At 38.9% G+C, this 288,358-nt stretch overlaps 1 protein-coding gene across 4 annotated transcripts; it reads left to right on the top strand.

The window, feature by feature from the left end:
• Positions 1-59,903: 59,903 nt before the first annotated feature.
• On the top strand, positions 59,904-215,520 carry LOC116755474 (contactin-associated protein-like 3). Of its 4 annotated transcripts, none has more exons than XM_032634987.1 (23): positions 59,904-60,015; positions 66,375-66,568; positions 116,780-116,927; positions 129,484-129,687; positions 130,669-130,844; positions 131,910-132,053; positions 135,610-135,871; positions 141,141-141,287; positions 151,274-151,445; positions 158,662-158,768; positions 162,168-162,287; positions 172,901-173,098; positions 176,693-176,849; positions 182,743-182,870; positions 190,355-190,525; positions 191,227-191,445; positions 194,133-194,372; positions 194,957-195,184; positions 196,485-196,618; positions 197,438-197,525; positions 210,940-211,170; positions 211,408-211,479; positions 215,327-215,520. In XM_032634987.1, exons 2-23 carry the CDS (start codon positions 66,443-66,445, stop codon positions 215,518-215,520), a joined length of 3,666 nt encoding a protein of 1,221 aa, XP_032490878.1. In that variant the 5' UTR covers positions 59,904-60,015; positions 66,375-66,442. The 4 variants fall into 4 exon arrangements, with proteins under 4 accessions (XP_032490878.1, XP_032490879.1, XP_032490881.1 ...); XM_032634988.1 differs by having other exon boundaries at positions 210,940-211,161; XM_032634990.1 differs by lacking the exon at positions 194,133-194,372 and having other exon boundaries at positions 210,940-211,161.
• Positions 215,521-288,358: the final 72,838 nt, after the last annotated feature.

Genomic DNA, 288,358 nt, shown 5'->3' on the forward strand with positions numbered 1-288,358 from the left:
CCAAGCCATTTTGTGATCTAAGCCTGGCCAGAGTGCTTGCCCTTGAACAGGTCTCAGTAATTAAGGATCTTAAGGGAAAACAAGAATGCTGACTGTTATCAGGCAAGAGAAATAGTAATAGTAATAATGTATCGGTTGTAAAGACTTCCAGCTCTGTTTCCATGGTAAAGATTAGCCTGAAGCACTCAACCACCAGGTCAAATGGAACCTAAGGGATGATGGCATTGACCTTTTCTGATCCTCCGGATTTCAATCAACTAAAGCCTGGCCTCTGCCTACCTCACAAGCCCTTTCATGAATATACATGTACCCTTAGCTTAAAACTTCCCCAGTTTTGCTGTTTGGGGAGACACTGCTTTGGGAAAGATCCCTGGTTCCACTTACTTGCTGCAAGTAACAAATCCTTCCTTCTCTCACTCTTTGTCTTGGTTGTGTCTTTTGGCTCGACACCCACCAAGAGGTGAACCTAGTTTTTCGGGTAACAATATGAGGCTGACTAGTCTCTAACTGAGATTTATGTAATTAGATGCATAATCCTTTGGTTGTTAAAACCAGGGCTTCCAAGGGCTAGTTATAGGGAACACAGCTCATCAGAGATAACCTGCAAAGATGCTGTGCAGTGTGTGTTTTATATCACACATGTGACGTTTCTTTTTGCTGCAGTCTGTCTCTCCATAATTGTTCTTCAGGATTTGTTGCCTGGGGGCTTATGGGAAAAATGAGTCCTAACAGAAATACTATTATATTTTATTCACAGTATTCTTTCAGAGGATTTAATGATAAATCTGTTCCCATTACAAGAGTAAAGTTAAATGTATTTCCAGATTTAGATAAAACATGCAGAAATAATTTACCGGGAGAAAACTGCTGAATAAAGAAGAAAAATGAATGGAGTCATGTTTTGATCTATGGAGAGCATTGAGAAAGGACTTCATTCGGGTGGGGTGAGTTGATCTTTCCTCTTCTCAGGGTAGGGAATCCTGAGTGCAGGGACTGTTCCCAGGTGAGCAGGAAAACAGAAGACTTTGGTCAGGAAATGCCAAGGGTGTAGTTCCACTTAGAATATACTTTCCTAGGCAGCCTGTCTGCACTTACACATATGAGGGTCCACACACTTCTGAACATCGGAACTTGATTTCTTGTCTTTTATTTGTGACTCGTGCTGATTTCAAGTTCTCTTTTGTGTTTGGTGTGAACTCTGCAGACACATACATACATGCGTGTGCGTGATTTATGGGGTTTGAATCATCACTTATAGAAATGTGCAAGATTATATCTACACATTTTCTTCATCTTTCCTTTTTTTTGATTTTTTAAAATTTAATTTAATTTTATATTGGAGTATAGCTGATTTACAATATTGTGTTAGTTTCAGTTGTACAGCAAAGTGATTCAGTTATACATATACATATATCCATTCTTTTACAGATTCTTTTCCCATATAGATTATGACAGAATGTCAGTAGGTCCTTGTTGGTTATCTATTATCTTTCTTATATAAAAGAGCAAAGGGCTGTGGAAACAGGTCACAGAATGCAGCGGACTGCCCCTGACCTGCAGGGATTTGGCTTGGAGGCCTTGGTGGTCCCGTTAGGCATCCTTTCTCCTCTGAGCCCGGAGTTCTAGCATCAACCTACCTGATCCAGTGCCCTGTGGATGAGCATGGTGTTAAGTACTTGACATTCATTTTCTCCTGTAACCCTTGGATCAGTTCTCTGCTGGTAAGACTTCTATTATCTTATGAAACAGACAACGAAGCTGAGGATCACAGATGCTGAGCAGCTGCCAGGGGTCTCACAGGTGGGTACCAACTCCCAGGGAAGCTCTGGGGCTGGTACATGGAATTCTCAGTAGTTTCCAGCCCTTTGTGGGGGTTTCAGACCTGTAATTTCATAATGGCTCTATGACCGGCTATCATCACCATTCTACAAACAAGAAAAGTGAAGCACAAAGCCACGAAGTCTCCAGCGAAAGAAGGCAGCTGGAAAGGGGTAAAACCAGGAGTCGCATCAGCTGTCTGCTAGCAAGTCCCTGCTTTGGACCCTGCTTTGCATGGTCTCTTCAAGCCTCCTCACCTGGGGCTGCCCTTGTCTTGGAAGATCATGTAATAGCCCCAGTGCTGTCCAGTGGTCAATGCTGTGCACTGCACAAGGACATCTGCCTGCAAATCTCAATTCCTCGCGTGCTGTTTCATCTCTGACTTGTGAAAATCCATCCTGAATGTCTGCTCAAGTAATTTACCAGCATTGTCCTTTTTGGTTTTAATTGACATCAATTATTGAGGGGCCTTCTAACCCATTTTAAATGGATTTCCCATGAACAACTGAATAGAGTTTTCACAGGTGACAACTTTTCTGTTTCAGAGACCTGAGGGCCAGTGAGAAGGGGTTTCAGAGCTCAGCTGACCTGGCTTCCAAGTCTGGCTTGCTTTGTGACACATCCATTAAACTCTCTGAGGTTAGTCTATCTATCCATTAAATGGGCATAGTAACATCAAAGGAACGCTGTGATCATTTATTTAGTTTATACACACACACACACACACACACACACACAAGCACGCACACACACACAGACTGTTGTATAGGCTTTAAAAAATATTAGACACTTAATGTAAATCATTAATTTATTTTTGCTTTAAAAATTAGAAATAAAATATTCAGGTTCTGGGACATGTATTAGGCACTGGGAAAATGTCTGACTAATAAATGAAGGTCACTCTACCGCTTGTGGCTTTTTTCAAGGTTCTAAATGCACCCTCCGAGCAAGCTTTGCTCAGTGTTTCCCAGGACTGCTGATTGATGGGGTGGGTGGGAAGAGTTCCTGATTCCCAGGGGCCCTGAGTAGGAGTGGAGAAAGCTGGAAAGTTGGGATCAGAATCTACATATTTGGATCAAATTCTACTTGTAAATTCTGTGGCCTTGCCGAGCTATTTACATTTTCTATTCCTGTTTTTGTTTTTTACCCAGGTTGCAGAATAGAAATAATAAAAACACCTTTTCTGCTTTGTTCTCAGGCATATAACGCCCTGCTCCAGGTTAAAGTTACTTTCATATTCTGATCACTTTGGATGGTGCAAGAATGTCTGGACCCTGTTCCTAAGTCTCAGCACATTTGTCATGAGTCTGGTCACAGTTTTAGGAAAGTATTGAACCTAGTGATGCCATGCTCATACCTCCTTCATTTACATCTGCTGGCAGCCTCTTTAGGAAGTAGAGGAGGCCACATGACTTACCTCAAGGTCATGGATCTTGAAATCCTTCTTCCTCCATGGGCCATCAGGCCTCTATCTGTATACTCTGAAACAATTTATCTATCTATCCATTTATTTATTTATTTAAGATGCCTTTTATATTCCATCATTTTTCAATATGAACTTTTGGGTAATTGTATTAAAGAATTTGAATGGAAAGGAATACACATACAGTATATAGAAGTTGATTCAAAACTCTTCATTCTTCAATTAAATGTATTCAATTTACCTACTTAACATAAGGTCACTTCCGTGATGATATTTGGAGTAAGATTCCTTCTCCTAGTATGCCAGTTTTTAGTTTTATATATCTGCTGATCACAATTCTCAAATCTCCAAGTAGGAATATACATAATAAAATGCTGACATTATAGTAGAAGTCGGGTCGGTGTTTTAATTAATTATTTTTTAATTTTAATTTTTTCCAGCTTTATTGAGATGTATTTTGACACATAACACTGTATATATATATATATATAACCGTATATATTTCGAAATGATTACCATAATAAGGTTACTTTAGGTTTTTATTTTTAAATATGAATCATTAAATGAGTTGAGAAAACAAAAGCAGTCTTTTTTACAACAGTTCTCAGTACATGTAAATATTTTCTTCAAACCGGATTAGTTACTTGTCCTAACTTCTTTTCAGCCAAAAAAAAAAAAAAAATACTTACATTTTTCCTAGCATCAGTGTTAATGTTCAAGCATCATCAGCGTGGTGAAGCTCGGTCTCAGACTGAAGTCCACTGAACTGCTCAGCTGTTCAGAGTGGGAAACCTGCAGGTGAAGGAGCTAGGACCACGGATTCGGATTCGGAGCAAGCGCAGGTTGAAGACCTTCACCGACTTGACTCGCACTTCCTCCCGCCACCGCCAGGAGCGCCCGGGACGCGTGGGGCTCGCAGCGCAGCGGGAGCGGGTGGGGGTGGGGGTGTGGCTGCAGGCTGGGGCTCCCGCCCCGCCGGCTGCGCGGGTTCGCCGAGCCGGGAGGAGGGAGCGCTGGCTACCCTGAGCGGGAGGGAGCTTGCAGACCCCGGCTCAGAGCAGCTGTCTGGACGCCGTGGGTTTTGGGGTGGGGAGCCCTGGCGACTGTGAACATGGACCCCGCCGCGGGAGCCTGTCTCAGGATGCTCTTTCTTTTGTCTGCCCAGCCCTGGAGTACATTAGCAGCAGGGAATACTTGTGAGTACAGCAAATCTTTTAAAACTTATACTGACAACTTAGAATTCGTGTTTTTTAAAAAATAATTGAATTTTACAAATGGAATCACTGGCCTGTTTCTGAAAATGAGGCATTTAAAAAACATCGCAAAGTCCCAACGCTTGGATAGGATGGTTTACAATGGTTTTTCCACTTGTCAAGTCTGTAATACACAAAGCCTGTTTTAACTCGTCTGGAGCTGAATTTCGTCTGTGTGCTGTTGTTTTGAATATTCATTGAGAAAACTCAAGTTCTAGTAAAACCTAAAATTAACATGAGAATATTGAGGCAGAGAGAGACCAGAGCGAGAATTGCAGGAGATGAGGAGAGAAGAGCATGCCAATGTGTCATTTATTTCTTTTTACTATGAATTCATTTTGCAGGATTTATGTCAGAAAAGAAATCGCTGGCCGACCTGGCCGTGTCCTGCATTAGCGTAGATGTTTGCAGTTGGCGCCCTGCGGATCGGGTGCCAAGAACTCGGGCGCTGCAGCGGCGGGCAGGCTCCGCAGCAGAGCCCAGGCGGCAAACCTGGATAGTCCCCAGGATTACGAGAAGGATAGACCCCTCAGAAGTAGAAGGCTTTTGCTTAAAGGAAAAACGTAACCTGCCATTCAGGTTCATTTGCAAGTGCACATGCTTGTATATTGTGATGTGCTGTGTTTCTGATTTTGTTGGTTCAGTGAAGATGTGTTAACCTCTCAGTTCTGGACTGGAAATGTGAGTCTGATCTAAAGATGCTAGCCAGATTGATTCAGCGGACCTCAAGGCATTTTAATCTGGAAATCAGAAAAAGTTTTCGAAGTGTTATTCAGATTGAAATCTCCATCATAGGGCTTGAGGGATTTTCCTTGAGGGATTTTAAGAAAGTCCCCTTAGTCCTACATCCACATCCCATCCCCCTCAAGAATTTTTTAAAAATCAGGTTGTAGGGAGTAAGGCAAGCTATTATGCATTTCAAGAAAGTGCTAGTAGGCATGTTAGAAACCGAACTTGTTGCTGGGTGTCCAGTTTTATCTGGGGGTGGGGTGGGCTGGGGAACTCTGCCCTTACCAGGAAGTTTGTGCTAAAGTGAAAAGCATCTTGCACAAATAGTTACCCTTCCAGCATTCATCCATATATGCCCCGAGGCTGTGATAAGTTTGTGTTGTCATCATGTAGTATCAGCTCATTTAATGCCATATTATATGAGTCACTCCTGAAAATGAGCCTTAGTCTCCTTTAAGAAAATACTGCCCTGTGTTTCAGAATTTTAATTTAGCTTTGGGCACAATTTCCATGAATTAACTAATATAGGGGCGTTTACATGAAATCCTTAGGTCCTGCAGTAAAGCATTTATCACTTTGCTAAGAAATTAAAAATGACTAGTACTAAATGATTTGCTAGTATAAAAGAATTGTAGAATAATTTAACATAGTACACTGAGGTGCAATTAAAAAGTCACCAGAGGTCACTCTTACTTAAAGGAAATATGGCTTCAAAAATCCTTCCCTTAGAAGAAGAGCGCTGTGCTGCCTTTCTTGTCTCCTTAGTTGTGATTACAGGATATTGCAAGATCAGTTATTTTGATATTTCTTTATTTTCTGTTTGTATCATATTCCCTGAAATCCACAGAGGTATCATGTTCTTCAAACTGAGCATCTTTTTTAAGAGTCACATGCTCTGAGGTGCTCGGTGTCTGAATATCCAGGCAGATATCCTTTTCTGAATTGGATATAGCTCTAAGCTCAGTTCGTCTGGGTCTCTGGCTGACTCTTCAAATGTCAATGCTAGTTTTCACTTTTCAGCCTCTGTTTTATTTAGATGTGTTTAGTACTCACTGAAAGTTCAGTAAGTTAAAAGTACCTATGTAAATTTGCATGGCTAAGAACATTTTAGATACTATAGTTAGAATCCTTGATCACCACAAAGATGGCTATTATAGTTGTTCAAGTGTCAAGTATATATTTAAATGTCTTTGCAGACTTAAAGCTTCATAGAGGCTACACAAACTGTGTTTGATAATTGATGGCTAATATCATTTGACAGTATCCTTTGTAGCAGTAGAAGTAATGGTGAATGAATCTTATTATAGTCTAGATTAGCTAATTTGACCAATTGGGTTTTTCCTTAACTCTCGAATATTTGGGAGGTGTTTGTTTGTATGTGTAGATGTATATACAAGCAAGGTATTTCAAACCCGTATTTGAAATTTGTTACTACATAAATCAAGGTAGAGGGTTCTTTTAGTCCTGTCCCATCATTTGAGAAATTCTAAAGAGGAGTTTGCCAGCAGGATGGGATTTAGGCTACCAACAAGAAATCACGAACATCAGCATTTGCTCAAGTCTTTTGATTGCTAACCTTTTATTCCTAAGAAGTGTTTTAAGAACTCAAGTAATCTTTTCAGACAAGACTTTAAAACTAACAAAAATGAAATATTCTTAAGCCCTGATAAAATAATGAGAACTGTATGTAAATTTTTAAAAAGGTAAAGATCTTCTCCCCAAAAGGATACAGTGACATTTTCCCTCTATTTACAACTGGTTCTCAGTAGTAAATTAGTCAGACGGGGGTGTCAACCTGGGTGAGGTTCTGGCATAAGACATACTCTCATACAGAACTTGGTTGAAACATTTGACATCTCAGAAATTATCCATGTTTTGACATGAATCTTTATAATTAATGGGAAATTTTAAGTCAGGAGGAGTCTACACAGGGCGAGAGTAATGTTTCTAAATAGCCAAAAACATGTTTTTTTTTTTTTCCTCTTATTTTCTGTCTTTTTGAAGATAAAACAAGTTGAATGGACAGCATCCTCTAAAATATGGCCTAGGACCTGATATTTAAAAATTGTGCATCTCTACTTGGTCTGCCTTCTAGAACTCTTTGTATTTAGTCAAGATGAAAGTGTTATTCTAATGGAGTTATCCTCTTAAATGGAACGCAAGAGGAAAGTTAGAATACAGATTCCAAGTTAGAGTCCTGCTTTCCAGAAGTTGTTGTGCAGACAGTGGTTGGTTTGCTCACTTCCTACCATGAGCCACAAGTGGAAGAGGGCAATAGCTCTATGTTTTAGGATTATCCCTGTGAATCTACTATTTATGAACTTTCAGATCTTTTGGGGGGGAGGAAGAAGAGATATAATCTGAATAAGAAAATGTCAATATTTTGATTGCATATTTAGTGTTGTAAATCTGTCTCCTGGATCGCATGTCACTTTGAGGAGTAATGTTCACTCTTTCCTGATTAAGGAACAACACAACTGGAATTTACAGCTGAATTATTTTCCCCATATAAGTAAAGTACAAGCTATAGCTAGTAGCTGCTGTCCTCCCTCCCTAACTCTACTCCCCAGTGAATAGAAAAAGGACTGAAATCTCTGAAAAGAACTGAAGCCAGTGTTAGACATTTCAGCCGCTGTTGATGGTGATTATTTGATGTAAATGATGACATTTGTAGACCCAGGGGTTCAATTTAGTGAGTGTTATACACTCATCCGCACCTTGTTAAATCTCAGTACTTGTAATTTTCTCTAGAAGTCTCCTTTTGTTTCCTTCCCCTGTCAAAAGTGTCCTTCTTGTTGTGAGAATAAAAGATGTATTTCTGGCCCACTACAGGTGGGGCACACAGCTTGAATCACTGTTCTAGGAGCGGTAATCAGGATTTGTTTTTATCCAACAAGGCCTCTTCCCTGTTACATCCTGCATATATATGAGAGGTCTCTGCCCTTGGTTGGGGGAGCAGGTCAAGCCCATTTTGTTGGCCAACATGAGAGACAAACATGTGATCTTCATGTAATACCTAGTGCTTGATCTAGGCAAATATATTAGCACCTCAATTTGAAGATTCGTATCAGATTTGAATCCTTTCTTCACTGGAGCAATGGCTCCTTATGTGCTGAAATGTTACTGTATCATCTTTAATGAAAGTTTATTAATATGATCCTCTAATAGATATTATCACACAATATTATTCTTTTAAAATAAAAATAACATATATAGTATAATAGTGAGACACTTGCTGTATAAATTATCCTAACCCAATAACATGATGAACCTTAAGAATTTGGTATAAAAATATATGCATTGCAGAATGGAGGAACTGAACATAATGCTACAACTGCTAAGAAGTATAAAATCGTGAGAATTGATTTAAGTGAATGTCTAATAGTGTGTTTATCATATGTCTCTTCTCAAGGATATTGTTTGTCAGAACTCCTGTTATTTCAATGGGCAGAGATTCTTTGTAATTATTTGCTAAGTGTCATCAACATATTCTGTTGCTATGTGAGCACAGTCAATCTCAAGTAATGCCACGTGTGCTAAGACAATACAGTCCATAAAGAAGTTTTCACCTTGGGTAATATGGACTAAAATCCTGCTACTGTTTTAATTGGTGCAGGCTTCTTTTTGCCTCAATAGTGTGCTTAGTGGTTATCTAGAGTGAGTCGAATCCTCCAAGTTAATCAGGATTATCCCTGTGAATCTACTGTTTCTTTATGAATTTTCAGATCTTTGGGGAGGAAGAAGAGATATAATCTGAATAAGAAAATGTCAGTATTTTGGTTGATATTTAGATTGAATTATTTATGTCTGCCTACTTCTGAAAGGCATTAGACCATATGTAATATGTTCCTTGGTTTAGGGAGGGAGCCTATCAGAGGTGGAGCAGGTGAATGGGGAATCCATTCGTGATTCAGTGAAACATGTTGGGGAAAATGAGCATAGAATATAGAGAGAGGTATTTAGGAAGCACTGGAGCTTGGACTTTTTGGAAAGAGTCTTCAACAAACTGGTAAACGGACTGTGTTTTTTTTTTTTTTGTTTGTTTGTTTTTTAAACATCTTTATTGGGGTATAATTGCTTTACAATGGTGTGTTAGTTTCTGCTTTACAACAAAGTGAATCAGCTATACATATACATATGTTCCCATATGTCTTCCCTCTTGCGTCTCCCTCCCTCCCACTCTCCCCATCCCACCCTTCCAGGCTGTCACAAAGCACCGAGCTAATATCCCTGTGCCTTGCGGCTGCTTCCCCCCAGCTATCTACCTTACTACGTTTGTTAGTGTGTATATGTCCATGACTCTCTCTCGCCCTGTCAAAACTCACCCTTCCCCCTCCCCATATCCTTAAGTCCGTTCTCCAGTAGGTCTGCGTCTTCATTCCTATCTTACCCCTAGGTTCTTCATAACATTTTTCTTCCCTTAAATTCCATATATATGTGTTAGCATACGGTATTTGTCTTTTTCTTTCTGACTTACTTCACTCTGTATGACAGATTCTAGGTCTATCCATCTCATTACAAATAGCTCAATTTCATTTCTTTTTAAGGCTGAGTAATATTCCATTGTGTATATGTGCCACATCTTCTTTATCCATTCATCCGATGATGGGCGCTTAGGTTGTTTCCATGTCCTGGCTATTGTAAATAGAGCTGCAATGAACATTTTGGTACATGACTCTCTTTGAATTTTGGTTTTCTCAGGGTATATGCCAAGTAGTGGGATTGCTGGGTCATATGGTAATTCTATTTGTAGTTTTTTAAGGAACCTCCATACTGTTCTCCACAGTGGCTGAACCAATTCACATTCCCACCAGCAGTGCAAGAGTGTCCCCTTTTCTCCACACCCTCTCCAGCATTTATTGTTTCTTGATTTTTTGATGATGGCCATTCTGACTGGTGTGAGATGATATCTCATTGTAGTTTTGATTTGCATTTCTCTAATGATTAATGATGTTGAGCATTCTTTCATGTGTTTGTTGGCATTCTGTATATCTTCTTTGGAGAAATGTCTATTTAGGTCTTCTGCCCATTTTTGGATGGGGTTGTTTGTTTTTTTGTTATTGAGCTGCATGAGCTGCTTGTAAATTTTGGAGATTAATCCTTTGTCAGTTGCTTCATTTGCAAATGTTTTCTCCCATTCTGAGGGTTGTCTTTTGGTCTTGGTTATGGTTTCCTTTGCTGTGCAAAAGCTTTGAAGTTTCATTCGGTCCCATTTGTTTATTTTTGTTTTTATTTCCATTACTCTAGGAGGTGGGTCAGAAAGGATCTTGCTGTGATTTATGTCATAGAGTGTTCTTCCTATGTTTTCTTCTAAGAGTTTGATAGTTTCTGGCCTTACATTTAGGTCTTTAATCCATTTTGAGCTTATTTTTGTGTATGGTGTTAGGGAGTGATCTAATCTCATACTTTTACATGTACCTGTCCAGTTTTCCCAGCACCATTTATTGAAGAGGCTGTCCTTTCTCCACTGTACATTCCTGCCTCCTTTATCAAAGATAAGGTGTCCATATGTGCGTGGGTTTATCTCTGGGCTTTCTATCCTGTTCCACTGATCTGTCTTTCTGTTTTTGTGCCAGTACCATACTGTCTTGATTACTGTTGCTTTGTAATATAGTCTGAAGTCAGGGAGCCTTATTCCTCCAGCTCCTTTTTTCGTTCTAAAGATTGCTTTGGCTATTCGGGGTCTTTTGTGTTTCCATACAAATTGCGAAATTTTTTGTTCTAGTTCTGTGAAAAATGCCAGTGGTAGTTTGATAGGGATTGCATTGAATCTGTAGATTGCTTTGGGTAGTAGAGTCATTTTCACAATGTTGATTCTTCCCATCCAAGAACATGGTATATCTCTCCATCTATTTGTATCATCTTTAATTTCTTTCATCAGTGTCTTATAATTTTCTGCATACAGGTCTTTCGTATCCTTAGGTAGGTTTATTCCTAGATATTTTATTCTTTTTGTTGCAATGGTAAATGGGAGTGTTTTCTTGATTTCACTTTCAGATTTTTCATCATTAGTATATAGGAATGCCAGAGATTTCTGTGCATTAATTTTGTATCCTGCTACTTTACCAAATTCATTGATTAGCTCTAGTAGTTTTCTGGTAGCATCTTTAGGATTCTCTATGTATAGTATCATGTCATCTGCAAACAGTGACAGCTTTACTTCTTCTTTTCCGATTTGGATTCCTTTTATTTCCTTTTCTTCTCTGATTGCTGTGGCTAAAACTTCCAAAACTATGTTGAATAAGAGCAGTGAGAGTGGGCAACCTTGTCTTGTTCCTGATCTTAGTGGAAATGCTTTCAGTTTTTCACCATTGAGGATGATGTTTGCTGTGGGCTTGTCATATATGGCTTTTATTATGTTTAGGAAAGTTCCCTCTATGCCTACTTTCTGGAGGGTTTTTATCATAAATGGGTGTTGAATTTTGTCGAAAGCTTTCTCTGCATCTATTGAGATGATCATATGGTTTTTCTCCTTCAATTTGTTAATATAGTTTATCACATTGATAGATTTGCGTATATTGAAGAATCCTTGCATTCCTGGAATAAACCCCACTTGATCATGGTGTATGATCCTTTTAATGTGCTGTTGGATTCTGTTTGCTAGTATTTTGTTGAGGATTTTTGCATCTATGTTCATCAGTGATATTGGCCTGTAGTTTTCTTTCTTTGTGACATCCTTGTCTGGTTTTGGTATCAAGGTGATGGTGGCTTCGTAGAAGGAATTTGGGAGTGTTCCTCCCTCTGCTATATTTTGGAAGAGTTTGAGAAGGATAGGTGTTAGCTCTTCTCTAAACGTTTGATAGAATTCACCTGTGAAGCCATCTGGTCCTGGGCTTTTGTTTGTTGGAAGGTTTTTTTTTTTTTTTTTTTTTTAAACATCTTTATTGGGGTATAATTGCTTTACAATGGTGTGTTAGTTTCTGCTTTATAACAAAGTGAATCAGCTATACATACACACATGTTCCCATATGTCTTCCCTCTTGCGTCTCCCTCCCTCCCACTCTCCCCATCCCACCCTTCCAGGCTGTCACAAAGCACCGAGCTAATATCCCTGTGCCTTGCGGCTGCTTCCCCCCAGCTATCTACCTTACTACGTTTGTTAGTGTGTATATGTCCATGACTCTCTCTCGCCCTGTCAAAACTCACCCCTCCCCCTCCCCATACCCTCAAGTCCGTTCTCCAGTAGGTCTGCGTCTTTATTCCTATCTTACCCCTAGGTTCTTCATGACATTTTTTTCCCTTAAATTCCATATATATGTGTTAGCATACGGTATTTGTCTTTTTCTTTCTGACTTACTTCACTCTGTATGACAGACTCTAGGTCTATCCATCTCATTACAAATAGCTCAATTTCATTTCTTTTTAAGGCTGAGTAATATTCCATTGTGTATATGTGCCACATCTTCTTTATCCATTCATCCGATGATGGGCGCTTAGGTTGTTTCCATGTCCTGGCTATTGTAAATAGAGCTGCAATGAACATTTTGGTACATGACTCTTTTTGAATTTTGGTTTTCTCAGGGTATATGCCAAGTAGTGGGATTGCTGGGTCATATGGTAATTCTATTTGTAGTTTTTTAAGGAACCTCCATACTGTTCTCCACAGTGGCTGAACCAATTCACATTCCCACCTGTTGGAAGGATTTTAATCACAGTTTCAATTTCAGTGCTTGTGATTGGTCTGTTCATATTTTCTATTTCTTCCTGATTCAGTCTTGGCAGGTTGTGCATTTCTAAGAATTTGTCCATTTCTTCCAGATTGTCCATTTTATTGGCATAGAGTTGCTTGTAGTAATCTCTCATGATTTTTTTTATTTCTGCAGTGTCAGTTGTTACTTCTCCTTTTTCATTTCTAATTCTATTGATTTGAGTCTTCTCCCTTTTTTTCTTGATGAGTCTGGCTAGTGGTTTATCTATTTTGTTTATCTTCTCAAAGAACCAGCTTTTAGTTTTATTGATCTTTGCTATTGTTTCCTTCATTTCTTTTTCATTTATTTCTGATCTGATTTTTATGATTTCTTTCCTTCTGCTAGCTTTGGGGTTTTTCTGTTCTTCTTTCTCTAATTGCTTGAGGTGCAAGGTTAGGTTGTTTATTCGAGATGTTTCCTGCTTCTTAAGGTGGGCTTGTATTGCTATAAACTTCCCCCTTAGAACTGCTTTTGCTGCATCCCATAGGTTTTGGGTCGTTGTGTCTCCATTGTCATTTGTTTCTAGGTATTTTTTTTTCCTCTTTGATTTCTTCAGTGATCACTTCATTATTAAGTAGTGTATTGTTTAGCCTCCATGTGTTTGTATTTTTTACAGATCTTTTCCTGTAATTGATATCTAGTCTCATGGCATTGTGGTCGGAAAAGATACTTGATACAATTTCAGTTTTCTTAAATTTACCAAGGCTTGATTTGTGACCCAAGATATGATCTATCCTGGAGAATGTTCCATGAGCACTTGAGAAAAATGTGTATTCTGTTGTTTTTGGATGGAGTGTCCTATAAACATCAATTAAGTCCATCTTGTTTAATGTATCATTTAAAGCTTGTGTTTCCTTATTTATTTTCATTTTGGATGATCTGTCCATGGGTGAAAGTGGGGTGTTAAAGTCCCCTACTATGAATGTGTTACTGTTGATCTCCCCTTTTATGGTTGTTAGTATTTGCCTTATGTATTGAGGTGCTCCTATGTTGGGTGCATAAATATTTACAATTGTTATATCTTCTTCTTGGATCGATCCCTTGATCATTATGTAGTGTCCTTCTTTGTCCCTTTTAATAGTCCTTATTTTAAAGTCTATTTTGTCTGATATGAGAATTGCTACTCCAGCTTTCTTTTGGTTTCCATTTGCATGGAATATCTTTTTCCATCCCCTTACTTTCAGTCTGTATGTGTCTCTAGTTCTGAAGTGGGTCTCTTGTAGACAGCATATATAAGGGTCTTGTTTTTGTATCCATTCAGCCAATCTGTGTCTTTTGGTGGGAGCATTTAGTCCATTTACATTTAAGGTAATTATTGATATGTATGTTCGTATTTCCATTTTATATATTGTTTTGGGTTCGCTACTATAGGTCATTTCCTTCTCTTGTGTTTCGTGTCTAGAGAAGTTCCTTTAGCATTTGTTGTAAAGCTGGTTTGGTGGTGCTGAACTCTCTCAGCTTTTGCTTGTCTGTAAAGGTTTTAATTTCTCCATCAAATGTGAATGAGATCCTTGCTGGGTAGAGTAGTCTTGGTTTCAGGCTATTCTCCTTCATCACTTTCAGTATGTCCTGCCACTCCCTTCTGGCTTGTAGGGTTTCTGCTGAGAGATCAGCTGTTAACCTTATGGGGATTCCCTTGTGTGTTATTTGTTGTTTTTCCCTTGCTGCTTTTAATATGCTTTCTTTGTATTTAATTTTTGACAGTTTGATTAATATGTGTCTTGGCGTGTTTCTCCTTGTATTTATCCTGTATGGGACCCTCTGTGCTTCCTGGACTTGATTAACTATTTCCTTTCCCATATTAGGGAAGTTTTCAACTATAATCTCTTCAAATATTTTCTCAGTCCCTTTCTTTCTTTCTTCTTCTTCTGGAACCCCTATAATTCGAATGTTGGTGCGTTTCATGTTGTCCCAGAGGTCTCTGAGACTGTCCTCAGTTCTTTTCATTCTTTTTTCTTTATTCTGCTCTGCAGTAGTTATTTCCACTACTTTATCTTCCAGGTCACTTATCCGTTCTTCTGCCTCAGTTATTCTGCTATTGATCCTATCTAGAGTGATTTTAATTTCATTTATTGCATTGTTCATCGTTGCTTGTTTCATCTTTAGTTCTTGTAGGTCCTTGTTGACTGTTTCTTGCATTTTGTCCATTCTACTTCCAAGATTTCGGATCATCCTTACTATCATTATTCTGAATTCTTTTTCAGGTAGATTGCCTATTTCCTCTTCATTTGTTAGGTCTGGTGGGTTTTTATCTTGCTCCTTCATCTGCTGTGTGTTTTTCTGTCTTCTCATTTTGCTTATCTTACTGTGTTTGGGGTCTCCTTTTTGCAGGCTGCAGGTTCGTAGTTCCCGTTGTTTTTGATGTCTGTCTCCAGTGGCTAAGGTTGTTTCAGTGGGTTGTGTAGGCTTCCTGGTGGAGGGGACTAGTGCCTGTGTTGTGCTGGATGAGGCTGGATCTTGTCTCTCTAGTGGGCAGGTTCACGTCTGGTGGTGTGTTTTGGGGTGTCTGTGGCCTTATTATGATTTTAGGCAGCCTCTCTGCTAATGGGTGGGGTTGTGTTCCTGTTTTGCTAGTTGTTTGGCATAGGTTGTCCAGCACTGTGGCTTGCTGGTCGTTGAGTGAAGCTGGGTGCTGGTGTTAAGATGGAGGTCTCTGGGAGATTTCCACCGTTTAATATTATGTGGAGCTGGGAGGTCTCTTGTTGACCAGTGACCTGAAGTTGGCTCTCCTACCTCAGAGGCAGAGCCCTGACTCCTGGCTGGAGCACCAAGAGCCTTTCATTCACACGGCTCAGAATAAAAGGGAGAAAAAGTAGAGAGAATTAGTAGAAGTATGAGGAAAGAAAGAAGGAAAGGAGGAAAGGAAGGAAGGAAGAAAGAAGCAAAGAAGGAAAGAAAGGAGGGAGGGAGGGAGGGAGGGAGGAAGGAAGGAAGGAAGGAGGGAAAGAAGGAAAAAAAGACAGAAAGAAAGATGATACAGTAAAAATAAAATAAAGTATAATATAGTTATTGAATTAAAAAATATTTAGAAAAAAAAAAAGGGACGTATAGAACCTTAGGACAAATGTTGGAAGCAAAGCTATACAGAGAAAATCTTACACAGAAGCATACACATACACCTTCACAAAAAGAGGTAAAGGGGGAAAAATCATAAATCCTGCTCCCTGAGACCACCTCCTCAATTTGGGGTGATTCGTTGTCTAAAGGAGGGAGGGAAGGAAGGAAAGAAAGAACGAAGGTAAAGTATAATAAAGTTATTACAATTAAACTTAATTATTAAGAAAAAGAATTTTTAAAAAAAAGTCATGGACGGATAGAGCCCTAGGACAAATGGTGGAAGCTAGAGTATACAGACTAGATGTCACACAGGAGCATACACGTACACCTTCACAAAAAGAGGAAAAGGGAAAAAAATCATAGATTTCGCTCCTAAATTCCACCTCTTCAATTTGGGATCATTCCTTGTCTATTCAGGTATTCCACAGATGCAGGGTATATCAAGTTGATTGTGGAGCTTTAATCCGCTGCTTCTGTGGCTGCTGGGAGAGATTTCCCTTTCTCTTCTTTGTTTTCACAGCTCACAGGAGCTCAGCTTTGGATTTGGCCCTGCCTCTGCGTGTAGGTCGCTGGAGGGCGTCTGTTTTTTCGCTCAGACAGAACGGGGTTAAAGGAGCCGCTGATTCGGGGCCTCCGGCTCACTCAGGCCGGGGGTTGGGGGATGGGGGAAGGAGGGGCACTGCGTGCGGGGCGGGCCTGCGGCGGCAGAGGCAGCGTGACGTTGCGGCAGAGGCCGGCGTGACGTTGCACCAGCCTGAGGCCCGCCGTGCGCTGTCCCGGGGAAGTTGTCCCTGGATCCCGGGAACCTGGCAGTGGCGGGCTGCACAGGCTCCGCGGAAGAGGGGTGTGGAGAGTGACCTGTGCTCGCACACAGGCCCCTTGGTGGCGGCAGCAGCAGCCTTAGCGTCTCCCGCCCGTCTCTGGGGTCCGCGGTTTTAGCCGCGGCTCGCGCCCGTCTCGGGGGCTCGCGCCCTCAGCCGCGGCTCGCGCCCGTCTCTGGGGTTTGCGCTTTCAGCCGCGGCTCGCGCCCGTCTCGGGGGCTCGCGCCCTCAGCCGCGGCTCGCGCCCGTCTCTGGGGTTCGCGCTTTTAGCCGCGGCTCGCGCCCGTCTCTGGAGTTCCTTTAAGCAGCGCTCTTAGACCCCTCTCCTCGCGCACCAGGAGACAAAGAGGGAAGAAAAAGTCTCTTGCCTCTTCGGCCGGTGCAGGCTTTTCCCCGAACTCCCTCCCGGGTAGTCGTGGTGCACTAACCCCTTCAGGCTATGTTCAAGCCGCCAACCCCAGTCCTCTCCCTGAGCTCCGTCCAAAACCAAAACCTTAGCCTCAGCTCGCAGCCCCGCCCGCCCCGGTGGGTGAGCAGCAAGCCTCTCGGGTTGGTGAGTGCTGGTCGGCACCGATCTTCTGTGCAGGAATCTCCCCGCTTTGCCCTCCGCACCCGTCGCTGTGCACTACTCCGCGGTCCCGAAACTCCCCCCTCTGCCTCCCGCAGTCTCCGCCCGCGGAGGGGCTTCCTAGTGTGTGGCAACTTTTCCTCCTTCACAGCTCCCTCCCACTGGTGCAGGTGCCGTCCTTATTCTTTTGTCTCTGTTTTTTCTTTTGCCCTACCCAGTTACGTGGGGAGTTTCTTGCCTTTTGGGAGGTCTGAGGTCTTCTGCCAGCCTTCAGTAGGAGTTCTGTAGGAGTTGTTCCACGTGTGGATGTATTTCTGGTGTATCCGTGGGGAGGAAGGCGATCTCCGCGTCTTACTCTTCCGCCATCTTCAAGGTCCCCCCCCGGACTGTGTTTTTAAAAAACATCATATTTGAATAAACTTCCCGGAAACACTGAGGTCAGAATATTTTTGAAAACTTAGGGAAAACAACATTTTTTTCTCCAAAAAAACTTACAAAGTCCATGTGACTATCAACACAGAGTGACAGGCAAGGCTAGAGCTGTGAGGGTCCTGAAGCTTATGCAACTGGGGGAGACTCTTTAAGCAAACAAACAAACAAAATGACCCTAAAGACACATTATCAGTGACCCTCCCACGCCTGAAAGCCTGTTCTGGGGAGGAGACTGGAGCTCAAGAATGTCTGCTCCTTTGAGTTGATCTGGAAAAAAACCCCAAATCATTCAAAAGTACTAAATAAAGGACATATTCACTAACAAAAATCTCAATTAACTGAGCAAATTTGAATTTGAATTTTTCCCTTTAAATCAAAATCAGAATTTGAATATACAAGTATACTTATAAAAGTATAAAAGAGTTCAAACAATTTGGAATGAATAAATCCAGGGTTTACCTGCAATTCTAATTCTAATCCTGAAAAACAAATGTGAAATTAACCTCTGGATCTTCTCCCCACTTTTCAGAGCCTTTAAAGGCTTGGCTTCAACATACAAAGTTCTTCAGAGCAACTTCTAAAGTGTTCGCACTCCATCTGCCTACCTGGGGCCCGCTGCGGTGCTGATTGCTATAGGCTCTGTTGTATCGTATTGATTAACTTTTAAAACTGAATTATTTATGTCTACCTATTTCTGAGAGGCAGTAAACCATATGTAATATGTTCCTTCAAAATATCATACTTGTTTTTTCCAGTTTGAGTTCTATGGCATAAGGTTAAAATCTTTGTGCTAATTAAAGTTATACGCAACTTGTAAATACTGTGAAAACTAACACAACATGGTAAATCAACTATACTCCAATGTAAAATAAAAAGTTAAAAAAGAGAGGGTATGATAGAGTGACCTTTTGACATTATGCAGGAACATTGTTTAATAGGCCCACGATTGTTTAATTACCTAGAAGAATGCACCCATGTCTGATTTGGACATTTACTATTTGATTGGAGTTTAGACGCTGAAATTGATGATTTCTTTTTTTTTTTTTTTTCAGGGACATATGGTAACTACAAAGTTTTTATTGCCCTGTAGGACATTGATCAGTTTTTATGTAACCTAGCAAATCTCATTCTAACGTTCTTCCATAAATGCCTGTAAATTCCTAGTTTCTCAAAATGCGCTTTTACTGGATTAGTCATTAATGAGTTTATGATTCTCTGACAGGCATTTGTTCTATATTTGTACGTGTTGTGTTTTTAACTTTCTGAAAATAATGCTCTGACATAGAGATTGCACATGTCTGGTAGGTGTGTACATAACCTTGTGTGATAATACATGTGCTTAGTTTGAGTGTTGCTTTACAATAAATTTCCTTTCTGGTTCATTAGAAACTTTACTTTTCAATAATAATATAGGGAGTCTGGCTAGCAATAAAAATATTCTCCTTAGTTTCCTGGTAGTGGGTATTTTCAATGTGCTGATTTGAAATAGTATTGAAACATAAAGTACTTGAAATTTTGAGTAGTTTAAAGTTAGAAACTATATAATTTATTTAAAATATATGCCCATTTAGTGGACCAGTTTAAAAAAAAACCTCCCTCCAAGCCTGTTAATCACAAATGAAAAAATGATATATTTTATCTAGGCTATGGCTTTTATTAAGTTTTTACTCGGTAGTACATTAGGAAAAGATACTCATGGAGGATGTGCTAGTTATAGCTAACTCATGGAGAGAAACTTAAAAAAAGTTGGTTTTTTAAACTGGCAAATATGATACTTTTGGATGTGTCACTTTAGGGATATGGTAAATGGTGTATCAGATATTTAAATTTATGTGTTCCTAAGTTGTATCACCTGTGGTTCCATCTCTGGCCTTAGTGGCTGTCACCTGTGGAGAAGGAATTTTTATGCCACGTGTTCACTGGACCACTGTGGGAGGAAGGGGCTGGTGAACCTTGTTTGGAATCAGTGACAGTTTCGATAACTGTCAAAGCCACTTAACACTGTGGCATAGACCTAGGGTCCCCACATGCTCGTTTCAGTAGCATCTCATTACTTGGGGTGTTCAAGACCCACAGAGGGTTTCTCTGGAGCTTAGGAGCAAGCACGGACATTGCTGCTTGGATGAATGCAGGAGTGACCTGCTGCCTTGAGACATAAGACCAGGTGCCACCTGCAGTTCTTAAGGTTGTAATTAGTTTTTATTTTAACGTTTATAAATCCTCAGGCAACCAAAGAGCTTGATAAAGTTAAGCTAAATACAATCTTTCTTGGAGTGGTGAATTGGTGGGAGAAGTGGCAGAATGAACCCTGTGTGTGTACGTATGTTTGTGTGTCTTAAGGGAGGCTGGTTGGGTAGAGAGACCTGCTGAAGGAATTAAAAACCACTGTCAATAGTTGTAAGAGAGGCACAGATTGGATGAGGTGACAATCCAGTTATGTGGGATTGAGCTATTTCTTACTTGTTACCATGCAGAACAGATGTTCTCCACTTTGGATTTCTGAGCATGTGAGCAATCAGGAAATACAAAGACATCTGCCCTGATCCAGTTGAAGCTATTACCTTCACGTGTCAGAGGTGTTTTGTGTTCTAGGATATTGGTAGGCAGCCACCTTTAGAACCAGCAGCACTTAACCTGCCTCTGAGGCCTTCCCAGCTCCTGGTTCCTGTTAATATAGTTCTAAGGAATGGCTGGTAGGATTTTGATTTAAAGGTGAGTAGCTATAATAAAGGGAATCTGATTAGCATTAGAAAATAATTCAGTAGTTTGATTCAGATCAAGGAAAGTAATTTTAATATAAACTATTATGGAAGAAAATATTTTAAGAACTGTTAACTATTTTAATGTCTCAGATTTGGCTGATGTAAGAAAAATAATATGTTTCTATAGACATCTGTTCAAATATTTGGAGATTATCAAAATTAAGGATTTGTCATATAGCTTTACATTTGCTGTGTCTTTGATGATTAGAAACTTGAGAATAAGGACATTGCTCTACACTAAAAGTATAATAATACAACATAAAAAGAAAAAAATAGCTGTGTAATGTCATCAAGCTGGCTAGCTCCTGTGTGTCTGTGATTCTTAGGCTTCTCTGCAACGTTGTGTTAATTCATGGAAGTTTTCGTTTTTTAATTAATTAATTAATTTATTTATTTTTGGTCTTCATTGTGGCACTGAGGCTACAGGCTTTCTCTAGTTGCGGCCAGCGGGGGTTACTCTTTGTTGTGGTGCGCGGGCTTCTCACTGAGGTGCCTTCTCTTGTTCCGGCGCACGGGCTCTAGGCGCAAGGGCTTCAGTAGTTGTGGTGCATGGGCTTAGTTGCTCCGCGGCATGTGGGATCTTCCGGGACCAGGGATCGAACCCGTGTTCCCCTGCATTGGCAGGCAGACTCTTAACCACTACTCCACCAGGGAAGTCCCGATTCATGGAAGTTCTGATAAGAAAACCTGTGAGCCTTGACATTTCAGAGCACGTCCTTTTCTATGGTGTGAACCATGCCGTCATTGCGAGGGGTTAAAAAAATTGGGAGACTGAAAGAGGATATGTTGAATAGAGTTTAGTTAAGGTATGTATAAGAGAGTTTAAGGGAGCAAACGCCAAATTACTCTTTGCTTTCTTAAAGTGACAAGAAACATTTCTGAAAAATACTTTTCCTGGCATAGAACACAGTAGAATTGACAGATCTCAGAGTCAATTACCTATTAGAGGTAAGTCAAATGATCTATTTTGAGCTATGGTACAAGGTTAACAAACATAATATTGATTTTCCAGATTATGAGAATAAATTTTGGATCATAATTATTTACTATTCTTTTGTCATGATGAACTACTGATCTATTTTAAGAAACCTGAAAACCTGATCTTTGGGAGATTTGCATGGCTGATTTCACTTGTTCTTCTTCTAAGTGATAGGATTCATTTGTTGGAAGATAGGCTGCATGTTTGCCTAGGAAAAGTTCCTTTTCCTCATGAATATTGCTGCAAGGTGAAACAGCAGTGGGAAGATACATCCTGCAGGCTATTGCGCATTTGAGCATGAAAAGGACATATGTTGTATCTTTTTTTGGGGGGGGGGGCGGTACGCGGGCCTCTCACCGCTGTGGCCTCTCCCATTGCGGAGCACAGGCTCCAGACGCGCAGGCTCAGCGGCATGGCTCACGGACCCAGCTGCCCCGCGGCATGTGGGATCTTCCCGGACCGGGGCACGAACCCGCGTGCCCTGCATCGGCAGGCGGACTCTCAACCACTGCGCCACCAGGGAAGCCCCATATGTTGTATCTTAATCACGATCCCAGTTCCCTAGGGATGAGACTGGGTTACCCACCCTCCCAAGGCCTCCCTCCCAACCCCCAGCATCAACATGCCCAGAGCCTCCATGAGCATCTTCCTCCATTTTCTTAGATGGAGGTGATGCCGAATGACTTTCTGGGTTGACTTAACGTGGATTTGGCTAGCCAAAGAGGTGTTCTTCCTCCTTCACTACTTCCTGTGGGATCCATCCCCCTGAGGTCTTCCACTGTTATTCCATTTCCCAGGTGTAAGAGGGACTGAAGTGGGAGGATGGCAGTGAGAATGAAAAAGTGACACTGCACACAAAGAACACTTTCAGGACTTAATGGCTGTTTGATTATATGTGGAGTAATAAGAAATGGGAGTGTGAAGGACTGGGGTATTGGCAAGTGACTTAAACAAAACTGGTAATTGTTGGTTCACATCATTTCATTTCAGGCAAGGTTAGATCCAGATGAGCCTGTGCCATCAGGATCAGCCTCTCTTCATCTTTCAGCTCTGTCTTCCCAGTGTGAGCTTGATGCTCAGGCAGGAATCTGCTTGGTAGCTTCATGTCCAAGGTCAACCTTCCTAGTCACAGTGATAGAGAGAATGCTTTCCTCTATTTGGACTTTGGTCCTTATTACCCTGAAGCACTAAGCATGTATTTATTTGTTTATTCCCTCAACTCAAGTCCAAGAAAGCAGAGACTTCCTCTTTCTTTTTTGTTGTTATTCCTACTTCCTAATCCCCAGAGCACAGGGATGGTCCTGGAAGACAGTGGGTTCTCAATACATATTTGTTGGATAAGTAAAAAGGTGAATGATTCTCTTTCCCAAAACATCCAGCAAGATCCCCAGATCTGACTTTCACTGTTTTGTCTGTGTTGTGACTGCTCTTATCCAGCTACTGTGACAGGAAAGGGTGGCCCTTGTGATCAGTGGTGGAGCCAGGAAGTGATGGCAACTTGTTCCTTGACCAGATGCTTTGACCGCATCACTTTGACAAGAAAGCAAAATGCACAATCCATTTAGGTAATTAGTTTAACATCTATTATGAAAAGCACTAGCTTTCAGGCTCCTATTGGCTTCATAGAACAGATGCTTGGTTACATATCTCCCTCCTTGATCAGATTTTAAACTTCCTGAAAACAGAATCACGCTTCTTTGTTCCTACAGTGCTTTGCTGATGGTACTCAGTAAGTACCAAATAAATGGAGAAATTAATATATTTTAAATATGCTACCTTGAAAGTATATAGAATATCTGCAGAATCCCTCTGTGTATTTTATAATCATTTTTTAGGTGGCCTAATAAAAATGAATTTTTATGTGACTATCCCTGAGCCCTCTACTAGCCAACTGATTTGTTCACGGAAGGATCCATTGGCTGATTTTGAGTGTTTTGTTTTCTTCCAGTAGGAAAATGCCTGACATAATTTCTGACCCAAGGCTTTGATAAAAAGCATGGTGCCTGTTCTAAGAGTTGCTGGGAAGCCCTGAGGGAGAGCTTGAAAAGGCCAGGTGTCAGGGGAACTACCAAAGACCAATAAGCAGCAAAGAGGAGGCCTTCTGGCAGGTATTATTAGGCAAGATGACTGTATCTAGGGAGATCTTGATCAAGTCTGATCTTAGCAAGCCTCCATATTCAGGAGGAGCCTGAAACAGAGGTGCCTGGGGGCAGTGTATAATTGGCATTCTCCCCAAGCCTGGTTCATAGCATCTACCTGATACTTGAAGCAGCATCTAATCCAGGTGGGAAAGGCTCACTGCACATCAGGGCAGAGGGCTTGCAGGTGCACAGGTGGCCACTGCACTTCAGTATAGGTGTCCAGTTGTCTCCTTGACACCCATGAGGCTAAATTCATTTGGGTCACAGCTGCCTCTGGGAGTGAGAACCATGGACTCTGCATCCAGTAACCTGCAACATCAAGTGGAAGCTCCCATTGTGCTTGCAGACTTGACCCCCTGGTCTAGGGTGAGGGATTTCTGAGTCTGTTTATGGCTGGCCATTATTGTCAACAAAACCTGTTATTATCTTTGAGAAGTCTTATGACCAGCTAGCTCAAAGTCATGACAAAATGCACATGCTATCACTTTAAGACTATCTCTGTTTTCAAACAAAGATTGTTTGTATTTTCAGAATTACATAGAAGGGCACAGTGGAGGTATATAAATGAAGATGATTCCAGCAGCACTCCTTCAAACAGCATAAAACTATAAAATTCAACAAGATGTACTAGCATAATGAGTCACACTTTCAGATAGGCAGTGGAGTGGAGTGGTTATGAAAGGAATGTTTGGATTAGGTTTCTGCTTCCACTGATTAATGCCAGCTGTGTGACCCTGGGTAATTTGCTTATCCTTTCTGTGTCTCAGTTTCCTTGTCTCCAAAAATATAAGTAATAATTATACCCCATCTCATAGACCTGTTATGAAGATTAAATTAATTAATATATATAGATAATGCCTGGAACATAGTAAGTCCTCAGTGAATTTTAGCCATTACTATTGCTCCTGTTAATCTCAAGTGTAAAATCAGAAATGTGACTTTGGTCCATGACTTTGGGTAGAATAATCAGATAAGCAATTTTAGGGAAAGGCATTTATACTGGGTATTTCCATTATTCAAAGTATTATCACTAATACTGCAAGATTAAGACAATATTACAAAAGAAGAATATTTAAAAATAATTTCTGTAATATTATATCTCTCTAAACAATAAAGCTTTTCAGATTAAGCTATTTGGATTAAATTGTCACTAGCAACTTTAACTTCTTTCAGTTTCATATATATATATATATAATTTTTAACATCTTTATTGGAGTATAATTGCTTAACAATGGTGTGTTAGCTTCTGCTTTATAACAAAGTGAATCAGTTATACATATACATATGTTCCCATATCTCTTCCCTCTTGTGTCACCCTCCCTCCCACCCTCCCTATCCCACTCCTCTAGGTGGTCACAAACCACCTAGCTGATCTCCCTGTGCTATGCGGCTGCTTCCCACACTAGCTATCTATTTTACGTTTGGTAGTGTATATATGTCCATGCCTCTCTCTTGCTTTGTCACAGCTTACCCTTCCCCCTCCCCATATCCTCAAGTCCATTCTCTAGTAGGTCTGTGTCTTATATTCCCGTCTTACCCCTAGGTACTTCATGACCTTTATTTTTTTTTCTTAGATTCCATATATATGTGTTAGCATACGGTATTTGTTTTTCTCTTTCTGACTTACTTCACTCTGTATGACAGACTGACTCTAGGTCCATCCACCTCGCTACAAATAACTCAGTTTCATTTCTTTTTAAGGCTGAGTAATATTCCACTGTGTATATGTGCCACATCTTCTTTATCCATTCATCCGATGATGGACACTTAGGTTGCTTCCATGTCCTGGCTATTGTAAATAGAGCTGCAATGAACATTGTGGTACATGACTCTTTTTGAATTATGGTTTTCTCAGGGTATATGCCCAGTAGTGGGATTGCTGGGTCGTATGGTAGTTCTATTTGTAGTTTTTAAGGAACCTCCATACTGTTCTCCATAGTGGCTGTATCAGTTTACATTCCCACCAACAGTGCAAGAGTGTTCCCTTTTCTCCACACCCTCTCCAGCATTTATTGTTTGTAGATTTTTTGATGATGGCCATTCTGACCGGTGTGAGATGATATCTCATTGTAGTTTTGATTTGCATTTCTCTAATGATTAATGATGTTGAGCATCATTTCATGTTTGTTGGCAATCTGTATATCTTCTTTGAAGAAATGTCTGTTTAGGTCTTCTGCCCATTTTTGGATTGGGTTATTTGTTTTTTTGTTATTGAGCTGCATGAGCTGCTTATCAATTTTGGACATGAATCCTTTGTCAGTTGCTTCATTTGCAAATATTTTCTCCCATTCTGAGGGTTGTCTTTTGGTCTTGTTTATGGTTTCCTTTGCTGTGCAAAAGATTTTAAGTTTCATTAGGTCCCAATTTGTTTATTTTTGTCTTTATTTTTCTAGGAGCTGGGTCAAAAAGGATCTTGCTGTGATTTATGTCATAGAGCGTTCTGCCTATGTTTTCCTCTAAGAGTTTGATAGTGTCTGCCTTACATTTAGGTCTTTAATCCATTTTGAGTTTATTTTTGTGTATGGTGTTAGGGAGTGTTCTAATTTCATACTTTTACATGTACCTGTCCAGTTTTCCCAGCACCACATATTGAAGAGGCTGTCTTTTCTCCACTGTATGTTCTTGCCTCCTTTATCAAAGATAAGATGACCATATGAAGGAAACGATAGCAAAGATCAATAAAACTAAAAGCTGGTTCTTTGAGAAGATAAACAAAATTGATAAACCATTAGCCAGACATATATTTTTCCATTAGCTGTAAAGGACTCCCCAGATCAAGACAATATGCCTCTGAAACATATACTGCTTGTTATCCGGCTGTTTTTTATGAAGTCTTCTAAGACGTATAGTATCTGACCATCAATATGGATTGTTTGACATTTATGGTAGTGAAATGAGTGTTAGTGTCCAAGTCAAACATATTTTGTATGCTTTGGAATGTCATCTCACTTAGAATGGGTATGAAAACTTTGGTGTGGATCCTTGGGAAGAGAGCATTACTGTTTGATTCTGAAAGGTTAGGTTTAGCCCCATCTCTTGAATTTTCTCATGTCCCCTTTTCTGCAGTTATCCCATTACTGACTTATTCAAACCCTCTAAATCTCTGGCATTTACTATTTTTAAAAAAATTTTATTTATTTATTTATTTTTGGCTGTGTTGGGTCTTCGTTTCTGTGCGAGGGCTTTCTCTAGTCGCGGCGAGCGGGGGCCTCTCTTCATCGTGGTGCACGGGCCTCTCACTATCGTGGCCTTGTTGGGGAGCACAGGCTCCAGACACGCAGGCTCAGTAGTTGTGGCTCACGGGCCTAGTTGCTCTGCGGCATGTGGGATCTTCCCAGACCAGGGCTCGAACCCGTGTCCCCTGCACTGGCAGGCAGATTCTCAACCACTGCGCCACCAGGAAAGCCCTGGCATCTACTATTGTTGTCTTCATGATTTTCCTGTCTCTACCTCACCTCCTTCTGATCCATTTGCTATCCTGCTGCCAGAATAATCTTTCTAAAGACCACTTACCTGATGATCTTGCTTTTCTGGGTAAAGATTTTCGAATCTTCCCTCACATCACACACACACACACACACACACACACACACACACTTATTCCTTGAAAGGTCCCTTCCCTTCACTTATTGTTCCTAGTCCCTCCTTTAACTGACCCTAAACTACAACCACTACCTAGCTACACTGGCATTCTTCCATCAGGACTTTCACTTACCCCTCCCTCTACTTTTGGCACTTTCTTTCCACATCTTGTCTTCCTGTTGAATACAGTCATCTAGGCTCTTACAGATCCATTTCCAGGAAACATATGCTCACAATAAAAATAAAAACATAAAATGCAAGAGGAAGAATCATCAGAAATAATAAACTACAGAATTAGACCAAAATAACTGTATATATTGAAATAGATTTAGGATATAAAATTTGTTTTATATGTATAAAGAAATAAAAGATTAGAAGAATGAAAGAATAAGAGACTATCAAAATGATCAAGTAGAATTGAAAAAGTAATATTGAGAAATGAAAAATGTAATCACTGAAATAAAGAATTTATTGAATGCTGAAACAGCAGATTAGACACAGGTAAAGAGAGACTCAACAAATTAGAAGACACATTTGAAATAAATAACCAGCATGCACCACAGAGTGATGAAGAGATGGAAAATATGAAAGCCAGGTTAGGGGACAGGGTACAGTGATTGATTTTTGTATCTGATCTGAGTTCTAGAAGGAAGAGCATGTGGGAAAAAGAAATACTAAAGAGATAATCTATGGGAATTGCCCAGAATTGAAGAGAGTCACCAATGTTTAGATTCAGGAAACCTCTCAAAACCCTAGTAATACAAAGGAAAATAAATTCCCACCCAAAACAACACTTTATATTGGAACTGTAGAACACCAGAATCAAGAGATGTTAAAAGCAGATAAAAGATAAGTATAACAAACAAACAAACAAAATCAGAGACAAGAACTGTTAAAGTTCTGAGAGGGAATAATTACCAACCAAGGATTGTAGACTCTGACTTTCTCTTTCTTTCTCTTTCAAGAATGAAGGTAAGATAAAGCCATTTACAGAAATATAAAATCAAAGAGCATTTAAGATGAATTAACCTTCACTAAAGAAGTGTTAATGGATATACTTAGCAAGAAAGAAAATTATTACAGAGGGCAGTTATGAGTACTTATAATCTAGTAGCTAGAAACAAATGGCAGGTCCTCAGGTATAATCACATATTTGAACAGTAATAAAGCTGTTTGTACAGCAACATCTTTATGAAGTTGATGGAATTAAAAGGAAGAAGACAAGATAAATCTAAGTGACCAATTGAAAATATAGTTGGAAAAGGCTTACCAGACTTAAAGCATTCTAAGGTCCCTGCATTATTTTGTTTAATTTTAGGCTTTGTTAAATTGTTAAGCAGAATGTAGTGTAAAATTTTAAGGATGACCACTAAAAGAAGAGTAATAGGACATATACATTTCAAACCAGTTGGAAAAATGGAATAGGATGGGCGTAGATTTCAGTCTGTTCAACAGAAAGCAAGAAGAGAGGGGAGGAGAAAATAACTGAGAAAAATAGACAAATAAGCATAAAATAGAATAAAATGAAGTGATAAGGATATAGAAGTTTGAATAAATTATTTCCAACTTTGATTTTAAGGGTATATATATAACAGTTAGAAAATATTATTCAGGCTTTTCAATTACATGTGGAATATTTACATTTTTACTTAACCATAAAAGCAGTTTCAATAAATTTAAAAGAATTAGTAGAGACGGGGGAAGATGGCGGAAGAGTAAGACGTGGAGATCGCCTTTCTCCTCACGGATACACCAGAAATACATCTACACGTGGAACAACTCCTACAGAACACCTACTGAAGGCTGGCAGAAGACCTCAGAGCTCCCAAAAGGCAAGAAACTCCCCACGTACCTGGGTAGGGCAAAAGAAAAAAGAAAAAACAGAGACAAAAGAATAAGGACGGCACCTGCACCAGTGGGAGGGAGCTGTGAAGGAGGAAAAGTTTCCACACACTAGGAAGCCCCTCCGCGGGCCGAGACTGCGGGAGGCGGAGGGGGGAGCTTTGGGACCGCAGAGTGGTGCACAGCGACGGGTGTAGAGGGCAAAGCGGGGAGATTCCTGCACAGACGATCGGTGCCGACCGGCACTCACCAACCCGAGAGGCTTGTCTGCACACCCGCCGGGGCCGGCGGGGCTGCGAGCTGAGGCTCGGGTTTCGGTTTTGGACGGAGCGCAGGGAGAGGACTGGGGTTGGCGGCTTGAGCATAGCCTGAAGGGGTTGGTGCGCCACGACTAGCCGGGAGGGAGTTCGGGGAAAAGCCTGCACCGGCCCAAGAGGCAAGAGACTTTTTCTTCCCTCTTTGTTTCCTGGTGCGCGAGGAGAGGGGTTTAAGAGCGCTGCTTGGGGGAACTCCAGAGACGGGCGCGAGCTGCGGCTAAAAGTGCGAACCCCAGAGACGGGCGCGAGCCGCGGCTGACGGCGCGAGCCCCGGAGACGGGCGCGAGCCGCGGCGGGAAGCGCGAACCCCAGAGACGGGCGCGAGCCGCGGCTGAAACCGCGGACTCCAGAGACGGGCGGGAGACGCAGGGGCTGCTGCTGCCGCCACCAGGGGGGCTGTGTGCGAGGACAGGTCACTCTCCGCGCCCCTCTTCCGCGGAGCCTGTGCAGGCCGCCACTGCCAGGTTCCCGGGATCCAGGGACAACTTCCCCGGGAGTACGCACGGCGGGTCCCAGGCTGGTGCAGCGTCACGCCGGCCTCTGGTGCAGCGTCACGCCGGCCTCTGCCGCAGCGTCACGCCGCCTCTGCCACCGCAGGCCCGCCCCGCACGCAGTGCCCCTCCTTCCCCCATCCCCCAACCCCCGGCCTGAGTGAGCCGGAGCTCCCGAATCAGCGGCTCCTTTAACCCCGTCCTGTCTGAGCAAAAAACAGACGCCCTTCAGCGACCTGCGCTTAGGGGCAGGGCCGGGTACAAAGCTGAGCTCCTGTGAGCTGTGAGAGCAGGGAGGAGAGGGGGAGGTCTTTCCCGGCAGCCGTGGAGGCGGCGGATTGAAGCTCCACAATCAACTTGATGTGCCCTGCATTGTGGAATACCTGAACAGACAGGGAGTGATCCCAAATTGAAGAGGTGGAATTTAGGAGCGAGATCTGTGATTTTTTTCCCTTTTCCTCTTTTTGTGAATGTGTGCGTGTATGCTTCTGTGTGAGATCTTGGCTGTATACTCTTGCTTCCACCATTTGTCCTAGGGCTCTATCCGTCCATGGTTTTTTGTTTTTTTTTTTTTAATTTTTTTTTCTTAATAATTAATTTTAATTGTAATAACTTTATTGTACTTTACCTTCGTTCTTTCTTTCTTTCCTTCCTTCCTTCCTTCCCTCCTTTAGACAGCAAATCACCCCAGGTTGAGGGGGTGGTCTCTGGGAGCAGGATTTATGATTTTTCCCCCTTTGCCTCTCTTTGTGAACGTGTATGTGTATGCTTCTGTGTAAGATTTTCTCTGTATAGCTTTGCTTCCAACATTTGTCCTAGGGCTCTATCCGTCCATGGTTTTTTAAAAAAAAATTTTTTTTTCTTAATAATTAATTTTAATTGTAATAACTTTATTGTACTTTACCTTCGCTCTTTCTTTCTTTCTTTCCTTCCTTCCCTCCTTTAGACAGCGAATCACCCCAGGTTGAGGAGGTGGTCTCTGGGAGCAGGATTTATGATTTTTCCCCCTTTGCCTCTCTTTGTGAACGTGTATGTGTATGCTTCTGTGTAAGATTTTCTCTGTATAGCTTTGCTTCCAACATTTGTCCTAGGGTTCTATCCGTTCCTTTTTTTTTTTTTTTTTTTTCTAAATATTTTTTAGTACAATAACTATATTATACTTTATTTTAGTTTTACTGTATCTTCTTTCTTTCTGTCTTTTTTCCTTCTTTCCCTCCTTACTTCCTCCCTTCCTCCCTCCCTCCCTCCTTTCTTTCCTTCTTTGCTTCTTTCTTCCTTCCTTCCTTTCCTCCTTTCCTTCTTTCTTTCCTCATACTTCTACTAATTCTCTATACATTTTCTCCTTCTTTCCCTCCGTTCCTTCCTTCCTCCCTCCCTCCCTCCCTCCTTTCTTTCCTTCTTTGCTTCTTTCTTCCTTCCTTCCTTTCCTCCTTTCCTTCTTTCTTTCCTCATACTTCTACTAATTCTCTCTACATTTTCTCCTTCTTTCCCTCCTTCCTTCCTTCCTCCCTCCCTCCCTCCCTCCCTCCTTTCTTTCCTTCTTTGCTTCTTTCTTCCTTCCTTCCTTTCCTCCTTTCCTTCTTTCTTTCCTCATACTTCTACTAATTCTCTCTACATTTTCTCCTTCTTTCCCTCCTTCTTTCCTTCCTTCCTCCCTCCCTCCCTCCCTCCTTTCTTTCCTTCTTTGCTTCTTTCTTCCTTCCTTCCTTTCCTCCTTTCCCTCTTTCTTTCCCGATACTTCTACTAATTCTCTCTACATTTTCTCCTTCTATCCCTCCTTCCTTCCTTCCTTTCTCCCTCCCTCCCTCCCTCCTTTCTTTCCTTCTTTGCTTCTTTCTTCCTTCCTTCCTTTCCTTCTTTCTTTCCTCATACTTCTACTAATCCTCTCTACATTTTCTCCTTCTTTCCCTCCTTCCTTCCTTCCTCCCTCCCTCCCTCCCTCCTTTCTTTCCTTCTTTGCTTCTTTCTTCCTTCCTTCCTTCCCTCCTTTCCTTCTTTCTTTCCTCATACTTCTAATAATTCTCTCTACTTTTTCTCCCTTTTATTCTGAGCCGTGTGGATGAAAGGCTCTTGGTGCTCCAGCCCAGGAGGCAGGGCTCTGCCTCTGAGGTAGGAGAGCCAACTTCAGGACACTGGTCAACAAGAGACCTCCCAGCTCCACATAATATTAAACGGTGGAAATCTCCCAGAGACCTCCATCTTAACACCAGCACCCAGCTTCACTCAACGACCAGCAAGCCACAGTGCTGGACAACCTATGCCAAACAACTAGCAAAACAGGAACACAACCCCACCCATTAGCAGAGAGGCTGCCTAAAATCATAACAAGGCCACAGACACCCCAAAACACACCACCAGACGTGAACCTGCCCACTAGAGAGACAAGATCCAGCCTCAACCAGCACAACACCGGCACTAGTCCCCTCCACCAGGAAGCCTCACAACCCGCTGAAACAACCTTAGCCACTGGAGACAGACATCAAAAACAACGGGAACTACGAACGTGCAGCCTGCAAAAAGGAGACCCCAAACACAGTAAGATAAGCAAAATGAGAAGACAGAAAAACACACAGCAGATGAAGGAGCAAGATAAAAACCCACCAGACCTAACAAATGAAGAGGAAATAGGCAATCTACCTGAAAAAGAATTCAGAATAATGCTAGTAAGGATGATCCGAAATCTTGGAAGTAGAATGGACAAAATGCAAGAAACAGTCAACAAGGACCTACAAGAACTAAAGATGAAACAAGCAACGATGAACAACGCAATAAATGAAATTAAAAGTACTCTAGATAGGATCAATAGCAGAATAACTGAGGCAGAAGAACGGATAAGTGACCTGGAAGATAAAGTAGTGGAAATAACTACTGCAGAGCAGAATAAAGAAAAAAGAATGAAAAGAACTGAGGACAGTCTCAGAGACCTCTGGGACAAGATTAAACGCACCAACATTCGAATTATAGGGGTTCCAGAAGAAGAAGAAAAAAAGAAAGGGACTGAGAAAATATTTGAAGAGATTATAGTTGAAAACTTCCCTAATATGGGAAAGGAAATAGTTAATCAAGTCCAGGAAGCACAGAGAGTCCCATACAGGATAAATACAAGGAGAAATACGCCAAGACACATATTAATCAAACTATCAAAAATTAAATACAAAGAAAGCATATTAAAAGCAGCAAGGGAAAAACAACAAATAACACACAAGGGAATCCCCATAAGGTTAACAGCTGATCTCTCAGCAGAAACCCTACAAGCCAGAAGGGAGTGGCAGGACATACTGAAAGTGATGAAGGAGAAAAACCTGCAACCAAGACTACTCTACCCAGCAAGGATCTCATTCACATTTGATGGAGAAATTAAAACCTTTACAGACAAGCAAAAGCTGAGAGAGTTCAGCACCACCAAACCAGCTTTACAACAAATGCTAAAGGAACTTCTCTAGATAAATGAAAAAGAAGGAAACGACCTATAATAACGAATCCAAAACAATATAGAAAATGGGAATAGGAACATACATATCGATAATTACCTTAAATGTAAATGGACTAAATGCTCCCACAAAAAGACACAGATTGGCTGAATGGATACAAAAACAAGACCCTTATATATGCTGTCTACAAGAGACCCACCTCAGACCTAGAGACACATACAGACTGAAAGTAAGGGGATGGAAAAAGATATTCCATGCAAATGGAAACCAAAAGAAAGCTGGAGTAGCAATTCTCATATCAGACAAAATAGACTTTAAAATAAGGACTATTAAAAGGGATAAAGAAGGACACTACATAATGATCAAGGGATCGATCCAAGAAGAAGATATAACAATTGTAAATATTTATGCACCCAACATAGGAGCACCTCAATACATAAGTCAAATACTAACAGCCATAAAAGGGGAAATTGACAGTAACACATTCATAGTAGGAGACTTTAACACCCCACTTTCACCCATGGACAGATCATCCAAAATGAAAATAAATAAGGAAACACAAGCTTTAAATGATACATTAAACAAGATGGACTTAATTGATATTTATAGGACACTCCATCCAAAAACAACAGAATACACATTTTTCTCAAGTGCTCATGGAACATTCTCCAGGATAGATCATATCTTGGGTCACAAATCAAGCCTTGGTAACTTTAAGAAAATTGAAATTGTATCAAGTATCTTTTCTGACCACAACGCCATGAGACTAGATATCAATTACAGGAAAAGATCTGTAAAATATACAAACACATGGAGGCTAAACAATGCACTACTTAATAATGAAGTGAGCACTGAAGAAATCAAAGAGGAAATAAAAAAATACCTAGAAACAAATGACAATGGAGACACAACGACCCAAAACCTATGGGATGCAGCAAAAGCAGTTCTAAGGGGGAAGTTTATAGCAATACAAGCCCACGTTAAGAAGCAGGAAACATCTCGAATAAACAACCTGACCTTGCACCTCAAGCAATTAGAGAAAGAAGAACAAAAAAGCCCCAAAGCTAGCAGAAGGAAAGAAATCATAAAAATCAGATCAGAAATAAATGAAAAAGAAATGAAGGAAACGATAGCAAAGATCAATAAAACTAAAAGCTGGTTCTTTGAGAAGATAAACAAAATAGACAAACCACTAGCCAGACTCATCAAGAAAAAAAGGGAGAAGACTCAAATCAATAGAATTAGAAATGAGAAAGGAGAAATAACAACTGACACTGCAGAAATAAAAAAAATCATGAGAGATTACTACAAGCAACTCTATGCCAATAAAATGGACAATCTGGAAGAAATGGACAAATTCTTAGAAATGCACAACCTGCCAAGACTGAATCAGGAAGAAATAGAAAATATGAACAGACCAATCACAAGCACTGAAATTGAAACTGTGATTAAAAATCTTCCAACAAACAAAAGCCCAGGACCAGATGGCTTCACAGGTGAATTCTATCAAACGTTTAGAGAAGAGCTAACACCTATCCTTCTCGAACTCTTCCAAAATATAGCAGAGGGAGGAACACTCCCAAATTCCTTCTACGAGGCCACCATCACCTTGATACCAAAACCAGACAAGGATGTCACAAAGAAAGAAAACTACAGGCCAATATCACTGATGAACATAGATGCAAAAATCCTCAACAAAATACTAGCAAACAGAATCCAACAGCACATTAAAAGGATCATACACCATGATCAAGTGGGGTTTATTCCAGGAATGCAAGGATTCTTCAATATATGCAAATCTATCAATGTGATAAACCATATTAACAAATTGAAGGAGAAAAACCATATGATCATCTCAATAGATGCAGAGAAAGCTTTCGACAAAATTCAACACCCATTTATGATAAAAACCCTCCAGAAAGTAGGCATAGAGGGAACTTTCCTCAACATAATAAAGGCCATATATGACAAGCCCACAGCAAACATCATCCTCAATGGTGAAAAACTGAAAGCATTTCCACTAAGATCAGGAACAAGACAAGGTTGCCCACTCTCACCACTCTTATTCAACATAGTTTTGGAAGTTTTAGCCACAGCAATCAGAGAAGAAAAGGAAATAAAAGGAATCCAAATTGGACAAGAAGAAGTAAAGCTGTCACTGTTTGCAGATGACATGACACTATACATAGAGAATCCTAAAGATGCTACCAGAAAACTACTAGAGCTAATCAATGAATTTGGTAAAGTAGCAGGATACAAAATTAATGCACAGAAATCTCTGGCATTCCTATATACTAATGATGAAAAATCTGAAAGTGAAATCAAGAAAACACTCCCATTTACCATTGCAACAAAAAGAATAAAATATCTAGGAATAAACCTACCTAAGGAGATGAAAGACCTGTATGCAGAAAATTATAAGACACTGATGAAAGAAATTAAAGATGATACAAATAGATGGAGAGATATACCATGTTCTTGGATGGGAAGAATCAACATTGTGAAAATGACTCTACTACCCAAAGCAATCTACAGATTCAATGCAATCCCTATCAAACTACCACTGGCATTTTTCACAGAACTAGAACAAAAAATTTCGCAATTTGTATGGAAACACAAAAGACCCCGAATAGCCAAAGCAATCTTGAGAACGAAGAAAGGAGCTGGAGGAATCAGGCTCCCTGACTTCAGACTATACTACAAAGCAACAGTAATCAAGACAGTATGGTACTGGCACAAAAACAGAAAGATAGATCAGTGGAACAGGATAGAAAGCCCAGAGATAAACCCACGCACATATGGACACCTTATCTTTGATAAAGGAGGCAGGAATGTACAGTGGAGAAAGGACAGCCTCTTCAATAAATGGTGCTGGGAAAACTGGACAGGTACATGTAAAAGTATGAGATTAGATCACTCCCTAACACCATACACAAAAATAAGCTCAAAATGGATTAAAGACCTAAATGTAAGGCCAGAAACTATCAAAATCTTAGAAGAAAACATAGGAAGAACATTCTATGACATAAATCACAGCAAGATCCTTTCTGACCCACCTCCTAGAGTAATGGAAATAAAAACAAAAATAAACAAATGGGACCTAATGAAACTTCAAAGCTTTTGCACAGCAAAGGAAACCATAATCAAGACCAAAAGACAACCCTCAGAATGGGAGAAAACATTTGCAAATGAAGCAACTGACAAAGGATTAATCTCCAAAATTTACAAGCAGCTCATGCAGCTCAATAAAAAAAAAAAAAACAAAAAAAAAACAAACAACCCCATCCAAAAATGGGCAGAAGACCTAAACAGACATTTCTTCAAAGAAGATATAAAGAATGCCAACAAACACATGAAAGAATGCTCAACATCATTAATCATTAGAGAAATGCAAATCAAAACTACAATGAGATATCATCTCACACCAGTCAGAATGGCCATCATCAAAAAATCTAGAAACAATAAATGCTGGAGAGGGTGTGGAGAAAAGGGGACACTCTTGCACTGCTGGTGGGAATGTGAATTGGTTCAGCCACTATGGAGAACAGTATGGAGGTTCCTTAAAAAACTACAAATAGAATTACCATATGACCCAGCAATCCCACTACTGGGCATATACCCTGAGAAAACCAAAATTCAAAGAGAGTCATGTACCAAAATGTTCATTGCAGCTCTATTTACAATAGCCCAGAGATGGAAAGAACCTAAGCGCCCATCATCGGATGAATGGATAAAGAAGATGTGGCACATATACACAATGGAATATTACTCAGCCTTAAAAAGAAATGAAATTGAGTTATTTGTAATGAGATGGATAGACCTAGAGTCTGTCATACAGAGTGAAGTAAGTCAGAACGAAAAAGACAAATACCGTATGCTAACACATATATATGGAATTTAAGGGGAAAAAATGTCATGAAGAACCTAGGGATAAGACAGGAATAGAGGCGCAGACCTACTGGAGAACGGACTTGAGGATATGGGGAGGGGGAAGGGTGAGTTTTGACAGGGCGAGAGAGAGTCATGGACATATACACACTAACAAACGTAGTAAGATAGATAGCTAGGGGGAAGCAGCCGCAAGGCACAGGGATTTTAGCTCGGGGCTTTGGGACAGCCTGGAGGGGTGGGATGGGGAGAGTGGGAGGGAGGGAGACGCAAGAGGGAAGACACATGGGAGCATATGTATATGTATAGCTGATTCACTTTGTTATAAAGCAGAAACTAACACACCATTGTAAAGCAATTATACCCCAATAAAGATGTTAAAAAAAAAAAAAATTAGTAACATAAAAATAAAATTTCTTAAAACTGAAAAGCAATAATGTATCTCAATTATAAAAGCTCATATTGTGCTGAGTTAGATGAATGGAAAACAATAATTAAAAAAAAAAACCTAGAAACATGGTCACATTTTAAACCACCAAAAATAATGATATAAACTGATTTGCTATAATGGAATGAGAGCTAGTTTGACTTCAGCAGAGCTGTAATACCAGCAGCAAAAAGAAATGTAAAAATAATATAAGTTCTGAAGGAAAATGACTTTTTTTATTAGAAACTATTATTTAAACCATCGTAAAACATGACTGGAGAGGATGAAGAGGGAGACTAAAATCTTGCTAATATTCTTTGAGAAATAGGTAAAATTTAACCATAGACATTGTTTAAAAATTGAGATAATGTATTGCATTATAAATAGAAGGATGATCAGTAGAAAATAAATTAAATGTGATATTTTGTGTACTTTTTGAAATCATGAAACTGATTTTCCTCCTCAGAAAAAGTCCTATTTTCTGTTTAATGTTTTATTATGATTGCATGTTTTTTCATTCATTGTTCTTTCATCTGATAGTGAGAATATTCTTGGTTAAACAAAGAAAGTTTGTACTTTAGAATAGGCGTATGAGGCTATTTAAGCATGTGGATTTTTTTTTACCCAATATATATTTTTTTATAGACTACTGTTGGCTTGCGGAAGCAGGCTTGTGAAAACTGTTAAGGATGATGAGTAGCACCACTGGGTGGATTTGGGTGACACAATGTGATTCATGCCCTTAGCATCTTACTATTATATGTAGAAATTTTCACCAATTATTGTTGCTGATAAATAACTCAAACATTTTCCTGTAAGTGATTAAAATATTTGTCTATTTCTCAGATTTTTAAATAGAATGAAATTGGATCATATCATGCATTTTCTTTAAAAATCTGGAGTTCCCTTTAGGTTAACATATATGTATCTTTTATAAACTAATTTTAAGTTCTATAATCTTACATAATGCTTATATTTAATCTTATGTATAATATACATATAGTCAGGTATACGAAAGAAAAGGCCAACAAATCCTGTGAATTTTTAATTTCTACTTGCTGCAGAATTAAAATGTTTCACCTTCTATTTGACATGAGTGCTGTACACTAGCACAGTTTGGAAGTTTCATACAGAAAGAGAAAAAAACACCCTCTTCAGTTAAACTTTTAAAGAAATGTTTCGCTGTACCTTGTGAAAATAATACCAAATAGTTATTTTACCTTTTTTTTTTTTTGCAAATATGGACATTTTTTTAAACATCTTTATTGGAGTATAATTGCTTTACACTGGTGTATTAGCTTCTGCATCATAACAAAGTGAATCAGCTATATGTATACATATATCCCCATATCCCCCATATCTCTTCCCTCTTGTGTCTCCCTTCCTCCCACCCTCCCTATCCTACTCCTCTAGGTGATCACAAAGCACTGAGCTGATCGCCCTGTGCTATAGGGCTGCTTCCCACTAGCTATCTGTTTTACATGTGGTAGTGTATATATGTCCATGCCACTCTCTCACATTGTCCCAGCTTACCCTTCCCCCTCCCCATATCGTCAAGTCCATTCTCTAGTAGGTCTGCATCTTTATTCCCGTCTTGCCCCTAGGTTCTTCATGACCATTCTTTTTTTTTCCCTTAGATTCCATATGAATGTGTTAGCATACGGTATTTGTTTTTCTTTTTCTGACTTACTTCATTCTGTATGACAGACTCTAGGTCCATCCACCTCACTACAAATAACTCAATTTCGTTTCTTTTTATGGCTGAGTAATATTCCATTGTGTATATGTGCCACATCTTCTTTATCCATTCATCCGATGATGGACACTTAGGTTGCTTCCATGTCCTGGCTATTGTAAATAGAGCTGCAATGAACATTGTGGTACATGACTCTTTTTGAATTATGGTTTTCTCAGGGTATATGCCCAGTAGTGGGATTGCTGGGTCACATGGTAGAACTGTTTGTAGTTTTTTAAGGAACCTCCATACTGTTCTCCATAGTGGCTGTATCAGTTTACATTCCCACCAACAGTGCAAGAATGTTCCCTTTTCTCCACATCCTCTCCAGCATTTATTGTTTGTAGATTTTTTGATGATGGCCATTCTGACTGGTGTGAGATGATATCTCATTGTAGTTTTGCTTTGCATTTCTCTAATGATCAATGATGTTGAGCATTCTTTCATGTGTTTGTTGGCCATCTGTATATCTTCTTTGAAGAAATGTCTGTTTAGGTCTTCTGCCCATTTTTGGATTGGGTTGTTTGTTTTTTTGATATTGAGCTGCTTGTAAATTTTGGACATTAATCCTTTCTCAGTTGCTTCATTTTCAAATACTTTCTCCCATTCTGAAGGTTGTCTATTCGTCTTGCTTATGCTTTCCTTTGCTGTGCAAAAGATTTTAAGTTTCATTAGGTCCCACTTGTTTATTTTTGCTTAAATTTCCATTTCTCTAGGAGGTGGGTCAAAAAGGATCTTGCTGTGATTTATGTCATAGAATGTTCTGCCTATGTTTTCCTCTAAGAGTTTTATAGTTTCTGGCCTTACCTTTAGGTCATTAATCCATTTTGAGTTTATTTTTGTGTATGGTGTTAGGGAGTATTCTAATTTCATTCTTTTCCATGTAGCTGTCCAGTTTTCCCAGCACCAGTTATTGAAGAGGCTGTCTTTTCTCCATTGTATATTCTTGCCACCTTTATCAAAAATAAGGTGACTATATATGTGTGGGTTTACCTCTAGGCTTTCTATCCTGTTCCATTGATCTATATTTCTGTTTTTGTGCCTGTACCATACTGACTTGATTACTGTAGCTTTGTAGTATAGTCTGAAGTCAGGGAGCCTGATTCCTCCACCTCCATTTTTCTTTCTCAAGATTGCTCTGGCTATTCGGGGTCTTTTGTGTTTCCATGCAAATTATGAAATTTTTTGTTCTACGTCTGCGAAAAATTCCAGTGGTAGTTTGATAGGGATTGCATTGGATCTGTAGACTGCTTTGGCTAGTATAGTCATTTTCACAATGTTGATTCTTCCAATCCAAGAACATTGTATATCTCTCCATCTATTTGTATCATCTTTAATTTCTTTCATCAGTGTCTTATAGTTTTCTGCATACAGGTCTTTTGTCTCCTTAGGTAGGTTTATTGCTAGGTATTTTATTCTTTTTGTTGCAGTGGTAAATGGGAGTGTTTCCTTAATTTCGCTTTCAGATTTTTCATCATTAGTGTATAGGAATGCAAGAGATTTCTGTGCATTAATTTTGTATCCTGCTACTTTACCAAATTCATTGATTAGCTCTAGTAGTTTTCTGGTAGCATCTTTAGGCTTCTCTATGCGTAGCATCATGTTACCTGCAAACAGTGACAGCTTTACTTCTTCTTTTCCGATTTGGATTCCTTTTATTTCTTTTTCTTCTCTGATTGCTGTGGCTATAACTTCCAAATCTATGTTGAATAATAGTGGTGAGAGTGGGCACCCTTGTCTTGTTCCTGATCTAAGAGGGAATAGTGTCAGTTTTTCATCATTGAGGGAGATGTTGGCTGTGGGTTTGTCATATATGGCCTTTATTATGTTGAGGTAGGTTCCCTCTATGCCTACTTCTGGAGGGTTTTTTATTATAAATGGGTGTTAAATTTTGTTGAAAGCTTTTTCTGCATCTATTGAGATGATCATATTGTTTTTATCCTTCAGTTTGTTAATATGGTGTATCAATTGTTTGATTTGCGCATATTGAAGAGTCCTTTCATTCCTGGGATAAATATGAACTTTTTAATGTGCTGTTGGATTCTGTTTGCTAGTATTTTGTTGAGGATTTTTGCATCTATGTTCATCAGTGATATTGGCCTGTAGTTTTCTTTCTTTGTGATATCTTTGTCTGGTTTTGGTGTCAGGATGATGGTGGCCTTGTAGAATGAGTTTGGGAGTGTTCCTCCCTCTGCTACCTTTTGGAAGAGTTTGAGAAGGATAGGTGTTAGCTCTTCTGTAAATGTTTGACAGAATTCGCCTGTGACACTATCTGTTCCTGGGCTTTTGTTTGTTGGAAGATTTTTAATCACAGTTTCAATTTCCCTGCTTGTGTTTTGTTTGTTTATATTTTCTATTTCTTCCTAGTTCAGTCTTAGAAGGTGGTGCTTTTCTAAGAATTTGTCCATTTCTTCCAGGTTGTCCATTTTATTGGCATAGAGTTGCTTGCAGTAATCTCTCATGATCCTTTGTATTTCTGCAGTGTCAGTTGTTACTTCTCCTTTTTCACTTCTAATTCTATTGATTTGAGTCTTCTCCCTTTTTTTTCTGTTGAGTCTGGCTAATGGTTTATCAATTTTGCTTATCTTCTCAAAGAACCAGCTTTTAGTTTTATTGATCTTTGCTATTTCCTTCATTTCTTTTTCATTTATTTCTGATCTGATCTTTATGATTTCTTTCCTTCTGCTAACTTTGGGGTTTTTTTTTTTGTTCTTCTTTCTGTAATTGCTTTAGGTGGAAGGTTAGGTTTTTTATTTGAGGTGTTTCTTGTTTCTTGAGGTAACATTGTATTGCTATAAACTTCCCTCTAGGACTGCTTTTGCTGCATCCCATAGGTTTTGGGTGATTGTGTTTTCATTGTCATTTGTTTCTAGGTATTATTTGATTTCCTCTTTGATTTCTTTAGTGATCTCTTGGTTATTAAGTAGTGTATTGTTTAGCCTCCATGTGTTTGTATTTTTTACAGATTTTTTTCCTGAAAGTAATATCTAGTCTCATAGTGTTGTGGTCGGAAAAGATACTTGATATGATTTCAGTTTTCTCTAAATTTACCAAGGCTTGATTTGTGACCCAAGATATGATCTATCCTGGAGAATGTTCCATGAGCACTTGAGAATAAAGTGTATTGTGTTGTTTTTGGATGGAATGTCCTCTAACTATCAATTAAGTCCGTCTTGTTTAGTGTATCACTTAAAGCTTGTGTTTCCTTATTTATTTTCATTGTGGATGGTCTGTCCATTGGTGAAAGTGGGGTGTTAAAGTCCCCTACTGTGATTGTGTTACTGTTGATTTTCCCTTTTATGACTGTTAGCATTTGCCTTATGTATTGAGGTGCTCCTATGTTGCATGCATAAATATTTACAATTTTTATATCTTCTTCTTGGATTGATCCTTTGATCATTATGTAGTTTCCTTCTTTGTCTCTTGTAATAGTCTTTGTTTTGAAGTCCAAATAGTCATTTTATCTTTATATATGTGTCTAATGAGATACCTGAGAATGCACTGCTTTATTCAGCCATAATCTAATTTTTTATTTACTTGTTAAATGTGTGTGCATGCGCATGCGTGTGCATACACGCACACACACACACTTCCTAAAATGATTGGGTTTTCTACTCTTGTAACGGCAGTGGCCTGTATTTTGGATAAACATGAACAATTAAACATAATGATTGTTTTATGGAAACTTTTTGGGCAGAGACCCAAGTTTTCAGTGAGCTGTTGCTATTAATAATTAAATAATTTTTAGGTAAACATTACATTAAACAGCAATGCTATATTATAATTGTGTACCTCAGTGGATTAAACCTGAAAATATTTACCAGGACTTAATTGTATTAAAACTTTAGGTATCATTTGAATCTAAATTCCAAAATATAAAATTTTCTTTTTTCCCCTGTATATTTTGTGTATATTCTTGGAACTCTGCAAAGAAATTACTGTCTTGTTTTTTTTCCCCTCCGGGAAAATGAGAAAAGCAGTATTTTATGGAGGGATCATTAACAGGTACTTGTGCTTTGAATGGATTGATTGTACTTGCTGCCTTCAGCTATGAACATCTTTTTGACAACTGTTCCCTGTTGAATCTCTTGGACAAAAGAAGGAAGAGAGAAAAGGAGGAAGACAAGGAAGAAGGAGAGGGTGAGAGGGGGAGAGATGGATGGACAAAAGGAAAGTATTTCCAAGTTGCAAGACAGCGTATGAATGGAGTTTTTTCCATAGTCGGACAAGCTTTTTGAAACTTCCAGTTGATTATTTAAAGCACCAAATACACATTTCTTTGCAATGATGTGTATTTTGTTTTCTCATTCTACTACAAAGCAATGAATCTTTAGCTTTGGATTATGTTAGTTATTTTATTTTAAATTTTTTCCAATGAAAATGCCCAAATTACCAAACATAGTGTAAAAAATTCTTGTGTAACTCAAATCTTGTCCTAAAATTTCAACAATTGTTATAGTATTTATGGATCAAATATTATAGTATAGGTGTTATATTTTTGTTAAATTTTGTAAGTTTTTAAAGTCACATGGACTTTTAGAAGAAGCATTCCTGTAAATATAAAGGAACGTCTAACCCTTTCATGTTCACCACAGGTTTTTTAAAAATTTGTGCAGCAGTTTTTAATTCTTCTACAATCATATAATACAGAGAGAAATACATAATTTTGTCTCCAATTTTCAGTGGAGAAAATTGAAGGATAAAATAATATCTCTAAAGTTTCAAAATAAATTTTTCACTCAAAAAATATTTATTAGGTCCTTGCTCCATGAAGCAACTTATATAGAACCAACATTTGTAGAAGGAAATTATGTGACTTGGCAATTACAGTATTTTGGTAATTCATGTGAACAATGTATGAACAGAAAAATATAAAATTGCACACTTTTTTATTGAATAAATTTGACTTATAACATTGCATATGTTTAAGGCATACAATATTGTTACTTTGATACATTTATATATTGTTAATGTGATTGCTGAAGTAATTTCACATTGTATGATTATAATACACATGATCACGTTATATAATTATAGTACAGTATTACTGTCTATTTATTATACTGTTTGTTAGATCTTCATGGCTTATTTACCAATTCTTACAAGTTTGTACCCTTAAAGACCATCCCTCTTGTCCCTGTCCCCATCCCCTAGTAACCACCATTTTATTCTGTTTTTCACAGGTTTAACTTTTAGTTTTCACATGTAAGTGACATCATACGGTACTTGTCTTTCTCTATCTGACTTATTCTCTTAGCATAATGTTGTAGCAAATGGGAGGATCTCTTCCTTTCTCATGGCTGAATAACATTCCACAGTGTATGTATACCACATATTTTTTTACCCATTCATCCACTGATGGTCTTTTGGGCTGTTTCCATATCTTGGCTATTGTGAGTAATGCTGTGATAAACATGGGAGTGCATATATCTTGTCAAAATCCTATTTTCATTTTCTTTGGATGTATACCCAGAAGTGGAATTCCTGGAGTATATGATAGATCTGCTTTTAATTTTTTGAGGAACTTCCATCTTGCTTTCTATAGTTGTTAGACTAATTTACATTCCCACCAATAGTGTGTAAGGGTTCCTTTTTCACCACATCCTCACCAGCATCTGTTGGTCCTTGTCTTCTTGATGATAGCCATTCTAACAGGTGTGAGGTAATGTTTCCCTGTGATTTTGATTTTCAGTCCCCTGATGATTAGTGATGTTGAGCATCTTTTCATGTGTCTCTTGGCCATTTTGATGTCCTTTTCTGAGAAATGACTATTTACTCCTTCTTCCCATCTTTTAACCAGATTGTTTGTTTTTTGTTATTGAGTTGACTGAGTTCCTTATATATTTTGGATATTAATCACTTATTCGATAAATGGTTTGCAAAAATTTTCTCCCATTCTTTAGGGTGTCTTTTCATTTTGTTAATTAATTTATTCTTTTGATGTGCAGAAGCTCTTGAGTTTGATGTAGTCCCATGTTTCGATTATTTTCTTTTATTGTTTGTTATTTTGGCATCATGCCCACCAAATTATTGCTAAGACCAATATCAATAAACTTCTCCCCTAACATTTTCTTTTAGGATTTTTATGGCATCAGGTCTTATGTTTAAGTTTTTGACCCATTTTGAGTTAATTATTGTGAGTGGTGTGAGATAGGGATCTACTTTCATTGTTCTGCATGTTTCTCCAATTTTTCCAGCACCATTTATTGAAGACGCTGTCCTTTCTCCACCGGGTATTCTTGGCTTCCTTGTTGAATACTAGTTGACCGTATATGCCAGGGTTTAATTCTGGGCTCTCTATTCTGTTCCGTTGGTCAATATGTCTTTTTTTCCCCCAAGTACAATACTGTTTTTCTACTATGGCTTTGTGGTATAGCTTGAAATCCAGAAGTGTGGTATCTCTGGCTTTGCTCTTTTCTCTCAAGATTGCTTTGGCTGTTTGAGGTCTTTTGTGGTTCCACACACATTTTAGGATTGTTTCTTCTATTTCTGTGAAGAATGCCTTTGGTATTTTGGTGAGGACTATGTTCAATTTGTTGATGGCTTTAGAACTATTGATGTTTTAACAATATTAACTCTTTGGATGCTTGAACATTGGTTTGTGTCTTCAATTTCTTTGATTTTGTTTGTGTCTTTCCATTTGTTTGTGTCCTTGAGTTCTTTCAGCAGTTTTGCAGTTCTAATTGTACAGATCTTTCACTTCCTTGGTTAAATTTATTCCTAAGTATTTTATTGTTTTTGATGCTATTGTGAAAGGGATGGTTTTCTTTATTTCTTTCTCAGATGCTTTATTATTAGTGTAGAGGAATCAAATTGAGTTCTGTATGTTGACTTTGTATCCTGCCAATTTACTGAAATCGTTGGTTAATTTCAATAGTTTTTTGGCTGATTCTTTGGGATTTTCTATATGTTCAATCATAGCATCAGCAAATAATGACAGTTTTACTTCTTCATTTCTGATTTGGATATATTTTATTTCTTTGTCTTGCATAATTGCTCTAGCTAGGACTTCCAGTACTATATTGAATAAGAGTAGTGAGACTGGGCATCCTTGCCTTGTTCCTGGTCTCAGAAGAAACACTTTCCATTTCTCTCCATCAGGTATAATGTTACCCTTGTGTTTGTTATACATGGCCTTTATGTTGAAGTATGTTCCTTCTATACCCAGTCTGTTAAGGGTTTTTATTATGAAAGGATGTTGTTTTATGTCAAATGCTTTTTCTTTCTCTATTGAAAAAATCATTTGATTTTTATTTATTTTATTGATGTGATGTGTTGGATTTATTGATTTGCATATGTTGACCCATCCTTTCATCCTAGGAATAAATTCCGCTTGGTCATCGTATATATTTCTATTAATGTGTTCTTGAATTTGGTTTGCTAATATTTTGTTGAGAATTTTTGCACCTATGTTCATCAGGGATATTGGTCTATAGTTTTCTTTTCTTGTGGTATCCTTATCTGGCTTTGCTATCAAGGTAATGCTAGCCTCATAGAACAAGTTTGGAAGTGTTTTCTCCCCCTCAATATTTTGGAAGAGTTTGAGGAGGATTGGTATTACTTCTTTAAATGTTTGATAGAATTATGCAGGGGAGTTATCTGGTCCTGGAGTTTTCTGTGTTGGGAATTTTTAAATTACTGATACAGTGTCTTTACTCATTATTGGTCTGTTCCTACTTTCTATTTCTTCCTGATTCAGTCATGGTAGGTTTGTGTTTCTAGAAATGTATCCATTTAATTTAGGTTGTATTGGCATATAATTGTTCATAGTAGTGTCTTATGATTCTATGTATTTCTGTAGTATCAGTTGTAATGTCTTCTCTTTTCATTTCTAATTTTATTTATTTGACTCTTCTTTTTTTTCCTTAGTCTAGCTAAAGGTTTGTCAATGTTGTTTATCTTTTTGAAGAAACATTTTGTAGTTTCCTTGATCCTTTCTGTTGTTTTTCTGGTTTCTATTTCATTTATTTGCATTCTGATACTTACTATTTCCTTAGTTCTGCTAACTTTGGGCTTAATTTTTTCTTCTTTTTCTAGTTCCTTGAGGTATAAAGTTAAGTTATTTACTTGAGATTTTTCTAACATCTTAATGTGTTTATTACTATAAACTTTCCACTCAGATCTGCTTTTGCTGCATGCCATGATATTTGATGTGTTGTGTTTTCATTTTCATTTGTTCTGAGATATTTTTTATTTCCTTTTTGATTTCTTCTTTGACACAACGATTGTTTAGGCGTGTGTTTACTTTCCACATGTTTGTAGATCTTCTCATCTCCCTCTTGTTGTGGACTTCTAGTTTCATGCCAATTGTGGTCACAGAAGATAGCTGATACAATTTCAGTCTTCTTAAGTTTGCTAAGATTTGTTTTGTGACCTATCATATGATCCAGCCTGAATGTTCTATGTGCACTTGAGAAGAATGTGTGTTCTGCTACTGTTGGATGTAATATTCTACACGTGTCTATTAAGTCTATTTGTTCTAAGGTGTGGTTCAAGTCCAACGTTTCTTTGTTGATTTTCTGTCAAGACAATCTATCCATTGCTGATAGTGGGGTATTGAAGTTCCTACAATTACTGCATTGTTGTCTATTTGTTCCTTAATATCTATTATTACATACTTATATATTTCAGTGATCAGGTTTTGGGAACGTACATATTTATTATTGTTATATCTTCTTCATGTAGTGACCCCTTTACTGACCTTCTTTGTCTCTTCTTACCTTCTTTGGCTTGAAGTGTGTTTTGTCTGATACAAGGATGGCTATATCCACCTTCTTTTCATTTCTATTTGCTTGGAATATCATCTTCCATCCTTTCACTTTGAGCCTATGTGCCTGTAGAGCTGAAATGAGTCTTCTGTAGAGAGCATAGAGCTGGACCTTGGTTTTTCAGCCATCCACCCACTATGTGCCTTTTGATCGGTGAGTTCAATCTGTTTACATTTAGGGGTGATTATTGATATGTAAGAATTTACTAGTGCCATTTTATCTTTTGCCTTCTGCTTATTTTGTCTCTCTGTTTTTCCTTTTTTCTTCTCTTTCTGTTTGCCTTTATAAGTTGGTGGTTTTCCATGGTGATTTGCTCACTCTCCCCTTTTTTATGTTTATGTTTCTGCTCTAGATTTTTGCTTGTTGTTACCATGAAGTTTACATAAAACATCTTACAGGTAAAATAGCCCCTTTCCTGCTGATGCCAGTTTATCTTCATTCGCCTATAAAGGTTTCATCTGCTTACTTACTCTTCCCCTTTCATATTTTTAATGTTAGAAATTACCTCTAGGCTGTGATTTCATTACCAAGTTGTAGTATCTATAGCTATTTTTAACGCTCTTTTCCTTTAAGCATTATATTATAGTTAAGAATTTAATATACTGTTCTAAAAATGATTTACAGTGTTCTAATTATGAGTATTTATCATCTTAATCAGAGTTTTGTGTACTTTTGTCTTTTTGTTTCAGCTTGAAGAGCTCCTTTCAACATTTCTCATAAGGCAAGTCTAGTGGTGGTAAACTCTCTCAGCTTTAGTTTGTCTGGGAAAGGTTTTAATTCTCCTTTATATCTGAAGGAGAACTGCCACATAGAGTATTCTTAGATGGAAATTTTTATCTTTCAATATTTTGAATATGTCATTCCACTATCTGTCTCCTGACCTGAAAATTTTCTGCTGAGAAATCTACTGTAGCCTAATGGGGGTACCTTTGTAGGTTGCTGTCTTTCCCCCCTCCCCGGCTGCCTTTAAAATTGCTTCTTTATAATTGAATTTTGATAGCTTCATTAAGATGTGTTTTAGAGCTCTTTTTGTGATGAGATAACAAGATATTCTGTCAGCTTTGTGGATCTGTATATTCATCCCATCCCCAGGTTTGGGAATTTCTCAGCTATTATTTCTTTAAATAAACTCTGTCCCCTTCCCACTCTCTTCTCCTTCTGGGATGCCCATTATTCTTGCGTTTACCTTTCCAATAGAATCAGATATTTCTCATAGGCTTCACTTTTTAAAAATCTTAGTTCACTCTCTTCTTCCACCTGAATTATTTCTATATTTCTGTCCTTGAGCTTGCTAATTCTCTCTTCTACCTGATCTGCTCTATTTCAAGTGCATTGTAATGCATTCTTTATCTCATTTATTGAGTTCTTCAGCTCCAGAAATCTCTGATTTTTTTCTCTTTGGTAAAGTATTCCTTCTGCTTGTTATTTTCATTCCTAATATCATTGCATTGCCTTTATGAGTTTTCTATTGAATTTCTTCATAACAGCCATTTAAAACTCTTTATCAGTTAGCTCACAATATTCCATACCTTTGGGTTTAGTTGCTAGAAAATTGTCTTTTTATTTTTTGCGATACCGTATTACCATGATTCCCTAAATAAAAAATGGAACACCATTTTTATTTAGGTTAAGACTTTGTTTACTTTGATCCTAAGAATGCAACAGGTTGGTAGTTAGGAGCCTTCCTTTACAGAAGGTGGCGCTATGGCACAAGTTTTTGGTTGCTCTTACCAGCGTTAACTAGTGGCTTCTAAGATTGGGAACCCACACAGTTAAAACAAAACAAAACAAAAACAACAACAAAAAAAACAACGCGTGGTGGCAGAATGTGGGCACGGGGGGTAGGTGTGTGTACTTAGCACTTGGGGCTTTGTGGGTGTCCATGGCCTGGTAGAGGTATCCTCAAGTTGGGATGGGGGTGGAGTCCCAGGGGTCCTTGGGTGGTTGGTTCCCTTGCCTCCAAGGTCAGACAGCAGGAGACATTTTACTTCAGTTCTCTTTGTCTATCTACTTACCTTTCCTTTCCCTCTGCCCATTCACTGCAGTCTCTCCTCAGAGAGAGAAACTGGTCCCGCCAGCTGTAACACATGTGGCTGGACAGACTTCCAGTCACTGCCTTCATCCTCCACCTCCTCTGCCAGAAATGTTGTGCTGGCTTGCTGCCAGAACAACAGCTGCCTTCTATGCTGTCACAGCCTCCTGCCACCAGCTCTGCAGCCACTTCCCTCAATCTCTGCTCCCTACTCCATGGTCCAGTCCACCCACTTTGGATGCATGGGTGGATGGATCTCTTGGATGTCGGTGTATGCTGTGGATAGATGCTTTTTTTTTTTTTTTTTCTGGTTATGGACGTCCTAATAGTTGTAAATCAAAGGAGAGAGAAAAAAGGAACTATTCACACTATCATGATACTGACATCACCCCAAAACTGCATATTTCATTGCTCTGTGACTATTTCAACAATTTGAGTAAGTTGTGTGGGATATTAGATTTTGCCCCTTAAATGGATATTTCAGATTTATATACAAGCAAGGAAGTTTTCCAGTTAATGAGCTATGGATAGTGAAAATCTTTTTAAACTAAATATTTAAAGTAATATCAATACTAATATGAGTCAACAGCTGAGTTTCCCAAGTGCATCTTTCTGGGCACTAGCGTGATAGGGCTTCAGATTTTTGAAAGTATGTCTTTTACACTGCCCAACTCTCCAATTCTGGTTTAATAACCACAGAACATAATATAGATACCAGGGCTGCAATTTAGTGCACACTCCTGGTGGCCACATTGAGGGTCTCTCCTGGCACAGTTGAGGTTTTCATCCACTGCAGAGATCTCTCAGCTCCTGTCCCGAGTGTTGTACATTTCCTTCTCTAAAGAACAGAATGTGTCTTCCTTAAGTACACAAATAAATCCTCTCACTAAATCAGAATTTCAGGGGCAGGGATGGGGAATTGCCCCTTGGGTATCAGTGTCTGAAAAACTGCTGTGTCTATTTCTCCCCTGAATTTCATTGCACAAAATTATACAATCTTGATAAATCTAGAGATGTTACTTCTAACACAGACATGTTCTAATCTTTCCATTTGTGAATTATTTTTGAAAAATATCTGAGTGTGTTGGATTGCTGAATTTTACTGACATGCCCTGTTTAAGCAGGAATGAGAATGCCTTCTGAAATGAATACTTCATTGACAGTCCCTTCCTATTAGTGAGAACCCCTCTTCTCTATCTATATTTTCCTGGGTCCCACTATCACATACCTACCCCACACCCAGCCTGGAAATTAAGACCACATGATTTTTCTGTTAGGATGAACTTGGCTGTTTCAATGTTTTAAGCTCAATATATTTCAGGGTTGAAATATAACTTACATATGGAGATTTAAGAAAGTTGCTCTTGAACTTGTGATCAATTTAATTCAGGAAACATTTATCAAATGCTTACCATGTGCCAGGCATGTGATAGAAGCTGGAGAAATAAAGATAAATAGTGGTTCTTTAAAAAAAAAAAAACAGTGCTGTTCCTATATGAGAAGCAGTATGATTCATTAAACTGGCACAAGTTATAATTTTAGAAACACTCCCATCACTGGGAATCTGTTCCTTTTGCTGAATATAATTTTTCAGCAGTCATGAGGGAATACTAATTGGGCTAATTAAAATTGACCTTTACAACAGGTCTAAATCCTTGTCTGCTTAGGGTGCTGAAGCAGGGCAATCCATGAAAAACTACAACCATTCTCCCTCCAGATATTTGATTCCTCTGAAGGCTGGTAGAGTCACACCCTTGCACAATTTTAAAACCATGGAGGGATAGAACTAAGTTTTATAAATGGGCTCCTGGATGTATAACTGGGGGGAAAAAAACCCTGAAAGTTTCTCTTCTTTCTCAGTAAGTTATTTAAATCATAGCATTTATTTTTAAGTGAATACTCAGGGTAGTTGATAAAGAGAAAGCCCCCCTGCCCTTTTTAAAAAATAAGCTTTATTTTTTGAGCAGTTTTAGGTTTATGTAAAATTGAGCAGAAAGTACAGAGATTTCCCATATACCCCCTTCCCTCACACATGCTTAGCCTCCTCCATTACCAGCATCCTTCTCCAGAGTGGTGTTGATAACTTTTTTTATTTTACAATTGATGAACCTGCACTGACACGTGATAGTCACCCCAAGTCCATAGTTTATGGTTCACTCTTGGTGTTGTACATTCTGTGGGTCTGGACAAATGTATAATGACATGTATCCAGCATTATATTATTATAGAGAATAGTTTAACTGCTCTTAAAATCCCTTGTGTTCCTCTTATTCATTCCTCTCTCCCATCTAAACACTGGCAACCACTGATCATTTTACTGGCTTCACACTTCTGTTTTATCTAGAATATCATATAGCTAGAATCATATGGTATGTAGCCTTTTAAGACTGGCTTCTTTCACTTAGTAATATGAATTTAAGTTTCTTCTGTGTCTTTTCATGGCTTGACGGGTCATTGCTTTTTATTACTAATGTTCCACTATATGGATGTACCACAGTTTGTTTATCCATTCCCTACTAAAGGATGTCTTGGTTGCTTCCAAGCGTTGGAGTTTAATGACTAAAGCTGCTATAAACATTTTTGCGCATGTTTTTGTGTAGACATAAGTTTTCAATCCCTTTGGGTAAATACCAAGGAACAGATTTTGGATTGCATGTAGGAATATGTTTAGTTTTGTAAGAACAGGCCAGTCTTCCTAAAAGGCTGCACCATTTTGCATTCCCACCAGCAATGAGAGTTCCTGTTGCTCTCCATCCTCGCCAGCATTTGGTGTCATTAGTGTTCCAGATTTTGACCATTTTCATAGGAGTGTAGTGGTATCTCATTGTTGTTTTAATGTGCATTTCTCTGAAGACATATGATGTGCAGCATCTTTTCATATACTTCTTTCTCATCTGTATATCTTCTTCGGTGAAGTGTCTGTTAAAGTCAGCTTTGGACCATATTTTAATTGGAGTTGTTTGTTTTCTTATTGGTAAGTTTGAGTTCTTTGCATATTTTGGATAAAAGTCATTTGTTCGATGTGTATTTTACAAATATTTTCTCCCATCCTATGGCTTGTGTTTTCATTCTCTTGACTGCCTTTTGCAGGGCAGACATTTTTAATTTTAATAAAGTCCATCTTATCAATTCTTTTCTTCATGGATCGTGGCTTTGTATCTACAAAGTCTTTGCAGAACACAAGTTCATCTAGATTTTCTCCTATGTTATCTTCAAGGAGTTTTATAGTTTTGTGCTTTACAGTTAGATCTGTGAACCATTTTGAATTAATTTTTGTGAAGGGTGAAAAGTCTGTGTCTAGATTCATGTTTTTGCTTATGGAAGTCCATTTGTTCCATTACCACTTATTGAAAAGACTATCTTTGCTCTATTGTATTGCCTTCACTACTTTGTCAAAGGTCAATTGATTATATTTGTGTAGGTCTACTTCAGGGCTCTCTGTTCTGTTTCACTGATCTATTTGTCAGTTCTTTTGCCAATACACTGTCTTAATTACTGTACCTTTATGGTAAGTCTTGAAATCAGGTAGTGTCATTCCTACCACTCTGTTCTTCTTCAATATTGTTTTGGTTATTCTGGGTCTTTTGCTTTACCACATAAACTTTAGAATCAGTTTGTTGATATCCACAAAATAACTTGCCTGAATTTTGATTGAGATTGCCTTGAATCTATAGATCAAATTGGGAAAAACTGAAATCTTGACAATATTGAGTATTGTCCATGAACACGGAGTATCTCTCCATTTATTTAGTTCTTCCTCGATTAATTCCTCAGAGTTTTGTAGTTTTCCTCATATGGATCTCATGCATATTTTGTTAGATTTATACCTAAGTATTTTATATTTTTTAGGTGCTAATGTAAATAGCATAGTGTTTCAGAGTCCTAATTCCACTTGATCATTGCTGGTATATAGAAAAACAATTGACTTTTGTATTTTAACCTTGTATCCTGTGACCTTGCTATAACCACTTATTAGTTCCAGGAGTTTTTGCATAGATGATCTTGTCATCCATAACAAAGACATTTCTTTCCTAATCTGTATCCCTTCTATTTCCTTTTCTTGTCTAATTGCATTAACTAAGACTTCTAGTAGGATGTGGAAAAGGAGTGGTGAGAGGGAAAATCTTTGCCTAGTCTTGACCTTAGGGGGGAAAGTTTCAAGTTTCTCATCATTAAGTGTGGTGTTAGCTGTAAGTTTTTGGTAGATATTCTTTATCAATTTGAGAAAGTTCAACTCTATTCCTAGTTTACCAAGAGTTTTTACCATGGATGGGTGTTGGATTTTGTCAGATGCTTTTCTTCATCTATTGATAGTACCATGTGATTTTTCTTTGTTAGCTTGTGTATGTGATGGATTACATAAACTGATTTTTGAATGTTGAACCAGCCCTGAATACCTGGAACAAATTCCACTTGTTTCAGTATGTAATTCTTCTTCTATTTATTTTAAATCTATTTGTTAAAAATTTTATTTTATTTTACTTTATTTTTTTTTGGCCACACCGTGTGGCTTGTGGGATCCTAGTTCCCTCACCAGCGATTGAACCCGGGCCCCCTGCAGTGGAAGCATGGAGTCCTAACCACTGGACTGCCAGGGAATTCCCTGTAATTCTTATACATTGTTGGATTTGATTGCTAATATTTTGTTGAGCATTTTGCATCTGTGTTCATGAGAAATATTGGTCTGTAGGTTTCTTTTCTTGTAATATCTGTGATTGGTTTTGGTATTATGCTAATATTAGCCTCATAGAATAAGTTAAAAAGTAGTCCTCTGCTTCTATCTTCTAAAAGGGATTATGGAGACATGGCATGATTTCTTCCTTAAATATTTGGCAGAATTCACCAGGGAAGCCCTCTGGACTTTGTGCCTTCCGTTTTGGAAGGTTATTATTATATTATTAAAAGAATTATTTAAATTATTGTTTCAAAATTTTTAATAGATATTTGTCTTTCTCTGTCTGACTTACTTCACTTAGTATGATAATCTCCAGGTCCATCCATGTTGCTGCAAATGGCATTATTTCATTCTTTTTAATGGCTGAGTAATATCCCATTGTATATATATACCACATCTTCTTTATCCATTCATCTGTCCTCAACAAAATACTAGCAATCCAAATCCAACAATACATTAAAAGGATCATACATTATGATCAAGTGGGATTTATCCTAGGGATGCAAGGGTTTTTCAGTATCTGCAAATCAATGGATGTGATTCACCACATCAACAAGTTAAAGAATAAAAACCATATGATCATCTCAATAGATGCAGAAAAAGCTTTTGACAAAATTCAACACCTGTTTATGATTAAAGACTCTCCAGAAAGGGGCACAGAGGGAATATATTTCAAAATAATATAGGCCATATACAACTAACCTACAGCTAACATCATACTCAACAGTGAAAATCTAAAAGCATGTCCTCTAAGATCAGGAGCAAGACAAGGATGTCCACTCTCACCGCTTTTATTCAACATAGTTTTGGAAGTCCTAGCTATGGCAAACAGAGAAGAAAAAGAAAAGGAATCTAAATTGGAAAAGAAAGAAGTAAAACTGTCACTGTTTGCAGATGATGTGATATTAGACATAGAAAATCCTAAAGATGCTACCAGAAAACTACTAGAGCTCATCAATGAATTCAGTAAAGTGGCATTTTCTTTGCTGAGGAATTTTTAGTCTAGTTTAGACCATAATGCATATTGGAAAGATGCCATTTATATACAGTTGTGTATAAACTGGATTTGAACGTTCTGAAGAAACTAAGAGCAGGCATCACCAATGAGCTGTAGTAATCCAAAGAGGTTTGTCTGGGACTGTTTTTTATTTATGGAGGGGGTAGATTTAAGTAGTTTTAGGAGGAAGTCAAGGGTTTGGAAAACACTCAGATAGTGTCACTTAGATTGAGAGGATTAAGGCAACTATGTTTTCCCCAGCTATGGGAAGTTCCAAATTTCTAAGATTTTACCTGGAGAAAAAAAATATATAATTTTTAAAAATAGAAGCTGAAATATTGTTTAATAATTTCAGTATAAAGCTGTTCTGTTGGCAGGACAAACAATAGGTTATTGATTAAAATGATGTTACAATAGGTACAACTGCTGAGACAATGTTTGATCATTTAATGCATAAGAATTTATTATAGAAGCATGCACACAAGGATGTTCTGAGCACTCTGATCTGAATCATACATAAATCATGAACCATTATGGTGTGTTTGTATTTTCTATAAGACACATTACAATGGATCATCAGTTTCCCTTTAGAGTTCCTAAGCTTTTCTGAGCTTCTGAGTACATTTGAGCTTCTGAGTACATTTGAACTTTTGAAGGAATGAGTGCATTTCAAAACTGAGATTATTTCATAGAATAATTTCTTATTAATGTGAGTGTTATTATGAAGAGAAATAAACTTGCTTTAGCCTATTTAACTGTAATATTATCTATTTTCATTTGTTAATTCTTATAAGGTTATTACTTGTACTCACCTCATTTTCCCCCTAAGTGGTAAATAGTTGTACTTTTCAGTTGTTTTGCCATCTCGTTTGTTAAAAACAATTATTTATGAATAATTGTTGTAACTTTGAAGCATTTCAGGATCCATCTTTCTTTTTTGGATAGAAATAGTATCTATCAGACTTTTGATAAGAATAATATTCAGTGGAAATCAAATATTTTTTAATGATTCCAGAAAAAGAAAATTAAATTGTCTTAACAATTTTGGCTCCAGAAATCGTAGTATAAAATATAGACATTTCAGATTGAGAACAACGGTTAAGGAGATTTTTAGGGGGCATCTGAGACTTCACCTTACTTGAATGTAATTTAGTTAAAAACACAGTGAATGTACAGAAAACACTGTCCAAACACAGAGCCGCTCTTTTCCATGTACCTTATTGGACATGGTCACATTTTTTGATCACGTGCATTCTCAAATTTGACTGTGTGGAAGTGAGTTGGAACAACCAATTAGGGTTGTAAAGAAAATGATCACTTTTAAAATTGTTTCTCGGGCTTCCCTGGTGGCGCAGTGGTTGAGAGTCCACCTGCCGATGCAGGGGACCACGGGTTCGTGCCCCGGTACGGGACGATCCCACATGCTGCGGAGTGGCTGGTCCCGTGAGCCATGGCCGCTGAGCCTGCACGTCCGGAGCCTGTGCTCCGCAATGGGAGAGGCCACAACAGTGAGAGGCCCACGTACCGCAAAAAAAAAAAAAAAAAAAAAATTGTTTCTCAAAGGCGAAGATGACTTCATAAGAGCAAGTACATCTTACTCTTTTTTTTTTCAAGACTAAGATTCATATGCCTTCTTTTGAGGAAAGAATAAAATATGAGAATATGGCTTGGAACGTTGAATGCTGCCTTCTATATCTCTCTGTAGGGAAAACGTCCTTATAGAATATTTTGAAGAAGCTTATGTGATGACTTGTCTTACCATACTGAAAATAATAAAAGCAAACACTTTAAATTCTCATAGAAACCCTATGAGTTGTGTGATTCCCCTTTGTCCAGTTGTGTGATTCAGTTGTGTGACGTCCTCATTGTACAGATGAGGTAACTGAGGCTTAGGGAGGGCCAGTGACTTCCCAAGAGTAGGCAGCTTGGTAAATGCCATGCCCACACCCTGTCTGCCTCCAGGATCTACACTTGGTCCTCACTGTTTCCAACCCAGAAAGGAGAGACCCCAATATGGTGAGATGAGAAAGACGTGAGCAGAGGGGACTGAGTGGGGAGCGTCTGGGGAGACTCAGAAAGGAAGCCGTGCTGGGGGGGTGGGGGAGGCTGGGAAAGGAGCAGGCTTCCCAAGCTAAACAGTTGATGGAGATAATCTTCACTTACCCTCAACCAGCTCTGTGACTTTGAGCAGGTTAGTTAGATCCCTGGGACCCCTTTACCTAAAGGGGGAATGATGCAGGCCTGGTCTACTCAACAGGCTGTCACCCCTGAGAAATTGTCACGTTAACATTCGAGTTAGCACAGCTGACTGTGGATGATCCCAATCTTCTGGAATTTTCTGAATGGCTAATAATGCCCCAGTAATGTCTCAACAGCTTTGTACTTGCAGTGCACACACCATGGGTGCTTCTTTGCTCTTCCTCGTACCACGGACCCTTCGGGCACCTTGCGGAAGCCTGACCCCTTCTCACAGCAATGCTTGTAAATGCATAAAATGTATACATAGGGTTACAAAGTAGATAGTTATATTGAAATTCTGATATCAATGTACTAGAAATTGTAACATAATGTCTTCTTAGTTATTAGCACATTAAAAAACAAGATCTAGTGGTGACTTTAATAAATACTGTTATTTTGAAGTAAAGGGGACCATAAACAATATTTCTAGATATCTGTGACAACGATTGCTATTAAAATATCTGTAACTTATGTTGGTAACAAATGCATGGGCACTGGTGAATATAGTCTGGTTTGTCTACATTTTTGACTGAAGAATATGCTAAATTTTAGCTAGAGGTTAGTGAAAATAAAGATGTAATTTGTTCTATTCATCTCAACGGACCCCCTATATCATATTTGTACCACATGTTAAGAACTCCTGAGCTCTGTGGTTCACTGCTTCAAGTTCTGTGAAAAACCCTCCTGAGCTTTGATTGAACTTCTAATGAATCTTTAGATCAAGCTAGGGAAAACCAGTACCTTAAAAGTAGTCTTCTTATTTGCGATCATTGTAGTCTGAATTTATGTAGTTTTTCTTTAATGTCTTTCAATACAATTTTTATAATAATCTCCATAAATGTCCTGCAAATTCTGTAAGATTCATTCTTAGATACTTCATATGTTTTGTTAGCATTTGCTATTCTATTTAATTTAATTTCTAACTATGGATAAGTTTAGAAATACTATCAGTTTTTGTATAATGAATTATTAAGCTAGCCAGTGACTTTCAGAATTTCTACCTCCATAATCATATCATCTGGAAATGATAACAGTTGCTTTTTCCCCCCCAATTTTGTGCTTTTAATTTTTAAATTTTCTCTTACGTACTGATAGGACTTTCAGTGCAATGTTCAATAGAAACAGTGGTGCCTGTGAAAGTGTTCTTTCTGATTTTCAAGGAAATACTTTTAATATTTTCCCATTTAGGAGTGATGTGCTGGAACCAATTTTTAGCAGCTAGCAAGAGCCAATCATTAACTTCTCATGAATTTTGCATGAAAATACAATCATTATTAAAAATTAAATTATATAAATGTAATTAATTAAATCATATTAAAAGAAAAGTAATACATTCTGAAAACTCACCACTTCCTACTTTATTTTATGTCATCTTGCTGTTATCAGTGCTCTTGAGGTTATTTACATACCTTGTGTCTGCGTGGTGAAAATACTATATAATGATGTGATGTGTGCATTCTTTTTCCGACTTCATGGTCAGTGACATCACGTTGGTAGCTTTGAATTGGCCATGCTACGAGTATTTACACCATAGAAAGTGGCAAATGCTACCAATCAGGGTTTTTAATTTTCCTTAAGAGCCTGTTGTTAAACATTTACTAACACACCTCTGATCAAGACTGATGTTTGCCACAGGCTCTAGCATTTTCCTAGCCTGTTAACTAAAAAGAAAGGAAATTAAGGAAGAAAAGAAGGGAGGGTGGCAGGGAAATAGGAAGGAAAGGAAAGTAAAAGGGAAGGAAGAAGAGAGGAAGAGAAGACAGGAAAGCTTTAATCAGTGTATTAACCCAAACGTGGTGTTTCCCCCCAGATAGCTGTGATGCTCCTCTGGCGTCTGCCTTGCCCCGGGCTTCCTTCAGCAGCTCCTCAGAGCTGTCCAGCAGCCACGGCCCTGGCTTTGCAAGTCTTAATCGCAGAGACGGTGAGTCTGCAACTGTCTTCATGTCAATCTACCCTGATTCTTTCACAGACAGAATTATTTTCATTTTTAGTTCATATTCCTTCTTATAGCTCAAAAATTAATTATACTGAGTTTAATGAAATTGAAGAAAGCAGCAGGTTCGTCATATCAGCTAGCATTCATCTGCTACCTTTCTTCTTGCTTATCATCCATTTTTTGGTTTGTTTTGATATCTTCCTTCCCTATTGATTGCCAGCAAATGGTCATCAAAAGATTTATGAGAAGGGAATTATCGGAGTCTAGATTATTTCCAGGGTTGTCCTCCAAGGAAATCCACTGGAGCAGGCTTTTCTCCGACACAAAATGATGCCATACTCTGCTGGGGATGAATGCCTACCCCCCCAAAAAATGCACCTTTGTCAGTAGCATTTATATTTTGTGATGCTTAGACCTCATCCTTTTTGCATTCTCATTTTACTACTCTATGTTGTATAGCAGCTCGTCTGTACATATCTCTTTTTATCCAAGGCTTTCACAGTGTGCTTACAAATTGTAATGAATTCAGCTACATAACATCCCTAAAGAAAATGTAAGTTTTACGATCAATGGACTTTTTTTCCAAAGGCTTCTGGCTAAGTGAGCAGTCAAGTATGGATAGATAATTTAGTACTCATGGTTTTATTTGAGCATCTCACCCTTGCATTTCCTGACATGATCCTACACTGAATTTAATTAAAAAGAGAAAGGAGCCATTGCTTTAAGAAGAGTAATGGTGTGTCCCTGGGAAGCGGTGGGGGCTTTGGAGCAGAGTACCTGGCCTCCTGCCCTTCTGGGCATCCTGGATTCCTCACTGTTCTCTACATGTCAGAGGGAGATGCAGCTATTCTGAGTGACCTCAAGGATGATCTGGAACCATATCTGTTCTGAATAACTCAGGGGGCCTCTGAAAGATGCACAATGATGCTTTTATAGAATTAGACAAGATCTCAGAGCTGCATCTCTCATAAACATGAAGATTTCACGGGAGATGCACAAATAAACTTGGTCATACATTTTATTCAGTCATGAATGAGGTATTTAGTACATGTCTGGATGATTTATAGGCTTGCTGGGCAATTCTTATTTTATTTCTAAGGTGAGAAATTAGCAAAATCATCTTATAGTCTTGTCAATACAGAACTTCAAACAAATAAGAACTGCAAAGCCTGAGATCAACTCAGATCCGAATGCCTCTCTACTGTGTGTTTCTTTAAAACTTGGTCAGGAGTGTCTATGAGAGAAGCAAAACAAAACACACAGTAGCAATGGATTTTTGTTTATTTTATGCAGAAGGAGCTGCAGCCATGAATGTTAAATGCCAAGGGCATTGAAAGTGGTCGTTGGGGACACTGCACATAGAACTTAAGGGAGTCACATATGAACAGTCACACTGTGTTTTTTTCCTTTAATATTACTGGCATTTAATTTGAATCACAAATTAACAAGTATACACTTATTTTTTATTTAATTTTTAATTGTCTGTTTACAAAACCATTATAGGGTATGTCTGCATTTAGTACAGGAGTCTGTTTTACAATTAGGCAGCTGTGTGTGATTTTTTTCATTATGGATGCAGTTTTTGGAAAACTACCTGTTCTCTCCTGCTCAGACTTCTAGCAGACTGCATAGCAGAAAGGGAATCAGAGGTTACCTAGACAAGTCCAGAGGGAGGATTTCTGCATTTTTTACATCCTGATAGCCAGAAATGGTATATGTAGATAGTTGGAATTGCTCCTTAAGAAATCAGAGCTGGAGCAAATGCTTAAATTTCCCTCAGCAATGTAGGCAGGGTTGTGACAAAAACATCAATATATACATCCCAGAGATCTCTGAGTGGGATGGTTAAGGAGCATCCCCAGGCCCTGCCGCCCTATGGCCCCTTTTTCCTGGGAACATCTGTCACTCCTGCTTATCTCACCCTCTCCCCACTCACCTAGCCCTGCCTGGAATCTGGAATGAGTTTTCTGTGAATTAAGATGCATTTAAGTGAAGAAAGAAATACACAGAGCTTGATGAGCTCCCATTTGAGACAATGTAATGAAGATCTTGGAGGGAAACTTCCCTTGGTTACCATTTCAATTTAGCCATTTACTTGTTTGACATTTAGATGCCCTGGAGATAGGTGAATCTGTTCACTTCAAATTATCCCACTTGACTTTGCTCCCTTAGGTATCTTTCTGCCCTGGACCTTGTTCCAACTTGAAGAAGGCATGAGCTATTCTCCTTTTCACCTCTGGGTAATTTCCCCCTCTGCACAAAGCTGATACTCATTATGACAGTGCATGCCCCGTGGCCACCAGGAGTAGGGGTCATTTTCATCTTGATCAGTGACCAGAATAATCAGGGCCCTAGCTGAGAGTTTCCTGTTCAGCCTTTCCTCTCCCCAGAGACACAAGTCACTGCGTGTGTCTGAGCCAACCAAAGGTGGGGGAAACAATCACACAGGGATAACTAGAGACAGAAACCTTCCAAGATATCTGCCAGTATATCAATATAAAAGACAGTCTGGCTATTGATAAGCAAACAATACTGAATAACTGACAAATCACAGGGATATGTTCTTAGAAGGGGTAGAGAATGAGAAGGGAGCTAAGCTTTAATAAAATACCCTCACCCTCACCTAAAATGATTGTTTTTTGCTTGTCTGCAAAGCAGAGATTGTAACACCTGTCCCACTTGCCCGGTGCATGGAGGAGTTGTGAAGTAGCACTTAGAGCATCTGAGAGGGTCCTGAACACATCACATGCCTATGACAAGTTTTGGCTTTCCTCATTTTCTCTCCTTTATCTAGTATAAAGTGGCAGGTAACGGGCCATTCAGTAATGAAAAGACTGCAATGCCCCACACTCTGGATGTCACCCCTCTTTCACCATGACTGTCTCCCGTCTTGTGATCATGTAATGGGAGAGAAAGTATTGTGCTAGATGCTCTAACACAGCTTCTTGAATTCTCGTTGCAGCCCTAAAGCATACCTATCACACTTTGCTGGGAGGGATGTTTTGTGTTCAGTGTCCCAAGCTGTGGAACCTTGTTCTGTGCAAGTCAGACCCTCTGGACATGTTCTCCTTTGTATAAATTGTGACACTTTATTCAACTAAGGGGCTGAGGCAGGAGACAGGAGGGTGACAATGGAAAAAGACAGTCTGTGATGTGGTCAGGGGAAGAGCTGGGTGGGAGGGTAAGTGCTTTTCTTGTGGGTTCAGCACTGGTGACTCCAAAACAGTAATTGCAAATTCCTGGGCTCTGTTTCAGGGGGTATTGGTTCCCAGGGGGAATTTACTGAAGATTTGCAACATTTAATAATGCAGGCTGATCAGTTTCAGAATCACTGCTCTGCTGCTGCCAGCTGGTGGGGTGGCTGTGCTCAAGCTTACCCATTTTAATGTCGTTTCAGTGTATTTTGTTTTGTTTTCCATTACAGAACAGTGATCTCCCTTACCCCTCAGTAAAATTGTTTGGTGCTCCCTAACAGTTCTCAGGTTATATTTGTGCATTTCCCACTTTTTCCAGTCATTAGAAAAAAGGGCATCTACCCCAGTGGACTGTGTGCCTGGGTGAATGCACAGTAACTCACATCATCACCCTACAGGGGTCCGGGGATTACGCCATGGCTGTGTTATCCAGCTGAAAGGAATTGCTTTGCAGCACAGCGAATTCTGCAGTTTCATTACTTTATCAGGGTACCTACTTAATCAGATAGCTTAATTTGCATACCAGTAGCACCTTCTCACCACCTTAAGGAATATGAAATATTCAAGGTTGATTACATGCAGATGTTGAAGAGTGGTTGACAGAGATGTGGCTGCATCTGTGGGAGAGGCTGGTCCCAGGGCAACATGCTGGAAGCATGTTGATGCTTTTTACTCTTGCATTTCTGTACATGTGGTACCCGTGTTAATGATACTTCCTGCTTCAAGAGAGATTAAAGATGACAGAGAAAGATTGTGAAATGCAAAAAGAAAAAGTATCTTCAGTACATTCTTTACAACTTTGATACTAAGAATACAGGACATTTATCAGTTTCTCAGAGATTTAAACTGATTCATATAAAACTTCAAATGTAGAACCTTTAAGTTAAAAGGATCAGCTAAATGCCAACACCTAATTTCTGACTTCTTTTGGCAATTATTATAAAATTACAGGCAGTTGCAGAGTAATGTTACTTGAGACTATTAGTTAACCCTCAGCTAGAACCCAGAAGGACTTACCATTCATCAAACATTAGATGGGACCTTTGCACAAATCAGTAGAAGTAGCAGGGAGGTGTTGGGTGGTGATCAATCTTGTTATTAAAGACAAAGACTGAAAATTATCACAGGTTGGAAGACACTAAGGAGACAAGGTGACTAAATGCAATGTGGGATCCTGGAACAGAAAGAGGGAGTTAGGGGAAAAACTGGAGACATCAAAATAATTTGTCGTTTTGTTACCATTGTACCAGTGTTAATAGCTTAGTTTTGATCAAAATACCATGGTGATGTAAGATATTAACATTAGGACACACTGAGTAAAAAGTAGACAGGAATTCCCTATCCCATCTTTGCAACTCGTTTGTAAATCTGAAATTATTTCAAAATAAAAAGTTTAAAAATACATTACAGAACCACCAGAGTTGTGGCGTATTTAAGATGTGGATCAAAGGAAAAGACATTGTGCTTGTGGTTGAGAGGAAATTTTGGAATAAAGATTGCAGGAAATGAGGAAATCTTAGAAAGTTTTTAAAGAATTTGTACGCTTTAAATTTTGCTAAGGGTTATACATGTAGTGCAGTTAGTGGAGGACATAGTGAAGCAACAGATGTGCCCACTTGCTAGTTTCACCTCCACACCCGGATGTAAGTGCTCCACTTCCATTTTCCTTTGAGCTGTCTTGTAGCCATGTCACACACCGCCTGACATGTACTTGGTCGTAACAGCTTTTGTAAACAGGACATGGATGTTAATAATAGCCCCGAATAAAAAGATAATAAATGTTGTCTAAAGTGTCAGACCTTATTATGAGAGCCTCAAAATAGATGTCAGGACAATGGGGAATAATTTTTTTGTGTGTGGTATGCGGGCCTCTCACTGTTGTGGCCTCTCCCGCTGCGGAACACAGGCTCCGGACGCCCAGGCTCAGCGGCCATGGCTCACGGGCCCAGCCGCTCCGCAGAATGTGGGATCTTCCCGGACCGGGGCACGAACCCGCGTCCCCTGCATTGGCAGGCGGACTCTCAACCACTGAGCCACCAGGGAAGCCTGGGGAATAATTATTTTTAAAGCTGGCTTTTTTGTGTTAGGGACTGTTTACATGACACAGTGTTTTCTAGACACGGACAATTAGCAAAATATCAGTTCCAGAATGCATTTCAAACCTATTTCCCAATTTTTATATTGCATAATAATTTAAATTCAGAAAATTTAATATGACATCTAAATCCAAATTCAAAACCCATGTTTCTGTTAAACTAGAAGAACAAAATATATCAATAATACATTCACAGGTATCCCTAATTCTTCGGTTTCTCACAGGCACTGGAGAAAACAAAGCACAGTAATTTCCACTCTGCACCTATTGTCTTGAATACCTGAGAAACTCCTCCTTATTCACTTCCTCTGGGTTCTCTCTCACCCTCCTTGCTGCCTTTTTAGAACTCTCCCTCCCTACACAGAAAGCACTTTCACCTCCACCCCTCCCATATTACATTTCAAATCGTTCTGTGAAATGTCTGCTTCTCCTATGATTCTGTAAGCACCTTGAGTGTAGGGCTAAGCCGTAGCCATCTTTGTTATCCCAATATTCAACATTGTACCTCCTCATGCTGGGAATCCAGAATTAAGGTATTCTAGCTTTATTTTCCTTTATGTCCAACAAAGGGCAAGTCATGCATTGAAGCCAATAAAGACACTAGTTCCAAGCACTGATGTAATGGCATGGTGTTTAGTTGTCCACCTATTCCATTAAGCAATTTCACTTAGCGGGACACCCCAATACCAGAGAGTCAGGGGTTATGAACTAAGAAACAAAACAATTAATATAAGCTTCATCCATTTACATTTAACCTGTGTTTTTATTTTGTGTTTGTGTGTATGTGTGTTTGTATAATTATGTGTGTATATTTATGTGTGTATAATTATGTTTGTATGTGTAATGTGTATAATTATGTGTGTATAATTATGTGTATGTGTGTATAATTATGTTTGTATAATGTGTGTTTGTATAATTATGAAGCATTATATAATGCAGAATTTGAAACTATGATTTTCATAAATCTTATTTATGATCCCATTCGTACAGGTTAATATAGATTTCAAAGATTTCTCTGTCCTTACCGGTTTTCTTATTTTTATTCCCACGAAAAGGGGCTGGTGGCTGGTCTCCCCTTGTGTCAAATAAATACCAGTGGCTGCAGATTGACCTTGGAGAAAGAATGGAGGTCACAGCTGTGGCCACCCAGGGAGGATACGGGAGCTCCAACTGGGTGACCAGCTACCTCCTGATGTTCAGCGATGGCAGGAGGAACTGGAAGCAATATCGACGAGAGGAGAGCATCTGGGTATGTGCTTTATTGAAAAGCAGTCTGTCGGAGTATGAATTATGCCAGTTACTGCATGTTGCTGCCCATCTGTCAGATCAAGTATAGAAACAGAGCCTCCTAAGTTACCTGAAAATGTTTCCACTGAATGTAAGCCACATGTGACATTCCAGAATACACCGTCCATGGCTAATTTATGAAATAAATAAGAAACAATTTTATAATGTAGCGAAATATTGAAAATGTCTTCCCATCATTCCTTTAAATAGTGTGAAGTCTAAGGAATAAATAAGTCACATATGACTGATTTTATTTTTGTTTTATAACAAACACAATAGTTTATATTGCCTCAGCATTTTTAAATAAAGGAAATTCATTTTCTCTATGCCCTCTGATAAAGTGAAATTTCTGAAAGACCCTGAACATGTAAAAAAAAATGTCATGGAGAGTCTCTCTGTGGAGGACTTGTTGAGGGATGTGTTGAGTTCCTGCTCCAACCGGAACTTGGGCACCATGTGGCCCCTTGTAATTTATGGACAATAGATCCCTAGAATTCTTTGGAATCATAACTATTTTACATCAGGGACATCGTTTCTACTTCTGATTACATATCCATGCTCCTTTTAGAAGAATTAAATTTTGTTTGCTTAACTTTTTGAATATTAAAATATATGTAATTTATTATATATATTTAGCATTTCATACCTTTAAATCACAGTCTGCTCTGAATGAGAAGCTCTAAAAGTGGAGTGTTGTAAAGGTCTGCAGCAGGTTTGCAATTGGCTGTTGGGGTGTGGCCTGAAGAAGATTCATCAGGTGGAGGAGAAATTACTTTTTTCTTCTTATTAAAAATATAATTTAGATGGTCGCCAAGAGCCGGGGGAAGGGAGGAATGGCCTGTAAGTGCTTTAATGGAGACAAAGTTTCAGTTTGAGAAGATGAAAAAGTTCTTGAGATGGAGGGTGGTGATGTTTGCACAACAATGTGAATGTTAATGTCCGGAACTGTACACTTCAAAGTGGCTAAAATGCTAAACTTTTTGTTATGTATATCTTATTACCACAATAAAAAATACACAGTGTATCTTCCATTTAATTTAGGCTAAGAATGTTATATAACTGAAAAAAATTTTTTTTCTTAATTCAGGGTAAGAAGAAAATTGTCAGCTAAAAATCCGTTATGTCTTAGCACATAGATTATCTATAAAACTAATAGTCAACAAAATGATAATATTCGTTGGGTAACAAACTGCCCTCATTTGAATTTCCTTAGAACTCTGTAACTTATTATAACTTAATAGATTGTGTTCTACTTAATTTCTTATCCCTGGTGCTTTTATTAGTTAGTCAATAAATGTTGATGCAAATTGAATCAAGAAAAACTAGTTAGCTGTCTAATACTAGATAAAAGAACAAAGTGGGAGGGGATATGTGAGTGTTTTTAGGGCTGGCTGACCTAGGGTTTCCAAACAAGTAGTTGCCATGTGTATGATCAGAAGCAGATATTAATGCTGTGCTCATTCTAAGAACACCAAGTCCAAAGCAGGGTTAAGGTCAATATTGCTTAAGTAAGTAAAAGCTTAATGAAACATCTACTTATATAGAGAACTTTTGTTCAAAATTAAATATTATTTTTCAAAATTAGTTAACTAATAGTTAATGCCTACTTATTCTTCATTGTATTAATTAAGGTTCATATTTTTGCCCTGCTCCAATCCCATCTGATTGAGCAACTCTAAAAATTCTTGTTTTTAGTTAAGCAGGTTGGAGAGGAATCATATGTAAGCATCACCACCTGCTGATTTCTTTAAAGGTCAGGCACCCTTGGGGAAGTAGGGTCAAGAATATAGTGGCGGGGCTTCCCTGGTGGCGCAGTGGTTGAGAGTCCGCCTGCCGATGCAGGGGACACGGGTTCGCGCCCCGGTCCGGGAAGATCCCACATGCCATGGAGCAGCTAGGCCCGTGAGCCATGGCCGCTGAGCCTGCGCGTCCGGAGCCTGTGCTCTGCAACCGGAGAAGCCACAACAGTGAGAGGCCCGCGTACCGCAAAAAAAAAAGAAAGTCCAAATCAAGCACTCCTTCTCTGGCCTTAAAAGTTTTGTGGATATTCTCCCTGTCGTAATTTTTTTTAATGACTTTTCTTGTTCTTCTGGGTCTATCTGCTGTCTGTGCTAACTTTGTCCACTAATACATGTTAACTCTTTCCAAATTCCGAAAACTCTGAGAAAAAGGTCTATCCTAACTCCTTACTGAAAATGGACATGAGATGATAATAAGACAAAAGGTCTTTACTTATGTTACTTTGGGCAAGTTGTCCATATGCTTTGCCACATGTTTGCCATGGAATCTTAATTAATATGTGAAATGCAATGTATACCCCTCTAAATTCTCAAAATTATAAAATTGAGACATGGCTAGCCACAAAGTCTTTGACTAAAGGATTTGAGGACTGCAGGTCCAGTTACTGAAGGTTAGTTATCCAAATTAATTTTCTTAAAAAAAAGAAATTATGTTCTTCACTGATGATATGTTCCACTTTAATATTTTTTCTTAATGAGTGACTGCTTCCATGGCTGAACTGGATTTCTTTGTGAAAATAACCAAATAAATTAAATACTCAGATCTGTGAAATACATTCCAAAAGGGTTTTATTTAAATAGAAATATGGGAATGTGTCTTACATGACAGAAAAGGCATCACCATCTCTCACCAAGGGATGCACTACATCTCAGGACATACAAACTCTTTTGATGTGCAGAGTAAATGTCCTCACTTGAAATGTAGTGGAAGAAGTATCACTGTTCGAACAAGTTTAGAAGGGGTGCGTTTCCTATACGATGTGAACAATCATGGTTTATATCGGTCATTTAGTAAACCAGGTGGCTTGACCAAGCTTGATGCTAAACATCCATAGGACTTAGAAGATGAGTTTGCAACTTCAGCCCGACTAAATCAGAAAATAGCCAGAGTCTTAGGACACTGAGGATCATAGAACAGCATTGAAGTGAGCAATGCAACAGATCAGTGATCACTGACAAAGTTCACTAATGTTTATTTTCTACTGTTTCCCTGAGAGTATGTCAGCAAACACTTACATCAATCTACTTTGACTCTTAGATTCATTACAAGAATTTTGTGGGGCAGTGCTTGCAAACCAGGATTCTTACCTGCAAGCTAATGTGAGCTCTGAGCTCCCTGGGGGCCTCTGGACCGGGCTGGGGAGAGGTGTGGGCTCCAACCACTGTCCTGCTCTGAGTCTGGCTCTGTGAGCCTCCCTGGTGGGCAGGAGAGGTCCGTGAGTGGGAAGTCTAGAGCGCTGGCCGTATTCTAGAGGGGTGTTGGGGCAGCTCCATCACTACCCTCCTGGACACCTATTTGGTCTTCTTCGGACCCTATAGCAAGCCTTGTCCTTCCCAGGCCACCTGCCTGCCCTGACTCTGTCTCTTCTCCCTCCCCATTCCAGTTGTTTGGGAACAATGGGCTGATGCTATGAGAGCCCTCTCCTCCCGGGAGACCGTGGCTAATGGTGTCCACTGCAATGGTGTCCTCTGTTGAGGCTCCTCTGGCCCAGGGACCACTGGGTCCCTGTTGGCCATGGGGACCTTTCCTCCTGCAATTCCTGGGTGTTTTTTCTTCTATTTTATCAATACCTTGTCTTCATTCTCATCTTACTATTTCTCCCTCTTCTCCTCTACCCTTCTATTCTTTCCTTATCTATTTTTTTCACCTATCATTAAATATTTTTCTCCTTATTTCTCTCTCCTCTCTCCATTTTTCCCTATATCCCTCTTCTATCTGTATTGTTACAAATTCTAGAAAATCAACTTGAATCAGTCTAGGTAATTTGGGAATCTGACCACACGGAGAAGGGAGGATTTAGCTGGGTCTCTGGCATGTGTGTAACTAAGAGGCAGCCCTGCCCTGTGCCTTCTGTGGATTAGCTTCTGGCATTCATTTTCCTATATTGGTTCAAAAATCTGAGGAAAGGCTCAGACTTACTTGGCTCTGGCTCAGGGGAGTCTCAGATCTCACCACCTGTGAAGAGCTGATCTGATCAGGACGGCTCCCAGCCCACCCTACACTTAGCACCGAAGCCCCTGGATGGGTGGGTGGGGCCATGTAAAGACTTTATGTCCACCCTAATGGGGGGCACTTAGAAGGGAGGGATGCTGGGAGGGCCATATTATCAAATTTCCTTTCCCTCTCTCTCTCTCTCTCTCTCTCTTTCACTCTCTCTCCATGACCTGTTGCTTTCTTTTCTATTTCTCTGCTTTCCTCTTCTTATACATCTTACCTTTCTACTCCTCGCCTTCCCTTTTTCTCTATGAATTAAAGGACCTACATTGCCATGAGTCCTGCTACTCAACATGTAACCTATGGACCAGCAGCGTCACCTGGGATCTTGATACAAATATGGAATCTCAGCCCTCACCCCAACCTATTGAATAGAATCTGCATTTTAACAAGATGAGCAGGTGATTCCAGTACAAGCTAGATTGTGAGAAGCACTGACTGGGATGAACCAAGTCCCATCTTTGGGGGAAATTGTTTTGCCCCTTAACTCTCCTCCAGCTGCCTGGATCAGAGGGGACTGTGCCCCCTGCTCCAGGATGCAGCTTATCCCACGCACGTGTTAGCCTGAACAGGTGATGCTTTCTGTTAACAGGACCTCAGGAACCTTGCTCCAGTGCCCTTTGACTGCAAGACACCCTCTTTCTCCCTGATAGTCACCAACCTAGGTGGGTGGAGCCCAGGTATTTTCTCATTGTTATCAGTGAGTAACAATCAAGTGGTTAAAGTTAGTCCTATCTTTGAGAACTATAATATTTCCTGAATCTCTCTACTCTGCATTCATTAGGAGTTTATTCTTCATATTAAAAACTCATCAGAACTCCTCTAATTCATTATATCCTTTGTGAATTTAAGATGGAAATTGTTACTCAAAATGCATTTTAAATTTAAGTGGATTTTTCTTCCTATGCAGGCCCTTTGTGTGAAAAAGGCATTCTTCTAAGAAAGGACTGGCAAAATATATTTGAGAAAAATAAGAAAAGAAATTACTTGAAATAAACATAAGTTCTAGTATAAATAATTCTATTTGATAGATTTCTTTCACCTTGAAAACATAGGTAGCAGTATATCCTTAAATGAATATAAGGTAGACATAGCAAATCGTTTGAAACTTTGCTCTTCTTTAGATCATTTCCAACCTAGAACACCAAGTAGACTAATTAATGAGGCTAATTAATATTGTATTGAAAGATGCACAACAGTCTCACAGTGCTCTAAGAGAGCAACAAAGGTGACCCCAAATTTGCAGGGCAGAAAAAAGACAGGGAAATACTGGAAGCGTGGCCGTTGGGATGGGGACCGTTTGTTACACCTGCACCACTTCATTTATTTAAGAGAAAGAGCTGATGCACATATGGCAAACTATTTGCCTTGTTAAAATAAATCTAGATTATCATTACATGTATATCTGTTTTGGGGGGATGTTTGAAATATTGCATAATCAAATTAATAAAGAATATTGGATTCAGGTTTAAAAGAATTATGTTTACTTGGTATAAATAGAAAGATCATATGACTGTGTAGTTTCAAGATAAAGAGGGATGAGAACAGTGTCAAATCATAATAAGAAAAACTGGACTCAGAGATAAGGAGGGTTTGTATGTAAGGAAGCAGACACTCTGCTAAGTGTGAAGCTCTATCGGTAGAAGGATCGGAAATTCTCTTGACAGAGATTCCTGCTAATTCAGTCATTTAAACATATGTTGGTTTATTTCAGGTCTAGGTTAATACATTTATTGCTAATGAGTTGATGACTCAACAGAGCCAAGCCCCACGCCAGGTAGGAGGTTGCAAAGAAGAGTCTGCAGAGTGTGCCTTGGCTGTCTGGGGCTTGTGCCAGCTCCAGGCTTGCTGATTTCAAGTTTGGCTCTGAGACTGGGTGGTTTTGGTCAGAATAGGAGCAGCATTTCAATGATTCTGTATCGATCTCTTGCATGTACTTGGCCTTGTCAGGAACACGGCCCTCTCCTTCCTAACCATTCACCTCATTACGTCAAGCGCATTGTTCCCCGAGGCAGTGACTTTGTACCATGGACAGTCTTGTTGATTGCACTTACCGCTGTGGACCACAGTTGAATTTTCTGTACATGTCTCCCCCTCCTGGGCTCTGAGAGCCATTAGGTTAGGCATTAATCTCCTCAGAGGGCCAGGCCTATTACAGATTCTCAATAAGGAGTTGTTAGACTGAGTTAAGGAAAAGTTGCTGCTCTCAAACAGACCTCAACCCAGATGGTTAGTTAAGTTAAAACTTAGCCCACTGTGTGACGCTGCTTGTGTGATGGGAGGCTTTCGGTGCCAAGCCTAAGTGTAACAAGAGGCTTAACACTTTTTCCCCACAAAGTTGTACAAAGATGTTGCCCTACTGAACCAGAGAGAGGGGTGGTTCCATTTGCCCTTCATTGCAGGTCTCAGTGACAATAGAGATAAAAGCTGGATTTGGTCTGTCAAAAACTCTCAGAGCAGCTGAAAAGGTTGAGGCAGAGAAGTGAATGAGACATCTGAGCTGCTACCACAAAGTAACCGATGGGTCCCTGGAAATCCAGGATCCATTAACAACTGCCTCTTGCCAGGGCCAGCTGCATTCGGTGGGTGTGGAGCATCCTTCCTTCCATTTGTCGATTACAATCCTTCCCAACCTGAAAACCTTCACTCAAATCCCCTTTACTCTGTACTAAAATTGTGTAGACACTCCCCTCTTTTTCTACTCCTAGGATTTTTCATTTTTATTTCTCAAGTGTTACTTTTCTCTTGCCATATTTATTCACCTCGTGCTTATTTCCCATCAGTTCTGGCATCAGGGACTACAGCTTGTTTATCCCAGTATCCTTTGTACCTACTTTATTGCTTTGCAAAAGTAACGATTTTGCTTATTTGAATTGCCACGTGTTATCGGGTTGGGAGGGAGGGATGTGGTGGTGAGTAGAATTTTAAATATGTAGCAGAATAAATAGCAACTCTTGAGACATCTTACAAATTACAGTTTTACTTTTCATAGAATGAAGTAGTTGCAGAAGTGGTGTTATTAGAGATATATGGAAATTAGGATATATTTTATGAAAAAGGTAAATCTTAAACAGTAATATGAACAGAGTATGGCAGAGTTGTGGGGGAAATAGCTTTATAAGTAGAATTTTTTATTCATTTGGGAGATGGCAAAAATATTGTTTTTAATCAAGAAATGTAAATGATGGAAAAAGTGAATTTTTACCAAAAAAGGTGCTCCGGCAGCAGACTCATTGAAAGGAAGTGTTGCTGAGCCAAGTTTTAGGAAGGTGGAAGGCAGGACAGCTCAGGGAGCATCTCACCAGGATTTCATGGAAATTCTTCCTCGTGACTGCAGTTCTGGCAGCTTAGCTTCATAGGATGTTGTACTAATAGTGGGTCTCATAGGGAACAACAGTCAAAGTCTACAAATTCTACAATTTGCACACATAACGTAAATGTACAGAATGCACAGATATGGTGTGTCCTTCAGGCTATTCATGGGTGATTTCCTGGGTCTGTTGTTTTGACATAAAAGACTCAGGTGGTTTGGTACCAAACTAATTGGGATCTTGAGAAAATGGCCCACAGCAGAGGTGGAGTGTTTAGAGCACTGCTGTGTTCACAGCCCTTGATAACTCCTGTGGTTTCTGCACTCTGCAGTCCTATGCCACTTAACAGTTAGAACAATTTTCTGCCTTTGATGCAGAGCACATTTTATAAATTTGTATAGACAAAAGCAATGATGAAATTTTTAAATTTTGCAAAAGAGGAAAACAGGCTTTGAGTACTTTCTTTTAATATTAATATCACAGTCTCAAAACTCTGAGATGTTGAGAATTTCTGATCAGCAAACCTCAAACTTTTTCAGAGTAGTTAAGATAAGGGCAGCAGTTGAGAAGCTGGATGCTGTTCTAGCATGTTTAAGGGTCTCAGACAGAGAGAAATATTGGTTTAGACCAGGGGCCAGCCAACTTTCTCTACAAAGGGACAGATAATAAATATTTTTGGTTTTGTAGGCCATGCAGTCTCTGTTGTGACTGCTCAACTCTGCTGTTGTGTGAAAGTAGCCAGAAGCAATATGTAAATGAACGTGTGTGGCAGTGTTCCAATAAAACTTTATTTAAAAAGCCACACAGCCAGCTGGTTCTGGGTTTAGGTTGCTTACCCCTGGTCTAGTCTACTTTGTATCTATTTAAGGTATGATGTATGGATCCAGTATGAAGAAATAAAAATTACAACATCATTGTGACACAATGTAACCTCTCACACTTGAACTGTACAAAACCTTTGCTAATACTCTTGCTTAGGACAGTCCTTTTCAAATTGTGTCCTAGGAAAACTTTCTTTTCATTTTAAATGTATGCATGTAATTTGATGTCTTTCAGAATAAGATATAAATAGTACACATCTGATCTATGATATTATTACATAGCATTTAGCATAAAACTAAGGTTAGAAAGAGAATCAATTTAAAGAAAAATATTAAACCAGTAGGAAGTGTTATACTGAGTACTTAGTGAGTGCCTGACACTGCTTCATGTGCTTTATACATATTTATTAAACACATCCTCACAATAGCCCCCTTATGCCCAGTTTACAGAAAAGGACACTGAGGCATGAAAAGTTCAAGTTCACTCTCCTCAAATCACAGAACTAGTTAGTGATGTAACAAGGATTTGAACCCCAGCTGTCTGGCTGCAGGGCCCACACTCAAACCACCTTACCACAGTACAGAGGATTCATGTTAGAGATGAATAAAGTGATGATACAGGATGGGTATCCTCTTCCTTAGGGCTTGGGAAGGAGGCACTCTCAGACAGTGCTGGTAGGAGCATAAAATGGCATTAGATGGGTATATGCTCAAAGTATACACCCAAAGCGGGATCTTGAAGAGATGTTTGTACACCCATGTTTATCACAGCATTATGCACGTCCTTGGAGGACAATTTCTATAAACTTAAGTGTTCAAAAGCACCCACTATTTAGAGCGTTGAAGATGACAGTGCAAAAGGAACAATGCTTCTAAGTCCTGTCAGTATATCGTCTACACCAAGTAACAATTCCACTTCTAGGAGTTAGTCCTACAGGAACACTCAGAGGTGCACAGAAAGTGCCTGTGAGAAAACTAAGTGCATTGTTTACAGTCAAGATCCAGTTTTCTGTCAATAGGTGAACACCAATAAATGATGATACTCCATTTTATGGAATAATATAATATTATATGGAATTCATTCCTTTGAAAACAATGAGGTTATTTAATTAATTGATCTATTTATTTATTTGAGGTAACATTGGTTTAAAACATTATTTAAGTTTCATGTGTACAAGATTATCAAATACATTTATTCATAATAAGAGATTTAAGAAACATTTTTTTTTACAGCTAGAAAAAGGGATGTATTTATTGTGCTTCCATTAGAAATTTCCAAGATGAACATGTACGTATATGTGCATGTACATATATATAGACTATTTCTGGAAGCATACAAGATAAATTATTAATAGCATTTCTCATTCTGGGTAAAGATATGCCATGAGTACGCGATGAATGGTATTTTAAACTACATGCATATATTGCTGTTCAATTCAATACCAGGTTTTGAAAGGATTAGAGGAAAAAAACAAAGGAAATACAAAATAGTTTTTTAATTGTGGTAAAAAAAATAACATTAAATTTACCATCCTTACCATTTTTAAGTGTACGGTTTAGTGGTGTTAAGTATATTCACATTGTTGTGGAATAGATCTCTAAATCTTTCTCATCTTGTAAAACAAACTTAAACCCAGTAAGCACAAATTTCCCTCCCCATCCCCTCAGCCCTTGGCAACCATCTCTCTACTATCCGTTTCAATGATTTTGACTACCTTATATACTTCATATTAGTGGAATCATACAGTATTTGTCCTTTTGTGATGGTTTATTTCAAGTAGCATAATGTCCTTGAGTATCCATATTATAGCACATGATAGAATTTCCTTATTTTTAGGGCTGCATAATGCTCTATTGTATGTATATACCAGATTTTGTTTATCAGTTGCTAAGGTCTGAATGTTTCCCACCAGAATTCATACGTTGAAATCCTAACCCCTTAAGGTGATAGTATTAGTAGGTAGGGGGTTTTGGGAAGTGACTAAGTCTTCCACTAAGAAAGGGCTTAGTGACTCATAAAGAGGCTCCAGAGAGATCCCTACCTGATTCCAACATGAGAGAATGCAACAGAAGTCTGAGACCCAGAAGAGGGCCCTCACCCAAACTTGCTGGCACCCTGATCTCAGACTGTCAGCCTCTAGAACTGTGAGCAATAAATTTCTATTGTTTATAAACCACCCAGTCTGTGGTATTTTGTTATATCAACTTGAATGGACTAAGAGATCTATTCATCCATCTATGGACAGTTGGGTTGTTTGTACCTGTTGGCTATTGTGAATAATGCTGTGATAAACATGGGTATACAAATATCCCTTCAAGATCCAGATTTCAGTTGTTTTGAACATATACCTGGCAGAGGAATTGCTGGAGCTTATGCTAATTCTATTTTTACTTTTTTTTGAGGAACTTTCATATTGTTTTTTATAGTGGCCACACCATTTTGGATTTCCACAAGAGTTCCAATTTCTCTGCATCCTCCCCTAAATAGTGTGTTTTTATTTGGTTCCCTTACCCACTGAAATACCCTCAAGATATGTGGGGAGATGCAATCCACATGGACCTTGAGTGCCTGTGTGCTCTTTCTGGATAGGCTAAGAGTGAAGACTCTAGCTGCCTTTTATCCAGGCCCTTCTCAGGGTGTGCTAGAGAAACAGCAATCCTGAGAGATGAGAGGCCAACCTCCCCCAGACAAGGAGCAGGTCTGCATCTTCTCATTATAAGAGCAGTGAATCCCCCAAGCATGGTGCTTGATCCTCTAAAGCAGCCCACTGCCTGCAGCATCATCCATCCTGGACCCTTTGCATTACCTGTGTCACATAGGGAGGTTCATGGGAAACTGAGGCAGTATTCACTAAGCCATGTCTCTGCCACATGAACAGCTTCCAAAATGGTGCCATTTCCCAGATGTCTTTCTGGATGACCATGAACTATACGATGCTCAGTCTCTCTGTGCTGGTGTTTGGAATGCTTTCAGTTATCGTCTTTTCTATTTCATGGTGCTTTTGTGCTGATCTTGTTTCCCAGATAATACACTCGACATAAATTATGTCAAATATAAGATCTGTGTAGTAACTGTTAGAAGTCAAACAATTTATATGGCCTTTTTATTAAACATAAAAAATATAAAAATATACTCATTACTTACTTGAGATTTTCAGCTCAAATTGGGATTTAGACTTGAGTTTCCTTCATGTAAGTAGATTCTAAGTCATTTCCACAGTGAATATATTCCTAATACAGATTCTAGATGATATAGATAAGAATAAGTACTATTTCAACTTAAGGAAAACCTTTTTGGGTGACTTTCTTCTTTTTCAAAAATTAATTTTATTGAAATATAGTTGATTTACAATGTTGTGTTAATTTCTGCCATGCAGCAAAGTGATTCAGTTATGTATATATACACATTCTTCTTCACATTCTTTTCCATTATGTTTTATCACAGGATATTGAATACAGTTCCCTGTGCTATGCAGTAGGACCTTGTTGTCTATCCATTCTATATATAACAGTTTGCATCTGCTATTCCCAAACTCCCAATCCATCTCTCCCCCACCCCTTCTCACTCTTAGCAACTGCAAGTCTGTTCTCTATGTCTGTGAGTCTGTTTCTGTTTCCTAGATAAATTCATTTGTGTTGTATTTTAGATTCCACATATAAGTGATAGCATCTGATATTTCTTTTTCTCTATCTGACTTACTTCACTTAATATGATAATCTCAATGGAACAGGACAGAAAGCCCAGAGATAAACCCACGCACATATGGTCACCTTATCTTTGATAAAGGAGGCAGGAATGTACAGTGGAGAAAGGACAGCCTCTTCAATTAGTGGTGCTGGGAAAACTGGACAGGTACATGTAAAAGTATGAGATTAGATCACTCCCTAACACTATACACAAAAATAAGCTCAAAATGGATTAAAGACCTAAATGTAAGGCCAGAAACTATCAAACTCTTAGAGGAAAACATAGGCAGAACACTCTATGACATAAATCACAGCAAGATCCTTTTTGACCCACCTCCTAGAGAAATGGAAATAAAAACAGAAATAAACAAATGGGACCTAATGAAACTTCAAAGCTTTTGCACAGCAAAGGAAACCATAAACAAGACCAAAAGACAACCCTCAGAATGGGAGAAAATATTTGCAAATGAAGCAACTGACAAAGGATTAATCTCCAAAATTTATAAGCAGCTCATGCAGCTCAATAACCAAAAAACAAACAACCCAATCCAAAAATGGGCAGAAGACCTAAATAAACATTTCTCCAAAGAAGATATACAGACTGCCAACAAACACATGAAATGATGCTCAACATCATTAATCATTAGAGAAATGCAAATCAGAACTACAATGAGATATCATCTCACACCAGTCAGAATGGCCATCATCAAAACATCTAGAAACAATAAATGCTGTAGAGGGTGTGGAGAAAAGGGAACACTCTTGCACTGCTGGTGGGAATGTGAATTGGTACAGCCACTATGGAGAACAGTATGGAGGTTCCTTAAAAAACTACAAATAGAACTACCATATGACCCAGCAATCCCACTACTGGGCATATACCCTGAGAAAACCATAATTCAAAAAGAGTCATGTACCAAAATGTTCATTGCAGCTCTATTTACAATAGCCTGGAGATGGAAACAACCTAAGTGTCCATCATCGGATGAATGGATAAAGAAGATGTGGCACATATATACAATGGAATATTACTCAGCCATAAAAAGAAATGAAATTGAGCTATTTGTAATGAGGTGGATAGACCCAGAGTCTGTCATACAAAGTGAAGTATGTCAGAAAGAGAAAGACAAATACCGTATGCTCACACATATATATGGAATTTAAGAAAAAAAAATGTCATGAAGAACCTAGGGGTAAGACAGGAATAAAGACACAGACCTACTAGAGAATGGACTTGAGGATATGGGGAGTGGGAAGGGTAAGCTGTGACAAAGCGAGAGAGAGGCATGGACATATAAACACAACCAAACGTAAGATAGTTAGCTAGTGGGAAGCAGCCGCATAGCACAGGGAGATCAGCTCAGTGCTTTGTGACTGCCTGGAGGGGTGGGATAGGTAGGGTGGGAGGGAGGGAGACGCAAGAGGGAAGAGATATGGGAACATATGTATATGTATAACTGATTCACTTTGTTATGAAGCAGAAACTAACACACCATTGTAAAGCAATTATACTCCAATAAAGATGTGAAAAAAAAATCTCTAGGTCCATCTGTGTTGCTGCAAATGGCATTATTTCATGCTTTTTTATGGCTTTTATGGCTTTTTTTTCCATTGCATATGAGTACCACATCTTTTTTTTTTTTGCGGTACGTGGGCCTCTCACTGTGTTTTTTCCTCTCCCGTTGCAAAGCACAGGCCCCGGACGTGCAGGCTTAGCAGCCGTGGCCCACGCGGCATATGGGATATTCCCGGACAGGGGCACAAACCCGCATCCCCTGCATCGGCAGGCGGACTCTCAACCACTGCGCCACCAGGGAAGCCCCACATCTTCTTTATCCATTCATCTGTCAATAGACATTTAGGTTGTTTCCATGTCTTGACTATTGTAAGTAGTGCTGTAATGAGCATTGGGGTGCATGTATCTTTTCTAATAATAGTTTTCTCTGGATATATGCCCAGGAGGGGGGTTGCAGGATCACATGGCAACTCTATTTTTAGTTTTTTGAGGAACCTCCATACTGTTTTCCATAGTGGCTGCACCAGTTTACATTCCCACCAACAGTGTAGGAGGGTTCCCTTTTCTCTATACCCTCTCAGAATTTGTTATTTGTAGACTTTTTAATGCTGGCCATTCTGACTGGTGTGAGGTGGTACCTCATTGTGGTTTTGATTTGCATTTCTCTAACAGTTAGCAGTGCTGAACATGTTTTCATGTGCATGTTGGCCATTTTTTTGTTTTCTTTGGAGAAATATCTATTTAGGTTTTCTGTCCATTTTTCAGTTGGGTTTTGTTGTTGTTATTGAGTTGTATGAGCTGTTTGTATATTTTGGAAATCAAGCCCTTTTTGGTTGCGTCATTTGCAAATATTTTCTCCCAGTCTGTATGTTGTCTTTTCATTTTGTTTATAGTTTCCTTTACTGTACAAAAGCTTGTACATTTGATTAGGTCCCATTTGTTTATTTTTGCTATTATTTCTATTGCCTTGGGACACTGACCTAAGAAAACACTGGTACTATTTACGCCAGAGAATGTTTTGCCTATGTTCTCTTCTAAGAGTTTTATGGTGAGGTGACTTTCTTCTGGCATATAAAAGGATAAGGTGCCTCTGAGATTATGTTACAGAGGTTTGGATGCATGGACAGGAGTGCATCTGTCTGCCATGCACCCTACATACCTATAGGGTGAGCTCCAGACCTGAAGCACATGACTCACCTTCCAGTCATCTTCCCGATTACCCTGTGGTATGCTTGAAGCCCTCTGCTTATTTTATTGGCATAATCCACCTTTCACTTTGTCCTTGAGGAGGGATCAGTTAAGAGATAAGGAAGAGCAGTTTTGAAGAAGAGTCAAAGGTCAGGGCATTTTTCTAGAAGGAGCTGTGAGTAAGAACGAAGAAGGGCAGGCAGTGGAAATACCAGAACTTAGCCTCGCACTACACCTATGGCCAAGGGAGAGAAGTTCAAAATAAATAATGTTTGATGTGCATTAGACAAATGAAGTTTATTTGGATTTGAACTCCTGTCTTCTGTGTTTTTTAATGTTCTTAATCATTCAACCTGAATGGCTTATCTTCCTCTCAGAGCTTTGAACATTTTAATGATTCAATATCCTTCTTTCTTAGAAGAGAGAGAAGAGAAAAATTACTTGAGCAGTGGAAAGAGATCCCTGGGGAGCTCTTGTGTATGCTGTAGCAAACGCTTTATTAGCTAAAGTTCCCACTGATGGAAAATTCAGACATAGGAAAAGCTCCTACATATTGGAAGAAAATTTGAGAGTTACCAAAAAATATCATCAGAATGGAATGCAAAATTAATGTGGCAACACTTTTTTCATTCATATATCCCCATAAGTGAAATGGTCAGTGAATTATATCGCCAATAGGTTTTCTATCCTTAGATTAAATAAATAATAAATACATGAATCACTTATTAAAGGAACCTGACTGTGATATCTAGGGTCTTTTGAAAACCCTCCCCTGTCAAACAGTACAGAGCACCTTTAAACTGAAAGGAATTAAATCTATCCCTGTGTTAGTTTCCTAGGACTGCTGTAACAAAGTACTGGAAAATGAGGGGCTTAAAACAACAGAAATTTATTCTCTGGTAATTCTGGAGGCTGGAAGTCCAAAATCAATGTCTTGGCAGGGCGTGGCCAGGGCAAGGGTCCCGGGAGAATCTCTTCCAGGTCATTCTCTTAGTTTATGATGTTGTCAGTAATTCTTGGAGTTCTTTGGCTTGTAGATCATCCTTCCAATCTCTGCCTCCACTGTCATGGGGTGTTCTCCTCTGTGTCTTTATTTCATCTTCCCTCTGTGCATGTCTCTTCTCTTCTTGTAAGAACCCAGGTCATATTGGATTAGGGTCCACTGTCATGACCTCATCTTAACTTGGTGACTTCTGCAAAGACCAGATTTCCAAATGAGTTCACATTCACAGGTTCTGGAGTAAGAACTCCAATATATCTCAACGTGAACATGACAGTGGCCTGGAAGGACAGAGGTGGCTATAGTCAAACGATGCTTATCGTAAAGGAAAAGAGGCACTTTCTCATTTTGTTTGTTGTGTCCACTTTTTGTAAGGGAAGAAGGAGATTAATCTGGAATTGACCAGAAATTGATAAGAAATGCTTCTGGACCCCATGGCAAATGGAATGTGAGAAAATGAGCAAACAGTACTCCTGAGTACTACAAGGAGTGGCATCTAGAAAGGGAGGCTGGAGTTTGTGTCAAGGTGAAGAACCGTGGTTGGTGTCTAACATTTACTGAGTGTTTATTGTGAGCCAGGCATGGTTATAAGCATTTCAGGTGCGTCATATCATTTAATCTTTCTCCATTGAGTGTCTTCATTTTACAGACGAAGAAACTGAGGCTCAGGGTTACACAATAGTCAATTTCTGTGTTACTCTGGAATATTCTAACATATAATTGAAGTAGCCCTTTATTTTCCTGTTTATTATTATTATTATCATTAATTACCTACAGTGAGATAGATTCCCAGAGCACACAGAAGAAAGAGAGGATGAGAGGGAGGAAGACTTTACAATGCAATCGTGTTCTTGGTGGGGCAGAGGCAAGTCTGGGTCACCTTAGGGCTGGGTTTAGGAGGTGAGGGTGTGCCCAAGGGCAGTGGTCAGAAAAGACCTGGAGAACTGCTGACCTCAGGATCCTGAATGGACATCTATGTGATGTGGTTTTGCTGTTGTCCCAGCCCAGGCTGTGGCTCTGTTCTTAGGGGTCTGCCATCTTTGCTCAGGGTTCCACATAGAAACAAAGATGCTGGATTGTTTGGTGCCTCTGTGAATTCTGTCTCCCTACTGGGAGTGAGATGTAGAATAGACACAGATGTTCCTGCCAGGTTTGGAAGCCAGTGATGAGGAGTTCAGTGTTGGACAAAACGCATTCCCTGCTTCATAAAGGGGTGTGGACTAGCTCAGCTCAGGACCTGGGGCGTCTTGGTTCAGGGAAATGAGAGACAGAGCAGTTCTAGGCCAGGCTTTGCTTTTCTGCACTCTTATCTGGACACAACCTCTCTGAGCATCAGTTTTTCCTGAGTCTTTGTCCTTTGCTGGTCCTTTCCTCAGTCATAGGAAGCCCTAAAAATGTATCAAGATGTATATTATTCCCTAAATCAATCTGAACCCAATGCCTGGTCCTCAAGAACTACCTTAGGCCAAGAATCAACCAGAGAAGGGGAGGAAGGATGAAAGGAGGATACAGGGGAGAGGTGCACAGGTAAGGGTCCTAGCTCAGCTGTCACCTGCAGAACAGAAGCAAGTGGCCTTGATTGTTCACACACTTTACCTGCCTCCAGGTTGGAGCCTGAAGAGCTTGAGTGGATTCAGTTCTCTCTATTAAAAAGTTGTTAGGTCATTTTCAAATTTCATTTTAATTTATTTTCTCATTTACACTTACTTTGGTTTTGCTTTCTGCTTTTTTCTCCTGATTTTGGCTTTATTACTTTCAAGTAATACTTTTCTTTCAATCACCATTTTCTTCTTATTAATGCCAGTTTATGTTGTTTGCTAAGGGCTGATTTTGTTACCTTCACTCCTGTTTTGTCTATTTGACAGCCCCCTGAGGTGATCTGTTTACTGCACTGTGTTCCCCAAGAAACAGTGGGGAGGCTGCCTAACAGACAATCTCCTGGGAGACTTTCTGCTGCCCATTTTCAGCGGGAAGCAGTTTCAGTCAGAACTGGCTCATCATAGCTGGGTAATATAAGCATCCACATCACAGGGGTTGGGAGGATGTGGACTCTGGGCGTTTATCTTGATTGAATCATGGGTGTGTAACTTTCCGTCGTTCAGCTCTTGATTTGTATTAATGATTCAGCGTTCATTACCTTAAGATAAAAAAGTGTTCCTGCTGGCAAGAGCTAGATAAGATTGTGGGCAATCTGAGACTCTCACTGTGTGAAGTTGATGATTACTATATTCCCTTGGTAAGAACTGAGAAATTCTGTCGTGTCCTGCCACTGCGTGACACCAAACAAGGTACAGTCGCAATGGGCTTTGTGTCACTGACATGAAATCGAGGATGGACATGGTGGCAGCCACCCAGAGTGCCCAGGAAATCTGCAGCCGTGGCTGGGATGAGTAGAGTTTCCCTTTACGACAGGGAGTTCATAGGCAGGAAACTTTCTGTTTCTCATTGTATCAGTCTGGGTCTCATTGCTAACATTTACCTAAATGAAAATGCACTTTTACTTGGTTTAAATTTTTATTGTGGTAAAATATACATAACATATAATTTATCCTTTTAAGTATTTTAAGTGGCATTAAGTACATTCACATTGTTGTGTCACTATCACCCCACTATTCATCTTCAGAATTTTTTTGAGGTAAAACAACTAATATTTATTGAATGTGTATATTTTTTATACAATTTTTAAAGGTTACACTCCATTTACGGTTATTACAAAATATTGGCTATATTCTTCGTGTCGTACAACACATCCTTGTAGCCTCTCTTACACCCAATAGCTTGTACCTCCCACTCCCCACCCTTTTTTTGCCCCCCTACCCCCGGTAACCACTAGTTTGTTCTCTATATCTGTGAGTCTGCTTCTTTTTTGTTATATTCACTAGTTTGTTATAGGTTTTAGATTCCACGTGTAAGTAACATCATACAGTGTTTGTCTTTCTCTGTCTGGCTTCTTTCATTCGGCACAATGCCCTCCAAGTCCATCTATCAGAACTTCTTTCATCGTCCCAAACTGAGACTTGCTACCCATTAAAAACTAACTTCCCATTTCCTTTCTTTCTGCAGGCGCTGGCAATCACCATTTTACTGGCTTTATAAATTTGAATAGATACCTCATATAAGTGGAATCATAATTTTTGTTCTTTTGTAACTAGCTTCTTTCACTTAACGTAATGTTTTCAAGGGTCATCCATGTTGTGGCATGTGTCAGAATTTCCTTCATTTCAAGGCTGAATAATTTTCCACTGTATGTATATCCCAGATTTTTTTAATCCATTCATCTCTTGGTAGATATTTGGATTGTTTCCACCTTTTGGCTATGGTGGATAATGTTGTTGTGAACATGAGTGTACAGATATCTCCTTGAGACCCTTCTTTCAACTTTTTTGGATATATACCCAGAAGTGAAATTGCTGGATCATATGGTAATTCTATTTTTAATTTTTTGAAGAACTGCCATAACGGTCTTGCAAGTGGCTGCACTGTTTTACATTCCTACCAGCAGTGCACGAAGTTTCCTATCTATCCTTGCCGACACATCTTATTTTCCATTAAAAAAAAAAAAATAGCCAACCTAAAGGGAGTGAAGTAATATCTTACTCTGGTTTTGATTTGTATTTCCCTAACAAACATCTTTTTCTGTGCTTATTGGGCATTTGTGTATCTTCTTTAGATAAATGTTTATTGCAGTACTTTGTACATTTTAAAATCAGATTGATTTTTTTGTTTTTGAGATGTACAAAGTTCTTTATATATTCTGGATATGAACCCCTTATCATACATATGATTTGCAAATATTTTCTGTTGTTCCATTGGTTGCCTTTTTCACTCTGTTGATAATGTTCTTTGATGTATCCAAGTTTTAAAATCTGTTTTTATGTTTTGATATTTCTTCTTTTTCAATGTAAGCATTTATAGCTATATGTTATATTGTTGTCTATTTCGACTTATGTTGTCTGTACTTTTGGTTTCATATCCAAGAAATCATTGCCAAATCCAATGTGATGAAATTTTTATACTATGTTTTCTTCTAAGTGTTTTATAGTTTTAGGTCTTATGTTTAGGACTTTGATCCATTTTGAGTTAATTTTTGTAGATGGTGTAAGGTAAGGGTCCAATTTTATTCCTTTACATGTGACTCTCCAATTTTCCCAGCACCAATTGTTGAAAAGACTGTCCTTTCTGAATACATGGTACCCTTGTTGAAATGATTTGTAGATCACTTTGTGAAACATTGACATCTTAAAAATATTAAGTTTTCTAATCCATGAGCACAGAATGGTTTTCCATTTATTTTTGTCTTTAATTTCTTTTAGCAATGTTTTGTAGTTTTCAGAGTACAAGTCTTTTGCCTCCTTGACTAAGGTTATTCCAAAGTATTTTATTCTCTTTGATAATGCTGTAAATGGAATTGCTTTCTTAATTTTATTTTTGGATTGTTCCTTACTAGTGTATTGAATTGCAACTGATGTTTGTGTGTTGATTTTGTATCCTGAAACATTGTTCCCTGATTAGTTCTAACAATTTTGTGGGGTGGGGGGATCTTTAGGGTTTTCTACATATAAAACCATGTTGTCTACAGAGATGATTTTACTTCTTACTTAACACTTTGGATGTCTTTCATGCCTAATTTCTCTGTGTAGGACTTCCAGTATTATGCTGAGCAGAGGTGACAAAATCTAGCATCCTTGTCTTGTTCCTGATCTTAGAGGAAAAGCTTTCAACCTTCCACCAAAAAGTATGTTCAGCGTGGGTTTTTCATATATGGCTTTTTATGATGTGGAGGTAGTTTCTTCTATTCTTAGTCTCTTAAGTGCTTTGATCATGTAAGTGTGCTGACTTTTGTCAAGTGCTCTTTCTGTATCAATTGAGATGATCCTGTGCTTTTCCCCTTCATTTCATTAATGCAGTATATGACATTGCTTGTTTTCTGTATATTGAACCACCCTTGCATTCCAGAAATAAATCCCACTTGGTCATGGTGTATAATCCTTTTAATATGCTGCTAAAGTTGATTTACCAGTATTTTGTTGAGGATTTTTGCATCATTGTTTATAAGGGATGTTGGTCTACAGTTGTCTTTTCTTGTAGTGTCTATGTGGCTTTGGTATCAGAGAAATGCTGGCCTCAGAATGAATTGGAGAGTGTTCCTTCTCCTTTAAGTTTTGTAGGAGTTTGAGAGGATTGGTGTTGGTTCTTCTTAGTTCTTCTAAATATTTGGTAGAATTCATCCATGAAGTCATCCGGTCCAAGGCTTTTCTTTCCCAGGAAACTTTTGGTTACCAACTAAATCCCCTTACTAGGTCTATTCAAATTTTCTGTTTCTTTTTGGTTTAGTTTTGGTAAGTTATGTGTTTCTAGGAATTCATCCATTTCACCTGGATTATCCAGTTTTTTAGTGTACAGTTGTTCATAGTAATCTCTTATAATCCTTTTATTTCTGTTAAATATGTAGCTTTGTCTTTATTTCTGATTTCAATTATTTGAGTCTTCTTTTTTTTCTTTTCCTTAGTCAGTCTAGCTAAAGATTTGTCAATTTTGTTGATTTTCAGAGAACTGACTCTTGGTTTCATGGATTTTTTCTGTTGTTTTTCTAGTCTCTCTTTGTTTATCTCTGCTCTAATCTTTATTATTTCCTTCCTTCTTTGAACTTTCAATTTAATTTGTTCTTCTTTTTCTAGTCCCTTAAGGTGTAAGGTTAGGTGGCTGATTGTGATATGTTTCTTCTTTTTCAGTGTAAGCTTTTATATTATACTTTCCTCTAAGTACTGCTTTCCCTGCATCCCATGAGTTTTGGTAAGTTGTGCTTTCATTTTCATTTCATTGTTTTCTTGATTTCCTTTAGTTGTTTGTTGGTGTATTCCTTTAACGTTTTGAGCATATATAAGATAGTTGTTCTAAAATCTTTTTCCAGTAAGTCCAAAACCTGTTTCTTGAGGTATGGTTTCTGGATATTTATTTTGTTCCTTTGAATGAGCCTAGTTTTACTGTTTCTTTGTATGCCTGGTGATCTTTTGTTGAAAACTGGGCATTTTAAAAAACAGCCACCTTTCCCAGTCTTCTTATACTTGCTCTACACAGGGGAAGACCTTTGTAATCAGCCTAATGTGATGTCTTAGGGTCTTTTCAGGCCTGTGTTGTCTCTGGACCAGTGTGTGTGTTTTTTTTTCCCCCAGTTCTCCTATTTATACATCTGCTTTTAAATGTCTTACTTTTCTAAGAGTCTCACTCTTGCTTACTCTTGGGGCCTTAGCTGTTCTATTGTACTCCTCAATCAGTAATCTCTTGCCCTTGGTGTCTGTGGGTCTATAGTTACCTTTGCAACTGTTTTTACAAATCATACCCACTACTTCCCATGGCTCCCTTATTCTGAGATCTGAGCCATTTTTGTTTGTCTGAACTCTGAGTTAGGTGTCAAGAGACCAATCCTTAGGCAGCCCACAGACAGGTTAGAACACTGCAGATCAGTCTGATCTCTCTCAGGTTTGCAAAAGGGGGCTGGGGATCTGGCTGCCACTTTCCTCAAGCTGCACTAAAAAAATGACTAAAAAATGCTGCAGGTTTCCTACCCTTTTAAATGTGACTTTTTTTGATTGTGCGTTCGCTTGGTTGTTGTAGATCTTTGACTCATTTCTATAGTTTCTATAATGCCTTTTTAGTCTGTTTCTGGTTGTGTACTTAAATCAAAACAGGAACATATTCTCGTCACTGCTGGAAGAAGAGAGTCTTTATTCTGCCAACCTGTTATGTGTGATGTCTACAAGGGCCTTTTAAACTGCATGTGGATAGTATCACTTTTTACAGAGAACCAATTGACCTTGTATAACTGGAGATGCTTCCTCTCAAACACAGCTCTGCTCCCTCTGCTGAGGGTGGTGTCCATCTCTCCAGATGCTGCTGGAAATGGAACACCGCATGCCTGGACACCCCACAAAAATTCAAGGGCACTGACAATGCTCCCAGGCCAATACTTGTTCAGGAAGTGAGAGAAGTACTGTCGGTATAAAAACATGCCAGTTTCTAAGGCAGCCTTCACTCCACACAGGAAGTACATGGCCAGGATTTGATTTGATAAAAAATTAGTATTGCAGTTAGAAACCAGACCTGACCCTGAGCTCCTTTAATGACTTCATCTAATGTCTCCCTATTGACCCACCCAGGCCTTATCTTATCCTGTGTCTGGCTGTCATTGGCTCTGCCAGTCCCCTAAACCCTTCCCTTCCAAGTGGCCCCAGGATCTCCTCTCTCTAGGTGCATTTCAGGTGATCTACACTTACCAATTTCTATCGGATGTTTCCTGAGGGCCATCTGGATGTGATCCTAACAACCCAGGCTGAGTGATGCCACTCTGTGGATTCACTAAATGACACATTTAGTGTGTGTCATTTAGTGAATCCGTCCTCCCAGCCCAGCGGCCCTAACAAGCACCAGCACGGAAGCTGCTGGCAAACGCTGGGAGGAGCCCTTAGTACTACAGGGAGCTGCCGGGGGCAGCCTCTCCGGGCCCCACACCCAGGGCTCATCTCAGGAGAGACTCCTGAGGAGGGGAAGGCAGGGCTGTGCCCTTGAGGAAGGAGGGACCGCTCACCTCTCAGACCTCGGGCTGGAGAAGGATGAGGGCTCGGGACCGCGGAAGACGGCAGGGTGCTCGCCCTCCTGCCTGAGAGCTTGGTGAGCTGCATCCAGGCAAGGAGGTGAGACCTTGCTCACTGCCTCTCCCTCCAGAATGGAGTCACTGCTACTGAGAACTCTACCCCAACCCTGATTTCATTGTGGCTGGTTAGAAAAAAGGGAAAACAAACAAAACTAAAACCAAAACCTGACTCTGCACCAGAAGATAAATGAACTTCCATGTGTATGTAGCACCTTTTAAGGATTTGTCTAATTTCAAATGAAATGATCTCTATTTTAACTCATTACTGATTACTAATTTTCTTCATTTCAGATGCAGTCTATAACAGTAGATTCCCGTCTGTGTTCTGAAGCAAATCCCCCAGCTTCACCTCCCACCCCTGTGGGGCCATGGGAGCGGGGAGGCATCTTCCCCCAGAGAAGGTGGGCATATTCCCCCCTCTCCCCTGTGCCTCCCTGGGCACCCCCTTGCCTGGAGACTGTGGTCTCACTTCCTTACTTTCATACTCAGGGCCCCTCACAGAGTGGCCCTGACCTGACTCCCCAGACTCTTCTCACCATCCTGTTTCCTAAACTTCAGCCAAGTTCCACCCAGCATCCTGCTTGTCCAGAGAGTGTGCCGCCTTCTTCCAAGTCCGGGCCTTTGCATGGAGATTTGCTCTACTAGAAATGCCCCTCCTTTCGTGGCAACAGTTTAAATTCCTCCTTATTAAATTACAAATCTGCAGCCTCCTCCTCCTTGAGTGTTGCCTGATTTCCCAGCAAACGTATCTGCTGCAATTCCCTGCAGAATCACGTCAGGTCAGGGGCCACTTGGTGCTAGTTTTGCTTCCTGCATCCCAGCCTGTGCATCCCTGGGTGCACAGCTCCGTCTCATTTGTCTCTGCCTTGGGTGTTTCCTCATCAGTTAGTCTCCGTAAACGTTGTGAGTGAAGTATTTTCTACATTTCCAGGTATAAGCAGCTGCCATCCGATAAGATAGCTTTCTTAAAAGAAGTGATTCATGGCGTATAGAGCATATTGTAGTTTAATCAGTGGTGGGGGGCAGGGTTGATACAAGTTTCTTCTCATTATTCCTAATACCAGCTCACCAGAGTGATGTTTAAAGGCAAGGACAGCTATGCTAATTTTTGCAGAATAATTTTTAATTCACAAAAACCATTCATTCTAAGACTGAAAAGTTGTATGTGAGATAAACGTATGCTTAATGCATCCACAAGCAAATTTTTACTGCCCTGGGACATTACGATGCCCTTAAATCCTCTTGGAACAGGTTGAAAGTTAAACTGCATTGAGGATTTCTGAATTGCTGATACTATGATATACCATAGTTCTATAGTTCATCTAAATTAATAAAATGAGATTTAAAAATCACATTCAAAATTGAGCAAAAGCCAAACTAACTCTTTTCATATTAATTAAATGATAATAGTGGGAAGTATGATTGTCCCTTTCGTAAAACATACCAAAATTATATGTTAGATTACATTCACTTAGCACAAAATGTCTTTCAAAAATGAATTGTAAGCACTAAACAATCTGAGGGATACACGTGTACAGTTTTAGTTGCATATCTGCGTGTACATGACTGACATCCCTGACAACTTGTAATTCATGTTTTAAAAAATTATTCAGTATTTTAAAAGAATATAGCAGAAGGATAGCTTCTTATGCCTAAATCACCTGTTGTGCAAGGTCCTCACTCTGGTGCATTTTACACAACAGGGTTTTATTAGTCATAAACCATGGCTGATAGTCATAAGCACCCAGTGTAAATGGGGAGAATGAAAATAAAGATGGGGCCTGAGAAATTGAGCTATTGTGAGCCAATGCCCAGGAAACAGACTCTCTAATAGCTTATTGGGTGCCTAGGAGCCAACAGAACCTTCTAGATAGTCTGTATAGGAAATCATCTAGCTTTCCCAAACTGCATATATTTGGAATTAAAATTCCATTTGCTGCCAGTATCATTGTAAATGGGGTAGTAAGTCCCCCTTGTAGGGTCTTTAAGGGCCGCTGCAATATTTCTGCAAAAGAAATTAAAGGGTTTATTATACTCACAGGTCCTAGAGGAGAAGACAGGGCGCACCTCACCATGCAGCAGCCACCTAGCAGGTGGGGAGTCGAGAGAGAGTGAGGACCTTGGGCAGGTCTGGGTGGAGCAGAAACAAGGCTTGAGGAGATTTCATTGTTTCTTGGAATGTCTAGGTCACAGTCGGGGAGGGCAAAAAAGGGAATCTTGTGGCGGGAACCAGCCTGGGCACACCCACGCACCTGGTCCCCTAGGTGTTGAGGCAGCAGGAAAATAGGAAATTAAAAAAAAAATTTGCAGTCCAATCATCTTCACCCTTTATTCTCATTTTCAACCTTATTTTCCAAAATATACAATCCTTAGTTCTCTGAAAGTCAGGGAGAGGAAACTGGCTTCCTATTAGTTAACGGTGATGCAACATTGAAACACTGGTCATCCCGCTGAGGTTTCCATGGTGTCTGCTGGCCTCTGCAGCACCCAGCTCCTGGCACTTTTCAGACTCCTCAGTGAATTCGTTATTGTTTAAAAGAAAAGAACACCTCGTCTTTCTGTTTTTGTTCCTTCTGTCACCTTTTATTCTACCTTGCCTCATTCTACAAACCATTGGCCATGGAACTCCTGTATAGTTTTTCATTGTACATAAAACACCAATACATCTTCCAGCGTGGAGGTAGTCAGGGCAATCACTGTTACCTCTCTTTTGCACAGAAAAATGGAGGTTCATGGAGATTAAGAGATGTGTACAAAGTTGGAATCACAGCAGGTCAGGAACTCTAATTTAGTTCTTCTGACTTAAAAAAAATATTGTTTTCTCCACAAATTCATCACTGCCTCACTAAGTTTATATGTGCAGCAAACATGGACAGAAGGCTCTTAGGTCTGGGCATTCATCACTACCTCCAGGGAGGGAGCCCAGGGGCAGCAGTGCTGAGAGTTCTCACTGCCCTCAATCTCCCCCTTTACTCCCCTGAGCTCAGGCAGGACCCTGTGGGCAACTCATATGGTCCCCCAGGGCTCTCCTAATGGGTCCAACATTGAAGCCAGGACACAGACCCCATGGGGCCTGTAACAGTTTGCACGAGGATGACAGGCAGACTCAGTGATGGGACAGGCGGAGCCCACACAGAAACAGTAAGGAAGTCACCCGGTCCTCTGTGCTTCATTGAACCTTTGAGAAACAGGCATGGAACCGAAAATGCCATCCTTGTATCAGGACCCCTACCACACTTAATGTTACTTTCAAACACAAAGTCAAAGTGACTTTATGTCACTCAAAAACACAAAGTAAAAGCTTCTTCAAGACAGGAGGTGAACAGAATTCTATCTTTGAATATTCCTACACAATTTGTAGTGAGTATTTAAAATGGAAAATGTAGTCAAAGTATTTTTCTTAAAATCACCTCATATGCAGCTATAAAAATCTTTAAGAAAAATAGTCCAGGATAGAACTATAATAGAGACGGCACATACTCATGAATTATATGCCTACTAACAAGCCCCACTTGTGAAGTGTGGAGCATTTTATATGTTAGAGGCATAATTATAAATCGCTAAAATACCCGCTTGATCACACTGCAGTACATTTTCATTGCTTTGCTTGAATGCTCACTTAAGATTTTTCTCTGAAATGTACTCAGAGCAGAGACAGTTATACAAATGAAAGTGAGGAGTTGTAAGAGCCTAACACTGTCTTAGAAATAGTCCATGTAGAAACCACTTACCCAGGCACAGTCTTTCCACATGTTTTACGTTCTGTCCACAGAGCCAGCCCACAGCAGCTCATAGTAAGGTGGTCGAAGAAAGTGTTCTGTCCTTTCCCTCTTACCTACTCAGACATCAACATTTTCTCCTGCTCTTTCTGTGTCAGCAGCTTCCAGGTGAGAATAAAGGAGGTGAAAATGTGAGCTTTTCTAGGAAAGCTCTGCCTCTGTCCCCTGTCCTCTTCAGAGCCTTACACGGTGCCTGCTGACAATTGTGGTTCAAGTCATATTGTTGGATGAATAAATGGATGAGAGATGCTGACTTAAAAGATTCACTTTGTTGTACAACAGAAACTAACACAGTATTGTGAAGCAATTATACTCCAATAAAGATCTATTTTTAAAATTAATTAATTAAAAAAATAAAAGAATGCCACAAAGGGTAGTTCCATTTCAGAAGGACACTTCTTAAGATTGAAAAGTCTTTGAGATTCACAGTAAATCAGTGCCATGGTGGCCCCTTAGACACTGTGGGGAAGACTAGAAGGGATATTTTGAAAGACACTGACCATTTCTAGTATATTTCAAATCGTACCTCGTAGTTTGCCCAATGATTATGAATTTGATGCTGTTCATTATATAGTCCTTCTGTATAGTGCAGCGAGCGGGGGCTACTCTTCATTGTGGTGCGCGGGCTTCTCGTTGCGGTGGCTTCTCATGTTGCAGAGCTCGTGGGCTCTAGAGCACAGGCTCAGCAGTTGTGGCGCACGGGCTTAGTTGCTCTGCAGCACGTGGGATCTTCGCGGACCAGGGCTCAAACTCATGTCCCCTACATTGGTAGGTGGACTCTTAACCACTGCACCACCAGAGAAGTCCCTATAGTTTGTCTTCTATAGACGTTTATTCATCTGCACTAGCCTGTAGTAGTCAGGTGTTAAGTTTAAAGCATTAATTCTGCTATCTTGCTTTTTTAGCATTTTCGTGAATGAGATAAATCTTTGCTTTTATTTTTTTGTAAAGAGTATATTATATTACATTATATATTTGCATTTCTGAAATTTTTATAACTAAGACATGATAAAAACGGGAAGATCTGCTAAACTAAAATGGGGAATTTTCTTCTAAAACTTCGGTCTCATGTCTGTGAAATAATCCAGAACAGAAGTAATAACAAGCAATTTTCTTTATAAACCAGGGAACATCAGTGAAGTCTTCCTTGCATTTCAACCAGTCAGACTGATTGAATTCATATTCAGGTGAGAGTGATTACACTGTCGAGACAATTAAGTGAGGTGATCTAAGCCAAGTGCTTGGCTCAGGGCATCATTTATGGGAAGCACTCCACAAACACACAACATCATTATCATTTCATGAATAATTTGATAATATATTTGCTCCTGTCTTGGATTCTTCTCTCTTGGATACTTTTACTAGCACAAAATTTTTTTTCAATTACTGTGAATTTCACTAAATTTTGGAAACTGATGATCTTTTGTTGCCTAATGGTAAAATACCACTGGATTCTGATTTGAAATGGTACATAGAAAAACTCCTCTCTCATTCAGTTAAGAAGTGACTAGTTAGCAGTGTGCAAAACATTCAGGTAGAAATAGTGCCTCCAGGAATCTCTATTTCAGAATTCCCCAGATAAGAGTAAACTCCCTACTCCCTCATATAAACCGACGTGTTCGTGTTATTGTAGCATGGTTTGTCATCCCGTTGGTTTAGAAGGAAACTAGGATGGTAGAAAGAAATATGCAGAAGGATGCAGTCCAACTTAAGTAGAACCTGTTTTTAAAAAGTGACCCTGTAATACTAGCCCATTAAAAGCTCCCTTAGAAACCTCTGACATCCCCAGGGTCAAACGTGCATCATTCAGTGGCTGTTTCATTATCTCAGTCCAGTGGGTGTCATCCTAGGCACCTCCACCATCACCTTTATTTTTGTTCCTCACTCTGCCCAGATCAGAAGCTGCAAGTTGTTAGGGAACCAGAAGTGCAGCCCCACTAGAAATGGGTAAACCCCCAAAAATTGTTTGTTTAGATGATATTATCTATCAGAGCTGGAGAGACATGAAGCCAATCATGAGAGAAGAGTCTCTGCTGTATATTAATGTGAACTTCTCTGGAACAACATGCTCTCTTTAGCTTTTCCGCATGTCTAATCACTAGGGGCTCGTCTAGCTACATGAAAAAAACAAAACCAAAAGCCCCACAACTGCCTAGAAGCTTATCAACATCAGAAAGTACATCATTTTAAGTCCATTCAGTATAACACCATGCAGCTGTTGAAAAAGAATGAGCAACACTGAGATGTTCTGACATGGAAAGATCTATAGGACTTGAGTGGTTTAAATGGGAACAGGAGGTTGGAGAATAATTTGCAAAATATGATTCCATTTCTGTTAAAATGCATGAAGACAACTCATGAGTGTTTGCACAGATTAAAAATATGTATGACTATGATGGTAAAGGACTAGAAACACATCCACTGATGGTGACCCCTGGGAAGAGAGTGGGCAGGTGGGTAAGAGATGATTTACATGTCTTACTCTGTACACTTAGTCTTGGAATATTTTATACGAATGCATTGATGTCTATAAAGTAAATAATAATAAGAGCAGATACTTAGCACTTACTATGTGCCTGGCACTGTTCCTCACAGCATGTTTCTGAAGCGAGTACTGTAATCATTTTACAGATGGCAAACCCGGGACTCAAATGGGCTGAGAAAATTGTCCAAGACCCCCCACTTAGTGATTGACAGTGAGGTAAACAAATTTATTAAATAGCATAAAGAGTGTTGGATCACATGTGCTCTAAGATTTCTCTTCTTTTTTTTAAAAATTTGTTGTTGTTGTATTTTATTTTTGGCTGCATTGGGTCTTTGTTGCCACGCACGGGCTTTCTTGAGTTGCAGCCAGCAGGGACTACGCCTCGTTGCAGTGCACGGGCTTCTCGTTGCAGTGGCTTCTCTTGTTGCGGAGCACAGGCTCTAGACATGCGGGCTTCAGTAGTTGTGGCACACGGGCTCAGTAGCTGTGGCCTACGAGCTTAGTTGCTCTGCGGCATGTGGGATCTTCCCGGACCAGGGCTTGAACCTGTGTCCCCTGCCTTGACAGGTGGATTCTTAACCACTGCACCACCAGGGAAGCCCTCTAAGATCTCTTGAGTGATCATGTCTCAAAGGGCTAAGAGGCTGGGCTATGGGTTCAGATGTCCCTGGTAAAAATCCAGCTCTGAAACTGGCTAGTTGTTCACCTGGGGCAGGTAACTGAGTCCTTCTGAGCCAGTTTCCTTATCTGTACAAGGTAGAGTAGGCACTGCCTCACGACATTACAAGTGAGGACATATAAGGAGGAATGCCTAGAGACCCAGTTGGCACCTCAGAGTTGGAATGGAGATTATTTTAAGCTCAAAACATTTGGGAATCAACAGATGCAGAAAGAGCTTTCCTTATTTGACTAAAAGCAGACATTTCTGAGAAATGAGGCTTCTATGATTCCCTCTTCAAGACAGGTCTACTCCCAGGAGAGAAATCAAGAGTAAACCTACCACAAATCCCCTATCTGGGGAGATTCGCGTAGAAGAAGGAAAGACCCCTTGAACATGCAGACACAAAATAATCACAAAATTACTTATCTTTCATTTATTTTTCTAAAAACTCACTTGTCTTCCCTAAAGAAACCTTTTTGTTCTTTCCACAGAAGTCCTTTCTTCCACTTTCCTTTTCTGTGCTAAGTTAGATAAACCTCTGACTTTAAACATTTAGTGAGACAGTTACTTCTCTTGTTAGCTCCCATATATATGAATAAACTTCTGTTAAACTATCTTTTGTCATTTTAATCTGCAGACCCCTAATTACTAAACCGAATAGGGCAGAAGAAAAGTCTGCTTCCTGACACTAGCAATTGGTTGGTGAATAATACCATCATTGCCTGTGACTCTGAAATCACAAGATCATAGATTAATCTGCATATCTAACGAGTCCAACATGTAGTCTGAGGTTAAAAAGGAAAATAAGATCATCAAAGCGTACTGAAGTATGGATATAAACATTTCAAAATGATAAAGATCTGGGTGTTCATATAACATAGTATAGGTTTCTTCAATTCTGTAAAATTCTATGTAGGTGGAAATTTTACTGCAGAAACAAGCTCAAAGAGTGAAATTACATAAATAGAATATAGTGTAGCAAAATTTAGAGCTGAGCAAATGTGACATATAGTTAATGAGATGCATGCTTTTTATTATGTCACACTTTAATTAAAAATAAATGGTAATCAGTTCACAATAGTGACTTCAGTTGATCCTGCTTCTAAATGGTTAAAGCAAAAATAAGCTCCTGATCTGCCCTTCAGAAGATAAACTATGGCCATGGTAGATCTTTTTCTGTTTCCCTTTTGGAAGAGAAAAGGAGAGGGTGTCTCCAGGTGACAGGGACTGGAGTCTTGTGGGCCCAGCACACTTCCCTGTTGGGAAGAGGAATGAGGAAGTATTTGCTTACATTTCCCCCAGTGCCTGGAACCTAAGCTGCAGCTTCCTTAGAACATTGTTAATGATGAGAAGGATCCCATGGCAGAGGGATGGTGGCTGCTGTACCTAAACCAGGAACCTGATGCCTTCCCTGTCTTAGATTGTGGAGTTTCCTACCAGAAAATCTGAAAAGAAAGGATTTATGGGAAGCAGTAAATGTAGAAGTAAAAGACAATTTTAATTAACCATAAAAACGGTTACGTTGGTGCTGGGGGAAAGAGTGGCTTCCGTGTTCTTTAAGCTTTTCTGTAGTATTTGAATTTTCTAGCCAAGTGTGCCTATGTCTATTATGTATTTTTTACATCACCAGGGATTTTCTGACTAGTGAGACCACAGACTACATTTTTTTCCATTGTTATTTTCTATCAAAAAACAGCAATACATACCATTTTTAAGAAGGAAACAAAGAAGAATTTCTAATCACGCATCAATAAAAAACAAGAGTACATACATATATATTTTAACATATTGAGCAGATCAATATGTTAAAATATATAAATGTTTGCATAGTGACCTGAAATAAATGGATTATTTAGTCATAGACCTTTTCATAAGCATTCTATAGTAAGTCTTCTGAGAGATGAACTTTAATCTTTCCATCCAGAACTTTGGCGTATCTGAGATTTTGCCCTATTTGCAACAAGTTAGCCTGCCATTTTCACGGATGTAGGTAGAAGGCAGAAGACTTATGGGTCAGAAACAAAGGACTCTATTACTTACTTGGTTACTCATAAACCACTGCAGGCAGGATGGGCATCAGAATATTTGCCTTGGTTCTCCTTGATCCTGAGTCACACAGGGGCTGTGTGGACAGGCCCAGATGGATTCCTGCACACACAGTGGGTTATAATACAAGAGTTCAGGGAATCAGAATCTTTGGGGAGGTAAGCATGCTTGCCCTTACCTCTGGAAGAAGACATTCTATATAAACATCCTTGGAAAGGTAGCTGAGAATAAAGGGCTGTCAGTGCTTCTGTTTGTAAGATGTGCAGAAATGTGAGAAACCCATGGAGAATTGCCTTACCTCTGCTCTAACACACAGCCTTTTGCTTTTCTTATGAAATGACAATTGTATGTTGCAAAGGACTTATTTCACATTTACTTAAACTTAGTTTTCAAATATATATTTCTTTGTCCTATTCTAAGATTAACTTCTCTTGTGTAAGAGTTAATTTTGAAATTACAGTGTGAACCATATGACCTTAGTCATTTCGGTTTAACAGTATTGCTAACTTAAATTTAAAATGCTGAGAAAAAAAGCATCTCTATTTTGTCACTAAAACTACCAAAACAGCTTTAAATACACAATTACTTTAAAAACAGCTGTATGATCTTGACATATTATTTTAAAGGAGCTTTTTGATGTGGACCATTTTTAAAGTCTTTATTGAACTTGTTACAATATTGCTTCTGTTTTATGTTTTGCTTTTCTGGCCCTGAGGCATGTGGGATCTTAGCTCCCTAACCAGGGATCGAACCTGCACCCCCTTCATTGGAAGGCAAAGTCTTAATCCCTGGACCACCAGGGAAGTCCCGATCTTGACATATTTTTAAACGTATCTGGCTAAATCCTATTTAACACTTCCTCTGAAATCAGAATTGTGACAAACACTGTAAGAGAGCTACTATTTTTTTGCATAAATGAGAGCAAAATCTTGTGGTAGTATGTTTCCCCTATAAACACAGTGTAGGATAAATCTAAATATTCTGATTTGAGAAGAAAATTTTTAATGGAGGAATTTTTCATTCCACTGTTGCAGGATTGTCTACTTCTCCCTAATATTAAAATGGACAGTTAGCTTCTTGAAAGAGGTTAAAAATCCATATGGAATGTCTCAGAAGGGTTAAGTTGTTCAGTGGCTTTCACTCTCCCTCACAAATGATTTAAAAATGGAATTTTTGTTCAAGATGTCTACCATTAGCGTGAAATTTATTGTCCAGTTTTATTGAGATGTAATTGACACATGATATCGTGTAAGTTTAAAGTGTACAACATAATGATCTGATATATGTATATATTGTGAAATGATTACCACAATAAGTTAAGTTAACAAGCATCACTTCACATTATTACACATTCTTTTTCTTGTGATGAGAAGTGTGAAGTTTGATGCTTCCCTGGTTCTCTTCTTTTGGACTTTGGCAAATCTAAGAATTAATCCTACCACACATAGCCTATACTAGTCTACCAAAATCTAACAGTTAGTAAAGACATTAACACATTTATTTATTTGTATGTTTTATTGAGCGCAAGATAATAATCTCATTCTCAGAAGCAGTGAAATCACCAAAAAAGCCAAGTCTTGAGAAAGCCTCGTAGAGTTGCCCTGTTACTAGATAAAGTGCTTGGAATACATAAGTATGTTGTGTCATGCATCTTCCTGTGACCTGTGATTGTTACTTGAAAGTGTGGAAATGCAGAACAGATCTCCTGTTAGTATGAAAGGCCCATCTGTGACAGGTGGAAAGGAGGATGCTATGTTAAGAGCTTGTTCTGTGCAGTTCTCGTGGAGGTGACTTGTGTCCTATAGGGAATGTCTCCAGGCAGCATTCCGCTCTGGGTTCTTTGCCTCTGGCAGTTCTCCGTGATCACTCCTGTATTGGGGTCCCCCACGCCACTCCCAGGCTCCATGATTCACTGGAAGGACTCATAGGGATCAGCATAGGGGTATATTCACAGCTGTGATTTATTACAGCAGAAGGACACAAAGTACAGTCAACAAAGGAAAAGGCAAGTGGGCCAAAGTCTGGAGGAAACCAGAGGCAAGCTCCCTCGAGTCCTCTGCCAATGGAACCACACAGGACATGCTTAAGTCCTCCAGCCATGAGGACAAAATGTGTGAAACGTTGCCAACCAGGGAAGCTTAGCCTCAGCCTAGGAGTCCAGGCTTTTATGGGGGATGATCATGTAGGCACCCTCTCCCTGGCACATATCAAAATCCCAGATTCCAGAAGGAACGCAAGTGTTCAGCATCAACCACATCGTTTGCATAAACATCTTAGGCAGCAGTGAGCCACTCTTATCAATTCTGGGAGTGGTGAAAGCCCTCCCCAAATCCAGGTTCCTAGACACCAGCAAGCCTTTCTCAGGGTGGTGACTCAGGCCTGCGATGTTATCACTGTTATCTCTTTTGGTTCTGATTTATTTTCTTCCTTTCCTTCAGTCTTTCTTACCTCAGAGCTTTCCTTCAATCTTATATTCTATTATTTTAATAAGATGATCTGGTTTAACACCCTTAGTTTCTTACATGAAAATACCAGCATGGTCCTGTGCTAAGGTGGACAGAACACACCAAGTCCTTCTGAAGCTCTGGACGCTCTGTTCCTGAGGAGGGCACGACCAAGGCCCTTCATTCATTAACTAAGAAATGGTCATTCCCTTGTAAAGTGCTTAATCTGTCATATTTCAGAAATAGGTGATGCCATATTTCAAAAATAAGAACTCAGTGTAATTTCCCTGAGTCCTTAAGAGTGATGACTCAGAGGACACCTCTGAACTGGCCCTCTCTATAGGAAAAAAACAAGGAGCCTGCACTAGAAAGAATGGAAAGGCCTAGAAATGACCGACTGGCCCTGAAAATTGAGTCAATTAACAAGTGTCTGTTAGGCATGGACAGTGTGGAATGTGGTTAAGGATGGTCTGAGTTAGCTAGGAGGCACCATCATTGTCCTTCTCAGCCACATACTCTCCCGGGAATTCAACTGGCAGACACAATTAAACTTGAAAAACTCCTGAATTTCAACAATGCCACTGAGAGTGCCTTCTGCTTACCAGAACTAGACTGGTCAGTGATGGTCTGAGGAGAAATTTAAACTACTTTGGAAATAAGGCAGACTTAGGGAGCGGTAGCAAACATGGCACCCACCTAGCATACAAACCTTGTGAGACCCTGAGGGTCATGAGTATAATGGATTGTGGCTCTTTAGAGCCACACTGATCCAAGTCACTCAGCAAGGCCACCACAGGGCAATCCAGAAGCTAAGAGTATTATTTTCCTCGAGCTGCAGTAACAAAATGCCACATTCAGATGGTTAAACAACAGAAATTTATTTTCTCACAGTTCTGGTGGCTAGAAGTCCCAGATCGAGGTGTTGGCAGGGTTGGATTCTTCTGAGGCCTCTCTCTCTGGCTGACAAATGACTGTCTTCTTGCTGTGTCCTCACATGGTCTTTCCTCTGTGTGCACACTTCCCTGGTGCCTCTCTGTGTCCAGATTTCCTCTTCTAATAAGGACACCAGTCAGATTGGATTAGGACCCACCCTAATGGCCTCCTTTTACCTTAATCACCTCTTTAAAGACCCTTTCTTCAAATACAGTCACATTCTGAGGTAATTGGGGTTAGGGCTTCAACATAAATGTAGGTTAAAGAAATTCCCTACCATTTGAAGTAGTTTAATGTTGAACTAAACACATATTGGTATCACCTTAAGTCAATGGAACTTCTTAATGAGAAATCTTCCTAAATTTTGTACAAATCACCCAATTTGCATATTACTATTTTCAACATATACAGGAGGCCACTGGGTTAGTGCTATTCTCCTAAAACAGTCTAGACTCACAGTTAAATACTTTAATTCCTTTAATTTCATTAATTTATTTAATTCCTTGAAGCTAATAGAATATGCCCACTACCCAACACTCATTTGAGGCACTCCTTATAACACTATCCATACTTCATTTTCTTCTTTTGTGTTACTCGTGAAGTTTAGAAGCCAATTCATTTGTCAGAACTCAATTTGTGCCATGTATCAAATAACATACTTTTATTTGCAGTGTTCTAGTATGGTTTTCAACAGCCATATATTGATTTTGAGACAGGCTGGGACCTGGGACCCTTTGCTGGGACCTGGAGCCCTTTGCTGCAGTGCTTGCACCTCGACACACCTCTCCTCGAGCAACAAAATACAGAGAAACTGTATGGGACTAAAAGTAACTATGTGCATCTCATTGGGGGCAAATTCTGGACAAAAGATACAAAGAGACCAAAAAACCCAACTGCCACTTTTGAAGAGCCCAGAGCAAAAGCAGGGTACTGCATGTGCCCCCTGCACACAACACACCTAAGGGGTGGGCAAACCACCTAAGCTACCCTTCTGGCCTGACCCCTGGACACACCCCTACCCTCATGCCATATAACAGGGGTCCCCAACCCCCAGACCGCAGCCTGTTAGGAATCAGGCTGCACAGCAAGAGGTGAGTGGCAGAGGAGCAAGTAAAGCTTCATCTGCTGCCCCCCATTGCTCACATTACCGCCTGAAACATCCCCCACCCCACCCCCTGCCGGTCCATGGAAAAATGGTCTTCCATGAAACTGGTCCCTGGTGCCAAAAAGGTTTGGGGACCACTGCCATATAAGGAACAAGCTCGCCCCCCCTTAGGGAGCAAGCAAACAAAGGAAGCTGGTATTTGTTCGCGCTCTGCCCTGCTGCAGCAGGGGCCCCAATAAAGCCTTGCCTGAATTTCTTGTCTGGCCTTTGATCAATTTTTATAGTTTAAGGACGCCAAGAACCCTGGTCGGTAACAATTTCAAAATATGGTCTTGATGTCATTGGAAGTAATTTTTTTTCTGACTTTTTCTCTGTTTTCAACATCTTTGCCAGCAAAAGGTATGTTCCTATATGTCTTCTAAAATGTTTTCTTCCTGATCACTTAGAAAGATTGGGAAGGAGAGAGTATTGAGAAACTTGAGCTGTACTTTTGCTGCACAGGAAGGGTGAGCTGTCTTCCATCCTAGATTAATAATATTTCAAGCAGGAGTGAAAAAAAAAAAGTAAAAGCCTATAACTTTAGCAACGTGTTTGAAAAATACTTGATTTTAATAATATTTCTCTAATGCTTACGTTGCAGCTGTCTAAACAATACAGATAACAAAAGCATGTCAATTAAAAGCAGAATTTAGGACCCCGTTTCACATATCTGCATTGGCCCTGGGTTTTGGATTATTTCAGGGCCAGGCATTGTGAGTTCCTGTGTGGTGTAGTTGTGCTCAGCCATGGGGCAGGTGGGTTCCCTCTTGCTGTAGGAGAAGGTGGTGGGACACATAGAGATGGTTGTCTCTGTTTCTGACTCTTGTGACTTGCTTCCACCAAGAGGCCATAAACCAAAACTGGAAATACTGATTAAGTGCATACTTTTTCCAACACATTGACCACAACTTGAGATTTTCATGGCAGAATATATTACATAAATGTCTGGAAAGCAAATATTTTAAATGCACTTTAGGTAGATGTTTGCTTACTTTAATCAAGCATAAGGAGAGATTATTCTTTTACCTTCTGGAACGTGTTGAGGTAAACTTATCTAAACAAGGGAAAACTTTAGAGTTCACCTGGTACAAAGCACCCGCATCTGGATAAACTGAGGTTGTTACCGAGTCCAAGTTCGTTCTGCTTACTGCACACCAGGCCGATAAATCAGAGATGACGTATTGAGGGAAAGAATACGACTTTATTCGGAAAGCCTGCAGACCGAGAAGATGGCAGACTAAGGTCTCAAAATAACCATCTTACCAGGGTTTGGATGCCAGTTTTTTTTATAGCACAGAGAGGGGGAGGAGATGAGGAAGTAAAGTAAAAAGGCCATAAATTTTGCAAATATCCCCTGGAATGGCCGGCCTCGGGGAGGGGATGTGTTAATTTCTTCTTTCTTGCAGCCATCCACAGATGGACAGGGTCCAGATGTTTCCCTGAACAAAGGCACTTTGGTTTAACATTCAGGCAGAGGGGCAGGGTTCCCGGAGGCAGGCCATTATGTATAGACAATATCCTTTTAGTGAACAAAAGCAACAGGAAGCAAAGGTTAAAGTAAAAGAAGCAGATGCAACATATAGTCAGATTTGATTCTTCCCTGTAACAAGGTCTCAGAGTCAGTGACTCACTCCAGGTCACATATTTGGCATCACAAACCGTGTTACTGAATTTTTAGTTCACTCGATAAAACTAAAGTGGAAGGATACTTTCCTCAATTTTATTCATGTATAAATGTTGTAGTATTTTGCAGTTCAAGAAAATATTAAAAATAATTAACAAGACCATTTGCTTTAAAGCAATTTAGTACAACTTTTTCATTGTCTGATTATAGGAAGTAATTTTAGTATACCTTTTCATGGTCTGTGAACCTCTGGAAATAACAGGAACAGAGTATTATTATTTTTAACAATAATACTTATTACTGTTACCACATTACTCATGAAGAAGCTGAGAGTTGGGAAGATAAAGTGTTTTGTCTAAGATCTTCACGGTCCAGCAATTAAAAAGGCCAGAATTAGAACTTGGGGATTTCTGTGTGCCTTTTTAATCCCAACAACATCCTACCCCTTACCTCAGAGGTGGTAAAATACTCTTAACAGGGTGCTTGAATTATGAATCCCTGACTTCCTAGTGACAGAGAGTAGAGACAATCTTCATTTATTTTTAATGCATTGAGACCTATTGCTATAAGCAGTGCCTCTCACATTTTGAAGTAAAGAATTGATGTAAAAGTCTTTCTTAAGTCACAAATACTTCAAACTTAAACTGATAAATGCATTATAGACATCCTGAAGGTCGTTCAATACAGCATTGTGATGACTCAACATTACACCAGAAACCATGGCCCTACACGAGCCTCATACCGATCCTTTCTCATGATTGTTTAGATGCCACTGATGTTGTGGGGCCTTTAGGGACTTTCCACCCCCTCACTTGTTCCCGTAAACCAATTCTTCTCCCTATCGTGCGCCACTCCTTCTCCCTATCGAAACCAATTCTTGGAGTTTTTCAGTTGACGGGGACTTGCCAGACAGCGGGTAATTTTCCAGTTGCCCGTAACAGGTATACGCCCTAACCGCCACAATGAACAGACAACTATAACGGCCAGAAGGTGGGACAAAAGTTCCTAAGCCAATGAATTCAAAAGTCACCACATTTACCCAATCATTGTGAGAATATACCCGCCCTATGAGTAAATAAACCTATAAAAAGTATGTGATTCCGCTTTTAGGGGTTCCCCATCGGCCTCCTGCGTGAGGTTCAGGGAACCCCGGTGCATCGGCTCCTAATAAACCTCTTGCGTGTTGCAACGGCTCTCGACTCTTGGCGGTTCTTGGGCGAGTTGGAATCCCTCGTAGACCGCTTGGGTCTAACATTTGGGGGCTCGTCCGGGATCCCCTCTCGCCCCCGGGTCACAAGAACATCGGGAGTCGGAGGTATCAGGTAGGCTCGAGCCCAATTGTCTGTTTGTTTGTCGTTTGTTTGTTGCTAGCCGCCATTAGGAAAAAGCCGTGAGAACCGGCTTGCTGTGGAATCTGTATTGGACTCCTGGCTAGGCAGACGTGCCGAAAGCTGGTGTCCACGGGCCCCGGGGGACGCCCTGGTGGTCCATCTGGAAGGAGAAACAAATTTTGTCTCCCCTTCATCTGGTTCTGGCAGGTTATATAAGCTGCCATCTGAATTTGAGTTGGTTTCGGGTTTAAGTTCGCGGCGGCTGGTTCTGGCAGGTTATATAAGCTGCCATCTGAATTTGAGTTGGTTTCGGGTTTAAGTTCGCGGCGGCAATATCAATGTGTGTCTTTTGAAATTTTATTGTTTTTCTGTACTATTATCTTTCTTTTGACGGACGACAATGGGACAAACTATGACGACTCCTCTTTCTCTTACCCTAAGCCACTGGACCGAAGTTAGGGCTAGGGCCCACAACCTTTCGGTAGAAGTAAGGAAAGGAAAATGGCAAACGCTGTGTACCTCTGAGTGGCCTACATTTCAGACAGGGTGGCCACCCGAAGGATCTTTTTTGTTAGATAAGGTTGGGCTAGTCAAGTCTAGGGTCTTTAACACAGGACCCCACGGACACCCAGACCAGATACCATATATCTTGGTCTGGGAAGATCTAGTTCTCTCCCCGCCTCCGTGGGTCCGGCCCTTTGTTTCCTCAACAGGCACGTCTGCATGCGCTCCAGCACAATCGGAGATATTGGCCCTGAAGAAAACCCCAGACACGGAAAAGTCATCTGCTGCCCCGGACCCGCCAAAGGCGATATATCCTGACCTGCAGTCTGATTTGCTTCTTCTAGATTCCCCACCTCCTTATCCTCCGGCCCTAAATCCCATGTCGCCCCTAGGACCCCCAGCTTCACAACCCTCCGCACCAGTAGGGCCACCTGTTATGGCGGAAAGGGGGGGTCCCTCGGCGGGCACCAGAAGCCGGAGGGCTGTTTCCCCGGATCCTACTGCTTTACCCCTTAGAGAATATGGCCCCCCCGATAACCACGGGAATAGGCCCCTTCAATACTGGCCCTTTTCCTCTGCAGATCTTTATAATTGGAAGATGCATAACCCTACTTTCTCTGAAAACCCACAGGCTCTTACTGCTCTAATAGAGTCTCTTGTCTTCTCCCACCAACCCACCTGGGATGATTGTCAACAGCTCCTCCAGACTCTCCTCACAACTGAGGAGAGGCAACGGGTTCTCCTGGAGGCTAGAAAGAATGTGTTAGGCGCCAATGGACAACCTACCCAGTTGCCTAATGAGATTGATGCCGGTTTTCCACTCGTCAGGCCGAATTGGGACTTTAATACCCTGGAAGGTAAGGAGCACCTGAAAATGTATCGCCAGGCTCTGGTGGCGGGTCTCCATGGAGCGGCCAGGCGCCCCACGAATTTGGCTAAGGTAAGAGAGGTAACTCAGGGGCCCCAGGAATCGCCAACCGTGTTCCTAGAACGCTTAATGGAGGCTTTTAGACGATTCACTCCTTATGATCCAACCTCTGAGGAACATAAGGCCACCATAGCAATGGCCTTTATTGACCAGGCGGCCCCTGATATTAGAAAGAAGTTACAAAGGCTGGATGGCCTACAAGGTTTCTCCCTTCAGGACTTAGTAAAAGAGGCAGATAAGGTATATAATAAGAGGGAGACAGAAGAAGAAAGAGAAGAAAGAAAGCAGAAGGAACAAGAGGCTCGTGAGGTAAGATGAGATAAGAGGCAAGAAAGACACTTGAGTAAGATACTGGCCACTGTAGTCAGAGGAGGAAACAGTAGAGACAGAAATAGACAGGAAGGGCGAACAACGGATAGAAGGCGGCCATTAGACAAGGACCAATGTGCCTACCGTAAAGAAAAAGGTCATTGGGCAAGAGAATGCCCTAAAAAAAGGAACGGGGGAAGGATCACTAAGCCTTTTCATCTGTACGTGGCCGAGAATAAAGGTATTGCAAAGGGAGTACTAACTCAGAAACTGGGCCCCTGGAATCGCCCGGTTGCGTACCTATCAAAGAAATTGGATCCTGTGGCAGCAGGATGGCCCGCCTGTTTAAAAATAATCGCCGCGGTGGCCGCTTTGGTCAAAGATGCTGACAAACTGACTTTGGGGCAGAACCTAACGATAACAGCCCCCCATGCATTAGAAAGTGTAATTCGCCAGCCACCCGACAGATGGCTAACAAATGCCAGGATGACTCATTACCAAGCCCTGCTGTTAAACTCAGATCGTATTAAGTTTACCTCAGCCACAGGACTCAACCCGGCCACCTTGCTACCCGACCCTGACCTGGAAAGCACTACCGTCATCCATGATTGTCAGGAAGTACTGGCTGCAGCACACCGTAGCAGACCAGACTTGATGGATCAGCCCCTCCCCAACGCCGACGTTACCTGGTTTACTGACAGAAGCAGTTTCCTAGAGGAAGGTAAGCGTCGGGCGGGAGCAGCCGTGGTAGACGGGAAAGAGGTCATCTGGGCAGCCACATTACCGCAAGGGACATCGGCCCAACGGGCTGAACTAATCGCCATGACTAGAGCATTGGAACTAGCAGAAAACAAAAAGGTAAACATCTATACGGACAGTAGATACGCATTTGCTACCGCCCAGGTCCATGGGGCCATTTACCAACAAAGAGGGTTGCTCACCTCGGCGGGCAAAGAAATTAAAAACAAAGAAGAAATAGTGGCACTGCTAGCTGCCCTCATGCTCCCCACTAAAGTCAGCATCATTCATTGCCCCGGACACCAGAAGGACAATACCCCGGTGACAAGAGGCAACAACATGGCAGATAGGGTGGCACGAGAAGTGGCTCTATGGGAAATCATACTAGAACTATCAGATGAGAGTCCTGGGAAACCAAATGATAGGGGAACAAGTACCCCAGCCATAACTAAAGGAACATTATCTCCTCAACAAGCAAAATCCATGCTACAACAGATTCACAGATGGACACACTTGGGAACCAAAAAGATGATGTCCCTACTACACAAGACAGGTTATGATACCCCTGGACTAACTAAATTAGCTGAGCAGATTGCACGAGAGTGCATTCCATGCCAACAGGTAAACTCCCATAAAGGAAAACTTGAGGTCGGAAAAAGGCTCAGAGGAGACCGCCCAGGAGCCTATTGGGAGGTCGACTTCACTGAAATACGCCCTGGAAGGTACGGTAACAGGTATCTTCTAGTTTTTATAGATACCTTCTCAGGATGGGTAGAAGCTTTCCCGACGAAGAAGGAGACAGCTACTGTGGTGGCCAAAAAGATCTTAGAAGAAATTTTCCCCCGGTTCGGGGCACCAAAGGTAATAGGATCAGATAATGGTCCCGCCTTCGTCGCCCAGGTAAGTCAGGGTGTGGCCAAATACCTGGGGACTGATTGGAAATTACATTGTGCCTATAGACCCCAGAGTTCAGGACAGGTAGAGAGAATGAATAGAACTCTAAAAGAGACCCTAACTAAATTGTCCATAGAGACTGGCGGTACAGATTGGACGGTGCTCCTTCCCTTAGCCCTGTTCCGGGCTAGAAATACCCCCTCCCGCTATTATCTTACTCCATTTAAAATACTATACGGGGCCCCACCTCCTCTTTTTACGCTAAGGAAAAAATTAAGTCCTGACTGCCAGAATAACACTGACTTATATGCTAGGCTGTTGGGACTCCAGTTGGTTCAAAAGGAGGTGTGGTCCCAGCTGGCAGAGGCTTACCGACCAGGAACACCAGCAGAGGCTCATCCCTTCCAAGTCGGAGATTCCGTGTACGTCCGTCGGCACCGAACCCAGACTCTAGAGCCTCGGTGGAAAGGACCATACATCGTCCTGCTCACCACCCCCACGGCTATAAAGGTAGACGGCATCGCTGCGTGGATCCACGCTTCACACGTGAAGGCCGCACCAGCATCTGCAATATCGGAATGGCGAGCCCAAAAGACCAGCAACCCGCTCAAGCTCAAGCTTCTGCGATCATCAGATTTATAACTTTAACTTTGTTACCCCTACTGACTGTGAGTAATTTTAGTCCTCACCTGCCCCAGCATTTAACCTGGCAGGTAATTTCCCAAACTGGAGATGTAATATGGTCTGTTAGCAATATCGCTCCCCCATGGACCTGGTGGCCAAACCTTTTTCCTGATGTTTGTAAACTGGCCATAGGGGCTCCCGGTTGGGATTTAGAAGACTATTATGATCAACATAATGTTCCAAAAATTTTAACAACTAGAGCTGATTCCTCCGGAAAGGGTTGCAAAAACGGGATTCGGAGGACTGGGCTCAGAGCTCCTGCTTTCTACATATGCCCCGGGTTCCATCGCCACAGGTCCCTTAATTATAAATATGGAGGAACTGAAAACTTTTATTGCAAAAGCTGGGGATATGAAACCACAGGAGACACCTATTGGAAGCCCACCTCTGGCTGGGACTTTATTAAGGTGACAGCCAATTATACACACCCAACCAACCCCTTAACTTATAGGCCTGAATGTACTAAATGGTGCCATCCCCTTAAGATTTCTTTTAGTGAACCAGGAAAAAAAGATAAAAAACTGGATAAATGGCCATTCATGGGGAATCAGGTTTTATAAAGAAGGATATGATGATGGATTACTAATGACCATCAAACTAAAAATTGAAACCCCTACTCCAGTTCCTATAGGCCCCAACCCTGAGATAGGGCACTCTTTGCTACCTTTGGCCCCTCCCACAGCGTTACCAGAGATAAGAAACCAAACTTTTGAGCCAAAAGAAATGACAATCAAGCCCAAGACCCCCCGGGACCGAATGCTCTCATTGGTCCAGGCGGCTTTTGAGGTTTTAAATGCCACAAACCCGGAGGCTACCAAATCATGTTGGCTTTGCTATGCTGCTCCTCCCCCTTATTATGATGCTATAGGATATAATTCTAATTATAATAATGTTAACACTCCAGATCAATGTCGATGGAAACAAGAAGAAAATAGTAAATTGACCCTGGCCTCAGTATTAGGAAACGGTACATGTGTAGGAACGCCCCCCTCGTCCCACCGACATCTTTGTGCCAATTTAAGCCTCCCACAGGGCTCAGGGTATCTCCTCCCTCCTCCGGATGGATGGTGGGCATGTAACACAGGATTGACCCCCTGCATTTCTTTAGAGGTCCTTAAAGCTTCAACCGATTTTTGTGTGTTAGTTCAGCTAGTCCCCAGACTCATTTATCATTCAGATTCATCCTTTCTAGATGAATATGAGGGCAGAAGAAGGTTTAAGAGGAAACCCATAACACTCACCCTGGCTGTACTCCTAGGACTAGGAATGGCAGCCGGGGTAAGAACAGGTGCAACAGCCCTCATTCAACAACCCCACTATTATGATGCCTTTAGACAAGCTGTAGATGTTGACCTCCGGGCGTTAGAAAGTTCCATAACTCAGTTAAAAGAATCCCTCACCTCGCTTTCAGAGGTGGTAATGCAAAACAGGAGGGGATTAGATCTGCTGTTCCTTAAGGAGGGCGAACTATGTGCTGCACTAAAAGAAGAATGCTGTTTTTATATGATCATTCTGGGGCTATTACCAAAACTATGGACAAACTTAGGGAGCGCCTGGACAAAAGACAACAGGAAAGGAAAAATCAAAAAGGATGGTTTCAATCGTGGTTTGATAAATCTCCCTGGCTTACTACTTTAGTTTCCACCTTGTTAGGGCCCCTCATTATTTTATTGTTGCTCTTAACTTTTGGACCATGCATTCTGAATCGCCTGATAGCCTTTATTAGAGAACGCATTAGTACGGTACAAGTTTTAATGCTAAGGCAACAATACCAAAACTCGCAAAAAGAAACTGAAATTCCATGATTGAAATTAGTTACAAAAAAAAAAAAGGGGGGAATGTGGGGCCTTTAGGGACTTTCCACCCCCTCACTTGTTCCCGTAAACCAATTCTTCTCCCTATCGTGCGCCACTCCTTCTCCCTATCGAAACCAATTCTTGGAGTTTTTCAGTTGACGGGGACTTGCCAGACAGCGGGTAATTTTCCAGTTGCCCGTAACAGGTATACGCCCTAACCGCCACAATGAACAGACAACTATAACGGCCAGAAGGTGGGACAAAAGTTCCTAAGCCAATGAATTCAAAAGTCACCACATTTACCCAATCATTGTGAGAATATACCCGCCCTATGAGTAAATAAACCTATAAAAAGTATGTGATTCCGCTTTTAGGGGTTCCCCATCGGCCTCCTGCGTGAGGTTCAGGGAACCCCGTTGCATCGGCTCCTAATAAACCTCTTGCGTGTTGCAGCGGCTCTCGACTCTTGGCGGTTCTTGGGCGAGTTGGAATCCCTCGTAGACCGTTTGGGTCTAACAATGTGATTGCTAAACAAGCTAAATGAGGACTTGGCAGCTTTTCAGAAGCATCATCAATTGCTTTTTTTTTTAATATTCAGAATTAAGTATGATGTTAATTTGCTATTTATTTATTTATTTATGGCTGTGTTGGGTCTTCGTTCCTGTGCGAGGGCTTTCTCTAGTTGCGGCAAGTGGGGGCCACTCTTCATCGCGGTGAGAAGGCCTCTCACTATCGTGGCCTCTCTTGTTGTGGAGCACAGGCTCCAGACGCGCAGGCTCAGTAGTTGTGGCTCACGGACTTAGTTGCTCCGCGGCATGTGGGATCTTCCCAGACCAGGGCTCGAACCCGTGTCTCCTGCATTGACAGGCAGATTCTCAACCACTGCGCCACCAGGGAAGCCCAGCATCATCAATTTCTAGATAAATTATTTTGGAAATACATTTATAGCATGTGAGTGGACCACAAGCCACAGACTCTAGTCACTTTCGCACGTAGCTAAAAAACATGCTTGTAGAAACTGAAAACTTTATCAAACAATGTTTGTTCTTAATAATGGATAAAACGTTCAGTTGGAATGTCCTTAAGCTATTGACTATTGAGTCCACATCAAACTAAAGTGGTTCTGGTGATCAATAGTGGGAAGAGTTTTGTTGGTTTGTTTTTTTAATTCTGTAATAGCTAACAGAGGAATGCTATAATGGAAATGGTTAGATTATAAGCCTATAAAATTCCTTACACTAACTCATCAAAATTCCAGGATAGAGAGTCTTGTTCCTACTTTACACATGAAAATGTTGACTTCCCCAAGGTCACAGAGGTAACAAGATGGAGAAGGATTTTGTGGAAGCTGGTTGCCACAGGTTAACTCTGCATAGGACTGCCTAGTCCACTGTTGAAACTCTGAACCTAGAGTAGGGCTGCTGAGGAAGCACTGGTGGCTCTTCGCTTCCATGGAGGACTTTTCTTCCTATTCCTATGAGCTTCATTTTTTCACTTGTTAGAACAAAGCAAGAGTGGGCCTTTGTTCCCGACATTCTATGCTCAGCCTGTACATTTATGTCTGTTCTAGAAACACCAAAGCAAAATTATATAATCCAAATAATAGATTATGCCACATTTTTAAAAGATAAACATTAGCTTAGTAAAAAATATGAGATTATTTCAGTAATAAGCCCCAAATGTCTGAGTGGCATGCTAGTAGAGATCCCTTCTACTCCAAACTCATTTCATTTAAACTTCTGTATCTTTAAAGAAATGTATCATTTATTTATATTCAAAGGAACTATTGATAGTTCTATATAGGACAAAAATAATGTAATTTCTTGAAATTAGAATTAATTAAGATAATCACATAGGTATACATGTATGTATACATAGACGCATACATTTCAAATATTTGATTGTGATTAAAATCACATATAATGAATGTTGTGTGTGCAGATCTCAGAAGTTGTAAAGAGTGTGTTCTTAATCTCCTCTATTTGTATACTATTAACACCGATTATTCTCACCTGAAATATTTCTTGAAGTGTACTCTGTCTCAGAAAGCAAAGAATATTCTGTATTAAATTTCATTAAAACATAAAGAGAAATTCCTTTTGCTGTAGGGCATTGTCATCACACGAAACTGAAGTACAGTTTTCAGAGTCTGTATTCAATAAACAAAATACTTCAGAAAGAAGTAATAATATATAAGGAAAATAAAACAATTTAAGTAGCATTCCTAGGAAATAATTTCATTATGTAGTTTATGCTGAGGTTTACAAGTTTTGTCAGCTACTAAAATAAATATCAATTTTACTTCTTACCTTGAATTACAACCTTAGAATTGTAGCAAATGTAGGAGGCAATGTTCCTCTCCTGACTGTTTATCTGGATGTCTTGGACATTGAACCTGAGATTAAATGTAAAGACGGGATGCAGAGTCTGACAGATGAGCTCCCTCTACCAAATGCACCAGTAATAACCAAAAGACCAGCCACAGCCACAATCACAGCATCCACCACTCCTGGAGCATTTACCTCCAGGTGGGCAGTGGGTGGGTTACATTTCAGACATTATCTCACTTAATTAGTACTCAAATCTTTAAAGTAGGTTTTACCAAACTGGTTTTGTAGACGAGGGAACTGTGACTTGCAGCAGATATTACCAGCTTAAGGCCACGCCCTAGGCAGTGGTGGAGCTGGGAGAATGCTGCTTATACCCACATCAGCCTGGGGTCCAGTGTAAAGACAGGGAGTGGACATTCTTGAGTTCTTCTTTGGAGCACAGAGGCAGTGAAAAGAGCTTACCTGATATTGGCACAACGATTGTTAATGCTTGAAAGAAAAGATGATGTAGGTCAAAGATTTCACTTTCATTGAACAAGAGAAATGATTGAGTGCCTCCATGGTGGTGTTTCATTCACTAACCAAGGAGTTTGTTTTAACACGTGAAAAAATGAAGCTCGTAGGAACAGGAAGAAAAGTCCTCCATGGAAGCGAAGAGCCACCAGTGCTTCCTCAGCAGCCCTACTCTAGGTTCAGAGTTTCAACAGTGGACTAGGCAGTCCTATGCAGAATTAACCTGTGGCAACCAGCTTCCACAAAATCCTTCTCCATCTTGTTACCTCTGTGACCTTGGGGAAGTCAGCATTTTCATGTGTAAAGTAGGAACAAGACTCTCTATCCTGGAATTTTGATGAGTTAGCGTAAGGAATTTTATAGGCTTATAATCTAACCATTTTCTTTATAATGTCTGGGACACGCACTCTCATTACATTTGAGTTTTCTGGGTTTTTTTAGTTCCATCTATTTATACCAAGGAAATCTCCCGGGTGGTCATGATTCACAAACTTGATTACTGGCTTTGTTTGGTCTGGTTGTTAAACCTGGCTCAGCATTTCACAAAGCTAAATAACTAGGCAAGCATCATTTTTGGTAGAACTGAAGAGTCTTGCTCCTGGGCTGCGTAATTATTTCTGGCTGTTTGTATTAACTGCATGGCAGGTAGGTGGGTTTGTCCCTCTAGTGCAAGTGAGCATGAGAAAGCATTGACCCCTTTTGTTCCCTCATTTTGTTACTATTAAATGGAGAACTATTATGTGAACACCTTTGACTTCTGGGTAATAAAAATTCGTGAAATCAAAGAGTGCAGAACTTGAAGGTGACCCACCCCAAAATATACATTTTATGTTTTCACTGTGGGTTCCAAAAAAATGGGTGAAATTTTGATAGTTTTTAAAGTTTTGACAGTAGATTTCAGAAGAGACCCATACCTGAGAGCCCTTACTCTGTTTTCAGAGCTTAAACTGGTCAGGTCTTAGATGGGGCAACGTTTTCTGTTAAGATGCTATATGTACAATAACATCATGTATTCTTTGTTTTCCCTTCTTGTTGATATTTACATTAAAAAGAACACCATGAAAAAGAAGTCACACTCCTTATAACAAGTTCCTTTGCTCTCATGCTGACCCCTTCCAGCATGAAGCCAGATGACTGCGGCTAAGAAAGCACACCTCTGTCTTGTAGCAGGTGGCATTGATGTGTTTCTCCCATGCACCCCCTAAGTGCTGATGACTTGGGGCAGCCTGACAACACACAATGAACACAGGGATTGAAATCCGAAGCCCCAGGATCTTGTCCTGGCCATGCTGGATAATAGCTGTCCTGCATCCACAGAATCTTTTCATTTTCTCAGGCTTGAGTTTTGCATTTATAAGTACGGGTTTTGAACTAGAACGCTGATCAGCTGACCAGCTGAACGCTGATCAGAACACTGACCAGCTCTCAAATTTTTGGATCTAGGATTCTTATCGCAAAACCTGCAGGTTACCATTGTGCTTGATTGTCCTGGATGTGAGGTTGCTTGTGAGTGTCTTGACTGCTTGGAGGCTAGGAAATGATTTAGGGGATGAATAACTTTCTAAAAGCAAGCCTTCAAAAGTAGCAGGTTTATATCTGCTTTAATTTTGCCATTGAAACTTAAACTACCCTGCAAATAAGGAAAAATTAGATGATGGTCACTAATCCAGGCATTGAAGAAAGGTTTTCACATCCCTCTTAAATGTTAGCAGAGTTTCTCAAAAGCAAGCATCCACTTGCATATGAACAAAATGAAGCATTGATCGCTCATTAGCATGTGCGGTGACAACAGGAAGACGATATTCTGCAGACACATTGACGCCTTTCTCCATTTTCTCCCAGGGTTTTCCAGGAAACACAAATGCAGACAGCGTGGTGCACTACAAACTCCAGCCTCCCTTCGAAGCCAGATTCCTGCGCTTCCTCCCCTTAACCTGGAATCCCAAGGGCAGGATTGGGATGAGGATTGAAGTGTACGGATGTGCATACAGTAAGTGGTGTTTATTCCCTGATGGAAATCGATGACGGAGTGATGTGTTCTAAACACCAAACTGAAAACTGAACTTGACTTCTTCAACCTTTTAAATACCTGTGCGTGTAGAACTGGGTTTATGGAGAGTCTTGATAATATTATAGTTATTTTAAGGTTGAATTCAGAGGAGGACCTGAAATGAGCCTTAGAATCTTAGCTTCGCAGAGCTTAGCAGAATATCTGTTTCATAGCAGGCAGTTCATAAAATGAACAAAGTTCAAATCAAGAACAGTTACTTATTCTGATTGATGGTGCTGTCTTCTGACACTGGGATGATCCTCCTGTGGGAATACAGGTGAGTGCAGGTGTCCTTGTGTTCCCTGTTCCCCATGATGACTCACTTTTCCCTCTACTTGCATCACTGTGGAACCTTCTTTTGAACATCATTTATGTATTATGTCTTCCCTCTTCCCCACTGATGATAAAAATAAAAGAGCTGGCAGCCAATGTGAGCATAAACATGGGCATAAAAGCGTTCAGTGAAATATATAGGGGATCAACTCTACAGCTGCCATTTTGAAGGTCCAGAATATACTGGTATTTCTTAAAATAACACAAAATGAAAAAATTAATTTAAAAAACAATATTCTAGAAAACTGGAATAACCCAAAGAATACATTGGATGGGAACATCTTGGGGTTTTGGTCACACCTCATTCTGTACCTGAGCAGAGCATTAACTTTGCAGAAAAGTGTAACCATAAGATCTACCGTATACGGGATATTTAATGTGTCAGATCCTACCTCCTACAGACATTTTCTCATTCATCTCCCACACCAACCAAATGAATTCAGTATAGTAGTAATCTCACTGCTTCAGAGAAAGAAGAAACTGAAACTTGAAGAAATTAAGAAGTTTGCTGGAGCTATTACGTATTGAATCTAAGATTTAAAACTGTCTTTTTTCCTAATTTTGTTTTCATAACTACCATACTATTCAGACATTGATTTCTTTATTCCCTCACTTGTCATATATGAATTTATTTATTTGCAGAGAACTGTATTGGATGTGGGAGACGCTTCTAAAATTATTTATTTCTTTGTCAGGATTTTATGAGAAGTCATAAAATTGTACAAAGCAAATATAAAATATTGTAACATGAACATGGGGCATGGGGAATAGCGTATTCAGTCAGTTGGGTGGGAAAAGGAACATTTCCAGCAGTCGGTTTTCAAAGTAGAGGGCATGGGCAGTGAGGCAGGAGGCAGGAATGGTGCCTGTAGGAAGAAACAGCATATATAAATTGTGGGAGCAGGAATTTAGTGTTCTCATGGTACAGGGATGGGGGTGGACATGAGTTGTTGAACAGCAGTGATATCATTTCCACTTTGGTAACCCAACAGACAATGGGTGGTTCTGGAGGTGAGTATCACCAAACCACCCATCCCATACTCAAGGGTCACCTTCAGCCTCTGTTTCATACCCCTTCCTAATGACCTGTTCCACTTTGGCTCTGCTTTCTAACCCCACCTCTGCTCTCTAGTATTTATGAGTCCATGGAACATTTAGCATAGATGGTGTTGCATTGCTGTGAATCTATTTTCCCTCTTTCCATTGATCATTAACCTTCATCCTTTTGTTTCTGGGATCTGCTAGTGTGCTCACTGCTGCAATGGCTAGGACACCTGATATTTAGAGTTTCTGTTTGATCCCATGAAATTAACATCTCCTTCTCCCATTACTCTGGAATCAACTTGAGGTTTACTGACTTCAAAGCAGAACATGCTCTTTGACGGGGATTTGCCGTTAACTTGACGTTCTTCGTGAGGAGATATTACTCTACTTTCTTGGGTTAGAGGTCGGTACCAGGAAGATCAAAGCTGCGTGTCTGGTCCCCTGAAGGGCCAGTTGGCTGTGCAGCTGTCATGGAACCTGCGTGCATCCTAAATTCAGCAAACACGAGCTGTTGGGCATAAGGGACTCCTAACATAAAAATGCAAACAGAAAATAATCACCACTATTTGTAAAACAACACAAAATACATTCCTCAATAGTAGTGGCTCTGTTTTGTCTTCATTCTTATTATTAATAATTACTCAAGTGTAGCACTTTGCATTTTTATTTTTGGCAGTAATTTAGTGTGATATGGTTTACAGCTCAAAGTGATAATTATTATCTTTTTTGATGTGTATTTCCACTGCTCTGTTGATAGTGAGAGAATGTCCAAATTGCTTACCTTGGCATTTAATGTCTCTTATATGCAACTTCTCTTTTCAGTTTCATCTTTTTACATTCCATTTACAATGATATTTACTATTCTTGTAAAAATTGCAGATTTTCATGGCTTCTTGGCTTGGCATATATATTTTCACTAACTGAAAAACCCTTCCCCCATTTCTAGAGTAGAAATGGAGTGCATGGGGTCTTCTTAGAGTCCCTGCTGACCTGCATACCAAGGCTAGTGTCTGGCATGGGGTTCCTCCCTTTTCCTTGCCCTGCCCCTCTCTAGCAGTCCCCTCCATCCAATGTCAGCATTCCCTATGTACTTATTCTAGGCTTTGTATTCCACTCTAAAAGCGTTTCTCTTTGAGTTTTCATCCACTTTCTTAAGTTTTCAGCAACATTTACATACTGTCTGACCAATTCCAAGTTGACATCCTTGACACAGGTATCTGAAGCCCCACACATCTGGATAATCATCCCCAGTTCTACCCTCATTTCTTTAACGAGGTTGTTAGTCATCTTTTGGGTCTCTTCTGTCCCTTCTTTTCTGCCATCTACTTTGTCTCCCCATGTTCATGCTCTGTGTCATTCTCAAGTGTTCCTTGTCATATTGTGTTGTATTAGCCCCACTACTGTAATGTAATTTTATGTTTATCATTGTGTTTATTGTTTGAATAAGAGAGGGAAGGAAGGAAGACAGGAAAGGAATAGGGAAGGAAGGAAGACAGGAAAGTAATAGGGAAGAAAGGAGAGAAAGAGTACATAAATTATTAGAAACCTGGACTAGAGAGGCACAGAATGGTAAGCCCCATGGGGGTGTACAAGTCATCCATGTGGCACTGTAGTCCTGTGTCAAATCAGGCATTGAAAATCAAGTTGGTTAAGAGGGAATAGAAGAAGGGAATAGAACATATAATTTCCTGTTTTAAAATCTTGTGTTTATTTAAAAGAATACATAAATCACAGCAAGATCTTTCTTGACCCACATCCTAGAGTAATGAAAATAAAAACAAAAATAAGCAAATGGGGCCTAATTAAACTTAAAAGCTTTTGCACAGCAAAGGAAACCATAAACAAGATGAAAAGACAACCCTCAGAATGGGAGAAAATATTTGCAAACGAAGTAACAGACAAAGGATTAATCTCCAAAATATACAAACAGCTCAGGCAGCTCAATATCAAAAAAACAAACAACCTAATCCAAAAATGGGCGGAAGACCTAAATAGACATTTCTCCAAAGAAGATATACAGATTGCCAACAAACCATGAAAGGATGCTCAACATCACTAATAATTAGAGAAATGCAAATCAAAACTACAATAAGGTATCACTTCACACTGGTCAGAATGGCCATCATCAAAAAATCTACAAACAATAAATGCTGGAGAGGATGTGGAGAGAAGGGAACCCTCTTGCACTGTTGGTGGGAATGTAAATTGATACAGCCACTGTGGAGAACAATATGGAGGTTCCTTAAAAAACTAAAAATAGAACTGCCATATGATCCAGCAATCCCACTACTGGGCATATACCCTGAGAAAACCATAATTCAAAAAGTCACATGTACCCCAGTGTTCATTGCAGCACTATTTACAATAGCCAGGACATGGAAACAACCTAAATGTCCACTGACAGATGAATGGATAAAGAAGATGTGGTACATATATACAATGGAATATTACTCAGTCATAAAAAGGAATGGAATTGGGTCATTTGTAGAGATGTGGATGGACCTAGAGTCTGTCATACAGAGTGAAGTAAGTAAGAAAGAGAAAAACAAATATCGCATATTAACGCATATATGTGGAATCTAGAAAAGTGGTACATATGAACCTCTTTGCAGAGCAAGAATAGACACACAGACATAGAGAACAGATGTGTGGACACAGGGAGGGAAAGTGAGGGTGGGATGAATTGGGAGATTAGGTTTGACATAAATACACTACCATGTGTAAAATAGATAGTGGAAACCTGCTGTATAGCACAGGGAGCTCAGCTCAGTGCTCTGTGATGACCTAGATGGATGGGATGGGGGTGGGGAGGGCGGTCCAAGAGGGAGGGGATATATGTATACATATAGCTGATTCCCTTCATTGTACAGCAGAAACTAACACAACTTTGTAAAGCAACTATACTCCAATTAAAAAAAAAGAATACATAGACTGTTGCAGTGAAAAACATGTAGGTTTTATATAACAACATCAACATGTGTCAATATTTATAAACCTGTTGTTAACATTCTATAAAAATAATGTGTATTTTGAAATATTTAGGGAGAATATCAAGAGAAAAGTCTGCCTATGGAACTTCCTTCTGTTCAGTACTGGTTCTGCTCTAAGTAGATTTCAGTTTAGAAAATGCATTAATAGGAACAGAAGAACATAGGATGAAAGGAGAAATAGTCACCATGACAAAGAAAAACTCTGGAAGTTAATAATGGTCTTTAGTCATATGAGAGAGCGCTGGTCTGTATCATCCATTCCAATTATGGCAACAGTAGAAAATACTCAAACTCAATTAGAAAAAGTGTCAGTTCAATTCAATACATGTTTACAGAACTTTTACCCCATTCAAGGCCCCCAGCTGAATAAAATGAGTAAGGCACAATTTCTGTCCTCCAGGTGCTAGGGAGCCAGTGCGGGTGAGGGGAAATGTCTATGTTTTGTAGATCAGCTAAACTTGGGCATAGGTTTCTCATTCTCAATTTATGTTCAAGTATAAATAGAAGATAGATTTTTATCTAAGGGTAAAAACGATAAAGTTTGCTAAACTTTGATAATATAGCCTTATGGTTTTATCTGATATTAAGTAGAAAAATATTAAAGTTAAAATAATATTAACCCTAAAATCATATGAAACAGAACAGCCTCTCATATTTTTGTATGTAATAGACATTTGTTTAGTGCTATGTTAATTTATTTAATTTCAATTAAATTTATTACACAATTACTCACTGATTTATTTTTAATCACCTCCCAAATTATTGCATCTAAAGGAATACATCTAAGGCTTTTGCTGAAAGTAAATATTGAAAGACATACCAATACACATCTAATAAAGTGCAGCAAAACAAAGTGGGTTATGGTAACTAAATTAGTCTAAAGGAATAACTTCTAGGCACTTAAAATGTTATAATTTGCTACCAGAATTTTAATCCTGAAATGACCTGTGATGTTTGAAAAACCTCAGAGTTGGACAATAGGACCAATTATTAAGAAAATGGAATCAGTCTCTTATCAGGAACATCAGAAACTTAATGAGTTTCAAATTGCTTTCTTGACCTGATTCACCCCACCCCTTAACCTATTCTTCTTCTAGTTTTCCTCGTCTTGGCTAATGATTCCTTCATTCACAGGAACTTACACTAGACACATGGGAGTCACCTTTGACACATGTGTCCCTACACATCTAAAGAATATCAAATTCTGAATATGCTATCTCTAAATTATACCCTAAGTCGTTTCAAATCTCTCCAACTCAACTCACCCACATAATGCAACTCAAGACTCCCCAACAAACTCTTTTCTTTGCGTAAGTGGTTTACTTGGCTTGAAATGCTTCTTCCCAAGTTTTTCACCTGTCTGTCCACATCCCATCATTCAGGTCTCCACTTAAATATCTCTTCCTCAGGGATGTGTTCCCTGACCGCTGGTACAAATTTGATTCCTCCAAATTCCTCTAAATTTGTTAAGTGTCTGGCTGGTCAGCCTATCAGTGCTTTACCCCCAACAGCATTGAACTCTCAGGCTGGCTGCAATGTTGGCCTTCCCTTATTGCTTGTCACGAAGATAGCTGTTGTTGACAGTGTCCCTTGTGAAGGAATTTTCCATGTGCTTGGCTCCGCAGCCCTAGAAGCACAGTAGAAGTTCAGTGCCGAGAGGCTGGAGGTGGAGCAGCCTCTAGCTGAAAGAACACAGATTCCCACTGTCCTTACTGAGGTTCAGTAGATTTTCTTGAATATATGCTTCTAGACCTGTTATACGTCTGTGGTCAGTTTCCAGTGTCCTTCAGTTGTTATCCTTAACATTTTTTTTCAAGTTTTATCATTGCTTTTGAGAGGTAGGATTTGCCAGGCTTCTCACTCAGCCGTTTAGAAGTCTCACCCTTTCAATTATTTTTAAAAGACATTTAAAATCTACATGATGATTTCCTTGTAAATCTGGTATTCTTCATTCCTTTGTATTAATCCATATTTCCATGTATCCTTTTCCTTATGCCTCAAAGACTTCCTTTAATATTGCTTGTAGTGTGGATCTGCTGGTGAGAAATCCATTCAAATTTTGTATGTCTGAAAAAAGTTGTTATTTCACCTTCATTTTTGTAAATTATTTTCACTCAGTATAGAATTCTAGGGTGACATTTTTCCATTTAGTACTTTCAAAATACTGCTCTGCTGTTTTTTCACTTGCCTTTCTTCTGGTGAGAGATTTACAGCCATCTGTGTCTATGTTTCTATGAGTGTGACATATCTGTTTTTCTCTAGCTGCTTTTAAGGTTTTGAGCAATTTGTTTCTGGCGTTCTTTGGTTTTGTTTTATTCTGTTTCTTGTGTTTGGAGTTCATTAGGCTATTTGGATCGGTGGTTGTATAGTTTTCATCAGATTTGGAAAGTTTCAGTCATTGTTTCTTGAAATATTTTCTCTAACCTCCCCTGTATCTTCTTCTTAAAGGACTCAATTACCGCATATATGAGTTAAAGCACATCTTAGGTTGCTTGATTTTGTTTTGTCACACACCTCACTGATGTTTTATTTATTTTCTTAAATTATTATTTTTCCCTTTTAATTCCTTAGAATATTTCTATTGCTGTCTTCAAGTTCACTGATTTCTTCTTCTGCAGTGTTTAACCTGCCAGTAATCCTGTACAGTGTATTTTTTCATCTCAGACATTGAAATTTTCAAATTTTAGTATCTTTTGTGTATCTATTTGACTTTTTGAACTTATGGATGGCTGTTATAATAGCTACCTTATTGTCTTTCTTTGCTAATAATAATCTGTGTCAATTCTGTATAAGTTTCAATTGATTTTTTTTCCTCAATATGAGTCATACTTTCCAACTTTTTTGTATGCCTGGAAATTTTCGATTAAATGCCAGACATTTTGATTTTTAGTTTATTGGATATTTTTGTATTCTTATATGCTTGAACTTTGTTCAGGAAACATTGAACTGAAGGGGATTTGATCCTTTTAGTTCTTGCTTTTAAAATTCGTTCGCTCACACCAGAGCAGTGTTTAGTCTAGGGCTCACCACTGAGGTAAGAACCTTCTGAGTACTCTAACCAAGGACAGTGAACTATGAGGTTTCCAGTCTGGGTGATATGAATGGGCACTATTCCCAACCCCATGTGCATGTTAGCACTATTTCCCAATTAATCCTTTCAGATGGTTCTTTTCCCAGCATTGATGAGTTTCCTTACTTGCATGCACTGATCAGTGCTTTGCTGAAAGCTCAAGAGGGGTGTGTTGCAGATCACCAGCGTTCTCTCTGTTTATCTCTTTCCTCTCCAACCTCTGCCTATGGACTTCAGGTGCTTTGTTCTTACCAGGCTCTTGACTCTGTCTCCTCTACTCAGGGAATCTGCTGGGCTTTGCCCCAGTTTCTCCTTCCTGCTCTGTGAGATGGAAACTCTCTAATGCAGTGCCCCAAGGAGTTGTAGGGCTTATCTTGTCTGTCTCTCTTCTCTGCAACATCACTCTCCTTTATTGCTTGAAGTCAAATATCTTGAAAATTATTGTTTTATGTTATTTCCTTCTTTTTTGGGGGGGGGGTTGCTTCAAGTGAGAGAGTAAATCTGGCTCCTGTTACTCCATCTTGGTCAGAAGCAGAAGTCATCAATGCAGTTTTAACTGTTGTTGCACCTCCTTTTCTTTGCCCACTGCTCTAACAATAATCATGTAGCTAATGCCCATTGTGGACTTGCCATGTTTCAGGCACTGCTCTACACATTGTATAGATATCAAGTTGTTTAGTAATCATATTAGTGCTGTGTGGGAGAGACTTCTTTATCCTTTTACAGTTGAGGAAATTGAGGCACAGAGAGGTTAAGTAAGTTTTCCACTATAGAACCAGTATTCAAACCCTTATAGGACAATTCCACAGTCCTTTCTCTGAGCTACTGCTCTGTGTTATGAAGGGCTGTTTGTGGGAACAGATCCAGAGGCTGTAAATATATCAGCACAAATTTAGTCTCACTACTGGTAAAATAGATTTCCTTCCCTAACTGGCAAGTATATGTGGGGTTTACTTTAATAAGATTGTTAGTAATGTGGTTATCAAAATATAGCCTCAGTTAATAAAACTAATGATTATAAATTAAGATCATGTAAAATTGGAAAAACACTTTCTACTTTCAACTAACTATCATATTTCCTCCTACTCTTTTTTAGAATGTAGCTTCTGTACTCTTACAATAGGGGAAACTATCGCTTCCCATTTCAGTGCATAATAAGTGACTTCTGTGTCAAGTACCCCAATTATTTAAATAGTTGAATTACATACAAGAACATTTTTCATGAGGGTTTCTTATAAAAGTTAAGTATGATGCTAAGTGGTAGTTTGATGCATTATTTTGGTGGTTTCATTCAAATAAATATGATGGATTATTTGTATTATTTATGGACATATAAAATTTTATTTGTTCTTACAACAGTCCAATAGCAAAAATCTCATGCTAGTGGACCGATAGAAACAAGGTCACCTTAGCATTCACTACCAGTGACCTCTGAGATTTGAAAGTTGGCTTCTCTAGGTCACTCCATGGTCAGTGATATGAGGGTCAAGGAAGCCTCTACTCAGTGGAGATTAAAAACTCAAGGGGGGCCACCTGGGGCTCTCCCTCATCCACACTTGGAGAGCTCACTGCTGATGACCTACTGAGCAAAATACTCTCTATCCCAAAATACGAGTATATTTTTTTAATTTACACTTTTTAATCTATTGCTTTTACAAATCATGTTTGAGTAAATAGTGCTAATTTTTAAAAAAATTGTATTTACTGACTTGCCAATTTGTTTTCAGATATTCAGGTTACTTTATGAACATTTGTTAGTAAATGACATTTTATAAAATGGATTCTCTATGATGAGGCCCATAATTGACTTTCCAATCTAAACATTCCTGTTAGAAATCATCTTGTGATAATGCATATTCTTATTTATTGTGTGGGCTTAACTGGAGGGCTTCTTGATTAACAGTGTAGCCCATTTTTTGAAGCATTGTTGGCTACTTTCTGATGACTATGTGTAAATTTTATGTGAAGGGTATTGTATGATGATACGATACCTAGATTACCTTGATATTTTGCATTCTTTTCAAACATTTTCACTAGAGAAGAGCCTTTCTTTCTCCTACTTCCATCCTAGGCTGTAAGCTATTTCCTTGTCACTGTAGTTTCCTAGCAACCCACAATAAGACACTAGGATATCACAGGTGCAATATGTTCTTTCACGACAGTAGAAGTGAGAAAGTGAGGGAAGAACCATCAGCTCCAGGAAGGCTGGGCCATGTCTGGCCATGTTTTATCCCAGCATCCAGCAGAGTTTGTGATACTTAGAAGGTGCTACATCAATAGCAACTGAACATAAAACTGTACTTGTGGAATGGATGCAAATTGGGTTGGGGTTGGGGGAGAGGGAGGATGGAAAGAAAATGGTCTTTTAATAACAAAACTATATTACGCCAAAGCAAAATGCTTGCCAAAGTAGAATTTGAAGCTATGGAAGACTGTCTATATAGAAACCAATCTTTAATATTATACAAAAAAATATATAACCAGGATCTGAAGTATTGACCTATTCTTTACCTTATAAAATATATATTCCAGAATAGCCACAAAGTGTATTGAATTATGCAACACAAAAGTCAAAAAAAATAATGAAATTTGTGATTTCCTATATAAAATAGGGTTTTTGCTTTTTCAATCATAGAAAGATTGCAAAATGTCTGGTTGTGAGCTCATTCTTACTGCTTAACAATCAGAAACCAAGCACAGCAACCATCACTGGGTGGTTCTGCAGATTGGGGGATGGCAAACTTCTTCTGTAAAGGACTGGCCAGCAAATATTTTAGGCTTTGCAGGCACATGTGCTCTCTGCCACCTACTCTTGGTTTTTAAGCTCGTTTTTCAACAAATCTTTAAAAATTAGCTCATGGGACTGTACAATAACAGGCTGCAGAGTGATATGGGAAGCTTAACATTCCGGACTTCCAAAAGCAATTCCTGAATTTTATCTATCTCTACTAAACCTCTTGAATTGAGCTTAAGTTTATTATCATTTAAGATTTTAGTTAAAATCTCAGAACTGTTACAAAGTACATTATTTTTAAGTGGTTTGGCTTTACTCAGTTGGCTACCTATCTATATTATAATTTAGTCACTTGAGGCTTATAAAAAATCTGTCAAAATACATGTTGAATCTGCCTCATAAGATATAATTGGATGACTCACATGTGGTTAATTGTTCTAGGTACAAGTGTTAGTGATCACATTAGAAGGAAAGTCAAAACATTTGGACAAAAGAGTTTTTTTAAGACCATTCTTTTGCATTTCTATCACCTAATAAATTTTTCAGTACTCCATTTTGCTTGAGGGGAATATTCCAGGAAATATAATTTAGGTGCCTTAGAGCAGTGGTTCTCAAAATATAGTCACAGACAGGCAGTATCAACATCACTAGGGGACTTGTTAGAAATGCAGATTCTCAGGTCCCACCCCAAACCTGGTTAGACAGAGACTCTGAGATGGTGCCCAGCAATCTGTGTTTAACAAACACTCCAGGAGATTCTGATCCCAAGAAGATCAATATTACTATTAAAAAGCAAAACAGCAACAGGGAAGATGAGGACAAAAATTATACGGTCAAAATAACCCTGGCAAAATCATTTACGGAAAAAAATTTATTAGCTCACTGCAATAATAAGCCTTAATTATTATCATTGCCTTTCAGTGACACATAAACTGTACTGCAAAAATGTGAAAGCATTTAAATTCTTTATTATCAAGTTTTCATTAGTTTGTCATCTAATACTCTAAGGGACATCATTTGAATTTGTCAGAGTTATGTTTTTATCAGGCATGTTTATTTAATTATGCAATGAAGAATAATTATTTGCTTACACAACTTATAGACAGAGTGCAGTGTTTATATATTTTACACTATGTATGTGAATCAAACTTCTGAATTTTCAAAAGGTAGCTGCATAAAATGGATGATTCTTCTAAGTTGTGAACATCAAGAGTTTTCTGGAAATATTTTAGTTAATCTCAATAAAATGCAGGTCCAAGTATACATTAGTCACAACTTTTTGTGAAATTAAATAAACAACATCCTATCATTGGCTTGAAAGACGTCAGCTTCATATTTTATTGGCTTTCTCTTAGACCTTTATGACACAAATGTATTATTAATTAAAGGACAATTATGTCTTTTCTTTTTAGTTGTGAAATAGGAAAAATATGACATTTTTCTGGGTAATAGAAATGACTTTGTGTGTATCTTGTTCTGTCTTCAGTTGGTTTCACTGTCTTTTTTATACTAATGATAAAATATAACTACTTAATATAAACTGACTGCAAGTAACCTTGGTAGTTGGAAAGATAGGACACTGTCAGAAAGTCGAGAGAACATGGCAGCAGTGTAGCAATGGCCTGCTACAGTGGAACAATTTTCATAGTATGCTTAAGGTACAACACAAAATAGGTGTGCCCTTTTGTGCTGTCACTGGGCCTAAATGTTGGGAGAAAAATACATCCTGTTAACTGAAGACATTTTAATATGAGTTTACGGTAGTATTTAGTATGTCTGGTGTCTTTACATGTGTCTTTCATGGATAGACAAAAGTATATCAAAGTGACTGCTTATGTGGAAATTGTTAAAAGTCAAAGCTGCTTGTTCAGAAACAATTAAGCCATTTACATTGAGTGACACTGGTATTTTACCTCTTACCAGTGTGTGAGAACTATTATAACTTTTCAGAAAAACAGAAATGTTGAATGATTGTTAAACATGCAAGGAGACTTTATTCAAGGGACATGGACTTCAGCTTTTTTCCTGATCTTTATTATTTACAGGATGAAAATAGGCCAATAAAAGACAGGAGCAATTAGAATTATTCAATGAGAGTATTTCTAGATGATACATTTTGGGGACAATGTCAGAAAAGGTTAAGAGTGGAGTTTAGATATATCAACTACCAGTATCAAGAGAAAATTAGCAGTAGAGATTTTTCCCCCTGCATTAAACAAACCAGAGATATGCTATGTATGTGTATGTGTATGTTGACTTACACATTTCAATGCACTAATAAGAACATATTATACTTAGACCACTTTTTAATGTCTTCCACTGTAGGATCTGAGATGGTTCATTTTGATGGGAAAAGTTCCTTGCTGTACACATTTAATCAGAAATCCATGAATCCAACAAAAGAAGTTATTTCTTTGAAATTTAAAACCAGAGAGAACAATGGGATTCTACTCCACAGAGAAGGACCAAATGGTAAACATATCACCCTGGAGTTAGTTAAAGGAAAACTCATCTTATTCCTTAATTCAGGTAAAAAACTACAAGGTGGTGTTTTTGGAAATACTATTTAGACAAAAGTATCTTTTTATAATGAATTTTTTCACAGTTAAGTAATTAATTTAAAACCAGAATACTTTTGGATGTGAGGACGATCTGGCTGTGACACCTGTCACCCCATTGATTGCCAGGGTTGATTCGGCTGATCTGGCTGTCTAGGCAGGTGTCCGCTTCCACCCTCACTGCTCCATGTGCATCCCTCCCAAAGCTGTGGGCTCGGTCAAAGAGGACGACCTTCCCCGATAGAGAAGGACTGTTCTTCAGTCAAGGCTATACAAGTAGCTGTGCTCTCCTGCTAGAACCTCCAAACAAGCTCTCAAGATCCATTTGTAAGAGAACATAGGGTAGTCAAGCTTCCAAGACTCCAGACACATCCAAATGAGGCACTGCATGTGGCAGTCTGCTTTTCTTTAAATTAAAAAAAAAAAAAAAAAAAAAAAAACTTTTAAGAAAGAAAGCAGACCCTATAAATAATTACTCTGAAGACCAGAACAGTCCAGGCAAATGGAAGCATGGTCACCTACAGCTGAGCTATACTTAGAGCAACATGTGTGTATCTTGAGTACCCCTTTACGTAAAAAGTTTTATAGCTTGATAATTGTATAAGATCAGTAGCAGATGCTCAATAAATAACCTGATAATATGATAAAGACAAGAGTGGCTTATCATAAATTTTTGAAGTAGTCTTATGAATGAGGTCCTAGGAAGAAAATATTTTCAAGAAAAATGAAAATTCAGTGCCTAATAATAATAAAACAAGTAAGATAGAATATGTTACTCAAGATCAAAAGAAGATTGTATTTGGGACTAAGATAAAAGCAGCTGACCAGTTCATGGGATAAAATTATGTCAGGAACGTGTAACTGTTGTGAGAAGTGCTGAACTTCAAAATATTGTAGAAATCTTGGTATTGAACTGGATGGAACAGTGCCTTTACCCTTCCTCTCTTTTCAGGAGATGCTAACCTGCCCTCCCCTGATGCCCTCATGCTGGGCAGCCTGCTGGACGACCAGCACTGGCATTCTGTCCTCATTGAGCTCCTCGATACTGATGTCAACTTCACCGTGGACACGCACACTCATCATTTTCGGGCAAAGGGAGAGTCCAGCTATGTGGATCTTGATTATAAGGTGTGAAAATGACTTTTTAAGTATTACAGATTTTATCACTTAAATGCAAAGTAAACTTCCAGAGAAAATACTGCTACATAGAGAAATTCCCTTTCCTAGTAATTCAGAATTCTGGTAAAATATTCCCTATGGGTGATAATTGCACAGGGGGAGACGCATGCTTGAGCTATTGAGACATTTTATCCCTTACAGATATTAGTCTTCACATGAGAGTAAATAGTCATTAAGTTTAGGAAATCTATACCTGAAGAGCTACCAATAAAACAAGGAACATTTTTAAATGCAATTGTTTGCACTGTTCTTCTGTATTCCATCTGGTGTTTGGCTGGGAATATTACCTTGGAGATTTCTGTGTTTTAGGGCAATCCTAAACAGGAATAGCTACCTAGGATAACTTGGAGAAGTAATCACCGTATATTCCAACCTGATTTTTTAAGTGACAAGAAAGCCAAATGCACACAACTCAGAATACTGTTTCTTGGGATTTTTAAAGGCCTAACAATATTTGCAGCATGTTGCCTATGTGTGTCTAACCTACACTGAAATGCAGCATTTGTTCTGCCAGTTCTGCTCAGTGCATCTCTCAGCAAGCCAGATTTCAACATTCATTTGGTATGAGTGTCCTCAGCAGCAAAGACCAGCTGGAGATTCTGGTTTTGAAAGATGTTATCAGTGGCTTTATTATTCTAACCTATCAGAGTTATGGCAAAGACCAGGATCCTACAGGCTGGTTTATAAAGTAGAATATCATCACAGTAGGCTGCATTGTCACACAAATCAAGATTGACCATGGACATAAAGATGCAGCATTCTTCACCAACAAAAATAACAGAGCCATATGAGCAGCAAATTGTAAGAAGGATATTTAACTTATTTATCTAAATGTAATAAATAAAACTTTGGTAAATCTGCATATGAAGCTTTATTTGAAATTAACATGATAAGGTAAAATAATGCCAAATAGATTTGAGACAATTGTCACTGTACCTGCTAATCATACATGTTTAGGCAGATACTCAGAAAATCATTAAACAATATTATTTATGTCATTTTTTTCTTTCTAAGATCAGCTTCGGAGGGATTCCTCGACATAGAAAATCAGTGGCTTTCCCACATAAAAACTTTCATGGCTGCTTTGAAAATCTCTGTTATAATGGGGTGGATATCATTGATTTGTCCAAGAAACACAAACCACAGGTCCTCATCATGGTAAGAAAGTCTATATGCAAGTTCAAGAGAAAAGGGAGCTGTAATTTTTTTGATTGATTCAGCTTTAAAATATCCCTCTTCTGAAGGCAGGGAAGGTACAAATCATATGTACAGGTATCCTTGGGGGATTGGTTCCAGGACCCCCCGATTGGAGCAATCCAAGAATGCTCAAGTCCCTTGTATAAAATAGCACAGCATTTGCATATAACCTAGGCACATCCTCCCATGTACTTTAAATTGACTCTAGATTACTTATAGTACCTAATACAATGTAAATGGCGTATAAATAGTTGTAAATACAATGCAAATGATATGTGAATAGTTGCTGGTACAGGGCAAACTCAAGTTTTTCCTTTTGGACCTTTCTGGAATATTTTTTCTAAATATTTTCCTGGTTGGTTGAATACGAGGATGCAGAACCTGGCATAAAGAGAGCCTACTGTACTTTTTCGTTCATGTTTGGTTTAATTTTTATATAGGTATGGAAACAGATGAATACTTTCACAAAGATGTTAAAGTACAGTCATATAAAGCTTTTTAATGCCGTGTTTTTTTTTTTAAATTTAATTAATTTATGTATTTACTTTTGGCTGCATTGGATCTTTGTTCCTACATGCAGACTTTCTCTAGTTGCCAAGAGTGGGGGCTACTCTTCGTTGCGGTGCACGGGCTTCTCATTGCAGTGGCTTCTCTTGTTGCGGAGCATGTGGGCTTCAGTAGTTGTGGCACGTGAGCTCAGTAGTCATGGCTTTCGGGCTCTAGAGTGCAGGCTTAGTAGTTGTGGCACATGAGCTTAGTTGCTCCACAGCATGTGGGATCTTCCCGGACCAGGGATCAAACCCATGTCCCCTGCATTGGCAAGTGGATTCTTAACCACTGCGCCACCAGGGAAGCCCATGTCTTTCTCTTTGATTGGTTTCCTCTTCCTTCTTTCTCCCTTCTTTCCTCATGGCTAGTCCCTCCATCAAGCTGAGATGTCACTAAGCTAGCATTTGTCCTTCCTTCTTTGGTCCATAATATTATACTGATCTATAAAGGAATCCTGTATAGATAAGTACACTCACACTCACACATGTATTTATGAATTTATATGCCTTCACATTTGGCATTGTTTAAAAAAAATCATTTTATGTAAGCTTTTCTCCATCTTGATTTTCTAATTCAACTATACCTTGTAGGAATTCTTTTCAGTTATCAGGAATAGTTCCACGTTAGAATTTCTATGTCACTTTCCATTATGAAAGTGTACCATTATTTATTTAGTCATTTCCTACCCAAGGCATCTGCTTTATCTCTACTTTTTTACAACTATAAGCTCACAATTACACATGTGTTTTCAGATACTGGGGGCTTTCATTTTGATGGGACAAAGTTTCGAAAGTAGAATTTCTTGGTTGAAAGTTTGAAACAGATTTAAATTTTAATAAATGTTGTTGGATTGCCTTTCAAACATGACTCTTCCCACCAGCAAAGTATGATAGAGCCCTTCCATTACATCTCAGGCAGCCACATGTTCCACATCTGTTAGACTCTTGCCAGCTCAAGGAACATGAACTAATATCTCATTGTTACTTCATGTTTATGTGACTACTGGTGAATTAAATAATCTTTTCACCTGTTTCTTGCCCATTTGGATTTGCTTTTCTGATCATTGTTCAGTCTTACTGTTTTCCCTATTTTTTATTTTATTTTTTTAACTTTCTGTTAATTTACAAGAGAGTTTTATATTTGATAGATAATCCTTTGTCATTCATAGTCCATATATTTTTTCAGATTTATCAATTTTATATTAAATATGTTAAGTATATAAATATTTTTATTTGTATGTGGTCAGTGTATTTCTTTGTAGCTTTGGAATGTCTCTAAAATTCTATAACCTGTACATGGTCTCATGGATTTTCTTGTAAGAATTTTTCATTGGTTTTATTTATTTATTTTTAATTTTTTAAAAATTAAGTCTGATTGAAATTTATTCTTTTTTTTTTTTTTTTTTTTTTTTTTTGTGGTACGCGGGCCTCTCACTGTTGTGGCCTCTCCCCCTGTGGAGCACAGGCTCCGTACGCGCAGGCTCAGCCGCCATGGCTCACAGGCCCAGCCACTCCACGGCACGTGGGATCCTCCCAGACCGGGGCACGAACCCGCGTCCCCTGCATCGGCAGGTGGACCCTCAACCACTGCGCCACCAGGGAAGCCCTGAAATTTATTCTTTATGTGATATATGATAAAATTTAATTTTTATATGCTGCCTTATTGATATCCATTTGTTCCTACACTACTTAGTAACTAACCCAAACTTTATCCCACATAGTTGAATTTCATTACATACTAACTTTACATATATTCTCAGATCTTTTTGTGGGTCCCTTATTCTGTCCCACTGCTATGTCTACTCCTATAGTAATAACACAGTGACTTGATTACAGTGACTTCATAGTATGCTTTGCTATCTGGTAAGTTAAGTTCTGCCTCACTCTTTTTCTTTGCATTGTATTTTTTGGAGAGAAAGGGCAATGTTTGGGGATTTATTCTTCTATCTGAAATTTATGAAAATGTTTTTAATCCCAGGGAAAATTTTTGTAGAGAGCTTAGTTGGAGTTACATTAAGTCCTTCCCATCCAGACACTATAATTAAAAATAGTTTGGAGGGCTTCCCTGGTGGCGCAGTGGTTAAGAATCCGCCTGCCAGTGCAGGGGACACGGGTTTGAGCCCTGGTCCGGGAAGATCCCACATGCCGCGGAGCGGCTAGGCCCGTGAGCCATGGCCGCTGAGCCTGAGCGTCCGGAAACTGTGCTCCGCGACAGGAGAGGCCACGACAGTGAGAGGCCCGCGTACCACCAAAAAAAAAAAAAAAAAAAAAAAAATAGTTTGTTCCTGGAGCAATGGAAGTATCCTAGGGATTAAACGTGTCTTTAAAAACAGAATTACATAAAAAATAAAAACAACCTGCTAGGCAGGTCGGATCTTAGGCTGACTGATCGCCCTCGGTGACTTGGTTTGTGAGAGCTTTGGAGACAAAACTAGCCTGCCTATGGCAGGACCAGCCTGGCCATATCCTTTTCTTCAGACGCACGAAAGCGCGTCTCCTACCTAGAGTAAGATGTATCTGTTACCTGCGTGACACACTTATAATCTCATTTACATAACCAAGGCAAGTACAAGGAAGTTCTTGGTGTATGTTATGCTTGGTGCTAGCCTTCACATTGGATAAAAACATCTAGTACCTCAAGGGAAGAAAACTGTCTCTTCTACTCTTGTATCCCACACCCAGCATTAGGCCTGGGAGAGATGTGGCTTGGGATTCCTTTGCAAATGCTGAGAAATGGAGAAGATGGACAATTTCTAAGAGACTCAGAAATAGGTTTGCCCAGCTGAACAGTGCTTAAAGGGACCTATAAGGTAAATCTGGATTTAAGTTTCATGGAGAAGCCTAATTTTTAAAGGCCCAGATTGCTGGATCATTGATAAGAAATTCTGTAAATTTTGGAAAATCTGTTGTCAATGAAATGGAAACATCCGTCCTGTGTCTTCCTAAAGCCTCTTTCACTGTATTCACAGGGAAATGTGTCCTTCTCCTGCTCGCACCCGCAAACTGTCCCCATGACTTTCCTGAGCTCCAGGAGTTACTTGGCTTTGCCAGGCACCTCCGGAGAGGACAGAGTGTCTGCCATCTTCCAATTTCGAACGTGGAACAGAGCAGGGCTGTTGCTGACCAGTCAGTTTCAACACAGGTCAGGAGCTTTCATCCTTGTTCTTAATGATGGAAAACTCAAGCTGAGTCTCTCCCAGCCTGGACATCCAGTAAGGGACGTCACAGCAGGTAATAAACATCTTCTCTGTGATGATGTATAGGTATTTGACATGACTGTACCTTCTTACATGTAAACCTAAGATTGGTGATCTCTAAAGTAAATGAATGACTGAATCCATGAGATAGTCATAATCCTACTAGAGGGAACTAGATTCTTTTTTCCTTTGAAATAGGTAACTCCAGGCTGTTGGTGTGTCAGTCAATGTGACAGAAGTTTACCTACATCAAAGCATAATTATCAAAAAGTTTAAAAATAAATGATTATCAACTTATGGTTACCAAAGGGGGAGGAGAGGGAGGGATAAATTAGGAGTTTGGGATTAACAGATATGCACTGCTATATATAAAATGGATAACCAACAAGGACCTACAGTATAGCTCAGGGAACTATACTCAATATTTTGTAATAACCTGTAAGGGAAAAGAAACTGAAAATGAATATATGTATTTATATATGGCTGAATCACTTTACACCTGAAACTAACACAACATTGTAAATCAACTATACTTCAATAAAAAAATAAAATTAAAAAAAGAAAAAAAATTATGTTTGTAGTCAGTAACTAGCAGTAAACTTGAAATACTAGAAGACATTAGCCTAATCCCAAGTAGTCTTGAGAAAATAGATTTCTTTGAACTGCTTTTTAAACCTATATACACATTGATTTTCAAAATAATGTAAGTTATTTTTCCCTCTTACATCAGAGCCGCTGCTTCCTTTGTACCTACTTGTTTTTGATAAGGCTTCTTCTTACTGGGTGAATGTTCTGTAGTTTTCTGAGAAGAACCTGTTTATTTCTAGACTCACTTCTAAGTCATGTTATTTTTGAACTTTGGGGACTGCTTTGCATTTAAAAGTGATAAGATTTAAACCCAAGCAGGACCATGACATGTCATTCCCTGAATGTTGAATGTGAAAGGAGTATCTTGCCTGACCTATGGTAATCAGTTTTGGACTAAAAAGCTGGGAATGAAAATTAAATTTTCCCTTCTTTTTATAAATAAAAAATATGTGATGGTCAGCATGCAAATGAACTGAGTTGATAGTGTCAGCTCAGGTTCAGTAAATTGCCTAATCTTGGTTTGTGTAGATTTATAATTTACATGTAGTATGAGCTAAAAGAGATAGCTATTTAGTGTTGTTTCACATGGGTACACACCACCCTTTCTCCCAACACACATATATATTAGCTATTGAATTTTTTGTAAGCTGGCACTGACACATAAATATTTTATTGCACCAATGTTTAAGATTTTACAGTGTAATGTGCTATTTTTCAGAAGCAAACCAAAGAGAAATTTCTCATGATGCTTGCTGCTTGCTTATGTAGCACATAAAGGGGAATCTTTTATACATTTGAAATAGTTGAAAAATAAAACAGGCTGCCGTGTTTTTCCACTTTAAATCTTGTATCAAGTACCCAACCCATGTATCAGATTGAAACTTAAATTTCATTAAATGACATTGAAAAGACATCTTTTAACGTATTTCCAGGTTTTAGATAATTTTTCCCAATAGTTACCTCAAGATAGTTCTGAAGAGATTGAGAAATGTACCAAGAGTGGATAATCTGGTGCATGTGTGTTCATATGGCTGAGCCCAGGTGGGGAAGGGTCGTGGAAGTAGAGGAAAAGTGGGAGCAACAGAGGAAGAGGGAGAAAATGAGTGTGCGTGTTCACCAATGGAGTTCCCTTTATGTAAGAAAAGACACAATTCCACCCTTTGCCAAATTGTCTCTACTGCCGTGGTCATTATCTCCTATTATTAGAATAAATTACGTGGCTTAAGCAAGTGAGCGGGGTGTATGAGAGGATTCCCATCCCATGCATGTTTCTAAGTCTGCCTCTGCCCCTTTGATATATAGCCCACTTCTTCTCCTGAAGCCTCAGTGTCCTCATCTTTAAAATGACATTAATATGAGTTATGGTGAGAATACAGGGATATAACATATATAAACTCTTAGCACAGCACTGTTTATTAACAACTTCTGGTTATTAATATTTCAACACTAGTCCCACAGCCACGGCATCCCCCCAGATTGAAGCCTTTTGAGGGGCTGGAGGAGTGTAATAGAATTAGCATCATCTTCATAGTAGCACAAATCAAAAATACAAAATCTACTCTCTGGTCTCCATCCAACCTTTGACAATAGTGTTGCCTGGGAAACAGGCTGTCCTTTCATCAGAAGTGAGCCGAGTTGAACCCACACTAAAGAAAAACAAAGGATGAGAATTATAATGGATAGATGGAGAAAATGAATATAAATGCCTGCATTTTATTTTTAAATTAGAATGACCACTTTTTCTAAGAACAGTCTTGTATTATATAGGCGAATGGCATCTATTACAAATTGAAGGAGATATTCTGAGGGCTTTCTGCAAGTTCTCCCATGAAATAACTCCATATGCTAGATAGGTAGAGAGGGAGAGAGGGAGACAAAGGAGGGGCGAGAAGGTGAGAGAGGGGGAGAGAGAGAAAGAGAGAGAGGAAATAGTTCGCAAAATCAAACTAAATACTGGGTTTTAATGACAGATTTTAAGTGGACATAGTTATCATACTGACAGGTATACTATGTAACCTTTAAGAGAAACACCAAATGATAAGACTGGAAGGAACAATTAGAGATTTTTATTGTTGTTCATTCTCTTTAGCTCTAGGATTACAGAACTTCTTTCAAAACTTTATTTCAATTTCATAATATATGTTTTAAGTGTCTAACCTAAATCCTCCATGTTCTAGTTCTCGGCTTTTCTCATGATCTTTCATGAACCAATGTTGAGTTTTTGAAAATATTTCTGGCTTCACAAATATAAAACATAAAGCAAGAGTCTAACATTTTTATTGTGTGTACATGTGCATGTGGTAGAAGTAACTAGTGACTTTAAAACTGTCCCCTCCCTGAAAGTGAGAAAGTGTTGGGAAGTATCATAACTAATGTTTCTGAGAAAAACAAAGTTATAGCTGTTTTCACAACAGGATCTTTGACCTTCTGTGTCATGTTAGAACCATTTCCCATTCAGGTGGATCTTGAGTCCACGTCAAAGTCATTAGTGAGAGATCAAGCAGGAAAAAAAAAGCTGGTTTGAAGAGCATTTGAGAGACAGGGATTCACATGGTCAATTGGGCTATACATACCAAAATATGATATTAAATTAGATAGGACTGGTTAACTTTCTCCCAGGAATACCACCATATTTGGCGGGGGGGCTGGTGGTGGTGGTGGCGGTGGCTAACATCTCCATTGGACTCTAACATAACTTCTAATTCTCACAGGTTGACTTCTAAACTTACAGAGCTGTAAACAGTCTGTACCTTTATCATTCGTAAAATATATTAATTAAATATATTGGGACATTCCCGAAGATGCTCAGATTAGAGTCATGCCAGCTGACTAGCATGCTCACACATGGCATCAAAAAATCAAGCAGTCATCCCACTGTTGTTTTTCAGTGAGCAAAAGTATTTCTTTATGACCCCCTTCCCTGTTGACCAACATAATTTCTAAAGATTCCAATTCCCCTCCCCGCTTCCCCCTTAATTGAAACATGCATCTCTTGGGACTGCTGTGGGAGTTGCAGTGACTTCCTGTGAAGGGGAAGAATCCCTTGCCCTTGGCCAAGCGACTTATTTTGGCCAATGACATGTGAGCAGAGGGGGCCTGGGCCACATCTGAGTAGAAGCTGCCAACGCCATAGCAAGATTCTCCCAAGTGCCGTTTTCTCTAAGTCGTGAGACAGGGATGGGGGCTGTGCATTAGCCTTGGTCCTGCATGAATAAACGCCTGGAACACAGAGGCCAGAGACCCAGCTGACCTAGGGCCAGAGCAAGAAACAAACCCTAGTTGTTACTCATTGAAACTTGGTGGTTGTTTGTGTCCACAAAATAACGTAGTAGAAACTAACACAAATTGTCTGGGTGAGTGTACTGGGACAAGTACTGCTTATGGATTTATCTGCATGACACAGCATAGGTTTTTCATTCAACAGAAGACGTAGCAGGTAAGTCTGTAGGAGAGTCATGCACAGTTGGTAGCTCGTCAACAATTCAACTAATTGGCCATTCTCAACTCCACCACTTGAAGAAAATATAGATATTTCTTCTCACGGATTCAAGAGACAGTGCTGCTTTTAAAGGACTGATAATCTTTTTTTTTTCAAATAATAATGTAATAATAGCTTGATATACTGTATCAAATTTGGAAAAAGAATAGAAAATGTAAAAATGACATAAAATGAAAAACACAATTCCCTCATCCAAAAATGAAGGTTAATATTTAAGAATATTTCTTGCCACTCTTTTCCATGTTTATATAATGCTTGAATATGTACCCACACACACATACTTTAATGTAATGCTTTTATAACTTTATATTCTATGAATTTTCATGTTTTATTAATACTTAAATTATTATTTTTAAAGACTGCCAGTATATTTTTTTCTAAATAGTCTACCCAGATTATTATAGATAATGACAATATATGAAAGTAAGAAAAAGTTTTTATTTTTATAACTTATATTTTTGGAAAATACCTGTACTTCTCAACATCTTAAACTAGATGGACTAGATGAGACTGAAATACGTCCGATGCCATGTAATTGGAAATATTTTATCATTTTATGATTGTTCAGGGTCACTCATGGAAATTTTATTCAATTAAGGCCCTAAGACTTGAAGAAACCAATGCTGCACTTTCCAAGGAAGAATGTTTGGGCGATCCACTCTTGTTTCCTCTTTACCCCTTTCCTTCTGATTTCTTTCTTTTCTTTTCTATTTGCACATTTCTGACTAAATTGAGTGATGAGAAAGTGAAAAACACCCTTGGCAGTGTGCATATAGGCTGTAATATTCCTAACTGAACATAATAATTTTTGTTATTACATAAACAAGTACCAGACAGGCCAGTCCATGACTGTGGTGGATAAGATGCAAGGACCCTCTGCAATTACAAAATTTATTCAACAACCCCCTCCTCCTATTGACGTGGGTAGCACTTTCCTCTAGATTAGAGTGACCAGCATACCACATCACCTAATTGCCTACTTAGAGCCCCCTAGCCAAGCCCACATCTACCCTACGCCTCTCTCTGTCTCTTTGTGTCTTCCGTGGTGCATTCTCCATTGCCCAGCCAGCTAAATGACCTGGGTGAGGTTCAGGTGAGTTCTAGGTGGTCTGTGGCAGGTGGTCCAAGGTAGGTATATTGTTTTCAAGTACTTGCTCTGTTTAGAGGCATCTGTAGGGTTTATAGGAATCTCTTAACCCATTTTGTTTACTTCCAGGTGCTGGATTGAATGATGGGCAGTGGCATTCTGTGTCCTTATCTGCAAAAGGGAATCACCTGAGTGTGAGGGTGGACGGTGAGGCAGCCTCCATGGCTCATTCCCTGCGTGGGCAGATTGATTCAGGTGACACCTATTATTTGGGGGGTAAGTGAAAGGAACTGAGCTACACCGGCAATCAAACCATCATTATCTTTCTAGCTCCTGCCTTCTAACCCATGTTGTTAAATGAAAATTATTACCGAAGAATGATTTTTCTCTTTCAGTTGTATTCATTGGGAATGCTGAGTGGACAAAGATGATAAATTATGGTCTAAAATGCAAGTCTACTAGTTGGCTTTGTTTAAAAGTGCACGTAATAAGATTGGTTTTAAATTCAGCACTTGTTTTCAACTATGGCTGCACATTGCAATCACCCAGAAAGCTTCAAAATTCTGATGCTTGGCTGCATCCCCAGAAATCCTGATTTAATTGGTCCCTGGACAACAGGTTTCTTGATGCTCTCTGGGTGATTCTATGTGCAGACAATATTGCAGGTCATTGCTCTCTCTCTCACCCTTAATACCTTGCCATAGGGAATTTTCTTAATGCCAAGTGACCCTTTCCTTCAGATTTTATGTGCCAAGTTTATTGTTTCATGTGGGTGTTCTTCTTCTGTCTGTTGGCTTCTCTTCTGCCTGGAGCCTGGCTACTCAATGTGTGGTCCATGAACCAGGAGCATCTGCATTACCTGGAAGCCTCTTAGAAATGCAGATGCACTGTCCCTGACTTCCTGACCAGAATCTGCATTTCACCAAGATCCCCAGGTGGTTGCACTTTAAATTTAAGAAACATTCTATTCCCACTGCCTGTACAAAGGACATCATTATATACAACAGAGGAAGAGATTAATTTAATGGCTATTAATATGTCACTCATTGCTTAGTGATGGATTTTACCAAGACAGCACCAGGCCGTCTCCCCGGGACTGTAGTGTATGGGTGTTTGCTTGCTTAATGGACTTTGCCTGAGTCCATCCAGGATCTTTTCCACGAGGGAGGGGGAACTTCTGAAGGTAATAAATCTCCATCCCTGGGGCATTCGAGTGAAAAATCCTGAGCCGCTGGAAGCTTAGAACTGTCACCTGTAAGATTTATTTTTTAATCTTGGCTTGAAGTTCTCTCTGACGTTATTGCTGTTTTGCACTTTATACTTGTTTTTTTCTAAAATAAGTTTGGAATCATGGTGGAGATAGCTTGATAGCCCAACAAGAAAGTATAAAATTCTCCCTTGAGAACTGACAACAAGCACATCAACCATGGATCAGGTTGTTTAATCTTTCAAGTCCCCTAAAACAACCTTTACTGTGAAAGGTGGAAACATGCCAGCAGCTTTAAAAGATCAGAAATGCTTTCTTTCCTTGCTTGTTAAATGTGGCGCATTTCTCACCCAGATACTCTTTTCAAACTTTACACTTCTGATGGACCTTATAGCTCTGGAGAGAAACAGATTCCTTCAAAACTAAATAAAGAATTTATCCAAGAGCTATAATTTAAAAGTTAAAAGATTTTGAAGCACTAAAAGATACAGAAGGAACAATCTGTGCTCTAGTGTTTAATGACACAAAATAAAATACCTTTAACATTTTGTATTAAAAAGTAAAAAAAAAAGTACTTTTCGAATCATCTTTCATGTTGAACATTCTACATACTCAGAATGTGGAATGCACAGCTACATGAGAGTAGGTACGTTCCATAAATATTTACATACTGATGTGACATGAGTCAGTCATTACTATGAAATAGATCATATGCACACATTTTAAGAGAACTACTATTGTTTCCTAAAAGAGTATATGTGGGTGCATCCCCACATCTACAAAATTAACCACTACAACACATTTGAATCTTCCCTTGCTCCTCCAGACTTTCATTCCCCTAGTTAAGTATTACCCTGCTTTTATTAAACCAATCTTTGTATTGTTTTTCTTTGTAATCTATCATGTATGTAGGTAACTATAAACAATAAATTCTCTTGTGTTGCCTTGCTTTTAACTTTATAAATAGGATATTCCTGCATATATTCTTGTGTGACTTGCATTTTTTTTGTTCTACATTAGTTTTTGAGGTCCAGCCATATAGATATGAATAGCTAATCAATTTTCATGGCTGTATGCTTTTTGATGCATATTATACCATGTTTTACACACTTATTTCACTATTTTATGTTAATAGACATTTTGATTGTGCCCATTTTTTATTATAAAAATGCTATAAATATTGGTACAGCTGCTAAGAACCATCTTGCCCGTGATTTTTAAATTTTCCTCATGCACAAACTATCTGACATTCCTAACAAGTACAGTCAATTTAGTGAAACAACAGTCAGTTTCATGGTTTCAGTGCCACGCTCCAATGGTTAAGATGAATGAATGCTCAAGAACCCAGTTGTCACATCAGTTGTGCACATAGACCCAGCCGTTGGCTCCACTAATATCTATGAAAGGACCCTAGAGCTCTAGAGGAAATGTGTTGAAAAATGTATAATGAGCCTTTCTTGTGTATTTTCATAAAATTGTGCTGATGTGCAGGCTGTCTTGTTAACATAGTTTCCAAGAAGAAAGTGTCCCTAAGATGAGTGGAATTACAAAGTTTAAACATTCCATGAGACAGTATAATGACTTTTCTTTATTACAACTTTCCTATTTTTCTGATGTAATTCTGTGTTGGCACTGAGTGGCAAAAACAGAACTTGCAGTCACAGCACTTTCTTCCTAACCAATGTATAAATTTAGAGTGACCTCTATACGCGTGGCTATAAATATCCAGTTGATTCCTACAGAACAGTTTCAGCCACTGAGTCAAACGAACTTAGTCAACTGTACATTTTATATCGACACAGCAGCATCTTTTTTTCCTAGACAAAGAATATGTACTATTTTAAAAATTCAAGTAATGCCTTTGCCAAACTAAAACAAACAACCAAAACCAAAACACACTAATTTACTAATGTTAAATAAAAAGGTGGATACTATTTTTACTCAAGGAAAACCAGAAGAGGCAGGTCTGGGACCAACAGGCATGGAGTTCTGATTCTCAACAGATTTATTATAGTCACAAGTTTTATGCACATGTAGAACCCTTGCTCAGGGCCCCTTTGTCTCCATAATTCATTGGACGTTCCAGCCCTGTTCTGGGTAAAGTAGAACAGGTCAGCTACAGCTTGAGTGGAAGCTCTACCCTGAAAACTCCAATGTCTGGGTAATTATTCAATCCAAAGAGTAGCTTATGTCAGTATCTGTTTACTTATCTTTTTGATTAGTGTCTGACAGTACCGGAATATGTGTGATGTTGGCATGGAAGTGAACTTCATCCAATCCATGCTTTCTAGCAATATTTGGACTAATAAAGCCAGTGTTCCTGGGTCAACTAGGTGAAAGCCAGTTAATGATATCTGATTTTTCACAGAAGACAATACCCCGTGTTCTGAAATACTCCTTGACCAGGTTTCCTTCCCATTACTGGTTTTCCTGATGGATAGTCAACTGCAAGTTTCCAGTTATCATTATATGATCAGTCAAATTTCGTTGCAATGTTTCACTGTAAAAGCAGACTAGTACAGCTTGCTATTTGGGTGACCGTATAATTTCAGGACACTTTAGCAAATGGAGGAGATGATCTCAGTGATTATTTCAGGACAGAAGCATAAACCAGGGCTCTGTGGCTACCTGGAAGTCTCTATTTTGGCCTGGCAGTCTCAGAGCACAGCTTTCTTACTGTGAGAAGGGTCATCTATATACTAATAGCAGCATTTCTTAAACGTCCCATGAGAGATCTGTGATCTAGATATCTCATTTTCCTTTTCTGCCTTTTCTTAGTCTGTGCTTTTTTTTGTAATTTGTCTTTCAACAGCAGTTTCACTATAGTATACTGTACACAGATTTTTGGTGCCTTCTATTAAGGGTGGTGGAAAGTTAAGCTCTTAATAAATTCCCTTTTATGGAATCTTTGTACTACTCAATAGCATACTTGAACTGTAGAGTCAGGGAATGTTAAGCTATGTTCAAAATCCCCCAAGTGTCCTTCCGTGAAACATCAGCAGACCAACAAGCCTATGACAAGTCTAATGAAGTCTCATCTGAGGACCCATTCTGGTGCAGTGACATAGTGACAATTTATCTGTCATCCTCAGAGGTACTTAAAGTTCTGAGTCCCTCAGTCATGATGGATATCTTTCATTAATTTAGCAATAACTATTCAATGTCCATTTCACTCTCCATCCCAAATCAGGTCATTTTACCACCAGGGCTTCAGGGCAGCCATCTGTATGGACAAATGAGTGTCTCCTGCCCTGAGCTTCTCTTGGGCTGTGATACCCTACTTCCTGACCTTTATGTCATAACTGAGAATTGAACACTCAGTGCTCAAACTTTCCTTCTTTAAAGTTTTGCTTTCAGAAAGCTTTCCCCGTGACAACTGGATATGGTTTTGTTTTCTTCTAACAGATGTAGTTAGATACTACATTGTATTTTGGATGAGTTTGAGGCTGGTGATATGGAGAAAAGGAAGAAAACAGAAAAGGAATAACAGCGATTCCACAAAACTATATATTGACTTAAGGTTTCCTATGTTTTATCCTAACATTCTTAGTGACTAAGTGCGGTAAGTAGAAGTCACCTATAAGATATAAAGATATACCAAGTTTCTCCATTTCCACTAAGATCAGGAACAAGACAAGGTAGCCCACTGTCACCACTATTATTCAACATAGTTTTGGAAGTTTTAGCCACAGCAATCAGAGAAGAAAAAGCAATAAAATGAATCCAAATTGGAAAAGAAGAAATAAATCTGTCACAGTTTGCAGATGACATGATACTGTACATAGAGAATCCTAAAGATGCTACCAGAAAACAACCAGAGCTAATCAATGAATTTGGTAAAATAGCAGGATACAAAATTAAGGTGCAGAAATCTCTTGCATTCCTACACACTAATGATGAAAAATCTGAAAGAGAAACTAAGGAAACATGCCCATTTACCATTGCAACAGAAAGAATAAAATAACTAGGAATAAACCTACCTAAGGAGGTGAAAGACCTGTATGCAGCAAACTATAAAACACTGGTGAAAGAAATTAAAGATGATACAAACAGATGGAGCGATATACCATGTTCTTGGATTGGAAGAATCAATATTGTGAAAATGACTATACTACCCAAAGCAATCTACAGATTCAGTGCAATCCATATCAAACTACCAATGGCATTTTTCACAGAACTAGAACAAAAACTTCACAGTTTGTATGGAAACACAAAAGACCCCGGATAGCCTAAGCAATCTTGAGAAAGAAAAATGGAGCAGGAGGAATCAGGCTCCTTGACTTCAGACTATACTACAAAGCTACAGTAATCAAGAGAGTATGGTACTGACACAGAAACAGAAATATAGATCAATGGAACAGGATAGAAAACCCAGAGATAAACCCATGTACATATGATCACCTTATCTTTGATAAAAGAGGCAAGAATTTTCTTAATTAAGAAAAGACAGCCCCTTCAATAAGTGGTGCTGGGAAAACTGGACAGCTACATGTAAAAGGATGAAATTGGAACACTCCCTAACACCATACACAAAGATAAACTCAAAATGGATTAAAGACCTAAATGTAAGGCCAGACACTATCGAACTCTTAGAGGAAAACATAGGCAGAACACTCTGTGACATAAATCACAGCAAGATCTTTTTTGACCCACCTCCTAGAGAAATGGAAATAAAAACAAAAATAAACAAATGGGACCTAATGAAACTTAACAGCTTTTGCACAGCAAAGGAAAACATAAACAAGACGAAAACACAACCCTCAGAATGGGAGAAAATACTTGCAAATGAATCAACGGACAAAGGATTAATCTCCAAAATATATAAACAGCTCATGCAGCTCAATAGTAAAAAAACAAACAACCCAATCCAAAAATGGGCAGAAGACCTAAATAGACATTTCTCCAGAGAAGACATACAGATGGCCAAGAAGCACATGAAAGGATGCTCAACATCACTAATCGTTAGAGAAATGCAAGTCAAAACTACAATGAGGGGCTATCCTGGTGGCGCAGTGGTTGAGAGTCCACTTGCCGATGCAAGGGACACAGGTTTGTGCCCCGGTCTGGGAAGATCCCACATGCCGTGGAGCGGCTGGGCCCGTGAGCCATGGCCACTGAGCCTGTGTGTCCGGAGCCTGTGCTCTGCAATGGGAGAGGCCACAACAGTGAGAGACCCTCGTATCACACAAAAAGACAAAAACAAAAAACAAAACAAAAAAAAACTACAATGAGGTATCACCTCACACCAGTCAGAATGGCCATCATCAAAAAATCTAGAAACAATAAATGCTGGAGAGGGTGTGGAGAAAAGGGAACCCTCTTGCACTGTTGGTGGAAATGTAAATTGATACAGCCACTATGGAGAACAGTACGGAGGTTTCTTAAAAAACTAAAAATAGAGCTACCATATGACCCAGCAATCCCACTACTGGGCATATACCCTGAGAAAACCATAATTCAAAAAGAGTCATGTACCACAATGTTCATTGCAGCTCTATTTACAATAGCCAGGACATGGAAGCAACTTAAGTGTCCATCATCGGATGAATGGATAAAGAAGATGTGGCACATATATACAATGGAATATTACTCAGCCATAAAAAGAAACGAAATTGAGTTATTTGTAGTGAGGTGGATGGACCTAGAGTCTGTCATACAGAGTGAAGTAAGTCAGAAAGAGAAAAACAAATGCCATATGCTAACACATAGTTATGGAATCTAAAAAAATGGTTCTGATGAACCTAGGGGCTGTACCGGAATAAAGACACAGACATAGAGAATGGACTTGAGGACACAGGGAGTGGGAAGGGGAAGCTGGGATGAAGTGAGAGAGTGGCATGAACATATATACACTACCAAATGTAAAACAGCTAGTGGGAAGCAGCCCCATAGCACAGGGAGATCAGCTCGGTGCTTTGTGTCCACCTAGGGGGGTGGGATAGGGAGGGTGGGAGGGAGACGCAAGAGGGAAGAGATATGGGGATATGTGTAAATGTATAGCTGATTCACTTTGTTATGAAGCAGAAACTAACACACCATTGTAAAGCAATCATACTCCAATAAAAATGTTAAAAAAAAAAAAAGATATATCAAGTTTTTCCAGATACATCCAACCCTTCAGTAATTTTCTTACAAATTAAGTGTGTGTATTTTCAGATAAGACAAGAAAATGGTAAAGGAAGGCTGTAGAGTTAAACAGTTCTTTATGACATAACATTAAATTTGAAATGTCAAAATCCCATTGAGGTTAATTTATGAGGTTTCATTGTGCCTTTAATGGTTTCAACCTGATGCAGGCCTTGGCTTGTTTTGAATTCTATTTGTCAGAAATACAAAACATTAAAGCCTCAGTCACTGAAAGAAAAGTAAAGGTAAACTGTGTGTATTTTATGAAAATTCTTAGGTAGAAAGCTAGCATCTATTATGGAGGAACAAGAAGAGGCTCTATCTTCAGTTTTTGCTCTTTGAAAGTACACCAGTGATTTCAAGACAGAAGTACAAAGAGAGATGAATGGAAAACACATAAGTACAATGAGCAAAATCTTTACTTTATAAAATTACTTATTCCATTCGATTTTAAAAATAAGAATCTGATAAAATAACCTCAAACCCCAGGCTGTAAATATTAACATAAGTATTCCCGAATATTTAAATTATTGGAAAATACAAAGCAAAAAGATGAATAATTATGACATTGTATCTAAAAGTTAAAACAGTTGTGGAAATGATGTAAATGAAACACAATTTTATAAAGCAAAGCATAAATAAAATAGGTAAATTTCGTGTGAAACAAAATTTACTTGACAATTTTGGGGAATTAAAACAACGTTAATTATTAAAAATGTTGTGCTTCTTTCATATTTGCACATGAAAATGAAGTACTCAGTTCAGTAAATGCTTTTACCTTTTGTCCTATGTAGGGCTGTTGGTTGTGTTCCCTAGGAAGCTGCCTCTGCATGGGAGATTTGCATGTGGGTGTTTAAGTGGGGGTAATTCTTGGGAACAACACCTGGAAGTTTGAAAGAGCAGCTGGGATGGGCAGAGGGACAAGTTGAACTGCAGTGCAGTTGCAACAGAAGTCTCTGAATACGCCAAGGGGGAGTCTGAAGCAGGGATGCCCTTCAGGGAGGTCCCAGTTGAGAAAATGGGACTCTGCCACTGCACTGCATCACTCCATTGTATTCTTGGGCACTGTTGTCCCTGCGGAGGGGCACAGCCTAATGAGAGTCAGCTCCCTTCAGCCTGGCAGATCCTGGGGAGAACCTCAGTCTTGAATAGGGGGGAATAATGGAGTCTGGGCTCTGTACAGCAGATTTCCCTAAATTGTTGCCTTTTACAGAAACGTTTCACAATGACAGCATCCTCCTACCCTAACTTTCTTTTTTTTTTTCTTTATAACTTGTTTTCTTTAATCCAAAAAGGAGTGCGAAATGGTGGTGGTGGGGGAGTCATTTAATTCTTTAATTTTTTGAGGATCACCTAAGTCCCTCCACCACTTTTTATTATGAAAAGTTTCAAGCACACAGAAGAGTGGAAAGCAAAGTACAATGAACACCCATACGCATACCACTAAGGTTCGATAATTAACATTTTTCTATATTTGCATTTTCCCCTGAACCATTGAATATAAGCTACATACATCATGACACTACACTTGGAGATATTTCAACATACATCTCCTGAAATATGGATATTCTCCTACATAGTATCATTTTTGCTCTTAACAAACTTGACAATAGTTTCCTAAAATAATCTAATACCAAATCTATAATCATCGCAATTGTCCCCACGATGTTTTTATGGTTGTTTTAAACATTTGAATCAAGATCCAATCAAGCTTCATGCAATGCAAACAGTTATGTCTTTTTAGTTTATTTTAATCTAGAAAAGTCTCCCATTCCACCTCTTCCCTCTGATACTGACTTTGAAAAGCCTGAGCCAGGTGTGTTGTAAAGTGTCCCATATTATGCTCTTACCCTAACTTTCCCCTTCCTCTCCTACATTGCCAATCTTGCCGTAGACAAATTTAAGAACCTGTGATTGATTCCTTTAGGGGACAACTAAGTGGAGGGTAGGAGGGCACTCAAAACCCTGCTGGCCCCCCATGTGGAGAAGGTGGTTCTGGACCCCATCTTGTTTTGATTTTGATTTCAAGGCTATGTGCTTGCTCATAATCATAAGAGCATTGTCTCTTGGGAAACATAGGAGGATAAAACAAAACCACTCTATAAGAATTGTGGTTGGTGAGTTACAGCAAACCAATTAATGGCTGTAGCAGAACTTGTAAAATTTAACTCTTAATTTTGAAATTAATCAAAACTCATTTTTTTATAGAATATTCTGTGTTGCTTATTTTTCTCCATTATTTGCAATGCCATATCATTGTGAGATATTGTTAATTTGTCTGTGTGTTAATGTTGAAAGATATTTGACTGAAGTGTCTAATTAAAAAAAGAAAGGTAAATATAAATTGCTATTAGATTTCTTAGACCAGTTATTATCAAAAGTGTTTTAAAATATGCCTGTGCCTGCACACACAAGCACATACAGATGATATTTAAGTTTAGATGAATGGAGGGTGTCCAGGTCAATTCTCAATTTAAAATTATTTTTCAGGCATTTTAAATTTAGCAAGTCCTATTGTGCCTGTAACTTTTTTTCTGATTCTACTATCACATGCCCTTAGTTCATCTAGTTTAACATCATGCTAAAAGGAGTGATTTCTTGAGTATGCTTTCAAAAAAGAAATCAAACTGCTTAAATTAAATGTACAGTAATTCTATTTGTCAGATTTCACATCTTCCCTTCCTCTCATCTCTCCATAAGCCTGGCTTTAGTTATTATTTTTACACGTTACCAATACCAACAAATTTTGTTCTTGTCAGCTCTCCACCACCCTATCCATGGGTAATGTGACCTTCCCAAATGGTGTAGGAAGTCTAATCTTCAGGTGTCTGTAAACAGGGGGAGGTAGCAATTTTTACATATGAGAAATACCATACGATATTTTTTCATAACTGTTTATTTTCTCCTGTGTGTCTCCATGTTCATTCAGGCTGTCCTGACAACAGCTCTGACCCTGGATGTGCAAGTCCCCTGAATGGATTTCAGGGCTGCCTGAGGCTCATCTCCATTGGTGACAAAGCGGTGGATCCCATCTCCATACAGCAGGGGGCGCTGGGGAGTTACCGTGACCTCCAGATAGACACCTGTGGCCTCACAGACAGGTAGGCAATCTCATGTCAGCATGCCTGTTTTCAACTTTTTGATAGTAGATTAAAAACAAATGAACCGCTGGAAAAGAGCATATTCTTGCCCCTTCTCCATTACTGATATCCATTCCATAGGGAAAAATATTTACTCAATGTAAATATAATTTACAAAAATGACAAACTTTAAATAATTGCTTCTTTCCAATGATATTTTCTTAGAAGACACACTTTCATGAATTTTCCTTGTGTATGCCTCCAAGCTACTTAATTCACACAGAATACTATTGATGCTGTTATAATTATTGCTTAGTATATACTTTAAAAAATTCGAACATTGCACAAAACAGATTAGAATATTCTAAAGAGATCATTGAGGACCCGGAAATCAAAATTCTATGTGGTCAGCTGCATTCACCTTACACTCCCTATTCTACAGGAAAAATGAAAAGTAACTCTTCTTTTGAGAAAGGTGGAAGCTTTGGGGATTTCTAGTGATGTTTGAAACACAGTAAAGAATAGAGAGAATTCAGTTACCACATACTGAACATGGTACCACTTCACTGAAGAAGGCAAGAAAGGCAAAACTTTAAAACAATAGCATATTAAAATTGCTAAGCATTGCAACTTTACTGAAGTTATTTGTTAGTCATGTCTGACTTTTAAGTAATTTTGGCTAAAAGGGATGGCTTAACCATCACACATTCAAGTTTTTTTCTGTGACTGGTATGTCTGACCTCTCTGCAGTAGGAGTGCATTAAGTTCGGGTTGAATAAATATACACACTCCAGACATCCTCACACATCCATACATGGCCACCTTTCCAAAGTTCACACTGCACAGAGTCCTTTGTGGAGTAAATCGAATCCAAATTTAACACTAATTGAAATTCCCTGTCGTGTCCAATTAACTACAAGTTACACTGCAATCTAGCAGTGTGTGAGAAGATCATAAATTCCCAGTATGTAAAATATTGACTCACAAGAACTTGAGTTCTTTAATGCAAATGTCCATGGCCATATGTTCACATTCTATTCATTTGTAGAGGAAGAAAAATGATTTAAAGAATTTAGACAAAACTCTCAACCCTAATTTTCAGATTATAAAAATTTTTTTGGCATAGAAAGTATAACATCATCTGCAAGTTATAATTGCAGCCAGCTCTGGCATCCTGACTCTTGGTATTGGGAGAGGGTTAGAGATGCTCTCTTGGAGGTAGAGTACATCCTCTCACCCATGGGAATGGTTTTAGTGGGTCAGGAGGGTGGGAAGTCACAGCTCACTGTCAGTAGCCTGGTTGTCACTTCAGTCGGGAAGCTCACAGATAGTTATTTTAGTGCTTGGAGAACTCCATCACAGCACGTGTGTAATCACGATATTTATCTCACATAAAGGTTGCCCCTTTGTGCATAAAGGTCTTTATTTCAAAACTAAAACAAAAAACCAACGTATCTGTGTGTGTGTGTGTAACCAAAATAGAAAAATTTCCACATCACATTTTTAAAAGATTTTCAGATATCTGTACCAGTCTATGGAGACATCTGTGGTATTAAGTTATCTTCCATAAAATTGAGGCTCATGGCAACTTTGTAAGTGGTTATAAAAATAGCTGTTGGCACTTTGGATGGCCTATATAGTCACTACTTGTAATTTTTTATGGTTCAACATCTAAAGACATGTCCTTACTCTCCATTCTTCTTAATACTAAAAATATTCATTTTTTTCTCAACCCTTTAGTCCATACCTACTAACTGCATGTCCAATGCACCATGAAATAGATTCACTTAAATTCACACCTGGGCTGTCCTCGGGCGCTGTGCACTATACGCAGCCATCCACCCAGCCCACCAACCACTCTGCCCGCCCAGAGCAAGTCCTAATGTGCTCAAGTGAATCTGAGATTTATTATTAAAATGCAGCTAGCTTTATAACTTCTATCCATTGGACACAGGAATTAATAATTCATGATACATAGCAGCCTTCCTCACACTGCAAATGCTGAAAAGATGTTTGAAATCCTAGGGGTACTTAGGAAACTTTCCTGAGCCATATAAGGACTTGTGCATCACGCTCTATCTTCCTGTGGCTCAGAGGACACTTTATAGGGAAGGCAGTGCAGTCCTTTGGGACAAGGCTGTGGGGAGGGCATAGCAGTGAGGAGGGATCGTGTCTTACACCCTTGGGGTTTTGGACATTAGGATTTCATGTCATGTAACTCAGGCTACATAACTCTTTTCAGGTTCCTTTTAGGCTCAGGTGTTTGCTGTCTAGAGCACCCCCAGCCATGGATGGTGCTGATGGGGTCACTTTCCTCACTTCCACTGCCTTTGACCCAACATTAATCTTCTAGATGCTAAATGTGACATTGTGCATCATACATCTTGGGGTTCTTTTTAATAGAAAATAACACATTTAGAAGAGAATTAATTACCACAAACTTTAAGTTCTTATTTATGAAAAAAAAATCTTATCCCAAAACATTTCTAGGTAAACTATGATATTCTTTATCATAAAGCCATCATTTTCACTGCGTTAAAAAGTATGGAATCTATTCTAGTATGATTTTAGAGAGTTCCAACGTGTCAAAAAGAAGGGCAAGAAGTTATTTTGTTCAAGCAAAGGGTAAAGGGGATGGGCCCTGCTCGGGTCAAGCCACCCTTTCAGTCCAATGAGATTCTTAGGTAACATGATCTGAAATACCACCACTCCTAATCCTCTGTGAGTTTGCTATAGAGTGTCCTGTTCTTCGACTGTTATAGCAATTTGCTGACTGTCAAGGTATGGATTCCCCATCCTATGCATTCACCTAGTAAACCCCTCCAGAAAGATAAATAAGTCGGGCACCATTTATTCCACATGTGAATCCCAACTGGCCCAAACTGATTTTGAAATTCACAATCTTAAGGTTGACAAACTGTTCTGAAATTTGTCAGAAATTAAAAATAAGCATATCCAGGAAAAATTTCAAAAACTCTACTATATATCATTTTATTTCTTTTTAAAGTAAAAGTGAGTTTGCCTATTTCCAGTTCTTACTGACAGTTGAAATTTTTCCATAGTTTTCCAAAGAAAACCAAAATAGTTCTTTCACTGTCTGGGAGTGTAATTTGTGCAGTATTAGAGGAGAAAAAAATATCATAAAATAGTCAGATGCTCCCTTTCATCTTTTGTTTTTCCTACTTTCGTTTTAACGATGTTTGTTTTACCTTTTCTGATTTGCAGATAAGTGGCTGTTGGGGAGCCGGCTGGGATGAAACAGGGTTGTATGTTGCGCTCTGGGTATTTCTCTACATGTTCATACTGTCCTGTCTTCTAAGCAGAGATCCTATCATTGGTGTGAATCTCTATTTTTCTTAATACACTTTGTGGTAGTTTGTTATGGCAGTAATAGAAAAATAATATAACATTTATATAAAATTATGTATAAATTTATAAATCTATACACACATATTTTCCTTCTCTAAGGTGAGAATTTGAATACATTTTAGTTTTATATACTTGCCTGTATTAAGTCACTCACAATGAACATTTTTAATTAATATGCTTTATTTTTTAGAGCAGTTTTAGGTTTGCAGAAAGTATAGAGAGCTCCCCTTTATCTCCTCTCTTCCCAGTCTCCTCTCACACAGTTTCTGTATTATTAACATCTTGTATCAGTATTGTACATTTATTACGATTGATGAACCAATATTGATGCATTCTTATTAACCAAAGTCCATAGTTTACAAGTTCACTCTTTGTGTTAAACAGTTCTATGGGGTTTTACAAATGCATAATGTCTTCACCATTACAGTATCATACAGAATAGTTTCACAGCCCTAAAAATCTCCCATGCTTCACCTACTCAATCCCCCTCCCTTCCCCAACCCCTGGCCTGGAAATCACTGATCTTTTTACTCTCTTCATAGTTTTGCCATTTCCAGGATGTCATATAGTTGGAATCATGCTCTACGTAGCCTTTCACTTTGTAATATGCATTTAAGATTCTTCCATGTCCTTTGTGGCTGGACAGCTCATTTGTTTTTAGTGCTAAATAATATTCTGTACCACAAGTTTGTCCATTCACCTACTGAAGGACATCTTGGTTACTTCCAGGTTTTGGCAATTAACAAAGCTACTGTAAACATTTACGTGCAGATTTTGGTGTGGAAGTTAAGTTTTCAACTCATCGGAGTAAATACCAAGGAATACAACTGCTGGATCGTTTAGTAAGAAGATGTTTAGTTTTGTGAGACACTGCCAAACTGTCTTCCATTTTGCATTCCCACCAACAGTCAATGAGAGTTCCTGTTGTTCCTCATCCCTGCCAGTATTTGGTGTTGTCAAACACCATGTTTGGATGTTTGCTATCCTGATAGGTCTGTAGTGTTATCTCATTGCTTTAATTTGCATTTCTCTACTGACATGTGATGCTGGGAAACTTTTTATATTTTTATTTGCAATCTTGATACCTTCTTTGGCCAGGTGTCTGTTCAGATCTTTTGCCCTGGGTTTTAATTGGTTATGTCCTTATAGTTGAATTTAAGAGCTCTTCCTATATTTTAGATACGAATCCTTTGTTAGATACGTGTTTTGCAAGTTACCCACTAGTCTATAGCTAATCTTTTCATGCTCTTAGTGTCATTCATAGAAAAGAAGTTTTTAATTTTACTGAAGTCAAAATTATCATTTTTTTCTTTTGTGGACTGTATCTGAAAAGTCATTGCCAAACCAAGGTCACCTAGATCTTCTCCTATGTTATATTCTGAGAGTTTAACTGTTTTGTATTTTACATTTTAAAATTCTAAGATCTAGTTTGAGTTCATTTTTGATAAAGATGTAAAGTCTGTGTTTATATTATTATTTTTTGTGCATGCGGAGACCCAGTTGTTCCAGCAGTTATTTGTTGAAAAGACTGTCCTTTCTCCAGGGAGTTGCCTTTGCTTCTTTGTTAAAGATGAGTTGATTATTTTTGTGTGAGTCTGTTTCTGGGCTTTCTAGTCTGTGCCATTAATCTATTTGTTCTTTTGCCAGTGCCACACTGTCTTGATTTCTGTAGCTTTGTAAGTCTTGAAGTTGAGTAGTGTTATTAGTCCTTTGACTTTTTTCTTCTTCAATATTTTGTTGGGTCTTTTGCCTTTCCATATAAACTTTAGGATCAGTTTGTTGATATCCACAAAATTACCTGCAGGGATTTTGACTGAGATTCCCTTGAATCTATAGATCAAATTGCGAATAACTGAAATCTTGCCAATTTTGAGTCTTACTATCCATGAACATGGAATATCTCCACTTATTTAGATTTTCTTTTTTATCCTTCATCAGAGTTTTGTAATTTTTCTCATATAGATCTTGTATATGTTTTGTTAGATTTATGTCTAAGTATTCTATTTTTTTGGATAATGCTAATGTAAGTGTTGTGTTTTTCATTTTAAATTTCAATTGTTCATTGTTCATTTATAAGAAAGAATCCTGCAGCTTTGCTATCATCACTTATTAGTTTCAGAAGTTTTTTGTTGATTATTTGAGATTTTCCACGTAGACAGTCATGTCATCTGTGAGCAAAGATGGTTTTATTTCTTCTTTCCCAATCTTTGTACCTTTTATTCCTTTTCTTGTCTTATTGCATTAGCTAAGACTTCCAGTATGATGTTTGAATAAGACTGGTGAGAGCAAGTCTTTGCTTTGTTCCCATACTTAGAGGAAAGCATCTAGTTTCTCACCATTAAATATAATGTTGCTGTAGGGTTTTGGAGATTTTGTTTGTTTGTTTGTTTGTTTAATCAAGTTGAAGAAGTTCCTCTCTATTACTAGTTTGCCAAGGTTTTTTGTTTGGTTGGTTTTATTTTATCGTGAATCAGTGTTAGATTTTGTCAAATGTTTCTTCTGCATCTATTTATGTGACCAAATGGTTTTTCTTCTTTAGCCTGTTTATGTGATAGATTATATTAATTTTCAAATTATTTTTTTCAAATTTTGGAGCAGCCTTACATACCTGGAATAAATTCCACTCAATTATGTTGTATATATTTTTTATACATTTTTGGATTCAATTTGCTATTATTTTGTTGAGAATAGCACTTCTTTTTGATAATGAAAAAATTAAGTAACATTCTTGCAATTAAAAATTTTAATCTTATAAACAAACATTAAACTCTCACTTTCAATTTCAAAAAGTGAGATGTAACAATGTCCATGAGATATAAGTGGTTATTTGGTTTAGCTGAGTGATTTTGTGGTTTATTCAATTATGTGGGGGAAAAAATAACAATAAATCCCTTAGTCTTAAGTGATCTCTAAATCTAATTCCTAGAGGCATCATCAGTCTGATCTAAAGTAGATGACATTCAGAACCCCTGGCACTGTGATGCTATATGGATAAAGAGTTTCTCCTTTTTCCTGACTTCCTTCCTTCTCTTTAAAAGGTTTCCTTATGTACTAAGTCAACATGGTAACATATTACAATGTGGTATACATATATCAGTTAGCTTTGGCTGCACAATAAATTATCTTTAAAGCTTACTAGCTGAAAACAACAACGTTTGTTTATCTCACAATTCTGTATTTGCTGCTGGGCTCTCTCATGCATCTATGGTTGCCTGGGGGATCAGCTGGCAGCTGGTTGACTTATAATCCCCTCACTCACTTGTCCTGTGGTTTGAACCTACAGGGGTGACTAGACAACCTGAACAAGCCCAGGTTTCTTCATGTGGTTGTGCTTTCAGGGTTCAAAACTCAGCAAGAGAGCAAGCCCACTGCCCAAGCACTTTTCTAGCCTCTGCTGTGTTAGTTTGCTAATGCCTCATTGATCCAAGCAGGTCATATGCCCAACCCAGATTCAAGGTGAAGTAAGCTATACTTTTTGATGGAAGTATCTATAGGTCACACTGCAAGGACATGGAAACAGGGATAGGAAATGTGCTGTCTATGGCCATTGCAAGCAATTTATATCCCTGTCATGTATGAAATTAATCTTGCCTTATTTGTGAAAAAGCAAACACATTTTCTGATGTAATGAGATGTGTAGAAAATTTGTCTGTCACAAATACATGACAGTTGGTAGCATCTAATGGATTTTTTAGTCTATGATTGATATTACATTTGGAAACCTTGATGACAGACCCAACAATTTTTGTTCATGTTGAAATTTTTCTGATCAAGTCACTGTTTTTATCTGTCTTTCATTACAACATATTAAGATATACATTTATCATGACCAAGTGTGGGAAATAGTGCTGTGTCTGTCTTCTTCTAGGTGTTTGCCCAGCTATTGTGAACATGGGGGTGAATGTTCCCAGTCCTGGGACACCTTCTCCTGCAACTGTGCACACACTGGTTACACCGGTGCAACCTGCCATTCCTGTAAGCCTCACACTTCATTCATTCTTTCTGTTCTGATTTCCATGTAGTTCTATTTTTCTTTCCATCATTTTGTGTATATGTGTGTATGTGCAACCATGTGCTAGAAAGCAACAACAAAAAATAATTATTTTAGACACTAATTTTTGTCTGGTTTATTTTTAATCAAATTTATTTCCTATTGATGATAAGGCAGCTAACAGAAATACATATATCATAGAATAGAAAAAAATAGTAGGCAAAGGAAAATAAGTATAGGAAAATAAAATATAGTCAAAGTATAAATTAAATCTAGAACACATGATATTATATCTTGTTCCCTTCCTCGAGCAGAATCCAATTTTAGTTCTCAAGTCCTGTCTGCTTAAGTAAAAAGCATGAGTTACTAGATTCTCAATATTTATAAAATTAAACAAGAAAAGTCTCAGAAGAAGTGCAGGGTGGGAGCTAACACGGTAGGGTTTCTAGACATCAGTGACAAGCCAGGCAAATGCCTAGGTCCATTGCAATCTTGATGTTCTCTGATGATGATGGTAGTGGTGATGATGATGATGATGGAACTTACTGGAACTTACCATGTACTTGCACGATTCTAGTTCTCTGCATGTTTCAACTCCTTTAGTCCTCAAAACAACTCTAGGAGGTAAATGTATTTTTATCTACATTTTACACCTGAGGAACGAGAGAGGCTAGGTTGTTTACCCAGGGTCACACTCTCCATCTCCTTTTAGTGGTGTTTCTTCTGTCTAGAACACAGTCTCTTTTCTGAAGAATTATTCTTTCAACTTTATAGCTAACAAAACTTTATTGACCGCTAATCCATTAGCTTATGACAGAGCCTCTGAAATGCCCTTGGTCTTCTAATTATTGGCTTTTGTATATGTTTTTCTTTTAGTTTTTCCCTATTTGTGTGTCACTGCTGATGTTTCTGAATCCCTTCTCTGGTAGCACCCCTCTCTCTGGGTCTTTAGAGAGAGAGAGCATGATATGAAAATTCACAGATCTCACCATGTTCAGTCCCTCCTACTGGGAGAATACATTGCACTTTTAAGAACTCTTCCCTGTGAATTATTTAATTTTATTTCCACATATGGGAGAAAAGCAGAGTTTGGACTGACATAAATTTGTCTTTATGGGAAGTGAATCCCAGTGAGGTAGGCATCAGTGTTGGGATGGGAGCCCTGGGTCCTCAGCCCTGAAGGTTCCACAGAGGAACTCAAAGCATCTTGGAAGACAAAGGGAGGTGACTTATGCCCTAAACATCCCAAAAGTTCAACCAGAGCAATTCCACCTGCAACTCTATTTACTGTACTAGTGCCAGGTGAGAATTTCCTGGAGTAAGTCTTCATTTGAAAAGAGCTGGACATCTGGGAAACTTGAGGCTAAGTGACTTGGCCAAGTCACAGTTAAGAATGGGGTGATCTCTTCCTTAGAGTGTCCTCCATCATACTTAGCAAGGTGTCTTATATGAAGCAGATATCTACTGAATATTAATGAGTAAGAAATATGGCTAAAATCCTATCAGTAACTGTGATCTAAACATCATTCTAAACAACTCTGATTTTAAAACTAACATATATATATCTGTTATATATATGTAGGGTGTTTCATTTGTGTCCCATGATTTGGTCTAATAACTGAATTGACTTTATTGGGATCATCTAACTGGTAAGCTACATGAAGATGAGATATTGCCAAATCAAAATAAATGATCATGAGACCATTATTTTTGGGTCTAAGTGCACGATTAATACACGTGTGCATTCGTGTTTAAAGCAAGCTTTCTCCTAGTCATTCCTCCTCAACTTTTGTTTCCTAGGCAATTCCAGCCCCAGCCCAAACACAAACACTGCTATCAATTTTCGTGTATCCCTCTGGACACTTTTCTAGGTGGTCATGAGCATATGTATGTATTTATAAGAATGTAAACATGAGCAGCCAAAATGCATGCATGGTGGAAAAGCAGTCCATGTTGTCTCTGTGTCCAACAGTGTAGATGGTAGTAGCCATTGATTTGGGACAATCTGGTACATTTGACACTTGACCATGTTTAACAAAAGGATGTTTACCTTTGTAAAATCTCTGGACAGAAAGCATTTCCTTCATCTTCTTTTTCTTTGAGATGAGAGAAAAACATCCCCTCGATCTCTCCCTGGGTTTTTGTTGGTTATTTGTAATAGGCAAAGTTAGAAGTGTAGATAATCCAGTCATTGTAGCATGGCATAAAGCCATAGCCTACTCGGATCACTCCATTTTGTGGATCTTGCCTAACCACCACCTGAGTCTGTCTGTGTGGTTGCCAAATCTGATCATTAGAGCTGGCTTAAAGATCCAGTCCATCACTCTGCCAGAATCAGTGCTGCACTTCTGTCCCAGCAGCCATTAGCGGCTTTTCAGGTTTTCGAAGGTTTTTCCTATCAAGGCAGCGAGTGATGCACACTGGAGATGTTACTTGGTTGATCACTCATTTATTTATTTATTTATTTTTCTCACAAGATCTTATTTTTTATTTATCACTATTTTATTATTTATTTTTTTAACATCTTTATTGGAGTATAATTGCTTTACAATGGTGTGTTATTTTCTGCTTTAAAACAAAATGAATCAGTTATATATATATATATATATATATATATATATATATATATGTTCCCATATCTCTTCCTGCTTGTGTGATCACTCATTTAAATGTCTTCTGAATATTAATTGAGTCCATCATCTGCAGATGCTAATCACTTGCCTTGTACACAGAGAAACATTTATTGTACATGTAGAAAATTCAGTTATGAATTAAGATAAATTGAAACTATAAAGAGATATTTCATATATATTATATATATTTCTTTGAATTTCAATTTTCTTGAATTATCATTTGCAAAGCATTTAAGGATGTTTCTTTTTAAAGCAAACTTTAAAAACTGAATGAAGAAGAGTTGCTGATTTGTGAAATTCATCTCATTGAAAAAAATGCATTTCACATGTAAATTGTTTTAAGTAAACAAAGAGTATAATTAGAGTAATTTATAAAATAACATGATTATTTAGATAAAAGCAGATGATTTAGGGAGATTAAGCCAATGCACTTCAGGTGCTTAGATATTATGAAACAAAAAAGAATTAGAGAAGAGTAAATCCAGTTATCACAATTTTGAAAAGAATCCTGTGTTTCTAGAACATACAGGATTCAGATCCACATGTCCCACAGTGATCCCTCCTAAAATCTTTCACTCTGTGCTTCAGAATCTTCACTCTATCTTGATTGAAACAGGGAAACACTCCTCTAAAGAAAATGTCCCTGAGAGCAATGCAGAATGAGTGTCACTGGGGAAAGTATCACTTAATTCACAACATGGAGGGATCCATCCCACTGTAGCTCCTGTCTGAGACCCGTGTTCTTTGCAGCTGTCTACGAGCAGTCATGTGAAGCCCACAGGCACAGAGGAAACTCTTCAGGGCTCTACTATATCGACTCAGACGGAAGTGGCCCGCTGGGACCATCCCTTGTATATTGCAACATGACAGGTATGCTAATAAGCCTTTTTTATGACAGTTAAGCTCATGTAAATACTTGCTGTGCAAGAAAAACCCAGATGGGACAAGTAGAGTTTACCTAGTGGCAGCTTTATGTAGATGTGCAGTTTGATTGTAATTGTAATATGATTGCTCAGAAGTATTGAACATAATGTTCTAAAATAGTTAAGAGGTGGTAATTAAACGTTATGTTCTTTCTTTGTGCAAAATTAACAATAAATCTTTGCTTATTAATCTGAAACAAAAAGGGATAAACTTCATTTCTTAGTTCATGTCAATAAATGCCAAAGACTTAGGAGAATATTCACTTTTCAAATTTATGAAAGCATCCATTTGTATTCTTTTGAATCTGTAATCACATGAGTTTATCTAGGAGATAATAAATGTTTCTAAAGTGTATATACTTCAAGTAATAATATTATTCTTGTGCAACTGTATAAATAATATTTTATTTTCTTTAGAAACCTAATTATATGTTTTAATTTAACATCTTAAAACGTTTTAATTTAACATCTCCGCCTACAGTATAGGACCACAAAGGACAAAAGCATCCACTTTAATGAATGACAACTGCCCTGATGGAGTTGATACAAATTCTTTATACCTCTTCTGTACCTGTATCTATGTGTGTCTCTACCCATAACTTTTCCTCCATGCTCGCATAACATTTTACCAATAAAAAGAGGACAAACCTCCAAGAAAACTTTCTGTTACTCTAGCAGTGTAGACCCAGCAGGTACTTCAACAACCACAGAAATTGACTCTGCAAATTCTGAGCTAATGATCGGAAAAAAATCAACTATAAGTGGTTCTAAGGCAACTATAACTTAGTTATAATTTTGTTCTTCTGTTATTATGGCTACATGTCACCCTGACATGGTTGCAATTCTCACGAGGAGGGAATTATTTGTGGATAAATTTATGATGATGCTTTCTGAGTAGCTTACAATCCTGGTGTGGTTTTTTACCTACTACCATTTCATACATGAAACGAAATCTGAGCATTTTGGCAGTGGTTAATCGTATGATTAGATCTGAATTCAGTCAAATATATCTTCCAGCCCCAAAACTACCCCCAAAGTTGGTAAAGAAAATGCAAGAACTTGCAGAGCATTGCACTGGGTGTGAGTATGGCTCTTTTGGGCTTTGGGGTAAACATTTTATCATAAATACTGACCAAAATATTGAAGTGTGATGACAGAGTTAAATACATTGGCTTACCTTTACTGAAAAATGTGTGATCAGTGAAATATGTGAGGAAACAGCCCAGGGGATCATTCTAGATATACTGCACTCCAGTGGTTTATAACAGGCCTTCAAGTGATTTCAATTTCTGCTTTGATTTTCTTTCATTACCATGGCTCAAGCAAATGCCAAGAACAGAAAAAGCTAAATAAAGTTGCTAGCATCCCAATAAAACATTTCCCTTTATCAATTAAGTTCTTAATTATCACAGAAGTCTAGGGCATGTTAAAGACTTTCATACATATTGTCTTGGGTTAATTCTATGAGCAGAGTTCCATAGACACTGAAAAATTCCAAGATTCTAGAAAGGTAGAAATAATCCCAACTGGCACATTCCAAAATGAGTGACGTTTCAATGACTGAAGCTATTTTGTTAATACTTAACTATTGGCAGGCTGAGGTCACGTTTATAAGGAAAGGTATTTGCTGCGAAGAGGAATAACCGAGAGCTGAGGGCCCGATCTTCTGCAGTTTATGGCTGTAATAAAAGAAAAGTATTTTAGTCATGTTAGTGAACGCGCGGTCTAGGCTTCCCCATGAAGCTTTAGTTGTGCATATTTATAAAGCCCCTGTGGAATGTGTAACTATCTCAAAGGTGTTTTGTTTTAATGCTAATTTGATACCATAGCTGATGTATTTTGATTCCCTGCAATTGCTGTTACCTTTTCAGAGTGAACCTTGGCCCCTACCACCAGAGAGAAGAGTAGTTATCATCAAAATGCAAAGAGACAGTAAAAACAGATGCCCAGCTTTTGATTTCAGGTAACTTAGAATAATACCTGACAATATACAAGCAGGTTTTTCTTACATTAGAGATGAGAAAGAACCTCTAAATAAGGGAGGGAAAAGGTGAAATCTGCTGGTTAACCCTCCTGCTCAGTTTATACACACGATGGCCTTGAAAACTGTCTGCTGAGGATGTGAATCATTTCCTTCCCCGGGTGACCTGAAGAAACGTCCAAGTAAAGGCACAAAACTGAAGAGTTGCAAAAAAAACTTCTGACAACATTAAACACATGTGTACTCAGCGCCTGCCCTGAGCCAGGCACGGCTGTGGCCACATCCGGGAGTGAATCTGAACACCTTCCTCCCCTGGTGGTGGGTGCTTTCTGGGGTGGGGAGCCAGATCATTGACAGAAGCGAATCAAATACTTGGCATGTTGCAAGGTAGCAGGTGTTGTGAAGAAGAACAAAGCAGGGAACAGGGTCACAGACTGTAGAAGGATGGGTTACAGTTTGCAATAGAGGGATCAAGAAAGGACTCAGTTGGAAAGTGACATCTGTGCCAACCACATCAAAGAAGCAACCCTGAGAAAACCTGAGGTGGAGCCTTCAAGGGGAGGGAGGAGTGAAGTGCCGAAGGCCTGCAGCCATGGGGAGCTGGCGTGTTGGACAGACTCAGGTGGAAGGACGAGAAGGTGGCCTTTCCTCAAGTCACGTGGCTGGAAAGGGGCTGGTCCAGGATTCACACCAGCTGTGCAGTTTGGGCCTTTAACCGTCATGGGGCACCAAGAGGAAGCAAGGAGACTAGTTAGGACTGTAGTTGCTGTAGTAATCGAGCCAAGATGGTGATGGCGGGTAGCAGGCTGGGAGCAGAGGAAGAGGAGGAGAGAAGTGTTGAGCTAGAACCGGTGGACTAACCGATGGAGAGAAAGAGAGGCATCAAGCAGGGCTCCTGTATTTGGATCCGAGCCCTGGAAAGAAGGTGCAGGTATTACTCACAGAGACGGAGAATTCTTGGGAAGGACCATGTTTGTAAGGGAAGACCAGGATTCCAGTTGTGAATATGTGAAGTTTGGGTTGCCTATTGGTCATTTATTAGATAGTGGAGATCTGTTGGTTATAAAACAAGTGTAATGTATCTTCTTAAAGCCTACTGGGTGGTTATAACATCCTTGGCAATACAACCTTTGAAAAATATAATTTGGAGTGTGACTTTACAAATTAATTTAACCTGACCAGAGGGCTCCTGTTTGCTTTACTGTCACTAGTGGACACTATCCAGCATGATAGAGCTTCTCCAGGTCACTATGTGTTTGTTCCCCATGGAGAAGCTCTGCTTTCCACAGCCAGATTCTGCGGGGCAGCATCCCAGGTGAGGCTGTATTATTATTAAGCTTCTCTAGAGATGCTTATGTGCACATGGGTTTAGAAAGCACTGTCGTTTAGCTGAGGATCTTTGGTTTTAGCAGGCACAGGCTACTCTATCGTCCAAAACATTAAAATGGAAAGGGAATAAAGGGCATCACAGAATGGAGAAATAAAACCAATGCAGATGTAAAATTTTGGTGCTGCTACTCATTTCACAGTCCAAGCAATTATCCTGTTGTTCCTATTTATATAGGTTGCTGTGGGTGAGGTTTAATGATCCATCACTGAATCCCTGTGGCTCTGATGCATCCACAAATGCAACAGGAATGGTTCACATATATTAAGATAAAGTATGAGACATTAACTCTCTAAATTAAGTATCTTCTAAACTCTCTAACGTAATCTGGGAAAGTTTTAAGAGCTGTAAGGTGTGTATGTGTGTGTATGTGTTTGTGTAGGGATTCATGAAAATTATTGCTAATAGTTTAATGATTTATATTGATGTGTAAATGTCTATTATTAAAGCATACTTAATAACTATATATCTTCATATTACATTGCAAATGAACAAACATTACATAGAGATTATTGTATCACAATGCCTTTTGGGTAACTAAAGGTTTTTAGAGAAGTTTAAAAATCCTAGCCTAGCTCTCATGTAAAACTCCTGAAATCAGTATATTCTTGTTCTATGTGAAAAGATCAACGTTGTAAGGGTTCCATAATTATGACTGAGATGGAACATCAAATGGATCATGAGACACACATACATACCCAAGATGTAGAGCAGGAGTTAACTACTTCAGTGAAGATTTCCAAATACTATTAAATACCAAGGATTTTTATTAAACTCAACACCATAAGGAAAGCAATGTGCTGAAGACAGAGAAACACACAGGCCAGTCCAAAGACCAGTGACTACCTCCAGCAGCTCCACAACAAAATATTTAATGAAAAATTTTTTAAATCCCAATTTTTCCTGGGGAAAATCCAAGGAATGAACCAAAGTTACAGCTAAATGGTCCTTACTGCCCAGGGGTCATATGAGGTGCCCCCTGACAAATCTGCTTATTGATAGAGGAAGATCTTAGGGTCCTGATTCTGTTCTTCCAACCTGGAAATATATCCACTGTGAAAAATTTACCTTCTCCATGATGCTGCGATGCCTGTGGACAATTAAACACCCTCTAATTATTAAAAAACAATTACTAACACTTGGAAAAAGATACAGAAAACAGAATTCTAAACCAATGGTTAAAATTATATCCTTGGAATAAAGACGCAGATGTAGAGCATGGACTTGAGGACACAGGGAGGGGGAAGGGGAAGCTGGGACGAAGTGAGAGAGTGGCATGGACATATATGCACTACCAAATGTATAGCTAGTGGGAAGCAGCTGCATAGCACAGGGAGATCAGCTCGGTGCCTTGTGACCACCTAGAGGGGTGGGATAGGGAGGGTGGGAGGGAGACACAAGAGGGAAGAGATATGGGGATATATGTATATGTATTCCTGATTCACTTTGTTATACAGCAGAAACTAACACAACATTGTAAAACAATTATACTCCAATAAAGATGTAAAATAAATAAATAAATAAATAAACTTGGCCTAAAAAAAAGATCAGATTTCAGAATGAAAAAAAAATATATATATCCTTGGTAATATCCTTTAAAAATGTAGTACTAGGACCCACTCTGCATGTATTTTTTAGTACCTTTAGTACAGAGACAACCAAAACAAGACAAAATAGTAAACTATTTTGAATGGACTGCCTGTGCAATTTGTTGACAGACCTATTCGCTTTCTAAACAGAAGAAACAAAACATAACTTCTTTGATGACAAGATGAGGAAGGCAAATGGCTCTACTCACTGAGAGAGATAGAACTGTTTGTGCCCACCCTAAACCCAGGGTAGTTGTTGGCTATTTTCATAGTTGTGAGATTCAGAAACTGCTTCTCAGACCTTGCATTGTGAGAATGATTGTCACAGAAAGAAGATAGGTTGCAGTCAGAGCAGTGATTCAACTTCCAGTCCATAAAAATCACCTGGAGGCTTGATGAACAAGCTGAGGACTGGGTCTATGGCATCCCTGCCCATTGCACCTTCAGGTCTTGATTTATTGACTCAACAAGTTAATAATCCAGAACTTTTTACTCATTATTATTGCTGAGTCACTTGCCTTTATGCAAACCAAGCAATTGTGTTTCTTTTCTTTTTTTTTATTGAGGCATAGTTGATTTACAATGTTGTGTTAGGTTCAGATGTACAGCAAAGTGATTTAGTAATACATACATATATATCTATTTTTTCAGATTTTTTTTCCCTTATAGGTTATTACAAAATAGTGAGTATAGTTCCCTGTGCTATATAGTAGGTCCTTGGTGATTATCTATTTTATATATAGTAGAGCGTAAATGTTGAATCTAAAAAAAATGATACAAATGAACTTATGTACAAAATAGAAATAGACCCACAGACATAGGAAACAAACTTATGGTTACCAAAGGGGAAGCGGGGGGATAAATCAGGAGTTTGGGGTTAAAATACACATAGTTGTGTTTCTTAAACATCCTTTTTCCTGTGTCAAAAATTGTGTCAGGGGCTTCCCTGGTGGCGCAGAGGTTGAGAGTCCGCCTGCCGATGCAGGGGACACGGGTTTGTGCCCTGGTCTGGGAAGATCCCACATGCCGCGGAGCGACTGGGCCCGTGAGCCATGGCCACTGAGCCTGCACGTCCGGAGCCTGTGCTCCACAATGGGAGAGGCCACAACAGTGAGAGGCCCGCGTACCGCAAAAAAAATTGTGTCAGGCCTCCAGCACTGTGGTTTAGCAAAGGGCAGTCAGCCCAACTGCTTTACACATAACTCATATCATTTTTTTAAAAGCCCTCTATAGAATGGGCATTGATTCATACACCACGAACCTGCATCTCTTTTATCCTGGCTTTTGCCTAGAAAGAACGCTTCCTGCCCCCACTGGGGGTACATTTCCTGGCCGGCCTCCTGCAGCTTGTAAAGGTAGTTCCTAAAGCAAGCAGCCTAGTGTGGTTGGCAATGCAGAATTTCTAGAGCAGGTCCTGTCACTGGGCCCAAAGGGAAAAAAGACAAATGCTTCAGGAAAGTTTATTTTCCTGCTTTTCTGTCAGCCACACAGTCTTCCCTGGCCTTACGGGTGGACAAAGTGAATGGTCTTGATGAACAATAAACATATAGATGTTCAGAGAGCAGTTAGGCCAGCAGCGTGCTTGGTTCATTGCCTTGGCATTCAAAGGTGGCTAGACAATAGCACTCAGTCTTTAGATGCTGCCTGGTCCACTTTCCCTGTTTACCAAATATGGAATTGGAGGCTCAGAGGATTTTTTTGACTTTTCCAAGACCATAGATTGTAACCCATATCTCTTATTGACCATGACCCTGTACTCTGTCCATATCTAATTTTATAATTGCATATATAATGTACTCTCTGAGGAAATTACTTTGCGCTTGTGCTGTGTGGTAGGCTGATAAACAAGGGAAAGCACTAATAATATCTCCCAGTAACTGAGCTCTTGGGAGGTTTTAGGCACAGGGCCAAGCACACGTACATGTTGCCTCAAGACAACATATGTCGTGTTGAGTAAGTGTCAGTTCATGTTAAATAGCAGGTGCCTACCCTTATGAATGAGCAGACACACAAAATTGTATTCAGTGTGACCTAGTAAGTGAAAATATCACCCTCTGAAATCCTAGGGAAGAAGGCTGTGAAGTAGCTGCATTCCCTTGAGGATATCCAGTTGTATCTTATAGCATTTTCTTGTGTTCAGAATATTAAAATAAATCATGAAAAGCCTCAAGGCCCCAGATCTGTGGCAGCCCTTATGAGGGTCTTCATACAAATATTGATCAAGAGGGACCCACAGGTGTGGAGCTGGCCTTAGTGCCACCTCTGGGCCCTCCCAGGGCCTGGAGACTGTCTGCTTAGAGCTGTCATCTCTCCCCTTCAATAAAACACACACACCAGTCATCCTTGGCTTTGACAAACAGATGACATGGCAGGGCCCAGGGCCTCTGAGATCTAGGGCAGGGCCAGGTGAGAGCTGACCGTTGTCTTCCTCAGGGCACCCACTGGACATTCAGAGCAGCGCAGTTGGCCATTCCCAGCACTGTGGGCACATAAATGCCCAGGATCTAGTTCTGTTTTCTTCTGGAGTTTTTTCATTGGAAATATAGTAGAGGGCTCAGATGCGTAAGGCACTCTGGGAAGGTTACAGACCTCAGCACTCTTTGAGAAGTTTACCTACTCAGAAAGCTCAGCGACTCACGCTGGGTTGCTTAGAAATGTGTGGCAAAGTTACATAGTTTTGTGAAGTTGGGCAAGTGAGTTTTTCTAGACTTCCATTTCTCTTATCTGTGTGGCCAGAGGGTTGGGCTGGATAAAAGGTTATAACAGTGTTTCTCTCTGGATAGTAACACAGGGGGAGAAATTCTGAGAAGGCTGTTGTGGGTCTCTATTGTAGAATTCAGATTATTTTTGTGGATCTAGGAATGGCTGCTAGTGTTTACATCAGTCTGTCCTTATTTATCATCCTGAGTGCATCTTCTTGACCAGCTTTATCTGGAGATAGATGTGACAAGTTAAATCATTTGGCATATTGCCTTCCCCGTCTTCTCAGAATGTGTACCCTCTTCCCATCAGAAGAAACAGAGGCAGCTGGCTTCATTTCCAAAGAGGTGGTGTTTGGACACAAATTGGACTTCATTTCAGGCATCTGTGGGAGAAGGGATTTTTGCCTTTACTTTCCTCGAGGTCAATTTCCAGATCATGAGCGATGGTCCCACAAAATATAAAGTCATCATATTTTTCATGAAGTCTTTTTTTCTCAGGGAGATTGAAATAAGCACAGCAGATATGCTTTCAATGTGTGTTTACCTGAATCTGTAAAATAAAGATCTGGTTCTTTTTCCATCCAACCACTTGTTTTGCTATGAAAGACTCCTTGTATAGTTCAGAGGTCTGTTATAAAGTGTAGGAAGTGTTGCCAATTGCAAAGTGGATCTAAGTTGGCAAAACAAACAGAAGGAGGAGGATGTCATATGATATGGTAAGTCAATGTCATTATTTATATCCTGCTTACCAAACCAAACCAGCAAGTTAACTTGACTGCAGGTTCATTGGTCCGAGCAAACGGTCAACCAGGTGCCACCAATGGCCACCCTGCTCCTGTGCAGAGGAAAGGCTCCAGTGAGTTGGATGAACATGTTCTGATAGGGTCTAATTCAACAACAGTTCAAAATTCCTGTTTAAGTTTGACCACTGTTAAAATTAATTACCTCAGATCCCAAATTATGCTTCAGACTACCGTGAGTAGCAGCTAAGTATTTTTCCGTCATGCTGGTCACTTAAATTCCTTAGTCTGTCTCCTCGTGCTTGAAGGCTAAGATTACGTGTCATGTCAAAGGTTCCTTTCTCCTCATAGTTTTGAAATAATATGTTGTGGAATATTAGGGAAACATAATGTGTCTTTGTTGGGGTCTTTTAAATAATATTGCTAGAAAGGGCAACCACTTAAAGAAGGGCAGTTTTGAGGTTCTTTTCAACCTTTCTCTTCTCTCCACTTCAGACGATTTCTATTATTACACCTTAACCATAATTTATCATACTGACCACTAGCCTGTATGGATTATTCAGACACATCATTTTTCTTTGTGCTCTAAGCCATGAAAATAAATGACACAGTGGCATGGGAACTGATGAACTCCTAAGCCGAACACAGCCTTCTGCATGCCTCCCTGTACCCTCATTTCATTTGATGGAAGAAACCCTGAGGGTGAATGGGAGTAGGTAATTACCAAAAATAATGCCAGACGCATTTAAGTAATTTTCCAGGAAAATGTTGAAATATAAAATGTCTAGTGAAAACATGATTAAGGGGGAAACACAATCTATGGATTTCAAGTTGCCATAGGAACACTCACAGCCCCCTTTAGTGAGCAGAGAGACAGGTGATCCCTTAAGTCTTTTCTCCTAATTGAATATAAAACTGCATTAGTCATGCTGACTCACAGTTTGTTCCTGTCCTGGCTAGTTTTTGCATATTTTGTGATGTGCTTTTCCATAGGCTTTGAATCGGAGGTTTATCCATGGCCCTTAGGGTTCTTTTCCCTGGATCTCTGGATGTATTTGATGTGTTAAGGGTTTGCAAACACCAGCATGGCTGTAGGTTTTTCCCAGACCCAAACTCTCAGGGCAGAAAAGGAGCAGGGGACCCCTCACTGAGTTCCATGCAGCACTGTTTTGATTTTTGAACCTTGCTCATGTGTTAGCTATTAAAAAATAATAAAAAATAAACACAAGGCTGTTTCCTGCCCCTGTAATATGGCAAGTTTGTGTGGATACTGATCATTTTATCAAATACATATTACAGAGGAAGTTATATGACATGACATTATAAATATAGTTGAATTAAGGCAGCTTGAACTCAACCTTTTAGCCACTGAGCCATGGGCCTTTTATACTGTGGGAGCTTCTATACATTCATGGTGGGAGGTTATTTTGGGGAAGACAAAAGAAGTCAAGGTGTTTTTCTTCTGTTATAAATATTGTGAAGTGTGCATTGTTTTTTAAATCTCTTGGAAAAATATAGGTAATCCATGTAACAGAAATATGCCAGAATTTTCCAGCAGACATTCATGTAGCAATGGTTACTGCTAGGAATTGTTATATTAGATACCCCAAGGCACTGTGTTTTTTAGTACTGGCCATTGAACGAGTTGCTGACACATTATTAGTCAATTTTTGTCAAAAATACTTATTTTCCATGATCAAAATAATGGTTTTGGGGGCTGCTTGTTCCTCAAATGTGTCTTGTATACATTTCTTTGATTATCAGAGGAAAAGATGCTCAGTGAGATGAGGAATATGCTTGTTACAAACATAAGTATATACACGATAATCTTTAGCTTTCCTCTTACAGTAATGGAAAGAAAAAAATAAAAGCCAAAAAGTTCTGTTTATAACTTTGAGTATTATAATACAGAATTTAAAAAATTGACCCCCTGACAATGTTGACTATAGTAATGGTAATGCAAATTTCAATAAAGAGAATCCCTGCTGTCAACATTTTAAGAATTCCACTCGCTGATTCCAATGTCAAAGAGATCTGATTGCTACAAAAATAAAAACCTTAATTCAGATAAAAGATGCTTCTGATTTCCATATTTATGTTTAATGATTCCATTCTCATCACGGTCTCCTTTCTCCCTCCCAACCCCTCTTCTGCCCACCAGACACTGCATGGACCTCAGTGCAGCACAATGGCTCCCACTTGGTTAGTGTCAAAAGCTCGAATGGAGAAAGCCCCCAACCTGTGTTTTTCAAGTACACAGCCAGCATGGACCAGCTCCAGGCCATAATTGACTATGTGGACCACTGCCAACAGAAGCTGACTTTCCACTGCAAGAAGTCAAGGCTTTCAACTCCCCATGGTGAGTAATCAGAGTAATCAGACATTGTGGGCTGTAGTCCCCACAGGTCACCATGGCCTGCCAGAGATGCATGAGAATCTGTGCCCATAGTGCCCGGATCACATCTGAAGTGACAGGGATACTCTTCTTTGGAGCGAAGACCAAGGTCTTTGCTCAAAGCCAGGAATGATCTGAAGTTTCTCCCTAGACTCAACTGGGCAACTGAGCAGTAAAAGCCTCCTAAGGAGGCCCCTGGAATGCTCAGTGCTCATCTGCCATGAAGGGCAGGGACACCTTAATTCTGTCTTATCTCGGGAAGGATTGCTAACAACAACATGGCTTAGTGATCTGGAGGTGATTATTCCATGAGATTCTTTTTCATAGACAATGCAATTAGTGTCTTGGCTAATTGTTAATTAGGCAACAATGTTGGTATCCCCGCCTCTTTCACACAACATAAGTGCTAATAGTTTATTTCTCATATCTTTTCTTCTTTTGAAAATTCTTATGTTTAATTTTATATTTTCTTCCTTTGAAAAATCCCATTCTGTTGGAATGTGCAACCTCACTGCCTTCATGAAACTGCTTGGCTTTCTGGAGGCTGGCCTGCCCCTTCTCTGATCAGGCATCTGGGGAGTGGAATGAGCAGAGGGCAGTAGGCAGGTTCTCTGAGTTCAAGCTCTTAGGACTTAGACAAGTCCCTGTCACTCAGCAGCTATGGGGCTCAGGAAATCATTTTATCTTTTTTGAGTCTTCAGAGCCAAGACACTAACCTTGTCAGAACTTAATTGCACCACATCTATAAATGGCATGAAGTAAAGGCTACTTATTTGCATCTCTCCAGTTTATTGAATTTACAGTTAGTGCTAGTTAGTACTTACTGTTAGTTGATCGATGCCAAATAGATCACCGAGCTAAAATTGTATGTTCCCAGAAGAATGAGAAAGCTGCCTCCAGGAGAGTAAATTATTGTTATGGGTTGTCTAACCAGGGAAAACAAGGCAAAGACAGAGTATGGTTGGAAACAACCACCAACAAAGTCATAAAACAAAACCACCCAGTGAGTCATGGAGCAAACTCATACAAACTAGCAGATGGTCTATTCCAGAACCTGGACACGACTCAGATCAGCAAAGGATTCCCGCCTGGAGGGCCAGTGTCTGCCTATTGATTTGCATGTCGTTGCTCAATTGTTAGCCCTTCGATATGTTAATAAATATATAAAACGGCAACAGCAGCAACACAAACAAATATTTAAACAAGTATTTAATTGGGGCTGGGGGGAAAGATGGAAAGAGAAAAGACTTATAAACTTCATAAACACCTGCTAAAAAAACAAAATAAGGGCCTTCATTAACCATACATGCCAAGTTATTTGCATTTCTTATATGCTGCTACTGGAGGATTGTTAGTACAAACTTAATTTAAACAAATTCACTACAGACCTATATATTTCCAGAAGTGTTTAATTAAGGTTGAGTTGAGGCAGGCAAATAGTGTAGCCCAATACACCTTAAAATTGTTGCACTAATTTGCTCGGTATTATCAATAGACACAAATGGGTGTGCAGAGCTTTGATGCTACTCTTGTGTGGAAGGAGTGAACACAACAAAGCCTGGGTCCCTCATTAGAAGGTTGCAATGTGAAAACAGTACAAGGGGACTGCAATGTGGGGAACAAGTAGCTTAGGAATTTTATAGGGTAGATTGGGGAATGTCAGTCAAAATTCAGTTCTCTCTCAAGAATTTTCCACTGTTCAAATTCTCAGAAGTTATCAGGAGACTGAGGAGATGGTAATCTTGAGAGGAGATATAGCAAGTCTGGGGCCTCAGTGCAGCAGCTCTTGTGTAAGTTTTGTTTTCCAAGAGGGCCAGGGAGGAGCAGAGGGCCTAGGATCTTGGTAGGTTCTGAAACATTTTTCCTCCAGCATCTTTAAGGTCTCTGTTTCAGGGGATATGATTACAGGTGGCTAAAGAGGAAGTTGTATGACAGTAAGTGTTGACTCTAGGAAATCATTTGGTTACCATACTATGAATGCTTAAGGTCGTTGAGGATTGTAGCTGTGGCTGGAGAGAAGGACAGTGAACTATGGGCTAAAATAGTTGAGGAAGTAGAGCCGTGCACCCTGGTCATTGATATCTCTCCTATTTTTTTCATTTCAGCCTCTAATTCTTTTTCATATTATTCCTAATTATTTCTTATGCAAATTCTCTAAGTTACTCAAAAGAATCTTGAATGGAGCTACATGCATTTTGTACCTTTAAAAACACTCAATGATTTTCACTTTAGGGAGAAAAATGTAAACACACAGTAACACATTGGCATATAATCATTTCTTTGCTCTTCAAATCGATGAAAGAGGATGTTGAATAATTACATTTTTAAGATGGAATTTTGAAAAATGTCTATTAAGTACCTATTAAATAATACACTAAAAAGATCTTCCACCCCCTAAAGATGTTTTCAACACATTAAAAAAAAAGATGGTTGATATCGATTTCTTGGCACACGTGTCACGCACTGGGCCTGCAGTGCGTGGTAATGAATGCAGTCCATGTGTTTACCAGCTGAGAGGTTGTCAGCAAAAGCAGAAGTCTCATTGAACAGGGAGCCATAATGAGCAGTGGCAATTGTAAGTTAGGGAGAAAGTTATTTCAGATTCTTAGTGGGGGCCTGATGGGGACAATTTAAGAATTTGAAAGAGCACATGAAAATGGACAGGCATCTTTGCAGAATTGGTGTCACTTCCGTTTCCCCTCCTGCCCTGATTCTCTGTTTAGTAGGGACTGTTTCCCCTCCACCCTCCCGTGTGCGCCATCTTTTCTGATCATCCTCCCCCAGGTGTACTGTAATCCCACACTGGGGCCTCAGCAGCATCTTTAGTGTAAATGAGCAGTCCTGCAGAGCTGAGGCAGCCTCTGGCCCTGTCACTTAATTATACGTTGCACTGAGGAGGGGAATGTGCTGAAGAACTGGGTGTAGTTGTCTCGGACTTGCTCAAGCTGAAGACACCTCAGGCATGAAGAAGGCTTATCAGTGCCATTTCTTTAGTTTCCAAATACAGAGTAACCCATACAGTATAAGAAGAAGCACGTCTCCAAGAAACTTTTAGGACATGCTAGGAAGTACATGTCTTAAACACATGCCAGTGTTTTTAGCTAATAAATAAAGTGAAAGAAATCCATATTTCTCATAATAACATTAAACGTTTTAATGGCATTTTAGGATCTCAAACAGATTTTAGATTCAGTGTGTAAATTACTGTGGTTTTTATTTTGATGACAATTCTTTCTTGAATGTTATTTCCAAAGAAATTATGTAAGTGGAATCCTCAAGAAAAGTTTGTAAATATCATGCCTGAATGAGTTAGGGAGACTACATGCTCATTTTCTGATAAAAGAAAAAATTTGGTGACAACGTAAGTTTTGACATTAAAATATATATTTTTAAACAGTTGGAAATCCTCTTTAAAATGATCCTATTGCACAGTTAAAATATGCTCACTTCTAAAGTAGTCTCTCTATGTTTTAAACAGAGGGAAGTAAAGGAACTATATTGGGGAGGCAGGTAGTGGGGGGCAAAGTAGGTGTCACCTTTCTCATACTTGTCTTTCAGATGGAACCCCAGTGAGCTGGTGGGTTGGAAGAACCAATGAAACACACACTTACTGGGGAGGTTCTCTGCCTGATGCTCAAAAATGTACTTGTGGATTAGAGGGGAACTGCATTGATTCTCAATATTACTGCAACTGTGATGCTGACCGGAATGAATGGTGATTTCCATATAATTTCCCTGTGCAAACTGTAATTTTTTTATTGCTTAAACAATGTACCTTAGGCAGACATTGGGCACAACAGTATAATAAAGAGAAAAAATTAAAGGATTCCCTAGCAAGTTAAAAGTATAAGCTTTGATGTGTATGATATCATTAATCTGAAGCCTAAAATATTAGGTAGCTATTTTTGTTTACTTGTGAGTAACTAATCATGTCCATTTTATTTTTCTAGTAAGACAAAATAGGAATTAATGTTTTCCATTCACTGAAAGTGAAATACCTGACTTCTCAAAGTTAAGTTAATCCAGTTAATAAGATGACCACCCCTTGGCTGACCCAGGGCTGTTTGCTGACCTTCCTAATTCCCAGTTTTGTTTTCTTAAATGGCCACACAGGGGAAACCAGACAAGGTCTTGAGTCCATGAAAGAGGATATACAGAATATAAAACTCTCCATGCAACTGGAGGTCTCAGAAGGCTGCAAACCCAAAGAAAAGGTAGACAAGGACAAATCATCCAGTGGGCACTCTGGGTAGAAAAAAATAGTTCCCTGAAAACTCATGTCTACAGACTTGCCCTCACACAGATTTGGAGCCCAAATTTATATGACTTGGATGGTCCTCAAATTAAGTTAACATAGCCACAGGTTGGCAGCACCACTGGCTCATCATAGGATTACATGAGATTCTCACTGGAGGCCTGCCCTCCCCCTTCACGCAGACCTCACAGGATTCCCACAGATAAAATGCCACCAAAAATAAGCTCACAATCCAGGGTTATACAACACCAGAGGACAGATGTGGGAGGCAGAAGAAACCACAAAGTGTAGATGAGATGCCTAAATGTCTCAGATCATGGATACATTCAAAACATAAGATGAAATAAATATGTGAGCTGCTTGAAAGATCAAAACTGGAATTGAAACATGAGAAAGTGATTAGATCCTATTAACAAAGATGATTGTGATTTGCAAAAGAATATTAGCCAATGATAATATTTACCCAATTTAAGATTTGTTGGATCAGATATTAGACACAAGTGATCAGAAAATTGGTGAAATGGAAAATATGTGTAAATAAATGACACAGAACAGAGAGAAGCAAAATGGGATCGAGAAAAGCAGTGACATGGAGGAGTCATGTGGAGAAGATTGAAAATGTGTCTGATTAAAGTTTCAGAAGAGAAGATTTGAGATAATTAGAAGAGGAAATATTCAAATAGCAGAAAAATGTCCAGATTTGAGAAAACATTAGAATACCAAGCAGGATAAATAAAAGTAGATCCATATCTAGACACACCATGGTGAAATCAAAGAACACCAAAAAGAATGTTAAAAGGAGCAGAGATGAAAGCAAGATTCTTAAAGGAAAGATAGCCAGCCAGCAGAACCCCCCTGAACAGCCCAGGACCCAGCCCACAGAGGGCGGGACACACCCCTCACAGGGTGGAAGTGAAATAACTGTCAAACTCCCAGTGTTTATCCAGCTGATATTTTTAGAAGTGGAATAAAATTAAAATCCAGACAAACAGACACTGAAGAAATTTACCACTAGCAGACTCCACAAGAGGAATTTTTAAGAATGGTTTTCAGAATGAAAGAAAGTGATCTTATAAGGAAGGTCTCAGAGGCAGGAGGAAATATTAAGAAAAAAATATTGTAAACTCAGAGGTTAAAAACTAAAAGAAAATACTAGACACTGATAACATGTAACTGTATGTATGAATTTGAAACACGAGAAAACAGTCAGATCCTATTAACAGAGATGATTGTGGTTTACAAAAGAACTAAAAGAATGTTTAGAAATAAAAATATTATTGAAATTTAAAACTTGTTTTGTAAATATTTATTAGAATTAAATTGCTTAAAGTTTATGTCTTAAAATTTGTGTAACCTCTAAATAATAGAAACAAAACATGTAATATTGATATCAGTAGAGGGAAGAAAGAAAAAATGGGATTTTAAAAACTTAGTTAATACAAAAGAAGATAGAAAGTGAGACTTTAAGGAAAGAGAAAGCAACAAGTACAAGATAAAAACTGTGTGAGTAATCATGCACAATAAATATGACAAAAATAACCATTTAAATCCAGATGTCATATTGAATTAAAAACAAATATATCTTGTTTGTAAACCTAGGCATATTGAAAACAAAATGCCAAAAAAAAATTACCAGGCAAATACACAAAAAAGTAAGTAAAATTTTAAGGTTTAATGTGGACAAAGATCACTATTACTATAAGATATTGCTTAATTTCACTATAAAAAACAACAATGCTAATAAACTTGTATGTTTCTAATAAAAATGACTCAGAATGTATACAGAAAAAAATTGACAAAACTGAAAGAAGAAATTTACAAATCAACCATGGTAAGAAGAGGTTTAAATGTACATCTGTTTGTAATTGGTAATCAAATGAACAAAAATTAGTAAGATAGAATATTTTCAAATGAAATTAACAGCTTGATTTGTTGGGAACATAAAATTGTAGAATACATAATTTTCTCAAGCACATGTAGTGCATTTTTGCAAACTGATTCTCTCAATATTCCATAAAGCAAAACTCAAAAAATTTTACAGTAGTTGTTATCCTATGAGCAGTTTCTCTGATTACAATGCAATTAGGTGAGAAATGAATAATAGAAAGATTAAAAAATATACATGAGGCAATTCAAAACCACAGTTGGAAAGACTGGAAACAAGGAAATAAAGATACATTACTCATAGAAAATATCGTTTTCAACAAAGAAAACCTAAGAGAATATACAGAAATATTATTGAAATTAATGAGAGTTTGGTAAGGCTGCTTACTGAACCTTAGAATAACTGGATTCTTATCAAAAATGTGTTACTATAAGAAAATATAAAAACTACTAGCAGAAGGAACAAAAGGGTATAGTACCTTGGAATAAAGATAACAAAAATATGCAAGACTTTTGTAAAAAAGACATCATAAAACTTTATTATGAAAATACAAGAAGACCTAAATAAATGGAGACATCACACCACTGCCATGAATAGGAAAACTAAGCATCTCTCCTCCAAACGATTTTCTTGATTCCATTTAATTCCAAACAGATGCTAAACATTTGTTTATTTTTGGGGGTAGTGACAGGTTCTAAAATTTATTTGGAAAAGAATGGTACGTGAATAGCTAAGACGATTCTGAAAATGGAAACAATGTGGGGAGACCAGCCCTACCAGACATGAATAAGTCTATGATGCCGCAGTAATTAATACAGTGTGAGTTTGCCGAAGGGATGAGCCAGTAGAACAGCTAACCCCAAAAAAGAGCCTGGGAGCTTTCAAAATGTGTAATTCTGGGTGATGAAAATTATGTTGCCGCCAGTCTCTCTTTCTCCCCAGCAATTATAAAACTTAAAGTTGACCCAGTATTTCTCCCCTGCAGCTTTCCCAACAACTCAAAGTAGTCAAAGCTCCATTATACCTCAAAAAAAAGTCTACTGAAAAACAAACAAACAAAAAACCCCAGAAGAATTTCTAGAGAATTAGAAACTAAAACCAAAAAAAGGTGGATTTGGAAGTTCTCTTACTGAATGTTTAAAACTGTTTGTGAGAAATTTTCATACCTAGATATTCATGCAATCTTTACAAATTTTGGAAACAATTGAGAAGCAAGAAGAAAACAGATGTAACTAAAAATTAGGCAGTTTTGAATGAGTCTGGTGAACATGGCATATAATATCTTACATAAAGCATGGGCAGTGGGAATGACCTGTACTAATAAAGAATTTTTAAATAGGAAGAGTTTAAAATTTTCTCAGATTCAGGAAGGTACTTTGCAAACAACAAAAGGACAGAAAGACTTTATGATGCTATCTGCCTTAATGCACACTACATGCATTATGATTTTTTTTAAGTTTTTTTCAGGGCTGTGAATGCATTGTCAATGTTAAAAACATGTAGCTGAAATTAAAATGTAGCTTTTTGCTATATAGAAAGTGTAGCTTTTAAAGGGTTCCTTAAGGGCTTCCCTGGTGGCGCAGTGGTTGAGAGTCCGCCTGCTGATGCAGGGGACATGGGTTCGTGCCCCGGTCCGGGAAGATCCCATATGCAGCGGAGCGGCGGGGCCTGTGAGCCATGGCTGCTGAGCCTGCGCGTCCGGAGCCTGTGCTCCGCAACGGGAGAAGCCACAACAGTGAGAGGCCCGCGTGCCACAAAAAAAAAAAAATGTTCCTTAAAATTCAAAGATCCTCAATGAAGAACTTATGCACTTACATTTTTCCTCTAAGATGTTCTACCAAAATAGCAATCACGGGAATTAAAATACTATTTGTAATGTTTACTGATATTAAATACCAGGAATTGATTTGGTGTGCTCTCCCTGTGTTTATAACAAAATAAGTTTCCAGACTGACCCCCTCCCGCATAATCCAGTGACATCTTCTAGCTTGTGAATACCGTTCCCAACAAAGTCAGGTGTTATGTGCTTGGGATGAAGCCTGTGTACATCTAACAGCAGGAGTTGCAGGGGCTTCACCAGATAAAGCCATGTTGTTTAATTCAGTCTGATTTTTTGACGCAATCTGATTTTTTAAAATTGTTTCTTAAATTTTAGGGTTTTATTTCATGTTTTTCATATCTTACCATATGTACTGCCAGTCACTTTGTTCAAATTTTTGAACAAAATAAAAATCTTAATAATTTTACATTTTCTAACTTAAAAGAATATTTCGATGCCTAGCAGAATTGGAATGATTAACTATTAAGTTAGGAAGACTTTTTTTGCAGGAAAGCTGTCAGGTTGAACCATGTGAAACAGCTGATTTTTTGACCTGCAAAAGTGGCAGTTTCAAATGTTTCAACTTGTATATACAAGAGTGAGTGGTGGCTTTGTAATTATTTGGAATTAAAACTTACTAGGTTCTACACAGAACAATAAATTAGACAAACTAGTATTTGTTCATAAATCAGAAGTACGTATGTAATTGAAGTATACAATGAAAAATATGAACAGCTTACAAGGTATAGAAAAACCTTCCTACTTTGTCCAGAGAGGACGGTGGTTGTACAACCAGCTTACCAGCCAGGTCCTCTGGCTCCTGTTCCAATCCTATTGTATTAAACCATAGATATTAATATGTCCCCAAATAGTCACTTACATGATGATATTATTGGTATTGTTATTATTTATAACATCCACTGGGGGGCATTGATGGTGGGTTTTATGTTTACATCTCCAACACACAGGGCCTTGCAAATAGAAGCATAATAAGTGTTTGTCGAATGAATGGATGGTGACAATCTTTGGCAAAGCACTTTCCCGTGCATTAGCCCCTTTATTAATTTTAAGAATATATTGTATCATATCTTCATCATGGTTTTGAATCAGTATTTTGTTTTGATTTTGTTTTTAAATTTATGGCTTCAACAAATAAGGAAATGCCTCATAACCACAGTAGGAATTTCTGAAACTTTAGTAAAAAAAAAAAAAGTCCAAGTATTGAAAACCTAAGTCTTGTCAGTCAGATGGTTTTGTTTTTTGTCTTTTTTTTTTTTTTTTTTTTAATGAAGGAAGATTGCTGTTGCTTCTGTAAATTCTGCATTTAAGTATTACGCAGTGGCTGAATTGGAAAGAACAATGAGCTGCTAATTGCACTGAAATGTAATCTCATGCCTGTATCCATGACCATAATTTTGGACCTGCCTGCTTTCTTCTCTATGGTCACGTAGATGAACAAAGGTCTCTGGTCCTCAGAAGACCTCATTCAATATATTAGTATGTTTGTAAGTGTTCAGATGAGATGTTTGATTTCCCTACTGTTATGTACTTACAAATTTAGCTTAATACCCCTTGAACTGCAATCAAAGACTATTACTCTTCTGTACATTATTCAGAATAATGTTAAGGTGGTTGTATTTGTTTTCTAGGACCAGCAACACAGTAGTCCTTTCCCATAAGAAGCACTTGCCGGTCACTCAGGTTGTGATGAGAGACACAGGGCGACCACATTCTGAAGTGGCTTATACACTGGGGCCTCTGCTCTGCTCGGGGGACAGTAAGTAGTGGCAAGAGGAACTGTCTTCATCCCTGCTAATACATTTCAATCTTTTAAGAGAAATCGAACTGCCTGGGTTCATAAAAACACTGTCTGTACTGATAATCTGTACTTCATTAGGAATGTATTAACTTTATAAAATAAGTGCATATTGTTAATGTAATTGAGAAGAAACATATTACCTCTGGATTATGTAGAGGTATCTTTTATATGACATTTACATGAGACTGTGCTGCAAAGATTCCTGGAATCATCTGAAATATATCACTTGTTCAGCAAACATCTAATATGTACCTACTAAGTATAAGGCACTTTGCTGAATGCTGAGATGCCTGAAATTGGTAAGATAAGGAGAAAAATGAGAGGACAGAACCCATCAAGTGTATCTAGTCATTAATGCCTTCTGACAATTCTGAATTTTTACACAGGAAGCCTCGATGCTCCTAACTCCACTTACCCCTCCAACTGCATCTTGTGTATCCTTCATGCCTCCAAAATAACTGAAATAAAATATATGAGTTCTATCTTTAATTTTCATCCTTCTACTCTCTCTTGAATATCAGGCCTTCTCCTCCATCTCGTCCATTGCTCCCCAGAAACTGCTTTTTCCTGTCACCAATGAGAACTCAACATTTCTAAATCCAATTCTTATTCCCTGATATCATCTGAGTTGACCTGTCAGCAACTTTGGATTCCTCCCATGATTCAAACTTCTTTAATTCACTTTCTTTACATGGTGGCCAGCATACCACAAAATTTTCCTACCCTCCTCTCCCCAACCTTCCTTCACCTCGCCAGCAGGATAACGTTGGGGTTCCCCAGGGCTCTATCCTCCGCCCTCTCTCCTCTCTGCTCTCCACTGGTGATCTTCTCCCATTATCTCATGGCTTTAAATATGGCATGGGCATCAGTGACCTCCACACCTGTACCTATACCCAGTCTTCCTGAACTCCCAGCTCCTGCATCCAGCTGGCTATTCTGTACTTCTTCATTCCAATTGGCATTTCAAACCCAACTTGTCAAAAAAATGAGAAAAGAAAAAGCATTTCCACACCAACCTTCCTCAAATTAATGCATAGCAACTCCATTCTTCCTGTTGCTTCTTAGACTGAAAACATTACAGTCACTCATAACTTCTCTTTTCTATCATAACCCACATCTAATTCATCAGCAAATCTTATTGGTTCTAACTGCAAAAATGGATCCAGAATTTATCTGCATTACCACCTGTACCTGGATTGTTGCTGTGGCCCCATAACTGGCCTACCTGCTACTGTCTCTGCCCACTTAGCTGATACTCCACACAAGAGCCAGAGGGAATAAAATCAGGTCACGTCAGTCCTCTGCCCCAAACTCTCTTCTGGCACTCACCTCAGAGGAGAGGCCAAAGTACAACGTCCACCAAGGCCACAGTAGCCATGTTGCCCTCTGAGCCAGGCAGTACCACAGTGGGGCCTGTGGAACCACAACCCTCCCTGGGGCCCCATAGGAATTGTTGCCATGTGAGGGAACCCTGGCATTTCTGAACCTTGCTATTGGAAAAAAAAGAGGGTCCTATTTCAGATAAAAATACTGAGATGCAGATAGTCAAAATGTAGAAAGCCCATGAATGTGCCTTGACTTGATGATAGTATAGTTATTTTTCTTACTCATAACATAAATATGCAAACCACAGTTCTCTTTCTGGATAAGGTGAAACAAGTACAACCCACCCCATCTCTCTCACTGAACTCACCCATAAAACCTGGACAGAATGTGTGAAGCAGTTATCTCAGGACTCTGGAAAGCAAATAGCAGCAGGGAAGAGAAAGCAAAATTCACCATTTATTTTTTCCTCCAGTATCTCTCAGCCACTGGGTCCCAGATGGAGAGAGTCCCAGGAGAAGTCCTGTAGTCCTGGTTGGAGGAGGGGACAGGGAGCTCCTAACTGTGAGAGAGCACAGTAGTCTCATTTCTCCCCTTCTCTCTGTTTTCTGAGGTTCCAGTTCCCAGGCAGCCCCATGGCAATAGTGGTAGAAGCTGCCTCAGAAACACACAAGAGCCAGAACTCCAAGGAAAAGCATCTTCTGCTCTGGACAGGGGAGCCCTGACTCTACGACAGTGGCAGACTCATGTTACTTTTGTTTTCTTTCTCTGTTCACCCATCACTAGGCAATGGACATATGTACAGGTGCAGGAGTGAATAGGAAAGCACAATAAAGCAGGCTGAATAGAGCCCTAGTTTTCTGGTTGTATGATTGAAAAGGGAGCTGCAGGGAACTGGAAAGTATCTGGAAGAGCACAGAGAGGGAAGAGTTCGAGAGTGATGCCACAAGTTGTCTATGAAGTCCTGGGTTCACCTCAGAGCTACACATGCCTGCATCTGCTCCTAATTATAGACCAAAGTTGAGAACTGAAGAGGCTACCATCCAGGACTCAGACTGGCCACTGAGTGGTGCAGAAGTGAGGCAGAGCTGAATAGCACTGCAAAAGCTTTGAAAACTGGACAGCCATAGGAACCATGGACCATGCACGGAGGGCAGGTTGGAATGTGTGGCCAGATCCTAACCAGGACAGCTGCCTGCAAAATAAGAAAAATATCAACATGCACTTTGAATTTAAGCAAAGCCCAGAGTTGGTTAACATAATATTTTAAAGATCTAGGAAATAATCCAAAATTACTTCACATACAAAGAACCAGAAAAATCCAAGTTTGCATAAGCAAAGGTAATCAACAGATACCAATGACACAGAGGTTAGAATTATCTGATAAAGACACTAAAACAACTATTACACAAAAACTCTAACAAGTAATAATAAATGCTTTTGAAACAAATAGAAAAAGAGAAAGTTTCAGCAAAGAAATAGGATATATAGAGGAGAGCTAGATGGAAACTTTAGAAATAAGAAGTACGGTAATGGAAATGAAAGATGCACTGGATGGGTTAAATAGCAGATTTGAGATGAAATAGTCAATGACACTGTGGATAGATAAATAGAAAGTATTCAATCTGAACAAGAGAAAGAAAAAAGGTTGAAAAAGAAATGAACAGGGCCTCAGGGACCTGTGAGTTAATAATAAAAGATATAACATTCATGTAATTGAATTTCCAGAAGAAGAGAGGAAAGAGTGCTGGTGCTGAAAAATATTTGAAAAACGAATGGCTGAAAACTTTAAGTTTGGCAAAAGAGAGACTTGAGAAGTTGAATGAACCTGAAACAGTATAAACTCAAAGAAATTCACATCTAGACATATCATAAACAGACTGATGTGAAAACTAAAGGCAATGAGAAATTTTTTGAAATCAGCTAGAGAGAATAATGATGCATTGCCTATAGCGAAACACCAATTCAAATGACAGTAAGTTTCTCATCAGAAATATAGAGGTCAGAAGGAAGTGGCGAAACATTTCTCAAGTGCTGAAAGTAAAGAATTGTCAGTCCAGAATTCTATTCTAAGCAAAAATATCCTTCAGGAATGAAGGTAAAATTTTTAAAAATTTCAAATGAAAGAAAGCTGAAAGCGTTCATCGCCTGAAGGCATCCTTTAAAAGAATTTCTAAAGGAAGTTTTTTTAGATAGAAAGGAAATGATATCAGAAGGAAATTTTGAACTTTGGGAATAAAAAAATCAACATTAGAAATGATAAATAACTGGGTAAATTTAATAGATTATTCTCCTATTATTTTAAATATATCTGAGGGTTGAAAGCAAAAAGTACATTATTTCACAGGGTCACAGGGTTTTAATTTTATGTAGATATAATACACATGGCAACAACAACATAAACAGGAGTAGGTAAAAGGACAAAATTGTTGTCAAAGTTTTTACAAATCACTTGAAGTGGTTAAAACATAGATTCTAAGCATACTAAGAAAGGTAAGTATATATATTGTAATCCTTAAAGGAACCAATTAAGAAACTGCTATACAAATAGAATACTGAAAAATGTATAAATAACCCAAAAGGAGACAGAAAAAGGAAAACAGAAGAACAAAAAAATAGAACAAATAGGAAAAAATAATAAAATGATAGAACTAACATATCAACATTTGTATTTAATGTAAGTGGTCTAAGTAAACCAATTAAAAGACAGATTGTTATGACTCAACTATAGGCTGTCTATAAGAAATTCAATTCAAATATAATGGCATAATAAAAGAATATGATGGAGAAAGATATACTACACAAACATGAATTTAAAGAAATCTGGAGTTTTTTATTAAAATTTTTGCTTGCAAGCAAAGAAAATTAATACATATAAAAAAGGACCAAGAAGACTGAAGAATCTTAAATGTGTATGCTAATAACTGAGCTTCAAAATACATAAAGCAAAAACTGACAGGGTGGAAAGGCGAAATAGAGAAATTCATAATTATCATTAAAAAGTCCAGTACTGCTCTCTCATTAGCTTATGGAACTAATAGAGGGAAAATCAGCAAGGATATAGAAGACCTGAATGTCACCAGAAAACAAATGAATCTAATTGACATTTATAGAATACTCTACCAACAGTAGAATACACATTCTTTGCAAATGTACATGAATCTTTAACCCAGATACAGCATATTTAGTGTCATAAAACAAACTTTAACCAATATTAAACAATTTAAATCTTACAAAATGCAAGATTTGACATAATTGAATTAAATTAGAAATAAATAAAAAAGATAGTGAGAAAGTCTCAAAACACTTAGAAATTAAACACCAAACTGTCAAATAATACCTGAGTCAAGGAAAGGTCTCAATAGATATGATAAAATATATTGAACTGAATGAAAATTAAAGTACAGTGTATCAAAATTGGTAGCATGCAGTTATAGCAGTGCTTAGAGGGATATTGAGAGCAATAAATGCTTATATTATGAAAGAAAAAAGATCTCAATTCAATAATGTAAGACTTCACCAAAAAAAAACCAAACTAGAAATAGAAGAGAAAAATAAACCTAAAACAAGCAGAAAGAAGGAAATAATAAAGAATAGAAATCAATTAAATTAAAATCAGAGTATATAAAAACAAAAAAAAGATTCTTTTAAAATATTAATAAAATTGATAAACCTCTAAGACCAAAGAAAAGAGAAATAAAAATTATCAATATGAGAAATGAGCGTTGGGATAACACTACAGACCCCACAGGCATCAACAGTGTAATAAAACTATACTACAAACAACTCTACACGTATTAAGTCTACAACATAGATGAAGTGGACCAATTCCTTAAAAACCGCTAACAGCCAAAACTTTCTTAAGATAAACCAGACAACTGGGATAGACCTAATAGTATTAATGGAATTGAATTTGTAGTTAAAAACCTTCTGAAAAAGAAATCCAGACCAGGATTGTTTCACTGATGATTCTACCAAAGAAATAATACCATATCTACACAACCTCTTTCAGAAAATAAAAGAGGAAATTCTTTCCAACATTTTAAGGAGAGCATTGCTTTCATATCCAAACTAGACAAGGAAGTGCAAAAAAATGATAACTACTGATGTTATTACCAACACATGCAAAAATCCTCAACAAAACACTAACAAATAATCCAGGAATATTTTTAAAAATGCACCACCAACAGCTGCAGTTTATCCCATGATGCAAGACTGACTCAGTATTTGGAAGATGATCAGTTTGATCTACCATACCACGTTAACAGTCTAAGGAAGAAAAATCACTCCAGGTGCTTTTTCTATATCAATTAATATGAACATTATAATTTGAATTATTATGATAACAAATTCAACATGATAATTTACATCATAATAGCATTTATAATAAAATTCTTAGCAAACTAGGTATAAAAGGAAAATTCTTAAGCTTAATAGGACAGTATCTATACAAAACAGCTAGCATCATAATAATTGGTGAAAAACTGAATGCTTTACCCCTAAGGATGGGAACAAGACAAGGATATCCAATCTCACCACATCTATTCAACAACTTTGATCATATGGGAAGTCCTAGCCACGGCAATAATGTAAGAAAGAAAATAAGTGCATACAGGCTGGAAAGCAAGAAAGAAAACTCTAGTCACATGTATATACATACGATTGCCTACGTAGAAAATCTCAAGGAATGTCCCCACCCGCCCCCCCCCGCCCAGCAAAAACAAAAACAAAAACCCTACTAGGTCTTATTAAGTGAGCTCAACAAGATCACAGGATACAAGGTCAACAGAAGACAAATCAGTCATATATGCTAGCAATGTATAAATGGAAACCAAATTTTACAAGACAAAGTCATTTTCAATAGCTAGAAAGAATATAATACTTAGGTATACATTTAACAAAAACATGTATAAGATCTGTAACTCATCAAAAAGTGACTGAACACTGAAGAAAGGAATCAAAGAATCTAACTAAATGGAGAGATATACTGTGTTCATGGATTGGAAGACTCAATATAGGAAAGATGTCAGTTCTCCCCAAGTTAAAAACACACTTCACAAAAGAGGATATAAGAATGGCAAATAAGCACATGAAAAGATGTTCAACATCATTACCTATTAGGGAAGGCAAATTAAAACCACGAGATACTACTACACACCAATTTGGATTGCTAAAATAAAAGAAATATATACTCACAGTATCAAATGCTGGTGAAGATATGAAACAACTCTGTCTCTTATACATTGTTAATGGGAATTAAAAATGGTACAGCCACTCTGGAAAACTGTTTGGCAGTATCTTATAAAGTTAAACATACTTACCGTATGACCCAGGGATTATACCCCTGGGAATTTACCCTACAAAAATGAAAACATATGTCCACACAAAAACCTTTACATGAATGTTTATAGCAGTTCTGTGTGTAATTGACCAAATCTGGAAAGACCCCTAGTGTTCTTGAATGTAGACAGATAAACTGTGGCAGATCCATATGATGGAATATTACAGAGCAGTAGAAAGGAATAGATATTGACATGCAACAGCTCGAATGAATCTCAAAGGCTTTATGTTGAGTGAAAGAAGCCGATCTCAAAGGGTTTCATGCTGCATGACTCTATTTATATGCTATTTGGAAAAGGCAAAACTATAGGGACAGAGACTAGTTCATGATTGCCAGGGCTTAAGGGTGGTTGGAGGTTGTGACTATAAGGAAATAGCAAGAGGGAGGTTTTTGGGGTGATGGAACTGTCTTTTATTCTGATTTTAATGATGGCTATGCAAATCCACAAATGTATTAAAAGTTATATAACTGTATGTCCCTAAAAAGTCAATTTTACTTGATGATAATTCACAAAATAATATTGTTTTTAAAAAAACACGGGTCATTTCCAAAGTGATTGTCCCTCCACTCAGTTGCAACCATGTCCAGGTTCTTAATCCTCAAAAGAATCACTATTTGGACATTCATGTCATGGCTACATGTTCAGAAGAACCACAAAATGAAGGCTTTTAAAGATAAATAATGCAATGAATGGTAAAAATCCTAGAAATATAAAAAGTAATTGTTTGTTTTGTTTCATTGTTATTTTCACTGTCTTTTTTTTTCTTCTTGTAAACAGATTCATTTTGGAATTCAGCTTCCTTCAATACTGAGACTTCATACCTTCATTTCCCTACATTCCGAGGAGAGCTTAGCGCTGATGTGTCTTTCTTTTTTAAGACCACAGCTTTTACGGGGGTGTTTGTAGAGAACCTGGGGATCACAGACTTCATCAGGCTAGAGCTGCGAGGTGAGTTGCCCACCCTGGGCAAAGCCATGGGGTACTCAGTTATTAACAATAACCTCGTTAGTAACGTAATTTCTGATGTATTGCCATGCTTCCTTTGTCAGTTGTATTTCTTGATTAAATGCTAAAATTCTATGATTTTAAATAATTATTTTTAATAGAAACTAAAACAGTGATTCACGAAACATACAACAGTCTATACAATTCCTTGTTGTCTTAATTCTATGTGCAATCAGGATATTAAACCAAACTGGTCAAATAACTGCTGACTAAATCACAAAATTATGTGATTTAATTGACTAGTCATACTGTTTATGTATGTGGACAAAGCTTAATTTCTTCCTCTGTGAATTTCACATAGTGCTTTTAAAACTATATTAAGATTTAAACCACCTTTAAATAAACTCACTTATACCTATGAAGTCGGATAAAATGTTAGTTGTATTTTTATAGGTAAATATCTCTATTGCTTAGGGCTTAGCAAGATGAATAGTAAACTCTAAGAAGTATGTTAAAGTCAGCTTTGCTTTTTGCTTTTGCTTTCGCTTTTTTTTTTTTTACCAGCTCAGAGTGACATTTGTCTGCATTAGTATCATGGTCTTCTTTCATAAGGAGCATGTCGTGGTGCTTTTTTCATGTCTACTCAAGACCAAATTTTCTCCCCTGTGAATGAACTTGACCAGCTCTCATATCTTTATTTCCAGCCCCTGCAGAAGTGACCTTTTCCTTTGATGTGGGGAATGGGCCTTGTGAGGTCACCGTGCAGTCCCCCACTCCCTTTAACGACAATAGATGGCACCATGTGAGGGCAGAACGGAACGTTAAAGAAGCATCCCTTCAAGTGGATCAGCTCCCTAGGGAGACCCAAACTGCCCCAGCTGATGGGCACGCCCGCTTGCAGCTCAACAGCCAGCTCTTTGTGGGTGAGTGCTGCTAGCGGCTTGTAACTGAGCCTTGCTGTGAATGCAGAGGTGGACCAAGAGAAAATCACAGCTACAGCAGTAGTGATAATAGTAATTGCCACAGTGACTACTATCGGCCCTGGTGGGAAGCAGAGATATTGAATAAGATCCTCTGAACTGAGAAGGAACTTTGGGACTGAAAATCGAAGCAGGCAACTCCATAAAGTGCAATTATGAAGTTTATTGTGGGTAACTTACATCCAGGGGACGATGAGCCAGAGACGTTCACAGCTGCACTTCGTGCCATGGAAAAGGCTCCTGGGGAATTTAAAGGAGCCAAAACTAAAAATAGAATCTGACTACGAAGTGAGAAGCACCCATGGTCAGGAATTGGGATTTTTTCCTCCCCAAGGGTGTCTCATGACCACCTGCATCAGCAAAAGGCACTCTTCCAGTTTTCATATTCGATGAAGGCAAGGGTAAAGGTTGATAAGGAACTTATCTGGCTGGGATGCATTCCGTGTGAGTAAGCTAAAGCTCCGTCACCCAGAAAGAGGAGGGGGTGGGACTGCGGGCCTAAGATGGAGCTGACAAAAGGGAGTCAGGGTGGTTCAGCCACACAGACACTATGTACCAAGAGCTCATTTAATATAAATATCTCTGCTATAGATTATTGTACCCAATTTGCAGATGAGATCATGGAGGCTCAGAGACATCAAGGGACTTAACCGTAGAAACCCCAACTGGAAGGAAAATCCAAACTCGTGTTGGACTGATTCCCAAGCTTGCACGCAATATCATAGACGATTTATGTTTGTTTCAATTACTTCTTATCCATACTATTTATAAAACAAATAGCAATTTTTATCCATTTCTCTCACTTCACTTCTCAGTATAGTTAGAGAACCAGCCCCGTAGCCCCGTAACTGGGACAAAATCCTCCAGAGTCCCCTCCAGAAACAGGCCATAGGAACCCAGGGAGGCTGAAGCAGCCTCGTGTGACTGGGCACAGCAGGACTTTCTCCAGCCCAGCACCTGGTTCCTCTCAGTCCTGCACCTGCTCTGCTGCTCTCTTGTTGCAAATGCCTTGTTTAGACCCAGAGCTGGCTCATTATTCTGCTGTCCATTCTTTAAAGATTAAAGCTCTGGGTAGTGGGAGTCTTCCTTCTAACTTACATGCTTATTTTTTATTATTGTTTGTTTTTCCCAAAGGGAGAAACAACTTTTGCTACATTGCTTTTTAGATAACTCTATTCTAATTTGGAAACTAAGCAGATTAATGAAATAGCTCTCACTTGGTCTTTTCTCACATATTTTAAAGTAAATAAGGACACGGTTCAATGAAAAATTGATATAAATCACAAATTAGCACACAGTCTGCTTTGCCAGGTGATACCTACTGCTCTGTGCAGGAACTAATGCTATTCAGTGAATTTAAGTGTGTGTGTGTGTGTGTGTGTGTGTACAGCCCATGGCACCATAAAACAGCTTCAAGCACAGTTAGTTCTTACTGAGTTGAGGCTTCATTTTAAATTATCAAACTGCAAATCAAATTAAATAATTCTATTTTCTGATTTATAACCCTGAGGATTAATTAGCGGAATTTCTAGGAACAAAGTTTGGATGGAAGTCTCCCTAAAACTAGTGTTTCCACTATGGTAATGTTTCTAAAACCTGAGGAGTTATTTGAAAATTCAGATTTGGGGTAACTTCCCCAGGCCCACTGAATCAGAATCTTTTGGAGTAAATCCAAAATCTCTTTTTAGCAAACACTCCAAGTGACTCCTGTGCTCCCATATTTATTATGCTCACATGAGAAATGATAGAAATATAGGGGATATATATTATTTGGTTAATGTTATACCACCTGACCTCAGAGCCGCCAGGATGGAGTATGAAAGGCCTGAGGCCCTAAATTTTGGTTTTACCCCTTCTGCCTTCTTTTTCTTTGTTCTTGCCTCAGTTCCTTTTCACAGCTTTATTAGTGAGAGCTCTTCTAAGTAAGAATTAGTATTTTATATATGTGTAATAGATATGCTATACAAATATATATACAAATTTGTAATATATATTATATTAAATACATACACAAATTTATATATTACAAATTTATAATATATATTACATCACAAAGATTTTCAACTATGTAACCTTTATTATGCATGTCATTGTTTGTAAATTTAAACTTTAAAAAGGATCAATGGTGTTTATTTTGTTCTTTAAGAAAGGAACAATGTAGGGGCTTCCTTGGTGGCGCAGTAGTTGAGAGTCCATCTGCCAATTCAGGGGACACGGGTTCGTGTCCCGGTCCGGGAAGATCCCACATGCCGCGGAGCGGCTGGGCCCGTGAGCCATGGCCGCTGAGCCTGCGCATCCGGAGTCTGTGCTCCGCAACGGGAAAGGCCACAACAGTGAGAGGCCCGCGTACCGCAAAAAAAAAAAAAAAAGAAAGGAACAATGTAAAAAAATGCCTTTCTAAGTATAACTTGAAGAAGTATTCTTAGAACAAATATTTATCAAGTTCAACTTAAAAAATATTTTCATTAATGGTCTGTTCAGTGCCATTTGATGATTCTTAACTTTTGACCACAGCCTACGTTTTCAGAATTATATTTGTTCATAAAACCTTGGCCTCAGTTCAAAGTGAAGATGAAATCCCGAGGAAGACACCCAGGAGCGTGTTTGCATTTGCAGTGTTTCCCTTGTAGGTGGAACAGCAAGCAGACAGAGAGGCTTTCTGGGATGCATTCGGTCTCTAAGGTTGAACGGGCTGGCCCTGGATCTGGAAGAAAGAGCCACAATGACGCCAGGAGTGGAGCCAGGGTGTCCAGGACACTGTAGCAGCTACGGACACCTGTGTCGCAATGGAGGGAGGTGTAGAGAAAAACGCAGAGGGATCGAGTGTGACTGCACCTTCTCTGCGTATGATGGGCCATTCTGCGAGAGTGGTGAGTGTGACCGAGGAGCAGCTTACAGGGAAAGGATGGAACATTTGAACTCTATGAAGACGTTTCTGGCATTTGACACTGTAAAGAAAAGATAAGGCAGTTCTCTGTGATTAGCTGAAATAGAATTGTTTCTGTCCCAAATGCCTCCATTTCACTTGGCAGGAGGTATGATTCTATTCTTTTGAAGGCCGTTGACTGCTTCTGTTAAATCTGATGTCACCCCCTCTGGATTTCTCAGAGGGTCATCAATGCAACACTTTGAGGAGAGCAATAACCTTTTAACTGTATGTTTACACTGGACATTTAATTTTCTGTAATCCTAAGATGAAGCCTTTTGGAGGTAATAATAAAATATTGTTACTCAGTCTTGGGTTACGGGACTATGGAGAGAGTATCTTTTTATTTATACTGTATTGTTTTGCATCTTAAATTTTTAAATTAAAAAGACAGCAAAGCATACCATTATTCTCTCTTTTGAGATATTTAAGGATTAGAGATATTCTTTAAATATACAGAAATATACATAAAACAAGACACGTGCACTTACATATTGCTAATATAACCAAAAATGCATGTCATTCCAGAAATTTCTGCCTATTTTGGAGCTGGCTCCTCAGTGATTTACGACTTTCAACATATCAATGACACCTTCAGTAAGAACTCCAGCTCCTTTGTGGCTTTATTTCATGAGGATCTGACATTGACAGGAGAAATGACCACACTGAGCTTCCGGACCACAGGGATGCCCAGCTTACTACTCTATGTGAGCTCCTTCTATGAGGAATACCTTTCAGTTATCCTCGCCCCGAATGGTGAGTATCTTTACCATACGAACAAGAAGACTGACTTAGGAGAAATCAGGACCATAAGGAGGGGGCCCTTTCAATGCTAAACTACAAACAAGAAAACACAAGTGCATCCCTGTGACACCCATGTTATTAGGGTTGGTTTTTTTTCATTATAACCCCAAATGTTTCTCACTAGCGTTACCATTTCAGTGATTAAATTAAGATGGCTTTCTTCTATAAATATCTGATCATTTCATGTATCTGATGTTCAACTGTGCTTCTTGTTATTGGTAGGGAGTCTTTCCTTCTGCATGTGAATAAATTAGTGTCACAGTTCATTTTGAAAGAAGATATTTTATGCATGGAAAATATTTCCTCCTTCTTGGAAGGGAAGTAAAGAAGTGCATTAAACCATATAGAAAGCTAATTTCCATAAGCATCAGATAAATATGATTGTTCTTTACCCATCAGTGTTTGGGAATTCAATTATGCCCTATCTGCATACAAAGAAAAGTGGGAAGACAGTTACCTAACACATGGTCACCAGTAAGAGAACAGAACCAAGACTTTCCAAGTTAGAGAGCAAAATCAAGCTTTAACCTTTTCTCCTGGAGAATAAAGGGGAGAAACTTAACTTCTGGAAAAGATTTCTATGATCGCTGACTGATAAGATATATTACAGGTGGTACCAGAGTTACCAGGTAGAGGGTACATCTATGAAGGAGAGCAGTGTGTGGATTGGAAGATTTGGATATTGTAGCAAATCACTCACTTCTCTCTTTTTGCTGCTTCTTGATTATGGCAGAAACCTTAGAAAACATTTCTGGTTGTGCAAAATATATATATATATATATATATATATATATATATATATATATGTGTGTGTCTGTGTGTGTGTGTGTGAATGTCAGTGATACATTAAAATGCATTAACATAAGTCACATTAAAAGAAGTTATGCTTATAGAAACTGAATGTTAATATAACGTTGCTTGAGGTTTTACCATTTAATAATATGAACACCACCTGAATAATTAACTTCAAGCCTAGCTTGGCATTTTCATATGCTTAACTTAGACTTTTTTCTCTGGTTAAGGAAAATGGAAGAACTTGGAAAAAGACCATTTGTCTTGACTTTTAAGACTGTGTAATTGAATTCTGAATTTGGCCCCAGAACATCACATAAATGATTACTAGTCCAGGAAAGGTGACTATTATGCTCCATAGATTCAAGTTATATATTTTTTTAAATGTGCCTTAGAACCTGCATTGGCGGTTTTTATAAAATTATATTTCAGTTAAAAATGTCATTTTTCTCTTCTTTAGGAAGTTTGCAAATCAGGTATAAGCTAAACAGACACCGAGAACCTGATGTTTTTAACTTTGATTTTAAAAACCTGGCTGATGGACAGCTTCACCAGGTGAAGATTAACAGAGAAGCAGCAGTGGTCTTTGTCGAGGTAAGGTTGTAAGTTCAACAACAGCAACAGTAATCAAAATTGTGATGCTCAGAATGTATGACCTAAAGCAAAAATTTGATAATAAATCCTAGTAAAAGAAATGCACATCTGGCACTCTTCTTCCATGAGTCTTGCTAGGTCAATGTGTTTTGTTTTGTTTTGCAATGTCTGTTTGTTTAGCAAGAGACTGTCAAAATTATTATTAATATTTGACCACTTAAAAAACAAAGCTGTCCTCATTGGTTTTACTTTATTTGGTTGGGAAATATTGCATAGTTTATCATAGTGACTACTGGAGATATTTCAGTGGGAACCTATTCCCACTGGGTTACAAAAGAACAAAGGCTACAGAAATTTAAACACAAGGGAAAAAGCAAGATCTTGCTTAAAGTGGGAATACATTTTGAAAAACATTGGAGTCTTTAAGTCACACATTGTCACTGGGTTTTGAAGAATAATCTTTTATATTGAATCTGTATGAATAATACATTTTTCTGCTCATGTTACAAATTTCCTCTAAATAAGTAAAAACTTTGAGGTTCAAAGTAACTCTTGCATTTCTTTGTGGATTGTACCAATTATAGATACTTAAATCATAAAGACAAATGTAGGGGAACGGGATGGGCAATGAGGTGGAGTTGAATTTCAGGTGTTACAAGAATTGTTTATAATACACTTTTCTTCTTTAACCTTTGTGATAGCAGGAACATATAGCTTATTTTTTTTTAACATTTTTCTTGGTCTTCCTTTGATTTCCATCCTCTTATCATCAAAATTGCTTGACATTTTGATGTTTATATCATGTGGAACATTTAATAGGTTAACCAGAATGCAAGGAGACAAGTCATCCTGTCTTCAGGGACAGAATTCAATGCTGTCAAATCCCTCACGTTGGGGACAATTTTAGGTAAGTGGAAGAAAGAGAGCCCCTCCCCCTACAGCCCGGTGACTGGGATTGGAAGTGTTAGTTTGCAAACACGGGAAGCATTCATCATGCTGAAAGAAGCTCCTTGATATATGCATGATTTCCCAGTGAGTGACAGTCAAGGTAGAAGCTTGTACTCTTTTCTGAGTGTGCATATGATCACAAGTAAGTGCTGCTTGCAAGTTGAACAAGGGCGTTCCTTGAAAAATGCCTCCACACTTACCCTCTCACTTAGCAATCAAGCATAATGAAATTTTGCATTTTTCTAACAATTCAGGAAAGACAAAATCAAAGCAGATATAAGTTCACAAATTCTGTAGAAATCAGGGGTCAAATGCAGAAATCATTTTAATGATAAATCTAGATTTATGTTTAAGAAGGAAGAGAAAAGGCTGCTTATTTTCTCTTAGCAAACAAGCTTTGGGCTGTGGTCTGGGCCCTGCCTTGCCTGTGAGCTGAGGTGAAATGTGTTCATTGCTCCCAGCTATTCTTGGAAAATCACAGCCTAAATATCCTACAGACATCCTTTATGGCTGCCAGTTATTCTCCATAAAAATGCCGAAGTAAAAGCATACTTTACTATTTAGACATCAAACTCTTGATGCCTTTATTTTCCCCTTGTCACCAAGAATTACATTGAAATAAAAACAGATATTGAAAGTTATTTCTTTTATTTTTGATTATATAGAAACTGTATGTTTTATCGCTATTTAAATGATATCTAGGGGAAATCCTCTTGTGGCATGTTTATTATTCCTCCTCTGGTACTTGATACTCATATGGCTATATTTCATCCTAAATAATCGATGGAAACTTATTAGGTGTTCAGCCATTTATACATTGATTCTTTTGGTCATTTCTTCTACCCCACAGATATATGTTACATCACCAACTTGAGAATGTTAGAAAAGGCACATGAATGGATGTTCAAAATATGTCGAGAATCATAGTAACAATTAAAGCGATCACATCTTTCAAACAGATGATAGACAATGAAATGATGACTTCTTATTTTTCAGACAGAGGAAATGTTATGAATGCTAGTGCTCTCCAAGGGTGCTCTTGTAAATGGTAATAACAAAAGTGTAGGGCTTCCCTGGTGGCACAGTAGTTGAGAGTCCGCCTGCCGATGCAGGGGACACGGGTTCGTGCCCCGGTCCGGGAAGATCCCACATGCCGCGGAGCGGCTGGGCCCGTGAGCCATGGCCGCTGGGCCTGCGCGTCTGGAGCCTGTGCTCCGCGACGGGAGAGGCCACAACAGTGAGAGGCCCACGTAACGCACAAAGTGTAACATTTAGACGCTGCAGCCTAACTGTTAAAAAGGCAGATTAATCCAGTGCTCCTTCACTGGTGAGAAGATAGTTTTAGCATGGTATAGTGAATAACAACTTCAGGCTGAAGCGGTGGTGCTCCTGCATTGTAATCATGCCTTAAAGGTAGATAAAGAATCTGGCCTTGATGATGTATTAACAGAGTGGTAGCTTGTGCTGAAGGTCCTTTCCTGTGGTTCATTGTTCTAGTCGCACTCCCCACATGTGAGATAGTAATGGTGCAGTTACCACAGAAATAAAAATGAGAACATTTGTTTCCCACTGAGTGCTGGGAGATGTTTATACTTATCACAGCCCATTGTAGAGGTGAGTATTCCAGTCTCCAATGTGTGGTTTTGATGTTTCTCAGGCATTTCTGACATCCTTGTTTTCATGATATTAGTAGATTTTTAAATTCTATTTAAAATAGTGGCATAATTTTAAAAGAATTGGAAAAACAAACAAACCCCCCAAAAAACAAAAACGAATTGGAAAAATAATTCAAAGGAATACTGCTCCTTCAACTTTTGTCCATGAGAATAACAGTATATATTTAAATAGAGATTATGAAATTCCTAAAAGTTCAAAGACCACGTTGAGCTTTAGAGAACAGTGAGATAGAACCCTATCTTTGGTTGTCAGCCCAACAGTTATAATTGTTTTTAATATCCAAATGGAGAAGAATTTGCTCCCTTTTTTATCTGATATTGAGCTCTACTCTCTGGCCCGACGGAACCTTGATCTGAGCAGTGAGTAATTGATCACCCAAGGGGTGTGCAAGCCGCAGAGCTGAATTTTTGTCGAGTGGGTGCAAGCTGTGTGTGGAATGATGGTTCTGTCTGCCCCCAGATCTGATCCCTGTTCCACTGCCAGACAGAAGTCCGTGCTTACTCTTTGCCAGCCCAGAGGACAGATATGGTCAATAAACAAAACAAACGCAGTCCACACACTACTTCACGCCCTCAGTGACTCCAGCATCTGACAGGAGAGATGAGGCATATTCAGAAATGTCTGTGACCCAAAGTATGAATAGAAAGTTGCTATCAGTAAGTGTGAAATTGACAAAGGAATATTTTTAAGGACAATTCGGCTTCAAATGTATGATCTATAAAGATATAGGCAATAGATTACAGAAATCGACATAATCACTGAACTGCATTATATGAAGGAGATTGTTTTAATTAAAAAGTAGAATAATAAATTTTGTTATATAAATTTTTATTTTCTTATAAGTTAATATATATAGGACAGTAGCATGGAACTGAAGGTGTTAATGTTTTTATTCAAGGGTGATATAGTCAAAAACATCTCTCTCAGGCCACAGAAATTAAAGTTGAAACTCAGCAATGAAGTTTATAGCCTGAAGCAATTGAATCTAATAAAATTGTAAATATCCATTTCATCTGTACCTAGAGGTATATATCTTGATCAAAGGCTAATTAAACGTTTCATGTTTTGGATAACTTTATTTTAGGATGGCTTCTGTTCTGCTGCCACTCTCAAATCAGTTACTGAGTACAAGAGGACTACAGTTTTGTGTTCAGATTTGGCGAGTATAAGCAGAACTGCCTTTCACTAACTTATAGTAAAGTAGACCAACTGATTGGCTAATAAGGACCTACTAATTTCCCAAATAAAATAGTCCCAAACTATGACAAGTTATCCAGTACTTATTTCTTGTTAGCTATTTTGACTCACTGACTTATCCATTCATTCAGAAATGTTTGGTGGTCCCTAATATGCACTTATATTTCATTGGACATTTCGAATGCCTCATAGCAAAATACACTACCGTACCTGCCCTCAAAGCACTTGTGGTATAATACAAGATACAAACAATAAAACAGTGTTCTAATGATAACCTAATCTAGTTAGTCATTATTATTATTTACCCTAGTGTGCTATGGAAAAATGGTTCCGCATCATCTTCTAATTAACATGCTCTTGTTCTTTCCATTCTTCAATGATCTTATTAGTGATGACCAATCAGGTTAAGTTTTCCCAATTACTATAAAATAGTTTTAAGTATAATCCTACTTTAATGTAAATCTTTAGATTTCTAGTGTTCTGTGTAGTTTTAACTCTGATAGGATTTATACTCCCAAAGTATGAGAGCTTTAAAATACCAAGTAAGGTGCCCTAGCATTTTTGCTAAATTTTGTTTCTCTAAAGACTTTTGTATATTTGGTATTCTATTCATTTTGTTTTTTGTGCATTTAAAAAAAACAACAAAAATAACAAACCCAAAATATCAAAGCAAAACAAAAATCTGCTTTTGAAGTGTACAGACTAAAGATATGTCTTCCTATCTCTTCCTGGGGGAGAGTACAGTTCACATCAATATAGTCATGTGAGTAAACCTTAGTAGGCCAATTATCTGTGGGATAAAGAAAATCCACTGAAGAATTGTATGTTGAAAAGGAGCTCCATAAATCATTCATGGAAATTACCTACTGAGATTTGCATAGAGAGACTAGAGTTTAGATATTAAAAACTCCATTGACTTAATGACATATATTAGTCTTTCCTATGCTCTGCCTAAGAGCTTATCTCATTTAGAAGAAATTCACATAGAAAGACACAAAATGTTTATAAAATTTCAGGAATATGAATGTAAATGAAAAAATCCTCAACAAAATATTAGCAAATCTAATGCAGTAATGTATAAAAATTATTATATGCCATGACCAAGTAAGATTATCCTAAGAATTTGAGGTTGGCTCAACAGATAAAAATCAATGTAATGCACCATATTAATAGACTAAAGGACAAAAACCACATGATCACCTCAATAGACAGAGAAAATTGAAAAAATTCAGCATGCTTTCATAATGAAAACACTGAACAAACTAGGAATGAAAGGAACTTCCTCACATGGAAAGGGCATCTGCAAAAACCCTACAGCTATTATCACACTTAATGGTGAAATAATGGAAGTCTTCCCCTAAGATCAGTAATGAGATGAGGATGTCCACTCTTACCACTATTGTTCAAGACTGTAGTGCAGGTTTGAAGGAGGGCTGTTAGGCAAGGAAAAGAGTAAAAAGTATCCAGATAAAACAGGAAGAAGTAAAATTATCTCTGTTGGTCAAGGACACGATCTTGTAGGGAATCCATGAAAAAAGCTATTAGAGTTAATAAACAGTTTTGGAAAAGATACAAGACCAACACAAAAATTTACTATATTTCTATATACTAGCAATGAGCAATACAAGAATAAAATGAAGAATGAAATAATAGAATAAATATTCTATTTACAATAGTATCAAAAATAATCAAATGCTTTGGAATAACTTTAACAAAAGAAATGCAAGACATGTACACCAAAAACAACAAAACATTGTTGGAAGGAATTATGTAAGACTTACATAAATGGAAAGGTATCTGTGTTCATGGATTGAAAGACTCAACATTGCTAAGATGGCAGCGATCCCCAAGTTTATCTACAGATTCAACACAATTTCTATCAAAATCCAAATGGCCTTTTTTTTACAAAAATTGACAAGTTGAACCCAAAATTCATATGGAAATGCAAGACAATCTTGAAAAGAAGAATAAAGTTGGAGGTCTCACCCTTCATGATTTCAAAAATTAGTACAAACTTACAGTAGTAAAGACTATGTGGTATTGGCATAAGATAGACTTATCGGTCAGTGGGCTAGATTGAGAGTCAAGAAGTAAAACTATATATATTCATGGTCAGCTGACTTTTAACATTGGCACCAGGACCATTCAATGGAGAAAACGTAATCTCTTCAACAAATGGTGCTGGCCCAATTGGATATCCACAAGTTTAAAAAATCAGGTTGGACCCCTGCCTAACACCATATGCCTTGGATTAGGCAACGGTTTTTTTAGAGAAGTTTTCTTAAAAGCCTTGGGTTAGATCATGGATTCTCAAAAGCACAAGCAGCAAAGAAAAATAAATTGGATCTCATCAAAATTTAAAACTTTTGTAATTCAAAGGACACTCTCAAGAAAGTGAAAAGACAACCCACAAAAATGAGAAAAAATATTTGCCAGTCCTGTATCTGATAAACAGAATACATAAAGAATTCTTATAACTAAACAGTAAAAAGACATAACCCAATTTAAAAATGGCTGAAGGATCTGACTAGACATTTCTTCAAAGAAGATATACAAATACGAACATGAAAAGATGTTCAAAATCATTTGTCACCAGGGAAATGCAAATCAAAACCACAAGATACCATTTCACAACCAATAGGATGGCTATGATCAAAAAGACAGACAGTAACGAGTGTCATAGAGGACATGGAGAAACTGGAACTCTTGTCCATTGCTGGTGAGAATGTAAAATTGTGCAGCTTGTCCATTGCTGGTGAGAATGTAAAAAAACAGTTTGGCAGTTCCTTAAAATGTTAAACATAGTTACCAGGTGACCCAGAAATTCCACTCCTAGGTATATACCCAAGAGAATTGAAAAAATATATCCATACACAAAAGGTGTACACAAATTTTCAGAGCAGTATTATTAATAATAACCAAAAATTGGGAACAACCCCAGTGTCTATCAACTAAGGATTAGATAAACAAAAGTGGTGTACAATGGAATATTAGCCATAAAAAATAACGAAGTACTCATACATGGAACCACGTGGATGAACCTTGAAAACATTATGCTAAATGGAAGAAGATAAACACAAAAGGCCACATAATGTATGATTTCTTTTATACGAAATGTCCAGAATAGGCAAATTCATAGAAACAGAAAGTAGTTTAGATTTTCCAGGGGCTGGGAGGGAGGTTAGAGTGGGAAGTGACCACTAATGTGTACAGGTTTTCTTTCGGGGTGATAGATACTGCAATTACTGGGAAAGGTTTTACAACCCTGTAAAAAAAACCCACTGAATTGTATACTTTAAAAGTGTACAATTGTACACTTTAAAAATTGTATACTTTAAGAGGACGAATTTTATGGCATCTGAAATGAATCTCAAAAATAAGGAAAAAAATCCATTAGAGATTTATTTCTTTTGCTAATGCCTTTTCTGCACATGTACCTGGGAGAGTTAGAACACTGAGTCATAATTGGACATTTATTCTCTTGTGTGAATGAGTTTATTCAAGAACAGGGTTTGATGGGAAATAGAGGGGGAGAACTGGAAAGGCCCAGGATTAAGGACCTCTGAGATGGAGTGAGGGCACATCAAGAGAAGGCTGGACAAACCTAGTCACAATTTTAAAAAGAGCTGATGAGCTAAAAGCAGCACACATGTAGATTCTGACATTATTTCCTTGTCATGTGAAAGGGTGGCAGAGACTATTGAAATGTCATTATAGGAAGAGTTGATATAATTTACTAAAGAATATTCTTCCAGTAAATACCTGCTAGGAGTGCTTGTTAAAGTGCTTAGGGTCCCAAATCATCCCTGATTTCTTCCCAGGTATTGGTTGCAAGTGCCAGGGATAGTTTGGTGTGGTGGGGTGGGGTGTCGGGGAGAGGGAATAATTCACTTCTTTCTGACTCTGAAAATCAGGTCCCTCCAACCCTGAGCTGTTCGAAAGACAAGACTGAAAAAGTCTGTGTAGCATGATTTTCTAATTATGTCATTTATTTAGCTAGCATAAAGGAAGTTCACTCTGGTTTCATCAACTCCAAAATAAATAGCAGGTTGATACTTATATTCAGTCTAGCCAATTTCATTCACTAAAATGTTTTTAACATTCATCCATGTTGTTGCATGTAATAGTAGTTCACTTGCTCTCTTTGCTGGGTAGTCTTTTATTGCATGACTATACCACAGTTTGTTTATTCTTATGTTGATGGACAGCTGGATTGCTTCCAGTTTGGGACTGTTAATCTCCTGTATTAGCTTTATAGTTGTACCTCTTTGTATTTTTTTATCAGTTACTCTTAAGATTAATTATTCATCCTTGATTTATTATATACTACTTTGTACACTTCCCAAACTATGTAAAAACCTTATTTTTTTTCCCTTTTACTTCCTCTTCCACCCCTTTTGCCATTGTTGTCATGTATTTGACTTTTACATATTATTTTTTTCCACAAGGCATTATTATTGCTGTTGTTTTAAACAGTCAATATTTACTTCAATTATCTACATATTTACCCTTTCTGATGCTCTTCATTGCTTCCTGCAATTCCATGGACAATTCACTCTGTTTCCTGATTCTTGTTTGTAGATGAGAGCCTCAGGGAATCTTGGAAATGCTTCTTTCGCTGTTCCACTGTTTACTGCCAGTGCCTTTCAGAAACACTGTTCATTGTGGGTAGCAGAAAGCTCTCCACACACATTTTAATTCTTTGTTCCTTCCTTTTCCTTGTGAACCTTTTGTTAACATGCTTGTTCCTCACAAAACAAGAAATCATCTCGTGTGTTGGAATGCATGGCCTTGGCAATATATTTTAAAGGCAACACTACCCAATACCTGAGACAGTTGAGAATGTTTATGTCCTAAATTGTTGGAAATGTGATCGTGCTCTCAAGATTTCGTACCATAGACATTTTTTAAGAGAAAAAATATATTAAATCTGTTTTTATCCAAAGTGATTTAAGGGGTTCTACTCAAAATTACAGTAGAAGTGAACTTTATCCTCAGCCCTTAGCTCACTTTTTCCTAAACATGACTTTTCTTCACATCCACGCTCAAACCACTTTCTCCTCCCCTTCTTTCCTAGCATGAAACTGCACCTGATTGCCCCTTACTTTCTGTTGATGCCTGTGTTCTCAAACTAGAGGTTTATCAGACATTTTCATCCTGATGTGTAAATTTCTAATAATGCACTAAGTATTCTCCTAAGGTTCCCCCACCTTTTTTTTCTCTTTACACTTTAAAGGGAAGAAAATTTTTGAGCCAAAAGGAAGGAACTTAATGATGGAATTTCAGGAGTCAGCTAACAGGGAAGATGGATTTGCACTCATTGTCTTTCTAAGCACAGTTCTATTTTTTTTTTTTAACATCTTTATCGGGGTATAATTGCCTTACAGTGGTGTGTTAGTTTCTGCTTTATAACAAAGTGAATCAGTTATACATATACATATGTTCCCATATCTCTCCCCTCTTGCATCTTCCTCCCTCCCTATCCCACCCCTCCAGGCGGTCACAAAGCACTGAGCTGATATCCCTGTGCTATGCGGCTGCTTCTCACTAGCTATCTACCTTACGTTTGGTAGTGTATATATGTCCATGCCTCTCTCTCGCTTTGTCACAGCTCACCCTTCCCCCCACCCCATATCCTCAAGTCCATTCTCCAGTAGGTCTGTGTCTTTATGCACATATGGTCACCTTATCTTTGATAAAGGAGGCAGGAATGTACAGTGGAGAAAGGACAGCCTCTTCAATAAGTGGTGCTGGGAAAAACTGGACAGCTACATGGAAAAGAATGAAATTAGAACACTCCCTAACACTACACACACAAAAATAAGCTCAAAATGGATTAAAGACCTAAATGGAAGGCCAGAAACTATCAAACTCTTAGAGGAAAACATAGGCAGAACACTCTATGACATAAATCACAGCAAGATCCTTTTTGACCCACCTCCTAGAGAAATGGAAATAAAAACAAAAATAAACAAATGGGACCTAATGAAACTTCAAAGCTTTTGCACAGCAAAGGAAACCATAAACAAGACCAAAAGATAACCCTCAGAATGGGAGAAAATATTTGCAAATGAAGCAACTGACAAAGGATTAATTTCCAAAATTTACAAGCAGCTCATGCAGCTCAATAACAAAAAAGTACAGTTCTTTTAATTCGGATGCTGACTTTGTGTGGACCTGTTTCTGGGAAATGCCGCTTGGACCATAAGACTTGCCTCTACTCCCGGTTCAACTTGCTTGTGCCCCTGAACCTAGGAACTATAGGGCCAGTCCAGCAGGCAAGAGGAGGCAGGAGAGTGTGAATGAGAGAGCTGGGGTAGGAGTTTGCCCTCTGGACTGGAGGAGGAGTACACAGCAGTCTTAGGGTGGTATGTGAAGACCGTGGATCCTGGGGAAAATTTGCCTTGCAGAGAACTCAAGACTTCCAAAGGGAAGGTCAACATTGCTCCACATTACGGTCCCCATCCTCTCTGCTCCTCCTGGAGCTGAGAAAGGGATGGATTGTTGGGCCACATCCTTCCTACCGTGGTGAGGGTGAGGGTGAGAGACCTCTTCCTGTGCTTTATAAGGAGTCAGATAGTCTGAATGCAGGTCTGCTGCTGACTATAGGGCAGAGAAGCTGCACTGTCCACAGTGTCAGGACCTGTGTATCGTATAACATCCTTAACCATGGAGTCCCAATAAGCAGTCCCAATAAATAAATAAGTAAATAATGATGCCACTACTAAGGGAATCTAAAAGCAAGAGTAGGGGTAGAGAAAGGAGAAAAAACAACAAATAAAATTTCCTGCATCAACATAGAGCTATTGAAGAAGACGGAAGACAACTAGGATGAAACTTGGCACTCAAAGAGATTTTAATAAAGTCACACACACAGACACAAGCACCAACTCTTGTAATTAAAATATGATTTTTCAAAATTTCACTGGGTGATCGAAAGGAGAGAATCATCACTGGTTATCCTTAAATAGTGGCATGGAGTATCATGTAGATGAAATGTCTCAAGCCACAGAGCAAAAAGATTAAGACGTAGAAATTAGGAGGGAAAAATAAAACATTTGGAAGTTAGATCTAGAAAACCTAATATGTATAAATAGAGGTCCAGAAAGAGAATTAGAAGCAAAGATAATACTTACGTACTAAAAAAATTTCTCTGAGCTAAAGGAAAACCTGAGTTGCAGATTGAAAGGGCTCACTGATTCTGATGAGAAAAGACACACATCTGGGGGAATTCTGGGAAAATCCGTGAATTACAAAACCATAGAGAAAAATCTTCCAGACTTTCTAGACAGAAGTTACTACAATGGAAAATAATGATATTGACATCAGCATCCAACTTCTCATTTGCAGCAATAGAATAAAAATGAGAGAATGATATACTGCTAAGAAGAATGGTTGCAACTCATACATCTAACATATAATTTATCTGACCAGGTTAAAAAAAGATATTTTGGATGACAAGGAAAGATTGAGATTAAATACTAATCAAGTTTCCCATCTTAAGAAAATACTAGAGAATTACTCCAATCAAAAAATGAATCAAAACCATGACCTCAGGATGGAAAATTGACAGGAAACTGTGAGCACCAAACCTTTCAATGTATATTTATACCCACATGTACATGCATAACATAGTTACAGCTACATGATTAATGATAGGCTCTCCAGGTACATATAAATCCACCCATTCACACTCACAAATCCACATATATGTATAAATATTAAGTACAGTCTTGAAATATAGGAAAATATAATGCAATATGACATGCTACTGATGTTTCTTTCCTTAGTAACAATGCTATCTAAAGACATGAAGTTAGGTTATCTTTAAAAAATAAATTCCACAAAATTGGCCTAATTCATTATGATAAATGTCTGCCTGAGATTCCTTCTGTTACCCTTGCCTAGTAGTGCTCAGGTCAGACTTTGACCAGGAACAGGAAAGCTAGTATTTGTCCAACAACTAAAACTTTTATTTTACCTGTAATTTTTTTTTTCAGATGTTAGCCTTGCAAAAGTCCTGTGTTACTATTGCAGTGTCTCCCATTTTAGTTCTTCTTGACATTCTCTCAAGTTTACATAAGCAAGGGTGCCTTTCTTTAAGAAATAGATAATATCTGAATGCAAAATTTAAAAAGTAAAGTCATCTTTAAACTACCCTTTTAATTGATAATCCTTGAGTTGGGTTATGCCTAGCTCATTTTACTTCAGTGTACTTAAGGAGCTACCTGAAATTCCACATGCATAAAGATCTTTGATGTCTCGTATAATCACCTTGGCCAAGGTAGCTATATGTGTCAGACAGATGTCTATTATGATTATAACAATGCATATGCATGCCCCCAATTTTAGTTGTTTTTAGAGGTCTTTTCCATAGCAAACATTTACTTTTGCAACTTTAAAATCATGAACAGAATTTTGTAAGCCCAAGTAACTCCCAATACATTTGCTGAAAATCTCAAAGTTAGGCCATTTTTCTTGAAGGTACAGCTCTTTTCCAAGCCAGAAGAAATAAGGATACAGAATATTTGGTTTTCAGGAATTATAGACTGAAATAGTGAGATGAAGTTTAACAGGAAAAACGGTGAGACCTGTAATAAGATTCAGGAAATCCACCCCATGAGTTTGTATGGGAGGCAACACTTGACCTCTCCTCTCTTAGGGTCTATGGCTGGACCTGAGAATTAAATTGACATAAGACAGATTAACAGGGGAAAAGCATACAGATTTTTAAATGTACATGGGAGTCCCTACAGGAAAATGAAGACCCAAAAAGCAGATAGGTCGAAGTGTTTATATATGAGGTTGAACAGAGAGTGGTGACTGTGAAAAAGCAACTAAAATGTATGAGGAGATGAAAGGAAGATAGGGGTTATTTTAACAAGGTTGGTATGTACAGATTTCTCTGGGCTGGTCTCCTCATCTCTGGTCATAAAAATGTATTTTTCCTCCTGGTACAAAAAGGGCAGCTTTCCCATAAGAGTTTTATCTCCTGCTTTCAGGAACAGAAAGCGGATGTCAGTGTCCTTGTACCTGCTGTTTTTCAAGAAAATAATCCTTATGCCAAAATGGCATATTTGGGGGTGGCATATTCTGCTATCCTTCAAATAGAAGCTTCAGGGTATGTTGTTTAACTTTAGCGACAATGAGGATGTATTTAGTTACCACGACATTCAGTAAAACTCAGTGGCATAAGATGGCAGCCAACTATGGACGTACATTTTTATCTGGAGCCAATGCAAGTAATCTTTCATCACAAGGTCAGTCCTCTGAATTTCTCAGGTCACACCTTGAGAGTGACACATTTTTAAAAATTTCAATACCCAAACTGTCCACAGAAGGGTGGTAATGGGACTAAATTTATTCTTTGATTATAAAATATATATTGCATGCATCCTATGTAACAGACATTAAGCTAAGTGCAGGGGGAGGCAAGAATAAAACACACTACCCACCACGGGCTTTCCACATGTTGCATGAGAGAGGGATGATCCAAGGAGAGTGACCTTCTGTAACTGATGCACCAGGCGAGGCTAGCTGGAAGTGTGGTTACACACCCCTGGCTTCAGAGTTCAAATGCCACTATTCACGAGTCTATAAATCGCTTAGCACAATGCCCAGCCTATGGGAATCATTTGGTAAATTCTTGGTAGCTGTTGATGATTGTTTGAAAAAGAAGAGGCAACGAGCCTTTCTACACAAGGTGAAGTGAGAGGGAGTTTGACAGCAGATGCCAAAGTTGCCTCATACTTATGTGGTTTCCTCTGTGGGGGACATGGACGCTTCCCAGACTGATACATTTAAACTTGAAGTCTACAGCTAAGGGCCTTTGGTCAGATTTCGTGCCCACTGAGCAAGCGCACTGCGGGATGTAATCATAGCTGAAGTGAACGAATAGATGTTCTCTCCTGTGTCCGTCGCTGCTCTTCTTCGGTCTTATTAACCAACTTCTGTCAGTTGGGGATGAGGGCGGGGATCAGGAGGGGGTTGATGGGGGCAAAAGCCTTGATTTATGGACCCGGGACAGAGACCACCTTTGTGAAGAGGGGGAAAGGAAGTGTGGTGCGGAGTTCCCAGGGCAGCACTTGCAGTTACGGAGAGGCCCTCTCTGTGGGGCTCAGAACAGTCAGCCAGAATAAAGTGTTAATTGTGAGGGAACTGCAAGAAGGGATTCCCAGAACGCTGCTGTCCCCCAACCCAGGAGACCTAAATGACTGGCCACAAATGCTGTTAAAAATATTTTGAAAAATGCATTGGCGGAGGATTTCATTCGTCAGTGCCCCGTGACTGCATCCAAAGAAGCTTCACTTGACTCACACGGGGCGTGAGCACCCGCAGGGCATCAACCAAGGCGGCAGGTACCGACTCTGGCTCTTTCCTAAAAACGAAGGGCTCGGAGGGAAGTTCAGTTCATCACTGCTGCGCAGACTCAGGCTATTCCTGCGTCCCCGCCAGTCGCTCCTGAGCCCTAACGGTGTGTCCCACTTCTTTGCCCGCAGGGCCTCCCGGCGCGGACCGCGACACGCAGCGGGCTGGCGCGCTAGGCTTCACCGGCTGCCTCTCGGCAGTGCGCTTCGGTCCCGCCGCCCCGCTGAAGGCGGCACTGCGCCCGGGCGGGCCCGCCCGGGTCACTGTCCGCGGACACGTGGCCGCCGCGTCCCGCTGCGCGGAGGGGGCGGGGCCCGGAGCTCCAGCGCCGGAGGCGACCCGACCTCTCTCAGGCGGCGCAGGTGCGTGGCCCTTTGACCGCGGTCACTCTGCGCCCGCGGTCTTCCACCCAGTCTTCATCCCAGAGGTTTCCAAAAGTCCTCTTTTCGTACACCTTCCCCATTCCCTGGTCTTTCCATTCTCGGTTCTTCGTTTCAAGTTCATTTCTGTCTCTGCGTTGTCTGCGCTTCTTTCAAATGTTGTGGATTTCTCAAAAGTTCTCCTTTCCACTCTCCTCTGTCATTCTTTTTCTACTGTAGGTCGTTCTGGATCAACAGATGAGGGAACGCCCTTAGTTAACGCGAACAGAAGTGACTCCGCGGTCATCGGAGGTAACGAGGCCGCGAATGACCTCATCCTTGGCGTTGTTGTCACTGTTAGCAAAGTCCAAAACATATCCGTGAGAATCCGTGCTGATTGTGAGATCAATGGCAGTGGCAGGCCACATACAATTGCTCATGTTCTTGACGTGATTGTACCGAATTCAGCTCCTTTGGAGATACTTAGGAGAAGGAATCGATGGCTCCACTGAAACACTTTTTAAAGGATGGTTGCCAAACTACAGAATAATAGGATTTTCATTTGAATATAGCCATTAGTATCTCTCAGGATATATACATATTTAAGATGCATTTACTTTTACTTCTTTGATTTAAAATAGCCATGGACCTCTCAGTCTCTTAGCCCAAAACATTTAAAAATAAGATTAAAAATAAACTATGCAAATTGTCATTTTCCTGAACATAAAGATATAAAACTGTGTCTGGCATCAAGCTTATCTTAGGATGGAGAGATAGATAGATAGATAGATAGAAAGCGATATCCATCAAATAAATCCATTCATCTATATGCATATATATATATTTGAAGAAGTAAAACTAATCGCATCTTAAATATCTTCTAATATATCCTTTGAAGCAAAATTTATCCAGGTCTGACTCAAAAAATTAATATGCAATTCTCCCTCCTTATCATTCAAGGAACGTTTTAATTTGTTTAATTAGATTATTGGAATGTGAGTAATTTGCAAACTCTGCTTGGTGAGTAGAAGTAAACTGCTCTCCATTCCTTGCTACCTCAAAGTGAGGTAATTACTGCTAGAGCTGGGTGATAGGACTGGGCGTGCACTGTTCAGGCCGGCTACACACCTGCTCAGATTGGATCTGTTCATTTCGTCTATATCCATCCAGACACCAGTTTTCTCCAGACGATTAGGAAAGTATTCAGACATTTTAAAGTGCTGACCCTATCTATGTAAGAATTTTAACATTTCCATTTCTGTCTCAACTACTTTTATTTTTGTAATGAGTGAGGAATATGACCTCCATTTTATAACTCCAAGAACAAATAAAAACCATAAATGTTATTTAGAATGCGTATCTAAAAGGAATAACTTTTGTTTTAAAATTTAAATTAAACCTTAATCCTAAATCATTCTAATTTATTTTTAATGAGAAGACTTCACTATAATGCCAAAGCTAAGTGAAAATAAATCAACTTAAATGTGATTAACATTTACAAAGTAGGAATCCAAGTTCAAAATTTCACAAATTATCATAGTTTGTTCTCTTTTACTAGCAAGACCAGAGATAATAGTCAAATTGATGGTAGAACAAATATGTGGTCCTTAGAGTTTTATTGCTCTTGCTGAATATCATTCCCCTGAGAAATCCTACTTGGTTCCTGATACATGGGATGGAGAATGAGAGCACAGAAGGTCTTAGGGACAGAATGGTTCAGTTTACTAGGCCCTACAATTCACTTGAACCTGCCTTCCATCTGTGTGGTGGCCGGTTGCTGGGTGGTTTGTCAGTCACTGAGTATATAGACTTCCAGTGTATTGTTCCAAAAAGAATTATCAGACTTTTTTCTAATTGATCACAGACTGCACCCACATGTGAAATATTTGATCTGTTTAAAGGATTATCCCAATAGGTAGATTTCTCCATGTTCTGCATCATTATTTTCTCGTCTTATAAACAAAGGGAGTGTTATAGGAGAGGAGAATCAACCTAAGCAATATTCAAACTTGGTAAGCCAGAGATCACAGAGGGTTTCTTGCCAAGGGATCCATATTGTAGATGGGCAGGTGGATGCATAGAGAAAGAGACAGATGTGTAGATAGACGGAGACACAGGCAGACATGAGCGTTTGTCAAAAACACCCTTACACTGGAGTTGCTGATAGGAAGGTTATGGAAGGCATCAGATGCATTATTCAAATTATCTCAATCTCATCAGATAGGGGGTAGAGATAGAAGTTTTTCTAGGATCCCACCAAACCTCATGAAACAAAAACAAGCTAGAGTTAGACGTGATCAATCACATACAGAAAACCCTGGATGTATAGGTGGGTCAGTGTAATAGTGAGAGTCATCATATAATCAAGTGGCTTGATCAATGTTATTGAGAGTTACTGGTCCCTGACACTAAAATTGGATATGATATAGCTCTTAAAGCAAGATCCTGTAGCTAGACATAAAAATAACTAAAGTAACTGTGTTGTTTGTTCCCAAGTGAGATGCAAAATATATTGAAAGTAATGAATATTCTACTTATGAATACTTAAGAATATTCACAAAATAGTAAATATGCTACCTCCTCTCAGGTAAGAAGGGGTCTGGGTTCCTGATAGCATGTGCCCAGGAATCTCTGTGACCAGTTATACCCAACCAAGCTTTGAGTTTGTTGGGCTCCATTACACTTGCTTATGTCTGTCCCAGAGTATAATGAAGAGCCCTCATTTTGCAATACAAATTTTGATTTATACAACTAAGCAGTAACATATGTTTGCTTACATTTGTTAAATGGAGATACTAATTAATGCCTGTGTCAGTCATCTTAAAGCTATATTAACTAGTGAATGCTTCTTTTTATCTATTTGTTTCAGAATGGATTCCTTCTTCACTAATGTGATATAGCTTGATATAGCTATGGCTTAGCTTGACAGTCTCAACCCTGATGGTGCATTAAAATAATCTGAAGAGCTTTTAAAATAATGCTGATACCTAGGCCTCCCACCAAAAGATTCTGAGTTATTGTCTGCTATGCAGCCAAGGTTGAGAACTGCTGGCAAACCTAATGTCTTCAATACATTTCCAACAAGAGAAATGTTTTCCTTTTACTTTCCAGATAACTGAATGTTATTAGTATGTCTACAATTTTTATAAAATGGTATATTAGTTATCTGTTGCTGCATGACAAATTACCACCTATGTAGCAGCTTAACACAATCCACATGTATTATCCTTCAGTTTCTGTGAGTCAGGAGTTTGGGCACATCTCATCTAGGTCCTCTGCTTAGGGTCTCACAATGCTGAAATCAAGGGGCCTCATCTGGGGTCTTGGGCTGGGGTCTTATCTGAAGGTTCCACTGGGGAAGGAGCCACTTCCTCAGTTGCATGGTTGTTGGCTACATTCAGTGTCTTACAGAGGTAAGACTGAGAGCTTCTGAATTTTTGCTGGCTCCTGGACAGAGTCTTTCCTTAGCACTTGGAAGCCATCTGCAGTTCCTTGTCATGTGGGGTTTCCCAGCATGGCTCTTGCCACTTCATAGCCAGCAGGAAGAAAGAGACTCTAGCAAGACAGATGCTACAAGATTATATAACATAATCATGTAATCATTTACAAATAATCAGGTACAGTCCATCACCTTTGTCATATTGTTTCGGTTAGAAGTAGGTCACGGGGGATCACACAAGGGTGTGGACCCCCCAGAGACAGGAATCACTTAAGACTCTGTTGGTCTCATAGAGATAGATGGGATACACACCACATTACTGTAGCTCAACAGTATATCAGCATTAAAATTTAATTGAATTTTCATTAAAATATACATAAGCATTTAATCACTCTGTGGTGGGGCTACACACTCTATACTTTTAAAATAATAAAAACCTGCTTGCTCAATTAGCATGAAGTGTAGGCATAACCTAAGAGACCTCATTGTGTTTCTGCATTTTAGAGTGAAAACATTCACTGAAATCCAATCATGATATGTCTTTAGGAAATTAAGGCATAAAACCTCTGTGTCTAAAGTTTGCATGGACTTAGAAGTACACTTAATGTTATAACACCACTTGGTTTCAAATTTTCTGATGATAAATGATGCTAGGGTAGATTCTAGTTAGGCTGACATTTACAGTTTATAATTTGACTTTGTGTTTTCCTTTCTCTGTAGGTGTGATAGCAGTTGTGATATTTATCTTGCTCTGCATCACTGCCATTGCTGTACGCATTTATCAACAGAGGTGGCTATCTGAAAAAAATGAGTCGAATATTCCAAAAACTGGAGACAATGCTGAGACTGCTCTGAAAAGTGAGCTCAACATGCAAAGTACAGTCAGTGAAAGCCAGAAAGAGTATTTCTTCTGATCAGCAGTGGTCGTTTACGTATTACTATGATGATGTGACCGTCTTGCTAAGCCAGAGGCTCACAGTGGATGAAGCCCCCCTTCTTGGCCTCCTGGGACAGACGGTGGGTGTGCAGTGCCATCAACTTGCTCACGCATGGTCCCTGGAGGCTCTGCTCAGTGCTACTTCTTGATCTACTTATGTAACAGTGACTTAGGTGTGCTCATTAATTACCGTTTGGCAGTTTCTGACTATTCTGACTTGATCTCTAAAATTGAAATGTATTTTGCATAATTCCTTTGGGTTTTAAGTGAGAATAAGAATTTGAGCTGTGGCCCTACTCTTAAAAATTCAACACGGAAGTTTATGAAAGTCAAAGTTGGACTCTAATGTTTTGTGTTACGTGGAAACCTCCGTTATGCTTCCTTTATCAATCACCTGCTAACATTTATAAACCGGGAAGTGCTTCTCGGATGGCCTTCAGCTGCATTCCCATATTCCTGTGAACCAGAGCCCAGTGGCCAAAACTGCATTAGAAACCTGAAAAACATCTTTTTGGCTGATTGTTTTTACTATTTGTCTCTTTTAAATAAGTTTTGATACATTTTAGTGATGAAATGAGTGTTGAATGTCAGCTATGAAATTCTGCTAGTAAGTTCAGATACAGAACAGAGAATTCATAGGTAGAAAAATGTGTAAAGGATTTCAATCTGTGATAATTTGCTTATCTTTCTTTGTAATTTGTCATTATACTCTTTGTAAATTGTAATAACGATCACCTAATGAGCTCACAAAAAAATGTATATTTTCTAACTAAACTTGTGCCCATATATAAACTCCATGTTTAACATTGGAAATGTATCCTCCATCCACATCTGAATGAAATATAATCCTAAATTTATTTCCTTTATATATGAGGTGATTAAGTCACTTCACTTTTCTTTGTAGTCCTGTGATTTTTGTTTCTGAAGGTTATGTCAGCAACCCTTTGATTTCCTGTGACGGTCTGGTCATTTATTAGGGAAGAAGTCATGTTTGAACCAAATATCTTCATTTTCCTTTCTAAATTTTGAGCCGATCTAGGCAAAACATTCCCTGAGTTATCCTCTCACCTTGTTACTGCTTGGAATATCAGCGGAAGGATGCTGATGTTAAGAGAAGATACAGGTTATATGATTTGAACTAAATTTGTCATTCCGGTCAAGATTCTAGGATCTTGAGATACGTTTCCAATAGAGCACCCAAAATCAACTAGTTCATTTTAAGTAGGGTATATTTGAATACTAGGAGAGCAAAAAAATCATATTAACTCTGGGGATTGATCCAATAACTACTTTTATGGCAGTGGTCATTAGATAATTGCATGGAGTCACCATTTGTGCTGAAAAGCCAGTTATAATGAACATGCACTGCCTTCTCTATATCCCACCTGCCATGTGCCTGCCAGGTACTTACTCTGACCACAATAAGACTATCTGGATTTATATGCATTTTGCCTTGCAATTACATTTGAGTGTATGCCTACTTTTCTGTGTTCTTTTTAAAGAATGGGAAAAGAGATTCCTTATATTGTCTTTTCTCAAAAAATTTTTCTTATGGTTCTGTATTAATTTCCTACACAGTGTAACAAACTACCACAAATTTACTGACTTAACACTACACACATTTATTATCTCACCGTTTCTGTGGGTCAGGATTTGGGCATGGGTTCACTGAGACTTCTGCAAGGCTGCAATCAAGTGTCTGCCAGGGCTGTGTTTTCACTTGGAAACTCAGCTAGGGAGGGATTTGCCTCCTTGCTCCCATGATTACTGATAGCATTCCATTCCTTACTGCTGGAGGATTGATGGAAGCTTGCTTCTTCAAAGCTAGCAGAGGAGAGAGAGGGACTCTAGAGCAAGTCTGCTAGCAAGAGGGAGTCTTGTATAATGTAATGTGATCATGGGGATGACATCGCATACCATGTGCCATATTCTGTTGGTTAAAAGCAAGTCACAGGTCTCACCCATACTCAAGGGGAGGGATTATCTAAGGACCTGAACCAGCAGGCTGAGATCATGGGGACCCTTTTAAAGTCCATCTACCATAATATTGTATCTATATTCAAGTTTCTTTAAATAAAGGATGAAAAAAGTTTAGGATGTCACTATAGCAATATGTAAAGGACCTACCTTGGTAAATGAAAAACTACATGTATGTAGTTTTTCTCCCAAAGGAATGTGCAGTTCGGGGAAGGATTCAACACAAAAATTATAGGCTCCATTAAATGCATAGCTGAGTGTAAACATCATTAAATCACTGCAACTTTAACAAGTGATCACCTTATGTTCCAAAAGAATGCATCACTTTGGTACCTGAAATTTTACAGATTTATAGATAGTGAAATCCACTGCACCATGCTCTCTTTTCTAAAGGGAAAACTTTAAAATATTTTTACCAAACTTCAGTGATGCATCATCCACTGTCCCTGACTGATTTGTAAATTTTTCCTGCTTATTTGTTAATAAAATAACATTTTTGAATTAAATTAGGAAAATATTTTAAGAAAAATTGTATGAAATTTGAACTATGAAATTATATTGTTTCTCCCTTAAAATATTAAAAAATGTGCAAATGTATACATTCTGTAGTGGTGTGTATATTACTTTATCTCTACTGTATATATAGGGAATGCCGTGATCTGTTAATATTATTTATGGTGGTATTTAAATTATCATACAAAAAGTGAGACACAAAGTAATGGATATTTACCGACTACTACTACAAGTTAAAATACCTATCAATATAGATATTTAAACCTTTGCCAGAGAACAATAATTTAACAATCACTAAGTTATTTGTTGAATGTTTACTAATACTCATAACTAGTTAAACATGATTTTCCCCAGACAGTTGGGTTTCTAGAGCACTAATTATATATATACAGATTCCAGTTGCAAATAGCATCCTTCTATGAAATAAAAGTTCAAACATAATAATTCCTCAAGTTTTATTTTCAAATAAAAAAAGGAAAATAGCATATAATTAACACTCATTATTGGGACTAGAATTTAGGAATTTCTGTTTACTTCCTTATGAAGTGAACCCTTCCCCCCACTACCTCCCCAGTATTATTTAGTAATGTAGAAAAACATATTGGGGAATTTATATTCTGTTTGTCTAAATAAACACTACTTCTGGAATTTTTTTCAATTTCTTTCATGTAGAACACTTGATAGATAATAGCTTTCAATGGATTTTTAAAAATAAAATATGATCCTCATGGTCCTTGCCTCGAAAGAAGACAAATATGATTGAAGCACTTTCCATCTAGTATTAAGTCTGACTATGCAGTTGGATTATCAAGCCATTCTTTAAACAAAGGAGATGAAATGGACATATGTTAAATAAAAGCATGTGTATTGGGTTACTTAATCTACTGTTTTGCAATCCATGTACAAAAATATTTGAGTCCCTCCGTACCTTCAATAGATCCCGGCTGTCTCTTTCCCTTTTAAAGCGTGTCTTATGGTGAGTGGCAACATGGAAGAAAGAATGAAAAAGAAAGTGATAGACATAAAATGGTCTGCACACAAAGTGGTGGAGGAAATGGATTTGATGTTTATGTATACCCACAGCCTCACAGGTGCCCATGGGCACATTTATAGGTTGGAGGATATTAATAAATTTTTGTGCACATTGAAAATAACTTACTACTTCAGCTGAATAAAAATATTTTTAACGATAGATCTATGGACTACCTAAACCGACATATGACTATTATCACTTTTTGAAAGGATGAAAGTATTCATAAACAATGGTTTAGCAAATTTAAGTTCAGAAAAAAAAATCATATTTTTACCTAAAACAAAAAACAATTCATATTCGCAGAATCATAGAGATTGTCTATTGGCAGGAGCATTAAATATCCTGCCATCCAATCCTTTCCTCTCCCTTCACAGGCCTTCTAAGCAAGTCTAAGTTGCTTCGTCCAGGGTAACAACCATTTATTAGTAGTTAAGTTCGGTTCCCTGAGCCTCGTTTTGCTGTACAAGTCCTCACAGGTGCAGCTCCTGCTAGCTACTGCTGAAAGTTTCATCAGAACATCAGCCACTAATATGTGCTGTAAGTTTAGTACAAGTATGGGTGGTGTTTTAGGAAGATAGGTGTGTGTGCCTAAGATGTGTGACTGAATTTATCATATGTAGATCACATTGCTGGGAAAATAAGCTGCTACTTCCTATGAAACCTCTGTTTCAGAATTACTAGTAATGCAGTACATTTGCCATCCTTTGATTATGACTGAAAAATGATGTATATTCACTTTACTGTATTATTGTTTGTGTTAAAAGTGTTACCAAATGCAAGTTTGTGTGCCCGATGCACAGTGAGGCCAAACAAACTGAAGTTTTGGAGTAGATAACTGTTTATTGCAGGGTCATGCAAGGAGATGGGTGGCTGGTGCCCAAAAACCCACAACTCCCTGAAGGGTTTCAGCAAAGCATTCCTGAAGACAAGGTGAGGGAGGGGCATGGTTAGTTGTTGCAAACTTCTTGGTGTTGGAATCCTTTTTTCCTGCCGCTGTCCATGTGGGTCAGGTCATGATGTTCCTATAAGCAGCTAACAAGACAAATGTTATCCTCTCCTCTGCAACTTTTTATCTCTATATAAATGGAGAAGTGTTATACTTTTAAAGGTCAAAGCCTTGAGAATACAGGCTATCCTGTATATTTCAGGCTATAGGCAACATTCTTTTATAAAATGTGCAGAGCCAACATGACCAAGCACAGGCAACAGAGCACATAGGTTAAAGTAAAAGGAACATATAATATGGAGTCCGACTTGTTCTTCTCTATTACAAAAGGATGAGATGCTGGATTCAGAGTTTATCACTGACTTTGTAAATACAAATGCTCTCAGGTCTAAATTTGCCCTTTAGATTTGAAAAATGAAATTTTATAAACTACCTAACATTTAAGAAATTTCTTAACATAGAACATCTATAACTGAATGTAGCACTTTGCATAACTAATCTTTGACTTTAATTCTTAAAAGCAACCAATGAGGTAAAATGTTTATAATTATCCCCTCTTTACAGATCAGACACCTGCAGCACAAGGGCTTTCATTGCTTAGATGAGTGTCACACAGATAATTAATTCCTGATAGACACAGTGCAATGCAGGTCCTGACACTTCTAACAGTTGACTTGCTCCCATTTTCTTCACACTGACACACACACACACACACACACACACACACAAGACTTTCTACCTACTAGTGCCAGATTTATTCTTTGAATGTTTCCTAGAATGTTTAATGTGTATAGAGAAATACCCGTTTTCTTTACTGCTCAAAATTTTAAGCACATATGAATCTATCAAATAGAATTTTTCTGAACATTTTATATACTTCCACAATATACAAATTAGCTTATAAATATTAGCTTTATAAATAAAATTACTTTAATTTATAAATAAAATTACTTTAAAAAATTAGCTGCATAAATAAAATCAGGCTGACTAAAACCATCATCAAATTACCTTAAACATTTTATTACTTAGAATGTTTAATATGTCAGTTTCTCCTAAATTTTTAAATTAACTTTAAAATCAGAAAAAAGAACACTCAAATTATGAATGTGATTACAAAAATGTTTGTAACACTTATGCCCAACCTATTACAAAGCCACTGACAATGTGGCTTATATTCATTTGTGTTGTTATCAATGTTTCTACTTTGCTGAGGTTATAGCAATACTTATGCTCATACCTTCTAGGAGATTTAACAATTTGCTTCACCTAGAGTAAAAATACATCTCTCAGACCAGCCAGGGTGCAAGGTTTCAGCTGCCAGCCAAGGATTTTCGGCCAGGACATGTACTGGCTGTATCTTCCAGTGTCTTATGAATAGACTGTGAATTCACTATTTTGCCATGCTGTTTGACCTGATAGCTATTTGGTTATTTTATGTGATTTTTCAGAACCTCTGTTTGGGGGTGATAAATTACTTTTGTAAAAAAACTCATCATAATTTCATTTATTCAGCCTCTCCTACTTCTATACATAAGCCTATAACAATTCCTTAAATACAGAGATAAACGAAATTAAGCAGAAAATTCACTGATTGGTAATCTAATTAGAATTATTTCTACAATAATTTTTAATAACAACTATATTTTATCTCCATCATATCAAGCTTTCATTAAATGGATCTTTACAGTCTCAACTTGCTCGAAGATCTATAATTAGTATGATAATCGGTATTCTCTCTTGTCTCTTCAAATTGAGTCAAATGGAGTCACCTGACTCCATCATTCTTCCAGAATTCTTCCGGACTTTTTTTTTTTTAAAGGATCCTTGCTTTCTGTTCACAACATGACGATCCATAACATCTTGCTTTACTCTGTCCTAAGACATGAAATTAACTACCCTCAAGGAGTTATCTTTTCATTTAGTAAAGTATTAGAAGCTGAAATAAAAACAATATGAGAATGTTTCTCATGTATACTGCTGAAAGGTCGGATTGCTAAGCCACTTTAGAGACAAGGGTGGAAATAATATTTTAAGGTAATCAATTCAAAGTGATATTCCCAGTTTAAGGTTAATGCTGCACATAGATTTTTCTAACAAAAATTTAAATTAACCAACCCATATGAAGGGCTTAGCACAGCCCCTCGCCCATAGTATATGCTATTATAATTTACTGCTTTGGTTGAGTTAATTGATACTTTGGAGATGTCATATATATCAAGTAAGCTGAAATGGAATTTAAAATGATTATTTGGCTATTTTTTCAATATGAGCTGTGGATTCAAATATTTTAAGCCCCATGGGGAAACTGCATCCACTGAAAGTAACTAGTGGGACTTCCCTGGTGGTGCAGTGGTTAAGAATCCACCAGTGCAGGGGACATGGCTTCAATCCCTGGTCCGGGAAGATCCCACATGCCATGGAGCCACTAAGTCTGTGCGGCACAACTACTGAGACTGCGCTCTAGAGCCCACGAGCCACAACAACTGAGCCCGCATGCCACAGCTACTAAAGCCCGTGCACCTAGAGCCCATGCTCTGCAACAAAGGGAAGCCACCACAATGAGAAGCCCATGCACTGCAACAAAGAGTAGCCCCTGCTCGCCGAAACTAGAGAAAGCCCACACACAACAATGAAGACCCAATGCAGCCAAAAATTAATTAATTAATTAAAAAAAATACACATTCATTAAAAAAAGAAAGAAACAAGTTAATTGCCATTTTATCTCCATGCTGGAAACATTTGGACCATTATACCTATGAGCATAGAGAAGTAATAGAAGTATTACAATGGACTATTACTCAGCAATAAAAAGGAACAAAATTGAGTCATTTGTAGAGACGTGGATGGTCCTAGAGTCTGTAATACAGAGTGAAGTAAGTCAGAAAGGGAAAATTAATATACATTAATGCATGTATGTGGAATCTAGAAAAATGGTACAGATGAACCTATTTGTAGGACAGGAACAAAGACACAGATGTAGGGAATGGACCTGTGGACACGGTGAGGGGGGTGGGATGAATTGGGAGATTGGGATTGGCATATGTGCCCTGCCATGTATAAAACGGATAGCTAGTGGGAACCTGCTGTATAGAACAGGGAGCTCAGCTCAGTGCTCTGTGGTGACCTAGATGGATGAGGTAGGGGGGAGGGTGGGACGGAGGTCCAAGAGGGAGGGGATATATGTATACATACAGCTGATTCACTTCATTGTACAACAGAAACTAACACAACATTGTAACGCAACTCTACCCCAATTAAAAAAAAAAAAAAGAGAGAGAGAGAGAGTAATGTGGTCCTCCACATCAGGAGAAACTCACAGTTACAGGAGCAAGGACACCTGAGGGCCAGGCCCTGTTTGCCCCCCACATTTGGGGCCTGCACACCAGGATCAGATTTTTAAGCTGCATGATTACTAAAGTACCAAACTGTCTCTTGTGTGCAAATGCAGGCATTCAACCTAGAACTGTATATTCAGAAGATTTTGAAAAAGGAGGGCAAAGTCAAGATATTTTGGATAAACAAAAAATGAGCAAGTCTGTCCCATTAAGAGCCTCATGAATGAAACTTTAATTAATTGTGCTGCTCAGTAGAAATTTCTATGAGGATAGAAAAGTAGTCACCAGCCACACTGAGCATGTGAAATACGGCTACTCTTGTAAGCAGCTCTTCACAGGAAACCGCCCTCTGCAGGAAGCCCCTTTCCTTGCCACTTTAGCAAAGCTATATTGTAACTAACTTTTAACCAGTCACCCCCATGCTCTACTTTTCTCCGGCAGGAGCACTCCTTTCAAACCTTTTAATCACACAATACCTTGCCTATCTTGTTGTTGATTCTTTCTGTAGATCAAAAGAAGTAGGAATGAAGAATATGTAATTAACGGATGACCACAGCTCTCCCCTAGCTTCCCATTCGGTAATCTCAGAAACAAACTGTGTGACCAAACTGTGTGAACAAGGTAACATCTAGAGGAAGATAACAAGAAGTCCACGAGCCTGCATGCAGTGGGGGATGGCGAGGGCTCTGACCCTCTATCTCAGTAATTAACTGAGATTACTTCACTTCTCTCCTTTAAAACTTTCATGGCTGAGCAGACTCTTCGGAGGTGTTTTTTTTGTTCGTTTGGTTTTTTTTTTTTTTGCGGTGCGTGGGCCTCTCACTGTTGTGGCCTCTCCCGTTGCGGAGCACAGGCTCCGGACGCGCAGGCTCAGCGGCCATGGCTCACGGGCCCAGCCGCTCCGCGGCATGTGGGATCTTCCCGGACCGGGGCACGAACCCACGTCCCCTGCATTGGCAGGCGGACTCTCAACCACTGCGCCACCAGGGAAGACCCCGGAGGTGGTTTTTTGGAGACAGAGTCCACCATCTCCCCAGATGGCCGGCATTCTGATTAAAGACAACTTTCCTTTCTACTGTTTGAGTTTTTGTAAGCAGTGAGCAGCAGAACCCGATTCATTCGGTAACACTCCGACTTAGGAACTAAATTTTAATTTTGTTTAATGTTAATTACTTTAAATTTAACTAACCACATGCGGCTAATGGTTACCATACTGGATGTCACCAAAAGATGTAAAACAAGCACAAAGAAAGCATTCCTAGGAACTATAGGGTCTGAGATGAAAGAAGAAATGAGGTGCACAGAGTTAAATATGTGAATAAATCAGAATAAGAACTGAATATACAAAATAATAATAACAATAATAATAATGTTCTTGTAGAACTTTTAAAAAGAATGAATACGTCAATAAGATGGTGAACCTATTAATATTCAGATAAACTTAATGACATGGTAATTACATACCGTTCAACTTAATTTGTTCTAGGTTCTTACATTGTTAGAGAGGAGGGTAAGGGCATGGTTAAAAAAGAGAGACTCTGCTTTAGAAGACTAGTAAAGAGCCAAAGGAGCATGGCTGGGAGAAAATTATCTTAGTATTCTGGATTGAGCCCTTTGTATTTAGGGGCAGACAGCTGGCCACTGGCAACTCCAACTATCCAGCAACCCTTTCTTAAAGGGATTAAAGGGTTCAGGGAGCGGAGTCACATGAGGCATTTATACAAAAGCTATCCTTTGTATCTGATTCTTCCTTCCCACCTGAGCGGTGGGGTGTTACAGAGTGTTTGGAGCCATGTGGTCCTTTCCTCTTAGATAAAGTGTCCCAGGCAGGAAGAGGATCCTAGACATCAGCAGTCAAAAATATTTTCACAAAAAGTCTAAGTCCTGGTGGACTCAAGTTCTTCACTTATTCAAGGAACAATTCCTCCAATGTAACACAAAATATTTCAGGATAAAAAAGCACATTTGTGATAGCAAAGCCAGACAAAGATAATATAAAAGACAGGTTTAGATGACGGCTTGTTGAAGGCTATACCCAAGGAAGGAATGTTGAATCTTGTCAGTGCTTTTTCTGCAACAACTGAGATGATCATATGGTTTGGGTCCTTCATTCTGAAAATGTGGTACATTATACTGATTGCTTTTCATATGTTGAATCATCCTCGTATTACAGGAATAAACCTTCCTTGGTCAAGGTGTATATCCTTTGAACATACTGTTGAATTCAGGTTGCTAGTATTTTGTTGAGGGTGTTTGCATCAAAATTCATCAGGGCTATTGGTCTGTAATGTTCTTTTCTTGTAGTTTCTTTATCTGGCCTTGGTATCATGGTAATACTGGCCTCATGGATTGAGCTTGGAAGTGTTCCCTCCTGTTCAATTTTTTTGAAAGAGTTCCAAGAGGATTAGTGGTAATTCTTCTTTAATTGTTTGGTGGAATTCTCCAGTGAAGCCATCTGGTCCTTAGCTTTTCTTTGTTAAGAGGTCTTTGATTACTGATTTAATCTCCTTACTAGTTATTGATCCATGTAGAATTTCTAGTTCTTCACGATTCAGTCTTGATAAATTGTGAGTCTCTAGGAATTTTTCCATTTCTTCTTGGTTATCCAATTTGTTAGCATACAATTTTTCATAGTATTCTCTTACATTTCTTTTTATTTCTGTGGCATTTGTTGTAATGTTCCCTTTTTCACTTCTGATTGTATTTATTTGGGTCTTCTCTATTTTTTTCTTACATAATGTAGCTAAAAAGATGTTGCTCTTTTCGGGCTTCCCTGGTGGCACAGTGGTTGAGAGTCTGCCTGCCGATGCAGGGGACACAGGTTCGTGCCCCAGTCCGGGAAGATCCCACATGCCATGGAACGGCTAAGCCTGTGAGCCATGGCGGCTGAGCCTGCGTGTCCGGAGCCTGTGCTCCGCAACGGGAGAGGCCACAACAGTGAGAGGCCCGTGTACCGCAAAAACAAACAAACAAAAAACTTGTTGATCTTTTCAAAAACTCAGTATCATTGAAAAATTTTGTCATGTGTTACAACATGGATGAATCTTGAAGACATTATGCTAAGTGATATAAACCAATCACAAAAAGATGACTGCTCTATGCTTCTGTGTATATGAAGTGTCAAAATTTTTTAAATTCATAGAAACAAATTATAATGGTGATTACCATGGGCTGGGGAAAGGGGGAAAAAGGGAGTTTTTTGATGGGTATAGAGTTTCAGTTTTATAAGATATAAAAGTTCTGGAGATCCGTTTCACAGCAAGGTGAGTATACTTAATAGTACTCAATTTGAATGCTACACTTAAAAATGGTTATGATAGGAAATTTTATGTTGAGCTTTTTTTTACAACAATTAAAACACACACATCCTAATGAAAGCCTACTCACTCTAGCCAAAGGACACAGGAAGGGCAGCCTACAAGACAGAAAACTTTTAGACAAGAACTGCTCTACTCCAGACAACATCACAGAAAAATCTGTAGTCCCATCCTCAAACATGCTACCAAATATCACATGGGGATCCTAGACATCTACCCTCACAAAGCTGTAATGAATTACCCCAATCCATGCTCCCCACCAGTGCAGTGTCAGAGAAGGTTCATTAAGCAGTCCCAGCATTCATCCCCACCTCTTGGTATCATGGAAAGCACATGGGAGGCTGGATTTTCACCCCTACCCAGTAGTAGTATGGTGCCCCCACAGAGGTGATGGAAAAAGAGGTCTGGTGGATAGTCAGGACTTTCCCTACCTGCCTGTGGAAACAAGACCACTCCCCACTCCCAGCAGTGCTGTTGGAGGCCATAGAGAGAGAAGTCACAAGATACTTCTACCTGTCTCAGCCAGGGAGGTATCATAGAGACCCTAGTGTGGAGTCAGAACCCCACCCCTGCCAAGGAGTAAAAAGAACCCTTCATGGGAAATCAATGGAGGCCGAGTGGAAGCACTTCTACCCCACCTGCCAAAACTAAGCTGGTATTCCCCACTTACTCTATATGACCAGTGTGAAAATAAACTAGCTAAAATAGGAGGTTTAAAGAAGATGCACAATCTCATTATATTTATGAGGTATTATATTTATACCCCAAATATTCAGTTTCAGTAGCAAATCATCCATCATATCAAGAATGAAGGAAGATCCCAAACAGAATGAGAAAAAACAATCAATAGATCCCAAGACCAAGGTGGCAGACATGTTAGAATTATCTGACAAAGACATTAAGTCAGCTATCATAAAAAAGCTTCAATAAGCAATTATGAGCAAATAAATTTGACTATTCTATGTAGATGTGTACATCTTTTTGAGGTTATTCTACTTGGAGTTTGTTAAGCTTCTTGGATGTGTAGATTTTGATTGTTTTTATAAAATTTGATGACTTTTTGGCCAATATTTCTTCAATACATTTTTTTCTGTACCTTTTTCTTTCTCTTCTCTTGCTGGAATTCTTATTATGCATATGTTGGTATACTTAACAGTATCCCACATCTCTCTGAGGCTCTGTTTATTTTTATTCATTTTTTCTTCTTTCAGCTCCTTAGATTGGATAATCTCACTTAACTTATCTTCAAATTTAATCATTCTTTCTTCTTCCAGTTCAAATCCATTATTAAATTTTTCTAGTGAGTTTTTAATTGTAGTGAAAACTTCTATTAGTTCTTATTTATAATTTCTATGTCCTTATTGATTTCTCAATTTGGTGAGACACAATTATCATACTTTCCTTCAATTCTTTAGATGTGATTTGCTTGGTTTACATTCTTTGCATGTATTTATAATAGCTGATTGACTATTTTTGTCTACTAATTCCAACAACTAGATCATATCAGGAGATTTTCTGTGGTTGATTGTTTTCCAGTTTCTTTGCATGTTTCATAATCTTTTGTTGAAAACTGAACCTTACAGATACTATATTGTAACAAGTATGGTATCAAGTTCTTTACTCTTCCCTGAATTTCTTACTATTGCAAGGTTTCTGTTGTTATTGTTGTTGTTTCTCTCACTGATGCTTATTTATCTAGGTACTTTTCTGGACTAATACAGATTCTATATTCCCTGGAGTGTGTGGCCACTGAGTTCCCTTCTCACTTTTTTTAAACTTTTTGTTTTTATTTTTAGGCCAATATTCCTAGGGGCCACTGCTGGTTAGTATAATTTATTGGTCAGCCAAAGATCTACAAGATTTCCTCAAACTCCTCATTTGTATGTCTTCCACTCTTTGACAAGGGAACCTATGTGAGAAGGCTTGCCTTCGAACTTCTAGCGGTTTATAAGGCAGCCTCAGCTTTCACTTCCTGCTTGTGCAGGGCCTCAAGTTTGAGTGACTGGTTTCTTCTCCTTTCCCAGGTCTTTACTGGTCATGCACAAATTATTGCACCTGTGCCCAGCTTTTTAGATACTCAGGAATATATGAAGATTTTAACAGTTCTTGTTATCTTCTTTTCCAGAAATTCCTTTAGAAATGCCGGCTAAGCTCTTGTTTGCCTCAACTGAAATAATAGACTTAAACAGCTACAATGTCCCCAAAAGATTGTTATGGTTTCAGAAATACACTGGGGATAGGGCATATCCTTCCTTGCTTCCCTCTCCCTTTTGATCTGAGCTCTGAGTTTAATCAAATAGTCACAAAAGCCTGGAGCTAGAGATTTTCCATAAAGCTGGACACTTAGAGAAAATTTTGACTGTGCCATTGGGAATGTTTTAAATGAAGCTCCAAAATAGGTCAATCCTCTCCATTGGCTGTGAGACTGTCAATGACTATCATGCCACTGAGCTGGGGGTGGGTTGGGGGGAGGATGGGAATTAAAACACTCCAAATACCATTATCATACCAAGGTTTAGTAGTTTCTTTTGGACAGGTGGTTTTCAGTCTGTTCTGTGGCTTGGTTAATTTTCAGAGCTCAAAAATAGTTAAATTTAAATGTCTCACTGGCATTTTGCTGTTTTTTCATGGGAGAGCAGTTTGCCAATGTCCTCACTCTGCCATTTAGGAAACAGGCATTCCAGTGTGTTTTGTGGTTGGATTAGGTCAGTGGTCCTCCTGCAGTGTTCCCACAAGCTGCTCTGGTTCTCCTGGCTTCTGACAGTTTGTGATCATGACAAAAGTGCTCTGCTACTAACATTGAAAAAAGGGATATTTTCCTAATTCATGGGAAAAATATATTTCCTCTGTTAGGTTTAATTTTGTTATACTTTTGGCATTTAACATCACCTGTTATTTAATATCAGCTGACATCTGATCTAGCACAAATTATATATTAGAGTTACTCCTGGTTTACTCTATCAACGATGCATGTACTCTTCAAGAATATTTTTAGAGGTGGGTGAGTAGGGCCTGCAATACAACTCATTATTTTATACCCTCGAGCATATATCTTTATAATTTATATTTAGTGGAAGTTCAATTCGTAAAGAACTATGCATAGAAACAGAAAGAGGCAATTATAATTCACTGTAGGAAGTAGAATGAATTGACACTTTCTGGCTGAGAGAAGTATGCAGACAAAATACAGTGAGGCATAGCTTGAATTCAAGGCATCACAGGAAGTATGGTTTTAAAAAATAATAATAATTGCATGCATTCATAAACATATTAGTCCAGGTCATCGCCTGTAAAGATTCCAGGAAGTTGGAAGATTCCTGGGGTGTCCAATGTGGGGATTCCAGAGCATGATTTGGAGGGATTCTTTTGCTCACCGAGCTACTGAGAACCCACGTGAAAATAATGTCACTAAAGAGACATGGAAACCACTTGAAATGATGGTAAATGTAGCACAGCGGTACGGACAGAAATGCGAGAAGAGAACCAGAAAGCAGATCAAGAAGTCTGAGACCCTCCAATGATTATTTCCATCTTTGTTCATCCACTTTTTCAAAATACCTGGTATTTTTTTCTTACTGTCATCTGTTCTGCAAAGATTCTTCAGAATCTTTATGCTGCTGATGATTTTGAAAGTTCATGCCCCCGTGAAAGAGAGAAAGAGGTCCCCCTTCTGGAGCTGAGGTTTACCTGCATCTTTTCTGATAGATAATTGGTTGTCCAAGCCAGAGAAGGAGAGGCAGAGCAGGGCAGGTGCTTGGTAATGCAAAGCTGACCATCCACAGTATAAAAATATTTCCTGCTCTTTGTTTTCCAAACTGTGACAATTCATGCTTTTTTTCTCATAAACAGGTGAAAGCGGCTTTGTCTCCCTTCCCCCCAACTCAGTGTCTCACAATTACTGGTAGGGAATTTACATTTTAAATTTGGTCTGTAAAATATGGTTCATAATAACCATTTTCTCTTGCAAACTGAATTGTGTCCATGTGGCTGTAACCCTGAATGGTCACAAAGGAAATGAATGGTCACTTTACATTTCTAGACCTCAATATTATTATTGACTTGGGCTTACTTACATAATGAGGTTAAAATCATTTAAACATAGGTTTTGTGTGATCAATTTCCTGGTCATAAAGCGCTGCTTATTTAGAATAAAACTTTTCTGTTGGAAGGCTTTCTGATACTTTCCCAGTCATCAGTCGAACATATAATTTTATTTTCTTCCAAAAAAACTGTAGGTATCCAGACAAAGGCATGCTCTCATGCATCTCCTCTACTTCTTGGTTTTAACATATGCAGAATGATTAGCAACTCAGTACTGAAGAGACTAAGTAAAGCACAATTTTAACACTAGTGCCCCCCCTTCACCCCCAGAACATATGTGTTAATTATTCTGATTTTTTAAAAAAAATCCTATAATATGTCCTCTGAACACATGACCTAGACATCTGTGATAAAACCCTGGGGAATGAAAGAACTCATTGTAAGGCCGTCATGTGGTCTGCATGCATGTGAATATTTCATACATCATCACCTGCATTTTATAGCTGTGCTAGGCATACGTACTGGTACATTGCTGCTAATACTCTCTGCACACTGAGGTCCAGTCTGTAGTTTTCTTTATTTACCATGAGGATGTTATGCTGGGAGAAACTGCATGGTGCCTTCCCTCGGGAGACTGATATCTAAAGGAATTAGAATTTCCTTCCATAACAGTGGCCAAAACGGTAAGCAGAAGCACTTCTGATGTGTCATCTGGAATTGTTCAAACATCTGTCATCTGAAGGGACCCCAGGAGATTCTCACAGATTTTGGAGGGTCTCTGTGGAAGACTTCATACCCTGCAGGCACCAGCCTGTCATCTTTAAAGCCTGGCGGGCAGGCAGACAAGACCCACTCAATATCACACCTGTTCACTGCTGCACTGGCCACCTGCTGATACCTCAGCCAAGGGATACAGGAATAGAGGCAGTACAGAGGACAGCAGATTCCACGTGGCATCCTAATTAGGTTCACTCATGAGCATTTCTGAGATGTGGGCTGTGTAGGGAAAGTGTGTGCCTTGGTGGAAAAGTGTGCATTGTCTGCATAGGACAACTTTCTGGGTAACCTGATGCTGACTCTGTAGGAGCTATTGTACAAGTCTGCAAGTTGTAGGTGACTGTCACCAATGCAGAATAATTCTTGCCTATAGACATGCAAATGAAATGTCTGGAGGGACAGCCCTCTTATGAAAAAACTGTTTTGCCTCCATTTGTGCATTCTGCTTGGTTCTTTCATTTAATTAATAAGTTAGACAAAATCTTTTTTAAAAATATTTTTATTGGAGTATAATTGCTTTACAATGGTGTGTTAGTTTCTGCTGTACAACAAAGTGAATCAGCTATATGTATACATATATCCCCATATCCCCTCCCTCTAGCCTCCCTCCCACCCTCCCTATCCCATCCCTCTAGGTCATCACAAAGCACCGAGATGACCTCCCTGTGCTATGCAGCAGCTTCCCACTAGCCATTCATTTTACATTTGGTAGTGTATATATGTCAATGCTACTCTCTCACTTCGTTCCAGCTTCCCCTTCCCCTGCTGTGTCTTCAAATCCATTCTCTATATCTGCATCTTTATTCCTGCCCTGCCACTAGGTCCATCAGTACCGTTTTTTTAGATTCCATATATGTACGTTAGCATATGGTATTTAAACAAAATCTTTAATGCATGTTTATTTTATATGTTTATGAGAGTCATGATTTTCTCCTTTCTGGAAATTGCCTTTAATAACTGCCAGGAGTGACGTCACCAAGATGGACATATAGGTTGTTCCTGACTTCACTTCCCCTTGCAAGAAGAACAACTAACAACTATTCTTGAACAAGATATAACTGAGAGAATTCTAGAACATGGGAATGAGGCTGAAGCACCCCCTGTACCACAGAGACCAAGACCGACTGTGTTAGAAAGTTAAGAGGAACACTGACGGCATTGACCCTCTCACAGGACAGGGCAGCGTCACACAGAGAGGTCTACCCTGAGCCTATTGTTCCTCTAGTGGGAAAAGAGTCCAGGGGCGTCAACCAGCACACCCAGCATTGTGGGTTGCTTTGTGGGAGTCCCTACTGTGGTCTCACCCCCATGGGGATTGTAGGGGATTTGCAGAGCTCAACCACTGGGAGTCTGACTATGATCAGAGAAAGCGGGTAGGGGCTTACAACAACCAGCACATGGATCTTGGCAGACTGAGTCCATACCTGCAGTGCCTAAGTAACAATCCCAACAAGTGGATTTGCTAATCTGCAGAGCCAACTTGGTGGCAGACTCTGACCAGAGAACCCATTGGGGTGCAGAACTGCCTGCTTCAGGTCCTCAAAGGAAGAATTTTGCCAGCCCTGGAGCCTAGTTTGCCCACAACCCAGCAAGGAGCTGAATCATAGCCCCATTCACTAGGGAGAGTGTCTCCTGGCCCCATCTGGCCAGAGGGCTGGTGAAAGCCTCTGGAAGCTGTGTAACCAGCAACGCAAAAACCAAGAAGTGGGTAGGCAGTGTTGATCAATCCCAGAATAAAGCCACTACTAGGCATGGAGGGTTCCATGGCTATAACCAGAAGGGAGATTAATTCATAATCAAGGCTGAGGGTAGCTCTTGGCTCCCCAAAATGGGAGAGGCCTGGAGTAGCCTTTTTCCATCCTGCCCAGGGAAGGGAACTGAGATACAGCCCCACTTGCTGTGGAGAGTGTCTCCTGGATCCATCTGATCAGAAGGGCAGGTGAGAACACCTGAAAACTGTGTAAGCCAGCAACACTCAAACCCAGAGACACGCAGGCAGAGCTGATAATGCACAGACCAAAGCTAGTGGCCCTGTTCCATCAAGGAACTTGGGGCATGGATTGGCTTGAGGTAAGACAACAAAAAGCTTTACCAGCTTTAGAGCTGCTTCTCCCACTGATTTTACTTATTAGGGTTTATCCTTTTTTTTTTTTTGATGAGTCAGGATAAAGTTTTATCAATTTTGTTTACCTTTTCAGATCTTAGTTGAATTATCTTCTATTTTTTTAGACTATTATGCTCTGATATTTATTATTTCTTTCCTTCTACTAATTTTGGGTTTTGTTTCTTCCCTTTCTAGTTCCTTCATGAGTAAGGTTAGGCTGTTTATTTGAGATTTTTCTCATTTCCTGAGGTGGGCTGGTATCACTATAAACTTTCTTCTTACAACTCCTTTTGCTGTGTCCCATAGGTTGTGGATTGTCCTGTTTTTGTTTTCATCTTTCTCCAGGTATTTGTTGCTTTTTTCTTTGATTTCTTCAGTGACCCAGGGGTTGTTTAGCAGCATATCGTTTAGCCTCCACGTGGTTGTGTTTTTTTTAACAGCTTTTTTTTTTTCTCATAATTGATTTCTAGACTCATAGCATTGTGACCTGAAAACATGTTTGATATGATTTCAGTCTTCTTAAATTTACTGAGACTTGTTTTGTGACCTATCCTGGAGAATGTTCCATGTGTACTTGAAAAGAATGTGTATATTCTGCTGCTTTTCTATGGAAGTTCTACTTCTATCTATTAAGTTCTTTTAGTCTAATGCATCATTTGAGGCCAATGCTTCCTTATTGATTTTCTGTCTGGTCAATCTATCCATTGATGTAAGTGGAGTGTTAAAGTCCTTATTGTTATTGTGTTACTGTCAGTTTCTACCTTTTTGTATGTTATTTATTTGCTTTATGTATTTAGGTGCTCTTATGTTGGGTATATATATTTTTTCAATTGCTGTGTCTTCTTTGTTGCTTCAAAGCAATTATACTCCAATAAAAATTGATCCTTTTATCTTTATGTAATGTCCTTCTTTGTGTCTTGTTATAATCTTTGTTTTAAAGTCTATTTTGTCTGATATAAGTATTGCTACCCTGACTTTCTTTTTCTTTTTCTGTAGAATACCTTTTTCCATCCTTTCACTTTCAGTCTGTGTGTGTGTCTTTAGGGCTGAATTTAGTCTCTTGTAGGCAGGATATATATGGGTCTTGTTTTTGTAGCCATTCAGCCACAATGTCTTTTGACTGGAGCATGTAGTCTATCTACATTTAAAGTAATTATTGATAGGTATGTACTTATTGCCATTTTAATAACTATTTTGGGATTGCTTTGTAGTCTTTTTTGTTTTTTCTTCTTCTTTTGCTCTCCTCCCCTGTGATTTGATGACTATCCTTAGTATTATGTTTGATTCCTTTCTCATTTTTGTGTATGTATCTATTATAGATTTTTAGTGTGTCATTACCATGAGGTTTATATATAGCAATCTACATATGTACACATGTGATTATTTTAAGCTACTGATCTCTTAAGTTGGAATTCATTTTAACAGGCCTGCATTTTTACTACCCCTCCTTCCCAACATTTAATGTATTTGACATCATATTTGACATCTTTTTGTTTTGTGCATCCCTGAAATATTTATTGTGAATATAAATGATTTTACTACTTTTGTCTTTTTAGCTTTATAAGTGGCTAATCTACTACCTTTACTGTATAATTGCCTTTATCAATTAGATTTTTCCTTTGTAACTTTCATATTTCTAGTTGTGGCCTTTTCCATTTAGAGAAGTCCCTTTAACATTTCTTGTAAACCTGGTTTCATGGTGCTTTTTAGTTTTTGCTTGTTGGTAAAACTCTTGATCTCTCCCTCAAATCTGAATGATAGCCTTGCCAGATAGAGTATTCTTAGTTGTAGGTTTTTTCCCTTCATCACTTTAAATATATTGTGCTGCTCCCTTCTGGCCTGCAGAGTTTTTGCTAAAAAGTCAGTTGATAGTCTTATGGGAGTTCCCTTGTGTGTAGCTAGTTGCTCTTTCCATACTGCTTTTATTTTTTTTAATTTAAAATATATTTTTATTGAAGTATAGTTGATTTACAATGTTGTGTTCCATTACTGCTTTTAATAGTCTCTCTTTGTCTTTAATTTTTGACATTTTAATTAAAATGTGTCTTGGTGTGGTCCTCTTTAGGTTGATCATGTTTCAGATTCTCTGTGCTTACTGGACCCAGATGTTGATTTAGTTAGTGATGTTTTCAGCTAATACGTCTTCAAAAATATTCTCTGCCCCTTCCTCTCTCTTTTCTCCTTCTGGGACCCCTATAATGTGACTATTAGTTATACTCAGTGTTGTCTTAGAGGTCTCTTAGCCTGTCATAATGTTTTTAAAAATTATTTTTTCTGTTTAGCTTGAGTGCTTACCCATTTCATTGTAGCTTCTTCTTTATATCATTTCTTTCTGCTAGTCTTCAGGTTGTTCTCATTGATAGTTTCTCTGTAAATAGTAGTAATTTTGATGTGTCTATGGGAGGAGATAAGCTCACAGTCTTCCTACTATGTCATTTTGGCCTTTCCTCTCCTTCTGCGATATCTTCTTTGATGCAATAAATAAAATACATTTTTCATTGTTGATATACTCATTCTCTATGTAGATATAATAAAATTTAAAGTACATCCTTATTAGTCAGCCTTCAAAATTTTTTGGGATTTATTAATTAATAAGCAGATTATTTATAGTTTCTATTTAGTGCTATTCTCTACTTACAGGACACTATAAAATTTGCATTATTTGGGTCAGGGAAAGCAGTATCTAAACAATAAACTCAGGTTTAGAAGTAAAGACAACATATACATTTCTAAACAGCATAACTGCCCTGATTAGCTATTGGACTGTGTCACGAGTTATGGAATGCATTCAATTGGTTGTGTTAATTACAGTTTGGCTTACTTTACTTTTTAATGAATGATTTGTATTCCAACATCTTAAATACTTTCTCTACTCCTGGAATATGGGTTGCAAAGGACTGTAATTTCTAATTAAGCTCTCAAATATTAGCAATTCTTATAAATTATTTATAGTATGCCTGTTGGATGCAATCTGGATTGATGAGATTTTAGGAAAAATCTTGAAACACTTGAATAATATTATTACCAGTCATCTGAAATCTGGGTTAGGCCGACAGAGATGCTAAACTTTAAGTGATAATACTCACATCATCTGGATTCAGCAAGTCCAGAATAACTTGCTCACCAGATTCCGGTTTTCATATTAGAGTCTTGCTGCTCCTCCTAAGTTTTCTTTGCTGAGTCCCCTTCATGTAACTGCTGAGTGTCAGAAGCCCTCAGCGCCACTTGTGAATCTTCTCATGTAGCTATACTCTCTCTGCGGGTAATTCCACTGCCTCTCAATAAATTCAGTTTGAACTTCTCCGGACAAGTGTGTTCATTTGTATGTCAAAAAGATAACTTAAAATATAAAAGCATCCAAATGGAACTCTTGGCTTCCTCTTTCCCCTGTCTTGACGTCCTCAATATTTTCTACACCAGTCAACACCACTGCTATCTACTGAGTTACTCCAGTCCAAGACTCACATCATTCTTCTTTGGCCTCAAGTGTCTGGCTCACTGTTGCTTTGTGGTCCTAGAATGTGCATGGCACATAGGAGATGTTCACCCCTCTGTCACTGAAGCATTCAATGGGACATATTCCTTGAAAAGGCAGGAGAGATGAGGGTCCTGCACTCCAAGGTGGGACATGTTAGGACTGTCCTTTGATCTGAGATGAAATGTTTCTTTTTATAAAAGTTGGAAAAAAAGAAAGGAAGGTAAGGGCACACATAGATGTGTTATTGTGCTACTGAAAATATGACAAAGTCTTTTCTCAGTGAAGTGTGAAACAAGGACAGCTCATGTAGGTAAAAGTGACTTTAGGTTGGGATAGTTGAAAAAATTAGACAATATATCAAAGTTTATTCTGTATTAATAAGAGATAGAGCTTACTACAACGTAGTAGGATTTCTGGGCACTTCTGAGTGCTCATTTAAGATGGTGGTGAATTAATTACAGTGATGTCACTCAGCTTTTCTAGTTTTATCCAGTAAAATTCAGCTACTTGGAGCTGACATGAGATAGTTGGCTAAGTTCATTTTGATAGGAACTTGCAGAGTGAGTTTGAAGGAAGAATGAGGGGTGAAGAGCAAGCCTGCCCTTTGCTGATTTTACTGTTAACCAGTCAGTCTTATTTTAATTGAGTGGAAGTCTATATTTTTAATAATTTAAACTCATACCTCTGCAGAGTGCTGGGTCTTCCATAAATCCTATTATGGACTATAATATGTAGATCATAGAATATTCAATAATAATTGATAAGGAATCATATCAGGGTTCCTGCTGATCATTAGGACCTTAGCAATGAACCCTATTAACCTGGCTTTTACTTGGCTAAGTGCTTTCTTTTCTGCTTTTGAATAGTTATTAAAGTAAGAGAATATGGCATATTAAGGTGCACTAATCAGCTTTGCTGTCACAATAAACCACTCACAAACCTCAGGGCTTACAACAATAAACATTTATTTCTTGCTATCTCTTTGGCAGTGGCTGTGGGTCTGCTCTTCACATGTGCTTTTCCTCTGACTCACTCATTCTCCTGCCTCCAGGCCCCACTGGTACTCAAAACCACCAGCCATGGCATGGGAAGAATTCAAAGTGACCCAGCTTATTGCCTGTTCACCTGTGCACAGACTTGGAAGACCTTCTTGTTTGCCCACACATGGAAGAGGAGGTAGATCTAGATCAGCCCTTCCCCATTCACACAACAACTCTTACCCTATGCAGTGGTAAGGGAGGGGAATTTGAGATAGTGCATAAAAATCCTGGACTACGCTAAGTCAACATTCACTGTGGCAGTGCCACATCCGATGGATGTTTCTTTGACTTTAGGTGGTGTTTCTGCTGCATTTAATAATTAGATGTCAATTTCATCCTTCTCAAAATTTTCATTTCATGACATCATTTTCTTTGACAGCACTCTGTCCAGATTTCCTCTTCTTTTCTGGTCTTCCTTTTTCAGGACCCCTACAGCCTTCTTTCTCCCCTGTTTTGTATCTTCAGCCTTCACAGATACTTTGAGTCACCAGATTTATAGCTGAACTTTCAATCACCATTTCTTTGCTGATAACAGTAAAATTATCTATCTGTCTGTCTATCTATCTATCTATCTATCTATCTATTTATCTATGTATCTCTCCAGATCTCATTCCTAAGCTCCAAAGTCACATCCATTATTTGTTTATTGAACAGGTACTTTTGAAGCAGTAACCAATAAGAACTGTAGTGAGCATTGTGGATAGAGCTAGGAACAAAACAAAACCCCTCACCTTATAAGGCTTATATTGCAGTAAGGGGAATAATATAAATTTAAATAAACAAATGTATAACATGTCAGATAGCTATAAATGCTTTGAGGAAAAATTAAGCAGGATAAAGTAAGGGCTGGACAGAGTGTCCTTGGATGCGAACTGAGGTTTGTCGTTCAGTTTGGTGTGGTCAGCAGAGATCTGATCCCTGTAGAGCATCATATGATGGTAAGGAACACCTTAAGAATTAGCTTTGATCTTACCTTTGTTAGGCAGTTCAGAATCCCAGATCCTAAGTATGGAAATTTTATGACAGTGAGGTGAATAAAATCACAAAAAGGCAACAATTCATTCTGTGATTCAGCAGGCATAGTACAAGTGATTAGACCTTGTATCAATATTAAGACACTGGGCTTCCCTGGTGGCGCAATGGTTGAGAGTCCTCCTGCCGATGCAGGGGATACGGGTTTGTGCCCCAGTCCGGGAAGATTCCACGTGCCGCGGAGCGGCTGGGCCCATGAGCCATGGCTGCTGAGCCTGTGCATCCGAAGCCTATGCTCCGCAACAGGAGCGGTCACAGCAGTGAGAGGCCCGCGTACCGCAAAAAAAAAAAGAAAAAATTAAGATACTTAGGGAATCATCATTTTATCATGTAATAATAAGTGCATTAGTCTAGCATTGATATATACACCAAAGTTGAATAAACATAAAAATATAGCTATTATTTAATGCTATGTAGAGTAAAAACATCATAATTATTTAATAAATAAATTATAAACATTACCCAGCTAGTCCCAATGGCATGACTTTCTTGTAGTGCAGGTAAACAATATTTTTCATTTCAAACTAAGCTCCTGTATTAGTCAGGTGGGCAACAGGAAACAGATGACACACACTGGGGAAGATTCTTCAAGGAGTGTTTATTTACAAAAATTCTAATTACAAAGTGTAGGCAGGCTTCAGGGAGGCCACAAAGGACAGTACAGGGACCCAAGGCTGGAAGCAGTAAAGCTGCCATGACCCCTAGTCAGAAGGCCCATGGGGAGAGATTATCAGAATCTGGAAAGAGGAAGAGTGCATAGAACAGGCGATCTGAGAACAACAGTGACCTTCTATCTTGGGACACAGCCTGAGACAACAACACAGAGAGAGAACTAGGAAAATGATACCTAGACCTCTCTCCTCCTCTCTTTATTCTCCTTGACAGAGCTCCCCACTGGCCAGAGGGCACAGAAACTCATTGCCGTCATCCACACTGGATATTCTCAAGCAGAGGGCAAGGTGCAAAAAAGTAGAGAAGGGACCCATAAGTCCAAGGGCCTCCAGGATGAATCAATGAAATGGAACTGCATAAAAGTTGTGAGCTCACTTTTTAATATCTAGGCTTTGGAAATTGTAAACTTGGAAATTTATGTTTAGAAAAATACTAGTTGGTATCTTTAAACATAAGTTTATCTCTTTAAAATCCAAGTAAAATTTAACTTACGGCAAATTCACAAACTCTGGGCCCATCACTGAATAATCTGGTGGAAAATGGTAGAATGAACACCTATGTATGTCTTCTCATTCTGCCATGAACATATTTCTGTGAAAATGTATTCAAAGAGGAGTTTACCTTTTATAGTGGTGATCGTGTAATTGGGGCTCAGCAGTTGAGTTTCTGCAGCATAAAGAGCAACATGGTGATGGATGTGACCTAGTGGGATATATCCAACCAGAATTTGCAGGATGGCTGTAGTGGATCAGTGAGTCATTCAGGAAGTTCTTAGAATTCAACATAAAATTCATTGCAACTTTTATCATCCTGGTCAAGGGTTTCTTGGAACTACGTTGATGAAGACAGCGGAATAGTGAAGGCACATTAATGTAGACAGTAAGATGGGCTGGGTAAATAGTCTTGGTTTTCAGGTGTAGTATTTCCAAAGAGTTGGTACCTCAGTTAGAGAAGTTAAGGCAAGCCTTATTATTGCTATGTCCAGCCTCTATCAACAGGGTTTCCAGGAAGACTTATAACTTAGAGAAAGGATTCTTGGGGAAAATTCTCCCTTCAGCACAGCAAAGGAAGCCTGTGCCACCCCACTTATAATTACTCAGTGACAACTCTCGTGGGGGACTTGGGGACCACGTCTCCCCATTATCTGCATCAGCCTTCTTCTGCATATCAATCTTATGATGTGCTGGGCAAATGTAATTTCAATTCTTCTCTTCTCAATTTGCTTTCTAATCTTTGATTAAAAATAAATAGGGCTTCCCTGGTGGTGCAGTGATTAAGAATTCGCCTGCCAATGCAGGGGACATAGGTTCGAGCTCTGGCCTTGGAAAATCCCACATGCCGCAGAGCAACTAAGCCCGTGTGCCACAACAACTGAGCCTGTGCTCTAGAGCCTGAGAGCTCTAGAGCAACAACTACTGAAGACTGTGCACCTAGAGTCTGTGCTCTGCAACAAGAGAAGCCACAGCAATGAGAAGCCCGCACACCACAACGAAGAGTAGTCCCCACTTACCGTAACTTGAGAGAGCCCGCATGCAGCAATGAAGACCCAACGCAGCCAAAAATAAAATAAATAAAATAAATAAATTTATAAAAAAGAAAAACACTGCAACAAAATATTAAAAAAATAAAAAAATAAATAATTGTACAACCAGAGGTTACTAGATATAGGCAGAAAAGATGAAAGAGAAATACAAAGGTAGGGAAAATAAAAAACTAATTCCCTAAGGAAAGATCAATAATTCAGGAAACAGAAAGAATTATGTTATTTAAAATTCGAATTAGTATTTTCAAAGCGATTCAAAGAAATATTGCATATATAAAATACTTTCCCAAACAAGATATTAAGAAAATGAAAATAGTTAGAAATTAAAATTGCACTTGGAGGGGCTTCCCTGGTTGCGCAGTGGTTGAGAGTCCGCCTGCTGATGCAGAGGACATGGGTTTGTGCCCCAGTCCGGGAGGATCCCACATGCCACAGAGTGGCTGGGCCCGTGAGCCATGGCCGCTGAGCCTGCGCATCCGGAGCCTGTGCTCTGCAGCGGGAGAGGCCAGAACAGTGAGAGGCCTGTGTACCACAAAAAAAAAAAAAAAAAATTGCACTTGGAAAATATTTTTAAACATGAATTTACTAGTTGAGCTGGAGGATAAAGTTGAGTCAGTTGCCCAGGTTCTCTCACTGTCAACAAAAACAATAAAAGGCCGAATCTGGAAAATTTGATATCGATTTAAGAGGTACCAACTAAGGATTGATACACACCACCCAGCTCAACAAGGATTGAGTCATTACTGCAGTCGCTGACCTTCAACACACCCTAAAAGGAGTTCAGGGTGAAGATCAGGAATGAGGCACACTGTTCTGGGAAAACTGGCAGAACAAGTCTTCAGATAGTTAGATATTTTCAGGAGAAAATTTTATGAACCCAGTTTCTTGCACCTTCCCATACTTAGGAAAACACTAAAATCATTAACTAAGATACCTGTGCCTTGTGACTAGCAGCATCCTTCTACAGAGATGTGTGCTTGATTGCACATACTCCTTCTCCAAAATCACATATATGCTGATTTCTCCCTCTGCCTCTTTGGAGCAGTTCCTCAGAGCTATATGAGAGGCTGTCCCCCAGGCTGTAGTCTTCAGTAAGTTCCCAGGTAAAACTGAAACTCACAGCTCTCATGTTGTGTGTTTTTATTTCAGTCAACAGAGGTGACAGTGTTGAACCTATCTAAGACTGGTACTCTAGATACCAGTTATAGTTGAGGAATTCCCACTCTTTTTGCATACTGAGAAATGACTACAAATAACACCTTACCCTTCCCTATCTCCTCTCAGATGAATGAATGAAAAAATTCCCACATCTTATTATTGTTTTGAAATCTCAACATCCTTATAAAATTTCAAAACAACAGAGATACGTGAAGATTAGATGGGCCCTCCCTGGAAAAAGCATCTTTAAAAATTAAGTGGATGATATATAATAAATTTTGATGATGTGTTGAAGTCATAGTAATCTTTGTCAAAAAGAGAAAAAGAATAATAATTAGAAACTCTAGAGAAAAAAAATTTGAAAAAGAAAATAGTGTTGCAAATATGATGCAAATTAAAATGAAGTGTAATTTTGAGTAAGTAGTAGAAAATGAGAATATCTAATTTACCTTGGTGCTAGAACCATTTTTCTCTGAGTAGCCAGGAGTCATGACCTTAGATTAACATAGGAGTATTTGATGAGGCTCTATAGCAGAGAATGTTTACATGCAGTTGTAATACTAATAACTTGGTTTGGATCAGAAAAAATAATTACCCAATGCTTATATAATAAAATAGATTTTAAAGACTTTGACTAAGTAAAGTCTAAGATATAGCTGAAAGAAGTTGAAATGTGGTGGGGGGGGCGAAAGAGGAGGAAGGGATTATAAGGGCACTTGTGTTCTTTCTCATCTCACCTTCTGGGATTTCAGAGGTCTAGAGATGAGAAAAACAGATATGTTTATTACTTAAAGTTATAAAAATAAACAGTATAAATATGTAATAAAGAATATGGCTTTTCTCAAAGAGAGACAAACCTTTGTTCCCAACTAACTTCTACTCTAATAATTCACTGAGTGATGGGAGCATTTTTGTTATTCATGGTGGCCTCCTGGAGCTACACTGGATGATTTTTCCTAACAGGGTGATTTAGGGTGGGTCCCTTGGGCACTGTGATAAAGCATGACCTCCAGGGAGGAGAAAGGGGGTGAAGATTTAGTTCAACAAGATGGGCAATGAATAAATCAATTATGCCTACGTAATGAAGCCTCAATAGAAACTCGACTCAAAGATTGGGAGAACTTCCCTGGTTGGCAATAGTCTGTGTATATTGTCACCATTGTGGCTGAGAGGGAGTTTTGTCATCCATGACTTCATGGGAGTTATGGAGTCATGGCCTTCTGGAAAGCTGTGCATTTCGACACCTCTCAGATCGCTACCTTATGCATAGCTCTTCCCTTAGCTGATTTTAATTTGTATTTTTTTGCTACGCTTAAAACTTTATTCTTAAGTATAGAGCTTTTCTAAGTTCTGTGAATCATGCTAGTGAGTTATCAAACCAGAAGGTGATCATGGGGACCCCCAAATTTGTAACAAGCTGGTCTGAAGTTGAAACTGAGCAGGTGGAGAATGGCAATTTCAGGCTTAGCAAAAGATCCTGGAGCACCAGCCTCTTAACTCACCACCAACCAATCAGAAGAAAGTCACACAGTTGACTTGCAGTTCTCACCCCAAATTTCACCTATAAAAATTTCTCCCTGAAAACCATTGAAGAGTTTACTGTTTTTGAGCATGAGCCACCTGTTCTCCTTGCTTGGTCCTGCAATAACCTTTCTCTGCTCCAAACTCTGACATTTCCATTTGTTCAGCCTCACTGTGCATCAGGCACATGAACTTGCATTTGGTAACAAAGTAAGGGTGGTCCTGGGCTTGCTCTGAAGTGAGGGTGTCTAAAGCCTTGGATATGTTAGGGGAACTGCTGACCAAAACCGCTCACCCTGGCCAGGCAAGATAGTAACCACTTGCATGAGTTATCTTACAACAGGAGGTCCTGGTAAGGAATGTGGAACTAACAAGCTACCACCAGCCAGAAGAATTCGGGAAAGGTCAAAAGGAGAGCAGAGACTCTAGTCCATATGTCTTACCAACCTGCCAGAATCCTCCTCACTGGAATCCATCTTGGCTGAGCGATGCATGCACCACCAGGAAAGGCCCTGAATCGGAATTGGCCAGAGACAACCCAGAATCTAACCCCATTACCATAAAATCCAAGACTGCAAGCCATGTGGCAGAGCAATTCTCCTGGATTCCCTTACCCTGCTGCTCTCCACCCAGGCGCCCTTTCCCAATAAAGTCTCTTGCTTTGTCAGCATGTGTGTCTCCTCAGACAATTCATTTTCGAGTGTTAGACAAACCCACTCTTGGGCCCTGGAAGGGCAACAGACAGACTTGGCAGACGGGAAGATTGTGCCCTTACCCTTGAGTTTGGCTAACTCTTGAGTAATAACTAAAGAGAAAATAAGTCTCAAATTTTTAGGAGAGGAGTTTCAAAATTATCTAAAGAAAAAAAAATTAAGAAATAGTAAAAGAACCAAATTATTTTAAGCTGCATTTGTATCACTAGAAGACCTAAGCTATATATGTTATAAAATGGGTTTAAAGACGATTTTCAAAACAAGGTGAAAAGATAAAATCATATATCTAGTGAAGATATAACATAAATATGTGTTAAATATTTTATTTAACTTAGTATTAATGAGTAAAGTAGGAAAATGTTACAACTGGTTCAAAGGGGAATCCCAAAATAGACATATTCATACATCAGGAATATTGAAATAAATTTTTTACTGGAGGCAAAACTGGCTTTCTCCACCTTAGGGGAGAAAAATAATTTTCCCTCTACCCTTCTAGGTTCTTAACTAAACTCCCCACTGCCAAAAAAAAAAAAAAAAAGACAGATTAACAGGAGAAAAACAAACAGAAGTTTATAATGACATGTATACATCCTCTATACCTCCTTTCATATTCAGAAAAACAGTAAGTCCCCCAAATGGCCCAAGTTACCTCCTAAAATACCATCTTCAGCTAAAGAAAAAAGAAAGAAAGACGTTGGAGGGTGGGGGAGGCCAGTTATGGGAGGTTATCAGGCAAGGCACAGTAAATGAGGGCATGGTTGTTATGCAGATTTAAGTCCTAGCCTTCTCCACTGATAAGAGTTTCTAGAGATTTAGTTATCCTCCTCTTCCCTTACAAATGGAGATTTCCCTTGTAAATGTAAATGCCTCTTACAAAAGGGTAACTTTTACCAGTTTTCAGAGCTTTTCCTGTGTCTGCAGTTTAAAATAAACACATCTGTTCAAGATAAACCTTATGCCAAAAAGGCATGTTTTGGGTGGTATATTTTGTTCCCCTTCACCACAACCGGTCAGTCAATTGAATGGCCACTTTAAAAAGTTTATTTGCATGTCTATAGATGAAAATTATTTAACATTGCTATTAAAAGCTTTCCCAAATGTTAAATAGTTGAGAGGCTATAAAAGGATCAGAGCAAGCACAGAATTAGTCACATAACCTGGAAGAATGTGCTCTAAACAACACCTAATTTTCCAATGAAGCACAAATTTTTACCATAGTGGGTACATCTGGCTGGAAGAACTGAGAGTAGAAAGTTATGAGCTTGGGGAATTTCTCTTCATTATAAGCATAGCAGTTCTAATTTATTTATTTAGTTTTTTACATGTCATTGTGAAAACATTTCGTGTGAAAAGCCTAATGCAAAAAATATGAAATAAAGGAAACCTTATCTCAGACTTTGCAGCTAAGAAGTTTAGTGCAGAAACAGGTAAACTTAATTTTTACAAGCTCCCTAGACTGTGTTTTTCATAACTGTTCCTTGAGCAATTATGGATAGAGGTAAAACCCTAAGCAAAACAAGGTATTTAAAAATCTTTCTTGTATGTCCTTGCTTCATGTGCATGTGTCTTTATCATAAGAATTGTGTTTGTGAGCTTTATGTAATTAAACAACCCAGTTGATGCAAAGAAAAAAATCAAAATTCTCCCAAAGCAGTGACAACCTTGCAGCTGAGCTCTGGAATTGTCATTATAAACAGTGAAGAAGCAATGAAAAGAGTGGCTAGAAAAATTACAAGTTAGGAATTGGGATTTACAGCAGCTTAATTTAATTTCCCAATGCCTTTTTCTATTCTGATATTCCTCTCCAGGCCACAGGAGAATATTCTGCATTTGAGATAACACAAGAACAGTTTTGAATGTTGCCTGGCAAGACATTTTATAAAGTATAATGAGCAGTCCAGATTATAAAAAAATAAAAATGAAAAATAAAAAGAGCTCTGGGACTTTAAATATAGCATTGGAAATGGAGTCCAGTGAGCTCAACAAATTGTTGAATGCCATCTGCTCATGGTATGGCTGCTCCTCTTGTCCCCTAAGAGATTTTTTTCAAGCAGGATCCCGGATTGCTGCTCAGTGTTCTGTTAAAAACACAACAGACTCAAAATGGAGTTGTTTGTGCTAAGCCTCATCTCACCAAACCAAGACTTAATTACAGTTTCAACTCTCCCAGAAATGGAATCTTAAACCAGTCATTCAGGAACTGCCTAGTCAGCACTAGGGGTAATCTGCCTGATAACCCTTTGCCATCCCCTTACACCTTACTATAACAAACCTGATTTTTTTTTTTTTTTTTTTTTGCCTTTTATAACTTCCTTGTTTCCACTTCCTTCTGTCTAGAAAAGTCTTTCATTTTGTACAGCTCCTAGGAGCTCCTTTCTATCTGCTAGACCGAATGCTGCTGTATTCAAATTGATTTTTGCTGAAATAAAGTCTTAAAATTTTTAATATGCCTCAGTTGAGTTAAACTAAGTTTAAGGGCTTCCCTGGTGGCGCAGTGGTTGAGAGTCCGCCTGCCCATGTAGGGGACACGGGTTCGTGCCGCGGTCCGGGAAGATCCCACATGCCGCGGAGTGGCTGGGCCCATGAGCCATGGCCACTGAGCCTGCGCGTCCGTAGCCTGTGCTCCGCAACGGGAGAGGCCACAACAGTGAGAGGCCCGCGTACCGCAAAAAAAAAAAAAAAAAAAAAAAAAAACTAAGTTTAACTCAAGTGAAAAGTTAACAGTTCCTAACACTGAAGCTGTCGGCTGTGAGGGACATGCTACAGTTTTACAACTCATCTTTGCCATCAACAGATCCAGAGACAGATTCACCTGGAGCCTAAGGAAGCTTAAGCCTGAGGCTCCCACGTGTGCCAGCCTGTTCCAAGGCCTGTATACAAATCTCTATTGCCTGCTTCACAGAGAACCCCAAATGGCTTTATAAAACCTGGACCTGCTACATCCATAGTCCAACTAGCAAAAGTCACAGTCACATTAATTGCCCCCTCCTATCCATTCTGATACTGAGCAGGACCCCGTAGGGCTCCTGGGCACAAAAGCCTTTCTATGTCCTCCATTTCTTGATTACCGGAAATAGGCTTCATTCAGCCTCCATGACCTTGCCTTAGTTCCAAGGAGCAGATTCAAACAATTACTAAGTAGGGAAGGGAGGGGAAGACCAGCAGGAACAGTCAAGAGAAACAATAGTGCAGCTTTAGGGCAGGGTCCTGGTTCACCCTAGGGATATACATAACAATATCTTTGGGCTGTTTCGCAGATACTGAAACCGGCACCAGGTGGGATAGATTAACAGTTTGCTGCTCACAAGCATGTAGACCCCAGACGGGTTGGAACCAGAAGGTGGATGATGCTGACTCCCATTTACCTCCCCACCAACCAGTTAGAAGAATGTCCACAAGTTGATCACGCCATCTTTGAGCAATTACTGTAAAACTCCTCACTACCCCCTGCAGGTTGGGACACACAGTTTTGAGGGCAGTAACCTGCTGCAGCCCCCTTTGCCTGGCAAAGCAATAAAGCTATTCTTTTTTACTTCACCCAAAACTCTGTCCCCGAGAATTAATTCAGTGTCGGGGTACAGAGGCTGGATTTGGCTTCATATCCATCCCCAGAACAAATGTTTTACTTCTCTACTTCCTTCTTCCTTTTACCTGCTTTACCTCAGTTAGGTAAAACAGGCCAATGACAATTGTTTCTTTACTCTTAGGAATCAAAAGACTTAAGAATGCAAAGTTCTGGATTCTTAGTCATGTGTGTATTCCATCACTCAGCAAAATTTATTTATCACTGCCTTGGCATGTGCTGAGCATTAATGCCAAGGTAAATTAGACATGTCCCCAGACAGCAAAGGAGCAAACCATCTGGTAAAGAGAAACAGACACACACACAGGTCCTAAACTCCTCTAAGATTCATCATCCTGTTAGACCCAAGCGGTCTACGAGGGATTCCAACTCGCCCAAGAACCGCCAAGAGTCGAGAGCCGTTGCAACACGCAAGAGGTTTATTAGGAGCCGATGCACCGGGGTTCCCTGAACCTCACGCAGGAGGCCGATGGGGAACCCCTAAAAGCGGAATCACATACTTTTTATAGGTTTATTTACTCATAGGGCGGGTATATTCTCACAATGATTGGGTAAATGTGGTGACTTTTGAATTCATTGGCTTAGGAACTTTTGTCCCACCTTCTGGCCGTTATAGTTGTTTGTTCATTGTGGCGGTTAGGGCGTATACCTGTTACGGGCAACTGGAAAATTACCCGCTGTCTGGCAAGTCCCCGTCAACTGAAAAACTCCAAGAATTGGTTTCGATAGGGAGAAGGAGTGGCGCACGATAGGGAGAAGAATTGGTTTACGGGAACAAGTGAGGGGGTGGAAAGTCCCTAAAGGCCCCACATTCCCCCCTTTTTTTTTTTGTAACTAATTTCAATCATGGAATTTCAGTTTCTTTTTGCGAGTTTTGGTATTGTTGCCTTAGCATTAAAACTTGTACCGTACTAATGCGTTCTCTAATAAAGGCTATCAGGCGATTCAGAATGCATGGTCCAAAAGTTAAGAGCAACAATAAAATAATGAGGGGCCCTAACAAGGTGGAAACTAAAGTAGTAAGCCAGGGAGATTTATCAAACCACGATTGAAACCATCCTTTTTGATTTTTCCTTTCCTGTTGTCTTTTGTCCAGGCGCTCCCTAAGTTTGTCCATAGTTTTGGTAATAGCCCCAGAATGATCAATATAAAAACAGCATTCTTCTTTTAGTGCAGCACATAGTTCGCCCTCCTTAAGGAACAGCAGATCTAATCCCCTCCTGTTTTGCATTACCACCTCTGAAAGCGAGGTGAGGGATTCTTTTAACTGAGTTATGGAACTTTCTAACGCCCGGAGGTCAACATCTACAGCTTGTCTTAAGGCATCATAATAGTGGGGTTGTTGAATGAGGGCTGTTGCACCTGTTCTTACCCCGGCTGCCATTCCTAGTCCTAGGAGTACAGCCAGGGTGAGTGTTATGGGTTTCCTCTTAAACCTTCTTCTGCCCTCATATTCATCTAGAAAGGATGAATCTGAATGATAAATGAGTCTGGGGACTAGCTGAACTAACACACAAAAATCGGTTGAAGCTTTAAGGACCTCTAAAGAAATGCAGGGGGTCAATCCTGTGTTACATGCCCACCATCCATCCGGAGGAGGGAGGAGATACCCTGAGCCCTGTGGGAGGCTTAAATTGGCACAAAGATGTCGGTGGGACGAGGGGGGCGTTCCTACACATGTACCGTTTCCTAATACTGAGGCCAGGGTCAATTTACTATTTTCTTCTTGTTTCCATCGACATTGATCTGGAGTGTTGACATTATTATAATTAGAATTATATCCTATAGCATCATAATAAGGGGGAGGAGCAGCATAGCAAAGCCAACATGATTTGGTAGCCTCCGGGTTTGTGGCATTTAAAACCTCAAAAGCCGCCTGGACCAATGAGAGCATTCGGTCCCGGGGGGTCTTGGGCTTGATTGTCATTTCTTTTGGCTCAAAAGTTTGCTTTCTTATCTCTGGTAACGCTGTGGGAGGGGCCAAAGGTAGCAAAGAGTGCCCTATCTCAGGGTTGGGGCCTGTAGGAACTGGAGTAGGGGTTTCAATTTTTAGTTTGATGGTCATTAGTAATCCATCATCATATCCTTCTTTATAAAACCTGATTCCCCATGAATGGCCATTTATCCAGTTTTTTATCTTTTTTTCCTGGTTCACTAAAAGAAATCTTAAGGGGATGGCACCATTTAGTACATTCAGGCCTATAAGTTAAGGGGTTGGTTGGGTGTGTATAATTGGCTGTCACCTTAATAAAGTCCCAGCCAGAGGTGGGCTTCCAATAGGTGTCTCCTGTGGTTTCATATCCCCAGCTTTTGCAATAAAAGTTTTCAGTTCCTCCATATTTATAATTAAGGGACCTGTGGCGATGGAACCCGGGGCATATGTAGAAAGCAGGAGCTCTGAGCCCAGTCCTCCGAATCCCGTTTTTGCAACCCTTTCCGGAGGAATCAGCTCTAGTTGTTAAAATTTTTGGAACATTATGTTGATCATAATAGTCTTCTAAATCCCAACCGGGAGCCCCTATGGCCAGTTTACAAACATCAGGAAAAAGGTTTGGCCACCAGGTCCATGGGGGAGCGATATTGCTAACAGACCATATTACATCTCCAGTTTGGGAAATTACCTGCCAGGTTAAATGCTGGGGCAGGTGAGGACTAAAATTACTCACAGTCAGTAGGGGTAACAAAGTTAAAGTTATAAATTTGATGATCGCAGAAGCTTGAGCTTGAGCGGGTTGCTGGTCTTTTGGGCTCGCCATTCCGATGTTGCAGATGCTGGTGCGGCCTTCACGTGTGAAGCGTGGATCCACGCAGCGATGCCGTCTACCTTTATAGCCGTGGGGGTGGTGAGCAGGACGATGTATGGTCCTTTCCACCGAGGCTCTAGAGTCTGGGTTCGGTGCCGACGGACGTACACGGAATCTCCGACTTGGAAGGGATGAGCCTCTGCTGGTGTTCCTGGTCGGTAAGCCTCTGCCAGCTGGGACCACACCTCCTTTTGAACCAACTGGAGTCCCAACAGCCTAGCATATAAGTCAGTGTTATTCTGGCAGTCAGGACTTAATTTTTTCCTTAGCGTAAAAAGAGGAGGTGGGGCCCCGTATAGTATTTTAAATGGAGTAAGATAATAGCGGGAGGGGGTATTTCTAGCCCGGAACAGGGCTAAGGGAAGGAGCACCGTCCAATCTGTACCGCCAGTCTCTATGGACAATTTAGTTAGGGTCTCTTTTAGAGTTCTATTCATTCTCTCTACCTGTCCTGAACTCTGGGGTCTATAGGCACAATGTAATTTCCAATCAGTCCCCAGGTATTTGGCCACACCCTGACTTACCTGGGCGACGAAGGCGGGACCATTATCTGATCCTATTACCTTTGGTGCCCCGAACCGGGGGAAAATTTCTTCTAAGATCTTTTTGGCCACCACAGTAGCTGTCTCCTTCTTCGTCGGGAAAGCTTCTACCCATCCTGAGAAGGTATCTATAAAAACTAGAAGATACCTGTTACCGTACCTTCCAGGGCGTATTTCAGTGAAGTCGACCTCCCAATAGGCTCCTGGGCGGTCTCCTCTGAGCCTTTTTCCGACCTCAAGTTTTCCTTTATGGGAGTTTACCTGTTGGCATGGAATGCACTCTCGTGCAATCTGCTCAGCTAATTTAGTTAGTCCAGGGGTATCATAACCTGTCTTGTGTAGTAGGGACATCATCTTTTTGGTTCCCAAGTGTGTCCATCTGTGAATCTGTTGTAGCATGGATTTTGCTTGTTGAGGAGATAATGTTCCTTTAGTTATGGCTGGGGTACTTGTTCCCCTATCATTTGGTTTCCCAGGACTCTCATCTGATAGTTCTAGTATGATTTCCCATAGAGCCACTTCTCGTGCCACCCTATCTGCCATGTTGTTGCCTCTTGTCACCGGGGTATTGTCCTTCTGGTGTCCGGGGCAATGAATGATGCTGACTTTAGTGGGGAGCATGAGGGCAGCTAGCAGTGCCACTATTTCTTCTTTGTTTTTAATTTCTTTGCCCGCCGAGGTGAGCAACCCTCTTTGTTGGTAAATGGCCCCATGGACCTGGGCGGTAGCAAATGCGTATCTACTGTCCGTATAGACGTTTACCTTTTTGTTTTCTGCTAGTTCCAATGCTCTAGTCATGGCGATTAGTTCAGCCCGTTGGGCCGATGTCCCTTGCGGTAATGTGGCTGCCCAGATGACCTCTTTCCCGTCTACCACGGCTGCTCCCGCCCGACGCTTACCTTCCTCTAGGAAACTGCTTCTGTCAGTAAACCAGGTAACGTCGGCGTTGGGGAGGGGCTGATCCATCAAGTCTGGTCTGCTACGGTGTGCTGCAGCCAGTACTTCCTGACAATCATGGATGACGGTAGTGCTTTCCAGGTCAGGGTCGGGTAGCAAGGTGGCCGGGTTGAGTCCTGTGGCTGAGGTAAACTTAATACGATCTGAGTTTAACAGCAGGGCTTGGTAATGAGTCATCCTGGCATTTGTTAGCCATCTGTCGGGTGGCTGGCGAATTACACTTTCTAATGCATGGGGGGCTGTTATCGTTAGGTTCTGCCCCAAAGTCAGTTTGTCAGCATCTTTGACCAAAGCGGCCACCGCGGCGATTATTTTTAAACAGGCGGGCCATCCTGCTGCCACAGGATCCAATTTCTTTGATAGGTACGCAACCGGGCGATTCCAGGGGCCCAGTTTCTGAGTTAGTACTCCCTTTGCAATACCTTTATTCTCGGCCACGTACAGATGAAAAGGCTTAGTGATCCTTCCCCCGTTCCTTTTTTTAGGGCATTCTCTTGCCCAATGACCTTTTTCTTTACGGTAGGCACATTGGTCCTTGTCTAATGGCCGCCTTCTATCCGTTGTTCGCCCTTCCTGTCTATTTCTGTCTCTACTGTTTCCTCCTCTGACTACAGTGGCCAGTATCTTACTCAAATGTCTTTCTTGCCTCTTATCTCATCTTACCTCACGAGCCTCTTGTTCCTTCTGCTTTCTTTCTTCTCTTTCTTCTTCTGTCTCCCTCTTATTATATACCTTATCTGCCTCTTTTACTAAGTCCTGAAGGGAGAAACCTTGTAGGCCATCCAGCCTTTGTAACTTCTTTCTAATATCAGGGGCCGCCTGGTCAATAAAGTCCATTGCTATGGTGGCCTTATGTTCCTCAGAGGTTGGATCATAAGGAGTGAATCGTCTAAAAGCCTCCATTAAGCGTTCTAGGAACACGGTTGGCGATTCCTGGGGCCCCTGAGTTACCTCTCTTACCTTAGCCAAATTCGTGGGGCGCCTGGCCGCTCCATGGAGACCCGCCACCAGAGCCTGGCGATACATTTTCAGGTGCTCCTTACCTTCCAGGGTATTAAAGTCCCAATTCGGCCTGACGAGTGGAAAACCGGCATCAATCTCATTAGGCAACTGGGTAGGTTGTCCATTGGCGCCTAACACATTCTTTCTAGCCTCCAGGAGAACCCGTTGCCTCTCCTCAGTTGTGAGGAGAGTCTGGAGGAGCTGTTGACAATCATCCCAGGTGGGTTGGTGGGAGAAGACAAGAGACTCTATTAGAGCAGTAAGAGCCTGTGGGTTTTCAGAGAAAATAGGGTTATGCATCTTCCAATTATAAAGATCTGCAGAGGAAAAGGGCCAGTATTGAAGGGGCCTATTCCCGTGGTTATCGGGGGGGCCATATTCTCTAAGGGGTAAAGCAGTAGGATCCGGGGAAACAGCCCTCCGGCTTCTGGTGCCCGCCGAGGGACCCCCCCTTTCCGCCATAACAGGTGGCCCTACTGGTGCGGAGGGTTGTGAAGCTGGGGGTCCTAGGGGCGACATGGGATTTAGGGCCGGAGGATAAGGAGGTGGGGAATCTAGAAGAAGCAAATCAGACTGCAGGTCAGGATATATCGCCTTTGGCGGGTCCGGGGCAGCAGATGACTTTTCCGTGTCTGGGGTTTTCTTCAGGGCCAATATCTCCGATTGTGCTGGAGCGCATGCAGACGTGCCTGTTGAGGAAACAAAGGGCCGGACCCACGGAGGCGGGGAGAGAACTAGATCTTCCCAGACCAAGATATATGGTATCTGGTCTGGGTGTCCGTGGGGTCCTGTGTTAAAGACCCTAGACTTGACTAGCCCAACCTTATCTAACAAAAAAGATCCTTCGGGTGGCCACCCTGTCTGAAATGTAGGCCACTCAGAGGTACACAGCGTTTGCCATTTTCCTTTCCTTACTTCTACCGAAAGGTTGTGGGCCCTAGCCCTAACTTCGGTCCAGTGGCTTAGGGTAAGAGAAAGAGGAGTCGTCATAGTTTGTCCCATTGTCGTCCGTCAAAAGAAAGATAATAGTACAGAAAAACAATAAAATTTCAAAAGACACACATTGATATTGCCGCCGCGAACTTAAACCCGAAACCAACTCAAATTCAGATGGCAGCTTATATAACCTGCCAGAACCAGCCGCCGCGAACTTAAACCCGAAACCAACTCAAATTCAGATGGCAGCTTATATAACCTGCCAGAACCAGCCGCCGCGAACTTAAACCCGAAACCAACTCAAATTCAGATGGCAGCTTATATAACCTGCCAGAACCAGATGAAGGGGAGACAAAATTTGTTTCTCCTTCCAGATGGACCACCAGGGCGTCCCCCGGGGCCCGTGGACACCAGCTTTCGGCACGTCTGCCTAGCCAGGAGTCCAATACAGATTCCACAGCAAGCCGGTTCTCACGGCTTTTTCCTAATGGCAGCTAGCAACAAACAAACGACAAACAAACAGACAATTGGGCTCGAGCCTACCTGATACCTCCGACTCCCGATGTTCTTGTGACCCGGGGGCGAGAGGGGATCCCGGACGAGCCCCCAAATGTTAGACCCAAGCGGTCTACGAGGGATTCCAACTCGCCCAAGAACCGCCAAGAGTCGAGAGCCGTTGCAACACGCAAGAGGTTTATTAGGAGCCGATGCACCGGGGTTCCCTGAACCTCACGCAGGAGGCCGATGGGGAACCCCTAAAAGCGGAATCACATACTTTTTATAGGTTTATTTACTCATAGGGCGGGTATATTCTCACAATGATTGGGTAAATGTGGTGACTTTTGAATTCATTGGCTTAGGAACTTTTGTCCCACCTTCTGGCCGTTATAGTTGTTTGTTCATTGTGGCGGTTAGGGCGTATACCTGTTACGGGCAACTGGAAAATTACCCGCTGTCTGGCAAGTCCCCGTCAACTGAAAAACTCCAAGAATTGGTTTCGATAGGGAGAAGGAGTGGCGCACGATAGGGAGAAGAATTGGTTTCGATAGGGAGAAGGAGTGGCGCACGATAGGGAGAAGAATTGGTTTACGGGAACAAGTGAGGGGGTGGAAAGTCCCTAAAGGCCCCACAATCCCAATGAGAACAACCAAAGGCTATTTATTCAGTGCTTGCTAGAGCAAGGAGGTCAGCCACCAACACTTGTGTTTGGCAGAGACTCAAAGTCAGACAGAAGAATGGAGACTCTTGAGAGTGGGAAAAATCAAAACTTCTAGGTAAAATGTTGTAAAAAGTTAATAAACAGAAACCTCAATTAAAATAGAGCTGGAGACCAGAAAGGAGAGCTCTAACACCCTACAATGATAGCAGAGCCCAAGAGGAAGAAGAAAGACTTCCTCTTTTTGCCCTGCAAGAGCTCAGTCAGTGAGAGACTGTCATAACTCAGCCAATGAAAAGCAACCATACTTTCAACTCTCAATTCCTCCAATGCACTCTGTTTACTATGGCCCTCCCAACTTCCTTTTCCCCTCTATAAAAGAGTTCTCCTCTTCATTTTTGCTGGGGGACTTTCACATGTCTCGCCATGGTTACTAATCCTAAATTACAATTCTTTGTTGATCCCAAGTAAACCTAATTTTTTTCTGGAAAAATAACTGGACATCTATAGGTCAACATTTTCATGGCCCATACAGGAATCCAGAGAAGACCCCGAAATGCTCCAAGGCTGGTGAGCAAACAGGTGCAGTACCCACACTGAGCCCTTTGTTGGTCACTGCTTTTCTTGCCAACCCTGGGGTTTGAAGGTAAATCTTCCTCCTTGATCCAAGCTTTGGTCCTCATTGCATCTTGAAGCTTTTCAGGTTTTATTCGGGATGTATTTTAAGGTTTTTTCCTCTCTGGTTAAGGCCTTGTTCTATATGTGAGTACTCATTTGGCACTTTGACCTGATTTTGAAATCAGATTGTTCCAATTGGACGTTGCTAGCCTTTGGCGCATTCCTTTTGGAACAGGGGCTGTTCCTCTGGGAGCTGGCTTGTCTTCAACCCATTCCTTTGGGAACAGGGGCTATTTCATTGAACTGTGCCCTTTCAGCCTTAGGCCAAATTCCCTTTGGAATAGGGGCTGTTTTATTAGACTTGCTGAGCAGTTTCAGCCTGGCTCCTCTGGGATCAGACTGTTCCCTGAAAACTGATGGTTTTAGGCCTAAAGTCTATTTGGCCTATTTGAGGTGTTTAGGCTATTTAAAAAATTATTCTCTTACTGTAGAGAAAGACCTCTGAGAAGTTGAATTCTAGTTATATAAATATTTTGAGGGTGCCCGCCCCCCTTCAGGGACCATGACCAGTTTTTCTGTTTGAAAACCATTGTCCTTCTTCATGTTCATTTCTTACTAAATGGATTGACCTGACCAAAGGCAATTTAGAATATCAATGGCCATTATGAGGAACTTTTGAAATCCCTAAACTTACTTTAAAAATATAAGCAAACTGAATAACCATAGCTCTCAAATTTCCAAAACTGAATGGAATGCCCATTTCAATGCCTTCAAAAAAGGTTTCCAAATGTTATTGAGCCTAAAATTGCCTCTCTACAAAATAAGATTTTAAGATTACCTGAGGCAAACAAACAATTAAAGAAAGATAAAATGGCTTCTGAAGTGTCAAGCTCCCCTTCCTTGGTTTCTTTGTCTCAGGCTCACCTCCAGCACCATCTTCCTCCTTTCCTTCTATGCTGCTGCCACCTCATCTATATACTCAGTTTGCTCATACTAATTCTTTTATCAAACTTCCCTTTTTCTCTGAAACTCTCCCCACTCCCTTTTCCTCTGAACTTATCAGAAACTCTCCCTTTTTTTTTTTTTTTGTTGTGGTACGCGGGCCTCTCACTGTTGTGGCCTCTCCCATTGCGGAGCACAGGCTCCGGACGCGCAGGCCCAGCGGCCATGGCTCACGGGCCTAGCCGCTCTGCGGCATGTGGGATCTTCCCGGACCGGGGCACGAACCCGCGTCCCCTGCATCGGCAGGTGGACTCTCAACCACTGCACCACCAGGGAAGCCCGAACCTCTCCCTTTAACATAAAGCCTTCTGAGGACCCAGAGGCTAAACCCTTCATTTCTTATATTTCCTGGAGTAAAGCTGAACTGTGAGCCATAGTCAAAGATTTTCCGAAAGTAACCAAAGATCCTCACAGACTTGCTGAGGAATTTAATATAGTCATTCACAATTATTAACCTGGTTTCTCTGACTTATATCAGCTGGTTCATATGCTTGTCAGTGAAGGTCAGGCACAGCATTCAGTGAAACTGATCACTGGGAAAATTCTGAAAGGTCTCTAGAATTATTTACAATCGGGAGACCAGCCTGGTTACATGATCAGGCTTGGGCAGTGCCAGGCAATTTCATCAGGAAATTCCCAGGGTTTTTCCAAAGCCTGATAACTAGAACAAAATTCAGGCTCACACACAAAAATCTGATGAACCTGTTCATGACCATTATAATTGACTTCAGATTGTTTTTAAAGAAAATTCTGGTCTTCCTTCAGACATTGATTCCAGCCAGGTAGCTTTTAACTCTATGTTTATTAATGGGCTGAACTTGGGCCTCCCCCTTCCAGTAAAAAGGACCATGATGGAATGGGGAACCATATCCACTCCAGATTTAGTTAATCTGGCAAATCAGTTCTCACAGTCTAGATGAGTCACCTAAAAACAAACAAACAACAACAAAAAAACACTGCTAAGATTCTTAATCTTCAATTCTAGCAAATGAAGGCTCCTAAACAGATCAAAACCCTCCCAGTTTCTGTTATTGTTGCAAAGGACATTGGTAAAGAGATGGGGCTTCCTTGGTGGCACAGTGGCTGAGAGTCCGCCTGCCGATGCAGGGGACACGGGTTCCTGCCCCGGTCCGGGAGGATCCCACATGCCGCAGAGCGGCTGGGCCCGTGAGCCATGACCACTGAGCCTGCGCGTCCGGAGCCTGTGCTCCGCAACAGGAGAGGCCACAACAGTGAGAGGCCCGCATACCGCAAAAAAAAAAAAAAAAAAAAGGACATTGGTAAAGAGACTGTCACAAATTTAAGTGCTTTATGTGCCTTTGGCCCTCTAACGAGCCTTTCCAGCGTACTCCCAATTCTCAATGGAGGGGCTCCAAGGAACTATAGAGTCCCTTCCAATCCTTCCTCTTAATCAGTTTGGATAAATATTTCTCCAGATTCAGATGAATCTCTTCCAGTTCTAATTGACATTGGAGCCACAGTCTCGGCGCTCAACCCCCACTACTATAAAACAGCCCCTGACTCAGAGTACTAAAACAGTTCAAATGGTGGGGATCTCTAATGAACCTCAAGAGGTTCCTGTCTCTGAACCTATTACCTTTTGTTTAGGCCCTTTGAGAGATACACACCCTTTTCTCCTTTGTTCCTCTGCCCGTACTTATATATTAGGCTGACACTTCTTAGAGAAGTATCATGCCAAAATTTCTTTCTCCCAAAGGGGGTAAATAGTTCTAGAAATTGATAGTAGTCATCTAAGTAACCAACCAGGTGACTTAAATGACCCTTTGACATCTTTTACTTTTTCTGTCTCTGATGGTACTAGAGCTGATTCTGGAAGCACTGATCATTTGTCCCTATTGAATCAGCTACCATTTTCCTTAGAACAAAAATCTCTAACTGAGCTTGGCAAAATCCACAGTGCACCTCCCATCCAAATTTAAATAGACCCTTCAAAAATTTCTTCCTAGAGTTAATCAATACCCTGTAAGTAAAGAAGTCCTTCAAGGGAGAAAGCTAATAATAGAAGATTACAAGGCTTAAGGTCCCATTTTACTTTGTACTAGTCCCTGTGACCCTTCCATTTTACTGGTGAGAAAACCTAAGTGCCAAGGGTAGAGGTTTGTCCAGGACCTCTGAACAATAAAAAACATTGTTGTCCCATGACACCATGCTGCTCCTAACTTTCATATGCTACTAACATCTATTCCACTTGGAACTGATTTAGGCATTTTATTCTTTAGTATTCCAGTTGATGAAGCTAGCCAATACCTTTCCGCCTTCACTCAGGAAGAAAAACAATTTACCTGGACACTAACGCCTCAGGGTTTTACTGAGAGTCCTTATTTATCACAAGCCCTGAAGGCTGATCTGGATGATACAAAGTTCCCTAGAGACTCTACTTTGTTGCAACATAGGATGATCTGCTTCTTTGCTCTCCTTCTCAAGTCTCCTCACAGGAAGACAGTATCCACTTGCTAAAAATGTTTAGCCTTAAAGGGACATAAGGTCACCAAGGAAAAATTACAGTTTGCCCAAATCCAGTTTTGATATTTAGGGCATCTGAACAAGGGCTACACCTAGATCCAGATAGGCTTCACTGTGTCCTAAGTTTCCTAAAACCCAAACATGCGGTTTTCTCAGGCTAGGTGATGATTGCTGAAATTGGATTCCAAATTCTCTCTTATGGCCAAATCTCTGTATAGTTTACTAAAGAATAACAACCCTGGCCCAATTTTATCTGGAAAAATCAGATGACATTGACTTTAAGGCCTCAAAGGAGAGTTTGATGAACCCATGTGCCCTTGGGCTTTCCAATGATCACATTTCCTTTTCCTTTGCGTGTATGAAAAAGAAGGAAATGTCCTTGGGATACTCACCCAAAAACATGGGGACCACCATCAACCCTTAGAGTATTATAGCCAGCAACTGGACTTGTACATGGGGATACACCTTGCCTTAGAGTCATTACTGTCACTGCCCTTTTGGTCAAGGCCACTGAGAAAATCATTGTGGGATCCCTTTCAACCACGTTTGTACCTCAGGCAGAAGCCTTCCTGAATTCTTATCACACTCAACATTTCTCAATCAGGTACTTCCCCTCCTATGAATTCCTTTTGTTAACTGTTTCTCATTAACTCTTTTATGTTGTAATAACCATAACCCTACTAATCTTCTCCCCTCCAACCTGCACCACTGCATAATCCTGATGGATCACCACCTGACTCATCGTGATCTGCAGGAAATTCTTTTCAGTAATGCTGACTTCTCATAGTTCCCTGGTGGTTCTTATTTAAGATGTGACAATGGCAAATGAGCTGAGTATGCTACTGCAACTTCTTTTGAGGTTGTTGAGGCAGCATATTTACTTACTACTCCTTCAGTCCAACAGGCTGAATTATACACTTCTATAGGCCTGCACTTTAGCCAAGGGCAAAACTGCCAATATTTATACTGATAGTTTGGTATATATGCTTTTGGAGTAGCTCATGATTTTGGAATGTTGTGGAAGCAACGTGGCTTCCTTATTTACAGCAGAAATTAAATTTAAAATGGCCCTTATGTTCAGGAATTATTGGATGTAATATTTTTACCTGCCATTTTAGCTACTATTAAGATTCTGGAGCATTCTAAACTTGGCTCTCTGGAAGCTAAGGAAAATCACCTTGCTGACATTTCTGCAAGGATTTCTGCCCTTAAAGGAACTGACAGCAGCCAAAGCTCTGTCATGGTCCAAAGGGATATCTTCCCAAATGATAACTTAAAAAAACTGGCTATAGAAGCCTAGTTGGCCTCAGAAAAGGAAAAGCAATATTGGAAATTCAACAATTGTTTGATAAAAAAAGAAAGCTCTGGTTCTGACCAAATAACAAGCTAGTCCTACCAGAGAATTTAATATTACCATTCCTCACCACTGTACATACATTAAACCATTGGTCTACTGACAAAACGATAGCATTCATGAATCAATATTGGTGGGGAAACATTAACAAGTGCCTATCTCAGTTGTCCCATTGGTCTGAAATGCAACCCAGGGAAACCTGTTCATACTGCTCCCAGATATGTTAAACTGCCTAATAGACCATTAGGCCACTAGGAATCTGGCAAATGGATTTCATACAATTTCTTCTCTCTCATGGATATACCTATCCATGTCTGTAAGTTTTCACACCAAGTTGAAACCTTCCATTGCAGACAGGCCACTGCATCTTCTGTGGCCAAGGTCCTTTTGGAAAAGATTATTCCTGTCTGGGAAACTCCTCTCAAACATCATAGTAATCAAGGAACTCATTTCACTGGCCAGTTGCTTCAACAAGTCTGTGCTGTTTGGCTGGTTTTACAACACTTTCACCATGCTTACCATCCTCAATCCTCTGGTTTAGTTGAACACACTAGTGACGTTATTAAGACTCAACTGGCAAAATTTGTGAAGGCCCTCTAAATACCTTGGCCAAAAGCAATGCTGTTGGGCCTTCTAAATCTCAGATCTACCTGATCCACCCATTTTGGAACTCATAAACTCTTACCCTTTGACATAGTCACAGGGCACTTGAGGCACTTGGCTCCTGCTTCTTTTGACCCATAGTTGATAAAAGAAGAGATACTCCAGTATTGTAAAGGCCTAATTGCTTCTACTAAAAACAACCATGCTTTGGTAGAACAATCTTTTCACAGTGTGCTTTCGGAAGATGAAGTACTTAAGCATCATACCTTGTACCTGGTGATTTTGTCCGTTGAAAAAGAGACCTCCAGAAGGACTCTCTTCAACCTCTTGCTGGAAAGGCCCCTATCAGGTACTGCTAACCAACCCTTTTGCTGCCAAACTCCAGGGAACAGACTCTTGGATTCACATGACACAACCAAAGAAAGCACCAATCTCTGACTGTACATCACCTGGTGACCTGAAAGTAAAGATTTCTCAGAATTGAAGCAGATGCCATCTGATGAGACAGATTTCCCAAGATATCCAGACCAGGTCTGTTGGAAGTTAGTCTGCCAAATCATTGATGATGACATGAAGCTTTAGATGATCTCCAATGTTTATGATCCTGATAACAAATGGACTTTAGAAAACAAGTAACTGAGAGTTTTTTCTTCTACCCCTCTTTGTTACTCTAATGTAACCCCGATATATTTCCAGCCTGTGCACTTTCCCTCCATTGTGCGATGCTACACAGAGGAAAGTTCTTTTGTGGCATTGATGGACAAAAAGCTGCTGAAATCAGAAAACCTGTGGCAACTGCCAATCTGTCCTCTGTACCTTTGAGCTCTTTCTCTTTCTTTTTTTTTTTAGATTCCAAATATAGGTGAGAGCATACAGTATTTGACTTTTTCTTACTTCATTTAGCATAATGCGGACTTACTTCACTTAGCATAATGCATTCAAGGTCTATTCATGCTGTCACACATAGCAAGATTTCATTTTTTTTTATGGCTGAATAATGTTCCATTTAATAGATTTATAAGATATTTCCTTTGTCCATTCATCCATTGATGAACACTTAGGTTACTTCCATATCTTGGCTATTGTGAATAAAACTGCAATTAACACAGGGGTGCCAATATCTTTCTGAGTTAGTGTTTTCATTTTTTTTTCTTTTTGAACAAGTACCCAGAAGTAGAATTGCTAGATCAAATGGTAGTTCTATTTTTAATCTTTGAGAAACCTCCAAACTATTTTCCATAGTTGCTGGTACCTATTGACATTCCCACCAAAAGTGCACAAGTGTTCTCTTTTCTCCACATCCTCACCAATGCTTATTATCTCCTCTTTTTGATAACAGCCATTCTAACAGGTGTGAGGTTACATCTCACTGTGGTTTTGATTTGCATTTCCCTGATGACCCATGATATTGAGCTCTTTTCATGTACCCATTGACCACTTATATGTCTCCTTTGGAAATTTTTTTCTTTTTTTCTTTTTTTTTTTTTTAATTTGCGGTACGCGGGCCTCTCACTGCTGTGGCCTCTCCCTTCACGGAGCACAGGCTGCGGACGCGCAGGCTCAGCGGCCATGGCTTACGGGCCTAGCCACTCCGCGGCATGTGGGACCCTCCCGGATCGGGGCATGAACCCGTGTCCCGTGCATCGGCAGGCGGACTCTCAACCACTGCGCCACCAGGGAAGCCCTGGAAAATTTTCTATTCAGGTCGTCTGCCCATATTTCAATAAGACTGAGAATTTTTGCTATTGAGCTGTATGAGTGAATGTACATTTCTTTAAAAGAAATTTATATTTGAATTTCTGACAGGGCTGTTTAAAAGACACATTTATTTGAGTGATATTTTTCTTAGGAATTGAATCACCTCTTTAAGCAGCCAAACAATGTAATTTATTTACACTTACATGATGATTAATAGTTACAAGAGCAAGGTGTCAGGAAAATTGTAAATGGCTTTGAATTGGCTGCCCTGACGGCACCTCCATTGGAGTTTCTGCCTTCTTTCATTCTTCTGAGCTATTATGCATATTCTGTGGGTTGTAGATAACTTATAGCAATGCAAATGATTCTTGTTCATAGACACACAAATGAATTGTCCAGTGGAAATGCAATTGATTTTCCTCAGCCAGTTTTACATCTATTAAGCAAATTCCTTTTAGCATTCTTAATATTCTTTATATTGTCCGCTCTTTGGATTCTTTTCCAAATTGCTTATTACATCTTGCTGGCTCCCTTATTAATTAATGAGCTAAATAAAATCTCTACCACCTGTTCACTTTGTATTGCTATGAGAAAAATAATTTTACCTTTTAAAAACAATAATCCTGTAACGAAGGGAATTTCATAAATGTGGAGATAAAGTACTTCTTTTTAGATGGAATTACTTTCTAAGTTGGTGCATTCTCTTGATATAAACACTGGTTGTGAGTCTTGACAGTTACGGGTAAGTGAAAATGGCTATATTCATCAATCAATGAGTAAAAATATACTTGTGAAGAACCCAACAGACGTGTTTAAGTGTTTCGGGCAAGAAGATAAGGAGCATTCCTTTCACATCAATGCAGCATATGTGGTGTATAAATACTGAAATGGCCAAGAGAAAATCTACACACAGATGCCTTTTGAGATCTGAACAGCATTATACACTTTCTGTTTGTAGCACAGTTGTTTCATCTAAAGAAATTCCAATTAAACTTCAGGATATGCTTTAAGTTTTTAATATATTTTTTTAGAAATTCAAGGCAAGGAAAATAAATTTTGTTCTTTTGTTAGTGCCACCCATATACCTAGATGAATTTTTATTTTCAATTGAAATAGCTTGTTTTAAACTGATGTTAAGTGCGTGTGACTATACATTGCTTTATGCAGCTAGTATAAATATTGATGCATATTATAAATTATGGAATAATGAGGAAGATGATAGTTTTAGATTTTTGATCAGAAACTTATTAGTAACCATTTCTGTGGATGATGTAAAAGTAAATATTCCTGGGGTTAAGATATTTTTCTATGTAGACTATTTCATGCTGCATAACAAGTCTGATAATTTATATTTGTTAAAAATAACATGGCAATTATAGAACGTGAACATACATAAGAATAAATTTCAAACAAACCTAACTCAGTGTAAGTTAAAGTGAATATATTTAGGAATTCAGATTTAAGTAGGACGTGGTTCGTTATACCCTTGAGCAGAAAAGAATAGGTGGTGCAAAAAAGTAGTGAAGAGTTACTATTGGTTGATTTGACAAGGGACAGATACACACAGAATCAGTCTTGTCACCATATATTACTGATCACTTTTATTGCTACATATCAACCATACTTTACAAGCATGGAACCAATTTGTAGTGAAAATGATAATGTTGATGTACAATTATATTTTTCAATAAAGCATTGATCTTAGGTTGAACCACAAATTGCTTAACAATTGCGTGATAATGTGCACATTTCCTCAAAGAGCTGACATGTTGATGGTTGTAGGAAAGTGCAGCATGGGAGTACATGATATCTACTTAATTATTTTTGTTTGTTTTTTTATGTTTTTTCAAAACATCTTCACAGTTTAATTATATTACCATAAAGATAAATAACACTTCTTGAAAACTTTCTTTTCAAATTCCAGGAAACATCCTGGCAAAGTAAACAAACAAAAAAGAAAATATCAAGGTCAATAATTTTAAAAAAATGCTTCTGCTTTTTTATGACTACCTGTGGGATAGAAAAGACTTGTTTACTTCCAGCTCAGCAGATAATATGAATGGAAACCATTTAATATAATTAAATCATCTCAAATTGATTTAAACATTCATAGCCTGGACTTGGAAGGAAACAGGGCTATTATAAAGTTGAACAATGATCCTCCATGGAAAACAGTAATTCAGGCTCTATTTAAGAATCTTTTCTCATGTTTAGAGGAATATGCGGCATCTCAGTGGCATCAGAAAGGTATACAGATGAGCTTGTGTAGTGGGGTCACTAAAAGAACTCATATTGCTTTATTTGTCTAATATTGATTTGTCATCTTAGCCTCCATGCATTAGGTAAGCAGAAAACCCAAAGTTAGTAACTTTGGACAGTCCAATCAAAGTTAGTAACTAAATGGCCAATCCAATCCATCTCTTGTCTGCTCTGATTACAAAGTGCTCTAGGCAGTGAGGTAATGTTCAGACTCAAGGCAGTTTCCCTTCCCCCCACACTCATGTGTGTATTTAAAGCAGGAATATGAATCTTCCATGTGTTACCAGGGTTGTGGACATGAGGAGGGGCCTCCAGTGTCACTATGTCCTGGGATGTCCCCTGGGACATATCCTAGTCACTGGGTGCCCTGGTAGCTTCCAGCATCCAGGGCTTCACTATATTTTGTTGCTTGTTCTTGGGTTTGGGAATATGTCTAGATAGTGCCAACCATAGTTCCCTACTGACTTAGCTTGCCTTTCCCTCTTGCTGAGTTCAGACCACTGAGACTTTGCCATTTCCCCATCTGGCCAACTGTCCCCAGTTTCTGCTCTGGGGTTATCTCTCCCTGCCATGGCAGGTCCTGCAGAAGCAGGTCTCACATGCTCATACCTGGGCTGAAAGACAAAGCCAGTCCACTGAATGTTCAATCTGTTGAATGACTCATTTGCAGAATGTGTTTCTTTTCACTCATTTTCATATTTTCTTCATATGAACGTGTTAAAGAATGTCTAATTTATTTGCACCAGCTTGCTGTGGTTGTAGCTGGAGGCTAAAAAAGAGAGAGGCAAGCTGGTGGGACATAAGAAAAGTCTGTCCATATGAATATGCTGGTAAAATAGATCATTTCTTCTTAATAGAGTTTTCCTATTAATATATTCTTGTCACTGCTGAATGCTTATTATGTCTATCACAAATAATGTATACACTAGGAATATATTCTTAAAGAACATATTCTTTTACATATATGTATATGTATCCTTGAGTATGTTCTTCAATAGAAAGAATATTATATGAATGCATTCTGATGAATAAGAATATATTAATAAAAAGGTAGTCTTAACCTTTCATCTTATTCAGTAATCTTATGAATATATTTCCGTTCTCTAGCTCTCTTTCTATTCCAAAGTCTCCAGAATCAGGATCAAGGAGGCAGTGACAAATCAAGTGTTCTGTAAAATGCTGTTAGGAAGGAAAAAAGAAAACAGGCTAACTAAAACTAAAGTGAAAATAACTTAGTGAAGTTGGACAGTGCTCATTTGAAGTAGGGCCTATAAGACTCTACTGCTGAGATGAGCTTCCTGTTGCCTGGGAAGGAGGAACCAGGGAATTCTCTCTGGACTCTTCCTCTGTGTTCCATAGAGTAAGAGCTGGATGTTTCCCAATGTGTCTCTTCTCTTTCTCTTGTCACATTCTTGATGTTCTTCCCATCCCAAGAAAACAGAGACTCTAGACCTATTTGGGTGAAATTCACACACTCATACAGTGAAAAGATGATAATTGCTAAAAATTGGCATCACAAGCCTTGGTTTCTAAACTTGCAAATCTAGGAATGTTCAACTCTATCACCTACAAAAATTGGAAAGTTTTATGTATCTGGTGAGCCTTGACTTGAATATTTTCAAAGATATCATTTTTTTGATATGCATACTTACTATAACTTTCTCTCAAGATGTCAACATGTTATCCATTTTCATCTATTTGGATTTCCTCCTATTCATAATGTAGACATTTTAGTCACTCCTATGACATGTTACTGTGTGTCACCAACAGAAACCCCTTTTGGATATTAGCTTGGTGCTTTGTGACAGCCTGGAGGGGTGGGATAGGGAGAGTGGGAGGGAGGGAGACGCAAGAGGGAAGACATATGGGAACATATGTATATGTATAACTGATTCACTTCGTTATAAAGCAGAAACTAACACACCATTGTAAAGCAATTATACCCCAATAAAGATGTTTAAAAAAAAAAAAAAAAAAAAAAAAAAAAAAAAACAAAAAAAAAAGAAACCCCTTTTGAACTACTCAAACAATTACATCCTGAAATAACTAAGACAATGCATCATATAAAATTTAAACTATGACAAAAAGAATACGTGCTTTGAATGTTCATTCAAATGTTTCTGATCTTGAAGGAAAACCATTGGGTTTAAGCCCAGGAAACATAAGTTCAGACAGAGGAGGATATCAGGACTGCAAAGAAGGATCATTCCAGAAAGTGACCAAGAGAAAAGATAAAGCAGAAATATCAAGGAGAGAGAAATGTGCTTCTTTGAGGAAGGATCCTGTGGGTGGTATGGAGGGCACTCCTCACCAGGCACACTGGTTTATTGGTCAGGACATTTATTTTTTTCATTATACCCAGAATTTATTAGTTTTCACAGTTGAATGTGAATGGAACTAAAGAGAGCAGGGTAGAGACCATAATACCAATTTCATAATTTACATCAAAAAAGCAAACCATCAGGTAGACAGTATATTAATATTCTCTTAGCAGTATTTTCTCTCTGTGTAGGCAGTGGTACCCAAAGTCACATTATCATCATGAAAATCTTGGGGAAGGGAGCAAGGAGAGGTGGTGGGGTGATTGCAGAGGCAGATGCCATCAAGCAATGTTAGTTGATGTATATAAAAGCTTAAGCCACTAGGTCACTTGGAACAGACAGGGCAAGGTTAGATTAAAAGTGTGCCTGTCCTGGAGAGATGGTGTCTGACCTAGATGATCACGATCTTTATTATGCAAGAGGTACACTTTCCTGGGATTTCTGTTCCTTAACATGATTGTGCACTGGAGGCACCAAGACTAAAGTGTCAGACCAGATGTACATTTTGAGCTAAACCAAAATAGGTCCAACACTAGTACATGGACGTCAGGACACACTTTTTATTTTCAACTGACACGTCCATGAGATCAAAAATGATTGAATCTGCAGGAAAAGCTTAGCATCACCTTTATTTATCTTTAAAAGAGGTGTGTATTAAATATTTACCAGATCTCAGACTTGAATATCATGTCAATAAGAAACATGGTAGAAGACAAGACCAGAGAGTGACTCACAAGTGTGACTCACAAGTTACATCATGCGGACCTTGAAGTTCAAGGTAGGTGGTATGGATTTTATCATAACTAATACTGTTAGCAATTGAAGAGCTTTCAGCATGGAAGTAAAGCATGTTCATTTTTAGTAAAGTAAAGAAATAATAATAGGATTAAATTTCCATATGTGCAAAATTAACTCTTTAGAAAAAAATTTTTTCTTTATTTTTTGGCCATACTGTGCAGCTTGTGGGATTTTAGTTCCCTGACTAGGGATTGAACCCGGGCCCTTGGCAGTGAGAGCAGAAGAGTCTTAAACACTGGACCGCCAGGGAATTCCCTAGAAAAAATTTTAAAAGAAAATATTTTAAAGAGAAACAATGTTACTAGTTGGTAGAAGCTTTCAATAGATTTCAATCTCAAGCCATGTACAAATATAAATTTTAAATTAATTACAACCTTTAATGTAAACATAAAACTGAACAAAAAGTAAAGAAAAATGTGGTAAAATAACTTTGTGATATTGTGTGGGGAAAGGTTCACTAATCAAGACCCCAAAGCAAAAACCAGAATAAAAAATATAATTAGATTTGACTATATTAGAACTGTAGCTCCTATTTAGTGAAAGGAATGATAAACTCGAGGGTGTCAGGTCGAGAGCACTTGCTCAATAACTGAAACTAGTAAGTGGTTAATACAAAGAATTCCTACAAATCAGCCAGAAAATCCAATAGACAAATTAGGAAAATATACAAATAGGCATATTATAGATGGGGACACTCAAGAGAAAAATAAGCATATAAAAATGATCTAACTTACAAATAATTATCCCCATCCTAATGGAAATAAAAGTGTAATGTCAAATCATGTTAAATATCAATAAGAATGTGGGGCAATAAGGACAGTCACACATGGCTCATGAAATTGCTAACTGGTTCAGCCTCCCTGGACAGGAAGCTGTTACACCTGGTCAAGATATATGAGCATTTATTTACCCCACGACCCAAAAATCTCACAGCTAAGCATAGAGGTGCAGCTGTTATGGCCCAGGGCCCACAGAAGACCTGGCAAAGTTTTTCAACACACTATTTTCTTTTGTAGGGAAGACTTGGGCCAACTTAGGATTTTTCAATAGTAGAATAAATAAGCAAAATAGGGTCTGTAGAGAATAAAGAAGAAATGATAATAGCTAGTAAGTACACAGTGCTTAATATATACTGGGCACTGTTCTAATACATGTATTTATAATATGTATATTATTAGTATATATATATGTGTGTATCTTCACATATATAATATTATAATACCTATATGTATTATGATATATATAATACATTCATATATGTATTAGCTCATTAAAAATAATATATTACAAATCTTCCCATATAGGGAAAGACACAAGAGGTACAGAGAAGTTAAGTGAATAGTCACAGCCATTGAACTGGCCAGAAGGGAAGCCCAGGTGGGCACCACGCACTCTGGCTTGACACCAAGCCAGAGTGTTGTCTGGCTTGTGTTGGTCACTCTATTGGTAGGAGAATGACAAAGGCCAACAGGATGTTGATCTTGGTTCAAGGTGGCATTGGCCCAGGGATTTTCCTTTTGTACCTCCAAAGGAGATGACTATGTATATCCAAAGGGAATCTCTATGTGTCCATCATCTATGTATCTATGTATGTATGTATCTATCTATCTACCTATCTAACATCATTCTCTCTCTCCTTCTCTTTCTCTATTATCTATCTAATAGAAACTATCTATCTAATGAAACAGACATTTCAATGATTCCATATTAAGAAACTTCATGAGGATCACAGGAAAAAAAAACCTTTCTTTATCCTTTGTGTTCCTTCCTAATCTCTCAAAATCCAAATCATCAAAAACCCAAACTCTAAATATATTTCTATCAACCCCTTGATATAAATATAAGGCATATAATGAAATTCACATGTCTTTTGTCACCCTGCCCTTCAATTTTTCATGTGTTTCTGAAGACATTTGTACCATTTAAAAATATATCAGCATTTAAATTTACACAAAACATTCTCCTTGCTTTCTTGCCTAGGACTCGATCTCATTCACACTGACAAAAGAAATATGCTGGGGAAGATGACTGTTTACTAATGTTTAGGATTTTTTTTTTGTACTAATGTTTTAGGTATGTTTCTCACTCTCTAATGATAGCTCCATGAGAATTAATACCTAATTAATTTTTTTTAGTGAATAAGCAAAAATAGAGAGCTGTTTGGATAAAAGCATTTTTTCTATTGGGTTCTGGGTTGACTTATTCTGAAGATAAAATCATAACTCATAAGCGATTATTTCTAATCTAGGTTATATATTTTAATTAAAAGAATAATATGATATATTGGAAAATTAGTTCAAGAAAAATGAAAGTAAGGAAAATTCAGAAACACCAAATGCCAACTTACCAATGCATATTGCCTTGAACTTATATTCCTGTACCTGGAGACAGTCGTAGAATAGAGTCAATTCTCTGTGTCAACACTTATAATACATTTAATATTAGGATCTGATATTAAATTTAAGCCCTCATTTTCTTTTTATTCAAGAGTTGTTTAAGAAAAGAACCTGGGCTTTCATACTGGATAAATAGGCTACTATTGTGCTCAATTTTATATAAAGATTTTTTTTTTTTTAATTTTCTTTTCTTTTTTTTTTTCTGCAGTATGCGGGCCTCTCACTGTTGTGGCCTCTCCCGTTGCGGAGCACAGGCTCCGGATGCGCAGGCTCAGCGGCCATGGCTCACGGGCCCAGCCACTCTGCGGCATGTGGGATCTTCCCGGACCGGGGCACGAACCCATATCCCCTGCATCGGCAGGCCGACTCTCAACCACTGCGCCACCAGGGAAGCACTATATAAAGATTTTTAGTGTCCTATAACACACATTTTTGTATCAAGTTTTTCAATTTTGTGAAAAACAAGTAATCTTAGAAAGCCATTACCATCATGTGCTCGGTGTCCCCGGAAGGCACGCTCTGATTTTCTAGCTTGGCACTGGTGTCTAAAGGAATTGCATTAACATGGACCAGGCTTGTTGCCTAGAGAAAAGGATTTAGATGTGCTGTGAAAAAATGGACTTTGCGTGATGAATTTTCTGGTTTGATGAGCAAAGCAGTATGAATATATCACTCTAATATAAAACTTAGTGATTTGAAATAAGGCAAACATATCACTTAATTTACCAGTGTAATGATAACATGTGCATTGTACAAACAGATATGAGAATGCTGGCTTGCTGCCTCGTGCCTGATGGGCAGGATTTGGAATAGATACACAATTTCTTTTTTCTATTTAGCAAAGCCCTTGCTTTCTCAGATTTTCTCTTTCATCAAATCTTACAGCCAACACCCAGCTTAGCTAAACTCTTACCTGTTAGGAATATGTATACATGCCCTAACTCAGAGACACCTCCACGAGTTGTTTGTGGCCAATGGGCCACCAGTTTCATTGTGCTGTGGGGCCCGATTTTGTGCCTCTCCAGATCCCTCAGTTGGTATCAGTCTTATGGGCTGCCTTCCAGTCTTCAGTCACTCCCTGCCCCTTCCTTTACAAGGACTATGCTCTGCTGACTTTTCTGTTTAAAATTCTCTACCGATTTCCATCCATCCACTCCTCTGTGTTGATTAAAGCCTCCTTTTCCCTCAGATATGGGCTTAGTAGTCAAATCTCAGAGCAGCCTTCCCTAACCCTTCAGTCCTGTGCTTTATAAAACCATCCTTATAAGTTCTTCTTCTTTTTCATCAGAATGAGGGTTTCAATTCCCTGGAACTGTCTTACATCAGCCTGTATAAATGCAAATGCATGAATCAATGAACAAATAGACTCTCTAGATTTCTGTAAGCATGTAAGAGAAATGAGAAGGCCAACACGAGGGCCTTCTAATTTGGGGGCAGATATAATTGCAAATATAAAAAAGAATCCTGATATGTTGCTTAAAATATCCCAGGTATTGTTCTAAATATATAAGGTATTTCAATTTGCTTACCTCATGTAACAATTCTATGAGGTAAGCTATTATTATCATTATTTCCTATTTTATAAATGAGGACCCTGAGGCAGAGCGAGGTTAAACACAGAGTCCAAGGTCAGTCATTTTAAATAGGCACTGAATCTTACTTGGTGTGATCAAACTTTTCACTGGGGAAGTATTTTATTTGTTATTATAAAAAATTGTGCCTGGTAACATGATTATTTGCTGTCTTTGATCTTTTGGCTCAGAATAAACTTGTGGGAGCAGATAGTAAAATGGTCAACAATAGGCTCATCCAGGGAAATTGGCTAGTTCCTGCTCTTCTGTCTAATCCTGTCAGGATGGGTGAGGACAGGCTTTGGGATGGTGTCACCTGTTGGACAGCACCAAGGACAGATGCTTTTGGGGAGAACTGGCAATGATCTTTAGAAGAATAAGAACATGGGGAATTTCCATGTTTCTGTCTTTCTGTTCTCGCCTGCACCTTCCTTTTTCTAACGGGTCTGTTCTTTTAATGCCAGCTCCTCTCTTTGTTTTTCACTTTAAAGGATTTACAGCACTTGGTAGGAGAAGGAGTTTGTGTATCATGCTATGAACTAGAAGAAATGTGGACACTGCTTTGAGATTTATCCCTTTTTTGTTCAGTTATGAAGTAAATACTTCTGCTAAGAAGATTATGCCTTCTTTTTACAATATTTTAAACTATAGTTATCGTGCTGTACATGATATCCCCATGGCATATTTATTTTATAACTGGAAATTTGTACCTTTTGTCCTCCCACTCCCATTTTTCTCACCACCCCATCCCCTGCTTCTGGCTACCACCAATCTGTCTATATCTATGAGTTAGTTTTTGTTGTTTTTGTTTTGTTTCATTTGTTTTTAGATTCCACATATAAGTGAGATAATATGGTATTTTATCTGGTATTTATGGTCTTTCTCTGTCTGACTTATTTAACTTAGCATAATTTAAGGTCCATCCATGCTGTTGCAAATGGCAAGATTTCATTCTTTTTTATGGCCAAATAATTTCTCATTGTGTATATATACCACATTTCTTTATCCATTAATCCATCAAGAGACAATTAGGTTGTTTGCATATCTTGCCTATTGTGAATAATGCTGCAATTAACATGGGGATGCAGATATTTTTTTGAGTCAGTGTTTTTGTTTTCATCAGATAAATACCCAGAAGTGAAATTGCTGATTCATATGGTGGTTCTATTTTTAATTTTTTGAGGAACTTCTATACTGTTTTGCATAGTGGCTGCACAAATTTACATTCCCACCAACAGTGCACAAGATTCTTTTTTCTTCACATCCTCGCCAACACTTGTTATTTGTGGTCTTTTTGATGTTAGCCATTCTGTTATGCCTTTTAAAATCATCTTTTCTATTCCTTTTTCATCATACTTAATAGTTACACAATCATAGCATTGTATGCCTGTAGGATTTAATCCTCTTATTTGTGAGATGAAGAGACCAGGATCCAGAGCGGGTGGTGACTTTGTTAAAGACCCAGAATCAAAGAGCCCTGGAAACTTAGAGCCCTGAGTTGTTGATGGACGGGGCACACAGCCTCTGATCCCAGGGTGTTTTTTTTTTTTTTTTTTTCCACTATGGTGGGGATTAGAAAATGGTGGTATGAATGCTAAATTCTGATCAGGGACAAGGTTTAAATTTTTTGCCCAATTAAATATTTGCAGACTTAGCCTAAAAACTGGGACTGCCTGCCTTTCCTGAGTATGCATTGATCTATAAATACTAAGAAGAGTGTCTCCCACTTGGTTCACCTCTTTGCTCAAAGGTTATCCTACTATTAAGGATTTTCCCAACTGTCTTATTGAAACAACAGCAAGCTCACCCCACAACTGTCATGCCCCCTGGCCCTCCCCTGTGCACCTATAGCACTAGACATCTGACATTTCTTTGGGTGTTTGCTCACCACCCATCTTCCTTCAGTGGAACTTTCACTCCAAGGCAGCAAGAGTTTTATTTTGATCAGTGTTTACCAAACATCTAGAAAGTGACTGACTTATGGTATTCGCTGAGTGAATACTATATTTATTCGGTGAATAAATATGGCTTGTTTTTTATTATTTTATATTTATTATTAAATATGGTCATCATATTTATTTGAAGAATAAATGAACGTTTCTCATGACAAACAATGCACTGCTGCTGAGCAGTGGTCCCACTCTGCATGGAAAATAGACCATCCTGTTTGCCACAGTGCCTATCAATCCCATGATGTCTCCAAAACTGAGGCCAAGTAGACTCAAATGCCAAGTTATTTCATTACTAATTTGTAATATGTTCTGAAAATTCCACAGGAGGTAGTGTTGGCAAAAGTGTAACAGAGTCGGGGTGAGCATGATTTTGTTTTCTAGGTTGGTGCCATGGAAAATATAACAAAATGATTTACACTCAATTCCAGCTAGGTAACTCTGTCTGGAGGAAAGACAACACGCTAGCTAAATTCTGGATGAGGTTTTCTAAACCTGAGGCCAGTGATGGCTTCAGGGTATCTATACACAGGCACAAATATATTTCTTTTATATTCTTCCTGCTCTTTGCAAACTGTCTTCAAACAAATACATATTATATCATTTTGCCCCAGTCAGAAGTAGGATTGCCACGGGGTCAGTGTACAGTGTCAAGAACACACCAGGACACCTAGAATAGCATCACCTTGTGAGGACTGAGAGCACGCAGGCACCAAGACGAGTGGTGTGGCCTCCAAGGACACCCCAGTGCCCATTTGCCTGGATCATGGAAGACGTCTGGTTGCTGGAGCAGAGGATTTCAGGGCATAGTCACCTGTAAACTCCATAGGCAAATCATCTGCACAGTAGCTCTTTCCGTTTATTCTCTCACCAACATCGTGGGAGAGCTCCCTTATCTCCACTTCATCCATGCTTGATTCTCTCCAATTCTTTCGTTTTTGCAAGAGCAGATAACGAAAATTACAATCTCATTATTGCTATAACGTGCATTTCTCTAATTACTAATGGGTCTAAGAATCTTTAAATATATTTTTAATTTAAGTTTTCTATTTCTTAAACTGCTGGTACTTTTGCCCTTTTTCTTTTCTTTTCCTTTCCTTTCCTTCCTTTTAAGCTCTGCCTCTCCCCTTTCAGTCCCTTCTCTCTCCCTCTCTTTCTCTTTCTTTATTTCAAAGAAAAAAAATCCTCACTGAAGTTTAGGAAGTCTTTATTTTGGATGTCAATATTTTTTCCTTTACCTACGCTGCAAATATCATTTTTCATCAATTCTTAAAAATGTTATTTATTTTGCAATAATTGTAGAGTCACAGGTGTTGAAAAGCAAAAGGACAGGGGAGGTAACTGTGTACCCTTCACCCAGCTTCCCCGAATGGTGATATCTTCATAATTCTAGTACAATACCACAACCAGGAAATTGACATTGTTGCAATCCAAAGAGCATCTTTAGATTTCACCAGTTTTACCTGCCCTCATTGGTGTATCTGTGAACATAGGTCTATGTAATTGTTTTTTTATCTTAATCCCTGTTTCTTATGTTGTACAGAAGTTTTTATGTTGATATAGTCAAATTTCTTTTCCTTTATGATATGTGATTTTATTTTTATTGCTTAAAGAAAAAAAATCTTTTTCTACCCCAAAGCCAAGAGAGTATTCTTTTTTTTATCACTTTAAAGATTTGTAGTTAACATTTATGTTGGCCACCTGGTATTTATTGTATAAGATGGTTTGAAGTTGAGGTACAATTTTACTTTTTTGATACCAGAAAACCAGATGCTCAGGCATCATGTACTATAAAGTCCATCCATCTTTTTTTCTCTGATTTTCTATGTAACCTGTACCATATATCCATTATCATATAGAAATGCAGCTGCTTCTGGACTCTGTAGTTTGTTCCACTGACATATATTTTTACTCTCTGTGCTAAGATCAAATTCTTTCAATTCTTTTTAATTGTAATAAATATGTTTGTGAGACGTGTGTGTGTGTATATACATGTATATATGAACTTCTTGTTCTTCTATCTCAGAATTTTCTGAGTTTTGCTAACAACCTTGTTAAATAAATATTATCTTGAAATTTTGATTGGAATTATATTAGATTTATCAATTAGCATGGAGTTATTTTTATGTCTTTATAACCTTGAATTTTCCATTGCATACCATGTTATTTCACTCTGCTTATTCAGTTTTTTTTTTCTTTATGATTTTTCTATATTAAATCCTGGCCACAAATATGTGATAACTGTTTTGAAAAGATTCTTTTACAGTTTTCAAATGCTATGACTAGTTACAGTAACACTATTGATATCTGTGCATGGAACTTATAACTAACAAACTTGGAGAATTATTATATTCTAATGTCTTGATTCTTTGGATTTTATGTGTAGGCAAATAATGGAGTTAAAAAATGTTGACAATTTCTTTTGAAACTTTTATCATCTTCCATTTTTTTTTGTCTATGCTATAAATTCTTGTACAGTTCTGAGGGAGAATGATCCTTGGAAATTTTATCTCTGTCCAAGTTTAAGACTTATAGTGCCATATAACATATACCTTTTATCAATATACATTCTACTTAGTACTTGCTAAGCAGTTTCATTGTCATTACTGCTGTTGCTCATTGTTTTCTATTAGGAATTAATATAAATTATATAAATGTTTTTCCTATATAACTTCATATATCATATTTTTTGCTTTAATCTGTTAATATTATTAGGTTTTCTAATTTAGAAAAATCCTGACATTCTTGGGCTAAAAACTATTTAATGACAATTATAATTCTTTTAATATACTCCTGAATCAGATTTGTCAATACTTTATTTAAAATTTTTGTATCTGTATCTATAAAATATGGAAAGTTCCTAATTTTCTTTTTTTTCTGAATTTTTCAATTTTATTTTATTTTTTTTATACAGCAGCTTCTTATTAATTATCCATTTTATACATATTAATGTAAATATATCAATCCCAATCTCCCAATTCATCACACCACCACCCCACGCCCCAGCCACTTTCCCCCCTTGGTGTCCATACGTTTGTTCTCTACATCTGTGTCTCAATTTCTGCCCGGCAAACCAGTTCATCTATACCATTTTTCTAGGTTCCACATATATGTGTTAATATATGATATTTGTTTTTCTCCTTCTGACTTACTTCACTCTGTATGATAGTCTCTAGATCAATCCATGTCTCTACAAATGACCCAGTTTCGTTCCTTTTTATAGCTGAGTAATATTCCATTGTATATATGTACCACATCTTCTTTATCCATTCATCTGTCAATGGGCATTTAGGTTGCTTCCATGACCTGGATATTGTAAATAGTGCTGCAATGAACATTGGGGTGCATGTGTCTTTCTGAATTATGGTTTTCCCTAGGTATATGCCCAGTAGTGAGATTGCTGGGTGATATGGTAATTCTGTTTTTAGTTTTTTGAGGAACCTCCATACTGTTCTTCATAGTGGCTGTATCAATTTATATTCCCACCAACAGTGCAGGAGGGTTCCCTTTGCTCCATACCCTCTCCAGCATTTCCTGTTTGTAGATTTTCTGATGATGCCCATTCTAACTGGTGTGAGGTGATACCTCATTGTAGTTTTGATTTGCATTTCTCTAATGATTCATGATGTTGAGCACCTTGAGCTTCTTGGCCATCTGTATGTCTTCTTTGGAGAAATGTCTATTTAGGTCTTATGCCCATTTTTGGATTGCGTTGTTTGTTTTTTTGTTACTAAGCTGCATGAGCTGCTTACAAATTTTGGAGATTAATCCTTTGTCAGTTGCTTCATTTGCAAATATTTTCTCCCATTCTGAGGGTTGTCTTTTGGTCTTGTTTATGGTTTCCTTTGCTTTTAAGTTTCAATAGGTCCCATTTGTTTATTTTTGTTTTTATTTCCATTACTCTAGGAGGTGGATCAAAAAAGATCTTGCTGTGATTTATGTCAAGGAGTGTTCTTCTTATGTTTTCCTCTAAGAGTTTTATAGTGTCCAGTCTTACATTTAGGTCTCTAATCCATTTTGAGTTTATTTTTGTGTATGGTGTTAAGGAGTGTTCTAATTTCATTCCTTTACATGTAGCTGTCCAGTTTTCCCAGCACCACTTATTGAAGAGACAGCCTTTTATCCATTGTATATCCTTGCCTCCTGTCATAGATTAGTTGACCATAGGTGCATGGGTTTATCTCTGGGCTTTCTATCCTGTTCCATTGATCTATCTTACTGTTTTTGTGCCAGTACCATATTGCCTTGATTACTGTAGCTTTGTAGTGTAGTCTGAAGCCAGGGAGTCTGATTCCTCCAGCTCCATTTTTTTCCCCTCAAGACTGCTTTGGCTATTCAGGGTCTTTTTTGTCTCCATACAAATTTTAAGATTTTTTGGTTCTAGTCCTGCAAAAAATGCCATTGGTAATTTGATAGAGATTACATTGAATCTGTAGATTGCTTTGTGTAGTATAGTCATTTTCACAGTATTGATCCTTCCAATCCAAGAACATGGTATATTTCTCCATCTGTTCATATCATTTTTAATTTCTTTCATCAGTGTCTTATAGCTTTCTGCATACAGGTCTTTTGTCTCCCTACGTAGATTTATTCCTAGGTATTTTATTCTTTTTCTTGCAATGGTAAATGGGAGTGTTTCCTTAATTTCTCTTTCAGATTTTTCATCATTAGTGTATAGGAATGCAAGAGATTTCTGTGCATTAATTTTGTATCCTGCTACTTTACCAAATTCATTGATTAGTTCTAGTAGTCTTCTGGTGGCATCTTTAGGATCCTCTATGTATAGTATCATGTCGTCTGCAAACAATGACAGTTTTACTTCTTCTTTTCCAATTTGTATTCCTTTCATTTCATTTTCTTCTCTGATTGCTGTGGCTAGGAATTCCAAAACTATGTTGAATAATAGTGGCGAGAGTGGACGTCCTTGTATTGTTCCTGATCTGATAGGAATGATTTCAGTTTCTCACCATTGAGAAACATGTTTGCTGTGGGTTTGTTGTATATGGCCTTTATTATGTTGAGGTAGGTTCACTCTATGCCCACTTTCTGGAGAGTTTTTATCATAAATGGGTGTTGAATTTTGTCAAAAGCTTTTTCTGCATCTATTGAGATGATCATATGCTTTTTCTTGTTCAATTTGTTAATATGGTGTATCACATTGATTGATTTGCATATATTGAAGAATCCTTGCATCCCTGGAATAAACCCCACTTGATCATGGTGTATGATCCTTTTAATGTGCTGTTGGATTCTGTTTGCTATTATTCTGCTGAGGATTTTTACATCTATGTTCATCAGTGATATTGGCCTGTAGTTTTCTTTCTTTGTGACATCCTTGTCTGGTTTTGGTATCAAGGTGATTGTGGTCTCGTAGAATGAGTTCACGAGTGTTCCTCCCTCTGCTATATTTTGGAAGAGTTTGAGAAGGATAGGTGTTAGCTCTTCTCTAAATGTTTGATAGAATTCGCCTGTGAAGCCATCTGGTTCTGGACTCCTGTTTGTTGGAAGATTTTTAATCACAGTTTCAATTTCATTGCTTGTGATTGGTCTGTTTATATTTTCTATTTCTTCTTGGTTCAGTCTTGGAAGGTTACACCTTTCTAAGAATTTGTCCATCTCTTCCAGGTTGTCCATTTTATTGGCATAAAGTTGCTTGTAGTAGTCTCTTTGGATGCTTTGTATTTCTGTGGTGTCTGTTGTAACTTCTCCTTTTTCACTTCTAATTTTATTGATTTGAGTCTTCTTCCTCTTTTTCTTGATGAGTCTGGCAAATGGTTTATCAATTTTGTTTATCTTCTCAAAGAACCAGTTTTTAGTTTTATTGATCTTTGCTATTGTTTTCTTTGTTTCTATTTCATTTATTTCTGCTCTGGTCTTTATGATTTCTTTCCTTCTGCTAACTTTGGGTTTTGTTTGTTCTTCTTTCACTAGTTCCTTTAGGTGTAAGGTTAGATTGTTTATTTGAGATTTTTCTTGTTTCTTGAGGTAGACTTGTATAGCTATAAACTTCCCTCTTAGAACCGCTTTTGCTGCATCCCATAGGTTTTGGATCGTCATGCTGTTGTTGTCATTTGTCTCTATGTATATTTTGATTTCCTTTTTGATTTCTTCAGTGATCTCTTGGTTATTTAGTAACATATTGTTTAGTCTACATGTGTTTGTGTTTTTTCGTTTTTTTCCCCTGTAATTGATTTCTAATCTCATAGCATTGTTGTCAGAAAAGATACTTGATATGATTTCAATTTTCTTAAATTTACTGAGACTTGATTTGTGACCCAACATGTGATCTATCTTCGAGAATGTTCCATGCGCCCTTGAGAAGAAAGTGCAATCTGCTGTTTTTGGATGGAATGTCGTATAAATATCAATTAAATCTCTCTGGTCTATTGTGTCATTTAAAACTTGTGTTTCCTTATTTATTTTCTGTTTGGACGATCTGGCCATTGGTATAAGTGAGGTGTTAAAGTCCCCCACTATTATGGTGTTATTGTCGATTTCTTCTTTTATAGCTGTCAGCAGTTGCCTTACGTATTGAGGTGCTCCTATGTTGCGTGCATATATATTTATAATTGTTATATCTTTTTCTTGGATTAATCCCTTGATCATTATGTAGTGTCCTCCCTTGTCTCTTGTAACATTCTTTATTTTAAAGTTTATTTTACCTGATATGAGTATTTCTACTCCAGCTTTCTTTTGATTTCCATTTGCATGGAATATCTTTTTCCATCCCCTCACTTTCAGGCTGTATGTGCCTCTAGGTCCGAAGTGGGTCTCTTGTAGACAGCATATATATGGGTCTTGTTTTTGTATCCATTCAGTGAGCCTGAATCTTTTGGTTGGAGCATTTATTCCATTCACATTTAAGGTAATTATAGATATGTATGTTCCTATTACCATTTTCTTAATTGTTATGGGTTTGTTTTTGTAGATCGTTTTCTTCTCTTGTGTTTCCCACTTAGATAAGTTTCTTTAGCATTTGTTGTAGAGGTGGTTTGGTGGTGCTGAATTCTCTTAGCTTTTGCCTGTCTGTAATGCTTTTGATTTCTCCATTGAATCTGAATGAGATCCTTGCTGGGTAGAGTAATCTTGCTTGTAGGTTCTTCCCTTTCATCACTTTAAGTATATCATGCACTCCCTCCTAGCTTGTAAAGTTTCTGCTGAGAAATCAGCTGTTAACCTTATGGGAGTTGCTTTGTATGTTGTCATTTTTCCTTGTTGCTTTCAATACTTTTTCTTTGTCTTTAATTTTTGTCAATTTGATAACTATGTGTCTTGACATGTTTCTCCTTGGGTTTATCCTGCCTGGGGCTCTCTGAGCTTCCTGGACTTGGGTGGCTATTTCCTTTCCCATGTTAGGGAAGTTTTCGACTATAATCTCTTCAATTATTTTCTCGGGTCCTTTATCTCTCTCTTCTCCTTCTGAGACCCCTATAATATGAATGTTGTGTTTAATGTTGTCCCAGAGGTCTCTTACGCTGTCTTCATTCCTTTTCATTCTTTTTTCTTTATTCTGTTCCTTGTCAGTGAATTCCACCATTCTGTCTTCCAGGTCACTTATCTGTTCTTCTGCCTCAGTTATTCTGCTATTGATTCCTTCTAGTATATTTTTCATTTCAGTTATTGTATTGTTCATCTCTGTTCTTTAATTCTTTTATGTCTTTTTTCTTTAATTCTTCTAGATCATTGTTGAACATTTCTTGCATCTCCTCGATCTTTGCCTCCATTTTTTTTCAAAGTCCTGGATAATCTTCACTATCATTATTCTGAAATCTTTTTCTGGAATTTTTTAGTGGTTTTTCTGGGGTTTTATCTTGTTCCTTCATCTGGTGCATAGCCCTCTGCCTTTTCATCTTGTCTATCTTTCTGTGAATGTGGTTTGTGTTCCATAGGCTGCAGGATTGTAGTTCTTCTTGCTTCTTCTGTCTGCCCTCTGGTGGATGAGGCTATCTAAGAGGCTTGTGCAAGTTTCCTGATAGGAGGGACTGGTGGTGGGTAGAGCTGGGTGTTGCTCTTGTGGGCAGAATTCAGTAAAACTTTAATCTGCTTATTTGCTGATGGGTAGGGCTGCATTCCCTCCCTGTTGATTGTTTGGCCTGACGTGACCCAACGCTGGAGCCTCTTTTGTAGGGCTAAGGGTGGACTCTGGGAGGACTCATGTCAAGGAGTACTTCCCAGAACTTCTGTTGCCAGTGTCCTTGTCATCATGGTGAAGCACAGCCACCCCCATCTCCGCAGGAGACCCTCTAACACTAGCAGGTAGGTCTGGTTCAGTCTCCTATAGGGTCACTGCTCCTTCCCCTGGGTCCTAGTGCACACACTACTTTGTGTGTGCCCTCCAAAAGTGGAGTCTCAATTTCCCCCAGTCCTGTTGAAGTCTTGCAGTGAAATCCTACTAGCCTTCAAAGTCTGATTCTCTAAGAATTCCTCCTCCTGTTGCCAGACCCTCAGGTTGGGAAGCCTGATGTGGGGCTTAGAACCTTCACTCCAGTTGGTGGACCTCTGTGATATAAATGTTCTCCAGTTTGTGAGTCACCCACCCAGCAGTTATGGGATTTGATTTTATTGTGATTGCACCCCTCCTACCATCTCATTGTGGCTTCTCCTTTGTCTTTGGATGTGGGGTATCTTTTTTGGTGAGTTCCAGTGTTTTCCTGTAGATGAGTGTTCAGCAGTTAGTTGTGATTGCAGTGCTTTTGCAAGGGGGAGTCATTAATTTTCTTTTATTGGAGTATAATTGCTTTACAATATTGTGTTAGTTTGTAGTGTACAGCAAAGTGAATCAGCTATACATATACATATATCCTCTCTTTTTTAGATTTCCTTCTCATTTAGGTCACCACAGAGCACTGAGTAGAGTTCCCTGTGCTATACATTAGGCTCACATTAGTTATCTTTTTTGTGTGTGTGTGTGTGTGTGTGGTACACGGGCCTCTCACTGTTGTGGCCTCTCCCGTTGCAGAGCACAGACTCCAGACGCGCAGACTCAGCGGTCATGGCTCATGGGCCTAGCCGCTCTGCGGTATGTGGGATCTTCCCGGACCAGGGCACGAACCCGTGTCCCCTGCATCAGCAGGCAGACTCTCAACCACTGTGCCACCAGGGAAGCCCAGTTATCTATTTTATACATAGTATCACTAGTGTATGTATGTCAATCCCAATTTCCCAATTCATCCCATCCCCCTCTTTCCCCCTTGGTATCCATGTTTGTTCTCTAAGTCTCTCTCTCTATTCCTCCCTTGTAAGTAAGATTGTCTATACCATTTTTTTTCAGATTCAACATATATGAGTTAATATACGATATTTGTTTTTCTCTTTCTGACTTACTTCATTCTGTATGACAGTCTCTAGGAAACGTCTTAATTTTTTTGTACCATGTTTTCCAGTATTGGTATTAAATAAAGGGAGAAAGGTACAGGTGAATCTAATGGAAATTTATTCATAAATTCAATATTGAACAAATGATTATAGAACACTAAGTGTTCCCAAGTTTGGGGTCATCATTTTGAATAAAATGATGTTAGCAATATATATATATATATATATATATATATATATATATATATATATACTATGTATATATATATACTGTTTGTATATTTATTATATAGTGTATAAATTATATAGCATATAGTAAAATCAAGCCATCATCCATTTTAACTTTGATTATTCTAGTATACGTTTATCAATGTAAATTAGTTTATTTCTATACAATGCCTCAATTGAATTATATTTGCTAGCTGTATCCACCAACAGGAATGTATTTATTAACAATAGATCTACCACCATATAACTAAATGGTTCATTTGAATCAGATCAAATGTGTTGCCATTGAATCACTTAACATTCAACCTGTAGTCAACTCTAGTGATTATTTACAGCAGATTTAAGTCAATGAGTGTTCATTCTGGGGAGTGAATAGTCCTATATATTCTGACTTTAGCCAAACATAAGGTACACATTGTATCAGGATAGCTTCTCAACCTAAAAAGACAAATCATGGATAATTGTTAGGTTTCTCTGATACATTTTTTCTAGGTGTTTTATATGTGATAGAATAAGGAGCTTATTGAAAATATCTGATTCTTCAAATCCAATTGTCAATAAAGTGACATAACACATTAGCATTTTCCCGGTTAACAGAGCTTCTTTGTTAATACTTTTTCTTAAATTATCTTTTAAGCAATTTCCCTCTTACATGTTGCTTTACAGTCATTTATGAGGTATGTCATGGAAGTGAATATTTGAGAGATAAGTATTCATTGCGGGTTTTTAAAAGACTGCATTATTATTCTGATCCTTTACATTGGCATTCATTGAGCAATAACCTTTTTATCTTGTGAGTCTGTGTGGTGGTTCTGCTGTATGCTTGCAGTTGGTATTATTTCATGTACTAGAGTTGCAATACTGCCTAAAATCCCTACACAGCACATTTGGAAGTGGAGTGACTGACAACTGTTATAGTGCAGACACTCTCCGAGAGGAGTAGAAATTTAAGCTATTAGTTCCAACTAACATTAATTCAGTTTATTTTGTGCCATTAGCATGTTAATTAACTTATGATGATCCAAGAAAATGGGACACAGAAATTTTGAGATGAGGCGAAGGAATGGCTCCTGTTACTGTAGGCAGATCTAGGTGGAGCCCGCCATATAGGGCCTCAGGCTCCAGTGGACTGTGGCATTGGTCACTGGCCATTGGTGTGAGAGAGTTGAACCCCAGTATACTGAAGAGTTGAGAGAGTGAAAGAAAGTACGAGAGAGAGGCTCCAAATAATCCTCACATTTATATTTGGAATGACCCTTGATGTGTCTAATACATAAATATACACAATCACACTCACATCAGGCAGTTAGGGAAGTGTCTGCTTGATGGTAGGAATTGTGTTAACACACATCTTCATTCTACACTTGGGTCTGAAACAGCAAGTGTTAAGTACATAACACAATCTGAATATGTATAATTGACCTCAAAAATTCCTCCACAGTAAACTCATGGGAGTCAATGATGTGACTAAACCTCTACAATGCACACACATCCTCCTCCTGCATGTGGCATAAGTAGAGTGCTCAGAAACAGACGATGGAATCCTGTCTACTCAGCACCAGAACTCATCCCACTTGGGGATCTGCATATGTGAAGGCTCTAGAACATTGGGGACAAGTGAACAAGATGGAAGGGGTCTCAGAACTGGGTCAGATGAAGGTGTTTGAAAAGAGGGACAGATGGGTGGAGCCAAAGATCACCAGGTACGAAGACAAAAATGTGACCATGAAGAAGATGAACTGCATTCATTTACATTAGATGCAAGTAATATATTAAAAATGCAAGTTACTTTATGATTAAAAATGTAAAATTTTGCTTCCGTTTGACATTAAACCATGCATACTGTCACAAAAAGTAAAATTTGTTGACAACACCACCATTTAAAATCATAAGGGTAAAAATATGTTTGTGAAATGTAGTGAGTTGAACAAGGCCTCGCCATTATTAATGTTCACCCAGAACCTCAGAATGTGACCTTATTTGGGAATAGGGTCTTTGCTAATGTAATTTAGGTAAGGATCAAGATGGGGTCATACTGAGTTAAGTTGGAATCTAAATCCAGTGGGAGTGTTCTTATAAGAGACAAAAAAATGGCACATAGAGACAAGAAAGTAGGCCACATGAAGATCGAGGCAGAGATTATAGTGATGCTGCCATAAATCAGAGAATAACAGAAGCTGGAAGAGGCAAAAATGGATCTTTTCCTAGAGCATTTGGAGAAAGCATGGTCTTGCTGGCACCTTGATTTTGGAATTCTGGTCTCTAAAAATATAAGAATAAATTTCTGTTGTTTTAAACCACCTGTTTTGTCGTAATTTGTAGAAGAAGACCTAGGAAACTGATATAGATAACTTTTATGAGAATTGATGATAAACAGATATTCAAGAAAAATAAAAATAATACAGGCTGGATTATTTTAGCCTTTATATCAACACAGCCACAAAATTTTTTTGTGGAGAAAGGGGCCCAGGAAAGCAAAAGTTCCTAGGGCCTGTACAAGTCATAATGAGACCCTGAAGATAATAAGGATAACAATTGTCTACCAACCACAAATGTACAGACATTTCTACTAAATACTACAAGTGTTACTTAATACTATTTGTTTTTTCTCCCTCCTCCCATCATTTTTTGCCTTCTGGCACTGAGTTTGTTTAGACAGCAGCAAACTATTTGCTTGTTCCATAACATGTAACTCTAGTACAAACAATCATTTATCCTTGAAAGAATCTGAGCCCTGTCATTATTTTCTCTCTCATCTTCTTAGTGGACAGGGCTTAAAGAAAAAAACCTAGGTAGCAATATTAAGCCTTTTTATATCTTTGGCCCTTTACTAGGGTTGTTTAAGCTTCTGTATGTGCCCCACCCCTATTTCTTTTTGTTTTAAATTTGACTTCATAAGGAATGCACATCTAATAGGAGGAAAGACATCTATCTGAAGCGTAGATATATTGGAGGACACACAAACCTAATAGAAGTGATAACGTATAATTAGAGGACACATGTAGCTAATTGAAAAGAATGCATTTTAACTGGAGGGCATGATTGTCTACTGGAAGACTATGTATATTTAAAAGGTAGAAACAGATATCTAATTGGAGTGTACACATATATAATTGGAGGCCATAAATATCTAGTAGACTGCATTTCTAATCAGAAAATAATGGATTAAGAAAATAATACCTGGGTATTGAGTATGGAAGTTTCTATGGAAATGAGGACTATGTGGGCTAAGGGAGGTACAGATAAAATGATTGTCCTCAAGGAGCTTTCTCACCCAGAATAATGTGATAATTAAAGCTATAAAAATCAGTGAGTTCATATACATTAATTTACTCTTCCCTAACATATTTATTATTTTGTTATACTCAGCATGAACATTTCATTTAGCTTTTAGGTCTTTTTTTATTTGGTCTTATAATTTACGTGGTCAGTGTTTTTAGAAGCAAAATTATTTTGACTTTAGTAACTTAACTTATCATCTCATCAGTTAATGAATAAAAGCAATAAGTAGTCACAAAATTCTTCATGGTCAGGGCATTTCTGATCTGATCTATTAATTATATGTACCTGCATCTGTATTCTGAAATGACTTTTCTCCATATCTTAAAATTATATCTTAGTTCATAATAAAAATATCTCAAGATGTCAAAAAACATTTAAAAACAATTAAACTGACAATGTCCTTTGGCATAGTCCTGATAATTATATAAATATGTACAATTAAACTGCCAATATGCTTTGTAAGATTTCCAGGAGTAGTATGAATTTGAAGTTAGTGACATTATGAATAAACTTGTAAACTTTGACATTCATTGAATTCATTAGATGTTCAAGCTTTGAAAAACTTGACTCTGTTCAGCTGTTAACTTTTTTTGTTTATTTCTTGGCTTGTTTTCATTTTATCTTGGTTCTGTTCATTTATAATAAGATTGACATTGAAAATGAGATTTAAATGTCTCATTTGGGCAGGGCCGAGCAGCCCTTTAAAAATACCCTGGAGGACATCATCCCATGGCTGGACATGAATGTCTGGTGAGCT

The sequence above is a fragment of the Phocoena sinus genome, chromosome 6, assembly GCF_008692025.1.
Source record: "Phocoena sinus isolate mPhoSin1 chromosome 6, mPhoSin1.pri, whole genome shotgun sequence".
Taxonomy (NCBI): domain Eukaryota; kingdom Metazoa; phylum Chordata; class Mammalia; order Artiodactyla; family Phocoenidae; genus Phocoena; species Phocoena sinus.

Excerpts from the sequence above, each read along its gene's own strand:
- LOC116755474 (XM_032634987.1), top strand. The coding sequence starts at position 66,443 with ATGGAGGTCACAGCTGTGGCCACCCAGGGAGGATACGGGAGCTCCAAC. Across the intron at positions 116,928-129,483 it reads AGTGTACGGATGTGCATACA|GATCTGAGATGGTTCATTTT; the intron begins GTAAGTGGTGTT and ends CTTCCACTGTAG. Across the intron at positions 141,288-151,273 it reads TGACACCTATTATTTGGGGG|GCTGTCCTGACAACAGCTCT; the intron begins GTAAGTGAAAGG and ends ATGTTCATTCAG.